This window comes from Calypte anna, chromosome 4A, assembly GCF_003957555.1.
Source record: "Calypte anna isolate BGI_N300 chromosome 4A, bCalAnn1_v1.p, whole genome shotgun sequence".
Lineage (NCBI taxonomy): Eukaryota > Metazoa > Chordata > Aves > Apodiformes > Trochilidae > Calypte > Calypte anna.
In genome coordinates, this window is record NC_044248.1 from 39,031,299 (window position 1) to 39,274,783 (window position 243,485).

The 243,485-nt window shown below is 38.6% G+C and overlaps 2 protein-coding genes across 9 annotated transcripts; one reads left to right on the forward strand and one right to left on the reverse strand.

Moving 5' to 3' along the window:
• The first annotated feature begins 74,558 nt into the window (after positions 1-74,558).
• On the forward strand, positions 74,559-159,717 carry RAP1GDS1 (Rap1 GTPase-GDP dissociation stimulator 1). Of its 8 annotated transcripts, none has more exons than XM_030449987.1 (15): positions 74,559-74,833; positions 101,574-101,684; positions 117,179-117,301; positions 121,822-121,947; positions 133,968-134,114; positions 142,081-142,209; positions 145,007-145,132; positions 147,299-147,442; positions 147,713-147,844; positions 148,252-148,386; positions 149,946-150,071; positions 151,056-151,195; positions 154,013-154,139; positions 155,391-155,519; positions 159,042-159,717. In XM_030449987.1, exons 1-15 carry the CDS (start codon positions 74,830-74,832, stop codon positions 159,167-159,169), a joined length of 1,827 nt encoding a protein of 608 aa, XP_030305847.1. In that variant the 5' UTR covers positions 74,559-74,829; the 3' UTR covers positions 159,170-159,717. The 8 variants fall into 8 exon arrangements, with proteins under 8 accessions (XP_030305847.1, XP_030305848.1, XP_030305854.1 ...); XM_030449988.1 differs by having other exon boundaries at positions 101,577-101,684; XM_030449994.1 differs by lacking the exon at positions 154,013-154,139.
• Positions 159,718-162,714: 2,997 nt separating this feature from the next.
• On the reverse strand, positions 162,715-227,151 carry TSPAN5 (tetraspanin 5). The gene is made up of 8 exons (XM_008499601.2): positions 226,566-227,151; positions 184,635-184,685; positions 174,926-175,072; positions 172,872-173,042; positions 171,763-171,888; positions 168,737-168,784; positions 168,508-168,624; positions 162,715-167,987 (listed from the first exon to the last, which is right to left on the reverse strand). Exons 1-8 carry the CDS (start codon positions 226,644-226,646, stop codon positions 167,922-167,924), a joined length of 807 nt encoding a protein of 268 aa, XP_008497823.1. The 5' UTR covers positions 226,647-227,151; the 3' UTR covers positions 162,715-167,921.
• Between the last annotated feature and the right edge of the window lie 16,334 nt (positions 227,152-243,485).

The following is a 243,485-nucleotide window of genomic DNA, read 5'->3' on the forward strand; positions in this document are numbered from 1 at the left end:
ACCTCTAAGGAACAGATGGTTCTTTTGATTTTCAGATGTTTTCCATGGGTAAAGATGCAAGCTATAAAAAGCCCCAAGATACACGTGTAGATGAAACCTTATTTGGTTTATTCCTAATGTCCTGACTTAATTTTTCAACTCCATTGTGTAAAAGCTTAAATTCTCTGGACTCCAACGAATATCCCAAAGAAATCACATAACTTCCAGGTATGTGTTTGTAAAGAAAGCCCACCAAAAAAAATAGCATTAACAGCATTGAAATAACTTAATTTCCAATATTTGGCCTAGGTACTGTACAGCATTTGGTATCAGATGGTCTGATAAACCCTTCCAGAATGAATTACACATTCCTCCAACCAGTCCTACAGGTGTATTAAAAAGCCTACATAATCTTTTTTAGATAGGTAATAACTGAGCTTTTGTGGGTAGAGTGACAACTGATTTGGTATCCTGGAAAGATATCCCATATTTAAAACAATTTCTGTCAGAACAACTGCAGTATAATATAACTTAGGTTCTTCATTCTTATTCTGAATTTTGGTGGTATCTTTAAATGAACTTCTACTTAGTTGCAACTGCAACATCAGTTTCTACTTTTATCACATTGCAGCTACTTCTGTTCACAAATCTGTCAGTCTCTGAGTGATGACAGCATGATGGGCACTTTCTGATTATTCATCATTATCAAATAAGAAAATAAAGATTTGGCAGTGTACCTTTTTGTGACAGCAGGCTACATTATATTCTCAGTTACATCGCAGAGCTCACTGGATTTGGATTGCAGCTTCTCAAAAGCTGCCTTAAAACAGCAGTGGTAGGAATAAAATCTATTTTAAAAGGTATTTCAAAATTAAAAGTGCTAGATATTTAATTAGATACTATATAGCCAGAAAATCTGTGTACAGACCAGCATTTACAAGTCATCATGCAGAGGAGAAAAGGCATGTAATATTAATAAATTCCAGGTAACCATAGCTATTTAGTGAGCTTTTAAAAAAATAAGTTTCAGTTGGTTGTGATGGATGATACTCTGTTCAAGAAACCAGGAGAACAGATAGAAAGCTACTTCTTTGTTGTTAAACAATACATGAAATGGACACTACATATTTATTGTGCTGGGTTACCTTACAGCTCAGCACTTTGCCCACTACTTCTCATTACATGCAGTAATTTCACTAAAAATGTGAAGAAAAGGAAAAGCAAGTGTAAGTTGCTTGGGTGGTTTTGAAGATCCTTGCTCTGTGTCTCAGAGCAAATGGTGAAGTTCATGTTCTCAAAAGATGAAGCAATTGTTCACTTTACCCAGAGTGACCTCTGCTGGTAAAAATAACTTACATACTAAAGTCACAACTCTCCACTAAAACCAAATTCGCTAATAAGCCTAGTAAATATAAATATAAAATAGGCACATATACAGAAGCACATTTTTTTTTCTTTATATCAGGTAGATATAGACATAAAATTAAGATGTTTGCATGACCAGTTGGTGTTCAAGAAGTTTGGCCAAAATTTTTGAAGTACTCAGTTTGTCTTTTTCCCAAAGTCATTTAAAAAAGGGTACCACTAGAACTGGGTTTAGAGGCAGCATATTTGAAGTGGCAGCTGCTGAATAAATGGTGATTTAGGAAGTATAAGCCTGGAGTTTACCTCTACACATGAATTTAAGGCAATGCTGTGGTATTGAATAATTTTTCAGTCATCTTCCTGGAACACAAACATGAATCTGGAATGCAAGTTGGAAGTTTTGTGAGGGGTTTTTAGAGTTCACAAACTGATCGAATAAAATCTTCCTTGAACATTATTTTTAGTATATAGAAGTCAGTCTTAGGACTGATCTCTGGTTTCACATATCCCAAGGAAAACAACTGAAATTTATTTCTTTCGTGGTACTCCAGAATGATACTATGAAAGGTTTCAGTTCAACACACAGATCTAACTTAAGGAGTGGTTAGAACCATGAGATCATTAAAATCCAGAAAAATAAAGATAACTAATTTACATTAAATTGCAGTGTGATGTTTATATCAAAAATATTCACATACTACTAAATTAGAAAGAGGAAGAAAATGCACCATGTAGTGCATTTGAGAAGGCAACCAGGTGCCACTAATTGCCATGTAGTGGCCATGAGCTTGTGTCAAGCCCACCTGTGCCTGATTAGGGCGGGCCCCAACTCCGCATGAGCAGGATTAGGGGGGCAATAAAAGGTGAGGCCTGAGACACTGAGGCTGTCAGGGTGAGGCTTTGCTGAGTCTCAAACCCACGGCCCCAGAGCATTGCTCGGGGTGTCATTATGTGCTTAGCTGGCTGCGCCACTCAAGCCTCACCCTGACGGCAATGAGCTCTGGTGGAGCAATAAAGGTAGTGCAGTGCTGAAAGCAGCACTTAAAGCCAAGCATGCCAAGATTGTGAGTTCCAGTGTGAGCTGAGCCTGTGTCTTAGGCCTCACCTTTTATTGGCCCCCTAATCCTGCTCATGCGCAGTTGGGGCCCACCCTAATCAGGCACAGGTGGGCTTGACACAAGCTCATGCCCACTGCCTGGTAATTAGTGGCACCTGGGTGCCTCATTTCACTACAGCACCAAAAGTACTAGAAGAGTCACTCCCGAAGAGCCACCAGTTTTGGTAGCTATTAGTAAATACGTTTGAGCTAACACAGAAAACACCTCCAAAGAAGAAAAAGATGTTTCATGTTTTTGATACCATAACTGACATTAAACTCTGAGGTCACAAAAGAGTCACAGTTGAAGCACTCTAAAAGGTTTTGACCAAGCAAATTATTACTATTCATGGCTGCTGATCACTGCAATATTCTCTTTTATATAACAATGTCCATGGAAAAAAGAGAAAGATATTAGGTCTCTGCTTCTGCAAATACTAGAAATACTGGCAAATCTATTTATATGCAAATAAGGTCTCCATTATTAGTATGAGAAAAGTCATAGGCATAAAGGAAGAAATAAATTATCACTAGAAACCCTTAATGAAATCTATTTCAAAACATAACATTTTACAGTAAGAGCCCTCACTCGTGTAATATTTGTTCAAGCCTAAAAGGGAATTGGCAAGTTCTGCACTTAAATGAGAAGTGATATCACATTATTTCTGATGCCAATTTGTTATATAAACTACATTTATCTTTCCTTACGAACAACTTGAAATTGCCAATCTACTGTTTACTTATTTATAAGCATGTTCTCATGTTACAATGCAATTTTCTGCTCATTTTACAACTGGCAATTTTACATTTCAATTTTTTTGTTGAATTATGAACATAAGAATTGTACATTTTTGTTTTAGGAATATTAATCTTCAAAGAATATGGCCATCTCTGTGAATGTTTGATTTCACATCTGAAAACCCCAATTTGAATCCAGTGCCTGCTATTTATTTTAAAGCAAACAAAAAAGAAAAAAAACTAAAACTAACCAAAACATACCAAAACCCTTCCTGACATTAAAGATGTCAACAGTCTAAAATCTGTTTCACTGAAATTAAAAAACGTTAGCTAACACAACTGAAACATACAGTGGGTACCACAAAATAAACAGCAGTTAAAATATAGAGAAGAGAATATATGTGATTGTAATGCTTCAACAGCCTGGAAACAAAGTATTTACAGGTAAGGAATACTTCCTTCTTTTAAAATAGAATCAGTGTGAGACTAGGAAGGCAAAAGGCTTTTTTATCACTTGTGATCAAAGTTTACAGTACAATTTTTTAAAAACTCTGCAGTGTTCATGCTTTAGAGAAAATGAGTAGGTGAAGGAAAACCAAAACTATACATCTAAAGAGGAAAAACTACATAACACCTACAAAAGGAATAGGTTTTGACTGCTTTGAATTTTTGCCTTTTTAAGAAGCTTTGAGTAGATCAAAACCCCTCATGCTCTTGCTTATTCTTATACAAGTAACCTTCTTTAGGTTTATACTTGCTACAGGTGGTTGTTCTAATTTATAAATAAAGCAAATTAAAATAGCAGGACTCAAAGAAAGTCCTTAGGGGTTTTCAAGGCAATATCCTTCTACCAGTAAGACAGAACTAAACTGCTTAAAAAGAAATGTAGAGATTCTGAAACATTATAAAACATTATCTTCTCCCATGAACACACCTCTGACAGTCACATGAACCCTTCTTGTCCCCTAATCAATCACAATTAAGAAAAAGAAAAGTTGGTAATGATTTTCTGAAGTTGGTAAAAATCTTTCTTCTATTGATCTTGCTATAAACCACATGAGTAAAATAATAAGACTTTTACAGCAATACTATGTCAAGTATCTTGCATTACTGAAAAACACTTTCTATGGTGAATTTTTTTTTAGTAATTACATCACAAAGGATCAATGTATAGTTTTAAGAAAAAAGTTTCCTGCTGGATTCTAAATACTCAATAATTAGAAGAAATATATGAAATTTGTTTTCCTCTCTAGCAAAATCACACACAGCATGATGTTGATTATATAAGGGAAAAAAAAGGCTTTAAAACATGGAAAACTATCCTTAAGGACTTCTTTTAAGTTTATTTTATGAAATTAAAGCTTCAGACTTCTAATTCCACATAACAAACATCTTTCTGATCTTAAGTGATCTAAACATTTCTTCGTTCAGTAATTCAATTTCATTTCAATACAATATGGCAGCACATGTTGGTAACTAATGTACTAAATAACCTCAATGTTATTTTTATCAAAAGAAAATAAAAAGCAATTATATGTATCCTTTGTTCTTTCTTGTTTAGCTTTGATCTCATATTCAAATTCCTCTCAAAGTATATCCTCTTGCTTTACTCAGATAACAGAGAGCACTGAGCCTTGCAGCACTCATCTGATTACAGGGAGATGAGCTCAACACTTAATGAACTCCTGATTTCCTCTGACAGTGCAAATGGATTTTGATGTTATTCCTAGCATTGGCTTGGAAATGCTTTCACCATCAGTCTAAGCAAGGAAGGAAAACCTAAGGAGAAAGGTGACTTCCCACAGACACCATCTTACATCCCTGTACCAGTACAGAAGACTCAAGGCAAAGGCTTCTATGGTAAATATGCAGATGAGCTTAGGAAAAATTGTCAAAAATCTATTTCTGACACAGAGTTTTTAACTTAGGAAAGCCTAAAAGAATTATTTCAAGTGACAAGTAAAATGACTAACAAAAGAGAAATAAGATTTTTTTAAAAAAAGAGAATTTAACTGTTCATAGTATTTGGGAGGAGCTGAAGTCCAGATGAAGAGAAAGTTTATTCTCTCTAAAAGTGCAGGGAAGAAGAAAAAAAAAAAAAAAAATCGAGAAACTGATAGACTATAGTTATAGGTGATAGGCTATAGGTGATAGACTATAGTTATGCAAAGATAAAACCAAACTGAGCTTTGGAAAGGGGGTAAATACCAGGAAAGATCTGACTTCCAAAATGTGTAAGTATAAACCCATAAACCTATGGGGTTTTCTACATCTCTGTGTAATAATAATAATAATAATAATGAATAAATAAATAATAAAAATAATAATAAAAATAATAAATAAATTATAAATAATAATAAAAATAATAATAAATAATAATAATAGTAATAATAATAATAAAGAAGAGCTCGATTTTGGAAAGCTGGGAGGTTAGAGAACTCAGAGGGCAAAGCTGCAGTTTTAAAAGTAATGTATTCTTCAAGATTTCAACAAAAGTGGATTGGAGATGCTAGAGTATGGGGAGAATTTCCAAATTAGTGAGAAGCAGAGAATACCTATAGAGCTAGAAATCAATGAGAGCTTTTTCTATTGCTAGAAAAAAAAACAAATTTCCAGCCAGAAGCAGGAAAACTGGAAAATCTAATCATTCCTTTCCCAATATCTTAAACCCCCAAATATACTGATTTCCTGATTCATCTCCTTTTCAGAATATAGACATTAAATTACTAATGTTTTCATCTGAAAAGATGTGGTAAAACAGACAAATCCAGCTGAGGTTCATGTTTTAGAAGCTGATCATATCAATTTCTCCCATCAAATGAACATAGGATTTTTTACAGAAAAATGTTTTTTACATTTCCCTCTGAAAACTGGAAATGAAGACCTTTTGAACAGAACCAGTAACTCTACTACAAAACCATACAGGCTGAGTATCCGAAAAGCAGAGATTAGGTAGCACACCAAACACACTCCATACAAAGCACAGTGTTCCTGACTGACATGGATTTCCTATTGTTTTAGGAGATTAATCAGTCAGGTTTTCTATTTGAGGCCATTCACTGATGTAGTGGGGTTTTTTTCAAGTTAAATACCAAGTTATCTTTCTTAGATGGTCAATTTTATTTTGCTTCTACACCTTTCTGAAAGAAACCTTAATTTCTTAACTGATACCATATCAGTTGTTAATGGTGATTAAAAAAAAAGAACTGATCTTTACTGGGGAGGGAAATTGTGCTCTTTATTCTGCCATTTCAAGAAATCAGCTATGAGTACACTACCAAAGAAGTAAAAATAACCTCTTTGATGAAGAATAGTCTTTTTATTCTTGTTGTTGCTAACCAACAGAAAGAAAAATACATCAGAAGGCTTCCATGCATAATGTTTGCAAGCTTGGAGAATATTTTGTTCCTAATTCCTTTCAGAAAGAAAAAGCTTCTTCAAAAATATGCTTTTGTAAATATAAAGTCATGCTTTTCAAGAGCTCAGAGACTGCTCTGAGCTTCCTGATGTTAGATTAAAAGCTGTTTTTCAAAAGAAGAAATAGATGAGCATTACAAAGTCACGCCAGTGTGTAATAAATGTTTGTCTAAAGGAAAAAAAACAGAAACAAAACAAACAAACAAACCCATCCTTCTTTCACTGGAATAAAAAAAAAGGTGCAGCTTCATTTAAAGACAATAACCATGACAAGAATTTTAATTATTTAGAATTAAGAAAAATAAATATTCATTGGATTAAGAACACTATTCAAAAGGTAAATCCGTGTTAGAAAAAAGAAAAACAAAACACAAGTGACTCTATAACCTTGCACTATTGTAAAGTAACACTGAATTGTGATATAACTTTGCTAGAAGAATATGCACAGACATATGCAGATCCTTTGATATTTACTGTTTTAAAAATCAAAATTATAACAGTACAAGTACTCAAAACAACTTAATATTCAAGAACACGACAATTTCACCTCAGACTAATGCCTCCTAAAGCTTGCAGAGATTAAAAAACAAATACTTCAAAAGCTACATTAAAAGAAAAAAGCAGAAACCACTGCAATTTTAAAACTTATGTCAGACCTGAAACAGTGACCCAAGAGGTGACAAATGCAACCATTGCATATTGCAGAATCATAGAATCATCAAGGTTGGGAAAGACCTCTAAGGTCATCAGGTCCAACCATCCACCCTACAACCCCTAACCACTAATCCCTCCACTGTAGCTCAACCCATCTTTTGAACACCTCCAGGGATGGTTCCCCCATCACCTCCACCCAACTTTGTGTTATCTGCAAACTTACTGAGGGTGCATTTTATCTCCTCCTCCAAATCATCAAGAAAGATATTAAACAAGAGTGGTCCCAGCACTGAGCCCTGGGGAACACCACTGTGACCAGTTCCATTCAGCACAACTCCGTTGTTACTCTTGATACTACACAGAAAGGAGAACAGAGTCCAGAGGCTCTTGTCATCTCTCATAGAAAAATATTGATATTTGCAAGGTAAATCAGCTAACAAAAGCTACCAGGGTTTAAGTCACTCACTCTCCATCTCTCTACAGAACACCTGAGACCCTCAGGGAGTTCTTTACCTGCCTTGGGTTTCTTTTACCCACTACCCCACCAGGCATATTTATGCCTGACTATTCCTGAATGTCTCAGACTGCCCCAGGCCCTGACACGTTTGACATTCATGATAACCCAACAGGTATTTGGGTTTATATTTCCTATTGGGAATATTTCCTATTCCCCTATTCCTACTCAACAGCTTGAAATACAAAATAAGAAAAAAAACCAAACCCTTCATGAATCTTTTTTTTTCTTCCAGAAGTCTGTTCACTGAGCTTCATAAGAGGTTTGTGAAAGCATCTTCTTTGTATTCAAATGGAGCAGTATTTTTAGAAACCAAGTTTAAAGTGCAATTGAGTCAATCTGAGTATCTTAAACACTTCCCTGAGCTCTGCTCTATACTTCAGGTAAGAGCAATAGGTTGCAGAATGACTGATGATTCACTTAATTCACTCAATTCCTTGTATGCTGCACAGGTATAAGTGGCTTCAAAACACTGGAAAAATTCCTCTAAGCATCTCAAGGCCTCTGCCTTCCAACCAGGTAGTACAATACCAGCATTCCAAGCTGTTTAGAAATGTGAGAGAGGACCTGAATAAAAAATACTACACTGAATTTTAGTTTAAAAACAAAAAAACAAACTTTTATTCTCTAAAGTATGTGGAATAAGAGAAGGAAACAGAAACCTGCCACATAAATATCCCTACATGGCCTATAGCTATGTTTATATTTATTTTTACTTCTCTTAGTGATGACCCCCAGTAAAAGTGTTCATTTGGTCATCTCTAGGAATGGGGATAGACTTTTCCACCTTCCCAAAGATTGCCACTTTCCTGCAAAAGGTCAGATTGCCACATTTGAGCCTGCTACTTCAGAGGCAAGTAAAACTCATACACTGGGAAAGATTTATGTAGAGAGAGCACTGTGCATTTGTAGTACTTTAAATACAGCTATTTCTCAAGCCTCACCTTCTGCCTGAGTTCTAAGTAATCAGAGTGGGACAACATTTGCCCCCACTTACAAAGAGAAAAAAAAAAAAAATTGCCTCTATGTGATCTTGATATTTTTGTTCTGACACAGGTTCACTTCAATTTGTATTCAATAAAAGCCTGCTCCTGAAATATGAGCACTATTATGAGAAGAAGCAATGAGGTGGAAAGCTGTCTTTTGAACTTTTTCTTTCCCTGTTAAGAAAACCATGGTATATTTGAAACAAATAGGAACTGTTACTATCTCTGAAAGCAGGTACCTTGGAATGAATTACATTTAATACTTGAGTGGAAAACACAGTTCAGAAACTGATACTGAATTTAATTTACAAAGAAATAAAATTAGTTAGAGTACAACTATAATCTTTCCTCGTAGGCTGCTATGATGTTATTTTATATAGTACCACTTTCTTTCCTTGTGGTAAACATTTTCAGAGTTGGCAAAAATTATTTAGATTGACCCGAAGTAGATAGAATCCCCTGAGAAGTACTTCACATGTTACTAAATAAATCCAAGTTTTGAGTTGGCTTGGGCTCTTTAGCTGGGACAACAGATTGCAGAGCCTAACGAGGGCCCAAATATAATGTTATTTGAACCCATCTGAAAATATGATCCTCAATAACCTCATGTGCACAGCTTTCCAAACATTAACAGTTAAAGCCAGGTAAGTGCAACCTCACAGTGAAAATGTAGAGTATGCAGTATTGAGATGGAAACCTATGAAAATACTTCACCATAATCAGCAAATTCGCAGACAACACTAAGCTGGGGGGGAGTGTGGATCAGCTGGAAGGCAGGAGGGCTCTGCAGAGGGACCTGGACAGACTGGAGAGCTGGGCTGATTCCAATAGGATGAGGTTCAACACGGCCAAGTGCCGGGTCCTGCACTTTGGCCACAACAACCCCAAGCAGCGCTACAGGCTGGGGACAGAGTGGCTGGAGAGCAGCCAGGCAGAAAGGGACCTGGGAGTCTGGATCGACAAGAAGCTGAACATGAGCCAGCAGTGTGCCCAGGTGGCCAAGAAGGCCAATGGCATCCTGGCCTTCAGGAACAGCGTGGCCAGCAGGTCCAAGGAAGTGATTCTGCCCCTGTACTCAGCACTGGTGAGGCCACACCTCGAGTCCTGTGTCCAGTTCTGGCCCCCTCAGTTTAGGAAGGATAGAGGTCCTGGAGCAGGTCCAAAGGAGGGCAACCAGGCTGGTGAAGGGACTCGAGCACAGACCCTATGAGGAGAGGCTGAGGGAGCTGGGGTTGTTCAGCCTAAAGAAGAGGTGGCTCAGGGGAGACCTCATCACTCTCTACAACTCCCTGAAAGGAGGTTGGAGCCAGGGGGGGGTTGGGCTCTTTTCCCAGAAAACTTTCAGCAAGACAAGAGGGCACGGTCTCAAGTTGTGCCAGGGGAGGTTTAGGTTAGATATTAGAAAGAATTTCTTTACGGAAAGAGTCATCAAGCATTGGAATGGGCTGCCTAGTGAAGCAGTGGATTCTCTGACCCTGGAGATATTTAAAAAGAGACTGGATGTGGCACTCAGTGCCATGGTCTAGCAACCGCAACAGTGGTTCAAGGGTCAGACTTGATGATCTCTGAGGTCCCTTCCAACCCAGCCAATTCTATGATTCTATGATTCTATAATAATCTAAAACTGCATCCAGATAAGACTTCTAAGGTCTGTTGTCATTCATGTATCCTGTTTAGCTTAAAAAAACAAAACACCCATGCTATTAAAACACTGATTAGCAAATTCTTACTAATGTAAGAACTAAAGATTTGACTTTTCTCCTTTGGTAAATGTGCTGAAATAAAGGGAAACTAAAGGTAAGCAGATGCTCTGTGTTCATTACTAATATGGGAACCTGCATTGCTATATTGTACAATCTTGTAAATTGTTGGAGAAAAACTAATTTTTTAAACCACTGGAGCTGGATGATGATTTTAATAGCTGCTTTGCCCCATTACTTCTAATTTCAGTAAAAGAATAAATTGCAGCCTTTTGTTAGAACTGTATCACAAAACATAATGCAATTAAAGAGTATCAATGCTTATGCCAGTTAAATTAAAACCATAATCAGGGCATTTTTAGTTTTCCACAAAAAGACTTACACAGGCCAGGTATTTCAGCATGGAAGACTTTGTGGTAACAACTACTAAAAAAACAAGTTTTATCCTTAATTTCAGTTATGTCAGTATTTCAGTACTGGCAAAAGAAGATTTATCTGAATAGTGTGAGAGGCAACTCTTGCACTGACTTCCTGCCTGAGGAAAAATCTTCCCCATCCTGCCTGAGGAAAAATCAGAGTACTGCTTTTGCAGAAGTAAGCATTGAAAGAAAACCACCTGAAAATAGGTAGAAATCAGAGCTTTAGAGTTATAGCAGACATTCCACAACTCATCTCAATCCTTCAGATTTAGCAATAAACCAATAGCACTATTTTCTTTAGCAATTTGTGTTTCTAATTGGTATCACACCTCTAACCTACATTGCTACAGTGCCCCTTTGGGAACATCATTAGAAGTACTCTAATATCTTACTAGGGTCAGGATAAACCATGGAAATCTGGTCCATTTTCTACCTTTAAAAAATTAAATTACATGCTTCAAATACTGCTGTTTACTGTATGTAAGGAAATAATATTGTGGCTCAAAATGAGGTCATAAATACTGCACTAAGATTTCAGTCAAATATCAATATTTTAATGCCAGGGACAGTAAATTGGAACTATTTCCTTTTGTTTAACCCCCATTATTCATACATTAATTAGCATATATTGTTGTGTTCTTAGAAATGACTGCCCCATTAGTTTAGAAATATTTGAGAAGGTATTTAGATTATATTTACTGATGAGTAACTATCTGATGATTCCCTTTGGGAAAACAACTACTACACATTCATGCTATGCTGGTATTCTGTAATCTGCCCCATTATGATGCTGGGATTTTTTAAATTCCAGTTAAAACAGTTCTTAAAATTATTCCATTAGTCATTTGAGCTTGATGAATCAAATTAATTGGCCCCCACAAACCTCCCAATTAATATGTATACTTTGGTTTCTGCTCTGTGAAAGGAAAGAACTTAACTTTCTTTCCCCGACTTCTTAGTTCTCCCTCTGCTCCTTTTAATTAAAAAAAAATAAATTGTTTCCACTATTCAATATTCCACTATTTTCCTTAAGGAAAAATGTTTCCAATTTCAGTATAGCAAAAAAGCTGTTATAGATTAAGTGTAGTTTTCAGGGTTTACAGTGTCTTTTTAATACTTGTAATGATAACTGTTATGATCATTATGATCAAATCATATAAAAAAGCTAAAGAAGCAGAAAATACCTCAAGTAGTACCACACAATTTCAGTTCTAAAGCAACCTACATTTCAGAAAAAGGTGGGGGGATTAAATTTCCTTTCATATGATTGTTTTGTTTGTTTTGGATTTGGTTTGGGGTTTTGTTTTTTGTTTGGTTTTTTTTTGGTCAGAACTACAAGCAGATTGAATTAATACAAATATTGCAAATGAATCTCACATCATTTTACATTACCTGAAAACAACTTTTATTATTTCTTTTTGTCTCTTCCATTGACTACATTTCAAACGTATATTTCCTCAAGTGCTCACTACCTTTATAAATGGAAAACATCTTTAAATGCCAGAGTTGCTATGTGAAAATGCTATTTAGCAGCCCTTCAGCAGTCAGGCTCTTTCATAAGCAATGGCCCAGCATTATTTTCAGTGGCACTCAGAATGAATTTCATCTGGATTTTAGAAGCTGAGAAGTTTTGTTTCAAAGGGTTTGTCATACCCGTGTCCACTCACACTCAAAACCTGAAATCAGACTTTCACTCTAGCTAGGGACACATCATTAATGGCAGGGATTATATTCCACTGGAGGGGCACAAAAGGAAGTTGCTGCCAAGGAGTGTGTTCAGTTACCCCCACTGGCTTAAAGCCCTAAATGGTTTTGATTCCAGCTGTTAAAATCTGTATTAAAATCAAGGGAAAATTAAAGTAATCTCAAAACAAATTTTTTTCAAATTCATTTTTATTCCCATTATGCAGGTTGGAGCACATGCTCCAATCTTGTAAAAAGCCTATTCAAGCCTTCAACAACAGGAACATTCTTTGCTTTGGGACTTGCACATTACACCCTTTTTCCTAAACTCATCTGTCAGTTCAAAGCCTGCAATTTCCTCTGCTTAGTATGAGCTGTCTGGAGAAAATTATTATAAAGATAAACCAAAAATATTTTTTTTTAAATCGATATGACCCCAATTCACATACAGATCTCAGTCCAGCTGCAGACCTCATATAACTATACTAACTAAAACCCATGAAATTTATAGTTTTAAGTCATATTTCCCATTTAGCTTGTGGCTTCTTCTGCTTTTTGTATTCAGCAGTGGATAAAATAAAAGGATTAAAGACCATGGTATAACCAGTTATGGGATAAAGCTCCCATGAATGCCAATGGGAAAAAAAAGGATCACTTAATCTATTCTCTTGTGCCCAACAATAAGAAAACCACCCTCAGTTTTAAAGCTGTTTAGATGTGCTGAGACAGTCTCCTGTCACATCCTTGTGCATCACCTTTCTCCTCCCAGTTTCTCCCTAGGGTCCTTTCTCATATGTACATATCCTGCTTATTGAGATGTGTTTATAAGTAATGTGATGGTTCACAGCGAGACTTCCATCTTCAGGTGACATTTAAAGTATTTGCTTAAATGAAAATTTGGTTAAGTTAAAGTATATTTATCTCTAATAAAGTGAATGCTGGCTACAAAAAAAGGGGGGGGAAGAACACTAGTAAGAAGAAAACAGTGGCTTTCTACACTCATAAAAAGGCAACTATTTGATGAGCTTCAGTCATAAATAGAGTATGCCCATTGCTTACAGTATTAAAAGCAACTTTTAGGGAGCTTCTGAAGTACAGGGGCACACAAAAGCAGCCTAAGCAAAAAAAGAACTACTCTGAATTAGTCAAAGCAGCAGTCACCTTTTGATAGATTTCTTTTCCATTTCTGTCTTTCAGATAATGTCAGATGAAACGTTTCCCCAAGAGCAGCTGTAGCATTTATAATCCAGGGTTGATAAACAAGACCAGACTAAGAGAAAAATATCAAGGCAAACTTATCAAGCAGGTGATCACAAAAGGAAGACAGAGGACTCTACATATAAAGGAAAAACACATTTAAAAAGATAACAAAAACCAGAACAACCTCTAAATAATATACCCACATTGAGGAAATGCTTATTCATTTATGTAAGAGGGGCAAAACCAAGGAAGACAAAGAGAGTGTTAAAGTATTTTTCATACCAGAAAAAAAGTTAATTTGTGACCTTGCTCTATTTTTTTCTTTTACCACAGATTTAAGCAGGATTAACAGATCGTGCACCAGATTTAAAATTTCAAACTTCCTGCTACAAGTTCAGATTTGCCATCCCTGGTTTGTTTTTTTTTTTCAGAACACATGGAAAAGAAAAATGTTCTAGATTCAGAGACACACACAACCCCTGCTGAAAAATTACATGACGTGGCACAGTACATTCTGGAAATAAATTTTTAATAGCTAAAAATCAATCACATGTAGTGATGCCAAGTCACTGCCATGCTAAAGCTTCTAAGTACTTAAAGCAGCAGAAAAATCAGGAAATAGTGACATACTTACTGTAAAATGAAGTTGCAGTGAATACAGAACATTTTTGCTATACAAGCATCAAGTGAGAAGTAATTTACATTCACCTTGTCACCAAATGATTTTACCTGCATACAAATTCATCTTCCACATTTTAGATGTGCTCCTAGAATTTAGTTTTTAAATGGTACTATAGTTTAATAGCCATCTCAACACCCACTGCCTTCTAAAGAATGGGATATGGTAAAACTTATTACAAATACATTACTTCATTGTAAAAAACATCCTTGTGATGCTATCCCACTCTAATAAAATCACCATATTTCTGGCTATGTTTCACAGCAGAGGGTTCCCCACTATAACCACAAACCCTTGTGCATTTCTTAACACCTCTGCCTAATTGGAGTCCACACATTCTTATTTCCTGACTCTTTTCCACAATGACATCTTTCTTAGGTGACTCTTAGGGCACCTATCTGATTCTTGGCATGTGTCTGAATCATTAAGATCAGAGACCTAGCAGCTACAAGGTGGTCAACAAATAAATATTTTATTTATCCAGAGTGTACCCTTACAGCAATGAATGCTAACTGTATATTCAGCTGCACCAGAAAAAACAGATTTTTCAGAACCTGACAAACCTCTGCACAACTTGATCTGTGAAGGCAGCTCTGCTTTGGGTCAGAGGTGGGAATAGATGACCTCCAGAGGTCCCTTCCAACTTTTTTCAATGATATTATCAATTTCAACACTAAAAAAAAAATGTGGATTTAGTTCTCTCTCCAAGGTTTTATGGAGGGACTTTATCTTTGAATATTTACTCCTTCATGCCTTGGAATAACCTTAAAACTGTAGAGAAACAAGATAAACCAGGTGCCTCGAGTTGCCAGTGAGTGGGTGTGAGTCCACCTGTGCCTGACTAGGACAGGCCCCCTATTACCAGGGGGCCAATAAAGGTGGGACACACACCCACAGAGAGAAAGCTCAGCTCACTCTGGTGCGAGGTAATGCAGAGGCCAGCAGCTCGTCCAGCCTCAGGAGCAAGAAAGGCTCCTCCTGCTACATAAAACTCTTCTCAGCATTACTACATTACATTAAAACTCTTTTCAGCATTAACTATAATACAATAGGAATAAGAAGGCAACTAAGGATCTGTGGACCAGTGTGGGTGAAGCTCTGCCAACACCAATGTCCAAGAGTCACCCTCTCTCTTAGCACTGTTCAGTTTCACACAAAGGGGACATCCAATTTTTTGTCCTTCAAGCTGATAGGCAGCAAAATGAGTTGAAGCAGAATCCAAAGAACTAGAAAAAAATATTTTCTAAAACCCAAAACAACTTTTAAGACTCAATATAACAACTTGTGATCTGAAAATTGGGGTGATTACTGTAACACTAACACTGTAGAGACAAAACACCCTTTCACAACCTGAAACATGCTGGATGTACATACTAATCTATTGCCTTTCCATTGCCATAATATGGGAAAAATCAAGATTTCTAAGCAGACTGTTGACACTGCAGCTATTTTTGAAATTCTAATGCATTTTGAAGAGCTTAAGTGAGCACTGAATTATCTTCTAAAATATTAGACAATAGACAGCAATAATAATACCATCATGTATCTTCAGCTTGATTTGTCCTGTTGGATTAGTTCATTCTATAATGCATCACTGGCACTTTGCTCTAACAGCCAGCAACTCTTACAATTCCTGATTACATGATTACACTCAAAAGCCTCATTATTTCAAAATGTTTTATCATCAACTGATAGCTTTTTTATCACTTTGGGGACAACTCCACAAGCCTGTTCTTCCCAAATTAGCATCGCAGTCCTTAACTGCATTTTGTTTACTTATCTCTACAGGCTCCTAAAATCTCAAAAGCTGGAAGAGGAAGGGAAAAGCTTTCTCATCTGAAATAAATGGATAAATCGTTTATTTTCATTTATCTGATGAATGTATCTTCTCAATGTAAATATTTTTCCTTTTTATTCTTAATTTGCTACTTAGCTGAGGTTTAAACAAAGTACAAAGAACAGAGCACACTACAGCTGTATAATTGCACGCTGTGATTTAATTAGACTTTATCAAGTAAATAGGTAAGGACTGAGTCAATATTTGAGTGAAAGATCTGCAACAGATCAGAGCATCTCCAGTGACAGTTCTACATCCAAGTTTGCCTTCAGAGCCACTGCCAATGATCCAACCTAGTGTTAAGAGTGCAGAAACATTTCTCTGTTGTTTAGCTCTTGATAATCCAGTAACCCACCTCGTCTTAGTCACCAGCTGGGAGACAAGAGACAACACTGGGCTGAATTTACAAGCTTCCTCTTCACTGGAGTTTGTTGCAGGAGTTGAGTTGCATGTGCAGATCCTATCCATTAAAATACAGCCATGGGCAGGGATGAGAATATTTGCCCCTGAGCCACACAGCACAGCTGACAAGCTGAGCCTGAGAAGTAGATTCTGCTTCAATTCTACTATTTAACTTTTCCTATTATATTATTACATAGTAATATTAATGTTATTCTAGTATTTAGATATTTAACTCTCACCTTCAGCTGCTCCAAACCAACTACCAACACCTCCTCTGCACATAGCTCTGTGCATCAGCCAAGAGCTCAGAGCAGTCCTGGCTTCCTAGAGTATCCTTAAGGAAATTCCCATGTAATTCAGCTGGAGTTTATATGGCAAACACACAGCATGTTTAGTGAATTGTCGATAGGAACAAAACAGACTAATGCAGTTATGACTAAAAAGCCAGGCTTCCTACAAAAAAGCAGCAAGACATGGAACCAGTCCACACAGTCACAGAGGAATCATAGAATTGGCTGGGTTGGAAGTGACCTCAAGAGATCATCAAGTCCAACCCTTGATCCACTACCACTGCAGTTCCCAGCCCATGGCACTGAGTGCCACATCCAGTCTCTTTTTAAATATCTCCAGGGATGGAGAATTCACTACTTCCCTGGGCAGCCCATTCCAATGTCTGATCACCCTCTCCATAAACCTCCCCTGGCACAACTTGAGACCGTGCCCTCTTGTCTTGCTGAGAGTTGCCTGGGAAAAGAGCCCAACCCCCCCCTGGCTCCAACCTCCTTTCAGGGAGTTGTAGAGAGTGATGAGGTCTCCCCTGAGCCTCCTCTTCTCCAGGCTGAACACCCCCAGCTCCCTCAGCCTCTCTTCATAGGATATTTGCTTAAGTCCCTTCACCAGCCCAGTTGCCCTCCTTTGGACCTGCTCCAGGACCTCAATCTCCTTCCTGAACTGAGGGGCCCAGAACTGGACACAGGACTCGAGCTGTGGCCTCACCAGGGCTGAGTACAGGGGCAGAGACCTTTAACATTCTTTCAAAGCAGACGCACTAATGCCTCTGCCTACTTATTTTTCCCTCTGATTTCAGCCTGCTGCTGAGAAAAATGTCAAAACAACCCTCCTTGATGAGGAATCAATATAAAAATACTTTCCCCTATTTTTCAAAGCACCTGAAAAAAAAAAAAGCTCCATAAACTTTCTTTTACACTTCATTAGTGATAGATAAAAGGGTAGAGCCCAGCTAGATGCTTACTTAAGGATGCAGAAATGTTTCAGAGATGTTTCTAATATGAAAAGAAATTGTTATAAAACAAAGACCTCCCTTTTAAGGCTTTTCACAGTTATTTGACTTATTCTAACTCAGACCTGTGAACAGATTGTCCATTAATAGCAAGAGAATACTTGTAGTTTATTTTTTTTAAAAGTATGCAAAGTATTCAATCACTCTGAGAATACACTGTACTCTGAACAAAAATGAAGCAGTTAGGGTTGATCAGCAAAGTTTTACACTTTTGAAGCAGTCCAAGCTACAGAGCAACAGTGTTTGGGACGTTCAGTAGATATAATGCTACTGAAAACAGGCAGATCATTTTTACATCAAAAGGAAATGTTGAGAATATTTAAACATATAAAACTTGAAAAATAATATATATGACTTCTTGCTCTAGGAGGACACGCCCATAGCCTGGAGATCCATTTCCATTGAAGTATTTTTATATTTTTATATATTTTATATTGAAAGAGATGAGTACGCAATAAAAAATCTTTTGAAAGTAAACATAATTCTTACATATACTCTTCTTTTGTGCATTATTTTGAGTCCTTTTTTTGCAGTTTTAGTACTGAGCTTTAGAGTAACTGTAAATTACACATGTAAGCCCCATCCCTGGAAGTTTTTAAGGCCAGGCTGGATGGGGCTCTGAGCAACCTGATCTGGTGGGAGGTGTCCCTGCCCATGGCAGGGGGGTTGGAACTGGGTGATCTTAAAGGTCCCTTCCAACCCTGAAAATTCTATGATAATACTACTTACTGTACACTCAAAAGTAAAACCATATTTTTACTAAATCTAAAAGAACAAGATATCAATTTACTCTGTGTACAGTAATTCTGTCTATAAATATATATCATTTTTAAGAGCAGATGTTCTCTGAAATGGCATTATCTTTCTCTAGCTAACTGACAGTTGTTTCACAGCTCTAATATTTCAGCTTCTGAGTGCTTCACGTTAGAGATCAATCAAAGAAATAATAAAAGGATGCAAAACCTAAAGGCCATACCTATTACACCTTCCCAAATACTCAAAACCCCTGCAAGGCAGAAGAAAGTCCCATCAATATCTTCACATGAAACATGCATAGTGTGCATATCAGTAAATGGATTCCAGTGAGGTGCTTGCCAAATGATCTTTGTGAACCTCTATATTGGCAGACTTCCTTTTTTTACATTATGAAGACAGTAAGTAATGCTTTCCCATCTATTAATAGATGGCCATTAAAGATTGAAAACTGGCTGAAATGCCAGACTCAAAGGGTTGTGATCAGCATCACAAAACCCAGACATGACTGGGTCAATACAGGACCAATACTGCTTAACATCTTCCATTTAGAAGATGGCAGATGAGGCAGAGCACACATTTAGCAAGCCTGCAGACAACACAAATTCAGGAGAAGTGAGATTCAACACTCAATTGGAGATGGCCCTGAACAACCTGATATAGTTGACCCAGGTGTGAACTGAGGGGAACTGGGCTAGATGATCTCCAGAGGTGCCCCTTCAATTCTCAGTGATCCCACAAAAAAATAAAATAAAAAAATTTAAAAATCTGCACCTGCCTAAGGCATTCTCTCATGAGAACAGCAGGAACAACATCCTTGATCAACCAGTTTCTGTTTCTTCCACATAGGGGGATTTAAAATTTCTAGTTCAGAATATCATAATTTAAAACAAAAAGTCTATTAATTGCTGTGCACCATCATGACATTTCAAATTATTACTTCAGATTAAATTGCTTTTAAAAAAAAAATTTTTTGCTACCATTTACTTCTCTCAAAATGATCTATGTGCAAAACAGATGTTTAAAAAATTAATTATCAATACCACTTTTTAAAGAAATGGGAGAGGCAACTGGCAAATTACATACATTCCATGTATTGAAAAATCAAGTTCACTTTTCCTTGAGCATAATTTTTATGTATTGCAAAACAGGCACAGTAACTGACAGAGCATCTTACTTTGGAAGTCATCCAGCAAGCTTCCATTTTTAAAGGATGTAATCAGGTTTTTTTCCTGGTAATTTCTATGCTTTCAGTATACATAATAGAGCTAGTCAAACCTTCTCTGAGGGGGGTTTTTTGAGTTGGTTTTCCCATTCTCAGACACACTGATTGTCAAGGTCTCTTCCTTACATTTCCCAAAGTTGCACATAACAGGAAATGTCAAATAAAATGTGGATCACTCAGCCTTTTATAACTCTTTCAGCTTTCTCAACTTTTCCACTAATTTGCTGGGAAAAAGAACTTTATATATCCAACATTTCAAAGCAGATGAGCTCTTAAGTCACAGTCTCATTTGTGTTAAATGAAATTTCCTGTCATACAAATAAAGCAAAGAAATTGCCACTCAGTCACTGGCACATTGAAGTTATTGGTTTCAAACCCTTAGTAAATGGGATCTCTAGCAACTACTTGATGTACTGAGGGGCCCAAAACCACACACAGAATTTAAGGTGTTGCTACAACAGTGCTGAGAACAGCAGGACAATGAAAGCACTAATAAATGAGAATTTGTAAACCAGTAATTTCTAAAGGTTTTTGAATTGGTTAAATAATATCCATTATAATAATAATAATATCCAAGAGTGTATGTATGTATAATCCAATATATAATAATAATATCCAAAGGAATACCAAGTATTTTCTTTGAAAAAGGAATAATACCCAGTTGAAATTGAAGTTTCTACTTCTTTATCATCTGTACTCTAAAACTTTGGTTTTAGGAGTCCATAGTACTCTTAATGTAAAAAAAGGTCATATGGAAACTGGAAGCTACACTAAATTCTTTTAGCACAAGATCTAAAGTCATATTCAGAGCAAGGCCAGACCTGACAATCTTAAAGTAAAATAGAACTCACTGGTTTAGATATGCACAGTAAATAAACCTGGTGCATTACCATCCTGAAACACAGAAGCATTTTTTGTACACATCTACAGTCAGATAATTCACATAAATTTTAAAAAGCCAGGTCATAGTGTGCCAATCACATCAGCATACTACTCAGGCTTCAGAAAACAAGGTATGTTAGAAATGCTCTGATTCTAGGTTAAAAGTAGCCTCTATATATAGACATGAAGATACTGGGAATAACAAAGCTTTCATAGCAGACAATTAAAGAAAGGCTAATCAAGACTTAAGGATAAATGCTGTTCTTCTGATTGACATAATAATAATATTATAGATAACTAATGTTTCCCATTTATAGGTATGTGGACAAATAACCTAGTTTTAAAAAAAATAAAATATGGATCATGCTATTTGATGAACATTCTTAACACATTGCACCTCATATTTAAGGTACGTTTTGCTTTCTAAAGAGAGACTTTGATCACATCTGATGTATTATTTTCTCTTCACCAACTCTATCCAGGGTACAACAAACAAAACCAGGAAATTTTTTTGGAGGATAATTAAAACAGAATAATTTTGATAAACCAGGCATTTCACTTAATCTTATTACTCAGCTAGCTAGAAATCACTTGGAATCTCATGGAGACATTTGAATAAATGGCTCTACAAAGCAAAATACACAAATATCTACTGTATAAAGCATGTAACAATTCACCAACATCATAATTATTATTGCTAGGTCTCTGAAATGCTATTTATATGCTAATTATAGAGGTGCAACAAATGGTTAGCATAACTGAAATAGCAAAATGGCCACTATTTCTTACTTTGAAGTAAAAGAACTCCTGCCCACTCAAACTACAGGCTCATAATGACTTGTACTGGAAAGCCCTACTTAGGACTTTGTGCATACAGCCCATCCAGATGATCTTACGAGCTTCTAAGTGACTGCACCACAAAGTCAAGATGAAGTGTCCTTAATCCCTATGCCTTGCCTTTTGGTGTATTGTTTTGGAACCATCAGTAACCTCTACATAAAATCAGTACCAAAACAAGAGGGCAAAGTATATAAGTTTAGAGGTCTCATTTTACTTTTCTTCTTTAATGTCAGCTGTATAGATTTTTACATTTTCTTGTCAATTTTTGCTTCACACACAGTATCTTTATTCATCACAACACCAAGCATCTCACATTTTTACTATCTGTATGACCAAAAAAAGGCTGCCTGTCTTAAATGGCTGATGATTCCTGGTTACCTTGGATATTTTCATTTGGCTCTCCATTTCCATTGAGCAACAGACAACAGGTTAATGGAAACTTGATTATTATGGGTAGAATCATCTAATGCTTTGGGTTGAAAGGTACCTTAAAGATCATCTAGTTCCAACACTCAGCCATGGACAGGTATGACTCCCATTAGACCAAGTTGCTCCAAGCCCTATCCAACCTGGCCTTGAACACTTCCAGGGATAAAGCATCACAACAACCTCCCAGGGCAATGTGTTCCAGTGTGCTGCCACCCTTACAGTAAAGAATTTCTTCCCAATGCCTGACCTAAATCTACCCTCTTCCAATTTAAACCCTTACCCCTTGTCCTCTTCCAATTTAAACCCTTACCCCTTGTCCTATCTCTACACTCCCTTCTAAAAAGGGCCATGCAATGGATGATGTTCAGTACTAAGAATACAGAAATCTTTCAGTGAAAGGCCCTTTAAAAATACAATAATATGGAGTTTTTAGATATCTAAATGCATGAGGATTTTTCATGTAATCCAATTTTCTTCAGACTATAATGCAATTTTAGTAATCTCCAGATAAGACAAAAAGATGAGGCACCTTATATAGGATTGTATCAATCATTAATATTATTGAGGAACTGTCAGACTAAAAAGTTACTTCTGAATTTTACTGGGTCTTTTGCTGGATTCAACTAAATTGTCTTTTGCATTATTTATTGCATAATTTTTAAATGTCTCTATCACAGTCATTATTAATCTATAGTTTAATACATTACATGGAAAAAGAAGCAAACCTGCCTATAATATTTAGGACAAGCAAGTCAAAATACAAATATTATCAAATTTGATCAGAGTCCATGAAACAATGGCTACTTAATTTAAAAATCTATAGAAGTAATCTCCTAACCTTTCCAAGGTGCATGAAAATGTTAGAGAGCAACTGAGGCATGGAGATCTAAGTCACAAAACCATAACACAAGTTAATAGAATTGTGAATGCCATATGTACAGATTCAAGTATTTGTACACATGGCTGGGCAGCTGATATATGCATTTTTTAAAAAATGTGAAAGTTGTCAGTACTGCTTGGGTCTTCTAATTTAGGGAACAGCAGATGCTATTCTGTGAGATAAAAGATTGTATGCAAGCCATATAGCACCATATATACACATCTACCTTCACTCTTGCTATGAGTATTCTGTTTTCTCCTGTCATATCACTCAGATGCACTCACACTTTACTATTTATGCTCTCTACTATATTGTAAAGCTTTAAGAACTTTTCTAAATATTGCAGAATAGCTTTGCTCATGGAATCAGGGCTCCACTCAGGGATGAGCGTGAAGGGATCTTTGCTGCTCTGGGCTCAACTCTCTGCTACCCTTGCAGCAACTGTTGGCCATGCAAAGGGAAAGAAGCCTCTTCCTGAGATTAACAAAATTTTATTCCTCCCTTTGTCATGACTTTAGGCTACTGGATACAGATTTGGCATCTTTATTTTCAGACAGAATCATCATCAATGATGGGAAATAAACAGGAAATGAACAGGAAAATGGGCTTCAATTATCAGAGAGGTTTTGTAAATGTTATTCAAACTACACTGCATCTATAAAAAAAAATTAAATTACCTTTTCTGCTGTAGAGAATGAAAGATGGATTCAACAAGAAGCTACTTTAGAATATATTGTTCCAGCCATAACATCTACTATAAAAAATTCAAAGGCCAAAAGTAAACATCTTACAAGGACTCAATCTTTCCCATGCAAGTAAAAAAGAAGCTTATTAATTGACTTTGGCATTAATTGTCCTATTAAGGCAATTCTATAGATGCACTTTTATGCAATGTTATGATTTCCTTGGGAAAAAAAAAAAAGACATTTCTGATCAAATATATAACTGTTTCAAAGATAATTATCTTTAAAAATATTTTACTTAATTTATGCCTTTTTTGTTGTTGTTAACTAAGTGCAAACATTTTCCTGATGTTTTGCTTGTGCCAATAATAGAGTAATACAGTAAATATCTCGGACTGACCTAAATCTGATCCAAATCAATGCAATGACTTCCATAGGTTTTGAAATAGATCTTGAAGCCCCGTAGAGCTATTACAGATGACCTTTTTTTCTTTATATGTCTACATCTTGGAAGTACAGAATTAGCAGTAACTAGCTAGCAGGCTTTTCAGATACTGTGAAGAAAATCCTGGAAGAAGTGATGGTACAATATTTTAGGGTCTGATTATTTGATGAGCCACGAGCCATCTTAAGGACAACAGTACAAAGTTTTCCACAGATAAGCACTACCTTACAAAAAAAAAAAAAAAACTAACAAAAAACCAAAACAAAACCACAAAGTCAAAGTTCATGCCAAAAAATACTTTTAGGTGATTCATACTTGGATAAGAATGTTTTTCTGAGCTTAAAACACTACTCTGTCTTACTCATATCTATGGAAATCAATACACCATGGCATTGATACAGACATCTTATGCTCATCAAGTAGAATTTCAGAAGGGTCCATTCAGATTAATAAATTTTCACAGCAAATCAAATCATGACTTCCTGCTCAGAATAGCTCTACACTGACAACCATAATTAATAGGGAATAAAGCCACAAAATTGCTATTTAGCATCTCTTCATTCCTGGCCATAGTAACAATGAACAGGAAAACAGGGGCACCCTCCAGAGGAGGATGAATTGTGTGCAGTTCTGCCAGGGATGAAGAATGTCAAACTCTTAATGCAGTTTATTAGATGCTATTTTAATCTCTCACACCATGAAACACAAGAAGATGGTAAAAGAATCCAACAGTAACTGTCACAACATCATGGGGATTTTCATTAAGTTTGTTGAAAGGGGACTCAGCATGGAATTATTAAACTGCTTTCAGAGGCAAATGACTAAAATGGCTCATCTATTTATAGCCATCACTCTCAATCACTTTTTTTTTTCCTAGTGACACCTGCTATAGTTAAGGTTCTGTCAGCCTTTCCTCAAACCCCAATTTTTTCCAGTCTTTTTTGGTGATAAAAGAAACTACCTCTCTTTAAAACTGGCAGTAAAGCTATTTAGAAATGGATTTAAGAAAACAAAAATCAAGAAACCAAGTAAGAAAACTGTCATCTCATTATTTCTAAAGATCTGAAAATATCAATCCTTACAGGTTTCAAGCTGATTTTTGCATTTAATGACCCAGATAGAAACTTAGTTTTTAAATAATAAATCTATAGAACAGTAGCTTACTTAGTAACTAGATAAATACTAGATATATATACACACAAAGAAATAGATTTATACACACTATTATAATAGAATTCTCTTCATCTTGAAACAGTGATTAAGACTAATTTTCTGCCCCTGTACTCAGCCCTGGTGAGGCCACACCTTGAGTCCTGTGTCCAGTTCTGGGCCCCTCAGTTCAGGAAGGATATCGTGGTCCTGGAGCAGGTCCAAAGGAGGCAACCAGGCTGGTGAAGGGACTTGAGCACAGACCCTATGAGGAGAGGCTGAGGGAGCTGGGGTTGTTCAGCCTAAAGAAGAGGAGGCTCAGGGGAGACCTCATCACTCTCTACAACTCCCTGAAAGGAGGCTGGAGCCAGGGGGGAGGTTGGTCTCTTTTCCCAGAAAACTTTCAACAAGACAAGAGGGCACGGTCTCAAGTTGTGCCAGGGGAGGTTTAGGTTGGATATTAGAAAGAATTTCTTTACGGAGAGAGTGATCAGACATTGGAATGGGCTGCCCAGGGAAGTAGTGGATTCTCCGTGTTTGGAGATATTTAAAAAGAGACTGGATGTGGCACTCAGTGCCTTGGTCTAGCAACCGCAACGGTGGTTCAAGGATTGGACTCGATCTCTGAGGTCCGTTCCAACCCAGCCGATTCTATGATTCTATGATTCAGTGAAATTAAGATACTAAATTTTAGACACTGTTGCTTTTAATCACAAAAATCTCAGCACACATGGCCAGGGCCTTCTAGCCCTGATAGCCTCCTCAGGAAACTGAACATCACCTAAACTGTGGACATCCAGTATCCAACCAACACATTTGTTCACTACCCATTGTCCCTTTTCCCTTTTTAATTCAACTTCTTAGTCATTTAAGCCTGCATGCAACTTAATTCAATTGAGAAAATTGGTCTTTTGATGTTTGTACATCACAAGGGGATTTCTGAAGCTTCAAGGCACAAATATAGCACCCCCAAAAAATACCAGCAGCCTACAGAGCAAGTTGGAACCTGATGCTGCAAAGCAAGTGAGAAATAGGTTATCAAAGTGTCCTCATAACAATACAGTTCTAGAAGACACAACGCTCAGAAGGTTTTTGAAAAGGATTCAAGATGAGGCCTACTTGAATACTTCATTACATGCAGTAAAGTGGGAGAATTAATACGTAAAAGATTTCCCTCAAGATGCAATTTGCAAGCACCAAAAAACCTGCAGATGGCTTGTGAAGATACCAGGGTAAGATTTGCATCTACAGACCTAAGATAATGGGAACACAGCACTTTACTAATAACCCACTATGGAAGATATTCAGTTCATCTAAAAGATGATACTTAAATAAACAAGATTAAATTGATTAAATTTCACATAGTTTATGTAGCTAGCTGTAGCATCTATAACTGAGTCCTTTGATAGTTTCTTCTGAAGTAAGAGCATGAAATCTCAGACAAACCTGGTATACAAGAGTTCTCTTATCATTCACTTGTCTATTCTTTTGTCATGCTGATGCATTTACACAAATATTTTCCTGTCACTACATTTTAATGTATAATTGTCACTTTCTTACACATCCAAAGGAGGTCACATAATTATAATTACCACCCATTCAAAGCTGAACTCAAGAAATGAGGTTTGCTACCAAATAATACTAATAGGGTAGGTGGAAATATTCTTGTGTGGAAAAATTCATACTCTCCCTGTGCTCATCCATCTGTAAACTTTCTTAAACCTGCTTTAAATCTAAATACAAGAATTAACTGCAATTCATACAGCTTTTATTAGGACTGAGGATCCTTATGCCTTTTGAAATCTTCTTAAGCCAATTTCACTGGCATTGCTTATGGTGTCACTTGGGATGAACCCAAGAAAGTCAGACTTGATCTGAACACTATAGAATTCTACATTTAAGTTGCACTGTCACGACACACACATTTACACAGTGGTATAGATAACATTTTATCTTGATAAAAAGCAACGGGATAGTTGAGGCAAGTTGCTTTCCTTCTATTATGTCTCCTGAAATTCTGTGCTAATGAGATGCACAAATTACCCATAAAAATTTCAGAATAAGTGTCAATTACAGAAGTAGGAATCTGACACAGTTGACATCTTCAAATAAGAGATTATGCAGGTAGACTCTCTGCATGGACCTTGTTCTGTGAATGAACCCCATGTAATCTATCATTACAATCAGCAAACACTATCTAAGGATAAACAGAAATGAAAAGATATTAAAGGTCATGTTTCAGGAAAATTGCCTGATTTGCTTACAACTTATTGCTCAATATTCTGCATTAAATATAGGCAAATCCAGCAATATCTTCCTGGTGAGCTATCAAAGACAATAATAGGGCTGTGTTGAGAGGAAATCTTTATAGAATTGAGATGCCTACCTGAGAAGGAATGCAAATTCTTGTTGCCACATACAGAGTTCAAGACATTTTCCCTATTAAAAATATCTTTAACATTTTATGAATCAGAGCTATCATGAGGTTTGCATTTAAATGTGTGTAAATGGCAATTAATAGCAGGCAACTGCTGAGCTTAAATTGATTGCTGTGTCTCATTTTGTGAGTCCCAAATTTATCTGTATAAGAACATAAGTTCCATAAAAAATAAATTGTCTTTCTAAAGAGGAATTTAAGCAGCTGGATGCTAAAGGCACATGCCATATTCTCAGTGCTATAAATTTTGCAGCAGATTTTTTTCATAAAAACTGGCATGCACTTAAGTAAAGAAACAGATCATTATTCTTTACGTCCTTTTCATGGACTGATGCTCAGATAAAAAGGTTCTTCAAAGCTATTTTTTTAGATATAGAAAGCAAAATCAGATCTTGGAGAAAGCATTATCCAGAAAGAAAAAATGCCTGAACATTTTGAAAAACACTGCAAAAAGGATTGCTTAGTTAATTAATATTTTTTTTCATCATATTCCATTCAAAACCAATTACCCCAGTTTTCACAGCTACCATTTTTAGTCATGTGGGTGCTTCTCACTGTAGTTCTCATTAGTGATGAAAATTGGGAAGAACAGCTAAAAAAAAATCAGCTAAAACAAGTCATACTTTTTATTGCAGCCTACATATATGGACAGCCTATAGCACATCCAGAAACTACACAAAGTGCTTACATCAACACAGTACTTTTACAATATTCTCTTTTAACATCATTCAGATGCAGTGGCAGCTACCAGCTTAAATCTTTCTGGTCACATAGGAATGATTTTCAACCATGCATTAATGGCAAGCATTAACACCACTTCCTCATCTGAAATGCTTTGCATGTATATTCCAAAACAGCCATATGGATAGCTGACAAGAGGTAAAACATTTACTCAGTCAACTCTTGCATTAGTGGTATAGTTACAGACATCTTCAAAGATTTACCTATCTTCGAAAAATTGCCTTCCCTTTGCAATTTACATCTCTGCTGGGATGTAAAAAATGTGGCATGGGTAGAATAAATTAATCAAAAATATTTCACCCTTAACAACCACTGCCTTGCATGCTGAAAAGGTAGTGGGCAGATGCAAAGGTTTCTCAAACTTTAGAATCATAGAATCATAGAATTGGCTGGGTTGGAAGGGACCTCAGAGATCATCAAGTCCAACCCTTGATCCACTACTGCTGCAGTTCCCAGCCCATGGCACTGAGTGCCACATCCAGTCTGTTTTTAAATATCTCCAGGGATGGAGAATCCACCACTTCAGTAACACTTTGCTGTTACCATCACTGCTTTTTGAGTTTACAGAAGTGAGAACATAAATACAATTTATTATAGTTTTTGTACTACAGGAAGCACCTGTACCTACAGTACAGTTTTAAGTAAATTATAATTGTTTAAGGTATTTCCAGTATGGATCTTGCAACAACTCATCATTTTCCTAAATAACTATAGTACTGTTTGTTCAGTAAAGCCTGCTATGAGAATACAGCACTCTGGTAGGTTTTTGTGACTTGTAACTGGTGGCTGATGGTTTAATTCATAGTACATTCTTCCCATTCTTACACAACTGCAGAGGTTTTGCATCTGCAGAATTGTGTCCTGGCACTGATGTGATCAGTATCTTCATTGCTAACAAAGGCAATCGGTATGCATCTATATCTGGTCTCTGGGACAAAGTTAGCTTAAAAGGTTCAAATAAAAAAAAAAAAACCTATCAATTTTCTTCATTTTACAATTGAAGAAGTTTTACAGACAGCAAAGCCTGTTCCAGGATGGAAAGCACATTGTTATATTAGTCACAATGGGATCTCACTCTACCCAGGAAAGAACCTTCAACCAATGACAAAGACAATGTTTTAAATTCAAGTGCTGCCTACAATAAAATTTGTATATATCAGCCCTATTTTCCTATATTTAAAAAAAAAAAAAAAAGAAAAAATCAGCATGTTCTATTTTATGCCTTTACTAACTTTTTGTTCCACCTAGCAAGACCTATTTGTGTTATGTGATAGATCAAGGGGGGATGAAGGGCAGAATTTGCTGCAGCACTGATATCAATCTGTACCACACATAGACAAAGTCTTTAGGTTCTGGAACCAGCACAGGGGACTGGAACAAGGGAGTGTTGCAGTAGGGATAGAGGATTCTAGAATGTTTTAAGAAAAAGCTTCCTTTTTAGTTACTTCACCTTGTTTGGCTTAAACAATTATTGATAGCTATTCAGGATTGCTGGTATTCTTGACATGTAGTAATATAATGTGGGTTTTCTTTTATGTCCTTGTTGCAAACTGATAAGTTAAGAAAACATTTTACTGCTAAAAGGAAAAGGGAAGTTAAAATTACCAACCTTGGAACAAAGGATTGGCCAGACAGGCTATTCCTGATTTATTGCAAGGGCTTGTAGCCAAATGGGATGAGTTTAGAGGACATCATGAAGAAGACTTCAAGCCTTGCTCCACTGGTTTTGTCCCACCTGATGAAATCTATCTACAGTGAGCCACATTTCTCACATTAGAAGAGTTGGGGTTTTAGGAGAGTTGGGTTTTTTAAGCAGAGAGCACAAAAAGCAGCTATAGTTATATGAAAGTCACTCACTACAATAGGAAAATTTTTTTCTGAGCAACTATTCTATTAAAAGAGTTTATTAGAATTAATTAAGCTTGACAGATTTTAACCATCATTATATTTTTACCCTTTCATTAAGCTGATAACATTACAATGAGCTGCCCTGTTGAATCATTTAACAGAACTTGAACTGGCATCATCAAGAGCAATTTGTAATCTAGAATGGGTGGAAACATCTCAGGCAAACATAGGACTATTTAAGCACACCATTACAAGTGCAATCAGCTATAGTGAAAAAAACTGCAAATTCTGCTCACAGATACCTATGAAAAAATTATAATCAGTCATACCAGTGGCTTTTTTTGTTTTCCTTACAGAATGTGTCACTGTATATTTTATAAGAACATTTAGCCTTTGCAAATGTGAATTATAACACTTTATTTTGAAGAGCAGAAAAGTCTATTCTGTATTTCACCCTCTTGAATCTAAAGGCCTTGAATGTCTGCATCTGGATTACTGATGTAAATTTTTAATAACTTCTTACAGTTGAAAGCATTTTCATCCCTACTGAAATCCCTATTGTAAAGAAACAGGAACCCTAACATGGATTTTAGTCCTAAACTTTAGCAAAACAGAATACTGACACTAGTTTCAAGTATCTTCTCACAGCTACTTCTCAACAACCTTTCAATATATTTGTGCCATATCTACACAAGGATACATCAGAGAAAAGTTCAGTCTTACATCATCTAAAGAGCTTTGCTCAAGCTTCTGCTTGTTTTCTTGCTGGCATTAAAAGTTAAAACTAGTTCAAACTTACACACTTCAGAATAAATCTACTATTTGATCATATAGCATTTATGCAATTTACTCTTTAAAAAACTGATAAATAAATTTTTATAGTAAACTATGGCTTCTCTCTCAACCATGTAGATCTAGAACTAATTCAATAGATTTATTCTGGATTTAGACTTCCTTAAAGCAGAGTTTGACCATCTCTTAGATGTATATTAAACAGCCCATTTGAGCACAGAACCTGAAAGTGGTTCTTTTTTTTTCATTGTACATTTTTCAATGTACATTGTACATTTTTTCATTGTACATGGTTCATTTTTTTTTTCATTGTACACAACACCCTTTTTGCAAGCCTTATGTTTATTTTTTGCAGTGAGTAGAGAAAAGCTCAAGTTCAAAGTGTCTTCATTCAACACATTTTCAAAAATAAGCTGGGGCTTCTCCCAGAGCTTTCTCTCATTTGATCAGGATTTCTCTTTGAATGAGAGAGACCATTTCTAATTTTTTTTCCAAGTAGTATGCTAATTCCCATAAACCATATGTGCAAGTCTTATGCTATTAGAATACTCAAGTAATTTCTTCCATTTGTGGCTATTTAAGACAAACATCATCAACTGAAGAGCAAGTACTTCAATTTCCATGAAGTAGTGGAACCTTTTCTACTGATTCAACAGGGATCACAAAGTATTTCAATTACCTGCATGAAGTCATGAAGTTCCAGTCATGATGAGGTTAACTCATTTATTTCAAGGACCTTAAACACAGGTGAAATTGTGAAACTTTACTCTTTTGAAAGTAATTGAATTTCTGATGCTTCTGTATTAATATATTCAAGTACAGCCTGTGTTCCACTAATATACTTTTAGAAGAGGAAGAGATGCAGGTAGAAAGACCTCACTTATGTCCAGTAAAATGTACCCTCTGCTCATCATTTAGCCAGCCCTACTTAGGTAGCAATTAAGCTACATTTTTTTTATGAGCAGTATAAAAGTGTCAAAAGCAGATTAATACCACTTTGCTCCCTGCCCTGCCCAGAAACAACAGAACCTGAGTCTGTTCCTTGGAGGGTCACTCCAGCAGATGGTGAATACTAGGAATAATTCTTAAAGATAAACTGATCAAAGCCTCACTACCTCCCAAACCAGGCTACAAGTCTAGAAGTGAAAAAAAATTGCTAATTAGCATTACATATCCCAGATCTTTCCTGGCCCATGATATTCCAGTGTTTAAGAAGCTTTGATACAAATTACAAAGCTGCAGGTATCAAAAGCTGCTTCTATTAAGATTTCCTTATACAATAATCTGTTCTTCATAGGTAATATAAAATAGCATTTGACCAGTATTACCTCACATCAATACTGCCTGCATCAAATGAATTTCATCCCCAGAAAGCTCAACTTGCACATTCTAATTAATATAATGCTGAAAATAGTTAATGATGCTAATTATAGCAATCTTTTTAAAGGGTCAAATTTATCGACCTTCATTTAAGCAATAAACATCAGGCATGAAATGAATTGGTTTTCAAGTAACACTAATTCTGAAAGGTCCCACTTAAGAAAATTATTTCCTTGCATAATTTTTTTTTTATGTCTAATCAAGCCACACAGTACAGGATTATATCTGATAGCAAATTGCAGTGTTGTGTCTCTCTTCCTGTTGCTCTGAGACAAAACCTCCAATTTTCTTCCCCAGGAAGTTTCAGAGAACACCCATTATCAGGCATAAGGAGACTACAGGTACAGAGTAGAGCCTTAAAACTGGTAACACAAGACTTTTTCCTCACTGTTAAGAAACCTTTTAAGCAAGGTATCACTTTATGCCATCATAAAAGTGTTCTCACAACCATCCAGTTTAGCACCAGCAATTGCTGGGTACAATTCTCAGATTCCTAAGGAATGGGAGTTCATTGATCTCCAAACTGGTATTACTTCATTATGTATTAGTAATAATTCTATTAATAATATTTAAATATATTATTGGTTATACTTATTAATTATATTTTATGTGTTATGTGCATACGTTATATATAACATATATATTCCATTTAAAGTATTATGGAAAATCATGTATTTAACAGCTACATTAGTACTTGTAGCTTTCACCTATTACTAAATCTAATATTCCTGTGTAGTAACCAGTTATTTGTATCTGGCTAACGTTTGGCCATGAGCCTGATGGATTAGCCACTCTCCTTGCTGTCACACAGAATACACAGCAGAGACAAATAAGGTCATAAGTTTCCTACACAAAAAAATGTCAAAGCTTTGTTATTTTGTAGAGTGGTTTCTTGAAGATCCCACGGTCAAAATGTTGCACTTCAAAGAAAGAAAAAAAAATTTAAAAAGCCACAGCCCAACACAAACTGATGTGTTCATGTAAAGTTAGTTTTCCTCAGTTATATTTAGCTCATGGGTTTCTCCACCTGAAAGAGCATCTGTGAAAATTCAAAGATCACTTCAAAGAAAATACAAATCCAGTATATTAAAAACAAAAGCAGTTTGAATCAAGATAAGGTTAGAGGCCAGAACATGAATTTAATAAGAGGGTCCCCTTAGGACAGTACAAACAACAGGCAGCCTTGATAGGGGACAGTAGAGGCTTGGACAGTGGAAGGAGATGACAAACATCTTCTGACTACAACTACTCTACCAGAAATCAAATATGCATGGAACATGAACTGAAACTGGATAGTTCTTGTGTAATTTTAGGTAATTTTTTGTGAGGAGTGTGTTTAAAACAGGAAAAGAACTTTTATGCAGAATTAAGAATTTACAGAGGGCTAACAAATCATTTTTCCTCATTTAAAGAAAAAAGTCTGAATATCATAATGCAACACAAAATTGTAAAAATACATGTAGAGTCACTCAAAACAATTATACAAACACCTGAAGAATACCACTGTCTGCACCGTATTTCTTGACCAAAAATAGCAGCATGTGATAAATTCCATAAACAAAGAGATCTGTTGACACATCAGATCAAATATATACATGTGACAGTTGGAGTTCAAACATTCAGAAGCTGCTACCTTCCACCTACCATATTATGTCATCCCTTCAAATCTGAGCAAGAACTCAAGGTATTACAAAAGAATTTAAATAGCAGCAAACATTATGAATAAGACAACATTTTTACTGGGCAGTGTTGAGTATGTACTTGTATACAAGTGTACAAGATAAAATTTTTAGATAACTTGCTTTTAAATAACCATCTGAAAATTATTAGGTACAAAACTACCAACAGTTTATTAATATATTATTATTACTTATAGTAACTATATTCATTATAATTTTACTATTAATACAGATATATTTCTGGTTCTATCAAAGGTCAAAGCCTTTTGTTTACCTCCAAAGTCTTGTACCTATTTCTCAAATAATTACTGGATATAAAAGCAAGACATTGACTTAAAAACCAAACCAAAATAACACAACAACAACATAGAACTGTTTTTAGTTCTATAAGGCATAAAAAACGTTCTGGTGAGATAAGCAATTAACAGAACTGTATCAAGCAGTCATTTAAAATCAATCATATTTGTCAAATACGTGTTTTACAGAATATGGGATTTTTCAGTTTCTTTAACACAGAAAGGTAACTCTGCATTTGAACCTGATATTATGCAGCCACTAAAAGGCTTTATCATCCCAGTGCTCCCTAAATATGAACCCCCATACTCCATTTTCACGTGCTAAACATAAAATTGTTTCTGTTGTCAACACAATAGCAAACCATCAGTATTCTTTATAGTGATATTAGCACATCATAGCACAGTCAGTGGTCTTAATTAACACAGAGGTTTCAAAATAGCATATCCATTTTCACTCATATGAAAGCTAAATAGTGGAATTAAAAGTACTCATGTAATTTTGGCATGAGAATGACAGTTAAAATGAAAAAGGTGCAAGGGAAGTTACCAAAAGAAGAGAGGACAGTAACACTAAGGATTATAATGACTGGGACTCAAAGAAAAGATGACACATTTTATGCTTGTAGAGAGGTTAAAACACCCTACAACAAGCAGCAGAATAAGGATAGCAAGGAAATGAATCGCCTGCATTTCAGAACAAGGTAAGGATTTGCAACCTATATCATGGAGTTCACATAGAATGAGGAAGATAAAAAAAGAAGAAAAAAGACTTCCCTCACAGCCTAGCTGTTCTGTATCACCTAAGGCAAGATCCTTTGGAAAACATGGTGTCATCATATAATTAAAGATTGGATCCCAAACTGCAGACACAACACAGCCATATTGAGGTTACCTGCACAATCTTAAATCAAAGTCTCTCAAATAATTTTAACAGCATCTGTCAACAATGTAAATCAATAAAAATATCCTAGATGGATGCTGAGTGTGATCTTTACTGATGACTGATCCAAGATCATAAATACATAGAACATGCTAACACATTACACAGGTTCTTCCTCAAAAAACCTGGAGATTGTGAATAAATTTTAGTATTTACCTCAAGTTACAGCAACAAGCTTCAGCCACCATTTTATCATGCACCACAGCAAAATGTATCTCAGCCAAAAAAAACATAACACACAGCAACATCAGCAAGATATTGCATTTCTCATGAGACAAACTATTAATACTCCTTTCCATGGATCAAGTAGAATTAACTATCCTAAGTACTTGCAAGTAGAAAGCATGGGGGTTTTTTGCTGTCCAGTTCATCTGTTGTACATAAACTTCAAACATTAGTTTTATCATTCATGAATATATCACTTCTGACAACCTCACTTATGGTATTTTTCACTAAGTCCTTTTATAATAATTAAAATATCTTTGTAATAATTATGCTTCAATAGTTTGGTCAGGTTTTTTTTTTCTCCTTTACTGGACAAACCATGTTCATTTGCGTCATTTAATTCAGCAGCACCTCAAAGTGGAAAGGGGTGCCTTGCTTCACTGGTAAATGTAGTTCTTGTTCCACTCAGGAAAACATCCCAGGGGCAAAGCTAGTGTCATAATCACAATCTTTCTACCTGGAATCAGTTTGCCTCACATTTAGGAGTGTTTTAAATTGCTCAGTGACTAAAGGAAATTTCTCCAAAAACAAACTGAAGTGGTATATCAATTATAATACTGCTAACACTGACAATCTATGCTTAACAACCCTAAAGTTTTGAAAGAAGACAACCCATAGTAGATAACTGATATATAGAATCTTTTTTTCAAAGAACGTTTTCAATCTGTGGTTTAAACTTAAGCAATGTAACCAGCAATACTTGAGCTATAGGGAAAAATGGCTTTTACTTTCCCCTGCTGGTAATAGCATGATGAATGAATTTTACCTTCAGCTTTACTTCATAGAATTCTTTCCAAAAAAACTTAGTTTAATTTTAACAGAAAATATTCCTGGCTGTAGAGATGGTGAAATTGGAATCTGGAGTTCAAATGAAAATATTTATATCAGTTCAGCATTGCTATGTTGTATTTTATAATATTCTTTTTAAGAAATGGTCATCAGTAATTCCAATCTGTTTTAGCTATGAACTCAAAGGTGAATAGAATAAATACTTATTAGAATAAAACCACTAAATATAAGCCAGCTAGGCTGAGGAAAAAGTCTTATGTTATTAGATGTATGAGAAATATCTTACCCCATTTCTATGAAGAAAATATGCATCTGTGACTTGTATTGGACAACTTTGCCAGTCCTCCAGGTATGCCCAGAGGAGAATGTAGGCTGTAATGACCCATCTGTTCACTCCTGGCAAGCAGCAAACTTCTAATGAAGACAGATGTGGGTCACCCTGTACAAGAAGGCTGCAGGGTGTTAATGAATCCACCTAATGGTCACTACCTGCCACTTCTGACTGATTGATGAGCTAAAAAGGTTAAGCTTCAAAAGCAAAGACAAGTATTTCAGGTAACCATTAGTCTTACTAGGATATCCATCACCCTCCTTAATACACACACACTTTAATGTGTGGTCTTCTCCCATTTTCAAAATAAAATAAAAAAAAAAAAGCTTCTATTATTTTTCTTCAGACAACCTGAAATATCCTGAAAAGCTGAAACAAAGACCTTCTGAGAAATTCTTACTTCTATTGCCCAGAGAAATCTAAGTTCCCAATATTCATAGTAATTTCTAAACATGACCTCTGACACTAACAGGAAAACCAAAGTGTTAAAAGAAATTGCTACCAGTTGCAAAGCTCTGCATTTATTCATACTTTTTAAATTCTACAGTCTGACAGTACAGGAAGATTTCTTACAGTAAACTCAATTTAAAGAGGCTACAAGTTAATACATTAGGTTTTTTTAAAATAATGATTACCACAGAAACCAGTGAGGATTTGCCTCTCTTTGCTAATTTCCACCTGGAGGTTAAGGCACCACAAAAAACCCAGTTAGTTCTGAGCAAGGTACCAATGCAAATCCAATCATTCATCAACTTCAGTAGTCAGCAAATGTCAGAAAGAGTTGCAGAGGGGAAATTCCAGAGAAGAAAGTCTCTCTGGAGAAAAAAAGGGAAAACAAAACAAAACAAACTATCCTATAGTGAACAACCTTGACTTTGAGCAAAGTGTGAGGTGAAACCTGCAGATAACATTACCATCTGCCAGGATGCACCAGGACTTGGTCACTAAACAGCTGCCACAAAGCAAAGTCACAGCACTACCCAAAATACAGAGAAGCAATAGAATGACTACTTTTTTGGAAATAAAAAAAAAAAGCTTATGTAACACCTTTTGAGAAGAAATAGATCTTCTGCTTTTAGAATCTGACTTTCTATTTCAAAACACTACAAAAGAACCATAGAATCATTTTGGTTGAAAAAGACCTTAAGCTCAAGTCCAAGCACTAACCTAGCACATACTAGAAGACATTTCATTCCTTGCCATGCTCATCTGTTGGATAAGAGTCCATATACCATATAACCTCATTAGGCCCCTACATTTGTAACTGCAGACCAAACATCAGGATCCCAGCACATTAATCTTGCAAGGCTCAGTACATTCACCATGGAGAGGACAGGAGCTGGGGGAGTAAAAACCTCTTGAAGTTTTGTATATGAAAGGTAAAATCAAGTAACTTGAATTCTGAGTATTTGTTGCTTTTTGGTCTGGGATTTAGCAAGTAAATCAAAAATACCAGTCCCTTATACACCTCATAGTAACAGTTGAGGGCACCATCCCAGCTATAAACATTCAGATAAAGTAACTTAGACATTAACTTATCACCATGGCTCACCAAGCAAACCTCCCCTAACATCCCTTTCCATGGAAACAATAACAATCCCATCCTGGAACTCCTTCTCCCCCTTTTAAGCCTGGGACCCAGGAAGGGAGCAAACCCCTCCAATCTATTAACCCCTGGTGTGTGCCCGTGTGGGGTTCAAACATGATGTGAGGCTCCCAACTTCACATAAAACATCTCTCCTCTACAGAACAAAATTATCCACTCCATCACAGTATTAAAAGAAAAAAAACCCCACTGCCTTTTCAGTTTCAGAGTCACAACACTGATTTTGAACAGAATTGGAAAGTTTTTGTTAATCTCTGATATGTATTGAACCTGCTTTCTCATCCATATTTTTTAAATCTGTGTAAAGCTAAGGAATCAGTGGCACTTGAAAACTTGCATATAAGCAATGATTTGTAGTAAATATAAGGAAATTTATACCTATTCTGCGAGGATATAAATTGCAGTTTTGCCTAAGATGTGCCAAAACTCATGTAAGTTACCTTTCCAAACACTTTTAAAGTCACAGATGATTTACTGTTGTTCCCAGAGCTGAAATGATTAAGCAGCCCTAGGTTTTTGCCTAAGGCAACAAAAGCTCTTCAAGAACCAGTAGCTCCAATCTATATAATCCTGAGAATTCTCTTTTGAAGCTATATACAAGATAAAACTAACTATATATATATATATGGGTGATTGACTTATAACAGAGGTTTTCACTGATTTAACCTATGAGAACAAACCAGCAGTACTCTGTGTGTGTGGTGGGAGAGGGGAAGCAAAGAAACCTCTGGGAGTGATGGGTAACATAGGGAAATTAAAAAAAAAAGTGTATTCATGTGATTATTCACAAAATCATTGGCAAATAAAAGCTATCACAGTCTAGAAATATGCCCTTAGCATTTGAAAAGATACTCAAGTGTTAGTATCAGAGGACTGCTTTGGGTTTTGGTTAGCTCACTCACCTTTTCAGGCCGTGCCATTTATTAATGAGAAAGGCTGACAATTGCAGGAAAATCTGGCTGTTAGCACACATTACCATGTGTTCAAGTTTTATCCATAATAGCTACTTGCCTTTTAATGTGTAATTACAATTGAAAACGTATAATGTAGCTTTAAAAGCTCATAGTCCATGTAGAGAATACGTTACTACTCTGTTGAAATTAAATATGGCAGCACCCAGAAATTTAATAGTGCTTGCCCATTAAGTCCTCTCATCACACTGTTTTTAAAGGTCTTTTGCCTTGTCGAAATCTGGTCACACGAAAGACAGATTCCTGACTAAAAAAAAATAAAGATATAAATAAAAATTTGTATATTTACATAGTGCAGCAGAGTCATTAAACCAGCACTGAAGGTTAGGACTGCTTAGGGAACATTGCTGTTAATATTCACAAGTTTGGACTAATCTGCAAACTGATCTAAATGTATAACTGAGGTAAAACAGCTATTTTAAAAACTAAGACTGGTAAACAGGTACCATCTAAAAAACTTCTGATACATGTGTTCACACATTACCTGAAAACAAGCAGTGGTTCAAAAGATGCAGCTTGTGATCAACTAGATCTATAATGGGGGAGGAGAAAGATTCTCCAAATCTTGCTTTACTTCCTTATATTCTATTTTCAATTCTCATATAAAAAGTTGTTCCACATTTCCTACCCTCCTTTCTCAGAGATGCCCACCTTCCCAAATCCAGAGGAATACAGCAGATTATTAACTATTTTGAGAAAATCAGATCAGCTGCAACCCCTAATGCAGTTCCAGCCATTCATGTCACTGCTTCATCCTTTGGCCTTTGCCTGAGGTAAGGTATTAACTTTCTTATTAATCATCACCCGAGAACACCCCAAATAAACCATGTAAATGTTCACAAGAACCCCTTATTTCAAGAGGACTCACACAGCTTTTGCAGGTTTATGCTATACAAACACAAAAACTTTTGTATCTCTGTGTTGTGATACAATCTTCATTTAATACCATTTTTTCTCAGCTTTGAATCTATATACAAATTTTTTAAGATTCAGAAGTCACATAGCTATATTCTTAAGATCTTTAAAATTTAACAAAACTTCACATGTACAAAATCAACTATACATGGCTTTCTCTCAAAACCATAAACATTTGGCCTTTAAATCCAGTAAAGGCAGTCACTTCTTGAACACAAATCCCATTAGTTAGTTCCAGTGCTCACAGCTTTGAAAAATGATGCTTCAAATTCTTATCACTTGTTGCCTTGAACTGGGGGCATCTATGCCATTTACCTTATAATTCTTTATAGTGGTACTGAGTCTAAGCAGAAAAACTAAAGATTCAGTGTTAAGAGTGTTCACACATTGAACATGGTTTGCTGAAGACAGAGAAAATTCAGTCAAAAGATGAAACAGTTTGATCTACTGAATCATTACTATTGTTTTTTTAACTGTACCCTCTAAAAATATCAATATATAAAGTTAAATAAAAAAGAAAAGAAAAGGTATTTTCCTGTAGTTTAAGCCTTCTCTCTGCATGCTTGCCCAAGGGCTCCAAAATTCCAGTGAGTATGGCCAAGACACTAGGAAGATGAGAGATGCTTGCACATCAAATTAAGACCAACCAGCCTACCAATAACACATGCTAAAGTTGATTTTTCAATTTTTCTCTCCAGCTTCTAATGTATTTAGAGCTGTTGTCTGAAAACTTAGGCCCTAATCATTACTTAAATATAGACCCCCAAGTCATCTTTAATTTCTCAATAAAGTTCTGTAGACCCTGGCCTCTGAAATACACTAAGAAACCCATCTGTTCAGACAGTGTTCACCAACACTTAGTTACTAACAATACAAAAAGGCTTATGAGCTATACCAAGAGGCAATTTGGGGCTTTAAGATCAGAGACACAAAGATGTAACCCTGCAGTCACAGGCTTGGAATTTACAGGCCAGAGTTACCCACTTAAGTGCCTTTTGTAACCAGCAGATTGTCACCTGTGTTTGTAGGCAAGTTACATCAGGTAGCACATTGATCCCAAACCAGCTACCTTAAGAAAGTCATTCTAAAAATCTTGTCTTTCCCAGACTGTTCTTACTAACTTCACATTTCAGACTTTCCACTCTGTTCTTGAAATGAAATTGAATTATGAATTCTTTTCCTACTATTGCTTTTAAAACAAATCAGAGCCAGTCATTTATACTCTTAAAACACCCAGATTACCCACATGTAGAGTAGTAGACATAAATAGACTACAATACCTAAATGAGCATCTCTAGAGACACAAATGAGATGCCTTCATCTCAACACAGGGCTATAAGCTCAACAAGGAAAAACACTTCCCTACATCCTCTTTGAAAGTGGAAGGCAAGACAAGGGGCTAAATGAAGGATTAATTAGATAAGGACTAATGTTATCACTTGCCTTCCCCACTTTTCTCAGAATCTTTATTCTACCAACACTTTGACCTTCACATGCTCAAAATATTTCTCCTTTTTCATGAATAAGAAGCCTGTCTGAGCACACCTCTTAGCTTTGACTCACTCAGGGATCTGCTTGACTGTATTCCACAGGGCATAGCTCTGATTGGCCATGGGGCTCAGGAATATCAGTCAGATATCAGTCAGCTCAGATCAAGATCTAAACAAAAAAAAAAAAAAAAAAACCAAACCTTTTCCTTGCTTGTACAATTCCTGCTCTTTCACCATTTAAATCAATTTAAAACTATTCCTAAGAAACTCCAAGTAGTAAATTGAATTTTCAGAGTAAAAGGGTGATAGCACCACCAAGTGGCTCCATAAGGCCACTTAGATTATTTACTACTGTTTTATTAATATATGACAGGAAAAAAGTATTATTGTCCTGATAGGTTAAAAAATGGACATCATAAAATTATTTTAAATTGTAACATATTTCATCCTGTAAAATCCAATTTATTTTGAAGTCTGCAATAGAGATAAACATAATGAATTAATTTTTTATATGGTTAATTTTCTAGCAGTAGATAGATTTTATTGTGATACTAATAAAGGAATAGTAATACTAATAAAGGAATACTAGTAATAAAGGAATACTAGTAATAAATAAAGGAATACTAGTAATAAAGGAATACTAGTAATACTAATAAAACAATAGAAACCAAGAAAAGAGATTCAGAGCTAAGAAAGAAACCAGCTAAACAAACTGTTTCCCGGTTAAGGTACCTGAACATAATGATGACTCCATTAAAGTCAACTTTTATGGCATAGCAACTCAGGCAAAACAAAAGTTTATTCCTGAAAGAACTGCTTGAGGAAAGATTGGAGTTTGATCACTTTTATCACGTGCAGGAAGTCTTTTCAGCATATGGAACTCTTCTTAACAAGTAAAACATAATACCATTAAAAGCATCAAATCCAAACATGAAATATAACAAAAAATACTTAATGTAGTGCTGACTACTTTCTAACCTCAGGCTCTAACCTCTAAGGCTCTTTTTTGTTACCAGGAAGACAGGTATGATCTGATATAAATATATGAGGAAGCAGGAACTAATGACATGACATATGCATGGCCTGGCATTGTCATTATGGATGCATCAGTATTAGGGTGACAACATCAGCTTCCAAAAGGAGAAATGATACAAATAGCAAATTGAGAAGTTCATGATTATTTTTACTGACAAACTGCGTTTAATATTGTATTATTTTTACTAAATACTGCAATTACCTAAAATGTTCAAAGCAGCCCCATTGCAAAACTACACCTAAACCATGGGTGTTTACGTATTACTTGACTACAAGGTTCTAAACATTTCTAAGCAATGTAAATGTCATTTTATTATTCATCTTTGTTCTGAAGTATTCATAAAGAATTAACAATTCTGCTCAATTATACTAGCACCTTTTTTAACATCCAGTGAAATAAATTAGACCATGACAAAGTATAATTTCTAAAATAGAGAAATTCAACACCCAAGTATTTAAAAAATTATTTATAGGTGACCTAGGGCCAACAATAATGGGATAATAATAAGTTGCATTTATAGTTATTAAAACTACTCAGCTGTAAAGATGACTGTTTTATACTTTTTTTTTTAAACTCAAACCCAGTAAAAAGTGTTGTCTAATTGAGAGCCTTTAAAATCCTCAGTAAAATGATATAAATGGAGTATTACTTAACTTACTAACCTGTACATTATTCAGGTAAAGTATCCTATCTATAATGAATTAAAAAGCTTTTTAAAAATACTGGCAAAGACTGAGGAATAAATTGATGCACTCTTAAGAACTCTAAATCATCTAGCTTTTATGCCAAGAGGTGTTTGACAATATCAGCTCCAAGGTCATTGTCAACTTGGTAAGTCATTAGCAAATAAAATATGGCTTAATTGGAGCAAACTCAGCAAGGAGCTGAGTTATTTGTAAGTGAACACTGCAATATAACTCAAGAAAAATTACTAATTGCCACTCCCGTTGACAATGAAATGGATGAAGTTGCATTCTAACTTTTTCCTATGACTTTCCTGTAATTAAATATGGAAATAGATTTGGTGAAGAATTAAAAGAGTCCTCAAGTGCATTAATTCAGGCACTAATGGACTGCCTGCCAGTGGTAGAGCACACAGGTAGTTCCCAGCACGTTACAAACAGGAGTTAATAGATCAGTGTCAGACTCCAGCACTGCTCTTTATTTTGAAGACCCAACTCTGGAAAGCAAATTTAAGCTGACTACATATTATGTTTCAAAAGGATAAATTTGCCATGTCCTGAAATAGTGAAACTTTACATGCTTTGATAAAACATTTGGAATAAAACCGGACATCCTGGCCTGGATCAGGAACAACGTGGCCAGCAGGTCCAGGGAAGGGATTCTGCCCCTGTACTCAGCCCTGGTGAGGCCACACCTCGAGTCCTGTGTCCAGTTCTGGGCCCCTCAGTTCAGGAAGGAGATTGAGGTCCTGGAGCAGGTCCAAAGGAGGGCAACCAGGCTGGTGAAGGGACTCGAGCACAGACCCTATGAGGAGAGGCTGAGGGAGCTGGGGGTGTTCAGCCTGGAGAAGAGGAGGCTCAGGGGAGACCTCATCACTCTCTACAACTCCCTGAAAGGAGGTTGGAGCCGGGGGGGGGTTGGTCTCTTTTCCCAGGCAACTCTCAGCAAGACAAGAGGGCATGATCTCAAGTTGTGCCAGGGGAGGTTTAGGTTGGAGATTAGAAAGAATTTCTTTACAGAGAGGGTGATCAGGCATTGGAATGGGCTGCCCAGGGAAGTAGTGGATTCTCCGTGTCTGGAGATATTTAAAAAGAGACTGGATGTGGCACTCAGTGCCATGGGCTGGGAACTGCAGCGGTAGTGGATCAAGGGTTGGACTTGATGATCTCTGAGGTCCCTTCCAACCCAGCCAATTCTATGATTCTATTTTTGTTCATCTATATCCACCCAAAGTACTAACTGATCCCACTGATCCTCTAGTAAGAGAATTGGGAATCTTCAGCAGGCTTTCTGCTCTGAAGTATAACCTTGGAAAGCAGTCCATAGAATTAGTGAAAAAATTATCCAATACTAAGACAAACAGGAAGATGATGACAAGAATGAGGCAAGATTACCCACAGTAGAATCAAAACATATCAATAATGTTTTATTAAAACAGAGAGAGAATAAAAGGTTGAGCATAGGAATGAATGGCTTCCAGTGAATCACTTAAATATTTTCCTCTCTAGCCCATAGTTCATCAGCAGTAAGGATTGGAATTAGCAAAGTACTGAGCTGCTCACTTAGCTCTGGTTATGGCTCAATTACTTAGATAGAAACTAATAATTACACTCTCAAAAGATGCCCATCTTTTCCCATTAAAGTGGTCATTGTTTTCCTTAAGACAGAAACAGCTCCTCTTCATGCTCAAAAGTAATTTTTCCAACAAATCCAGGATATAAATATAGGCAAATTAAAATGGAAGTCTTTAAAGCTTTGATTTTTTTAAAAATCCTTCTATATAGGATAATTCCCTCAGAACTAGCCAACCTTCTTTAAATACCAGGCTTGAAATTAAATGAAAGCCAGAGAGAGAGATCAGAATACCACACAGTGTAAAGAACCTCAAATCAGAGAGAAGATTTTTACAGTTCCTTTAAGCTCAATTGTACCAGTATCTGGAGATACTTCTAATAATAGTTAGAGTTGGTATTTAGAAAGGAATTTTTATCCATAGAGAACTCTTCAAAGAACTCTTGTGCAATCCAATACACAAGAACATAGGACAAAACACCCAAGCTGTTAGATTTTTTTAACAGTGATGAAATGGTCACCATTCCTTAGAACACAAAGCATAAAACTCTCATGAAAAGCCATCTGTTACCACCATCAGTGAAGTCTAGATTTGAAGTTGGTTTCCAATTAATTAAAATATACCAATTTAAAACTTCAGTTGCACATTCTGACTTTTCTCTCTTCCTAAAAGATAAAGCATACAGGCAGCTGAAATAATACCAGAAATCAGCAGCTTATTACAGACTGAAATTCTCACTTTCCCTGAACACTTTTTCAGTCTATCATTTCATCTCCTTGCAGATAACTTCACAGATTCTCCACATGATCAAAGACTATTCCTTCTGTTTATTCAGACTTTACAAAACATGATGTCTTACATTTCTGTAAGAGCACTTACAGAAAATGCAATACCTAGCAAAAATACTTCTGGTTTAGCATGAAATAATCGAAGTGGTCACAACCTGGATCACTACGACTCTGCTGCCACCTAATGCATTTCTTGGAAAAATACAGGAAAGAAAATTACCAGGAAGTAGTAATTCATTATTTTTCCTTTGATTAATTATGAACTCTAATTTTCCACTCTATGCAATGAGTATTTCTGAAGCCTCCCCTTCCCTTTTTTATGTGACATATATATAAGTATGTGTATATATATATATAGCTAATGTTGCTATTTCAGAATCATCTGCAATAGGGAAATGTGAGCAGCAGGTATTGAGTTCTTCCAAACTAAAGACACCTTTATTCTGCAATTTTCTTAAAATACCTGACAAACTCTAGAACAGACTGGTTATTGCAGTACTTGAAAAAATCTTGTATTTGGTTGGGAGATGCAAGAGTTATAATCCATATGACAGGATATGAATGTCATATGGTCTCAATGATTTGAAAGTAGAGCTGTTAATCTGCAAATCAATTATAATTAAAAGAATCCCTCTTTTTACCATGTGGATTTGATAGCAGGTTTATAGCGTTTCCACTCTAAAGGTCATTTAGTGGTATGAAATGTTTTTAAAGCATAATTAATTCTCAGACTAAGCAGCAAGCTGAGCTGGAGTTGAAAATTATAGACAGTGTAAAAATAAATGAGTGAAAATAAACTGGTAATATGTGCCTCTAAAACTAGAATTTACCAGACTGATCTAGATCCATTAACTATTCAACCACCAGGAGTCACACAAACTCCAAGTACCTTCTGAAAAGAAAAAATAAATAAATGAAATTAAATTTAAAAAATAAAATAAAATAAAATCACCACCCTGATCCACAATGATCACCCTTAAGGGCAAAAAAGCAAAGAATGACAAGTAGATAAATATCATAAACAGAAAATGGAAATGCCCAAAAATCTCTGTGATAACAGCTACTCAGCAGGTAAGATTCTGTACCAGATTTAGATTTGGGACTTCTACTTATATTAAAATCATTAGATTTCAGTGCAAGGTTTTTGAAACTAATTACAAACAACACAACTTACTACGATGCTGAAAAAACAGGAGAGCTATGAAAGATCATTAAAGTCATTTTAGGGGTGACTAACAACAGGACAAGGGGCAATGGTTATAAACTGGAGCGTAGGGGATTCCCTATAAATATTAGGAAGAATTTTTTTTCACTCTGAGGGTAACAGGGCACTGGCACAGGCTGCCCAGGGAGGTTGTGGAGTCTCCTTCCCTGGAGACATTCAAATCCCACCTGGATGTGTTCCTGTGTGACCTGCTAGAGGTGACCCTGCTCAGGGGGGGGGTCGTACTAGATTTCAAGGTCTATTCCAACCCCTAACTTTGTGATTTTATGATTACTTTACTAAAATAAAATTGAGAAAAATTAGTCAGGAATGTCCTATTCAACTGGTCTTACATATGGAAATCTTACATGATAAACTAGAACTTAGTTTTTTATCAAACTTTAAGAACTAGAAAAAAACCACAACTTTCTGAAATAGCCTACCTGTAGTTAAGAACTAGCAAAAAACAAAAAATCCAACTTTCTTTTAAAGGTTGTTTCATATATATTTATTGATTTATAATTTTTATATTACCTTATAAAAGGAGTACAGAAGAAAAAAACCTCTGAAAACTTTTTGATCCATGGCTAAAAGATTTCAAAAACTGGGAAATTTATCTGGAATATTTGCTAATAAAAACAAAACAGTGACAAAGCCTCCATTACATATCCCTTTCATCCCGAAACATCCTACTATAGAGTCAGGAATCCAGTGGTAATAGTTTTATTTTTGTTATTCTAGGAGAAAATGCGACAGGACAATCCTTTGGGGTTGGTTTGGGCAGGGAGGAGGGAGGCAAGGAAATGTGATGGTTTGAGGGCAGTTAGTGCTTGTTATTTAAAATAAAAATTAAAAAATCATATTGTTTTATCTATAGTGGTGCCAGTGTCATTAATAGTTACTTACAGAGTACTGTTTTTTTACAAGAGTTCCAACTAGTAAAATCAACTAAAGTAACCCCACAGTAGTAAAAACTTTAACACCTGGCTCCAAAAAGCCCCCCAAACCACCTCTTCCCACTACTTTTCACCACCATCCCCTTTCCCCAGTGCAGATTTACCAACACTGGAGTTGGTCTCCTTGGTGAGCTATATACAAATGTTATTATATAAAGTTTGGCCCACAAATTAAAGATTAAAAAGCTGAACTTATATTTTCTCCTTGCCATAAGGATTTAAATATACATTTAAATATGGGCTCACTTCAATTATGAGCATCTTATTACACTTCTTTGAGTGCAATGAGCAAACAGCAATCCTGATCACCTTCCAGCAGAAAGGGACACTGTACCCACACATTTATTTCTGCCAGCAGCCAGGAAAAACAGTCAAAAATTGCCTACAATGCCTAGAAGTACTCAAGAAAACATTAAGAAGATGAGACTCCTGCATCCCAAGCAGAACAGAATGCAACTGCAGCATTTCGTGGTGCAAGGCTGAAGCAGTCAGGAGCCCCAACCAGAAAAACTAAATCTGTTAATAAAACTAAATCTGTTAATAAACTTTAAAGTCAGAGGGATTCAATTATCAATTTAATTCATTTTTTTCATAAGACCAGGCCCACATATATGAAAAAATCTTCAATAAGCACACGATTAAATATTTTTAAATCATTTTCATTGGTACTAGCAGTCAATTTCTTAATGTGTTTTTTCAAGACTAGCTATGTAGGAAAGATATTTTCAAAGAAAACCCACAACCACAAGAAATCCCACAGAGGTAGCTGCAGATGGCGTATTTCCCCAATTTTCCTCAGGTTCTCCCTTGTAGCACTGAGCTCTGCTCACCATGGCAAACATGATGCAGCAGAAAGCTTTCCCATTTCCAGTGCTTTCACTCAAAATAAAAAGAAGTATTTCTAGCTAGTATCTTCAGGCTACTACAGTGCTCAGATTAAACATACCCAGACCATACTATCAACTCACATGAAAAAAAAATTCAAGCTTCATAAACATCCATTCCAGAATTACACAAACCAAACAGCACTTAAACTGCAACAAGTGGAAATCAATTCTGAAAATCTCCTATCATGAGTTATAAACTTACTCTTTACCTAAAGTATTAATGTTTTTTTATTCGGGTTATGAACATGAAATGCTAATGGAGCTCTGACATAAGCAAAGTCTTAAAATCTGAGAGATTGGGGTCAGAGCTCAGCTGAGAACAAGGTTTCTGGATCCAGGACTGGCAGAAGCCCTGGAGCCAGTAGCTGCGTTCAGTGTAAAGAAATCTCTGCTTCTCTGCCCATTTCTGAGGCAATTTTCATGCAGCAAGATTACAAGCTTCTGATCCTGTCTTTTTCTGGTATCACCTCTGTTTGATTATAATTTAGTCATAAATTCCTGAGGTCAGAAAAATTCCTCTTGTACCAAACTCCTAGGGAGAGGAAGCCAATGAAAATGTATGTGTTTTACAGTTAAAAGATCTTAGAGGACTCACACAGGCATCTGTGTAAGAAGCAATTTCTCAGCAGTTTGTCAAAATGCTGGAATAAAGCAAAAGGAAAAGAAAATAAAATGCATTTTGGGTGCAAGAAGTCCATGAGAAGTCCCAGACTTAAAATGTAGTAGGAGACAGACAGAGTCACTAGACTTGAAGTTTCAGATTGAAGAATGTTTCTTGAGACTTGTAGTAATGTACTACAAGTAGTAGTACACTTCCTTGTAGTACAGTAGTAGACTTAAGTAAACAGATAACTTTACAATTAAAAGTTTATATTCAAAATACAAAGCATTAAATATATTTACAAGAAAAAAGGTGCCCGAGCAGTGGGAAAAGGTGCTTTAAGAATGCTGGGTTCCTAGTGCTGAGGCGGGTAGGATCATTTAGACTCTGAAATTCATCTGCTCTGTCATTTATACCACACAAAGCTGCTGGTTAAACAATACAGCAGCAAGAGGACTACATTTGACCATGAAAAATAAAAAAGGGAAGATGAAAGGCAGGAAAAATGGGCTTATTTCAGAAAAAGAGCAGTGAACAGGGAAGCTGAAGACATCCAAGACTATAAATTATAAAGGTTTTAAAACTATTCAGATGATTACTCAGATGAAATAGTCCAGATTTCTAATGCTAGGCCAGATGTCTTTCTGTTTGGAATAGAGCCAAGAGATGATTCTCTTTACCCTAACACTTTTCTGCATCACGCTGCAAACTCTGCACGTTTCATTTTAAATTAAATTTAATTTAAAAATACCTTAGCATAGTTTTCCACAAGAAAAACTTCCTGTTGCTCAGGCCTCACTCTGCTTGCATTATTGTCTGCTGTGAGATTTGTCAATTCATTTCCCATTCTGAGACAGCTATACAGGTAGAAAATCATGGCTGAAACTAGGATCAGTTGGGCTACTCCATGGATACATTTGTATTTCCAGTGTTTGTCTGGAGAAAAGGAGATGCTGGTTTGGCTGATGTAAAGACATCCTTGTTCCAGCTCTTTTCCCTACTTCCATTACCAGCATTATATCACAGCTGTGATTCAGAAGTTCCAGGTATCTCACCACGTAAAATAAAGACATTACATATTATAATTTCTTCTCTCCAGCTCAGTGGTTATTACAGATACAATGCTTTGGAAGGCATAAAGTTGTCTTTAACTGCTTTGCATTTTCCATTAACACACATAGTGTGTGCATCTCCCTTCCCTATCTATTGAAATGCCTTTGGCAGGAGCTGTTTAAAAGCTGGCTTCCTGAGAAACAGCCATCTTCTGCTCCAGCAGATTATAGCAAGCTTTGTCCTTTGGAAACAAATTCCATCAGCTATCTCAAGCAGCAGAGCAGTTAATCTGTGGACCACAGATATATTTAGTATTTCAGAGTTAGTGTCTGTATTCAGCCATGCATACAAATATGAACTGCAGGGCTCTTGCTAATTGCTGGAAATGAGACCAGAGTCTAACAACAGCAGTTGCAAAGGGCTGGTCCTGAGTACAAACTTGTTCCAACCCAAATACCATGAGGAAAAGGAGTTAATAGAATTTAGCCTCCACTTGACAACTGCTCAGCAGCTGTGGGAACTGAGAGAGCAGTCTTCTTATTCCAGTTGCCAGCAAATTGGAGTTCAGCTCTTAACTGAAAAGCCCTGAAATTTCAATGTTAACCTCAGTTTAGGACCACAGTGGTACAGTCACAACTTCAGGTTGGCTTTAAGACCAAGTTGAGCTTGTTCATAGCTGTCTGCAACACACATTGTGTGTATGGTGCATGGGCCAATTTTACCCTTGATCACAGTCCATCAAGGAACTGGTGACATATAGAGAATTTTGTTCAGTAACCCTTCTGTTAACTGGACACAGCCTAGATCCTGGGTAGTTAAATCTGTCTTTTAAATCCTGAAGTTACCAAACAGGTTTTACTAAAACCAAAGTGGTCCTTTTCCTGGTAGCTTCTGAAGAAATTTAAATCGGAGAGCAAGAAAGGAGACAGAAGGAAAAAGACTCAAGTTTCCAGCTCATCCGAGTTCTGGGCACACAGTAGTAGCACTTCCATGGCACCCAAAATCCCACCCACATTCAGGAGCAAACGGATTGATGAGCCTGAGTGTGGATGTCAGAGGAGTTGCTGCTACATTCAGCAGCTGTAGTTTTTCCAGGTTGTAGCTTTCCTCAGCTTGTCTTTGATTTGCACATTATGTGATCATTTACACTATCTCTCTAGATTGCTATCAGAGCAGAATACCTGTGTTCAGCCTTCATTTTGCCCAGCTGAAAGCAATAACTCAGACTCTAAAACTGCAGAAAAACTAATATCACCTTTTTCCAAAGGAAAAATTGGATTTTGTCTGAGAACTGAAGCAAGCTGAGTTCAATCTTGTTAGCCAGGCCAAAAAAAATCTCTTCTACAAGCCTATGCAAATACAAAGAGCAAGAGTTTCCCCTATTAAAGCATCCTACACCCTTTCTTTTTCAATTGTTACAACTCCAAGGTGGTTTTTGGCACAAGAGCTTTAGCAGCTTCAATTTGGGAACATGACCATCCCCACAGAAGTGTGAGAAGAACAGCTGGGATAGAGTTTGGAATGCATGTTTCCTTGAATAATACAGATAATTTGAACACTGTTCTTCAACACTGTGAGAATTCATCCTTTGGTGGGGTTGATTCCTGAGCAATTAAAGTGAGATTTGTCCTCAGCCCTACACTTTGTGTTCTATTTCAGGAACTAAAAGGCTTATCCCTTCCTCCTTGTCTCATCAGAGGCTTTGCACAGCCTGTGGCCAGTTTCTATGGTAACCATAAGGACAGGTGGAAATGTACAGATGCCACATGGAACTGCACTTCCAGCAGCAGTCAGGAAGGGGTAGGAGTCAAGGCAAAGGGACTTTATGGATGGATGTTTCTCAGAGCTGTTAGAATTTAGCTCAGCACTTTGGGGGTGAAGGGAAAAGGGATTGTCAAAAGCTGGGAGGGTCAAAAGCTAAACACAGAGTGCATGTGAGAAGAAAAAGGAGACAAAAAAATTGAAAGCTATGAAAAACTATTGGAAGAGTGAAAGCACATCTTTGGACAAAGGATAATGGCTTCAAACTGGAAGAGGGTAGAATTAGGTTAGACATTAGGAAGAAAGGTTGCCTAGGGAAGTTTTGGCTGCCCCCTGCCTGGAAGTGTTCAAGGCCAAGGTTGTGTGGGGCTTGGAGCATCCTGGGCTGGTGGGAGGTGTCTCTGCCCATGCAGAAGAGTTGGAACTGGATGAGCTTGAAGATCCCTTGCAACCCAAACTACTCTATGATGATTCCATGGCATTTCCACCTATTTTCTAAAAATAATATTTGCATTAGCAAAGACTGTTTCCTCTGCTCTGCAAAGACATACTCAAAGAAGAGAAAGACTTTCACAAATGGTTTTTTGTCACATTCTTCCCTTCTACTTAGTCCTGAATAAGTTTTTGTTTTAAAATAGCAGTGGTTATTAAACAGAGGCTTGTACTAAAATCCTACTGTTAATACTTTGGGATACTTGATAGCATGCCAGCTGCCCTGTGAGCTCATAGGCAAGCAATGCAAGCACTGTAAAGAGCAGGCACTATAGGCTCCAGAGCAGCACTCCCTGATTTTCCCCCTGCCCCCTCCTCTAATATGCAAACAGCAAGAGAAAACTTTTCCCATGGATGGGCTCCTCTCCACCTTATTTGTAAATCCCAGGCTTCTCATTCCCAGTTGTAAACTTATAACACCATTTGGTAATTCAGCCCTTAAGTATGGGCCAACTTTACACACGAAGTTATTTTTCAGGAAAAGTAACAGAAAAGAAACAAAGCCAGCACAACCTGCCCCCTTACTGTGGATGAGGGAATAAGAGGCTCTAAAAGCTTTTGGTATGTTCCAGCTAAAAGCCACATGCATGTTTCATGGTAAAAAAAGTCTCTCTTAGAGCTGGCAAAAAAGTGGAAATAGCATTGGGGTGAATCCAGTGGAATGGCAAAAGGCTGACATCATTCATCTGAGCTCCAGGTGTTTTCCTGCCCACACTTACTTCCATCCTTCCCCTGAAATCTTCCTTTTGTCTTTCAGTTTGGCTCAGCTCTCTCCCAACCAAACCATACTTCAGTATTAACATACTTCAGATATAGAAATAAAACCTGATTCTAATAGAACACTTGCCAAATAATATCCTTTGCTACTCCACTAATATGCAAAATACACTTAGCTGTGTTATAACCTCTTTTCCACCTCTAAAAACGTAAATTCTTCAGGAATGGATTATTGCAGTGCATTTGTGCAGTATCTAGAGCTTTGATCTTAGCTATACTGTATTTGCTGCTAAAATACCTGCTTTGTAAACACAGATAAAGAGACAGAAATGACAGAGTTCTAAGATCTATAACATATATGCCTGAAGGATGCTGATGAAAAGGGAAAGGAGATTTTCTTGTTTGAAAACACAGTTATACTCATATTTTGAATGCTAGATCTGAGGAATGAGTGATTACTCCTATCAGCAGTTTCCAGAAGTAAAGATTGCTCCCAAAATGCTAAGCAACACTGCACACTTCTGTTGTTATGCTTGGAAGACTATCATGTAAATATTTCCTGACATGGGAACAAACTTTTACAGGTATTTTCTGAATTAACATTCTCTGCAAAATATGTTTTTCAGGGTGCCTGACTTCACATGATAAAAATGTTTCCCGAGTTCTTCTCATATTTTATTTCAATAAAATATTTCAAAATAAAATTGCACCTACAGGTTTTGGATTTGCTTCACTTGTTTAGTTTTCTGTAATGTGTATGGATTTTTAGATATCTTCACAAGTATATCAAAAGTAGTCTTGTGTCTCTATATTAAGAAAAAATACTAGAAAAGTGTCTTTTCAGATTCAAGAATGAAAAGAGTAATTTTAAAAATTTTTAAATGATGGATTTCATTGCTCAGTCATTCCAGAAGTCATGTAATGTGCATTCAAGCTCAAGTCCTCTTCTCTACTTCTTTCTTTTTCTGATTTCTAGTTACTTTCTGTGCCTAACTTACTGCTGACAACCCCAGCTGTAATTAGCCTGTACCCAAAGTCTGTTTTCTTCTTGAATTAAGTTTCACTTCCTCCCACACAAGCATTCGTGCCACAGGATACCAGGCAAAGACTTGAGTTTATAAGCTACCTTATTGAATAAAGTAATTCAACTGTTTCTTCCATTTATCTTTTAAGGATGACTGGTCCATGTTTTATCTTGAATCAAGTTCACAATTGCTTCCTAGAGCCTACTGCCACATCATGCAGTGTCCTCCCCTTCCTTGCAATTCTAGCCCATAAATCAGTGAGCAAAGAGCAAACTGCTCTGATTCATTTGGCCTTTTGCAAAACCTCTGGAAACCAAAAGGCTGGTGTACAAAATGTGCAGGCTGTATCATAGTTCACCAAATGTTACTGCTTGCCTTAAAACCAAGCCTGACATCTCAGCTGCATAAAATATTTATTAATGATCTAATAAGTACTTGAGAAGACAGTTTTAGCTGCTGCATGATCTCAAGTGTCCAAAGTTTTTTGCAGCTTTGACCTTACACACAATGAATCAGGAAACCCTCCAGCCTGCAACAACTTCCAGCTTGCTACCCCATAGGGCTCCTTCTTCTCCAAATCATCAGACTAGATCCAGGCTCCCAGCACCTCCTTCTGGAACCACGGATTATCCTCTTAGAGGAGAGAAAGGAGTTTGGGTTTTTTTTTTCCCCAAACAGAAACCAGAGTCTGGAGAAGGTGGTTTTCTGGGTTGGCATGCATTCAGCAGAGCAATCTTGGAATTAGAGATCACAAGCCTGGCTGTTTCCAAGCTCATTTCCTGTCCTGTGCCCAAGCAGCATCCACACTCAGGGCTCTATGCTGGATAAAAATCTTTGCATATCAGATGCAGTGCAATGGATGCATTCAGCTTAGACCCAAACCTACAACCAGGATAATAAACTCTTTTTAAAAAAATCTGATTAATAGGGAAGTCTGATATTCATACACCCACACTGCCTCTTAGGTCTGTGTTGCAACCCTCAAGATGTGAATTAGTCAAGCTTTTCAATCTCAAGGTTATACCAATTCTTTTCTCCTCTCAAAAGCAGAGAGCAGACTTTGTAAGAGATTATACCCTGGCATGCCATGAAAACAAACAGTAGTTAAGAGAGCCACATGCTTTTATTTCCCTTTTGACTTGAAGAAAGTGCTAGAATCATCATTAGAATTAAATTTTAAACTACTTAAAATTAAATATTTTTAATTCAGAACATTTAAGCTATCTACTGAAATCCCTTTTTGTCCATTATAGCCAAATAATCATCACAAGGAGTCATCTTCAAATGTAACATCATTTAAAATTAGGCAAATCAATTTCTTGTGTCCTTATGCTGATTATGAATAGGGGGTAAAGCAGAAATAGGATGAAAAAATATCCTTTCTTAGCTAAGCCCTCTGGATGTTCAAAATGTCTTAACTAGAAAGCTACCTCCCATTACATCCTGAAATATTTTTCTCTTTGTGAGCTATTTAGTTACTTTACAACTTCCAGTATCTTATATCAAGATTTTCCAAGTTGGCCAGTAGTTTCCATGTCTGCTCTGCTTCCTGAAAAACTTTCTGGGTCCTGACAGACAGAGCACTGAGCACCTCATCAACCTGTCTGGCTCTTACAGAGACTCTGATTTTGTTCCCACATTCACTCATACAATTTTATCTGCATGGAGATTTTATCTCCTCTGACAAGTAATCTCAGTCCCTTCTGGGAGACCTCTGATGCTTTCTTAATTCATTTTGCAATCTCCAGTTCTTATGTTAGAAGTCCAAGAAATCAGAGGTCTTTTGGTTGTCTCTCAGTGCTCCCAGAATCTTTGCAGTTCTGCTTGGGCTTAGTGGGAAAATCACTTTAGATATTTCCATCCTGGGAACTTTCCTTTTGGCACCAGCATGTCAAAATTTAACATACAGCAGAGAGAACAATCAGATCTCTATGTAGATTGAATGACTTGGACAGCACTTTAGTTGTTTCAAGGTTAATGCAGAACAGGGACATGGTTAGGAAGGTCCATCATTGTCTGAGTAGTAAATGCCTGTTTCTATCTCTCAATAATACAGCATCTGAACAGCAGGCTGGCTATGGAGGGCCAAGCTAAGAGCCCCAAGTTACTGTGATACATCCACACCTCCTTTCCCTGCCAATCCCTTCTCTTCTGGCAGCTGAGGAGTCATTACATGAGCTCTGCATCATGTCTGTGCTGAGATGCTACTGTTAAGGCAGCTGCAGGGCCACTTCATGCCTCCTGTCTGCAACAAACCAGTTGCTGCTGATCTGCAGAGCAGTGGTTTGGGTTTGTGTCAGATAAATCTTATAAAAAAATCCACACTACAACACAAAATAAATCACCACGACTACACAACACTGTATTATCATCCACAGATTGGAAGGAAAATTGCACGAGTCCCAAGACTAACTCTTGTCCAGATGTGTCTGGACCAACGCCACAAAATATAATAATATGGATGTTGGAAGAGAAATTGAATTCTAGTTGCTGACTACCCCTATAAAAATACAAACCTGAAACCACTCAAAAATTGAGGATCTCACCTTTTTGATGGTGATAAAGAGTTGCTTCTAGAATTGGCATGGATCAAATGAACAATATTTCAAGTTAACTGAGGTGTTTACTAATTAGCATCTATACCCCAATAGTGCAGAAAGAGACAATTTAGATATTACCAAAGGGGCAAAAGAAGCTTTAAACCAACTTGAAGTTTAATAAATTTCTACCTTTCATAACACTGTTAGTCATGTTTACAAGTACATCCATCTCTGTCTTATAACCACTCAGGTACTTCAACTATTCAGAAGGCTGTTCCAGAACCTTAATTTTTCTTTTAATTGAATATTTCTTCTGTCCTGCCTGAATTAATTAATGAGCAGGCTATGCTCCTATGGCCATTTGCCATCCCTGCTTTAATTCTAATTACTTCCTCTCATTTTTATCTCACCTCAGCATTCTGATGGAGAACAGATGTGGGTTTTCCACCTGTGTTTTCAGACTACAGAGCAGCTCATGCTCTACTTATAAGATACATACTGTTTTCCTGCAAGGCAAATTTGAATTTGCCTTTTCTGAATAGGAGCAATCATAATTAGAGAGAGATCCTAAATAAGATCAAACCAGTGAGGGACATTTTGCAGCTTGACATTTCATGTTGGAAGCAGATCAAGAGACCTATGAGATGCTAAAGAGGAGGCATTGAGGATGTATATATTTGACCACCTATAACAGGAGGTGAAGCCCTGTATTAACACAAATATCCCTCTTACTTCAAGTCCCTTAAACCCCATGTTATTTATTCCAAAAGAATAAAGCAGATCCTTGAATACAGGCTAGATTGAAAGAACTGCAAAACTCAGCCCTTATTTGTTCCTTTTTTCCACTAAAATAGCAAGAGTGAAAAGACTCTAATCTAGTAGCTGTTCTTTATCACTTTCTGCTTCTTTAGCCCCTTATTGCTAATGGATCAGAGTAATGCAAGCAGCCTTACAAAGAGTTTCATGCTACATTTTGAATTTTTTTCCTTTTGTGTGTTTGTGATGTTTACTTGCACTTGTTTTTCATTTCTGCCTTGTCCAGAGATTTTTGTTCTGCTTGAACTAAGGACCAACTGCAGCAAGAGATAGAAACCTCCTGTGTGTGTGGTTTTGTACTTATGCCAGGGCAACATCTCCTTCTAATGCTCTTAGTCAAAATTAATATTGGCAGAAAACTTGTGCTGAACCAGTAAATAAGAAATTGTACTTAGTACTGCCACAGCTGAACAGCTACACAGTTCTGTAACTTGCAACAATTGTTCATACAAGACAAATACTGGATTGCAGCAATTACCTCCTAAGTATTCTGAAAATTGTCTTCATCATCATTAGCAACAAGGTGCTTGATATCTTTTAGATCATTTTCCTACTCACTCCTAGCTGCAGGATTCAAAGCATTCCCTCAGTGCTGTCTCAGGCTTGCAATTACACTGCCAGTGCCTGAAACCTCATGCCCAATCTATTTCATTTCCCAGACAGTCTCCCATGAGGCATAAAACTATTTCCCACACTGAGCTCATTAGTATCTATTCCTGCCCTTGCAAGTAGATCTCAGACTTCCAGGGTCTTTGACTTAAAAAGACTGTTTTGTTGGAAATTATATACAAAGGACTATTATTAATAAATATTTAAGAAAATCAGTGGCTATTGACTATTAAATAAAAGTAACAACCAGAAAAACTTAGTGCAGGTCTGACCTAGATGACTACTTAAACCAAATTCCAGAAAGAAAAGAAGGTTTATATAGCAAGATGAGTGATATAGTTAAATAATACCCATTTTACTGATACAGTGATGTCTAAACAAGGGAATAGCCATATATGCAAAGTATACTTTCCCCACAAAATTGCTTCCACACTAGGGATTTTATCAGTATGCCAGTTTTATATTTTAAAATATAGAGATCTTTATTTACTAGATTAGAATAACCACTCATAGCACCACACAAAGTTAAGATCTCCTCATTAAAGTTTTGGGTAAGACATAACTTAAATGAAGTATGTAGAAGGACCAGGGCAAACACACTTTCCCTCAGCTACTGAACAGCTTAGATTTCCTAAAATTTATTCATGCTTTGATACTTACTGCATCTCTGCCCTGAAAAACAACTATTTATTCTAGAAGATATATTTGAATCTTAATCTATGTTCTTAGTAACACTTAAGCCTTTAGTAAGCTTTTCTAAATGAGATAACATTCTATTTATGTCTCAAAAACATGGCATACTCTTACATTTGAGTGTTTGTTAGGTAGTATAATATATACAACTCTGTCTCTAAATTGCAAAGCATCACCAAAAAAAAATATCTCAGAGGAAGAGAAAAATCAGATACTGATTATGGGAATGGTACCAATTTGTACAGGAAGAGAAATGAGTCACTTTTTGTGCAAGATTATCTGAGTGCACTCAGACAATACCAGCTTCATATCTGTCAAGCTTGGAGTATTTCTGGAAATCTAGAGAGCCTGACATTCCTGTCTGCTCCAGCAATGTGTACCCTTAATTAAGATATACATACATACAATGATGAAACATCATTCCTGTCAACTGATCCGAGGGCTATTCTGGACACGCTGGGGTGTGAATGCAGCACTGGGAGCCTGCAGTCTGTGGCAGCTGTTTTATCCCATTTCCTCTTTAGCCAAGGGCTAAAATTAAACCTGGTATTTTTCTGGGTTTTGTGAACTTTTAGTCATACTTCACATCTTGTTTATGACCAGCTCTCAGTTTTAATAAGATATTTTACGTGGTACATCAGGAAAAAAAATACAGCACTTGCATAAAAAGCAAAGACAAAATAATATATTCCAATTAATTAAAAGACAGCATGGATTTAGAATACTGATAGAGCAAGAACACAAATACATATGTTTAGTTGTAACCACATATTACCTGTAGTATTAATTAAAAAGAAGCTTGCAGAAAATTCTTGTAGTTAAAGATTTGGAAGTTTTACCAGGGACTGCATACAAAAGTTTTGATCAATCTGTTGCTAGATAGATAGCAGAGCTAGGAAGCAGTGAATATTTGAAAGGATGTCATCCTTGAGACAGCTAGCAGACCAGTCTCCTATACATCTATACATTTATTTTAGATAGTTCCAAAAAAAATACATTATTTACAGAAGAAAGTGTTCAATTTCTAGAATACTCAGGGAGCACAAAAGATAATAACTTGATAACCTGAACTTATATGCCTGGATTCTCTTCCTCCAAAGAAAATGGAACTGAAATAGTGTATTATGTACATCCTTCCCAGTCTGGATACTTCTACCTGTGGTGCACATTAACTCTAAAATAGAAGCAGACAGGATAAAATGCCTGGAACAGTCTGCCTGCTCTTTTTTCTTTGTGATTATTTCCTTGTGCTGTCTGTGGTGTGATGCAAATCACAGCCTCAGTTTCAACCTGGAATGTCACTTTGGAAAGCCCAAACGTGTCACGTTAATTCTATTATACAGAAAGTCTGCTCAACAGTGTGCAGAACTCTGCTAACTGCTCAAAAATAACATCTTTGACATCTGTCTCAGCATGGCAACCAGGCAATAGCCACCCCTTGCAAAAAGAAGGTTACATTCAAGACCCCCAAGAGCACCAGAACTGCCCAAATGCATGCAAGAGACATCACTGTGATGAGCTATGAAGGTAAAATTTGGAATGATAAATGCTGGCCATCCCTGTCATCTTGATAGTTTAGCTCTACACTGTGTAGTGAAATAGCATTTCTGAGGTTAAAATAATTTCTTATTCTCAGACCTGTTCATCACCATTTTTTTCATGGCATTTTTTCCCATAGCCTGACAGAAATTTAAGACTACATTATGCAAATGGTCACATTTCTTACTGAACACTTCTTGCAGATGAATAACTCAGCATCTGCACTGAAGAAAAGGAAGATGCAAGTTCACAGGCATTTGTATCACAAACAACCAGACAGCAATTGTGCCATAATTCATTGCCCCACATGCATCATTATAAGGGCTCTGTCACTTTGCAATTAGAAGTTTGTGTTCAGTAATGAGTTTAAAGCACTGGATCATGAGATCCAAGAGCAGATCTGTGTGTCCAGCCTTCCCTGTGAGTCTGTTACAACCAGAGCTAATGAAGGGGGGGAACAGCAAGAGCTGATGACTTTGAACATCATGGAAGCTTAGTAAATTACTATCTGGTCCTCATAAATTCAAGATAACACCTTCCCACCTTCAAGCTCCAGTTAAGTTCCTTTTAAACAGGACTAAAAGGTGATAAGCAACCTCCAGCTGCAGGGTTTGGCAACCAAGTTTTACAGGGGAAAACTCTGCAGTGGTGCAGGACAAAAGAGGTGGCTGGAAATATAGGATGATTGATAAGGTTGGTAGGAGAAACAGTTTATGGTTTAATGCATTTGTAATTTCAGTAAAAAATGCCAAATTTAACATATATTTTTATAGTTTCCTCCTCCAACATTTTAAAAATAAACAAGCAACTGTGACATGCCATAAATGCTAATAAAAACATTAATAACAATTATTTGTGAATATCAGTCATGCAGCTTTTGTACACTTCAGGTGTACAAAAAGGTGTATTGCATTCAGGCTTTTCAAAGGATGAAAAAAAAATCCTTTTCTTCTTGTCCAAAACCACTCAAATATACAGCCTCTGTGCAAGTAAAATGTAACCTTACCAAATCCACAACATAAACCAGCATGAAAGCAAAGGTAAAAAAAAAAACAAAAACTAACTAGGTCAACATTATTCTTAGGCACATCAAATCTATGGGATTATCTCCTTGATTTAATTGGAATTGTATCATTTCCACAAAAATAAGAACACTGAACAGCATGACTAATTATCTTTTGATTTTCTGTATTTTATGATGCTGTCTTGTAAACCCAAAAATCAATGGCTGCCAACCTGGAAAATATTAGAAATGTTCATTCTCCTTCCAGACAAGATAATCCTGACTCAGTAGAAATGCATGGAAAGTTACAGCAGATTATAAGAACTCTAAGAATGGATTACTTGAGCTCATTTCCAATATAGAAAATGGTAATTTTTCACATCACTGGCCAATTAAATGAGTTCAAACATAACTCCCATATCCTGGGGTAATGCAAATTTGCAAGGAAAAAAAAAAAAACCAAAACCAGCACTCAGTCTGAGAAATCTAAAGTAGATCAAAGGAAAACACATAATACCCCAATGAAAGAGGTTTTGCCTGGGAAATAAAAAGCCCTACAAAAATGTCCACAACAGCAGAATTCCTAGAGCTCCAAGTTTTATAAAGCCAGAAAGATCTGACTCATCTTCTTTGACAGCAAAAATCTTCCCAAGGGTCAGGCATCTGTGCTGTTGGAGGCAATCTAAGATCCCCCAAATCTGAAATTTTGGATATGTTCTGTTAAACATTTTACCTGAATTATTTTTGGCCTTTATTATATCCTACCTGCCCTGCACAACACAATATTTACATTAAAATAAGAAGCTTAAATAACAAACAGAGAAGATTTCAATCTGACAATTAAGACCTATATAGGTCCAGAAGCCTATAAGGAACCATAGTGCTGCAGCCCCATATTTTAGGCTCTGAGAAGTAAATATCACCCTTTTTAAATAATATTTCTAATCTGGGGGAGTAAGATACCAGGAGAAAGTGGATCAAATATTGCAGTGAAACTCTGAGGCAGAAATAACACTTATTGAAGACTCCAGTTTGCTATGTTTGCTCCCTCCTGTAAAATCACCCATAGACTATTAATTTTCAAGTCTTCTATCAAGCACTGATCATTAGCTTTCCCCTTCTGAACAGTCTACTCACTAATAATTGTTTACCCTCACTTCCAGATATTTTATGTAGCTAAGCCATTTGTAATGCTGAATTTTGATAGCACTGGATCCCACAGCATCTGCACATGGGCTCAGCTTAGTCCCTGGTGTGCACTGAGATTATCAGAGTGCACAGATGCTTCCATTAAGCCACAGGTCTTGTTAGTCCAAGGCAGAGGTCCCCTAAAGTTAAAACAAGCATCCAGAGAAAAGGGAATTTGCTTCCCTACAAAATACATAGCCCTGGAGAATCTCTCTGGAAAAGCTGAATAGGAAAAATGCAACAGAGAGTTTAAGAAGGGAAAAAATAAATAAAAACATGAAGTTGTCTCTCCACAAAGTCTTTTGCATTAGAGGAGTTTTCAGACCTCCATAATTTTCAGGCACAGAGCATGAAGATTTACATGTGCTTCATAGTGTGTGTGAATTATACTTCCAAGCCCACTATTTTCACAGAATTAACTGCAATACACAGGTGTGCCCATAGGCCCAGCTCCAGCTGATCTCTGAACTATTCTTGGCACATCACCAAGGAGCAGCAACTACAATGAATGGCAACAGCCAAGAAATTATAGTCCTTGCTTCCTGCAAAGAGCTCTGAAAGCTCCACGAGAAACTCATCAACTAATGCAAAACCCAGAAAGGAGGAAAATGTGCTTTCACTGAGAGGCATTCTCACTGGGGCATCCGATTAGGGTAACATTCACAGGAGCTTAGAAAACTTTACTGACAAATCAGTCAGTGCAGATTCATGCAGGATAAATAAAACAAACAGGGAAGCAAACCAGCCATTTTAACTATACTGGTTCCAAGCTTAATTTGCAATTCTTTTTCCTCATTTTTTTATTAATCAGGTTTGTGATAAAACAATTTTGGGGACTGTTAGTTGAGAATACCAGAGATCTTTATTCAATTTAAAATACTTTTCAGTTTCAAGCTTGGGTAGTTACCAGTATCCTACAAAAAGGACCTAACCTTAAATGCACCATACAAAAAAACAACAGAATTCAGCAATACAAAGCAGCAATGAGATTACTTGAAACCTCTTCTGTCTTAAACATCCCCTCAGTGCTTGCTATCAGAAAGTGCAAGAAGTGCAGCTGCAGTCAGCCCTGGAGCAAGAAGCTTCAGACTTCAAAGCTAATTTCTCAAAGGCTTCTCAGTTCACTCCTGGTTTTTTGGTTTCATTTGTGTAGGACCTTAAAACTAAAAATACTGAAACATGGGTGTCCCTGAATGCAAGCTAAAATCAAGTGAGAGACATTTTTATATAGAAACTATCAACAGGCAAACAGTAGTTATCATCTGAGGCAATAGGGAGGTCAGGGACATAAAATATGGCTGGAAAAGGCAATAGTAAGGAATACTGGAAAACTGCCATTCAAATCAGATACAGGCCAAAATCCAACATCTCTCTTCTAAATATTCTATTCTAAAACCTCCTTTTTATGCTCTCCCTCCCACCACCACTCCCCCAGCTCCAGAGGCTGCTGAGGGGATGTTCCCCCTTACAGATTGCAAGTCCTGTGATGTTGCCAAAAAACTGTTCAGAGTGCACCAAGTCAGCATTCTGGGCTCTGACTCCCACCCTCCCCATCCTCATCCCCCAGGGAAATCACTGTCCTCAGAGCAATCTGCATTTCTTGAGAACTCACTGCATAGTAATGACTTTTTTGTGTGATTTCCAGCCCTACCTGCACTGCTCAGGATCAAGTTTTCAGACATGACAAGTACCTGGCAAAGTCTCAGTTTGTCACAGTGCCCAAGAGGCTAAATTAACAGCAGTGGTGGGGAAGATCTGCCAACGTGGCACATGCAGCACTAAAATTGGACTTCAAATCAGTTCTAAGGTTCAAAATCAGAAAGCCTGACAAGGAAAAGCAGCGTGCTAATACCCATCATTAGAGAACATGGGGACTTGGGGTTTTAGAAATAGAGTTGTGACTGTGCACACAAGTTCATGAGCTACTTATGCAAAACATCTATGGCCACATCTCTGCTGGTAAATGGTCATGCTCAGCACCTTCAGGAATGGTCCCAAACATTGGGAGCACACCTGTCCAGTGGCTGAAAAAAGAGATCTGCATTTAATCACCTGGACTCATAATTTGAGTATCTCAGACTCACAGCAGGCCCACGATATTTTTCCGAGTATGAAAAACAATGAAACTTCCCATTCTTGCATCCTCTTGTGTTATGCCAGTTTTGAGCTTCTGTGCAGTGAGGAATAACTCATATTTGGGCCCAAAATGCAGATGGAAATAATGGCTCAACAGTCTGGATCTCATTTCTTTTTAATTTTCTTTTCAGTTTTCTCTTTGTAGCTTGTTCAGGAGATAATGAAGAAATGGAAATATTAGTGGATCTCTGCATTTCTAATTGCACTGGCATTAGATTCTGCCTATGATCTGATCCTTTCTTGCTGCAATAGCCTGGACATTTAGCTCAGCAACTTTCCCTACATGACAGAACATTACTGCTGACCATAATTCTTTTCCATCATGCAATATAAACATCCAAATTTTTATTTATTTTGCTATTTCCTTCTTTTCTCCTGGGGCTGTTTTCCTTCACTACTTGGAGTACAATAAATAATAATTTTTCTCTCGTATAATTTTACAATTCAAGTGTAAATTCCCCACAGTCCTGCTGTCTTACTCCTTAGTTCCTTCCTGGTCTGACTGCTATATCTGCTACCATATACCTCAAATCCTCATCCATCAAACACAGCCACCAACACAACCCTTTCAAATATCATCTTAAAAATTCTAGACTAAGCAAACCCTCTCTCACATTCACTGGCAATCCTTATGCCCTCTATTTTTCATCTGCTGGTTGTCTTGAAATCTCAATTTTTCATTGAAGACACAGGTTTTAGGCCTAACCCAAGAAACTCAGAAACAACTGAACCTATCCCCAGATGCAAGATTTAAAAAAAAAAAGTATCATTTTTGTATTTCCAGTCCCACGAGGGAAAGTAAATAAATTTGCTTAAGCCTGGAGTAGCATATGCTTGGTTTTTCTCATGGGCCAAGCCTGACAAAGGCAAACAATAAGAAGTGAGGAAACCTGGCTCAGTGAAGTTGTTTCAGTAATATGTCAGGAGAGAGAGTTAAAATTAGCACACTTCACAACTTCTGGGCTCTCCCTGCTACTGTATGTAGAATAATGCCCTTTTTGGACAAAAGGAAAGGATATTAAGGAGGAGAAACTGCAACAAATAAATTGAGATATCAAGCCTTCTAATAATCACAAGAAATATGAAGACTCAAACATCTAGATTTAACTTAAGTAGTTGGAGTGAAAGGCTTCAACATACTGATAGTAGCTCTTGTGGGTGGCTGACTGCCTCAGAACTGCCTTCCCGAAATTCTCAGCCTCAGTGAACAGGCAAGCTTGCCAAGAGCTCACTCGAGTACTCAGATATAAACTGCCTCACTGCTGCTGCCTCATTGCAGAGTTTCTTAATTCTAGTTTTCAAAGACACTGTCTTTCTCTAGAATGGCTGTAATTTATTCTTGATGCTGCAATGGAAGTGGGTTTTACTGGGAATATAATTATTGGTATCTAGATTCAACATAAAAAATAAAAAATGCAAACACCAGGGGTCACAAAACTGAGACAGTTGCTGAACTCTTCACAAACCCAGCATCTTCATTGCCTGAAGCAACACTTGAACTTAATTGCTCCATCATTCCTCTTTTACACAGAGAAACACACCTTGCTTTCCCTGTTACACATTAATCACTTCCACAGCATAAGTTGCTATTCAGCCCCAACCTCCTGAGCTGCATGGCTGAATAAAAGGAGCAAGAAACTTGAGTGAACACATCAGACAAGAGCTCAACACTTATTTGATAATTCAGTTTTGTTCTCAGATTTGTCCAGCTGCATACTTTCATCTATAGAAATCAGAGGTGTTACTACAGACCAAGTTTCTTGCAGTATCTCAAACACAGTACAAGTTTGGAGAGCTTGCCTGGGGGAAATGACAACTCAAAAAATTACTTTAAATCACCAGGTTATAGCTGGAACTGCCTTGTTTGCAAAGCAGGCTTTACCTCCAAGACCCAGGAAAACAGTGCAACTAATCATTTATGTGGTGTAATGCAGTCAGAGAAATATGGGCTGCAGTAGCCCAGGGGATAGAAAGTAAAAAAAAAGGAAAAAATAAAACCAGGGATATGCACTGGTAACAAAATGGTGCATTCTACAAGAATGTCAAGACTGCAACATATTTCAGAAAATGTCAGATTCTATAGTATTAAAAAATTCAAGGCTAAGATTTTATCTGCCATATTTTGAGATATTACTTCAGGCTTCCACAAATAAAAAATGCCTTCAGTTCCTACTCAAATTAAGATATCTATGGATATTTGTGCATATAGACATATCTGTATCTTCACATGTATTAAATGTGTATATATTCAGTGAAAGTCCTGCTTCTGAAATTCAGCAAAACCTATAACCTGATTTGCAGTTAAGGAACCACAAAACATCCAGGGTCCTGCATAAACACACACTAAATAAGTTTTGCTACCTTAGAACATAGCTTGAATCCCTTCACTAAAACCCTGAACATCAAATAAGCCACAGAGTTCATATTTCACCTGCTTGAACTAATGGCAGGGAGGCTTCAAAAGGACACAGTCCAGGAAACTGAATGTTCACTTCTCCAGATTAAAATCACATATTGGGGGCAAGACCACCTCAGATCTACAAATTCCTCTTGAAAACAGACATCTGGCTAATGTGCCATTCATTTGTTAATTTCAGTCAGATTTAGTTCAGTTATCAAGTGTTTTCTGACAGGGAAAAAGCAAATGGAGTCAAAATAATGAGAGTTAAAGAGTACTTGGGTAAGCCCAAGCTCAATGGACTGCAAGGCTGAAAAGAGGCAGAAAGATTTAACTAAGAAAGTCTGGTGTACAAATCTTTGTGATTTATTATTTAATGTCTTGCTTTAAAGGCTTATTGATGTTACTAAAGCACTGCAGTATTAAACCTGGCACCAAGGGAAATAATAAGTGTTAAAGCAGAGCAGGGGGTTTCTTGGACCATTTTTAAAATATATTTTTCCCTACCAGAACACACACAACAGGCAATAGATCTCCTTTTATTCATCAGCTATTGGAAGGCTATTCTCATGGACATAGAGTCACAGACCAAACTAACTTGCCTCTATCCCCTAAGAAGTGTGAAGGGTGGGATTTCAAACTGGGTCTTTTTTGTATCTCTACTCTAAAACGCCCTTTTCCTTTTATTGCAATCTTTTGGTTTATACATCACTAGCAGTCAAACAGTGGCCTTAGCTACAGCTTTCCTCTCACAATTATCATTGCTAAGGTAGAATTCAAATTAACACCAATAGAATTATCCAGTCAGAACCTGCTTTTATGAATTAGAAGTTACATATAGGGCTTAACTTGATTTGTACTAAGTAAAGAAACTGAGAGAAGCAGGGAAATAAATATGACATAATTGTCCCACTAGAAAACTATTATTTATAAAGTAATAATGTTATAATATTTAGACATAAAATGCCTGATAACACTTATTTTAAAAAGACTTCATCAAACTTTGTTACAGAGGCATGCCCTGCACTGGGTTAACTCCAAAAACATGTCATTTACACAAATGAACAAATACTATAGGAATATACTTTAAAATAAAGAGCACTGTACACATATATACGTAGTTCATACAACTAACAACTTCAAAAATAAGTTCTGTTCAATAACATGATCATATCTTAGTACCTACTTGGAAATAAAATTACAACATCAAAAAGCAGGGAAATTACTAAAATGAAGTGATGATAAACAGTCAATAATGTAAAGAATGTACTTACAGAACAGCTAGAGATGGCAGCAGATGAAACCCCTTCTTGGTGACTATTTTAACAGCTTTTATTTTACAGCATTTAAACTGACTAAAGAGAATCAAATTCTTACCAGCTTCAAAGAAAGATAAAACAGAAAGCTGGTTCAGCCTTTTATACTTTTTCCTCACCCCTCTCAGCTGTCTTGAATCACCTCGTTAAGCAGAATAGCAGCAGGGGCCATTAGGTCACCTTTGTATCACAGGCCAGTAAATTTAACCCAGATGTTCCTCAGAATAGTCTGACTTTATTCACCTGAACCCTAATTGGATTTAATCAAATTCAGCTGGGCACCACCACTGAGGAACAGCTATCACCAGTTACCATACTCAAGGCAGGTGGATGCTGGTTGGGTGAGATTTACAGAGCAAACCACCTCCCCAGCAAAGGGAAAAGCAAATGTTAATCACTCTCACCTGAAAGCAAAGTCTTCTTGAAGCCCACATCTTCTGTCTAGGCCATGTAAGTAGATTTTATACACACACCATCATCTTGGAGAAGTTTTTCCCTCCAGATGCTTTCCTCTCTATTCTTCAGAGCTGTGGGAAATCACAGAATTATAGAATACTTTAGGTTGGAAAGGACAGTAAAGATCATTTAGTTCTAACCTCCCTGAATGGGTAGGGACACCCCCCATTAGTTGCTCCAAGTCCCATCCAACAGGGCCTTAACCAATTCCAAAGATGAGGCATCCACAGTTTTTTTTTCCTGGGCAACCTATTCCTGTCTCACCACCCTCATAGTGAAGAATTTCTTCCTCATGTCTAACCTAAATCTATCCTCTTCCAGTTTAAAGCCATTACCCCTCATCCCATTTCTAGATGACCTTCTAAAAAGTCTACAGAAGGCCATAACAAGTACAAAAACCTAGAAAGCAAACAAAAAAAAAATAAAATATCCAGTTACATTTGAGGGGAAGAAAGACAAAATTTCTTCCTGACTAGGCTGCAAAACTCTTTCAGCTATAAAATGTAAGACTAACCCATGGTTTCTGTCTTCATATGTTCTGCATGTACCATTCATCATATGCCATGTTCACAGAAGAAATTGCAAGATTTTAGGCATTCAAAAAGTTCCAAATTTTCAGGCCAGAAAAGGTTAATGCAATCTTTTAGCACGACACACAAATCAAACACACTTAGACATAACACACAGATTTTTCCTTCAGCCATATTAAAGCTTTCTTTATTTGCAATCTTTTGTGTTTTTTGAGAGCTACAAAAAGCCCATGAGTTTCTCAGATTTCACTTTCCCATGTCAGCCATCCTGGTATTTACATTGCACTCAGAGATAGAAAGTTGTATCTTGTGTCAAGGTTTGAGTTTTCTAATTTCAACTTCCAGCATTCCCCAGAAAGGCTTTATCATGGATACTTATGCACAGGATATGGAAACATGAATGAGCTACCATGGAACAAGGTCAGGTGTTCATTTCTGTATTAAGAGCTCTTCTTATCCTATGGAAAATGTGAGGCTGCTCACTCTCAGGGGGAAGAACATCATGTCATCCCTGGCAACACTCTTTCCCTCTGCACAATTTGTTGTCCTCCCATTCACACATCACAGGAAGATGTCAAGAAGTAGCTTGTCCTGTTTTCCATCTGCAAGTTCACAGATAGCCTGCACTCTTTCCACCTTCAGAGCTTCTCAGAACTTCAGGAACTTGAAGAACCCTCAAGAACCTCTCAGGGTGACAGGACTTGGAGGGCTGTCTGGGCTTCTTGTAGGAAACAAGGGGTAAAGTGCTACCCACACTTCTGATTTTCCCTGCCTTTCCTTACTTTTAGAACAATTTGTGACAGCATGTTCTCATCTGATGATGCAAATTCCACTAAGTTACATATCATATTTCCCTGTGTATTTGAGCTTCCTATCAAACCCCTCTTGCTCCTCTAGGTTTCTAACATCAGGACAGTGGGAATTAAAAATAAATTCTTCACATATACCTTTGTGCCAAATTAAGGGACATAATATATGCAAGAAAATTTAGAAGGCATTGCTGTGTCAGGGGTGAGGAGATGTGATGAGCATTTGAAACTGATGCAAGATATGAAAAAGAAAATGAAGTAGTAAGCCCTGGAAGGTCACTTTGACCCAATTTTCCATTTTCTTGCATGACATCAGACACAGTGCTTGGGAGTGCAGAGACAGCACTTGTTAATAACACCATAACTTCTGGAGTCTACAACTCAATTTTCACAGCTGCATTAAAAGTGCAGAAACAAGCAGTGATCTCATAAGCTGTTCTAAAGGATATTTTTATAAAAGAAACTTCCCTGCTGCTGAAATTAAACAATTCCTGAAATCCACAGAATTGACTTGTACAGGTTTCCTCCCAGTTGCTACTGTAAACCTCACTGGTAACTTAATACATTGCTTCTAGTTCTCAATCTTCCTCAAAAAACTTGTTTTTTAATTATTTTTTCCTTGATGAATACATGAAGAACACCATTCTTTCATTGTTTTTAGTGAGATATTCTCTCAGGCACCACTACACCACATATAAGAGGTGTTAATCACTTTAAAAAAATTCAGTACACTGATTTTGCATATTATCTTCTACAGATATAGTACCTAAAGCCTGATGGACCAAAGCTCTTTCAGTCTCTTGGAAATGGGAATTCCTTTCATCAAGACTTCTCTCCCTTTTGCACTATACCATGAGTAGCCATACATATAAGATCTTTAAATCAGCTTCAGAATAGCAACAAATATTCAAAATTTTTACAGCAACCCCTTTGCTGTCTTGTAAACTTGTGCCTCATTAAGACACTGCCAAAAATCAAGTCCAAAAATCAGCTTCTTTGGAGTTTTCTTTTTCTCTCTGAAGTGCCAGGCCTTCTTCTTGCAATTTTTTTTTAAAGCAGAACTCTCTAGAAGTCACTTTTCCTTAAAATTCTCTCTTAGAGCAGGCAACAGTCCTATCTTTCTGGGTCTTGCAAACACATACATATACATTACAATTAGAACATGCAAGTAAACTTCTGAAACCCATGCATTTTAGAGACTGATCTGGTTTCTCTCTGGAAAAAAATATGGAACAATACATGGAATATCTCCTCCTCAGAGACAGTTTAGTAAAAACAGAATTTCACTGCCTTTTCCCCCAAAATGAGTAAAGGAATCATTTAGGTCACGGTTATAAAGCCACAGCAAAATCTGCTGCTGAGAGAAATAAATAAGGGCACAAAAACATAGGACAAATTTCAAACAAGATTGGAAAACAGAAGAAAGGAGAAAAATAAATTATTTCACCACTTACGCTCATTTAAGAATCCCTGTATCTTTTAAACTACTGAATCAGACAAACCTTGCAAATATAAACCCAAGATGTTCTGCTTTGCATTTTCTGCAGCCACAGTGCAATGAAACAGTAACAGAAGTGTTTTAGTTATCTAACCATTGTAAAAACATGCTGATCTTCAGTATCAGCTGATCATAAAATTACATAACTCCAGTGTCACGTTCTGCACACTGAGACAGTGGTTAACCCTACTGAAATCAACTGCAAAATTCTGCTGATGTCCTAAGGAAAGAGTTGGTGAATCCCAGGGATACACCAGTGTATAATGGATGAACTCCAGTATGTTCAGTTTGTAATCTGCAGAAGGACTGATGAGTTATGCCTTGCTTGTCATATCACACTGCCCTTTGACAGGCATGTAAGCTCCTGGGAGCTCTTCCAGAGAGGAAATCCCTGGCAGCTGCTGATGAAAGGGACCACTGATGTCTCTTGTGAAGCCACCATGGGAGCTAACTCATCCATGAATTTTTGTATCACACATCTGAATTGTCCCTGGCCTATCAGCTTCTACAGAGCAAGCAAGGCTATCATACCCTTTGGTTCTACTCTACTGAACTGTACTGGTGAATACATAAAGCTGGAAACATTTGAGAAGAATGAAAATGCTACAAGAGCGACTCGATTTCAACACATGATTCTGCCCCAAAGTGGTTCCTGGGGAAACGGCCTTAATGAGAGGGCTGTAACAGCAACAGTTCCTCATTGTTCCCTGTCTTATAGAGACTGAATATCCCATAGCAGAAAGGAAGGGAATTTCATTTTTGTGTTAAAAATGCCTTCTAAAAATAACTACCTTGTGCAGAAGCCTATCAGTTTGGGATGTAAAACTTGTAACGTTGGTTCAGCAAAATGTACAGCAACTGGATTGCAGAGTGCTCCTCCTTAAGTTCATGGAATCATAGAAGGGTAAGGGTGGGACCTTCAAGGTCACCCAGTTCCAACCCCCCTGCATGGGTAGGGACACCTCCCACCAGAACAGGATGCTCAATGCCCCACGCAACCTGGCCTTGAGCACTTCCAGGGAATGGGCACAACTTCCTTGGGCAACCCGTGCCACTGTCTCACCACCCTCAAATTAAAGAATTCCTTCCTAATGTCTAACCTAAATCTACCATCTTTCAGTCTGAAACCATTTCCATTTCCAAGCTGAGTCTGTATCCCAACACATGAGTTTAAATGCCATGCTCTCCATTTTTAACCACCCCACCCCTCTGGTATGCCTGGCTTGTGCCCCAACCCCACAGTGGGGGCTGTGGGTAGGGAGTCTTGGAGTGCCTGGGCCTCTGAAGGGACCTGGGAGAGGAGGTGGCAGCAATCTCAGCACCCATTGCCTCACCACCCCACCGGTGGTCTCCAGCCCTGCTCTCCTTCACCAGCTGACAGCTGAGGAGCACTGCCTTTCCCAAAGCATTGAGGGATGTCCAGCATCCAAGAAAAAAATCCCTCCTCCTGCCTTGCAACATAAAAGAGGGCACGGACAGTGGAAGGGAAACAGAGGAAGAGGCCAGGCTGGCAGGGAAATAGAGGAAGTGCCTCAGGCTCCTGCCTCAGCAGGCAGGTTGAAAGCCATCAGCACTGTGACTGTATCAGAAATAGCGTGGCCAGCAGGAGTATGGAAGTGACAGTTCCCCTGTACTCACCTCTGGGGGGGCTGCACCTCAAATACTGTATTCAGTTCTGGGACCCTCACTACAAGAAGGTCACTGAGATGCTGGAGAGAGTCTGGAGAAGGGAAAACAAAACTGGGGAAGGGTCTGGAGAAAAAGTCTCATGAGGAACGTAAGAATGGGCTGCCCATAGATCTGGTGGATTCTCCATCCCTGGAGGTTTTTAAGAAGAGACTGATGTGAAACTCAGTGCCCTGGTCTGGGAACCACAGGGGGAGTGGATCAAGGGTTGTATGATTTCACAGGTCCCTTCCAACCCGGCTGATTCTATGATGCTATGAAATTCTGAGGGAACTGGGGTTGTTTAGCCAGCAGAAAAGGAGACTGAGGGCAGGAGCTGCCTGAAGGGAGATGGTAGGGATGTGGGTGTCGGTGTATTTTCCCAGTAGTGATAGAACAAGAGCCAATGGCCTCAAGTTGTGCAGGGGAGGTTTGCATTGGATATTAGAAGAAACTTCACTAGAGTGAAGGGTTATTTAACACTGGAACAGGCTTCCCAGCGCTTGAATCACGATCCCTGGAGCTCTTTAAAAGACATGCCGATGTGCCGCCTGGGAATACGGTCTAGCACCGAGCTCAAGGTTGATGGTTGGTAGAGTTAGGTTATGATTGCACTCCATGATCTTAAAGCCGTTTTCCAACCGGAACGATTCCGTAATTCCCTAGATTTCTGCGTGCGGAGCAGACACCACACAGGGCGTTCCCGCACCCTACCCTCTCTCCGCACCCCGCCACACCCCACCCCGGCCCCTCTAACAAAGGAGGCCCCGGGGCTGCGGTGAAGGGCGGGCGTTACCGCTCCCTGCGGGGACCCGCCCTTCACAGCTCCCTCCTTCCCGGCCGGCGGCTCTGCTTCTCCTCCCACCCTGCCTCCGCCCTTCCCGGCTCCCCGCTCCTCCCCGGCGGCGGCATTGGGCGGCGGCAGGGTGCCGGGCGGGGGTGTTTCCCGGGCGGCCTTTCCCGGATGTGCTCCCCTGACTCATAACTCTGCCCGCACGCAGCCTCTCTCCCGTTGTGTCGCGCCCGCCGCGCTCCCCGCACACGCTTCTTCCCGCGCCTCCCTCCGCGCCTGCGGAGAGGCGGTGACAGCAGAAGCAGAAGGGGAAGGAAGGAGGAAGAGGAGGAGGAGGAAGAAGAAGAAGAAGAGGCCGCGGCGGCACCATGGGTAAGTCGCCCCGGCTCCGCGCTGTGCGGCAGCACCGCCGCCCCTCTGCCCCCGGAGGACACCGCCCGCTCCTCTCCGCCGCCTTGCGAGAGGCTCCTGGGGCAACTTCCTCATGGGTCGCCTTCCTGCATTCACTGCCTCGCCCCCCGAGGAGGAGGAGGAGGAAGAAGAGGGTCGGGTGGCAGCGGGGCTCCGCCGAACCCTCCCACCCCTGCCGCTGCTCTGGCTCCTGCCCCTGCGGTGCAAAGTTTCCGTGCTGCCGGTTCTGCCCCGGTCCGGTCCGGGGTAGCCCTTAAGCACCTTTTATCCTGGGGGTGCAGTCAAGTGGGTTAAAAGGGAAGCTAAAATTCCCCGAGTGGGAAGGGGGGGTTCAGAGCACGGAGTTATATAAGGCACCCCCGGGACGCTTTCCCTGTTACTGTTTGCTTAATGGAGACAGTTGGGGTAATGTATTTAGGAGATTATAAAATAATCTCTGCTCGATGTTCGTGGAAGATACGAGGATCCCTCGTATTTCTCCGGGTCTGGGAAAGAGCATTACTCATTGCCTACAAATGCAGCCATATTACCTCTGCCTTTTTTTATCTGAAGGGTGTAAATTAAGTAGTTTCACGTGGATTCCCACTTGCATGGAGCTTCCAACAAATGCCATGTCAATCTAGGAAGTACAGTATTCGATTTTTCTTCTCAAAGTGCTCAATTAATTTCTCTTGCCTGCTCTACCTCTTCCACAAACTACAGCTCTCCTGATATTGAAGAGATTTCCCAAAAATCTGGCTGTAGCATAGATCCTAGAGATGGATAAGGAGTGCCCCCTTTAAGCTGCCAAAGACCTGGCCAGTCTGCCAAATATGATGGGGGGATCTGGGTTGTGGATCCTGAGGGCAAGGAGCTGGGTAAGGAGGTTCCTGAATTCAGCTCGGGTTTGACATCAGCACTTCCTGTGGCCTTAGGTAAATCAGTAGTTTCTTTGCAGATCACACTCCTTTCACTTTCAACTAGAAGTTTCCATCAAGAAGCAGTTGGAGTGCCTCAGGTTTTCTGATGGTGAAATGAGGATAAATACTTCTTTAAAGCAACGGAGAACCTCTGGAGAATTCTTCAAATTAGAAGCTGCCAGGCTCAGGCACGAGAAGTAACTATGAGATTTTGTTAGAACTAGGTGAAACTATAAAGGTGAAGGCCTCTCATTTCATGTGAGTGAACAGGACACTAGGATTTAGTTTGCATAATTCACAAAGTGAATTATTAATCTCATCATTCTGGTCCAAGTCTAGCTATGGATAACTCTGTTCTGGTTTCCAACCTCAAACACCTCAAGACATCAGCTAAAACCATCCAGAAAAGCTGGTGTAAAATGTGCACAGCACTCCTTTCTAAATGAGACTCTGCACTTCAGTCACAGGCAAGTTTGTAAGCAGTTTGAGAATCTGCTACAGCTTGCTGCATAAGTAAGAGCTGTTATTATTTTAAGGAAAACAGATTTTCCTATAGAGTCTCTCAGCACCCATCCATAACTGCCAAAGAATTTGCTTGGGAAGATATAGAGGAACTTTTTCCCCCTCCTCATTTCTTCACATATTGGTGCCTAATTCCACTGGCTTTAAGATCAAGGCACACTCTAAGCAGCCTCTGCAGCAGATGTTGCTCCAATGAGTGACAAGCAAAGACTGGAAACACTTTCAGCTTGGCTAGCAACTAATAATGACTTTCCATGTTAAAGATCTAAGTTTAAGCCCATGCAACCAGTGCACCAGCTTCCCTCATTCAGGTTATAGTATTCTATTTTGTAAAAGCTGAAAATCCTTACAGTGAAATCAAGGATGAATTTCTTCTTCTTATAGCTTGTGTGTCATTCAATAAATTGTGCTCCAAACCCAAACATTTGTGACAGACTGCAGTAATGTCTTGTGCTTAAACATACATATTCTGTATTTTTGAAGGTTGGTATGGTATTAGCTGGCTTGTATATAGCCGATGATATAAAATGGAAGCCCAAGCAGGTATAGTCTAACTCAAAATATTTCTGTTGTTAAAAGACTTACTATGTATACATGAATCTGTATTTTCTTTACTGTATCAAAACACTGCTGCTGTCACTCTGATTCCAAGAGTCTGTTCCTCTGAGCACATTATCAGGGCAGTTGTTTCCTCCCAGAGGATAGTGATTTCCTCTCAGTAATATAAATTCTTTACAAAATTATCATTTTTGTTGCTTGCATTTATAGTTTTTAAAAAATTGTGCTTAAGGTACAGTATAAACAGTATTCAACTTTTGGCTCCGAGAGGCAAGTTGCCAAGTACTCCTGACAGCAGAGGACTTGGGATGCTTGAGATGATGTTCACCACCACTACTTCACTGTTTTTATAAGAATAGTTACAAGTTTCTACATTTTAGTTATTCATGTAACTGAAAACTAATGTTACTAATGTAACACTGCAGTTCCCCAATGAATGGCCTCTTTCCCCAGTCAATTTTCTTGGTTTTAGTCCTGCAGAACACACCTTGTATACTCATACAAACATACTGTATCAAATAAAAGGTTTATATTTTAGAAGAGCAGGCTGTGGAGTTTATGGGAAGCAAGCTGTAGTTACTTCACAGATGTAACTAAAATCAGGAACTTGGTTATATGTTGACCACTCAACAGTAATCCATTGGCCCCAAAAGCTGGAGAAACCCCACATATGAGAGTTTATATGCAGAATACAACTACAGATGACAGATTGGTTTGTTTGTGTGTTTGTTGTTTTGGTTTTTTTAATGGCACAAGTCAGTTTGTTTGTAATGTTGATGTTATGGTCTCTAATAGTCAAAACTCAAAAAATACTCTCCCATCTTGAGGGTATTGGGTTTTCTAGCAGGAAATGGAAGGTAGCTTCTTGTCTGAAGAAGCTTAATCCATTCTTAATTACTTGGGCAACAGACTGCAAAAGCAACCTGCCTGTTTTACAATGAGACCAAGGAAATTTGTAGACTGTTTACAATACCCAGCAGCAACAACGTGCTGGCAGGATATGTATGGTGCAGAGGCTATGATGTAGATGGATTTATTTAAGCACTGTCCCTTTAGCTAGTGTCAGAACAGAAGGCCTATATTGCCCCTCTCCTTCCAATATACTCCATTTTCTCTCCCCTTTCCCTGAAGGATAACTACATGCAATTATGTATCAAGTTTTGGGGTTATCCTGGTGTTTGTGGAATGCCAAATCCCAAGGGAACCACAGTTCAGGGTACAGCAAGCCACTGACTATCTTCAGGGTGCTGGGTTAAAAAGGGCAGGAGGGTGAAGCTTCAGGCCTGGCTGTGTGCAATATTGATTTTGGAAAGGACAAACCTGCCAGCTTTTTGTTTAAAAATGTAATCAGGAGCCTCAGACATGAGGGGAATGAAAGCTAATGAAAAAAAGTCTTCCATCTTGAGAGCTCTTTTGCTGCTTTTCTTAAAAAAGATGCAAGTCAGCCTAATAAACTGCTTGGAAGAGAGATGTATCAATCAGTTGCCCTAAAAGATAGTATTTAATTCTTTTGAAGTTTTTGCTAAAACAATGAGACTTGTAGCAACACTAGCAGTCCTAGCAAGCCAGAACACACCAATCTAAGCAAGTATAAAATGTTGTATTAGCAGTTACTAAAACCAGGACCAGTTTGGGCAGAAGTCTTGTCTTGAAAGCACAAACCCAAAGAAAACTGCTTTCAGACTGCATCTTGTTTGCTTGTTCTTCATCTGAAGCAGCCAGAGAAGTTGGGTTAGTTCTGGCTGACCTTCCTTAATGAATTACTGTTCCTGTGTTCAGGTCAATATTTGTGATCTTTTGTTATAATGTGAGGCTGAAATCAACGGATTTTGACTTTAGCTTTAGGATAAAGACTTCATTCACAAGTGTGTTTCCTGAGAACAGAGGATTCAGGGGTAGTTTCAGAAGTCTGTGGGGAACATCTGGCATTCTGTGGCATCAAAATCAAAGTGGAAAGAAAAAGAGGAAAGGAGCAGCTGAAACTTGAAGGAAACAAAGTGGTAATAATGGAAACGAGAAAGCTACCAAGACAAGTCAAGAATAGAAGGGAACAAAAATCACTTAAAGGAAATGTGTGGAAGGAGAGAAATATTAGAAGCAGAGGACAGACAGGGATAATAAATGGATGAATGGAACAACAGAGGACAAAAATAGGATGCCCACACTCCTGCCCCCCCAATAAAGTTAAGAAAATAGTTGGAGGGTGTAAATGCATATAAAAGCAGATTTTTTTACCTTTAGTGCCATTTGGTTGCTGCTGATAGTCCTTGAAAAGACCTGTTAAAATTTTCCATCTTCTTTGTTTCTGGAAATTTGTTTTTTTTCTTCCGATTTCTTTCTGGAAATGTTGAGATTTTAATTAGTTATGAATACGTTAAAAATTAAAAATAAAAAAAAAAAAAAGAGATTTTAACATAAACTAGCATGTGCTTAATAAAGGGGAAAACAATGTCATCATTGTTTGACAGGAGAGAAATCTATGGAGATTCATCTCTGGCACCTGTCAAGGAGGTTGGTTGTTATTCCTTCTTAACTCAGTTGCAGGATGCAGTTCGTATCTGATGAGGGGTATTAAACAGTAACACAGTTACTTACAGAAGAGGAAACCTGCTTCTCACTGCTGAGTAGTCTACCTGGATCTGTTCACATGCTGTGTGTTCAAGAAAATGAGCATCCCTGCTGTCTTGGTAGTGTTGGGGGCATTATTTTTAAGATTCTAACTTGTTTCCAGATTAAAATAGTTCAGGACCTCTGTCTAAACTTCTGGAAATTTTGAGTCTTAAAAAATGTTGATGTCTGTTCTCCAGGTAATGGGGAAATGTTTTTAATGACAGTTTGAATTTTAAGTAGACAAAGAGCTTTTGCTAGTAAGGGATTTTATAATCAGAAGCTTTCACTGAAAGGACAATCTCCCAGGGCCTCTTTTTGTTAACTGTGGTGAAGAAATAGTTTGTTTACAAATTTTAATATATTGGCAACAAATATTTTTTTATATATAGAGAGTGAAATGGTGATTAAAATCCACAGACTTCTGAATGCTGGAATTCCTTTTAGTGCAAAAAAATAGCTGATGTGTAAAAGAATTTACGTGCACTTCCAGATTTGCCTAAAAGCATTTGTAAATTCTCTGAAACAATTGGCTGTGCTTCAGGGATCCTCAAAGTTATCCATGCAGCCTGGAAACATTTGTCCAGCCTGAGAAAGCTTTGAAGTTGTGCAGAAAACCTGGTGAGCTCATCGTGTTCTTAAGCTGTAGTTGGAGTAGATGACAAAGCTGGCAGACATTTAGAAGAATTTGTCAAATATCTAAACCAGCAAACTGCTGTTTGTTTCATTCCAGACAGAAGACAGAATTTACTGCAGGATGCTCTGGGACCTGCAAAAAAAAACCAGCTTACCTTAACTGGGCAAGTGTGTGCTGCCAATGCATCTGCCTTAGAAATATCTCTGATGTGAAGCACTCTCAGACACATCTTCACAAATTCTGATAAGAGATATAGGGAAATGAATGTGTTTGTCTTAAGTAGTAGAAGTTCACAAGATGCATACATCAAGACAATGTAGATGCCTGTACAAAGTTGTGTTAAAGTTTGTAGCTTAAAGTAAGTGAAGTGCTTTCATTTCATGGTTTCCATTTCTAGGCTAGACACAAATGTCATAGAAAAATCACTTTTACACATTTAAAAATCGGGAAAATAAAAAAGAGTAATCCCACTTTGCAGAGGAAATACTTTAAGTGATACATTTCAATATTTTGTTCCATTTTCCACATATTTCACAGCTCATACAAGCTTACTGCTACCTACTCATGTATTAGAGGAAGATCTGAGGCTTAAGTCAATTCCAATCTTTTATTAAAATACTGAGCTATTCCTTGTGTTAGTGACAGCTCAGGGAGATTCATTAAACTTAATCAGTGTTGTTGAAGTTCATTAGTTGGTTCCATCCACCAATACTTGTCAACCTGATGGATACAATAATTTTGAAGAAAAATGCAGAATTTCTGTGGGTTTGTTTTTGGTTTGGTTTTTTGTTGTTTTTTTTTTTTTGACCCTTCCTATCAGTTGACTCACTATTTGACAACTTGTTTCATTAGCTGATTAAATCTGATTAAAATGTGCTTTAATTCACATTAAATATTATTCACATTTAATTAAATGTAAAAAAACAGCCTTTGGTTCAGGTTTTACTGCCTGTGCTCTGCAAATGTCCTTGTGAGTAAGACTGGACAGAGAGTAATATGGAAATTATAAGAGAAATGACAGATGCATGGAGGAGAGCAGTGAAGCAGTACAGGATGGACAACACGAGGGGAGGATTGTACAAAACCTTGGGGAAATCTGTCCCAGGCCTGTGCTTGGGAGACCTGGGGAGGTGACAGCTCAGCATCTCCTGGTAGCCTTGTGTCTGCATATCCACTGTCAGCCACCTGTGCATTTTGATGACCTTCCTGATACACTAATGGGGGAGCACCAGGGCACAAAACCTGCAGTTGAAAACTATATCCTTAGCACATTCTTCACCTTTCAGTAAATGTCTCTAGAATACACCACTAAAAAAAAAAAAAAACCAAAACCAAAAAACCCCAGGATCTAACAGGCTACTCCTGTTTCTCTCGTCCTGTCCTCCATAAAGAGGTCCACAGTTGGAAGAAAACTCCCTCATCCCCAGCCCAGCACTTTCCAAACCCTGTTCTACCCCATTTTCCTTTAGTTTTATGCAGGCTGGAATCTAAAATTGCATTTAACCATAGGATTAATTCTGTGACAATGTTTTGTGGCTGGAAGCTGAAAGTTCTCCTAGCTTAGCTCTTTGACAAAAATATAAAAACTATAAAAAATGAACACCTCTGCAAGCCTTTATCATTTTTAGGGTAAATGGAGTGTTTGGCTGTGTGTTGCTTGGGGGTGTCCTGCTCTCTAGGAGCTAGGAACTCCTTTTGGGAGTATCCTCAGAAACACTTCCTTCATTTGTTGTTGGATTTAACAGTTCAGTGACTTAAATCAATGGGACTATTTGAGCATTTGTAGCCTTAAATGCAACCTTACAAGTACCTGCCTACTACAGGTAGGTACTACAGGGCCAGTAGCACACCTGTTCCCCTCTCTACCCTTTTTAAGTTCATTCCTGGATCCTTTCTCTATGGGGAAATCCCAGTCAATGGCACCCAGTGCCCTGCAGGCATAGCTTGAGTTCAGTGCTGCCAAGTAGCTCCCTGTGCTATGTGAAGGCTTTGGAAGGGTTCCCTTACATCAAAATGCCATTTTATCTTGACAGCAAGAAAAAAAGCATGGAAAGAGAAAAGGGATTTTTAACCAAAGCAGGATTGTACACATCTTTCTTACCCAAATCTGCACTGCCTACAGGATATTTAACTTACTGAAGTCAGTCTTCTGAGTCCCATGTACCTACCTGGTAATTAGCATCTTCATATCTCCAGCCATTTCTTCAAACAATCTTCTGATGTGCACATTGAAAGTCACTAGATTACTGGTCAAGTTTGGACCATGCTGTACAAATACCTAAGACACCTTTCCTGAGCTTCAGTGAGCAAGAGGAAGTGCAGTGAGTGAGAAGAGAGGCAGAAAGATTGCACAGGTATTTATGAGGTATTTCCACACTTACCTTTCATTCTTTTTCTTCCTCTCCCCTAAGTAACTAGTAGCAATTGTTTTTCCTCTTTGCTCTCCTCTGCACATCTGTTGAATTGATTTTAGGATCAGGATGTTATTCTGTGGATGGGAAAAAAAAGGCCAACCACTGGTCTGTGAACACATTCATTGTAAAAATGCATGGTATAATTAAATGAGTTTAGAAATCTATTCATAGGCTTTATACAAATACATTTGGTCTCATCCTGCAAGACCTATGGGGCAGCCCCTTTCTTACATGGCTCTCCACAAAGCTCAAGGAGAATACATACACATTCTGGCTCCTGCAATCCAGAACTATGGGAAAATCAGGGAAATGTTGGTGAATGAGGGAAAGAGATGGAACATGTACATATGTGATTGCTGACATGAACCAAGCAGGTTCAAGATTTTAATTTTTTTTTTATCCTTCACCTATTTACAGCAATCTAGTGTTCCAGAGACACTAAATCAAAGACACTAAATCAATGCATTTACATGCATCAGTGCCCAAAAGGCAGTGTGCACATTCTGGACAAAAATACACTTCTGTATTTGATGTTATACTGTTTTTATGTTCTTCAAATCAATGCTATTTTACCCAAGAATACTTTTTTATTCTTTGCACCCTTTTCTACAGCTGTCCTATTTCTTTGGCTTCTTTATTTCATTGCCCAGTTTCCTTCTCTCTACCTCCTCCAGTTGTCTGTTCTTTTCTCTCTCCTCCCATCTCCCAATCTCTCTCCTCCTCTATTCTGTCTTTATTAATTAAATATCTGACAGCCTCTACCATCATCTACCATTTCCACTATCTTTTTAGGGTAAGAATTGAAAAAAACATGTTCCACTTTCTAATTTCAAGAGATGAAGTGGGTTTTTTTTTTCTTCTATTCAGTTAAACATCAGTTATTTACAACCAGTTTAAAATCATGCTTCAGTTTTGCCTAATGTGCAATAAGTGAGAACATTTGAAAGAATGTATCTCCTAGGACAGAAATTGCACAGAACTGGGCCCTATTAATCTAAATGCTATTTACACAACATTCTTGAACCCACACAAAGCCCACACTGAGTACCACTGAAATCACTGGGATACTGCTGTTCTGACTCAGCTCAGTAGAGCTTAAACTTTCCTGTTTTGGTGAAACCCCTGTAAAATGACAGGCATCACTCCATCCTTTCAAGATGAAGTTTGTATGGTTGTGGCAAAGATGGCAGACACTGGACTGATTTTGACCATCAGAAGCACTGTTAAAATGTCTTTAGCGTCTGAAGGAACTTGGCAAATGAAGAAAGCCATGCCCTCTGATAAAGCAAATGGCTTGGTAAACTTGATATTTATTAAAAATTGATAGAATTCTCTAGCTTATGTAATTTGTTCTGCTAAAGAATAAACCAGTTTAACAAGGAGATCATCCTCCCCTAAAAGGAATAGTAAGCATGGTGTCATAAACAATTAATATACAAACAGTTCTTAATTCTGCCTTGTAGCAGCATAGAGAAAAACTATGTTTTCAGAAACTCACCTTGTAGCCATTAGATGATTACTTTGGATGCTTTCTGATATTCCCAGAAAATGTTAGGAATCCCTCTTTACAAGACTGCCACACATTATGCTTCTAATGACACATTTTGAGCATGGACACCCAGTGCTTCAAAGGCAAAAATGGCGGAGAGGAAGAAAAAGCAATTCAGTTCACTTCTTCAGAATGCATTTTCATTCCAGAAATGATCTGAAGTTATTGTTTACCTTTATGAAGGCCATAACTTCTGCCAAGGAGGGTGAAGGCATCCCAGTTCTTTTTTTGTCTGTGGACAACAAGGTAAAATTTAAGCCCAGTCTCTGGAAGAGACTTGAAGAATTCTCTTGCAAACATAAAATTTGAGTTCAGTGCATGTGCCCAGTTCAAAACATGGCTGAAAAGAGAGATGCTTTAGATAATACAGCAGTTCATGTTAGCAAGGGGTAGCCTGTTATACTTTTTTTTTTCTTTAAAAACTGTTATTTAATAGGTGTTCTGATAAGAAGGAACAGCCATGGGGTACTGGATTGGGTTTTTTCCCCTACGTGGTTCTCCTGATGCTGAACCATTTTCTGTACTTCAGTGAAGTGATCACAACAGCAAAGTGTCACTTGGAAGCCAACATACTCCAACAGCTATTTAAACCAAACTCCTTTCTTTTCAAAAATCAGAAATGATCATCAAGAAGTCAGCATTATTGGCTGTACATAAAGAACTTGCTGGGTTTTTTGAAAGCTGTTTAAAAGGCACATTTTACAAAATTACTTAAATTTTGGCAGGTTTTTTGAAACACAGGCTTCTCTGTTTGACTCTTCTTATGGCTTAAGAAATAAATAGATAAGCCTATTATTTTTTTTCCCATTACCAGAAATTTATTTCTTACAAGCAGAAATGTGCTGAGGGGCTGCTTACAGATTTAAGATTAGGCTGTGTTTGGGCAAGCAGAGATCTAACACTGACATCAAGGATTAGGTATCAAAACTGAAAATTCAGGAATTCTTGCAAGCTCTTGGGGTTTTTTCCCTCTTTTTTCTCCCTTAGATTCACTTACATTTTGCAAAAACAGCTTTTGTAACAAACAGGCCTCTGATTGCAGTCACAATTTGGAAAGAAAATATTTTTAAGTTGGTTTTGTTAATTGTTGGCCTCTCAACAAACAATCAGAATATGCTTTTGATGGCTGCTGTGGTTATTGCATTTATATAACAACAAAAGATTCTGTACTTCTTGGGCTTTGATCAAGTAGCATGTTATTTTCTAACACCTTCAGAGGGTCAGTGCAAGGTTAGAAGCCAAAGTCTGCTTGTTTACATGAGCATACTATTCTGCTCTCTATTTCTGAATCTATTTTGTCCCCAGAATCCAGGATATCATTTGAATCTTTTCATTCTAGAGGTTTCTGCTGCTTCATTTAATACAATCTAAGGGTAACTTAAAATCATCAGACAAGAAAGTCTGTTTGCTTTGAATCAGCATGCTCAACACAGTGTGCACTAATTTAATGGAAGTAAAACTATTTTTTTCAGTTCTGAGACTTGACTCCTTTGAATTGAATACAGCAAACTCTACCAAGACCAAGGTTTAAGAGTGTTGCAAATGTTTGAAATGATGCTGTATTGCAGTGCTTTAAGTGACCTGGTTGCAGAGCATTTAGAAAAGGTAATCTGTTGAAACCAGCTCTGCTGCTGAAACCTCTGTGTTGTCAGATTATGGCCTCAGTTCCCAGTTGCCCTGTATTCTGCATAAATTGACTGCAAATTTGATTTAAGATGGTAATTGGGCCCAAATTGTAGCTATTATTTTCTGCCTGGACATCAATGACCATAGGATAATGGGTAATAAAATGATGCCCATGGTGCCTTCTTATTTGAGGTAACTTGAAGGAGTCTCATTTTTAAATACTCATCATGGCTCAGTAGAATTAATGGCTTTAAGATCTGCATACAGTTTTGAGGCTGCAGTGACTCACAGCTGTGGAAGCCAGGAAAAGCTGCAGATGTTTGGTACTCTGGAGAATTCACAGAAAAAGGGAATTAAGAGTTATATTCTCAAAAGACTGTAGTCAGTCCAGTATATCATGGATGCAGAAATCTGGATTTTCATGCATCAGAGAGAAAAGTTAGATGTGCTGGGCGTGGGTGACTGTTACTGAAAAGGTAAGAATACTGAGCTCTGTCATTGGAAAATATCCTCTGCAGAGGGATATATAAACATTAATTCATCTTAATATTTTTTTAAGTGAGAGTATGAAGATAATGCTTCATTTTCCATGTATTTAAGCATAACACTCACACTCAAATTTACCCTCCCCTCATCCCAGCCTGTTTCTCTGAAAAAGTAAAGACCAAGAGAGTAGCTTGTAAAAAGGTGTCTTCATTTCTTAGCCCATTCTCATGCAGGATTTCAAGTCAAGTGTATCACTGAAGGCTGCTATTGACCCAGACAGAGAAATAGGAAATAAGAGAAAAGTAGATTTTTACCCTGAACTCTGAAATGTGAAAGTAAACAAATAGCCTAACAAATGAAAGGCATAGTGTGAAAAAGAGAGAACGGGTTGGCATATGGAAGAGACTTCATCCTAAAATATGGCTTTCTAGTGTGATACTACATCATTATAACTGAGTATCAAGGTGCAAAAGGTGTCACAATGACAGCTAGAGTTAAAAGCAGCATTTCTAAAGGCCTGTGTTCAGACCAAAACTCTGTACTCACTTGAAAATGTGAAGTTTCTGGGTATTGTGATTATTATTTCATTATATATGTAGCATCACCTAACAATTAGTAGGAATGTGGAGACATAATATACTTTTGTACTTCTACTAGTAAATAGTTCTCAAAATTGACTCTGTGGTACTTAAGTTCCATTTGTGTCATGGTCACAGTGTGACATGGTCACACTATTAATATTTTATATTTTGGTTGTAAGGAAATATTGGCCACTGCCAATATTCAAACCACTTCATGGTTTGAATGATTTACAAGGGTTTACTTCAGGGAAAATGACACCACGTTGAGAGGAGTCCTAGGTAGGAGTTAACAGTGGGAGAGAAACAGGGGGAAAACGTTTTTAAATAAATTAATCACCCCAGGGAAAGGTCTGTTAAGAAAAGAAAGAGGACAACTGGAGCTCTTTTCACCCTCCTCACCTCTGCGATTGCTGTCTCCTTGAAGACACTGATGGGGGTGCTCTCTGCTGCTCTGCTCCTTTTCACCTCTGTTTTCACTTCTGCTTTTGCTCTTTGGCTTTGTTGCTGCTTCGCTTCACTTCACTTCTGTTCGCTTCTCTCTAGGCATGCTGATGATTTTTCCCCCCTTTTTCCTCTGAATTTTTATCATAAAAAGTTCCTTCTTTTCATCAATTATTGCCAGAGGTTGGACATTGGTAAATGCAGGTCTTCCCTTTGTATTCAGGTTTCCTGGAATTCTTGTATTTGCTGCCATTTGCATTCACTGTCTGGTGGCTTATTAGCATTTTTATCTTTTTAGTCCTGACAAAGGAGTGGGGTCTGTTGAGGAGATTTGCTGATGGAAATAAGTTTGATACATTTTAAACAGAGCAAATTATGCCAGGGTTTTGCTGATTCAAGAGGCACCTTTTCTATTTTCAATGTATCCACATTACATTTCACCCTGTGGCTCTTGAGTCAGCATTCATATTCATATCCCATTTTGTGGGGGGATTTTTGCAGCTGAATTGCATGGCTCTATTTTGGGGGTTTTGTGGGGTTTTTTTGTTTGGTTTTTTTGTTGGTTGGTTGGTTCGTTTTGGGTGTTTTGTTGGATTTTTTTGGTGTTTTGTTTGGGTTGTTTTGGGTTTGTTTTTTTTTTAATCTGTGCTCTTTCAGCAGTTCAGCCATTTTCCAAGGGTTTTCCCACTCCAGAGCCATTCCTGCCTGGCAACATGACCACCCAAAGGTGTGGAGTGTTCCACTGAGCCATGCCCTTCCCCCACGATATATCCAGGCTCTCCTAGCTCAAAAGTCAATAAATTTAACATGAGTGGGGGGGAAACAGTCCATTTTACCACATATGTAACACAGTCATGTACACTCTCATCTCAAAAAATTTGAGGTTTTTTTTAACTGTAAGTCACATTTTTAATCTTTTTTTTTCTTTTTTCAGACATAGAATAATTAATAATTTTTCCTCAGTATTAAAACGTTGCTACAGAAAATTAGCTTCTTTCAAGCTCTCACTGAAAGGAAATCTTTGCCCTTCAAAACTATGCTCAGATCCTCCTGTTATAGTATAAAGGACTTACCAAACAGGTCCCATGAACTTGTGCACTTTCAGGTTCTTCAGATGGTCACAAATCTGATCTTCACTTACAATGGGCAGTTCTTCCTTCCAACCCTTGCCATTGTTTTCTGTGACTTTCAGGAGTGTGGCTGGAGCTCTGGGGGTAAAAAGTCATTGAGAACCTCAACCTTCTCCATATCACTTGTCACTAGTTTTCCTGTTTCCTTTCTGAGGGGGCCCACACGTTCCCTCCTCTTTTTTTTGTTGTCTTCCCTACTCTTCTTTTTGTTGTTAATATACCTACAGAAATTTTTGCTATTCCCCCTGATCTCCCTGGCTAGATTTAGTTCTAGCTGAGCTTACATGTACTGTAATGTGCTGCCTCAGAGCATCAGTATCATATTTACTGCACTGTAAGTGTTATTTTTACTAAATAAAGCTCTTAAATACTGTGCAGAGGTTAATGACCACTTATAGCTGCAGCAGTCATGCAGAAAAACCAGTGGATTTGGTGGAATTCTTTCTTTAAAAGAGGCTATATTAGGCATTTTGTGCCCTGTTTTATTTTTCCCATCTGGTTGTGCAGCTTTTTGTCAGCCTTGCATAAAAACCCAGTTGAATCCATTTTCTCTGGAGAGCATCTGAGCTGATCCTATCACTGCAGTGTTTTTATCAGTGTTGTACATCCTATGCATTCTTAAGTGAGAACAAATAACTGCATTAATAGGTAAATATTTATCCCTGGAGGGATTAACCACAGATGTCTGCTAATCTTAGTAACACCAGGTTTAAGGCAGTACATGATACCTTTAAAAACAAGCTCCAGAGTACATTTTGGCCCTAAAAGCTTATAGATTAATGATACTGACAACCCAGTCTTCAACTTACAATATGTGGGCACCACAATCTGCCTACAAAGCACCTATTATTGATTTGAGGCCACCTTAGGAATTTGTGCTAAACAGCTAAATTGAAAGACAAGTGGCATCAGCCAATCTCAGCAGCCAAGAGGAAGTTCTTTCCAGGATTGACTTAATTTATTAAATTTATTAAATATTAAAAGCTTCTTTCTCCAAGGCATGAGGAGCCTGTCACACTTGTATCAGCCCTTCTCTGGCTAGAGGAAAATTTTGAATTCCAGGTTTAATTATATTTTCAGGAGAAAAGGCACCTTCTTATGTGATAAGACTTCCTTTCTTGGGACAAAAATGTTTTGCCAAAGGTCACTTTAGTAGGAGAGTGCAGGCAAACAAGTGTTTACCACCAGAGGGATATTTAATTGTGAGACATCTGTCAGTAAAGGGGTTTTATTTTTTAAAGTCATGTTTAAGGTCATGTATTATATTTGTAACTGATCTCCTTCTAGACAGCTTTCACTGAAAATCAAACAGTAGCCAAAATGGAAAGTCACTTCCATTATGAACTGGTTTGCACACACTCATCAAATTTAAACACTATTTTTCAGGGCTGAAGACTCAGAAATACAATTTGTAATTCTCATGGAGCTACTAACTGAGAGCAGTGATTAATATTTTCTTATTGTTATTTTTTGGAAGTTAAATAAAAACAAATTGAAAGCAAATTTTGAAAGCTTTTTGGAGAGCAGCATAAACCACCATTAAGACTTTAAATCTAAGGAATATATGCACTTTGGGGCTTCATTTTGAACTCCCCTTGTCTGACAAGATGCAGAGGCTGCAACTCTCAGCCTTCTGCTGGGATAGAGAATTGTGACAACTGCATGTTGCCATAAAAAGATAACTGTGGAGACAAGTGTAAAGGATCAGCTGGTTTAGGATATGAATCTTGTTGTCAAGAAAGAAAATGGAACTTGCATGGGATCAGCTGGTTTAGGATATGAATCTTGTTGTCAAGAAAGAAAATGGAACTTGCATGAGTGTTGGATAACAGAATGTCTTAAGTTTTTTAAATTATGAACAGCTAGGCTAATTTATTCATAGCTTCTTCCATTTGTTTTTAAGATTTATTTTGTCAGTAATAGATGTATTATATTTGTATCTAAAATGTAAAAAAATAGAATAGAAAGTGAACTCTATAATTATATCAGGGTAAGCACTTCCTCCTCCCACTGAAGTTTCAGTGAAGTTTGTTGTGTGAGCCCTCAGCCTTTCAACATCTTGTGTTACGTGCTCTGATCAACCTTGAATTTAAATCTAGCTGCTTGAAGAGCCAGCAAATGAAACAATTTCCTACCTTGGAAAAGGACTGGGAAATTCAAGTCTTTATATTTTTAAAGGGCTTAACATTCAGAAAGATGCTCAAGGTCCAGACTTCCTTTTAGAATGGGATGCATTAGCAGGCAGATAGAACAATTGTATCCTGTACATGCAAGAAGAGAGTTGCAAAAGAAAGGAAACATATTAACTTGTAAAAAATTAAGACTTCAGACCAGGAGTACAAAAGCAGATTGCATAAATTGTTGATTTTCAACAACAACTTCTTTTAAGGTGCTAAGACACCTTTAAAAATGTAGCACTGAGTAATTACATAATGTGTAGGAACATCATTATATTCTGTTATTAGGTCTCTTATAGCCTTTCCTTTAAGCTTCACAGCATCTCTTAGATTAGTCACTATTTTTCCACTGCTGGGGCCTATTTTGTTTTCTGTAGAAGACTGTTCTTTGGGTCCTAATCATATATGTTATGGCTTCAAAGACTGGAATCACTTGTTTTAATTAAGTCCACAGCCAGGAGCTGAAAGAGAATATCAAAGCAAAGACCTCTCTATTAAAATCCTTTTCAAAACTCCATTTTGTTGAATTGCCCATGAATTAAAACTGCCATACAAATAATCTGTATTTTTACAGTCTTATTCCTTTAGTATTCTTATGACATGTTAGGACCTCCAAAGTGTTTATGGAAGACTATTTAAAAAATACTCCACTAATAATGAAAAAGTTACAGATGCATAGTGAGTGTCAAGCCCTGATCTGTGTTCTTAGTGCTTCTCCTGCAGAAATTTAAGATACAAATTAATCCCATCAGTTTACAGATTGTACACTTGATTCAGTTAAAAGGTGTTGAGGGGTGGGAATGAGGAGGGAGTGTTATTAAACAACTTCTTACAACTGAAATAGCATTTTTGTCTCACCATATTTTTTGCATCTCAGAAAACTGATCCCCAGCTGGAGGATTCATTGTTGTTTTACAATATATTTGTATTTTATTTATTATTTGTATTTATTTATTATTTGCATTTTATTTATTATTTACAATAATGTTTGGCCTCCTGTGCCAAGCTGGGCTAACTCTGAAGCCAGATAAGACCACTCAGAATTTGTTTTGCTTTTAACTGGGAGTCTGAGGGTTTGTTGTTTTGGTTTGGTTTTTTTTTTGCAAACCAAATTAGGTTTTAGGTTTTCCAAGGCAAATTTAAATATGAAGTACACTGTGGAATTTATTTTTCTCTATTAAATACACATAGTTTCTCACAGTGACTAGAGAATAAATCTGATTTTGGCACTAAAAGATATATACTTAATATATACTGGATGTAATACCATTCATTGCTGAAATCTCTCACTGCTCAGAGCAGTTCTTGAGATTTGTTTCCCCAGTAAAGATTTCTGTCACTGAACATTTCTTTAGCTTCCTATTTATTGTAGCTTTAATTCACTGTCCCTACTCCCACTCTGTTGGCCCTGAGCTGGTGAAGCAGATTCTTGCCATGTTTGCACTTTTACACCAACTGGGCACCAGGTTTTCACTTTCACTTTGTACTTGCCTGATAAGGAACTTGGTGCAGCAGTAGACTGAACAACCCAAAATGTTAGAAAACAATATAAACCCGAGCAACAACCCCAAGCAAAACTTCAGCAGTTTACTTTCAAGGTTAATTTCAAGTTTACATGCAAGTAAACTTGTTAGAACCTAGCCATCTGTACACTATTAGGTGCATATTTGACAAAAAAAAAAAAAAAAAAGTAAGTAAAAAAGCTGTCAAGTGACTCTTGAATGTTCAAATGGCTCAAAGGCTCTTTATGTGGTAATGTTGGCACAGCTCCTAAGTGACCAGATGGAATCTTATTAACACTCAAAAGGACAAGAGATGAGATTTTGGGTTTTTTAACTTACTATATTTGAAACTCTTGTAAGGAATGTGTCAGAAAGCTTGATGGTTTTTTCCTACTACACAAAATTACACATACACTTTCCTGTAATGTAAAGATGTTGAGTGCTTCAGAGGTTGTCATTTCTGTAAGGTGCTGAGGAAGAGATGTGTGGTAATTTAAATACCACAACAATTTTTAAGTGAATTTTAAAAAGGTGTTTTCATACATGTTGTCAATGGCCACACTAAAAGCAAAATTTAGACTCAGGCTTTTTAATAAATGGACTTTTAAAATGCATTTTTCTAAGAGAGAACAAAAATATCTTAAGTATTAAAATAACCTTGATTTCTGCAATCAATAACCACTGGCAGTATTGATGCCAGATTTCCATTTGAGGACTCCAGTAAACATACGAAGCCATGTAAATTAATGCAAATCCTCCTTTTCTTGCATCATCATGGGTTTATTGTCAGTAAGAAATACCTGAAAACTGAAAAACTCCATTTTCTCTGGTAAACCACAGGATGACCTTCAAGCCAGTTTGAGGCAAAGAAACAAAATCTGTAACACTCTGTGGGTTCCTTGTTTGCCCTCTGCCTTTTAAGTGCTTACTTTCCATAGTCAAGGTTTTCAGGCCCCTTCTGACAGTTGGAAGCTTGCTGTGTTACAGATTAGTGTTTCATAAAATCTGATTTACCTGAGGCTTCTTGAAGGACACAGATGTGACACAGAATTACAGTTAGCAGTACTGATTTTGAGCCTGTGGCTATCAGGAAAAATTCTCACTGGTCAAAGATGAGCCTGAGGGCTTTGTACAGAATCAGATCCTGTATTTCTTCAGTAACTCAAACTGCTTAAGTATAGTTATGACATATTGTAATATGGATTTACATGGTGTCATTTCTATATACTTGTATAGTATAGGCCAGAGACCAGATCCAGAGCTTCTTGGACTCAATGACAATTTTTCTTGGCTTCTTAGTACTGTTGTCAGTCTGGGAATTTTGTATCTTCAGCTTTGTATTACCTGCTTTTTATTTATTTATACATTTATTTTATTTTTAAAGCCCCAGTTTTTACCCTTCATGTAGAAGATGATAGACCCAGTGCCATTACAAGAGGAAAAATTAATTTTAGCTTATTGAAAAAGCTAATGGTACATTAACCTTATCCTAGAGATTATTAATTTATACTTCAAATCTAAATCAGTGTTCTGCATTATAGCATTATGCCATGCTAACTTCTGGCACTGCATACATGTTATTTTGTTGCTTAACAAGTCATATTTTGTACAGAACTTAGAGAAAGTATAGAGAATTGAGAGCCCCATCAAGTTATGCAAGGAAAAAAAATTGATGTTTGTTCTAATAATATAATATATATTAAATTCTAACATAGTAAAGAAAATAATAAAAAGAAAATTAAAAAATATTTTAGGGAAGTGTTTTACTTGTGTAATGTGTACATTAGCATTTGCCATCTGCCTTCAGTTAATTTGAGTCATGTGAGGTTCAATATTTTAACAGTACATAGTCACAAAAGGTTATATGCAGTAGCATAAATGAAGATCATCTTAAAGAAAAGATTAAGCTGAGAGAACTGTTTTAAATGTGCATTTCTAGACAGTACTATTTCTGTAGATTGATTCTCTTGTTTTCTCTCACCTGTTCTCTGTTCTTGCTATCTTGACTTGACAAAGTGTCTTACTTGGTAGATTAAAAATGCTTCAGGCAGAAAGCATCTGGAGGGGCAGAAGAGGAAGAAAAATGAAAGATAATAATAAAACAGCAAACACCAATGAAAAAAAGTCAATAAAGTGGTTGCTAGTCATTTGTGTATGTGTGCATGTGCACACCTAGGTTTCCTTCTCTATACTGCTCTGTACGGCTGTCTAGTTATGTGTAATATATAACTGCAGGGAATGATAACACTGATTGTTATTAAGGTTATCCCTTCATTTACAAGATCCTGCTTCAGTCCTTTACTGACTCTTCAGGAAGAGCTACATTCTATGCCAAGTGCTGTCCATGTCCATTTTCTTGGTGGGTTTTTCTTTTAGCATTAGCAGGAAACAAGTTTAGATTATTGTTTGAAGTACCAGTAGTCTTGTAAGAGAATACTTTGGTCCTTTTGTTTTACCCCACAGGTTTGGTTTTTTTCATTCTGTGTGTAAATTGGGTAACACTGAAGAATAATTTGGTGAGGAAGATCTTATGTTGCCTCAATGACCCTACCTCTTATGTTGCAGGACTTGGAAGCCATGTCATAAATTAAAGTGGGGTGGGCATGTGTAGAGAATTGGTCTGACAGGTAATAGCTGAATGTTCCCATGAAGAACTGGAGTCTCTTCTCCCCCATGGCTTCTCTTCCCTGTGTTCCCTGTGTTCTCTTCCCTGTGTTTTTAAACCAAATATATGCCTGGTAATCCCTTATACTACCTCATGCGTTCTTGATACCTACCCACAATGAGCTGCAGTCTGCTTGATAGAAGTGCTGAGGATTACTCATATCTGCATCTGAAAAGAATCAAAAGGAATCCAGAATGTTCATCAACTCTGGAGCCTGAAAAATATGAGCTATCTTATGTTGTAAACCCCATATTACCACACGAATACTTTAGACCCTAAATTTTCCATGTTTCAGTTCTCCCACTCAATCACATAGTATAATTCCATTTTACCTTATAAATACCCTGTAAAAATAAGCTCAACAGTATCTTTGAAACACTATGCTGTAATGTAATGCTACAAACTTAAAAATTGCCAGGAAGAAAAGAAATAGTCCTTTAGAACAGTATTTTTTAATAGTATCTGGTAAATTAGTCTAGAACCACATGCCAAGAGCTAAGAGAAGACATTAAGTATCTATTTGACAGAATATTTGTCCTGAGAGAGATACTATGTTGTATGCCAAATACTTTATAGAGAATTCTGGAACTTTCTGTGTTTTTAATAGGTGACTGTGCAACCTACTACTGCTCAGCAATTTTTTGTTTGCAGTAGTGTATGTATATACTGGTGTGTTTGTGTGTGTATACACACCTGAAGTAAATTATGAAGAGTTTACAACATGGGATACATGCAACTTTTGCACAGATATGTATTCTTCTTATTTGGGGGATTACATTAGTAATAGTACCTGTTTAAATCTAACTAATTTAGGAAACTGACAAGTATGTATAGAAATGTGGGGAAGAAAGCAATGAATCTTGAGAATGCTGAAAGATGAGCAAAAAAAAAAATGAGTTTGGCTAAAAAAATCACTACTTTGTAAAGGATAATCCTTTGGGTTGCTTTTCTCTTTTCTCTTTTAATATCTAGCTTGTATTTTTGAGTTATTATTTTTCTAAACATGAGCACTAAAAAATGTATATTGAGAAATGAAACCTGATATTCTCAGGTAGTTGAGATTCACTGAGAAGAAACAAACCTTTGGAGAAATACCAGCTAATGCATGACAATATTGTGGCAGTAGATGACCTGGGAATTGTGTAATTCTGGGGAGCTGGTGTGGGAGGTGAGCAAACTGAACAATTTGTTCACATAGTTTGAGGTAAAAAGTCAGACTCTGCTAGACAAGAGGCTGTTGTCTTTTGTGCTCCAGCTACATACAGTGGCCATCTGGTTGATTCTTCCATAAAGCCAGTTCATTCCAACCTGCAGTGGCCTAAATCCTAAAAGAAACCTACTTCTTGGTGGCCACTCTTCTGTCCTTCAGCAGGGACTGGCAGTGCAGCCTGTCAGTGCCTGGCACAGATGACATTCCCACACATCAGAGCTATGGGAGGCAGGAGGAAGGATGAGTGTAATGCCCATCATGGCCAGCATGCTTTCAAATCCTTGGCTGTGCCTTTCCCTTTTGCTTTTTTTTCTCTAAACATTGGTTTAGAGAGCATTGGTTGAGAGGCAGCAGTGCCACTGACCTTGGTGCTTCTACACAGCATGGCTGCTAGCACAGGTTAACACAGTCTATCAGTGTGAGAGCATTTTATCTAGTAAGTGATGTTGTGTTTTCATTTCTCAGTTACACAGAATAAGAAAATCCATATACACCATGATACACAGAGATGTCTCCTGCATGAGCTACAATCTCAAAATATAAAAAATAGACCCTTAACAGGACTCACTATATGAAGGCTTAGGTTGTGATATGCATTTTATAATTTTTATTTTGGTTTTACACACATCTATGCTTGCAATGTTATTTCTATTGATGGTATAATTTCTTCACCAGGGAGATGAGTTGTACTTTTTTCCTGTAAATACAGTAGGAAGGTTAGGAAGATTGCTGCTTCTTTGGTACATTACCTCTACAGATTTCCTTGGAAGAGGTTTAGAGATCCCTTTTAACCTAAGGGGCAAGTAAGAGCTACACAGACTCCTAAGATGCTGAAGTGAGGCTTTTGACTATCTCACAGCTTTTCTTTCTGTCTTATTGCTGGTAGTAGCTGAAACATCAAAGGACATTTCTATTTTGTAATGTCCTGGCCTTAACCTTTTTCCCCTCCATAGGGAAATGACTGCAGTGAAGTTTGGTTTTCCTCTGTATTCAAATTTCTGATGCTACTTTGTGGAAATGCAAGAAGCTTGGATAGTAGTCTGGAGAAAGAAATCACCTAAAGATTGTCTTTAAAAAACTTTCTGAACAGTAAGGGAAAGTAACTGTAATATGCATGAATTAATGAAATTAATATATTTTTAAAAATGAGTCACATAAACATTGAGAATTAAACCAAAGGACAGAGGAAAATTGTGTTTTACTTAGAGACAATAAGACATTTTTCTTTCATTCACATGCAATTTTTGTCTGAAATTTGACTATTACTGGTACAGCATAACACTTAAGATAAAAATCTTACCTCCTTATTATCATTTTCAAAACTGAGTATTGAATAAAGGCACTGAAGTGGATTCAGTTTTCATTGCAGACAATGTTGGGTGCTTCATGCTCACTGAGGACCGGGTGAGAATTTAAAAGCTTTTAGTCTATCAGAAGTTCCAGTTAGTATTTGCTGTTATGCTCTGTCTGTCTTCTGGATTTTTGTAATGTGGCTCAGTGAAGTTCAGGGACCTGAAGAAAATAAGTAACATGAAAATAAAATATATTACTTTTAAATTAAATGTAATTCTTCACAAATGGGAAGCCATCTTGTATATGATTTTGTCTACTTCTAGTTATAAGAGTATTAGAAAAGATCTTTCCATGAACTGAATACCATATGTCTTCTTGGTTGAAATAATTTTTTTTGTCATTGGATGGTTTTTAAATTAAATGCATCCAGTACAGATTCTCTTTATCAAACAATACATTTTTATTTACAAAAAAATCATCCTTCTTTTAGGACCTGTTTTAAGCAAGACCCTATACGGCTTGTATGTCATTAGAGTGGTTTCATTGATTTCACTGAATTTTGATCATTTTCTTAAGGTAATTCCAGATCTTCAGTGTTAAATTACAAAATAGAAAGATCCTTAAATCTCTACCACATTTTCCTAGGGAAGGGACAAAAATTTTCTAAGATTCCACAAAATCTTTGTAAATCTCAAAGCCTTTGTAAATCAGGGTTTAAGTGATAGGGAAAGGATCCTTAGCATGATGAAACCAATTACAGCAGCTACAGATCAGTGTATTTTGTAATAGTTTAAAAATGTTTGTAGTAATATCTACTTTTTATCTGTGACCACAGTAACAGTAATACACAAAGTTATTTTCAAGGATCTCCAATTTCCCCCAAGGTAAAAAAACAAAACAGAAAACAAGAAAAGTTATGTTTGCAAGTCTCTGTCTCCAGTTTTCTCTAGGCTTAATCCGTTTAATTCTACTTATGGACATGTTATTGAGGGAGTTCAGAAGTAGTAAAAAAGCCAACCCCCACCTTTTTTGCTTAAAATTAACCAAAAGTCTGCAGCAAAATGGAATTTTTCAATTGGCAAGAGATTCTAATGAACTGAATGTTAGCTGATGCTGCTTTGCTTAGGTTTCTATCCTGATTTTAAATACAAACTGCCTAAGTTATTAGCATGTGTAGACTGACCTGATAATTACCAAAAATAATTAGGTAGCTTACTGCTGAGGTGGCAATAAGTCATTGTATGTCAGTTTTTTCAGGTAATAAAAATGAAATGCCATGAGAGATGGAAGTGTCAGAAGAACAGATGCTAAAGCAAATGGTAAATGAAGGAGTAACAAGTCTCTAAGAGCAGATGGTATATATCTAAGATTCAGAAAGTGTTTTAAGAATGAAGCAGCTGAAGTGTCGACAGAAGTAGGCACTCTCATTAAAATTAGTTACTATGCTAGAAAAGTAGAGCAAATGTACCTCAGTTAAAAACAGGTTGCAGCAGGAGCCCTGCAGTTAGTGATCTACCTGTATTTCCATAGAGCCAGTAAAAGTAGCTGGGGGGAAAACAAAAGTTAACCCACATCAATGGACATGGTAGGACAGAAACAAACCAGCAGGATTTCTGTTAACAGATAAATAATAATAAAAAAAAAGTTCTTTCCTGATAAAGCTTAAGAAATGTATGGATTTAAGTAGTAATCTGGTTTAGGGCCAGGATCAGCCTCAGGACCTGTTCAGCACCTGAAGTACAGCTGGTAACACAGAAACTACCTTACAGCTGTGGAAAACCCACAGGAGTCTAACTCTTTTCCAGGTTGCTTGATCCAAACAGATGACAGAGTAAAGTCCAAACACATTTGGGGCATCTGTTTGGCCAAGTTCTTCTCTTGGTGGACCAGGACACTGAGGCACAATATGACTCTGCAAATGCCATATGGCCCACCTGGAGCCAATAATCAATGCACCCAATTGTCCTATGTCTGACAGTGAATGAACAGTAAATGATATCTGGAAAAACATGGATTAGGACATGGACAGAAATTGGACAATTGTACCAACTTCCAGTAATGTGACATTTAGGAAAAATGCCTGCACAAGAGACAGAAAATATTTGCATGAGATGGTAGTAGTGCTGTACCACCAAAAGCAATGTGGGCTACTATAGAAGAAAGACTGGATGCCTTCCTAACTATTGTTCTGATGTGGAAGGGAGTAAAGGATATTACAAGTGTTTGAGGTAAAGAATTCATCTCTTTGCACAGTAAAATTAAATAGTAAGTGAGAACTTGTGACTTATTTAGCATATGCAAGGTAGAAGAGTCTGTAAGAGAGACAAAGTCTGTGTGTGCTCTCCCAAACAACAGAATTTCTCCATAGTTTGCAAAATCTAGTGTGAAGATGAATTTCCTACCTATGTGTTTTCTTCTTTCCCAGACTGTGGAATCTATAGATTTTTTGCTACATATTTATATATATATTAGATTTAGTCTGTGTTTCAAAGCTGTGTGTGAGCATACAGGGAGATGAGAGGCCTGTGAGATGGAAAAGAATTAGTGCTGTATTAGCAGAAAACTGAAGAGTGTCACATGAGAGGGAAGTGGGTGAGGAAAGTACAAGAGGAGGTGGAGTGCACAATGTTAAATTGTAATACTGGGGCTGGATTCCATTGAGCAATTTATTTAAGCAATGAGACTTTGCAGTGCATGTTCAGCTTTACTGTTGTTTAAGTGTCATTCAATACATGTGCTTGCTAGACAGTAACATAAGTTGGTATAAGGGAAAGTTATATATATACCAGGAGGTGTCAGTTCAGTACAGCAAGCAAGGAGAGTTGGTAGTCAGGGGCAGGTTTGAGATCTTAAAGAGCACCACAAAGTGCAGCTGCCTCAAAGGCTTTGACAGAGTTGCCTGCTGGCTCTCTGCATTTAGGAGTAATGGGATTCCTGGCTGTAATGTAGCTAAGAACATGGTCATTATGGAATAGACAAACTAACTGCCTCATAAAGCATTTCATGATGGATTTCTGACCTAAATACTAAGCACTTAAAAAATTCATTATCTAACTAAAATGCATATATTAAAAAAAAACAAAAACAAAAAAACAAACAACAGGTTAAAGAGAAACCATAGATTTAGCTGAGAATCTGATCAACTCCAGGAGGAATGAGTGAGATTCCACCCTCTTGCTGGGATGCCTGCTGTGTCTCCACTGGACAACCAGTGCCTCAAAGACAAATAAAGGGAAGTTCTTGCTATACCTTCTTTTCTTTGCACCATCCCATCTGTGGGCAAGTGAAGAGGAGGCAAAGCACAGCATCTGCCAACTCGCCTATTCATGGGGCTTCCTACATTGGTGTGAAGCTCTAAGGCAGCACTGGCTGCCTGTCAGGCTCAGAAGATAGCAGTGATGCACTGCAAAAAACCTAAAACTAGTGGCATAGGGCTTTGGTCAAGGCTTTTTTGAATAGTCACTGGGGAACAAGAGCCAGCTCAACACTCTTTATTTGTTTCAAGTAAAGCTTTTTGCTTACTGACAGTTGGCATGGAAACTGACTCAGCACTCATTTTTTAAAAGGATAGTCCATTCAGAGTGAGGTTAGTCATCAGCCAGCAAACCAAAGAGCAAGCCTGCAGCTGCTAGCACTTGTACCTTGCTTGTGAATAGACACAATACTCAAAATGGCAGCAATCGTATTACCCCACCTCCTATGGTAATAAATGTTCATCTATTGAGAATTATATTGTGGGGTCTGAGTGGTTGGTTTGTGGGTTTGGTGGTTTTTTTCAGCAAGGAAGAGTTATTTAATTACCTGAAATCCACAAGAGAACTTTCTTCTTTCTAGAAGATGCCTTATGCTTTTATGGATTGGTTGAATTCTAGAGTTGAGTTCATATAAACAACAGGGCTTGGAACATTGTGGTGGAAAATGGCAATTTCTGAAAGGCTCTGAGCTTGGCACTAGGGCTCTCTGAACTTGTAGCCAACATGGAAGCCTACACAGCATGCAGAAAACAACATTTTTTTATAAATTTCCCTCTATTGATGAAAATATGTGCTGATTTCCATCATATTTTTCCCCCACACAATAGAAGCAAAGAAATGGCTGCTGGTTTTCTACACCAGCTCGTCTGAGAAAATATTTGTGGGTGAATTGCTGTTCAGTGGCATTTCATAAAGTGCCTGCTGGCATCTTGTTCTCAGATGCAGAATTATAAAGGTACATTTAGATTTGAAAAGTATAATTTCATCTATACTCTTTGACTCCCAGCTTTTTGTATCCTCAGAATACAACCCACACTTGCCTTCTTTGTTGATAAAGGATCTTGTTTACAAGAACTATTTACATTCAAGGCTAAAAACTGCCACCAAACTGATGAGGACACTGATTTCTCTTTTCTTTGTGTTTACCAAGCAGATAATCTAAGTGAAGCCCTGAAAAAGCTGAAGATAACAACCACTGACAGCACAGCAGATAGCTTGGAGGGATGCTTGGATTGTCTGCTTCAAGCTCTGGCACAGAACAGTAAGTTGTATGGACCTGGCAGTGAGTTAAAATGTAAGCAGTAAAATGTGGCAGAAAGATGGACTCAAGTAGTAGGCTGCTGGATTGGGTGTTCTGGGCTTTGGGTTTTTTAAACCATGTATCTGTATCATTTAGGCAGTACTGAAGATAGTGACAGTAAATATCTGGATATTTGCAGCAGGTGAAGTTCAGTCCTTTCTCCAATATAATGAAGTAGCAAAATTCCTTTTCCAATTGATCACTCAAGAAATAAAATCCAGGGATGGGTAAATAAGCCTGATAGGATGGGGAGAGGGATATGGGGGCAGCTTGCTGGTTCTGGTTAAAAGGGCACAGATTCCTATTTGTAATGTAGTTTTCCTCATATTATAATCACATATTTCTTATTTCCAGTAGTTTCAAGTAGCAGAAATATCCAAAGATGGTCCAAATCTGACATGTGGTATGATAAAAAATAACTTAAAAATGGAACAAGATGTCTTTTTTACTAAAAGCAGTAGAATGTGTGTCCCCATTCACAGCAGGCAGAAAGGTATGATAAATGAAGATGACAGCTTATTAGAGTTTTCTGAATTTTAACTTTAGTAGTACTTCAGAGGGGGGCAAAACTAAAATCTGTGTACAGTTTCAGGTCAAAAAAACTTTGTCAGCATTCTGTATTTTAAAAAATAAGGTAGTCCCTCGTAAAAGTCCATACTAATAAGAAGTCTTGTTTCTTTCCTGTGATGGTATTCTGTAATTCACAGCCTTTTGGCTTCATTGGTGTAAAATACTTCATGAAGTTTTTTGCAATAAAATATAAGCACCACCCATATAAAATCAAATACTGTTTATAATAGTCTATGCATTTAATGGTACTGGGTTTTTAATTCTGATTATTTTGCAAGGAGATGTCAGCCAGGAACTAATAAAATATTTGGGTTTTAGATCAACCTGATTTTTTAAGAAGCTGAATCATTTTTATTATGGGATTACTTATAAGGTATATCCAATACTTAATCCAACTTTGAAATGAATTTTCAGTACTTTAAATTCTAATACTTAAATGGCAAGTACCAACGAGAAGATGGTATGAAAAATAACAGAGTCTAACAGAGTTTCTAATTTTGACTAATATAAAGCAAACTTACTGGACTTCCTTGAAAATAGATTGCTATCTTCTGTCTCAGTCTAGGACTTTGCTCTTCCTTCCATAGTCTTTCTTCTTGTCTCATAGCTGCCCAGGCAGATAAGCAGATTATTAGGATTTTGAGCTCTCTCTTCTGGGTAGTTTTAAAAAAATTTAGCTATAATCCCTCCACTGTTTACCATGTTCTTTACTTTTAAGTCTGTAACATAAATTATAACCCTGCTGAGTAGCCACATGATATGCATCTCCACAGATTTTCACTTGACCAAGATTAAGGACAACTAAAAAAAACCATTGGAAATAAAGTGGGTTAGATGGGACAGTTTATTCAGCAGCTTGGTGGTGATTAAGGAGCCTATATATCAAAAGTGACTTAGATACTCTAAGTTTTGCTGAGTCTCTTTGGAAAACAGGCTTTAGTTCTCAAGAGTGTTTGATGATTAAGAAAAAAAAATTCTCATGGGAGGGAGGTGTCTATTTTGGACAAAAATTGTGTGAATAGTGTTACATTTAGAAGACTTCAGAGATGGAGGCAAATTGCATGCAGTAGATGGATTCAGCAAAAAGATCAGAATCAGCTTTTTAGACACTGCAGTCTCTGAATCATTATTGGGCTACCAGCATACTATCACAATCCTGTCTTTGGTCAAACACCCAGTGAATGTCCCTTCTTATAGTTCTCATCCATCCAGATAACATCTTAATATGAATTTTATTTACTGACTTAATTAAGGTTACAGTGTGTATTATTATATATATATGAGATAGAGAACAATAGAATCTTTCAGGTTGGAAAAAACCCTGGGGATCATCAAGTCCAACCACCACAGAGTTCTCCCCTAAACCATATCCCCCAACACCACATCTAAATGACCCCTAAACACATCCAGGGATGGTGATTCAAACACCTCCCTGGGCAGTCTATTCCAGAGTCTGACCACTCTTTCTGTGGACACATTTTTTGCCTAATGTCCACCCTAAACCTACCCTGTTACAGCTTGAGTCCATTCCTTCTTGTTCTATCACTAATTACCTGTGAGAAGAGACCTGCACCAACCTTTCTACAGTGTCCTTTCAGGTAATTATAGGGAGTGATGAAGTCTCCCCTCAGCCTCCTCCTCCTCAAACTGAACACTCCCAGCTTCCTCAATCATTCTTCCTAAGATTTATTCTCCAAGCCCTCCAACAGCTTCATTGCCCTCTTCTGCACTCACTCCAGCACCTTGATATCTCATTTATATTGAGATATATGTATATATCAAAAAATATATATATATTTATATTGTGTATGATATATTTTATATATCATATACATATATATTATTATATATCATATATATATATCATATTGCATGATATATGTATATATATATATGTATATTGTCCCAAAACTGGACACAATACTCCAGGTGTGGCCTCACCAGTGCTGAATACAGGGGGGCAGTCACCTCCCTACTTCTTCTGGCCACACTATTTCCAACACAAGCCAGGATGCCATTGGATTTCTTGGCCACCCAGGCACACTGTTGGCTCATATTCACCAACTTGTCAATGAGAACCCCCAAGGTCCTTATCTGCCTGGCAGATTTCCAGCCACACTTCCCAAGCCTGTAGCATTGCATGGGGCTGTTCTGGACTATGTCACCATTACTTCTGGCTGAGTTTGAGATAACAAATAAAACTGAGGACTTTAGGATCAAAGGGGCAATGATAACAGAAGAATAAGAGATACAAGTGTACTGGAAAAGCTTTAGAATAATAACAACATACCTCATTTTGTATGGACTTCCTTCAGCATTCCCAGTGGAGTCAGCCAGCATAGCCTGCAGTAACGAGGACATGGAGTACCATTAGTCTGGATTCCCAGATAGTACAAACCAAAACATCTCCTTTCACCTCATTCACCTAAGCTGAGATTCTGTCCACCTTATTTCTGAAAGAAAACCCACCAGAATCTACCATCTGCCAAGGAAGGCTGTGGGGCATAATCCATAAGCAATGTTGGAAGGAAAGAAGTCAGCCATGCACTGAATGAAATACTGCCTTCTACTGAATCAGGAGGTGAAATTCATGCTGTATGTGTTCTCTTTTAAATACTGTATATTAAAACAAATTACTGCGTTGTCTGCCTCATGGAATTTGGGCTCTTTCCATACAGGCATGGTTTCACGTATGACTGTCAAGAAAGGATTTTGCTGATCTGGAAGCAGACTGTTTACAGTAATATGAAGCACAGAAAGATCACAACAATCAGAAAAGGCAAAAAACAAGGAATTCTTTTGTCAGAGAATATGATTCTGAGGTTCTGCAGCATTTTTGTGATTCAGCTGAAAAAAAAAACAACAAAAACCTTCAAAATTTAACATGCATTACAAAATGAAAGTTAATTGTGTTTAATATGTGAGAATTCCTTACATTATAATTTGAGAATTTTTACAAATAGGACTTATTTTCTTCCTCCTCTTGCAAATGTGGCGTCACAGTTTAGGCCCAGCTGGTACCAACCGGGCCTCTTCTCGCTCAACCTTCACCCCCACCATGGGACAAGGAGGAGAAAATCCACATTAATTGAGACAAGGATAGGGAGGTTTGCATTCCTAAATTACAGTAACAGCAAAAAACAGGTTCAACTTGGGAAGGGAAGAAACTAATTTAATCTAAAAGAAGAAAAAGAAAACATGGCCAGATCTTAGTACCTTCTCCCTCACTCCCTTCGTCCCGGACTGGGATCCCTTCCTTCCCGCCTTCCCTCAGGGCACAGGGGACACAGGGGGGTTCAGGGTCAGTTCCCCACATGGTGTTTCTGCCGCTTCTTTCTCCTCAGGGGAGAACTCCTCACATTCTTCCCCTGCTCCAACGTGGGGTCCCTCTCACGGGAGAGTCCTTCAGGAACCCCTGGGACACGAGTCCCTCCCGTGAGGTGCTGTCCCTCCTGTGAGGTGCAGTCCCTCCTGTGAGGTGCAGTCCCTCCTGTGAGGTGCAGTCCCTCAGGAACTGCTCCAGCCCGGGCTGCCCACAGAGTCACGGCTGCTTCAGGAACAGTCACCTCCTCTGGCACGGGCTCCTCCACGGCTGCAGAGCCACATCTGCCCCTCTCTGCAATCCCCCACAGGCTGCTGCTTCCCATCTGCCCACCTGTGACACTTCAGGGGCTACAGATCCACATTTACCCCACTGTGCTCCTTCAGGGACTGCTTCCCCGTGTTCCTCCATGGGCTGCAGGAGCACGGCCGCCATCTCACCTCAGGCTGCGAGGAAACCTCTCGTCAGGCACCTTTCGCCCTCCTTCCTCACTGACCCTGGTGTCTTTCTCTGGCATTTCTCTCACTTAATCTTCTACTCCACTCTGCAGGTCCTTTTTATTATTTTTGAAGTTTTGTTTCCCCTTTCCTGAATATGTTACTCCCAGAAGTGTGTCCAGCTCCCTGTATCTGCTCAGCCTTGGGCAGAGGTGGGGCAGGAATGGGAACCAAGGGAGCTTCCAGCAGCTTCTCACAGGAGCCCCCTCAGTGCCCTCCCCCTGCTTCCAAAACACCCCTGTGCTAACCCAGGACAGAGCACCAAACAGCTTATTTTGTAGCTGCTGTATAATACTGCGTAAAGACACAGATTGAATTCTGCAGAAAATTCCACAAGAGTAAAATTGGAAGAGGGAGAGCTCTAGTAGGTGAACCTGGATATATTTTTCTCAGAGAAATGCAGTTCTGTCACCCCCCTGCTCTCACTGCAGAAGGGCTCTTGATGTGCCTCCTCCTGGGCTTCAGGCTGGCCCCTGACCAACACACATATGTCACATAACTTGTCTGCAGCCCACAGTCCTCTACTTTGTGGCCTTAGCCACAGCTAGGAGAGCTGTATATCTGCTTTGATATTTTTGCTAAGTGTCTGTCACATTTAGCAGCTTTGGAATGAAAGGTATTGTCGTTTTTTTAAACAACTTAGAGAGGAATAGTCTTTGAAATCTCATTCTTCCCCTGTGCAGAAGTGGTACTTACACTTAAGACACAAAAGCAGTACATTTGTTTTTCCAGAGCAATCAGTGGGAAAAGCTGTAGGAAAAATTAAGATATGCAGTGGCATCATTAGACTTAAATATTAGTGAATATTATTTTTTTTAATAATAAAAACCAGCTTAATTTTACAAGCTCAAGTTACTTTATATTTTAGAACCAAAACGTATCTTGTGTTTTAAAACGTATCTTTTGCTTTAAAAGCACAATGTTACATTATTTTACTATCAAAGAACAGAGTAGTTAGAACTGAATTAGCTATATATAGAAAAAGATCTACCTGTGAGACAGTGGGTGCTGCTTCATCCATTTATGATTTTATTGGCTCAGATACTTTCCATTTAAGTCTTAATCAATGGCAGGCTAAACAGAAAAGTATTATAGCTTAAAATAGGATTTGCAGCTGATTTGGAATCTGTTTTAAAAGTATATATATCAGAGGACATTTGTTCAGCTGTATAGCCAAAATAATACATTTTGATATATAAACATGCACTAATATAAATTCTTATCTAACCGTTCTCACAGCTTACACCTGGTAGCAAGCTCATAACATTCTCCAGGAGCCAAGCTCCTCCAATTATTCCCAGACTGTGTACTGGTCACACCACTCCGTTCCTTGCAGGATCAAGCAGTCTGTTTATGCAGTTCTATGTCACAGAGCTCCATCTGTTCTCCTGGTGTTTTTCCACAAAAAGCAACTTGTGAAAAGAATGAGTAAAGCACTTATGCACCTGAGAAGAGTAATTTGAAAGACTGTTAAGTTTATTACTTTTCTGGAAAGAAATAGTAAATTACTTCTTTTTTATGCCACACCCAATGAAAAATACACATATGTACTACTGGATTTTGATAATAATAGGTTAATTGTATTGTATACAGAATTACACAGAAAAACATATTGGTCATAATTTTTATCAACTTACACAGATTTTTACCTGTTAAGAGCCATCTCACAAGTATTTGGCAGTTGTGAGTTATAAGTTATAATAAGTGCAGTTATCCTAAGATCCTCAAATAGAAGTCCACAGGAAAGGACTGCCTGAAAAAAAGAAGTAAAGAGGTTTTCTTTTAAACCACAGGCCTTCTGGGACATAATTATTGTAGTAATAAAAGGAAAATATAACGTTATTGTGAGTCTTGACATGCTGCATTTCAGATGCAAGAGGTTATAGCAGACATAAGTAACCTAGTTTTGACAGGTGAGAAATCTGAAAATCTGCTGAAAATGTTATTTTTGGCTCTGATACACTCAGCATAAGAGCCTGAAAATGCCCACTAATCCCAGCCTTCAGCACCTGGCTCTGAAAAATTTCTAACATGTAACTGAAGTGCAGAAACTGGCACATACATTTGAAATATTTTTTAATATAATTTTATGGGGAGGCTAAGAGTGTAAGTTTGCAAGTTAGTGTGTAAAAAAGCATAATCACACCAATAAAGATGAGCTTAAGTAAGGGGGGCAGGGCCTCAGTTTTGAATGGGATTTAGAGATTTTGGAAAGCTCATACAGTTCAAAGAAGGTTTAAAATAATGCACTTTACCTTGAAGATGTGATTTGCTATGATGCCCTATTTTCTGTTGAGTTATCCTGATACATAGTGACTCAAGAAACCATCAAATGACATGAAAAATTTGAATTTTTGTTTGGAACTGGAAACTGGAAATTATTCTAAGGCTACTTTAGCATGTCATTTTGCTCTCTATAACAAAAGCAGCTTCTTTACGCTATTTTGTTTTGCTCAAAAAGATACTTTGTCTATATGCTGTAGCTATATTTAGTTTTAAATATACTTGCTGTGTCATATCAGACAAAATAACAATACAAAATTCTTGTGCAACCAGTAGCAAACCTTCACCATCACCTCCTGCTGTTCAAACTGTATTTTGTTGAGACCATGAGCTCAGCCTCCTAAAACTTCTCTTCAGGTTTTCTCTTGAAAGTCACCAGTGGGTTTTTTGAAACGTTTTGGTTCCTATTTGACAGAGGAGGATGTGTTAGCATCTGGAGAGCTTAAACCAACATGAGATTTCTGCAGACACTGCAGATTTCTCACATTCCTTCATCAGTGATGAAATTTTCCATCCAATTCCCTGAATCTTCTATAAGCACTTGCTTCCAAAGGCATCAAGTTTCCTGCCTTTAATGTTTTGGTGGGTTTCCAGTTCTCACAACCATATGTTAACACACAGGTTATATTTGAGTTGGAAATTCTTCATTTTGTTCTGTTCTTTATAGCTGTGGCTTCCATATGTTGTTGAATTTAGCTAAGACTTGTGCTCTTCCTATTCTTGATGTTCCTTTTTATGATCTTCACTGGCCATAGAAGATGGAACAAGTCCTCTACTGGAGCAGAACACTCATGGAGAATTTAGAGATGTATTGTAAACGTTAAATTAAGGCTCAACTGAAAAAAAAAATCTATTCCCTGAAATTTTTAAATGTTTTATATTTGAGATTATAATGCCTTTGATTTATGAGAAAAGTGAGAGCTTATTTTTATCTATTTGCTTTTTGAACGTGTTTGACAGCTCAGCACAAGTAATCTTATTACAGTCACATAAGTGGCTGTCTGCTAAACTTTTAGCACATGAGCATGCCCTCTGATTTCAGTAAAATCTTGTGCCTCTTTAGCAGACAGAAGATCAAGCAACAGTTATTTCATCTCTTGCTTATGTGATCCTCTTACACACTGGTATTAAAGTAAAATTTGTGCTAACCTCCACCTCAAGCACAGAAAAAAATTAACAAGTTTTTGTCCTGGCAAAGTTGTTCTAAGGTATAAACATTGTCTGAAGCCACTCTTTTTTTTCCCACCCATTTTTTCCCAGTGCTCTTATGACTGGGAATGCTTGCACACCATTATAGCTTAAAACAAAACACCAACTGCCTATAGGTTCTGTTCTGACCCTCACACTCTAGGATCAACTTTTGGCTGCTATTTTATCATATAAATAAAAGAGCACTCAGTATCTCCACAGATTTAATGCACATTATTAACAACACAAGCACATCAAGGTAGAAAAGCACAAGCAAGTGGGTATAAGATGGTACCAGTTAGATCACTGGCCTGTTAAGCCAGCTGGTAACTGGTAGAATTAATTCCAATGAAAAACAGCATTTCTCACTCTCTTATTCCCTTTGATCTTTAGCATCTCCCCCTATTCTTACCATCAGTCTTTCTTCTAGGTGGATTTTTGATCCTCCTCAGGCCCACCCTCCAGTCACCCCTGGTGTATATCACCCACCTGTGATCTTAGAAGAGGAGGGTGCCCACTGATGGGTATAAACTCATACACAGCAGACATGTGCCTGCATGTTAGTCCTGGTACATAAGTGTCTCAGCCTGAATATTCAAACAAGCAGCAGACACTTACCTATTCATGAAAGAAAATATTTATCCATTTATATATCCATTTATTCTCCACTTCTATACCCACGAAAAGGAAAAATGCAGATAAGAGCTAGAGTGTCCTCTTCCTAAAAGTATTCTTCAGTATTATTGCTAATTGTCTACTGAAATCTATAGCTACGTGCTGAAATGGAAGTATTTTTTTGATGGCCTTAGCCCATTACAAAGATTTTACTCCTTTATTAATCTTGGTTTATCTTGAAAACTACAAAACTAAAGGTAGCACTGACTTACCATAGTACCTTGTAGAACTTCTGTTCTTTGATTGTTGGAGACATGAACTGGTGTTTGTTTATCAACTGCTAAATCTTGATTCAACTTCTTTGGGCTTCAGTGATGCAGGGATAATGTATTTAATGTCTTTTCAATCTGAGGGAGAGGGAAGAAAAAGGAAGAAGTGAAACTATGTAGATGAATGACAAGAAACAAATTAATCCATACATTTTTTTGGAGAAAGGAGAGAAATGGGAGAAGGGAAGAACAGATTTAAAGATAAAATTTTTCAAAGAAAAACAACAAGCTAAATGCAGATATCTAAGAGGTGATGGATGCTATATCTTCATAATTACCACTGCCTTCTACAAGAGCTGCTTATGCTCAGACTCTATGATTTAACTCAGGATGTTACTGCAGCACAAGTGTTTAGAGCACAGAGTAAAATTAGTAAAAGGAATATAAAGGTTCTGATTCTGCCAGCATTTAGATAAGTTCTTACCTTCAAGGACATAGATTCTTACATTCTGGTAGTTCCACTGAGCTCAAGAGGTTTATTTCTATGTATAAAGCTATTTGCATGGCAAAGCACTTGCATGTTCAGAGCCAATATATATATATATATGTAGCCTTTTTTAGCAATTCCTTTGTTTTGGGTCACCATCAGTCTTGATTCTTATCTGTCATTAGCTGTCAAGGAAAGTGGTCTTTCCTCAAAGGTGTCTTTCTTAGTATGCTGGCTTTGCTGAGTATCACATAAACCAGTTTTTCTTGATAAGGAGTATAAAGCTGTAAAACTAAAGGGAAAAGCATGACATAAGCATTTAGCTTTTGCCATTGAATTATGTTTTCCATTTACATTAATAGAGATTAATATAACACTTAATATAATTGGGAATATTTGACATGACTCTTCTGGACTGAGCCAGGCCAGAACCACTTTTCTTTTTTAGTAGTTCTACTTTTCAGTTAAGCCTCTTCTAAGTAATTGCACTTTCTGAAGTGAACAGCATGATTTTCAGATGGTGTCTGCTTCTAGGACTGATAACATTCCGAGTTTGTAGCTATTCCTGTAGAATGGCATGCAGGAAAGCTCTTGGTTACACTCCTATTGGAAAAAAGTCACTGCTTGGTTCTGCTAAAATGGAGGAAAACAGGTAATACCTGTGACCCTCCTGCTAGAAGGAGCAGACCAGACAGGTGACCAAAACTGACCAAAGTATTCTGTCTTATCCATCTTATACACAGTATAAAGCTGAGGGATCCCAAGGGTCAAGCTCTCTTCTATGGCTACCATCCTGGACTACCTTTGATCCCAATCTCTGCATTCTGGAACCTCTGTGTTCCTGCATCCACCTCCTTCTGAGGCCCAGAGGCCAGACCAGGACTTCCCTAAAGCCTCTCCTGCAGTCTCCATGGGGACATGGGCATTACTGGGGAGGAGCACAGTATTGTTTCTATATATAGTTTTCTTTCTCATTATTCTTGTTTCATTAAAGCTGTTTAGTTTCCAACCCTTAAGTCTCTCTCCCTTTTTTTTTTCTCCATTCTGGAGAGGGAGAGAGGTTAATAGAGAGCATTTGTCATTTGTTTTACAGCCAACTCAGCTCTAAACCTTGACAAAGACCAAAAAAAAAAAAAAACTTTGATTGGCTTGTATGTATAAAATCAAGCCTTATGCTCACTTAAATGCCAATAATGGATTACAGAGGAGAAAAAATTTGACAGGTGCATTTTTATACAGAGAGATAGTTTTGGTGAGGAAATAAAGACAGTACATAAAACCCTGAGGAAGGTTTTATACTCTGCAGCTAAGGAAGGCTTAGGTCTGTTTTTGCACTAGCAAGGACAGAAACCATCTTAGTACAAATGTAGTTTCTACCAGATAAAACAGGTACTTTGCTACAGTACCTTACACCATGTCCATCAGAAAGTAACATTAGCAACATAACATACTTTAATTATCTTTGCAGCTTTTGGCATCAGGAGGAAGGGTTTTGCTGGTAGGACACTAGCAAACCAAAACCTGCATCTTAGACCAACACACTCCTCCAAGCAGAAATTTCTAGTTTGCCTCTGATACAGATAATCTCTTGGAGCTGAGCCAGAGGTTCAAATTGAATTGGGTCAGCTCAGCCAATTAAACTAATTGTAGTCCATTAAGTTTACCTGAGAAGATGTCAAGTCAAATGCCTTTCTGAGTGTTGGAGATCCTGATGGATATTTTGCAAGAGTTTTGGCTCAAATACTTTGCTACAAAGTGTTCCTCATTTTTGCTGAAGCAGGATGTTCCTTGCATCTCAGTTTATGAAGCTATTGCCTTTTCATTACACTGTGTACTCATAATCCAGAAATGTTTCATTAGAAGTGCTGTATATAATATATTATTTCAGTGTGCCTGCTTAATTGGAAGATAGTAAATCAAGGTGACTGCTTTTTATTGGGCTGTCTCCCAGTAAACTGGCATCCCCTAATGATACTGAATGGTTATCACTGCTGCTTGGTGGGATTATATTTTACATAAGTTCCTCTTAATAGTGATGTATTTAGTTAGTGCCAGATAGTTAAATGATGTTTATCCAAGTGTTAAATTCCAAGTGCTATTCATTGAATACACAATGTGCCAAATAAAGATTAAATATTATATATTTTTGCTTTGCAGAAGGCATCAGTGAATAGCAGTTCCAGATAATAGAATTGGCAAATTTATTTTTAGAATGCATTTTTAAAAAGCAATACAGAACAAAAGGAAATTGTCTTTAGAGATCACGTATTCACAATTTCAGGTCTGAAATTTCATTCTTAGCTTTGTTCCAGTCCTATATCATTTACAAACACGATCTTTTCAGATTAAATTTCCCTTAAGCTACTTTGGCAGCAAAACTTTTAAAAAACATCAGTAGCCAAAAAATTCCTTTCTATGTAGATGTACTGTTCCAGTAACCACTGGGCAGAATTTTGCAGTAAGCATCTCACCTTGCTTGAGAACACTTTTAAGAGACTACTTAGGAGGAATATGAAACATTTCCTGCATTTAATATACATGATTTTCAAATCTGTCTTGATTCTTAAACTAAATCAAATTTGGAAAAAGGATTCTCTGGGCCTAGGATTTCTGTTATACAGACTGACAAATAAAAGCATGAGAATGCTTAGGGGGGAGCAGGGGAAATAAAAGAGCTCAACTAAATCCACCCAACTGTGCATGGGGCTCTAATCTGGATCCAGCTGAGGAATGTAGGTGTTCTGAGCTGCTTAACTTTAATATTCTGCCTTGTACTGTAGCATATCTGTGGAATTATCAATCCACATATTTCTTCTCTGAAGGCAAAGCTGTCTTATATCTTTATTATTTTACTTCATTGGTACCTGCAGCAGGCAATTCATCCCGAAATTCACTTTTATTCTTTGGCTAGAGCTTTTGAAGAATGTAATCAGTGGGAATCATGCAGCTAGTTGGTAAATCTGTCTCCCTCCATCTGTCCTTGCTTCCTTGTTGGACCTGGGATTTTAATTACAAACATCTGTGCACTGTCTCTGTTTCTTCATTAAAAAATGGGCATTGAAGTTGCCCTGTTGCTGCTAGCAGAGACAGAACAGAGCAAACACCACAATGGAAACATTTGCACAGCCAAGGGAGAATCCTCCCTCTCTGCCTCATAGGGTTCTAATTTGAAAGATAAGTGAGCAAGCAGATTGTATTTGGGGGGATTTTCCCATGTAACCAGGAGCATGCCAAAAGGAAATTATATTTATATTTATTTCTGTACATAAATTATTAGAGGATTTTTTTTTTCCTGTAAAACCAACTCTTGATAATTGGAACAGTCTTTTTGGCTAAGGTATGTTAAGCAAAAGCCTCCTCATTAGTGGTGCACTCTTTGTTCCTTGAGAGCATGTCATTTGTTTCACTGAGGTTCTTTACAGCTCACTTTTTGTGCTCTTACAGTCAGACTAAAACTTTGATTTTGTGGTTTGGAAAACACAGTAGGAGGCTATGGAGAGAGGGACAATGATTCTAGGAGGAGGCCATATGAGGAGAGAGCATCAATTCTTGGTCATGTGAACTGTGAAGCTTTTTTACTGTGGTTAGGAGGATGTGCCAGTTAGAAAGATATCCCTTGCTCCTTTCCTTCTCCTCCCTTCTGCCTTCTGGAAGAGCAGATGGAAGGTTCCTTTCATGATAAACGTGGCTCATCATTATTTATTCATGTGTTCATCTTTCTCTTTCTGATAAGAGGACGTGTAGGAGGGACATTATAAAGCCAAGGTAATTTTCTGCAGTAGTTTCAGAAGGTTTATAAAACATCTTTGCAGCTAGAAATACATGTATTTTTCAAAAGAGTACACAGAAAACACAGTTGGCTTAATAAAGAGGGCACTCATGAAGTTGCTTATTTACAGTTCTGTGCTGTGCCTAATTTCTCATGTAAAGCTCCACAAGATGGGAATTGTTGCAGTGCTGGCCTGTGCTGTATTGGGCTTTATCTAACCCTGTAACTTAAACTCAATTTTCATAGAGAACAGGAACAGTGAACCTGTAGTTTTCTTCTGCTAGCAAACCAAGGTAGTAGCACTTTTGTCAGATAGGTCTTGTATTTCCCTTCCCCCTCTCTGCCTTTTCTTCCACTGGAAGGTGGACAAAATGATGCAGAGGAAAAAGACTGAAAGAGAGGAGTGTAATTTCACAGGAAATGAAGAGGGGAGACAGTGTAAGTTTAATTTGATACACATTGGATTTTTTCCTATAGTGATTTCAGCTACTTAATTAAGCAGTCTGATAGCCACAGTGCCCAGCTCTCTGATCTAGGGCATTAAAGAACTTCCTGCCCACACCCTCTAGTATTCTGACTTCAGGCACTGCAAAAACCCATGAAAACCAAGGATATTGACATTTTAATCACCCAACTATGAGATTTTGGCACTATGTGATCTAACATAACCTTTGTCTTGATATCTAGTGATATAAAGAGACATCTAAAGCTGCAGCTTATGTGCTGGCTTCTGTTCAGGGTCAGCTCAAATGGATCTCTCCCATGCTCAGAGGCAATCAGGAGGGGTTGTCCTGGAGTTATCACAAGTCAAAAATCACTAGCAGCCCTGAGAAAGGGGATAGGGGTGAGGAGGAGGGAGCAGGTGATGAGCCCAGTGACATTAGCAATTCATAGGTGGAGCACAGCAAGAGGGTGGCTGCAAACTCTGTTGCCCTAAAAGCCTAGCTAGTTGTGGCATTGTTCAGGGAAAAAACACAAGACATTGTTTTGAAAAAAAACATTAGATGAGTGTAAGGCTCCTGCTTTACTGTTCCAGAGTATGTATTATCCCTCTCTTCATTCCTGGATTTGAAAAATAACATAAAAACCTGAAATTCATTGATTACTCCCCTTACTGCCCAGCCTGATTGCCCTCATAGCTCTTATGCCAGAGTAAGGTTGCATCTAACAAATCACAAAAAGTGCTGCTCAGAGGCCTGTCTTCTCAACTCTGACACATCTATATCACTTTCTCACTGGTACTGGCAAGATCTAGTGATTTTTTTTTTATTATTTTAACTTGCACTTACCATAAAGCTGAAAATTTTAAGTGAGGTGAGGGGGGCTGTGCATGTTGTGGTGCTTAAAAATGCCCCTTTGACACAGGGTTGTTAAAAACCTGACTTGCATTCAGGTGGATTTGTTTTGCTTTGGAAAAGTCATCAATTAGAGCATCTCATGTTTCCAATCAATGCAAGTAACTTCCATTATGAATGGACTGAGGAGCCATGCTGCTTTCTAATATAGCTGCTATGTGATGCTATTGTATGTCACACTAATATGCATCTCAAATATACCATTACTCAAAAGCATTAGCAAAATGTGGTTTAGTATCTATTACCTTACCTTTAAGTGCAGTTGAATTGGTGTTCATTTTCAGTTTGTTGCAATGCTGAGTGTGACCCTGTTATGGTGCAGCTGCACAATTCCTCTCTGCTATAGCTCAGCAGAGTAACACTGAAGTTATTCAAGCTGAGTGTAAGAGGAGTCTAGACCAAGATCTGTTTAGCTCTCCCTCTTCTCCAGTTCCTGACTCCCACAATACATTAGGCTGTCTTCTCAGCTCTAAGGACATTTCTTCATCATTCCTGGAATATTTCCAGTAATTCATCACTTCAGAGTACTGTTCCTTGGCTTTTGCATAATATTTCAGGATGCTGTGTGTTACTACATGACCTTTAGTCTTTCTACTGGTTATTCCAGTAGTTTCCTTATACATAGGCTGGATATTAGGTTGGATATTAGAAAGAATTTCTTTATGGAGAGGGTGATCAAGCATTGGAATGGGCTGCCCAGGGAAGTAGTGGATTCTCCATCCCTGGAGATATTTAAAAAGAGACTGGATGTGGCACTCAGTGCCATGGGCTGGGAACTGCAGCGGTAGTGGATCAAGGGTTGGACTTGATGATCTCAGAGGTCCCTTCCAACACAGCCAATTCTATGATTCTATCTGTATTTACTTTTATAACATACTCACTTTATGAAGCTCATCTGACAAGGAATGCCAAAGTATTAAGCCCTGTGAGCACATCATATAACATAAGTAAAATCACTGAAAAAGCAGTAGGCTTTGTATATGGGAAAATAAGTGCTTTAATAATTACCTTTGAGAAGATTTCTCTTCTACTTTTCCTTCTTCTCTTCCCCAAAAGCAAGCTGATGCACAAGTCATTTTTCTCTGATGTGTTTTTTTCAGATATGGAGACAAGTGAAAAAATCCAGAAAAGTGGAGTTCTTCAGGTGTTCGCCAGTCTGTTGACGCCACAATCTTCCTGCACAGCCAAAGTAGCTAACATCATAGCAGAAGTAGCCAGAAATGGTGAGGTTTTCTACAAGAACTTTTCTGCTGGAACATCTTCAGTTTTTCACCTCACTTGTCAGTATGTTTTACTTCATTTATGTTTTAATTTTGTCGATTAGACACTTTCATATCCCTCCCTTTCACTCTTTTCAGTTTTGTTTTGTCAAATTTTGTCTCCCTGGTTTTTAATACAATCACAACAGCATTTGGCTGAGGGAAAGTTTTTAGTCTTTACTTCCATGCTACTAGTTTTTAAGACAATCTATAGTATAATTTATTGGGCAGAAGTAGCATGCCACTGGCTTTATGAAATGCATAGAGGGGAAAAAAATGTGCATAACTTTTGCATCCAGTTACACATAGTTCATTGAGTTGCAGCAGTAGCACATGTACAGGGGGGTTAAGGGATAGTAGATTGCTTTTTTGTTCTGAGATTTTTGATAACATAGCTACAGTTATGATGCCTTTGATACCACAGGAGAACCAGTTTCTCCTACCTAAAGAGCATTATATGGATTAAGAGCCTAAGATCCCAAATGAGAATCAGGGGTTCATTTTGGTATGTATTATATACTGTCACATAATATAGAAGATAATCTAAAACTATTAATTTACTTTTTGTTTGCTTGCTTGCTTGCTTAAAGAGAGTTATCTTAAAGATCACCTAATATCCTGCACACCTTGAGCTCAAAAGAAAAGGCCTCATTTCTACAGGGAGGTGCCACAGGCAGACTCTGTCATGGGAGCAGAGGAGGTTTGGGGCTGCCTTTCCTCACTCCTTGACTGCTGTCCCAGCCAAAGAGACACAGATTGCATTTTGCTCTTCCTTCACCAGACACCAAGCAGAGACATGTGGGATGCCTCTAAACTGCTGTCTGCATGCAGGCCTGGCAGCCAGATCTCTCTCCCTCCCTAGAAGGGGCCACATCATTGCTGACTGTTTCCACATTCCCTTTTCCACCTTATCTTGGAAATCACAATACTAAAGCCTCTTAGTGATAGCCCCTTGTGTGGTCCCCCCTCCACACAACTCACTTATTTTGAGACAATGCTATATATGGATATTCAGAACAATATTAACAAGAAAAGGAGATATACTTTGTTAGCTTTTAAGTTTTAAAATTATTTAGATAGCCAGTAGAAATGTAAGCATAGAAATGTAAGCTTTAAAATTTAAAAGTTTCAGAATTATATTCATGCAACCTTACCAAATGCTTTTTCTGTAATACCTAAATTAATAATATATATATTTAGAATATTGCAGTCAACCATCTATCGTCACAGTCCTGTTACCTCCTACTTCAGAAGGGGAAAAGAATAAAAAGTGGTTTTATGTATGCTCACAATAGATTAACTGATTACTCTGCATTGTTTCCTGCAAGATTGTCTTACAGAACATTTTAGCCAGTATCTTTAAATCTGAATTAATATATTAAATCTTTGAATAGTTTCTAACCTATCCTTCTTCCTGCCAGCTTTTAAATTGCTGTCATGAGTACTGTCTTCAGAAGAGCTGGTTCATCATGGAAAATAGCTTTTGTCTTTTTCTTAGAGTTATTAGCACATCTGGAACATCTGACAGCCAGTGTTAAAGTGAAAGTATTCAGAAATTATTTAAGGTTCCTAGTGCTTTCAGGACAGAGATAAGCTGGGTGTTTCTCTTTGGATTCCAGCTCTGTTGAAATAGTTCCTTAAACAAGAGAACAGAGAACACATCTTTTGGATTCCTCCTTTATAAGTATACAAGCATTTCATGCTTATACTGCATATTTTTTCACCAAGCTTCTGGGTACATTGAGAAATCTGCATTATCAACACCCTACAGATAGTAGGCATTAAACCCAGGCGATTGAACTGAATATCCCTGTGCCTTGCAGCACTGGCAGAGCTTGAAGTGACTCTGGGCTTTACTGATAAAAGAGCATGTTCTTCTTCCTCACTTCTTCTCCTTTCCCATTGCCCTCATCTGGTCCCCCCCCCACACACACACATCTCACATCACATCCCTCTACTTGCCTCACGTTTTTTGTAATGTTTCATCTCCTTTTCACCTCCTTGTGCTCTTGCTCTGTTTTACCACTCCAGTTCATACAACTCTTCCTTCTTCCAACATGAGCTCATGTTAATCTCTCTCATTTTAAATATCCAAACACATGAAACTCCTTTTAGTCACTCCACTCTTCTCCAGCTACAACCATGTCCCATTCCACTCTTAGCACACTGGAGGCTCAGGTGCACTTGCTATGTGTGGAGTTTCTCCTTTAAATCCTCTTCCAACACATCTTTAGTCTTCTTTTCTTTGCCAGGAATAAGAACATAATCTTCAGTCTGTAACACAAACAGCACAGTTCCATTTCTCTATCAAAATCTTGTCCTCCTTTAGCTTATATTAGTCTGTCCTCAGTGGTTCTCCTTCTGACTTCATAAGTGATTTATCACTGCTTCTTTCAAAGGATCTGCTTCATTTCCCCACCAGGTCAGTGGAAACTTTCTAAATGACTCTGTTCTTGGTTACCTTCTCCTTTTTCTATTCCTTCTGTGTAGTATCATCTATAAATATAGTTTCATTTACCACATTTTTAGTGTTATCTCACAGATCTATTTTGCTATATATAGCACCATTTCTTTTACTTCTTGCCCATACATGAGCTTGATAAATATGAGTTTGTTCAGTATACTGGCTAAATATTTTGTTGCTGAATGGGAGAGGGATAGCTTCTGCTTACTTCAGATGGAGAGAGGTTGAATGGAAGTTTTTATACTCTTTTTGACCATGTGAGCAAGAACTGAAGTGTACAACAGGACAGACTGAGACCTCTCAGTCTTTTAGGTGAGACCAAGGGTTTTTTCTAGAAGAAAATAAATAACTCTGACTTTGATGATGTAGACACTATGGTGAATCAGTGAGTGTGAAAGAAATTGATGGAGGGAGAAGCAGAGAAACAGAATAATTTCTGTAGGCAACGAAGATAAGAAGAGGCTGAGGGGACAGAGATGAAAGAGGGAGGAATGTAATACATTTATTAAGTAAACATTGAGATGAAGATCAAAGTGAGTGATAAAGAAACAGGTAAAACTTACAAGGACAGTTTTAAAGAACAGAAGTCTCTGATATATTTTGTGTTCATTATAATGGATACCACCACCATTTAGTAGCACACAGTATTAGCATCTGTCTCGTTATAAAATATTACAGTATCCTAGAAGGTGGATCAAGTGTGCTGCCTACTGTCTGCTGTTGGACCTGTGCAAGTATTTAGGTAACTGCTGATTCTGCTTCATCTACTTGTTGATATAGGAATAAAGTTTAGCATCATGTGAGGATCACTTACCTCTATCACCATTATTTCTTTAGCTGAAATAACACTGGAGGATTAACTACAAAAGATACAAGATTTTGTAGCTGCAGAAATATGAGAACACTGTAATAGGTGAAACGCAGGGAGCATTTGAGAAGATGTATTTGTATTTCTAGCATTGTATGAAATCTTTTGAGTTATTGGCACGAGGGCTTCTGTTGATTCAGAGTCAGAAAAACTTTCTCACCTCTTTCAAGAGGATTGTACACCCTGGTTTATTATGTCTTATAAATGGCTAACACAAAGGTGAATTGGTTTTGGAAGATCCTTCATAGTCTAGAATGAGGAAAGACATAATTTGCAATTCACAACAAATCAAAAAAGTCCTGAACTTTTTACTGTTACATTGCTACAACTTCGGAGGGTGTTCTGTAGCAAACTATTCAGTAACACTACTGCTCTATCAGGTTGTTGCTTCTCTAAACTTGCCTCATAAAATGTGAAGCACAGTGGCTGCCAAGCTCCTTCTAGAAAGTAGTCCTTTATCTCTCTGACACCAGGATAATTCTCTGTGACATAAATGGATATAAAATAATACTTTGGTTCTCTGTGGCTTGGAGACCTAGCAGGAAGGAAGGACTGAGAGCTTCCCAGATCCTCTAGCTTTCCTGCCATGGTGGGCAGCAGTTAGACTACAGCATTGTATTGGCCTTTAGGCTCCCATAATCTCACTCATGTCTCATTCTTCTGTTTTCTTTTCCTTATTTCTTACCCAAGCCTGTTACTTAGCTTCAATTCATTTTTTTATTATTATTAATGCAAAAGCATTTCATAAATTATAACTAAGGAAATACAGAGTAAAAATGTAAATCTTTGTCTTATTTAGTAATTTTAATTGAAGTTAAATTTTTTGGAGTGGAAAGAAAGGTTGTGAATTCACTGGCCTTTCCAGCACTTCTTTATGATGCTGAAAACATACTCAGTCTGAGCTCTGCTAAACTGGGTTCCACAGAAGTCAATTAAATACTCTTAATTCCTTCTAAGTTAAGGAATAATGGAAAGAAAATAAGCCCAAATACTGACTTGGGCTTATTCTCTAGAAACCTGCCTAAGCACTGACACTGTTTGTCTGTACATATGTTTCTTCTCACCAATGGCCCACTTGCAATGCCAGTGTTACTAGAACAGATGAAACTGCAAATCCTTGGCTTGCTTTAACAGGCTTTGCATTCTTTGCAGAATTTATGAGGAACCCATGTGTGGATGCTGCATTGATCCCTCCTCTGGTGCAGCTGTTAAACTGCAAAGATCAGGAAATATTGCTGCAAACAGGACGTGCCCTGGGCAATATATGCTACGATAGCCGTGAGTGTTGAAATATGCCATATTTTGTAGCTGTTCTTCTAGAAGGGAGGGGGATGTTATGGTGTTCTGTGCCTTGTGTCCTGGGGGGAGGGGGGTAATTTTCCTCTTGTCTTGATTTTTATTTACCACATGACTTGTTCTGATTGTATGGGGCAACAATGTCACACTTGCGTTATGCTTTTGTGGCAGAAAGATGACAAAAGGAACTGTTACAATATTGTGATACAACTGCTTATAAGAATAGAAAAGATTTGTGATCGTGTTTTGGTTTTGGTTTTTTTTTTAAACATAACGAGCTAGATTTTCAAAGAGCAGGTGCTACATACACAGAGGCCTTAATAGTTAATTCTTCCTCAAGCAAAATATCCCAGAAGGGAATAGACAGTCAGAAGAGAATATTCCTATTCTGCCTGTCTCAAAATTGTGCAGAGCTACACATGTGTCTGAACTGATGCCTGAGCTATGTTGCTCATATTCAGACTTCTTATGTGGCCAGTCAATTGCTCTAAGATTACCTATTGGTATTTTTGATAGTAAAGGGGGCAGGGGAGGGGGAGGTTTTTTAGCTTTTCATGGATACAATGAAAAGATCTTGCAGTGCCAAGTAACAGAGCTTTGAAATGAAAGTGTGACAGTCTGCTGGTTACATGCAGGGATACATCAATTCCAATACTAAACCAGTGGTTGCAGTGGTTTAGCAGCCTCATTAAACCTCACTTTGAATATTTTTATAAAAGGCAGTGCATGATAAATATGGTACAGAAGCAGGGACACCAGGAACATCTTTCTATCCACGTGAAGAAATTAGAAGACCACGGATGTCTGCAGATGGGAAGTGAGATGACATTGTCAAATAATTTTGTTATCTTGAGATTTAGTGCCTTATTTTATATGGCAAGACATTTTCTTTTTTACTGTGTGTTGTGTTTACTAAAAGTTTTGCTGTTCTGAATAATGCCTGTTGAAAAAACCAGAATTATTAGTAGCCTTTCTCCATACTACTTTTTTCATCCGAGTTTGAAAATTTACATTTCACATTGTTTTAAATCACCTTGCCTTTAATCATATTTTCCATGTTGGATTTTCCATTTGCAGACAACCACTGCTTGATGATGCTAATGTATAATTCTTTCATTTAGGATTTTCTTTAAGGTGACCAATCAACTGAACAGCTGGCTCCCCATGGAAGCGTCATGTAGAAGCTCTTGAGCTTCTGTTACATAACTTATTTACTGCATTTTATTTCAGGGTCATATGTGATACAAAGCTCCCTCCCTGGTATATTTCATATGAGTAAATCCTACGTAACTGTTTGTGTCATTTTTGTTCAAGCCCCATTTTGTTCATGAAGTACCATAAGGACACACAAAAATGGTTTCTTAGTGAGAGTTATTGTGGGCTGCTGCTGGCTGTTACAGTGCAGGATTTATCCACTGAAGCTGCACTACATTTTGCCTTTTGTTGCCCTTCTGTGGAGAAAAACTGGCAGTGAGAAAATCTATAGCAGGCAGTGCTGTGTTCTGTGTGCCATGTGTTGCTGTGCTCCTATGGGAGGACAGTCACTACCTTCCATCTCTATTTGAATAAGATTCATGAATTAAATGTAATAAAATGTCAGAAAAATCAAGACTAGCATCCTGGATTTGAATGGAAGAGGCTATTTACAGAGCTTATTTATCAGATCCTCTCTATGTGACCTTATTTTGTTATCTTAATGTGTAATTAAATGTATGTAGTTACATACCTTTCTCCTAAAGTCTTATTTAGGACAAATACTTTCAATATGCTTATTACTATAAAATTTAATATATTGATAATATTATAATTATAGATTATAATTTATATATAATGGTAGTTTGTTACACACTTCAATTTAATACTTGCTGACAAACTATTTTCCTGTGGTTTTTTTATAGCATTGAGCACACTATAGAAGCTACCATAATTGTACTATAAAAGTGATAATTATAAGAGGAAGTGAAAGGCCAGCATATTTAAAACCTGATTTAGTAGCTGTACAGACTGGAGGGAGTAATTCTGATTGACTTCAGATGAGATTAGATTAGACTCATTAGGAAATAATTCCTTCTTGCTGTTAAGATCATCCACATAGTCTGAAAGCTGTCAATGGGAAATGAGCTCTCCAGGTGTCTTGTAAGGGAAATGAAAAATTTCCCATTCTGCCCTTCCATAATATTCATGTTAATGTCAGTGCTTAGAGACCTCCTTGGGGAATCTCAATGCTATTCCAGCCATCCCCAACTTTGTTTCTTCATGAAATGAGCAGCCTGGGTACTTGTTCTAACCAGCCATACTTTCTGATATAAACAGTAGCAGAACTGGAAAGAAACTAAAAGCACCAACTCATTCTAAAAGGCTCTCCTGTGACAGCTTGCCTGAGGTAGAAGTCCTATGAGTAGCAGCTCCTTCTCCTTAGTGGACTGTGACAGGACCAGAGGGAATGGATGGAAGCTGTGCCAGGGAAGGTTTAAGCTAGATGTTAGGAAACATTTTTTCACTGAGAGGGTTGTCAGGCATTGGAATGGCCCAGGACAGTGGTGGAGTCACCATCCCTGGAGGTATTTAAAAGGCATTTGGACCTGGTCCTTAGGGACATGGTTTAGTAGCTGGATTATGGTGTTGGGCAAAGGTTGGACTGGATGATCTTGGAGGTCCCTTCCAACCTAAAACATTCTGTGATTCTGCCTTTTTCTGCAGGAAATTTACTGTACCCTTTTCTCATTTCCCAAGCTGCACACTTCTTTAGTATCAGCTCAGCCTTCCTTGAATTGCTGGCAAGATTTCTTGCTGAATTTCAGTGATTTGGCCTTTCACATAGACCCAGATCTCTCTTGATCCCAGCCTTATCACCAGATCATGAACATCACTGACTATTTGTTAAAAAAGATCTTACCTGTGCTGCAAGTTGTGTATACTCAGCTGCCCAGTGTAGAAGGATGTGAAGAGTTTTTTGCAGAGATCTGATAAGAAACTACCCAGTTGTAGAGCTACATCCATCTCCTCCCAGGAGCTTAGGTTAATATTTCAGGATCTAAAGCAGAAAAACAGACACTTCAGATTTAAACATACTGAAGAGAAGTCAAATCCAGTTTTCTTCCAAAAAATGGCATAACATTTCTCATACCATATGGAAACCCAGCAGAATCCTAGAACACAACTGGTGTTGATAGTGGCATACCACTAGCTAATCACTTTCTGAAGGTCACCCTGATTCATGCAGCCAGGCAGCATCTCACCACAATCTTTCACTTTTCATTGTACTGGAGCCCACCAAATGCAAATGCCTCCTACTAAGCTGTTTCCCAAGCAATGCCATAAAATCAATCCCAAAGGTTTGAATTTGTTGCTTGAAAGCTGATTGTTAAAACAGCTCAAAGAGAATTAAAAGTCAATTTTTTAATGATGGCATTTTACCTTTAGATGTATCCTCTCCAAGGCATGTCAGTCTTAGAAAACTAAAGCATTTTTAAGTCCCTGATAATCCAATATTTTTTTCAAGCATTGCATTATCTAGAAATACCATATGCATGCCAACACTTTCTCAGTAATATTTAGTACTTATCAGCTATTAATCATTAATGTTCTTAAGAACCTGTTAAATATTATTCTAATTTACTTATTTTATAGCTGGCCTAAATGGAATCAGAATTTTGAGGAAATCTTCCTAGGGCACCAAAAAAAGCCATTCAGTGGTGATATAAAAACCATGAATTCTCATTCTCAGACTATTACCCTTTTTTAAAAATTCTAAATATTAACTTTAGTGAAACAAGAGGCAAAATTCTAATGACTGAAGCCAAAACTTAACAGAAGCCCACATGGGGAAAAAAAATAGTAAAAAACCCAAACAAACAAACAAACCCAAGTTGCCATAGATTTCCATTTTTTCTCTTCTTTAATATGAAGGTATGAGGCCTGATTTTCTGGTTGTTTGATCTTTTTTTTTACAAGTATATAGGTATGATAAATCCTACTTATTTTTTCTGCAGCTCAAATATTTTTTCTCTTCCTGTTGTTTACAGGAAGATCATTTGAATAAGCAGAATAAATACAAAAGAATTCTCTCAGTACAGTTACAAAGAATATGAAATCAGAAACAAAGCAGATTTTTTTTTCTGATTCTTTGTTATCTCTCCCTGCAGCATTTAATTCAGGGTCTGTAAAGTTTGGGTATTGCTCATATTCCAACACACTGAGATAAACCTGCTTAATTTACAGTCAAACTAAAAAAAAAAAAAAAGAGGTGGAAGATGTTTCCAGGGTCTTAAGGGCCTTAAAGAGGTTTTTAGCAGACTTAGAAAGAAATCCTGCTTTATTCACTAGCTCTTGCTGCCACACTAAAAGCAAGTTAAGGATTCAAACTTTGTTTAAGTACTGAGCTATTTCTTTGTACTTCAAAGACAAATAAAGTAGGCAAGGCAAAAACTTGGGATTCCCTCAATATTTGGGGAGACTAAAAAAAGATCCTTATCAGGAAGGAAAGTTTTTAGAAATCCAGTAACAGTAAGTGAACAACACAAGCTACATAACTCTTCTCCTTTCAATTCAACTTCCCTTTTCATGTCTTTTTTTTCAGTTTGCCCTTTAAGATACTGAAATTATTATTATATAAATTATATTTAGGTATATTTTTAAATTACATTTAGGTATAATTGCACTGTCACATATTGCTCTGGCCAAAGTCTTCTGCTTTGTTTAGAGAATCATTAGGTGGCTGGAAATATTAACTGCCACTAAATCAGCAAAGGTGGAAAATAACTGAATTACTGTGGAAAGCAGGAGAAAGAACCTCAGCTCCTTCACCCAGCAGTACTACTTATGCAATACCAGGGCTAAGCCTCTTGCCAAGTTCCTCTCAGCAGCACCCAGCAGAATGCCCCTGTTCTGCACCATCCTCATTTCACACCCCACTTCTTGGAGAGTCTGAAGGTGACAGAGACAACATTGCACTCAAGGCCTGGGAGTAAAAATCCTAAATTAATTGCAGTATACAGATTCATTCTGTTAATAACAGGAGATGCTATAAATGTCTGTTTATCAGTGTAGAAAAACTGCCTGATATTTGACTGTGTAATTGGATTCTGTTATTTATTTCATGCTGTATGAAATAATAAAGCATGGGCTGGCTTCAGTTTTGACATGATTTCATCAACCCAGAGTGATTTGTTTCACTGCAATGGAATTACTGAGGAGCTGCAGAGAGTTATAAGATCAACTGAAGAATCTGCTGTAAGCAGATTGCATATGGAAAGGAAGGCAGAGGGAATTGCTATTTCAATTTTGAGGACTTTACCTAAGTTTTATATATTTATAGAAGTTTTTCATGCTGGTTGGCTTCCTTACTTTCAGACAGAATTCAGGAGTGGAAATTACTACACTTTAAAACTGAAATCTCCTCAGAATCCAGAACAAGTCACCTGCAAATACTGAGGCTAGTAGTGCTTTATTTAAGTCTGGCTGTTGATAAACTGTTGTTATATTGAAGTAAGGTCCACTTGTATAATTTGACCAGAAGTGAAGTATTAAAAAGCCTTGGCCAGTAAACTCATCACTGTTTCTTGAAGCCAGAAACACAAATTTTCTTGTATATATCTGACATAAGAAGAATGTGAAAAACAAGCAAAAAAAATAATGGAATTGAATCGTGGAGTTGAATCTGGCTTGCATTTAACTGCTGCATCAGCACCGTGTTAAGGAGACTGTGAGAGTGACACATTTACCTGTTCCTTCAAGCATTCTGCTGAACTGTCTGTAGACAAAAAAAATCCCACAATACTCACAAGTTAGGCTTTGTTGGCATTGATATCCTATAGTCCATATACCATAAAGAGTCTACCAAAAATACCCTTACATCTCCATTTGGATATGTCATTTTAAAATCATATTTGTTAGATTAAATCCCTCTAATTAAAGGGCTGCTGCATCCATTGTCATTAGCTCCAAATATGCTGGCAACAGATTTGTCCAAAAAGATCTATGCAACATCTTTTCAGTCCCTGAACACACTATTAAGAGGAAGTATTCTTTCAGTATTTTTAGTTTAGTGTTTACATATTTACTATTTTAGCAACAATTTCTAGAATAATAACTTCAGAGAAAATACCCTCCATGCAGCTGGAGCTAGAGCTTAAGGATAGTTTCCAGCAATTTGTAGATTAACTGATTACAAGACTGTTTCGTTTATCTCTGAAGCAAGCATGATGAATTCAACATTGTTTTTTCTTCATAAAGCAAATATTGTAAGGCTGCATTGATTCATTTCAATCAGTGAGCAAATAAAACTCTCTTTCTAGTAATCAGCCTTACAGTTCTGGGAGGAGTGAAATAAAGGGGGAGAAAATTTCACTATGATATAGAAAGAGCAATCCCTCAAAATATCTCAAGTTATTTAAACATGAATAGCAAAACACAGCATTGCTGTGCTCCGTCCCCCATAGACAAGTGCACAGAAGACACAGGAAAAGCAGCCCATAATAACAGTGCAAGGTAATTACATGCAGCTTGCTTTATTTGAAAAGGTAAAATTAATGCAACACTGCTCTGTGTTCTGTAACACAGTTGCAGTCAAAGAACTGACAGGGTCCAAAAATCAGTAATTCAAGAGACACAAAGAGATTTGAGAGAAGAAGTAGGTCCAAGTATGGACCAAATGACAGCTTTGCATTAAAAAATTTATCTTTGCAGTGCTCAGGTGGGAAAAAAAGTAGCAAACTTCCATTTTGTATAAGTGGCAATGTTTTTCCTAATACCTACACAGATAACACAGTTTACAGGACCTAAGGGGCTTGGCCCTAACTGATTCTTGAGTATTTTCTTTTTGTATTTCCTTAGCTCAAAAAGTGAGTGAAAACAGGCAAGCAGGAACTTACTTTCTTTGGAGTTCTACTTCTGTTTTTTTCCCCACACATGGTGATAATTTTCTGCATGCCACATAGTAGTTCCCTCTACAGCAGCCAGTTTGATATCACAGAAGATTATGACTTCAAGAGGAAGAATTAGCAGCAGGAACAGATGAATGCTTCAGTACAAAAACCATGGAGGACTTAAGTAAAAAAAAACAAAAAATAGATTAAAATAAAAATAGAACTTGTAGGAAGAACTCTCTGCCCTCCTACCCCATGCCCCATCTTGAGCTGCTCTACATTAGTTCATCTTTCAAAAAAAGAATTAATTAAAAAAATATTATCCATAAAGCCTAATCTAAGCAATATTTTGGGCAAGAAGAATACAAGACTGGAGCAAAATGGAATAAAGATGAAGCACTTAAGCTAAAATGACAATATGTCATTTAAATTATTTGATCATTTCACCCAATTACAGAGTAAAATAATTTAAAAAGCAATACTGTATTGTTTCCATATCACCAGAAGCTCTGGTTTGACCAGCTTGATTTATGCACATCAGGAACCTTGAACATACAAATCATCCTTTCCCTCACTGAGTTAGTTGCACCAGGAATGCTGCTGCAGTTATTTACACCTCCAAACTTCTGTAGAACTCAAAAGGGACAAAAGAGAAGTCAGGTTTCCAATTGCAAGACAAAACCAGACCATTTCAAAGTACAAATCCTACATTTTAAGTCCAAAATAGAATTTTTACAGAAATCTGTCAAACATTTTGCCAACTGATTATCTGAGAAATGGGTATATTTTTGAAGCCTGGATATATAATAAACATTACAACAACACAATAACAAATGATTTCTGGTGCTTTTTTGAGGGTTAAATCTATTTTATGCATTTTGAGTCTCCAAACCAATACAGACACCCTACTGAGAAATATAACATATGAAATTTTATTTACTGTGAAACACAAAATTCACATTATAGAATGAAGATACAGTAGCAGATATAGCAAAGCAATAGCTTGTTTGACAAAGCAGTGGCACTGTGGCCATCATGATGTAAACATATGACAGGCAAAGGTAATATGGGGTGTTTATACCTTACCTTTTTTTGTGAGAAAAATAATGCACAAGCTTTCAGACAACAATTTTAGTACATCCCTATACCAAACATAACTTTCTATGCTTTGACTTTTGTTTTATTTAACTAGCTATGATGATATCATCACCAGACTTGTGGACACCTAGCTCATTTTTTACCAGGCTGTGGGTTTATGAATCATATAGACATTTAAATAACAGTGTGCATTGGTGAAGGACCAGCATCATTTCTGAAGTAGAAATTACTTCTAAGCTGCAGTTGAAATTTTAAACATAACAAAGAGAAAATTTTGAAATCATGGAGGAACCAGACAAATATATTGAAAAACTTAATTTAAAAATGGGTAAAAGATGATTTTTCAGAACTGTCTGAAACTATGTTGGTTTTTTGGTGTTGATGATGCAAATCCAGATCCTAATAGAACACTAATTAAAACTATTTTTGTCCCGATTTGTATGAGATGCAGGCACTTCTTTAATGTCACTTGGATTGGCAGAGCCTAAACTTTATCATTTAAAAAGGGTCGAGTATGAAAACAACAAAGCTAATTTAAAGTTTAGATTAAAGAACACTATGTGACCTATTAGCAAAAATATTTTCTAATGTCTACCTCTACTATGGCATAACCCTTTACCTGATGAAATTATATTTCCAGAAAGAAGCACTTTACATATATGAATGTATTGGTGTGTGTGGTTTAGAAATAATTGTATATAGCTATATATAGGTTATGCTTTACATTGGTTTTGCATTTTAAAGCTGTCCCATTAATTCTTTTTTTCTTGTTAACCTTTTATGATAGCGATTTTTTTATTATTTAGCAAAATGAGTAAAAAAACTGAAGGGAAAATTATGCAAACATTGCCCATTGGAGCAGCCTTGGCCAAGCCACAGGGAAATTTGTCAAAAGTCAGTTCCTAGGGGGAATGTGAGCAGTCATAGGAATTGGATAATCCATATTAAAACCCAGTTTTGCATAAAACTCCTGTGATAGAAAATTCAGTATAGGAAGAGCCCATCCTAATTCTTTGAGATGGTTGTGTTTCATTAGGCTAAAGAACACTGTGGAATTAATACCTCATGCTGCACCAGTCACTGATGTTTGTTTAAAAAGGTCACAGGAAAAGATTTCAGCACAGCTTTTGGGGAAGCACATGAAGTGTGGGAGTTCATAGGGCTGCTGAACTGCAAAATAGTAGTGGGACTGAGAACCATGGCAAGATGCTGTGCTCCTGTTTGGACTGGAAATGGAGTTGGATGAGCATGCAAAATCTGGTTCTTGGTGACAGAGCAGGGAGAAGCAAGTCAGTAAGAGGTACACAAAGCATTCTGAGTCAGAAATACACATTTTGCTTGGGGGTGCAACAGGGTGTCACAGCCTGAGGTTGGAGTGGGTAGTCAGGACCTTTGGAATTTTCCTCCTACCTCTGGTCCAGGATTCCCTGTGGCCCTGCACTAATGAGCTGAGTTAATCCCCTTGGGAATAAGAAGGCAGCAGCAGAAGATCCTAATTATAGCACTTGGCCAGGTCTGTTCTTCACCCTGCTGTCTGGGGCAGAGAAGCAGCCAGCTACCCAGGGAGAGCTCCAGCATGGGAAAGAGGGAGATGCCTCAATTAAGGTACCTCTGCTATGAATCTTCCAGCCTCTGCAGTCACCTCACAAAATCTGGCACTTGCAACATTTTACCTCTTTGGGAAGGATCCTGATGTTCATTTTATACAACTTTTTTAGTATACTATAAAGACAGAGACACATTGCATGGATAAAAAAATTGTCCTGTATTTGAAGTGAGAGACTACTATGTAGATTCAGCATTTTTTTATATGTATTACTCTTGGACAAACCAAAGAGAATGGAAGTAAAATGAAAGTTAATTTTCATTTGTTGTAAGGTATTATCACACCCTTATTTTCAGTGGAGTTGGGTCAAACTCCATCCAGGTAAGGAACTTGGCTTGTAACTGGGTTTTGGGTTTTTTAACCTTTGCTTCCAAACCCTCATCTTACTATACATTTATATTATTCTTTGTTTAAGCATTTTATTTGCAGTTCTATGTCAAGATACGAGGACAAGCTTGACATCTGATTCTTATCTCAAGCTTAATTTTATCATGGTCTTAGTGTGATGATTTCAATTGCAGACCTCATTCAGTGCATCTGATCCAGCATCAGTGATTGAGGTTCAGATTTCACACCCGGTTTGACTCATGAAACTGGTGTCTCAAATACAGAAAAATGTTTTTGCATAACTTCATAGGAAAAAAAAATAGAGGATGATACATGAAAAAGGATGCTGGAATACTCTATCCAAGTTTGGTTTTTTGCTCTGCCAATGTGGTAAATATAAGCACTGATTTTGAACACCTGGCTATACACTGTCACTATTTTTTTGTAGGTTTTCTTTCATTTCAGCATTATGCCTATGTTCATCACTGCATCAAGGATGTTATTTCTTTTATTTTTCTCCTTTTTTTTTTTTTTGTAGTCCTTCCTTGACACAGTATCTTACCTTGAATTTGATTTAAAGAACCCAGTTTCTCATTTTTCAAAATGGAATATTCATACCTGCACTGAAACACAGTCCTCTGATGTCCTCCTGATCATAGCCAGGGTGTAGACAGTCTTGGCAGTGACAGTTAAGCTCTGTTAAATGCATCTCGGTTACTCTGCAAAACACTTATTACTGTGGTGATAAATGTTAAGATACACCAAGAATGACAATTTCTCCTTCAGTTCTACTCAGCAAATTATCTGAAGTCCCTGTATATTTATATATGTATGGTGGAGGTGGATATACAGTGCTTACAATATTTCTATAGGTATATAAAATATATATTTTTTATATTTAATATGTAAGGGGTATAGATGCCTCAGAAGTAGTATTAACAAGAAATGGGAGATTTAGAAACTTACTTTTACAGAGGTCTGGAACACTTTGTAGTGGAACATCATATAAATGTGGACAGCTTTGGGTTTTGTACTGAATATGCTGCAGAATAAGGAAAAGAGATTGAACTCCACATATAATGGAGGAAGAGAGAGGAATGAAAATTGAGTGATAAAGAACAAGGGAAAGAGGAAATTTGCTTTGGGGCCATTAAATTAAGAAATTGAGGAGAGGAGTTTTTTCTTATTTTGCAAAACTTTTGCTTTTGTGATTTTTTTACCTCCCCAGGGTCTTTTTCTCATCTAGATTTTCCAACTGTAACTCACTTGAAAATCTCTCCTTTTGGAAGCCCTGGAATTCAGGTTATTGAGCGTTGTCTGTTGCTGACTGCCTGCTGGGAAAGGAAGCAGTATTGTCAATTACTGTAATAGAAGGGCAATTATTCCTTTATCCCTACACTGTTACATCAAACCTGATTTGTTATAGAGAAAGAGTTCTGTACAAAGATTATTATGGTGTGTTATTTACAAAACCTCAGAACATCTAACAGTCTATTATAGATGCAGAGCAGATTTTTTCTTTCAGCCATGCAAAAAGAGTCTGCAAGTGGTATTAAATTTCAGGCACACAAGTACAGAACATGCTGTGTGGCAGAGTGACAGCATGAACAGAATTTCTGCCTGGGAACCAGTACCTCTGCTTTGTTGTTGTACTCCCCGTTTTGGTTTGAAGTAACCCAAGCAATTTATTTTCTGTATTTCAATTTCTTTCTCAATCTGCATAACAAGAAGAGTAATTTGTCTGGCCCAGGGTGTATGAACTAGGCTTTGTAAAGTGATCAGAACCTCCCTCTGGCAAAAACACAGTGTATCTTCAGAATATTATCTGTCAGCTCCAATGGCTCTGCCTGAAACACTGAACTTCATTACAAAGGTATTAGTGCCAGGTGGTTAATCCCTTTTGTTGTAGGTGTTTTCACATCCCTGACCCTCTTGCATTACCAGATGACCCTCAAGCATCACTCTGGATGATTTTGACAACACTGGAGGAATGATTTCACTGTTTAAAACCTTCTTTTTGTATGATTACTGTTATGTTCGGGACTCTGTGGTGGGTTTTGGTTTCTTTTTTTTTTTTTTTTTAAATGTAACTCTTTGTTTTACAGATGAGGGCAGGAATGCAGTTGACCATGCAGGTGGTGCACATATTGTAGTAGACCATCTAAGGTCACTGTGCAGTAAAACAGATCCAGCCAGTGAGAAGCTCTTGACTGTCTTTTGTGGCATGCTGATGAACTATAGCAATGAGAATGGTAAACAACACTGAAAATTTGCTTTATATCTGCCAGGAGAACAACCCCCATCAAAAAAAAAAAAAAAAAAATGGAAAAAATAACAGTTGAAGTCAACTCTAGGTTTACATTGTAGACACTAAGGTATTCAGATTGCTGTTTCAGTAAAATTACGTCCCCAAAACCACTAGATATCTTCCTTATGCAATTCCATGTAGCACATCATATAAAGTTTTAAAATCAACATCTGGAATTTACTTCCTTGTCTAAAAGCAGTGCATGGAGATGTATCCTACACCTCTGGAAAAACAAGATTTATAGAAGGCTATATTAAGTCCTTTTATTCATGTAGTATCAAACACCTTAAGACTAATTTGCTTGAGTTTGTCTTGATGACTTGGGAGTTCTTATGCCAAACAGCTTTCTTTAATCATTTTTCTCCTTGTCAAATGTTTATAAACCCACAGGTTTTTTCTTCTAAGATAAATGGGGAATCATTTATGTGTATGTTCAACACTCTCCATGTCTGTTTTGTATCCCAGAAAATCAAGATGTGTAGGGGCTGGGACAAAAAATAAGGGAGTGTTTTAAATAAGATCCTTAACCACTGAGGGCAAGAAAATAGGGTTCTACACTAGTTGTACAAACATGCAGATATATTAGTTCCTAGTTTGCTTCTGCATGCAAGCCTGGTAATATGCCAAAGCATATTTTAGACTTTTCCTACATTTCCAAATTCCTCAAAATTGGAATCTCTAAGAAAATTGGGATCAATGAGAAAAAACTAAATCGAGGCTGTTCTCCTGACTTGTAATGGCACAGACTGCTAATGGTGTTAGCTGATCACATTGCTTCCTCAATCATGCCTATTTCCTGAATTCTAGTGTTTTATCTTAGGAAAAAATAGCTGCTTTAGTAGCTGCTCACCATTTCCTTAAAGTTATCAGCTGTTGTAACTCACTTTCCCAACTTGTGTCCCTGAAACTCTTCTACTTTTCATGATGGTCCACAGGCTTGACTTGGTTATTTTCTGACCTATTTTATATAAATTTTTAGTCTATTTTATCATCTCTTCTAGCATAGTTTCCTTGTGTGTTTTCTGGGCTATCTTTCTGGAGCTCTCAGCTCTTGTGTTACTTACTCACCTCCAAATAGTGCTGTTGTATGTGTTTCATCTCTTTTGCTTGTTCTTACATTCTCTTTTTTCTCTCCTCTTTTCCTAGTATCACCTAAGAATCCTTGCTCACAGTACTTTTTCCTTCTTTTCCAAATAGCAACTTCCTAGTTCCTTTATATCATATAGTATTCAGGAACAGTTTTGCTTGATGTCTGCACGAGTATCACATTTTACTACATTTCATAGTGTTAACTCTGTATTCCTTAATTTGTTAAAATATTTGGAGCAATTATATATTCTCACCTTTAACCTACCAGAATCCTCTGCATTAATTAAGACTAATGACCAGCCAGTGTATTTGGTAGCTCAAGGCAGTTGAGTCCAAAAACCCCGTGTAGAGATACTGCAGGAGTTTTGCTTCAGTGCCTGAGCTCCCAGCAGCTCTTCCCTAGGAGCACTAATTATGAGATCAATCTCCCAAACAAGCAGCTTCTGAGCAGTTTAACTGTTATGAACATTGAATAAATTACTCCTCCTATCTAGCAGATAGCTTGTTCTGATGCAATCAGTAAAGCAGTTGAGTAGCTCAGTGACAAATAGGAGCACTCACTAGCTGCTCTCTGCTCTCCTAAATTACATTTTTCATCTCACCAGAACTCAAGAATTCACACAATCTTCACAGGAGCTACTGAAGCAATGTCAGATGTGAGAAATGCAGGAGGATTCCTAGTTCATGCATTACCAACCCTCACCTTACCTCACATACTTCACAGTCTCCATGAGAAAGGACCTTTCAGTAGGGACCCAGCTCCTCTTTGGCCCAGCACCCACAGGTGGGCTGTGTAAGGCTTGTGTCCTGTAGTTCCATTGTGAGTTTGCTCTGGGACAAGCATTGAATTAATACCCAGATAATCTGTCAAATCAATATTAAAAAAAAACCCAACAAAACCAACCAAGCAACAATGAGCAGAGGATTAAATTTTTAGAAATAAACTCAGTGGCCTGAAGCATGTGAATTGAGAAATGGATTGTTGACCTGTCCTGCCAGGTTTGTTTTAAGAGCCACAAGTACAATGGGACCATAGTTGTGAACTGCTCTAAAAAAATCACCTGCAAACCATCTTAAATTTTCAGGACAACCACCAATGTCAAATAGGAGCCTGAGACAACCTCTTGCATCCACACATTGCAGAATCAGGTGGATAATGTTCCAAGTAAAAGCAGTTATTTTTCTTTAGACCTGCTAAAAATGACAACTCAGATTGCCCTGACAGCTAACTGTGCTCACAGATTAACAGAAACCATTTTCAGGATTAACTTGCAAAGGCTTGATCCCCTGTTACTTAAAAAGATAAATACTGCATTGGTTTGGCTGAAGGATGAGGAGTATGAGATTGCAGCCTGGAGTCCCAGTCTGTAGTTATGGAAACAAACTGGACTAAAATAAAAGAAAAAATAATAGAAGGAAGTGTTTCAGTCTTTGAAATAGCACTTCCACCTTCCCTTTTCTTGGTTCTGAAATTTCTTCCTGCTTAGCATGCTGTTACAAAATTACAGGTGGGGACTAAAGATTTCTTTACTGCTTTCAGTGACTTGCACTCTTTTTAAGTTGCCCTTGCCCTAGCTATCCAGATAAGGACAATTAGAACACATTTATTTCATAGCTTTTCAAACCTTACCTTAATATTTTGTTAGAATTTTATGAACAAAGAGCATATAAATGATTCTTTTTTATTCTAAACAGTTCATCACTCCCAGTCAATTAATTTCTATCCTTCTCCAATAGTTACTACTTTATTCTTAATAGCTGCCAACTACCTTATTTTTTAACTTGAGAGATTCATTCTTGATTACTTTCAGTTTTTGTATCAGCATATGGATTTATCAAATGAGTTTTTAAAAGACAGCAGCTAAAGCTACAGGTAATATTTTCCTAAAAAGAGCATATTAATTGGGCTTTCTTGTATCCTGTGCAGATTCTGGTCACTTCACTTGCAATTATAACTCCATTCATAACACTGTGGTCTAGGATTTAAAACTTAGATTCCCTATACAAGGTTCTTGAGCTTGTGTTCAGGAATTACTTTTGCCTGCTATCTCTCAATTCTTTTGCCTCCTTGGAATTTTATAATTTCATTAGTTAGTTCAATGTTAACAGAAGAAACTTGGCTTTGGCATCTCTTGCAGTTCAGTGCAGCTTAAAAAAAAGTGTTGATTTTTAATTGCCTTGTTAGAAAGCAGAGGGGTTTTTTTTCTGATGCAACACATCCCTTTGCCTTCAGCCCAGATTATCTAGACCCTCTCTGTCAATCATATTTTACTATCCAAAATCAGTTAGAAACAAGTAGTTTATCTCTCCTTTCCATTATTAATTCTTAAAATGCAAAGCTGCAGGCATGGCTAGGAGTGAAACAAACATGTCACAGATGTCTGAGAATGTTTTTGCTCAGAGCTTAATTCCAAAAGAAGCCAGTCTTGAAAAAAACCTATAATAATTCTTTCTTTGTCAAACTATTCAAACTTTATTTGGGGTACAGAGCATCCATACTTAAAGCTGCTGGTTTTGTACCTTTCAGTGGGTTCAGTATGTTGTGCTTCTCCCATTCTGAAGTCTGTAATCATACAGCCTCTGTGCAGCTGTGAATCTGCTTAAGAGCAAAGCAGGCTTGGATGAAGAGTGAAAAAATAATGACTAATCTAATAAATCCAATAATCATATGTAAACACTTGTAAAAAGTGACACGAGTAGTTTAGTCTGCAGATTTCATAATCCTCTGAGCCAAGACTATTTACAAGTTAAATGGATCAGTCTAAAGGTAGCTAATTCTTGAGATTTATAAAGGAAACCATGAAAGCATTTTTAAAGAAATGTAAAAATGATACAAGAATTAGGCTAATTGCATTATTATAGAGTCAAATTGGAGATCAGAAGTTAACCAGATACAGGATGCATGTGTGAAAGTATACATATATTTATATATGGGTATATGTATGTAGGTAAAAATAATTGTTTATAGATGGCTTCCTCATCTCATTTCATATTAAATTTGAGTCTGTCAAGGTTGTCTTTCCTTCAGTGCCTGTTTAAAATGTAACGTTCTGATGCTAAGTCATACAACTGTGAAGCCTTTCTTACTCTCATAAAGCTCTTAGCAACTGGAGTGAGTGCTGGGGACTGATTTGCACTATTTACCATCTGCAGAAGCTCTGTAAATATGCAGGAAATGAAAGGGAGATTTATGGCACCATTATTATGGTCTAACAGCAATATTTCAGTAATGCTTCCAAGACTTGCTTTTGCTTAATTTTCATGTCTGCCATGGTTTTTGTTTCATTTACATCACAGCTAAAGTTGCCTAGCATGCTTTCAAACCCTAAGTATACCTAAATGCAAAGTAAGCTAAAGCATGCAAAAGCAGGAAAAAATTATGTTTCTTAGTGAGATAACCAATGCAATCAGTCATATCATTATTTAACACAGATATGGGGATTACAAGCAGGTTTCTCTAGGGTAAAAAATTATGTTGCATATTTCTAGAAAACAAATTTTCCTTTAGCACTATCACAGTTATATAAACCACAAAACAAAACAACTAATTATTTTCTGAGATTCTGTCCAAGATCATGAACTAGCCTAAATCAGCATTTTTAACTCAATTACCCCCCCAGTAAAGTTCTCAATTTGGGATATTCTCCCCAGATCTTACTCTTTGGAGTTTCCATGTGTGTCACCGAAGGACATGGAGCCATTGAAACTCCAGTTTTAGGTAGGTAACTCTTGGTGCTGGCGCATGGATTGATTGCCTTTTCTCTCCCTGTATTTGCATCTGTACAGCATCCCTGCCAGTGCTTTTCACCCTGAGAAACACAGAGGTGTCTTAGTAGTGCAACATGGGACCACAGGGTCAAATTTGAGAGAGTTGCTTTCAAGTCATAAATTCAGAGGACACTTTCATGCTTCCTGCTCACTGTGCATAAAGTTGTGCTCAGGGAGCTGACAGGAATGTTGTTCCATCCTGAGACACAACATTCCCTATTTCCAGGGCTCACTTTAGTCCTGTGTCAGGCAGCTGCTTGTAGGATGGATGCATGTATCCTCCCCTGGATTTGTCTCTTGCTTTAGTAGGGGCTCTTTCCTTTAAGGAAAGGCTGAGTTATTCCAGGTTATTCCAGGCTGTGATCTGTCCCAGGACAGCAGAGACCTGCTGGCAGCTTCCTCAGCTGAGACTGAACCACTTAAATGTTTTTAATTTCTCTGAAAGCTCTGTTGGTCACCATACCAGTGAGAAGCCCAAATGTTTTTCTCTTAAACAACTGGTGAACAGATTTTTCTCCTGTATTTACTAGATCAAGAGCCTCCTCTTGGTAATGACAGATGTAAATAAAAAGTTCAGAATTGGCATGGCAAGCCCAGGCTGAAGTATAAACACAGAAAACAGCTGCTTAGCAGCCTTTTCTTTTCCAAGGTTTTGCTTCTTATGCAGCTTTGTGATTCACAGGGTTGTCTTGTCTTTGGCAGAGGAGAAAATTTACCTTTCACTTAACACAATTAAAGCCTCAATATTTACCTTATTGGCAATTCTTGTAATGCTATTCCTTCTCCTGTGGACCATTCCTGTGCTCAGGTGCCAGGGAGATGAGACTGGTATGGAAGTAGATGTAATACCTGACTTTTGATACAATACAATTGTTCTCTCTTGGCATATTTTATTTTTCCTTTTTTCCTGCTTAGGAATCCTAGAGACCTTTTAGTCAGTGTACTCCATGCCCTCTTGATCAGCAATATATCTCTTTGTCTTTTAAGATTCTGGTTTATTTTCAAAGGTGGATATGGTTTCCCTTTTCCCACTTCTCCTCTGCACTTTTCATATATTTTGTATTAAAAAAGAGCAAAAAAAAATACACTGCTCAAAATAGAGAGCTTATGCTTCTGATGTCACAACAGTTTGCCAAATAAAGTCCATAGAGACTGTCTCTTTGTCCCTTCTAGTTGGACAAAGTTATTTTAGAGTGACTAAAGGTAAAGCCTAGTAACAAAGCAATTTCTTTCAACATAATTTTCTATGGCATTTTTGGTTTATGTCTTTGTACTCCTCCTTTCCACAACTACCATTTTTCCTTTAGAATTTTTAAGTCTGTGCAGGGAACAAACCGAGGACAAAACCAGATTATTTGCCAGCAACTTGAATTCTCCTACATCACCCTTTTCTCCACAGAACCACTCCAACTCCCCCTCTCCTCACTTTCCCTATTCAGAGCCAGATTTTTCCAGCCAGTTTGGACTGAAGTAGGAGGGTGTAGTAGTGAGTCACACACCTGCAAGAGGGAAAATGGCATTCAATGCATGCGCTGGTTCAGTTTCTACTTACCTGAAATCTGACAACTTCAACAGCTCTTTGATGTCTGAGGTGGCATTACCAGATTTCTCTTAAGACCACGAACCTGTAAAAGAGGTAACCCCAAAAAAACCCCAAAATTCACTTACTGGTAGGTGATGCAGTTTTATTGATGATTTCAAGCCATAAGGATTCCTGCTCCATCCCCAAGAATCTGTAATAACCATGGTATTTACTTGTTAGTGTGCCAAATTGATAATGATTATAAAAGTATTTCTCACTGAATATCAATGAGCTAAACATTCTTGAATTTTTTCATAATTTTTGTGATAAATAAACTTAAAACATGCTGGGCAAAGAAGGCAAAGACTTTTCCAAGAGCATGACATACTAAATTTTCTATACTTTAGATGCAATGTTTTTATCTCCCTGCAAAAAATCTGCAGTTTTTATGGTTTTCACTCCACAGATACAAAAAATCCAACTGATTTTAAGAACTGAGAATGAATTTTTTTAACAAAAAGATATAAAAATAGAAATTAAAGAGCTAGTTCCTCTGTAGGGCTTGACCCAAAGCTAGATGAAGTAATACAGTTCTCTTGAGTTCACTGAGCTTTGGATCCTTGTCCTTCAACTCTGGAGCATTTAAACTTAGTTAAAATGCTTAGAAACAGGGAAAAAGAAAAAAAGGAAAAAATAAAAAAAAGATGACTAGGAAAATTACTAAACATCTGGTGTGTTCATGTCTGCTTCCTTCTATTCAACTGTGAAACAATGTTTTTCTTCTTTGCTATGTTATAGGTAAAATGTGGAAGAGAAAATACTGTTACAGGTTATCCTTTGAAACAATAATGTTTCTGCCTAACCATCGAAGCATCTTTCTATTTGCAGACATCTAGGAGCAATAACTTTCTTACTTGTAAATCCTTTAAAGTTTCATCCTATGCAAGAAATTATCAGAATGGCTTCTAAGGACTTTTCTTAAACCCTCAGGTTTTTTTGGTCTTTATTAAACTTTCTTTTGTCTCAAGCTCCTCATAATCTACATTGTGACTTCTTGTGTTTATAAAACTTCTCATGTTTATTTCAGTGCCAGTTGATACTCATTCTAATTTTTATCTTTAAGGGGAAGCAGTATATAGGAACAAGCTCTCAGTTAAATAATTTCACTGATGTAGTTTTGTTTGATTTCCCTCAGCTAGTCTCAGTGAGCTCAGAATCAAACCCAACATATAGCAAGAACCTGATAAATACAAAATTACCAGAGCTGCATAATTCATTATACCCTATGATCAGATCAGGAGGGGATGTTGCTGGGTAAAAGTCCCATTAGCAGGGGCAAGGGGAGTTCAAAGTCCATATCTCAAGTCTGGACCAGATCCTAGTGTAGAAAAGTAGAGGAGAAAGACATTTTAATGATGCTTAGCCTAGAAGTTGCTTTGTGTGAAAAATGCTTTTTTTTTTTTGTTTTGGTTTAAAGAGTAGTACTGTGAACAGAAATGCTAACTCACTGTTGTACTTTCTTTTTACATAGATACTCTGCAGTCACAGCTTATCAATATGGGTGTTATTCCTACATTAGTGAAATTATTGGGTATTCATTGCCAAAATGCAGCTCTGATGGAGATGTGCCTTGTTGCATTTGGCAATTTAGCAGAACTGGGTAAGTCCACAACATTAATCTCAAATTTACATCCAGTTTTCAGAAAGTCCAGTCTTAAAACTAACAAAAGCCTAGCATTGATGCTTGTTTCATTTCTTTTCATACATTAAAAATGCAAAGCAAGCAATTTCTGCTTATTGTCTTTAAAATGCTTAGTTGTGGGGTTTTTTGCTTTCAGTAACAGAAATGTATTTGGGTTCTTAGTACAAGCTAATATTTCATGTTAACTTTCTTCAGTGCAACTAAGCACATTTTAAATCATCTCAACAACATTTCCAGAGCAGTGCTATTGACTGTGAATTATTCATTAATAAAGTAAATAATGTATCCTCGTTTGGCTCCACAAAATTGTATCAGGATTATATTTGGCTCATGGAAATCACTGAATGAAAGTGAGAGAAGGCACAGGTCACAAATTTGCCTTTATAGTGTTCCTTTAGGTGTAAAGTCTTAATATGTTCTAAACTGCTAAGCCCTATACATTATTTTTTTGCAAGCTTAGTTGCAGCATCATTTAAACTGAAGTTGGTGGTCCTGCTTTGATCCAGTGTCTTTGGAAATGGATTAGTGTAAACCAACAGGTTGTTAGGACAACAGGTTGCTGTTGTTAGCTTGTGTTTTACATTACTTACATTCTTTGACTATTTGATTCTGAAAAATATTAGTCTTATGAGGTGGGTTTTTTTTCCACTGGAGTACAATAGTACAGCAATTATCATCCTGTGTTTCTAAGAAGATTCAGCCATTCAAAATAGAAAAAATATATCTGTGATTTTGTACTCTGTGGTGGCCTGAAGCTATTCACTGCTGTCCTAAGTGCATAGATTTCAATGCCAGAGAAAATATCATGTTATCTTGTGTAGTCTGCTGACTCACAAAACCTTTGCCTTTAGCAGACCAGACAAAAGAGCCTTCAAAATAGTACTTAAGAAATTAATAGATCAAAAAGCTTCAAGATCACAGAATAATTTGGATTGGAGGGGACCTTAAAGATCATATAGTTAAGGTCTCCCTGCAGGGTCACCAGGATGCTCAAAGCCCCATCCAACCTGGCCTTGAACACTTCCAGGGATAGGGCATCCACAACTTCCCTGGGCAACCTGTGCCAGTGTCTCACCACCCTTGCACTAAGGAATTTTTTCCTACTGTCTAACCTAAATCTACCCTCGTCCAGTTTAAAACCATTCCCCCTTGTCCTGTTTGTACACATCCTTGCAAAAAGTCCCTCCCCAGCTTTCCTGTGTGTCCCTTCAGCTACTGCAAAGCTACTATTAGGTCTCCCCAGAGCTTTCTCTTCTCCAGGCTGAACAACCCCAACTCTCTCAGCCTGTCTGCATAGGAGAGGTCCTCCAGCCCTCTGAGCATCTTTATGGCCCTCCTCTGGGACTTGTTTCTGTCCTTCTGATAAGCACTATGTATTCTGTCTGCACAGCAGAAAGTATATGGGGTCATATACTGGAAATTCTAGTGCTAAAATGCAACTAAAGCCTTCAGGGTGTTACATGTAATAAATGGTGCTATAATCTTTACTGAGATTTCCTTTCCCTCCTTGGAAGGATCCAGCTCTGCCCACTCCAGTAGAGCCATGGGAAAGAAGCTAAACAGCAGCTGCTTCCCTCCCTGTTCCCATAGGTTGAAAAGATCCTTGTTCCTTAAGACTGGCACAAAATTAATTTAGCTTGTAATACTATACTCTCCCTTAAGCACTAGCTTAGTCAGTCACATCATAACTGTAATGTGGGGTTTTTTGCCTTGTAACTTCAGGGAATTTTATTGTGAGGTTGTCATCTGTCACCACTTAGGAGACAACCACATTGCATAGATCTCTGGAGAAATGTTATGTGAAATTCTCATTCTGCACTGAAGCAGGGGAAAAAAAACCCAAAAAATACAAGAAAAAAACTGATGGTTCTGCTTTTTAAAATACTGGAAAGGTCAAAAAACCCCACTTAATATATACCATGCAGTCATGCATATTGAGAGCAAACAATAATGAGTGTACACAAAAGGGTCTGAAATTCATACTTTGCACAGTCTTTGGGTTCAATTCTATATTAAAATAATCCTTAAGCATCCATTAGGACAGTGGCAAAGGTGCTGGAATGTTTTCTAACTACAGATGGCCCTCAGGAGGTGGCAACTGGAGAATGCAGAACAGCAGCCCTACCACCTGCATCCCCTGTAATACTGCCAATGAGGAGGAATAAGATAAAAGGATGGAAGAAGAGATGCTTTTCTTGAACCTATATTTTAAGAGCAATTATCTGGTGGCCAACCTCATGGTAGCAAGCACATCTGTAAAGCTGCTTTATGCTGTCTGTGGGCCCTGAAATAGCCATGCGCAGATTTGAATGCAATGTCACCATGATGAAACCATGTAAATATCAGAGCGTTCAGTACAATCCTTCATCTTTCCCATAGACAGGGCAGTAAATAATTAGCTAATATTCCTGATAAGATAAGGAGAATCAAAAACTTAATATATATTTTTGTAATGTTACTGTTTCTATAGCTACCTTTGCATTCTGTGTACAGCTGAAACAGCCCCAACAGCTTTGATCATATATTTATATATTTTAACAGCCTTAATCATAATTAATTTGAGTCAGAACATTTATCTGAAAGTGTTAGACATTTTTCTTTTCATTTAGTGACAAGCACGAATCTATTGTTCTTGTCTGTAAAGAGCACTATTAGTCATCTTACTAAATTAACCTGGTATTAAAGAGAAAAAAATAATCCTACCTTTTGATGTGGTTTGTTTACTTGATACTCAATTTTTCCTTCTGCTTCCCAGAGTCAAGTAAAGAGCAGTTTGCCTACACAAATGTTGCTGAGGAACTTGTGAAACTGTTCAAGAAGCAAATAGAGCATGATAAAAAAGAGATGATTTTTGAAGTTTTGGCTCCCCTGGCAGAAAACGGTGAGAATTCAATTTGCTTTTCTTACACTATTTTTTATTCCTTGCCTTGTATGGTATATCAGTCTCTTTTTTTTTCAGGGTTTAATGCAGAATATCTGCCTGCCTCATTCAGAAGCCACCATGGCTGACCCTTGTGATGATAAAGTGAATAGGTATTAATTGCCCTGAACATATGACAGGAGCCAACAAACTGTTGATGCTCATTGCACCTCTGATTCACTCTGTATATGATTATGTTATGTCTCAAAATCCACTTTTATTTAGAGGACTTAATATTTTTCTGCAAAATGCTGGCTCAAGCATTTATAATCTATTACAGCTTCAGTCATTATGTTATCTTGGGAACACAGGGCCACTGGCAGTTCCATTTCCAATGGGTATTTCTTTTGCAAGGGGCACATTAATAATTGCAGAACCTGGAGCTGGATGCTCTCCCCACACTCTTCATTCAGAGATTGTATGAATTTAATTGATGGCTTTATTTCTGGTAGCTCCAGGAGATCTGAGTTTCATTCATTGCTCAAGCCAGATGATCAAGTGCCTGATCATCCCTCTGGGATGTTCCTCCCAAAGGTATTCTGGGTGGTTTGTATAATCTGCCATCTGCCCTTAATGGAAACAGAAAAAAAATGAGTTAAGAGGTGGAGCTGGACTGCAGTGGGAAGCAGTTCTGAGTAGGGAAGAGACCACCAGTCTCTGATGGTTCCATAAGCTTGTTTTAGCCACCTCAGCATTAAAGCTTGTTTAAATTGATGAATTATTAGATAGAACACTAGACTCTAAAGATTTAGGTTTTATCTTACTCTGTTGTACAAACATACACTGCCTGTGTCTGTTCTACACGGTATAAATCAATCTCAATTTTTTATTTCAAATTAAAAAGTTAATTTGGTACCTAGGTGATATGAGAAAACCAAATTTTTTTTTCAGTTCTAAAAATGCACGTTTGGACAAAATATATTAATTAATTACATAATTTCTAGCAAGTTGCTCTAAAATATAGTTCCATCCTTGGTGACTGACACACAATTGTGCTGAACATTTTGCAAGTGTGACATACTTCAATTCAAATGTTTAATCTTCTTAGACTGTGTTTTATAGACTATAAATTTGTCAAGTTTACTACTGCTGCAAAGAACTCAGGTGTGTAGTGAAATGAGGCAACCAGGTGCCAATAATTGCCAGGGAGTGAGCATGAGCTTGTGTTAAGCCCACCTGTGCCTAATTAGGGTGGGCCCCCACTGCACATGAGCAGGACCAGGGGGCCAACCCTAATTAGGCACAGGTGGGCTTGACACAAGCTCATGCTCACTCCCTGGCAATTAGTGGCACCTGGGTGCCTCATTTCACTACACAGGTGCTTGCATGTTATGAGGTAGTCAGCTGAACTCTTCCACTGTGGATTCAAGGCATACTTAAATGAGTTCACTTTGCTGACAATGTTTAGGTGCTTTTAATTGTAGATAATTAGCAACAGGTCAGGAAGCAAAAAAACATCTAAATGAAGTATTTGCAGAGTCTGGATTGTGGTGTCTGGGAGGTTTTTGTTTTGTTGATGTTTAAGCACACTGTTATAGCAATTTATGTTTCAAATCACAATGTATTTGTAACTTGTGTTCTGTAAGGAAGGGAACTCTGTTTTTTAAAGTACTTCAGTGCAAAAGGACCTATTTAAAAAAATCTCAGCTGGATATTTAACACAGTTCATGACAAGGTCAGCCACACTTGGAGGAATAATGAATTTCACTCAGGCAAAAAGCTTAGAGACAATGGGAAATGGAAAGTCAGACACGTTCTTCACCAGAGGGAGAACTCACCTCCTCACCCAAGTGTTGCTTGTAAACTGTATGAAAAAAAATATTTTCAAAACTTTGGCCTTTAAAAATATCTGAACTGGACTTAAAGTCCTTACTGTTAAAACACCATTTCCTGCAGGGAAGCTAAGAGAAATCCAGTTGTTTGCACATTTCTGCAGGTGAAGAATAATAGAAATTTGCCCTGAAAATTTTGCATTTTTAGTGGTTAAGAAGTTGCTATTTTATCTAAACAAGCTGCCAGTGAAGCCATTAACATCACTACCTCTTTTTACAGTCTTTCTGATGTGTAGTTACACTAGAGGTATTTAAAGTCATGATTCTGACTCCTGTTACCTGTGCTATTCTTCAGATGTCATTAAACTGCAGCTGGTTGAAGCAGGCTTGGTGGAGTGCTTACTTGAAATTGTTCAAAACACTGTGGACAGTGACAAAGAAGAGGATATTGCAGAACTTAAAACATCTTCTGATCTTATGGTTTTGTTATTGCTTGGAGGTAAGTACAGTGTGCCACTATATTCTGCAAAGCAACAGCAGGTATTTGTAATGCTGTTTGCCTGCTTTTTTTTTAGTATTTATTAATTTTCTAAATTACCTAGAAGACTTGTTCCCTGCCAATTTAAATTTAATGGGTCAGATTTTGTCTCTCAACCTGTTACAGGACTGGATTAATTGTAATGAAGCCAGCACAGCTTCTTAAATAAAAAGAGAAAAATTTTCCCTAACAAACACTTTGTTGACTTGCTGACTGTGTTTTTTACCCCAGATGAATCCATGCAAAAGTTATTTGAAGGAGGAAAAGGCAGTGTGTTCCAGAGAGTACTCTCATGGATTCCTTCCAATAGCCATCAGCTACAGCTTGCAGGAGCACTGGCTATTGCAAATTTTGCCAGAAATGGTAAGAATATGCCATAATAGCTTATGGAAATTTATCTGTGCTCTACTCTGAAGAGGAATAGTCTCTGTACAGCTACAAACTTCATGTCATAGTAAAGCTAGTATTGAACTATAAAGCAACATCAGTATTGCTATACTTTACAATCCTGAGAACCATAAGGCCCACTTTAAAAATACTGTTTCACATTTGTAGAGAGGTATGGGGAATTTCTCCCTTCTTCAGTGGTTTTTATATCCCTCTTCTAAATTTGTCACGAGCAGTGCAACTCCCAGGGATGACACTGCTCAAATTCCTACCAATAAAAACTAGAAAGGAGCAAGGAAATAACCCTTCTATTTTTAAAAAAGCTCTTGTAAAACTCTTGGTATAATCTTCCATTCACAAGAGACCTGTCTCATCTCACACAGATGGAAACTGCATCCATATGGTGGACAATGGCATAGTTCAAAAGCTGATGGATCTGCTAGACAGACATGTGGAGAATGGAAATGTAACTGTGCAGCATGCTGCCCTGAGTGCTCTTAGGAACCTGGCTATTCCTGGTAAGCCTCATTTTGCATTGCTAATTACCCAAAGGTGGGATGATGCTCTCCCCCTTCAAACCCTGCAGGGGACTGGGGTGGGACAAGTGGCTGAAAGCCCCAGAGCCAGCTCAGACCTTTTCATTCAGGCCCTTCCTCACTTCATGTCTTTATGTCACAGAAATTGTGACAAGAAGTTTTAGATACATCACAGGCCTCTTGGCCATTCTTTGCCACTTTAATCCCATGGTCTTATCACCCACTAAGGAAAGGGCAAGGACCTGAGGTGGCCTTGGTTATGATTTCTCAATCCTTTCTGTCCAGAAAACTCCATTTATTTTTTTGTTTCACTTGGGATCTGTCTCACAGCTGAGGGTTCCCCCTTTGCTGAAATTCTGCATCTTATTGTAACTTGCTACAGCTTTGACAATTCCAAATGAACCTGGATGTAGACTATCAGAATAGCCAGCCTATTGCAGTTAGTTACAGTAGTCTGTAGGCAGTGAACTGAATGCTAATTCTGTCAGTGTTAATAACTTAATTTGAAGGAATTTTGATTGCCCTAGCATAAAAGGCAGAGTGCATGCACATAAAAACAAAGCAAGTCTGTAATACTTGTGTGAGCTCTTACAAAGCCAAAATTGTCTCTCATCCATTTAACCTTATTTTACTATTTTCAGTTTAGACAAACTCTAACTTTCTAAAACCATAACTAAAACCAATCAAAACATAACTAAAACCATGCAGCTTTAGTGGTATGCTGTGCACTTACCTTCCTCAGGTGAGTCATTCTATTAACTTCCATCAGTCTGCAAGCTTCCCTGTAGCCTCAAGGATGTCTGCCAGTGACCTACAGAAATTTTCATACAAATTGTTACTGGAAAATGAGCAATAAATAACAGCCTCAGTGATAAACTGCTTGTTAAACACTACTCTGAATATGAAATAAATACTTTTTTCTAAGTACAAGATTAAACTAAGCTTGCATATTACATGTATTTCAGAGAGCTTCATGAAGGTGGAAGATGTAGACTAGTGGAGGGGATAAAAGAGTTTGGGGGGGGCAAAACAAGGACTAAAGGCTCAAGACATGTCAGGCCACAGTTTGTACAGGCCATTGGTGTTTGTATGATGTACTGGAACTGGGTAAGAAGTTATTCTGATAATTAGATGCTTATGTGAAATAAAAGAGTGTTGTTGGGAATCAGAGAAGTCTCCTCATAATTTGGGGTGCAAGTACCAGCCTGGGCTTCTACTTAGTACAATTTGTTGAAGACACCTTTCCTAGGTGTTTTTTCCCTTTTCCAAAGGGGAAAAGTCTTGCCTTCAGCTGATGTTCAGGCTGAATGCTGACTTAGATGTGCATGCTAAGAGAAAACCCTTAATTTCACACCCGTGTCTTAGCAACTGTGTCATTTTCCCACAACACAGTACTGTCAGCACACACTCATGTTCCTGAAGTCTGTGCTCACAAGCTATTTTCCAAACTGTGTCTGAAAATATGCCTCAAAACCATCTTCGAAATAAACTGCAGCTTCCAGAAATGTCCTTGAGATCATCTCTGTTCTTTATTCATGCAGTTGTAAATAAGGCTAAGATGCTATCAGCTGGTGTTGCAGAAGCTGTATTGAAATTTCTTAGATCGGAGATGCCCCCTGTTCAATTCAAGCTGCTGGGAACATTAAGAATGTTAATAGATGCACAAGGTAAAAATAAACTGTTCTCTATGTTCAATGATTCTCTTTGGTTCAGTCAGTGATACTCTGCCAAGATTCTTAGAAGGGAGAAGCAGAGGGGTTTTCAAAATTGTATTCCTGTAGTCTCAGAATAAATCTAATACATATGCAAAAGGAGAGGAATGTGGGCTGATTTTTTTTTTTTCAGGACTCCAAACTCACTACTAGGGACCCTCAGAAGAGGTGTCAAATGCTTATTTACTTTCATGCTTCAGAACTCTCCTACACTGTCACAGTCAGAGTATGTTCTGAGGCTCGAGTGTTTGAAGCTACCACTCCTGTTTAGCTCTTCACTTACCACATCCTGGCTGTTCCTGGTTCCTTGGAACAGACTCATGCACCTGATAATTAATAAACTACTACTTGAAAATGAACAAGCACCTTTTAGTTCAACAGTGTGCTCCAGGATGAGGAATCAGAAGTCTACTAAAAAAACCCCAAAATAGTGAATAAGATAAATTAGCTAAGTATTTATTCTTGACTCAGTCCTGCAGATTTTTTAAAAAAATCCATTCCAGTTCTAGCAGAGCTATTAGATGTGAAATGTAAATTCAGTGAAGAAATTTAAGTGAATTATAGTCTATGAAACCTAATGTAGCTGACCACAGTGCTCCCTTCTGGCAGAGGTCCCTCCTGGTAATAAATTCCTGAGCTAGCTTACCTGGGGATGAGACATTACCTGTATTTTCCCTTCTCTTAATGAATGCAGAAACCTCAATAACTAGGCTTCTAAATTGTTTTCAAAAACAGGATGATGACTTTTTTTCTGTGCTTTTTTTCCATTTTGACTGGCTTTACTTGCTTCCACTCAGCCTAGACTTCTCCCACTCTTGGTGCAAGCTAGTGAAGTTCTACTTAAACTCCTTCTAGTTAGTAACTTTCAGCTTATTTTTCTAGCACTTCTTTTAAAAAGTGACAACTTTTTTATTGTGTTGTTGGCTCGGGATCATGTAGCAGAAGCAGCTGAACAGCTGGGCAAAAATGTAAAACTGGTGGAACGCTTGGTGGAGTGGTGTGAAGCCAAGGATCACGCGGGTGTGATGGGAGAGTCCAACAGACTCCTTTCTGCTCTTATACGACACAGCAAATCAAAAGTAAGTTTGTAGTGTAAAAGGTCAGCTGGTAAGAACTAAAAGTTACCTCTGCTCTTGGTGTGGGTAGCCAAGGCCTCTGGTTTGTCACCCTTCTAGAGAGCCAGCTTGGTTAACTGATGTGCTTCATCCTCCTCTGCCACCTCCCAGTCAGGAACAAGTGACAAGTTAAATGCTTCCTGGAACCATGTAGTTAAAAAAAAAAAATAATTGAAACCAAGCAAAGCCATTTCAGAGTGGCAAGCCAATTAAAAGATATTAGGATTCACGTGGCCAAGTCCTGAGTCATTTTTATTTGTAGTGTATCCTCTAGCAGTTCAGCATGCCCATTTTTCTACATTTTAATGATGCCATATAAGAAGAATCATTGCACTCCGTTGTTATGATCTTGCTATATATTTATATAAAACTGAGACCCAGAAATAGTCTGTCCCCTTACTCTTCCAATAGGGTATTTCAGAGTTTTATGAATTTAGTATCATTATGATGGATCTAGTATGGACAATGGGTCTACACTATGGATCTAATATCATTAGAAATGTTCATTTATCCCAAATTCTAACACAAGTTTACCTGTACATGGCAAATGGTGTATGATGTTTAACTGTGGGACAGATGAGTTCTGTCCCTCCCATCACCTCTGCATCAACCACATACCTCTGCATAAGGAGTCCAAGTCACCATCCTCAGGAGAATATTGGGCAAAACATTCTTAGAAGGCACAGAAGCATCTCCTCTGGAAACAAACTCACTCAGGCTCAGACTTCATTTCACGTGGCACTGATGAGCACGCAGGCTGCTTGACTGAGCTAAAATAGCAGTGTCATTTGGAACACTTGGACTTTAAAAGTGACCACTTCACTCACACATGGCATTTACTGTAGTGTAACGAGGCAACCAGGTGCCCCTAATTGCCAGGGAGTGAGCATGAGCTTGTGTTAAGCCCACCTGTGCCTGATTAGGGCGGGCCCCCACTGCACATGAGCAGGATTAGGGGGCCAATAAAAGGCCTTTTATTGGCTCATGCCCACTCCCTGGCAATTAGGGGCACCTGGCTGCCTTGTTACACTACATTTACAGAGTGAAAAAAACCTATTGTGGACCTGATCAATACCAAGCCTCTCCCAGAACAAATCAAATCTTATCAAATTATCAAATCTTATCCCAGAACAAATCAAATCTTTAAATCTTCACTGAGTGCTTGTTTTACTGGCTCTTTCTAATGCCCATACTCCATTTTACATTCAGCCTATGAAGCTGATCAGGTTTCCTTTTTCCTGAGGTCTCATTTTTTTCTACACCCCAAGCACACAGTTGTGATGGTGATGCATAAATGGCATCTGCTGCCACAGGTGTCAGTTTTCATCAACACTCTCTCCAGGAAAATAGAATTCATGTCTATATACAGAGACACTATTGCTGGCATCAAATATATATTAATACAGAAGTTAATTATCTCAGATGAACATTTGTATGGCTTACATACTCACAGAAGAAACTTGACTGGAATATGCCTTGTGACTATTTCCTTGCATAAAGAATGTCACTGCTCAGCCTCTGCAAGCACTGGAATGTAAATCATTCTACAGAGAGGGATCAGTTAATGAGTTTTGGTTTGTGGCTGGAGTTAAAAAGGGCTGTGTACTTTAAACAGAAATTCAACGCCCTGATTAAAAAATTTAATCAGATTCTTATTTCAAGAAAACTTCATGCAGTCCCAGAACAAATAAGAAATAATAAAAACCAAACCATATTTCCTTGATAGTTTCCCATTGGCATGCCAAGTTACCCAATTCTCAGGCAAACATTTTGCAGATATTTTTTCAGAACATGGAGTGGTGAAAACATTAGGTGCAAACTCACTCTTTTAATTATAATTATTGAGTAATCAAAGATGTGCAGACACCAGAAGTCCATACTTGTCCTTTATACACAAGCTGAATCAAATTTTGGACTAGAAAAGTGAATTCCAGCTGTGTATTTTTAAACTGATTTAAGTCATTTAACCCAGTCAGTATTTTAATTTCCTAGCTACTGGGTAACAGTTCATTTTACTTGTTGGCTTTACAACAGAAACCAACACATTGGTATTCCATAACTATCCTTTCATATCCTGCTTTGTATTTGAGGCAAAGTTCCACAATACTTCAAGAGAATGCTACACATTTTTCTGCCCATGTCTTAAAATCTTTTTTTCAAGTACACCATTTCCTTTACATAGTAAGGTGTAATATCTGTGATCTCACCTCTCTGAAAATCTTGAAGAAAATCAAAATCCTTGAAGAGATACAAAGGATTTGATAACTTTATCAAAACTATATTCTTGTTCTTATTCAACCCAAACACATGGTTTGTTGGAGGCTTTTGATAAGCTGAACAGAACTGCTGCTCACAACATAAAGGGCAAACTAATCATCTCTGAACACCACTCTCAAGTTCAAATATATTTGGCCATTCCTGGCACACCTTAACATGAGTTACACAGTATAACATAGCATATAGTTAATTACATGTGTCTTAAGTTAGTTATGCAGTTAACTGTCTTGGTTTAACAGGTTGTATCTTATAATTGCAGAGTAATAACAGATAATATTTAGACCCACATGCATGCATATTTGTATATAATATGATTATAATGTCATATATTCATTTGTCATATGTATATATATGCCATATTCATAATGTCATATATTCATATATTATATGATTATAATGTCAACGAGCATCCTTACCCAAAGAACACAGCACCCACGACAACTGCTATTTAATACAGTTTGTATGCAATGCAGATTTTTTTCAATTCTATGTTATTTATTTTAGGATGTAATTAGGACCATTGTACAGAGTGGTGGCATCAAGCATTTAGTAACCATGGCAACCAGTGAACATGTAATAATGCAAAACGAAGCTCTCGTTGCACTGGCATTAATAGCAGCTTTAGAGTTAGGTGAGTACCCCCCTGGTTAACTCTACCTACTTTTTTTCCAGCCTGTGGCCAAGAGGAATCACAGAGAGAGAGCTGTGCAGGTTTCTTCTGCAGCACAGAACAGCCACCTCCTTCCACCTGCCTTTCAGTAGCACAGAAACACAGGACAGTTTCTGCAGACACAGGCAGGCAATCAGGTTATGCAGGAAACCTGAGGTTTCTGGTAATGCAGTGTCTGCTCCATCAGTCTGGCAGGTGATCACATCATCTAGAAAGGCTTTTTAACATAAACTTCAGATTTAGGGTATAGCTGAGAAGGCTACCAGTTTAAAAAAAAATCATACTTTAGATTGGAGACTATATAACCTGACTACATTCCTACACTGGAATGGTTAATCCCCTTTTGAGAGGGCTTATCAAAGTAAAGCTTTCACTTACCTAATTAGTCAGAGCTAGAGAAGAACACACAGAGGTGGATGATGCCTCCCCCCCCCTCTGTTTTTCTTACTATTAACAGAACTATGTTATTAACAGAACTGCTGTATGAAGGCAGAGATGATTACATGTCCTAACCTGTCTTTGTAGTAACTCAGCTTACCAAACAAAAAGGTAAAAGGCCAACAGAGATTTTGTTTATCCTACTTGCTTGCTTAGTAACTAAGATAAGGAACTAAACAAGCAACATTGCCTATTTTTGCTCTTGAATTCATCTCTTGCCTCATGTGCTATAGGAATATTTTTTTTAAATTCAGATCACTGCCAGTGCATCAGGGAGTTGTTTTAATGAAAAGTATTCCTACTCACATGAATAGTTTAAGCTTTCTTTGTCTTGTCTTCAGACATTTAGTTTCAAGCCCAATTTCAGTACATGTTTCTTAGAAAATCCACAGGACATAACTCACAATCTAAAGTTTTTCACAGCATATATAATGGACCGTGAGCTCCCTCTACCATGGGATCAAGAATTGCACCATCCATATTTAATCAGAATTTCCAAAAGCTGAAATATTGCAGGCATTGGCCTAACTAACTAGAAGGCCTGGTGGCTTATCCATCAGCTCACTGCACATTCAAGATTGGATTTCATCATGAAACTCCTTTCAAGCAGTTAGGCTTTTTTACAGCAAGAGCTGTGATTCCTGTTTCAGTTTTACATCAGTGAATTATGTACCACAGCAACTCTGGTGAGAGATCCCTGCTTCAATAAATGGCTAACACATGGAAGCATAAAAGTGGCACTTCCAGATTTACAGATTTTCACTTGTGTTGCAGGTACTGCTGAAAAGGATCTTGAAAGTGCTCAGCTTGTTCAGATTCTACACAGACTGCTCTCAGATGACAGGAGTGCTCCTGAAATAAAATACAACTCCATGGTGCTGATCTGTGCCCTTATAGGATCTGGTGAGTACTGAGGAGAGGCTGCTCTCCACAGAGATTTAAGTATTAAAACTCAGTTCTTTCTTCCAGCCTGAACAAACAAACTTTGAGATTGGTTTGTTGTTCACAATAAATGTACACAGAAGGGTTCAATTTACTCTGACACTTCATTTATAGCATTTATTTGCAGGGTCAAGAAAGAGACTGGTAACTCAATTTTGGATATTAAGTGCTGAAATTGGACTCAGGGTTCTGCAGGATGCATGTAGCTCATACATCACCAGAAATGAAAGGCATTTAAAACTGTACCTATCAGTATCAGGCTATCTTTGCAATACTCAGCTAACAAAAACTTTTTTTTTCACCTTTAGCTGCAAGTTCCCAAGAATTGATCCGTGATGGCTTTTTTTAACTGGTCAGATAAAAGTCAAGTAAAACGTGGCAAATCTTGCAATGAGACTCTTCACCTGTAGCTTCAAATTCTAGCAAGAATGGTAGGGAAAAAAATATACAGTTAATATTTGCAAGGAAACATGCACACACTAGTGAACCCTTAGTACAGCTTGTAGGCTATAATCCTGCTTTAGGAAGGATCCTGAGACCCCACTAGGAAGAGTCCTTCCCTCCACAGCCTTCACATGCTCAGCCCAGCAGGCACAAATGTTCATGGTTGGTTTGAAAGATGATCAGGACACATTCTAACACATACAGTGCTGGACACCAAAAACTCTCATCTTTCTGAGCAAAAGATGAGAGCATGAGCAAACCTGATAAAGATCAATCTGAGGAAGATGCAGCCAGCTATGGTTTCATATTGCAGCTTCCCACCTGTGTGTGGGCAAACAAAACCAACAAAACCAAACAAAAAAACAAGATATCATGGGGAAACGCGATTTCTACTGAGGTTTCAAGAAGTCGCTACGTTTTTTTTATTCAGTTATTTAAGAAGTATTTACTCTGTGTAAGGAGAGCAGATTTTATTCAGTAAAGGCTTCAGGAATTCACAGGCAACTAAAAACTGGATTAAGTACAGAAAGGTGGAAATTTGGAGCCTGTCTGCACACGACTTGCTAGGTGTGAAACATCTGGATGTTCTCCAGAGATGAGTTTACAGCAACTCAGTTGAGTTACCATAATTAAGTGTGTGCTGTCTCTGTAAATAAAGCTGTTTGGTTTCATTTTTTCTTAAACAAAGTTCATGAAGTGTAACTCTGATGACCTGTACATCCATGGGAGGGAATGCTGTGTGTTACTGTCTCCTTAAATGAACAAGTATTTGGTTTTACAGCAGTATATAGATATCAGTGTACAAAGCCTGTGCTCAGAATTTGCTGAGAAGCATCAGCCTCCAGTAAGCATTCACTTTAAAGCTAAGATAGGCAACTTAGTTTTTACAAGCTTCTTGAGCCATTTTGTCCTTGGGGTTATGCAACCATTTTAGAGCAGAAGTTTTTTTTTTAGAGGTTCCCTCTCAGCCTCACTGTGATGCTCTTCTGGGTATTCCCACTGCTTCCAACTAAAAATAATGATCCTCAGAAATTCTGACACTTGCATTTTTCCTGCCCTGAGTTGTCACCTGTAAGTTTGACTGTTACAAAGTCAAATACCTGTTTCTGTATTCCACCAAAGGAGCAATTCTGTCTTAGGGTTTAGGGTTTGGTTTTTTTTAGGGTTATTCAAGTGGCAGAGTTCAGTCTGCCAATACACTCTAAGCTTTGCCTGATACATGAGGGACATCCCAGGCCCACAGGGGACAGGCAGCACAATTGCAAAATGCAGCTGTAAAGGTAAGGCCCAAGACAGGGCTGGGGCAGTGTTCAGAGCCAACCTGTGTAAAATCAGTGAATACACAAGAATAACAGCTGAGCAACCTGGTATTAACATCAACCTTCTTTTTTTTAATACTATTTTAACCAAGGAGCAGGGGTGAAAGAGTCAAGCCTGCTCTTTAGAAAATACTAAAACACATCTCTCTCCCAGCTCCCGTGCCTCTAACATTTTCACCACTGTCCCCACACAGTGAGCACTTCTATTTACATGTTTCTGTATTCTACTGTAAGAGCTGTGTAGCCATTTTAAAGTAATTGACCCCAATATGGTTCCACAAAGACTAGAAGCAGTTACACTGGTTCAATTATTGCTAAGTTTAATTCTCCAGTGCCTCCTGTTGTATCCTTTGTTACAGGGCATCTAGTAGCATGTTCAACTTGGTACTGCCAACAGCTCTGTGTTAAGAAGTATTTATCTGTGATATTTTTTTGCCATCTGGAGTTGCTCTTGCAACCAAGTAAATGGATGGAAAGAGGAAAAAATAAGGATAATGGAAAATGGAAAGAATCAGCAAAAGCAAAGCATTCACAGTTAGCACAGTCACTTCCATGCATGAGGGTCTCCAGGCTGACAGGATCCTGGATGTTAAGCAGAACTGTTCAGTCACTGTAAAGCACAGAAAAATTCCTGAGATTCAGGAATTCAGTAACATCTGCTTCAATATACCTCAGAATATGAAAGAAAGCAGAGTGCTCACAATGAATAACCACCCCAACAGCCTCATGGCTATTGCTCTGTGCACATGGGTTCCCAGGTACACAGCATATGTATGAGAGTTCCCAGCTCTTACACAGCAGGGATTAAACTGAAGAAAACTGAAACCATGAACAAGAAAGTAAATGTGCCTGGTGTACAGCATAGCTGTGGGAAACAGATGGTTGGAATTTCTCCTGGGGAAGATCAGGGATTAGGCCCCCTGCAGCAGTCAGAAAGCAAAAATATATGTTGTTATTTGCTGCTGAGTGAGAGTTCATTAGAGCAGCCTGAACAGGGTATAAAACAAAACCACATGGTTTAGATCTCCACTGTGAGATGTCTAGAGCACAGGGCTTTGACAAATTTCATTGTTTTGTTTTGTTTTGTTTTTTAAATCACTCAATTTTCTCTCCGTATCAGTACAAAACATTGTGCAATCCAGGATCAGAATCACCAAACAGTGTCTCACAGTTTGGAGTAAAACATAAGCACTGTGTATACAAGTATCCCATTCAGCAGTGCACCATGTGGTATATTCACACTAACTTTGGAGTTCAGCTGTGAATGGACAGCTAGCAGTGACCAGTCTGTGGTGACACATCCACTGAAGAACCTCACCAACCTCATGCCCCCACACAAACAACCAGAGCCAATGTGACAGAGAGAAATGGCACAGTGAACCTTTCAGGGCAAGCTCACTTTGTCAGGCTGGTTTAAGAAATAAAGTAGAAAAGTATTTTTGCTAAGAACTCTTCCTAAGCATCCGTTTTGGAAAGCAATTTAGGTGGATTTTTCTCTATCTAAAATCCATGGAGTCTGTGCACATCCCAGGCCCTGGAGAGTTTTCTCTCCATCCTCCAAAGGAAGTGAAAAAAGCAAATAAAAATATTACAGGTAGACACATTTGTGTGTTTCTGTGTGTATGACATTCAGTAGAAAAGTTCTTTTACCCACCAGGCTTTTCTGTTCTTTGCCCATCTCATGCCAAGCACCGTGTCTTTTACTATTTCTTTTTTCCAGAACCTCTTCAGAAAGAAGTGCAGAGCATGGCATTTCTAGAAGTCGTATCAAAACTCCGCAGCCACGAGAACAAAACTGTTGCCCAGCAGGCCTCACTAACAGAGCAGAGACTTGCTGTAGAAAGCTGAGGAAGGTCTTGTTTCTGAGGCATCCCATCACAGATTTCACCTGTTGTCCTCCATCCTGCTGCCACTCCTGCTATGTTTTCCACTGTATCACTTGTGCATGCGTGTAACGTTCCCACACGAATTGATGAACTGCTGTAGGTACCTGTCCAAAAAAAGGGTTTCTACAAATTCATAGGTGGTGTTAATCATGAACCTGTCTCCACCCGTAACTGTTCTACTTCTATTCTTGTTGCTTGGGCCACATAGTAGAATGTGCATGTTGTAGTCCTATGATGATGTAGAAGTGGTACTACACAATGACTCTTTTCCTCACACACCCCCAAACTGCATAACAATGTACTACTAAATTAGGGACAATACCAGATGCAGCAAGTCCAGGCTAGTGTGCTGGCTATAGGATTAAGAAGTATATCTAGCTCCATTTTTGGTGCTTTGGAGATTCAGGTTTGAATGCATTGTACTACTCCTCATTCACTGGTCTTGCCTATTAATGTCAAACTTGTGGTACCTAGAGGTAACAAAATAAAAACTTCAATGCTCCCACTTTATCCTGTGGTCTCTCCTTTTTTTTTTTTTTTTCGTATTCAGAAGCAGAAGTTGTAACTGTGCTGCCAGGGTGAGGAGCCCTCTTTGTGCCTGGCTCTGGCTTCCATGCAATCATTGCCTTTCAGTTGAGCAAATACAAAGGAAATTATTCCAGCCACTTTTGCTGTGTACACTCACAAAAAGGCACTGTGTGGTTTAACAATCCCATATTTTAACAGCAATACACTGTACAATCCTTATCCCTTAAAGCCACAGGGGCTTGCTCTTGGGCTTGCTTGGTTGTTGGTGGGGTTTTTTTTTGTTTTTTTCTGTAGATGGATTTTTAAATGCATACCTTGCAGCCACTTTTCAACAGATTCCCACTGAAATGCAGTATCTGAATCTTCTTCTCTCCTGTCCTAGGTAAACAAGCTGAGAAATTGCCAGTTTAAGCCTCTTACCTCACAGCTGCTCTTTTTTAGGTTTCTAACACACCGTAACATGAGCAAACCAGCACACAGCTCTTTGGCAAAACAGGGAGCAGTTGGAACAGCAGTTTCCAGCAAGCTGGCACATGTTACTCTTGACTATGTGATACCATTGTTTACTTGGATCAAGCCCACAGCACACAAAGATCATAATTTAAAGTGAACTCCACACTCCCACAGCAGTGAAGTGTCAGCCTCAGAAACTTCAGGCTTTTCTATCAGCAGAAGAGTGAAACCCAGAGGCCAAGCACACATGTGATCCATGCCAACTGATCCACTTCCCAGCTCCATGAAACCACTGGCTATCCCCTGGACACTGATAGAAGATGCCAGCCATGCCAGGAAAGGGCTTACATACACAAGCTGGGTATGGAAAGAAATTTGCCTCAAATAACCCAGAGCTGAAGCTCTGAAACTCTCCCAAAACCCAGCAGATCTGACAGGACTATTGACACAGCAGATGGGACTCCACATCCCTTTAATCCAGTGGCAGAAACACACAGAAAATGCCTCTAATACTAAACTGTACAACTGACTTATTTGAAAAAAAAAAACACTCAAGAGACATTTGTGCAATTAAGGCACTAACTAACAGGTGCAGAGCTGTGAACACAGACCAGGACCCCCTGCCAACAGGATCCAAATAACAGAACCTCTGCACTGCTGAACATAACCACCATGTCAACAATCCCAGTTCACAGTGGAACCATGCAAGCCTGTTTTCCCAGGCATGGAACCAAGTTCCCTTGATTCAAATAGATTTGAAAAAAATATATTTGAAAATCCAGTTATCAATGACTTACCTGGTTCCAGACATTCCTTTTGATGTTAATATAACCTGCAAGTGCTCACACAGGCTGACCACAACCAACAAAGCTGTGACACTTTATAAAATTCCCATTCACCTAATTGTCTAACTGCACCTCAGGTTAAGCCTTAGCCATACCTTTATTCCTAAAGTTCTATTAGGGATGCCACTGTCACAGCAAGAACAAATGAAGGCCAAAGCTCATATCCCTCTGCTTTCAGATAGTTTCCCTGGATGGAGTATCAAGACTTAAATTTCTAGACAAAATCTGTGCTAAGCCTATACACAGAAGACAAGTCTGCATAAGGGCAAAGATAAATATGCCATGGATGTCACAGAAGGAGGAGATAATTGAAGAGCCCACATCTATCCACACAAATGCTGTGCTGTTTTGAGGCAAGCTGCAGCCAGCAGATCATTTCTATGGAGCTGGTTAATCATTCATCTTCCAAGATGTTTTTAATAAGATTTGGGATCCAAGGACAATACTATCATGTGCATTTCACTACTCACTTGATAGAAGTCAATGGAATTGAAATTGCTGACAATAGGCCTGATTGGATATTTAGCAGATAGATTATAGCTGAACAAAGCTTGACATCTGCTGCTCAGACTGGTTTTATGACAGCAGTGTAGACATTGGGCCTTTTTCACTTGTCTACTGCCTCAGCAAACCAAGTTGAAATTATCACTGCTGCCACACTGCACAGGGCAGGCAGCACTTCCCTGGTGTTACTTTGAAAAACAGTACGCAGGTCTTAAAGAGTTTGATAGAATGCAGGCAGCCACCCCAAGCCCTTCACCATGAAAACAGCTATAACCAAATGTGTCATCTTCTGCATGATACAAAGATTTAGACAATACCCTCAACTTTGCTTCTTTTTGGTTGAATTTTGTTCTTCTCTCACTGCCCAAGGTCTCCACATTTGCATTCTCATTATGTCAAGGTCTTTCCATACATTCACATAAATGTAGATGCCTGGAACGTGCAAAAGGCACTGGACTTCTGTTAAGATACAGAGACACATTTTTCAATCAGTCATGGTGGTGTTTAGTGGACAAAACTATAGGTTTGAGATATTGAACTGGATTATCTTGCTTTACTGTTTTTTACATACTAGAACACTGAGTTGCTTACTCTTCTGTCTAGACAAGCATGAGACAGCATTACCTATTTTTACCTGCATAATAAAATAAGGTAGCTCTCACTACTTCTCTTTAAGGACATGTTGCACTTAGAAAAGTGAAAATCCTGCCTTCCATAAGTCGTGAGAAATCCCCTTTGTGCTGCTCCCTGCAAAATAGCAACTTCTGAACACCTCAGAGTCACTGAAATGATTATGGGGAGAGCTCCAGAGTTGTACTACCCAGCAGCCACAGCAGTTTGAGGAGCAGTAGCCACCTGTCAGAAAGAAGCAGAGCATGACCATTAGCCACAGACTTCAATGACAACTGACCACAGACACAGGATCTCCTCACGTGGGGATTTGTTCTTCATGTATTATGTTATTTTTCATTTAAGGGCAGCCACTGGCAGCATAACAACGTGGTTTGTGACTTAATTGGAACACAATATTCTACACTGTACATGAGAGACTTGGGGATTTATTTTCTATTAGTTTAGGGGAGAGTAGGCAAAGGGTCTTCTCCTGAAGGAATTTAGAATGAATTTATCTCTCTTCCATTAATGCTAAGTGCTACATCAAGAGCAGACATTCACACCATCATATTTCACACAATTTTATTTATAAAATTGTAATTAACAAATTGCATATAAAATTATTTACTTCAAGTAAATACAGAATACTGCACAACTATTAAAACTATTGTATTGTCCATCATAAGTGTATTAAAACATTCCTAAAAAATGCCTCTTAAAAAACAAAAACCCAAGAACACAAGTAGCATGATCAAGACCACTTTCAATAGCTTAAAATGAATTACCAGGAAGCTGCATTAACTTCCTAAGTAAACTCCAGTTACATCCATTGAAATCAGCATGTGATACAATACCACAGTCTAATGCTAAAGATGACAAGTAATAGATAGATGATGCACCTGCTCTATGCTCTTCTCCTAGACTGAAGGTAACCAGTTCAAAATCAGACAACTAAAGCTCAAGTCAACTCTACTGGGCATGCAGTTCTGTTATAGCAATACTTTCAACCAATAATTGTAGTTGGCTTTTACAATCAATTTACAACTGATGAAAAAAAAAAAGAACACAAGAGAATACATTCATATAAAAAGGAATGATCCACAAAGGGTAAATATCAACACTTTGATGTACCCAGGATGAACCAGAAGAGAGAGAGATTCAGTTTAACCTAATCTGGAATATATATATATATATATCAAACATGAGTGAGTTGCAAAACCCAATTTCCAATCTCCCCCAAGTTTAAGGTAGTATCAGGTCCACCTCTACTATGTACACAGAGTGAACAGGAACACACATACAGATGGAGCTTTCTATTAACAGTTATATTGCCAAAACACAAAAGACAGCTAGAAGTGATGCCTGGTGCACACAAGTAGTCACAACACTTATTTTTAAACTGCATGTCAAGGGAGACATTCTTTATTGTATGTGGCAAAATTTGGTAGCTAACAGATCCAAAAGGGTAGTTTATTTCTTTTGCTTTACATAGTCTTCTGACCAATTACAGATACCTGAAAAAAAAAACAAAACTTCAGAGAGAAAATAAAAATGGGAGGGAGGAACTGGAACCTTCAACTGTGCTTGACACCTGCTGAGAGCTAATCTCCTTCCTAGGCACATGCAGACCTGCCAGGAGGCACACACAGCAAGAAGGGAAACAGATTCAAAAAAAACAAAAAAACAAAAAAACCCAAAAAAACCCACATGAGAGTTTCTCTTATAATCAACACTGTTCATAAGAATCTCTTTTACAAAGGACATCCCTAAAGCAACAAAAACACAGATTAACATCCAGGACAGGTCTTATAGCACCATGTTTAGCCCTGCCACAAGCAGTGGTGACCTCCCACAGCTGGTAGGGGTTGCCCTCTATTTTACAGTCTAACGCTGGTTTAACGCCAAGCAGCAAAGGAGAAACGCAATGGGGGTGGGAGGGTGGGAGCTGGGGGTGGGGAGGGTTCGGGGTTTCCCCTCCATCCCTCGGGTGCTGCTGCACCGGGGCCGGGCAGGCACTAGAGGGCAGGCGCTGAAAGCTCTCCCGTATCACCGGGGAGAGGGGGTGAACCGATGCCAGCAGCCAAATCTCACTTTCCTTATCACTTTTAAGGGTGAAAAGCAGTCCCCCGAAGAAGAATCATCACTTAATCTGCATGCTACTATTTACATTTCAAACACTATTTACATGCCGGAACTACAATTAGCATCTCTCTCAAAGAAGGCTTTGGGGACACAGAATACACTTTGAGCAACCATCACAGCTTCAAACTCAAAGGAGCACAATCAAAATTAGGGATTTTGAAGCAGAGAGATCCGAGTGCTACTGAAAAAGACACACACAGCAACAAACCAAACGTTTATCCAGTAGGCTATTAATTTTAAAAAAAATTAAAAATCAAACAACAGAAATGCCCGTGAATATGGTGGACAGAATTTAGAAAGCAGAGGTTGAAGGACTGTGATGCCCTGGGGAATTTGGAAATGGTTTGAAAGCCACAGCTACTGCTGAAGCCACCAGACCTCTTGTTTGCAAGGTCACCATCCCACACAAGCTGCCCAGCAAACAGAGCTGTTTCACACCCTACAAGGGCCACAGACCCACCAACAAATCTCTGAACAGCTACTGCATGTTCAAGATAACGAGACTGACCTCAGAACTCACATTATCTACCCCACCACCACATCAGGCAGGCTACAAACTGCCAAGAAGTCACACTACCTGCCCTATCTTATTGCCAGGAGTTGTTCTCCAGCTGCAGCTCACCTGAATTTCCACCAAGTTTTCTGGAATAAAGCTTGCTTGCATTTGGCAGGCTCTGAAAGTAATAGATTGATATCCAAGGCCTCCCACAAGCTTTCCAAACTGGTCACCTAAGCTGCTGATGATGGGGCCTTTTCTAGGACATCTTACCCATCTGTAGACAAAAAAAAAATGTGGGATTTAAATGTGCAATACAGACAGCTAATCCTGAACATTCACTATGCATCCATGAAAAAACTGCAAAAATTAGGAAAATAAGAGCATCTGTTGGGAGTGGGGAGAGGATCAGTATCTGTAGCAATAAGGACAAACTCTAGAAAAATAAGTTATTTAGTGGTTTTTATAAGAACAGTCAGTCATTCTGGGACTCAGCAGAAGTGTTGCACATTTGTATACACAAATGTTCAAGTAGTGAGAACAAGATTTGCTCACCCAAGAGCATTTACCTTCCTATCAAGTCTGATGCTGCCAACAGCACATCCAGCAGACTGGAACTCAGAAAGCAATGTGACAAAACAGAAGGCCAATACAGTACAACTGCAGAAATTCAAGTAGAAGAAAGAAGTTGTCTTCAGAAGCCCATAGCAGCAATAGCAGTATTCAAGATCAGTGGCAATAAGGAATGTTTCTGTAATGCAGGCTTTTTTCTTTTTCTCCAAACTGAAGCACTGGGTCACAATCAAGTTTCTTGGCTGGAGGGATTACTTCCTCAACCACACTTCCCTGATTTCTCCATGCACACTGATGCTGATGCTCTGTCTGTTCTGATGCTATCAGGCAAAACAGTGTGTCCTTTGGGGGAGAAACAAATACCAGTAAAGCCTCAAGATGAGGAGTGGCTAAGAAAAAACATAACACTGCGATGAGGTGGAACCAACTTTATCAAGGACAGTGAACTATAATTGCTTTCAAAGGCTTAAAAAAAAACCCTACTCTGAGTCAGGGCTGCCCTTTACCAGCAGGTACCAAAGTATATGGAGGCTGCCTGATTCAGAGCCAGTCAGTGGGAGTTAACCAGCAAAGGATGAGGTAATGCTCAGAGGAGGACAACAGGACTGTCTGTGCCATCTGTGGAGCCACTGGTGAGCCTACCACCAGCCTTGAGAAGGGGGGGGAAAAAAAAAACCAAACCACAGCCAACTGAAGCACAGAAAAGCAAAATGTGCAAACGTACATACACTCATATGTTTAAGAGTCACAGGACCAAAAAATATCTTAAAAGGTCATAATACCAGCCTTCTATCCATCCCCCCAGAAGAAAAGCTTTGAAAGTGATGCATTCACCTCTTCTATGCCACATACTTCATCTCGGTGAACTCATCACAGAAAGATGCTAAGCTCTTACAAAGAGGTGCTATGTACCTTTTACCACTGTCTGACCAAAGCAGTAGCCAAGCACTCACAGCTTTCAGGACTGGTTCTGCAGATACTGAGAAGGGTCATAGAACAAGCTAAATTTATACAAAGTGCAATAAAACTACCCAAGCCACGTTCAGGTTTTTAAGTTTATTATTACTGAAGAAGAATGAATCGAAAACTCTAAGCTGTATGGAGTCTGATCTAATTCTTCTTCCACTATTTGTGCTTTATTCCAAATTCTACTCTATTTTGTCCAATTCAAAAGAGTCTGTATTGTCTGACCCTAACACACACGTCTATTTTTTAACTTTTATTCCATTGCTTCAAGAAAGCCTTTTGTTGCATTTAGAGCCACAAAGGGAGAGACATCCCCATAGCAAGGATTTACTCACTGGAGGTAAGCATTTACTCTGGCAAAAGCTGTTCTTTCCAACTCCCAAGGGAATGGGATATGACCTTCCCATAATCACATGCATTTACCAATAAGTAAGTTTGGATTAGACTGTATTAAAACATATGCACAGGTTTAAAGCGCTGGAGTGTCACAGATTCTTACTCCACAGCTCATGCAAGTAAAAAGAATTTAAAAAAGAAACAAAACAAAACAAACAAAAAAGGAAAGACCAAAGCCTCAGCTAGGAACAGACCAAGGAATTCTCTTAAAAGAAGTTTTGCACAAGTATACCAAAGCACTAATATTAGTGAGATCCCTAAGTACACTAAATTCCAGAAAAAGGAAAAGATTTAGCCATATCAGATACATATGTTTTGACTTCTTTTTAAGTTAATATATAATTCACTCTTTGAATAATACTATTCACTTGAACCCAACATCCACACTGCTTTCTTACATTTATACAGTTACACCCCATCCTTGCCTTAAGAGACTGATGTCCTAAGGTATGGCAGAAACCAAAGGCTCTACAACCCTTGTTTGTCAAATATAAAACTCCTCATCCTTCATACAAGGGTGGAGAAAGGAAGAAAGATGTTGATAAAATTCAGCAATTCTCCCTGTGAGCTTGCTGATTCCAAATCCAAAGTACTACACAGAGATAACTGGAAGCTTGCATTAAAAAAAAAAATAAAATCCTTTGTTTTAAAAACAATTTCTTTTACTGTACAATAGATGCATAGAAAGTTGCTTCCTGCTCGACGGGTTTAAGCCTGTAGCTGTGTTTAGCTGTGAAAACAAGAAGATTGTTCCTTTACAGAGTGGTGAGGAGAGAGATGATCTTGGGAATATTTGGCAGCTATTGAAGAGCTCATGACACAAGGAATAAACAGCATATCCAGAGACTACAATGATGCAACTCCGTCCCACTGAATACACCAATTTTAAAAAGTGTCCACTTGTTACTCAAGATCAAGAATACAGTAGAGATTCACGGCTCAACAGCTTTCAAACTGGTGGTTTAAAACAAAACAAAACAAAAAAAAGTCAGTGAGCAGCAGATTTTAAATAGCCCACTCCTTGCTCCCCTGCCCCAAAGAAACTCAAGTTCACTGCAGGATCAGGAACTTGGACTTGGAACTACTTGGGAGAGAAGGCTTCCCTGTCACCCATGTCCATACAGCTTGGTGTTGGAGCAACACACTGGAGGTTTCAGAGGGTTTCAGTTGTCCAGTGTCTCGTGGTTACTTCAGCAGTTTTACCAGCTGGCTCTGACAGCCTCAATGTCACTAACCAAATTCTGGGCTAAGCATATCCCAAATATCTGGAAAAGACAACAGTTTATTCATTTGGAGCATCAGACAACCCTTTTCACACAGCTAAACTCCTTAGGTTATACACAGGAACAGAAATATAATTAACAGAAGTCAGAAATATAATTAACAGTAAGTGTTGGAAGAAGGAATAATATGGAAAACTCCCATAACCCCAGTATTTTTACTGGGTTCTGGGGAACTGAGCAGTTATAGACTTGCTTTACAGAAGCAACTGCAACAACTTTTCCTGCTCATTTAAACACTATCAGAAACAGTAGGTCTCTACAGGCTTAAAAACCCCTGTTTGTTTTGACCTGCAGACACTGAGCAGAAAAAAAATGCATCCTCACAGATAAAAGTTAAATATTCCTTAACAGAAAGAAAGCCTCATGCATTTAACTCCCCTCACTGAAAACTTGTATTTCTAAATGCAACTACCACTTTATTTCCAGTTCTACAGTTCCCCCTTCATATATTCTATACCTTTTGTTCTTCAGTGTAAGTCATTACAGAGAAGGTGATGATTACCTGCAGTAATGCTATCCCAATGAATATACCAGCAACTATGGTGAGATTGTCCTGCAACCATTTTTCAAATTGAGGGACACAGCCTTTAGTGTAGATAACAATCTGCTGATCAACTTCCTGCCAAGAAGAAGAGGAAAGAAAGTTAGATTTAAATATCTCACCAGTTGAATGAGCTGCTCTTGCAAGAAGGATTCAGATCCTTATGATATCAAATTAAGAAAAAGCTTACTGGTTTTTGCCTTGCATCGTAGCCACACTGAGTATTAATAACATCTTCCTAGGAGAGAAAGAGAGAGAGAAAGAAAGGCAATCAGTGAAGTGTCTCCCAAACACCCTCTCCCAGCTCCCCACGAGCTGTTTTTGAATACAGTAAGACAATCACCCTAACTTTGGTTACCATTCTGCATTTAAAAAATCCTTCTTGTTCCACTCAGTGCTATTAAATACTTGGAACAAACAAAAGCACGTGGTTAAAAAACATTTTCAACTCTCAGCACAACGAGCTCAAAAATCTGGCCCTCCACCAGGGTGAACTCCATGTTCCAGGTGCAAGCATTCCATAGTCTAAGTAAAGGGATTAGGGAACATCTACTCTAAGTACCTTCTGCTGAAAAGGGTTTGTCTACACTGGAAAATATGCCAAGACTGCTGCTAGTACTTTCAGAGTTCAGTCTGTGCAGCATGAAGAGGTTAAAGGAGCAGTTCTACTGCAGAAGCTGCAAGTTCCTAGAGTATGTCTGTACAGATACATGCAGTAGTACCTGGTTTCTTTACAGAAACTTGGGGGGAAAGAAGAGATGGGGTAATGTGCTCCTGCCACCTATTCTTATAGGAGCTTGATAGCTATGGACAAGGAGTGGGTTTTTTCCCCCTGCTTTAGCACTCCCAAAGCACAGGTAATAAAATAGGCTATGGCAGATTTTTCATAGTGAGCAAGGGCTACTCAGTGAAAGCTGAAGCTGCATTTATTCTGTATATACAGTTATTTCAGAGTAATAAAACAAAGCAACTACTTTTGGTGTCAGCCACAACGGCAGCAAAATATTGTTGCTGGCTCATAACAGTGAGCTGAAGAAGGAACTACTCAAGGAAGTGAAAGAGGCAGCCCATCACAGCTTCGTGTACTAAACCCCAAAATATCATCAAATTGTAAGAAGTGAGAAAGGCAGCCAGCAGAGAAATAGATTTTTAATAGCAGCCATATGAAAAAAAAATACAATAAATAAATCCATCTCCTATTATCAGTTCAAGCTCCTCTAAGTGTTTCCTCACTTTGCAGGAATTATATCACAGGTCACATCCTGTCAGTTGCCCAAGCTGGATTCCCTCAACAGACCTTTAGCATTGGAGCAATTTGTATCCTTTAATGAGATGAATGCTTCTGTTCCAAAATCATAAACATGCCACACACATCGAGGCTGTTAAAGCTTAAAATCCCTTTGGCTGGGACCTTACCTACTTTCTTCTTTGTACTGAAAGGCTATTTATCAGTGCCTTCTGCTTTTAGCCCTGGAACTTGTTAACTGAAAGAAATCGTGAAGAATGAAATGGAAATAGATCATCTTTCCTAGGCCCTGCCAGTAAAAGAATTTGGAATACTTCAACCTACTGAACTACAGCAAAGTGAACTATAGGAGTTCCACTTCCTGCTTTAAACTAAAAGTAATTCCTGTTTAATAAAGCATCCCCATAACTTTTTGTAAGTTATGTTTTTCAGTCCAACTCTGTACCCTAAGGCCAAAAGGGGCAAATTTTCTTTCCCACAGAATAAACCTATTGATTACCACTGCAGTTAAGCCAATCATAGCTTGGTCACAATTATATCCATTACCTGCATGACTTCCAGTATTTTTAAATATTACTATTTTTAGCATTATGTTAAAGGCAATCAAGCATGTTGCTTCCCCTCAGTGAACAAGAATGACACTTATCTTTAGGCTTCTGGTTGCTGCATCATCCCCTCAGAAACTGCATAACCATATACACAAAAAGAGAACTTCAGCATGGGTTATGTATTTACAGAATTACTTTATACTCCTGTCACTGCTCTGGTGTTATAACAACTATATTTTAAAAACTAGGTTGTGATGACCTCTCTGTGTGGCTGAGTAGACCAAGAGGAAAACAGTAGGAGGAATCCTGAGCATAATGTAATGCTTGAGAATAACCTACTTTCCATTTTGGTTTAATATTGCACTAAAACATTTTCAGCAATGTTTGGGGCTGGATGCAGGGAACATTGGCTGCACTGCATGAGCAATGAAGGAAGCACCTGAGGTGCCCTTTTGGCAATTGCCTAACTTCAGTGCTACTGATTCATACATTAAAGGAACTCTAAGTCACTTCAAGTGGAGAAAAAGCCACAGCTAAACTACTAGATAATGCAGGCACTCACAGGCTGCTTCCTTTAAGCTATATGAAAGTGAAATATATATAGTGTTAGCCACGTAACAGCTTCCATGCACACACCCATTCCTATTGCAAGCCCTCCACTGCCAGTGAAGTTCTTTCCCTGCACTTTTGCCCTTCATTTGTGATCATGTCTGTCCGAGTAATGCATGGCTCCAAAATTTTGTGTTTGATGATCCTTAAAGGAAACTACTTAAAATGACATGAAAATTTACAAAAAAAATGTTCCTTCAAACATTTTCTAACCTTTCAAGCCTGATCTCTGGGTGACTATAGGGCAGGCAGTAACTTAAAGGGAAAAAAACAACATGTAAAGATGTTCATACCCAATTCAAGATTCTAACACAAACATATGTCAATTCTTACAGACATTATTTTCATTCATTACCATACCTAGCACAAACTTGTTAAAACTGGCTGCAGCCTCAGGACACTACATTAAATAAAAAGTAATACCTGATTTAGAGTGTCTGATCTTTGAGTTACTGTTCTTTAAGGCAGTAAATGAAATATCCCAGTCATGTTCAATTGAAAGCTCATATCCTTCAACTCATTAAGGCCTTCTGCTTTTTCTGCTTGCTAAAATTAATACATATGTTCATCCAAGCCCATGGTTCTCTCATTCTAATGAAAAGCAGCAAACAACATACCATGAAGACTTAAGTTAGCTCAGTATTTTTGCTGACTGCAGAAAAATTAGTGGTTAAGCTGAGCTGCAAGTACAAAAAAAAGACATGTTGGTGAGCAGTTAATGATCAGGAATGACTTCCAGTAAAAAAACACATCTTATAGAGCATTTTAAAACTTGAACAGCAGACCTATCCTATCCTCTTGACTGTCACTTACAGCAGGATCTTTAGTGCAGCAAGAGAAAGGGACACCACAGCGCTCTCGACTTGCATTGGAATCTGTGCAATTGAAGTAAATATTAAGGTTCCAGTCATCAGCTCCAAAAGCCCCACAGCACTGCCACTGGAACAAAGAAAAGAGATCTTCTTGACTTTCAGAACAAATAAATATCAGCATTAGTAACATGAATCATTGCTGCCAGTTTCTTTTCAGTTTTCAAAAGAAAATCTGAGATTTTCTCTGGTTTCTTTGAAACTGGCTGGGTTTTGTTGGTTTGGTTTGGTTCTTTAATTAAAAAAAAAAGACCATTCCAAGCCTACAAAATGTTCTAAAATTATCCTTTTATTAAAGTTACCCTCACACCCTGCAATGCTGCTCTCTGGAGAGAAACCCAAGGAGTGAGCTGACAGGCCTATAAAACGTTCCATAGTTCACACAGACCAACAAGCTCAGTCCCCAGGGACAGCAGGGCCAAGAGTATGACATCCTATCCAATATAATATTCCCAGGATTCTCAGTAAAACCAATAATCTCCAAGGGCTATACTGATATATAGCTACTCCTCTGGAGAGTTTGGGGGAATCTTTTCCTGGATGCACATCAGACAGTATGACCACAGTTTTCTGAGCATCACACGTTGCACAATAAGATCCTTGCTGAAGGCAGGCAGAATCCTTCAAGAAGTAAAGATGCCAAATGGCAGATTCAGTCTCTGCCAAAACATGCTGAACATGAACAAAGAATGGGTAAAACTTTCTGAACATACAAAGAATGGACTGGAGATTTCTGGAGCACTGCTGGTTTAGAGTGTTTAAGGAATGAGCCCAATGAATCCATCTATTTCAACTTTAAAAAAGGAAAAAGAAACTCAAACAGAACACACTTTTGAAAGTATTGGAAATACATCAAAAAGAAAGTAATTTTTCACAGATGTCATGTGTTTGTAGAAATTCTGTAAAGAGAGGTATACATATAGAAATAGTCAAAAGAATTATATGCCAGAATTTCTTTGTTGTTCCTTGAAGAGACCAAACAGGAAGTAAAAAATAGATAAGGTAAGTAAGTAGTAGGTAAAGTTTTAAAAAAACAAACATATTCAAACTTACATATTCCTGTGTGAAGTCTATGAGGTTTTGCAAATCAATGTCATCTCGGTATGCCCTGATGTTGTTGTTTATAAAGAAATACAGCTGGTCCTTTATCCAGTCTTTGAAAACAAATGCTAAAACGCCAGCAGTGAGCTCCAAGAAGAAAATAATTCCAAGAAACACAGAAAACTATGAATAAAAATAAGAAGGTTAAGATAATTTTGATTAATGACCAAAAACTTATTTTTCAACGCTCACAATTATGCTTAGTGTTAGGGCTTTATCTGTCCCAGTGTTCAAGCAAGTTCAAGCTATTCCAGCATACAGGAATTTTTCAAATAAAAACACCAATTTCATTCCTGTAGTACAGGAATCTTAATTATATTCTAATGCATTATTAAAATGTCAACAAATTCAAACTTTGGACATTTCACTAGGATTTTCAAAAAGGTCCAAGAGAATTCACTGGCTACTTGTCTCTGGCTACAGAGATGGCTATTTGTCACTTCTAGGGACCTCTGAAAACTCATTTTAAATTTCTATGTAGGTACTTATCTTTTCCAAAGCATAAACAACATATAGTGCCAGTGGAATGCTTTCCAAATGACTTTTTCTTTAGACACTCTCATTGGTAAAACTTTCCTAAGTGGACAAAGCAAAAGCTGGCAACAGCAGGAATTAATTAATGAGTAAGTCTGAATAGAATGTCTATGGAATTACTCACATCCACATTAAAACCAAATGAGGTTGCTATGATTAATGCAAATGCAATGGATGCCAAAGGCATTACTAATGATCTGCCACTTTCTCTATGCATCCCCACAGAGCCTACAATTTCCTAAAACGCACAGGGGTCCTCATATACTGGAAGTTCATCCCTTTTGCAAGTCTGCCTTAGTTTCATTTTAACATGCTCCCTTCCCTGTGTTTGTTCTGATACATTTTTAATTTCTCCTGCAGCTGCTGAATAGGAAGCTATTTCTGGTACAGCAGATGAGTTCATTCAGGCAAGCTAAAAGAAGCAAGGAAGTGGAGAAAAGAAGTCTAACAAGAGCTTCCCCATCCCTTTTTTTAAAGCAAGACAAGAGCAAACCAGAACTCTCCAAGTTGCTTTATAAATGCCTCAAAAACTCTAACTCTCAACTGCCTCTTCCCCTTATACAATATGTCTATAGGAGCCAAACATGTCCCTTCAAGGCAGCTGCTTCCCTGGATGCATTTTCATGTACGTATGAACACAGTTAATAGCTATGAAGACACAGCTACTATCCAGGCTGTGCCCACCTCTGGAAGTTGGTGTGGAGTAAAGAATCTTGAATTTTAACTATAAATCTAAAATCTATCTAAAATGGAACATAATACTGTTATCCTCATCTTCAAAACTCACCTGAGGAGAGCTTTCAAAAACCAGAAGCAGGCTACTTAAAGCTAGAGGTAATTTGAATGCTGAGGTATGTTTGTTAGATCAGCAGCTCCTTCTCACACTAACAGTCCAGTCCAGAGCTCAAAAAAGACAACTTCTATTTTCTTTACCTATCCTGGGCACATTCTTCTTCTTTTAGCAGAGATTTTAGGAGAGAATTATTGGGTTCAGGCTCCAATACTGACAGTAAGCAATAAATCCTTTTCAAATTATCTAAATGGTACAGAAGTGACTGCACCAGCAAGCAACCACTCATAACAGCCCTTGTCTCCTCTCTACTATGCAGGCATTTGCTCAGCAGAAATCACTCAGGTCAAATTCAGTGGTGTATCTACATTCTTCATACTCTCAAAGTTCAACATTCAGACTCTGAGCAGAAATCTCTCTTTTTTTGTGACAGGAAAGCAAAATGTTAGGCTATATCCATAGGAGAAGCTGTAGTAGATTCTTAAGGTCGATAGCTTCAAAACTTTTTAAAAAAAACCAACACTAAGCAACAGAGTTAATCAGAACATTTCTCTCACATCAGATAATACCTCCTACTCTCCAAAAGACATTTTTAAATCTGTACACAGTGAAGGAGGAACAAAGAACAGCAATGACTTGTGCCATACACCTGATAAATGCCACAGTCTCAAAGGCTACTTACAAATTTGAGAAGAAAGGTATTCTCTCGCAGAGCTCCAATGCATCCTGCAAATCCCAAAATGAACATAACTCCTCCTACCACCAGGAAGAGCCAAACTGGATCAAAGCCACCCAAGTCAGTGATGGAGGAGATATTGGACAGCACTCCCTAGGAAAGAAACAATGCCAAGTGATAGCAAGTATTTCAGATCTCAGTTGTATAAATGCTGCTTCCTTTTTTTTTTCTTTTTTTATTGAAGAGATGGAAGACTACAGCAAATAAATGTAGTAGTTTACACCAAAAAAAATAATTATTAAAATCTTTGTATTAAAAAAAAGATGAAAAAGGCAATTATGTGCAGTATTTTGGAATCAACATGTGCAATGAACAACAAAATGTGTTTCATAAGTCCCCTGTGAGAAACCCCCAAGGCATTTTGCTGCTTTGTAAATGTGAGAACTAGTCTGCCAGAAATGAGAATAGGTATTTGAACAAAACTTAACTGCATTTTAGGCACTGTATATATTGTTTGTGTAAGGAGACTGTTACACATAATGGTAGAAAAAGCAGTTAATAGCAAGAACACAACCCTGAATTTAGCATTTATGCTCAGTATTTACAAGAATTGATGGAAATTATAAGTGAGGCCCTTGGTTGCAACATTTTGCAACAACAAATTTTATACCAAGTTATGACAAACTAAATACCTGGCCAATTCAACGTTAGGCACCTACAGTGCCTCATGATATAAATAAAGTAGTACAAGATTAATCAGTTAGCAAGAAAAGACTGAAAATAATGTTAAGTCTCCTAGAAGGCCTTATGATAGTTGAAGGACTTGTCTTGGGAGATGGTTTGCACTAACTTAGATCTATCACAGAGTAAACCACATATGTTGTGTTTTAAATGTGCCAGTCTGCACAGTCTGCTTGTAATGCCATCACCTTCTTAGAAGCAGAGCTAGGGTTGTGATGCCAGTAATCTGGAGAACTACTGCTTTTCTGAACACATTTTAACCAGAGTTTGGCTGCTGTTGAACACACAGGTCACACCAAGAAGCAAGTACAAAGTCTTCCCTGTTCCAGTGAGTTTGCATGGTAACAGTTGGTTTCCTAATCCCTTTGGACAGCCAAATAGCTGAAGTATTACTATTTCTTCGTCCACCCCTCTGGTGCTGTAGGTCAACACAAAGCACACTGCTGTAGCAGAAACTTTGCTATTTGTTTCCTCAAATAAACAAAAGCTGAGTGGTTTTCCCCTGCTAACTCCTGAATGAGCAGCTGTGGCTTGAAAAGCAACAATACACACGTTTACCTCACTACACATCCTTATTGCAGAATTAGTTCTACATCCTTTTCCTGTTCGTATCCCCCTTGCTTCTTCAAATAGCCCCAAAAGAGAACAAATTTTGAAGGAAGTTATCATAACCTCATTTCCCAAAGTTGTTAAAAGATCATCTTCACACCTCTGGCTTTATACTTGTGGGGGTTTTTTGTTTGTTTTTTTTACATACACTGTTTGGATCACCCAGAACCCACAGTCATGTAATCACTATCTCTAATATAGTACTCCACATATGCTGCAACCACTTCTGTAGTTTCCCAAGCAAAACTTACAAAACAGTATGCAAAGCTTTTTAATTTTGTATACAACAACGCACTTGATAGAGTACACACACATTATTACACATGTGCATTATCCAATGCACACACCAAGGAGACTTCAAAAAAAAAGGCAAATTAAACCTGACTATAACTCAATCCTAAAGTACAAACAATAAACCAACAGCATTAAGTACTTTCTCAAACCAGATTCCTTTTGCTCTTGCTACAGAAGGCTATTGCCTGACAGAAAGGGATGAAGAATTCAAAAAAATAATATGCTTTTTTAACTTTCTTCCTGTATTACATATAGTAATAGTCTTACTGTTTTTCATTAAAAAAAAAAAATATATATATATATATATATATATATATATATAAAGCATGATATAACACAAGAGCCAGTATTGCATTGAAGCAGACCAGTTGGCACATCCTTGTTTCCTAACTAGTAATAAGATGGTACAAACCAGTCTGAACTAAACACTTATTTGTCTAAAGACAAATAAATCAACACTTAAATCAACTTCTAGACTGGAGTGTAGTAGGGTGAGAAACAGCCACTGGAGAAAAGAGGTTGCCTTTGTATTATTTTATTTTCTAAAAAAAAATTTAAAAGTAAACAAAACAATCAAAAAGCCCCAAGAAGATTTATTTCTACATTTAATCAAGTCCTTTCTATATGAAGAAGTAAAATTCAAATGAAAAGAAATCCAAGTGAACATTTGCAGACAGTGCTCTTAGAGAAGTTGGTCAGAATACCAAGAAGTGTTACTGAGAGGAAATATACCACTTGGCATTTGTTACACTTTAATTAAAGCTGATGACAGAAGTTAGTTAATCAGATGTATATTGCTTTTCCTATCATGTCCTTTCCCATCTTACCTGATTTTCCAGCACTATTAAGCTCTTAGCACCCTGGCATGCCACATGTCAGCCACTTGGCAAAAGTCACTCATCTAATAACAGCCTCCTACAGGCTTCAAAACCTCAAGTTAGTTATGATCTACTGAAACAGAAGTAATAGAAGAAGCAAAGCAAGCTTTATCTGCCACTGTTTTAATGTGCACCTTTTTCTACTCCAGGTGTGACACCCATAATCCCAGCCTTGATAAACCCCCAATAATATACTCCAACAGCACAAGGCATATACTACATAATTCTAGTTTGTAATCTGTGTGATCTCTGGGTATGAACCCCAAGTTGTCAGGATTCTGGAGAGGCATCTCACAACACAATCTTCAGAGAGACTCTGGCAAAAATAAAAATTAAAAAAAAAAAAATAAAAAAAATAAATAAAAAAAAAAGCTAACAGCAAGATTGACAAACAAAAAATGCTCTACAGTTCCAGTTAGAGATGCATGGAGGTAGTCTGATAGAAGACTGCTGCTCACTGTTGAAATGCAATTTTCCAGCCTTATTTTTTCCTGGAGACTTACAAATAAGCTCCCTAAAGAGCAACATTTCAACGTAAAGCTTCTTTTTCTTCAGGCAGCAGGGAATAGTATCTCGCTTTATCCTATTAAGAAGACCTAAACATGAAATCCTATAGGCACATGCTTTTCCTACCCACTGCAAGTCTCTAGAATGCCTGCTACCAGCTTATTCAGCCTGCTGTCACAGTACTCAACATTTTCTGTCTTTGATGGCTACTTCTCGGGAAAGTTTGACAGAGCTGTACAAACACCTGGGAGTGACCAATTCTGTCTTCATCCCATCTTTAGTCAAAAACAGAAGAGAATGCTTCCACAGGTGCTTGAGCAGAGGATCAGGAATCTCATATTCTAACACTGCATCCTCCAGCAATATGTTCCAAATCCTCAGCCTGATCAATCTCTTTCAGCATATACGGTGTCTGCTTCCTGACTGATCTCTTCCATCAAACCATGACCCAAACAAGCCACCTGTAATCTGTTCAAGTCATGCTTCATAGAACTGCAAACTGTTTTTCCAAGCAACACTACTGCAATTCTCCACTCCAACCTTTACTGTTAAATACCTGCAAGCACTACTGAAGCTTCAGCACCTGAAAGGAGGAATACTTTTTTTCCTAAACCTAAGCATGGTTATTCTTCTAGGTTACACACTGTCATTATTTGAACAGGAGGAACTAAAGAAAGAGAGTTCTGGGACTCTGAGAGGGGTGGAATGAAAAGAGAAAGGATCTGTTCTTTCCCATTTTCTGCCATACTCTGTGGAAAATCAGAAAGCCTGCACCTCCTCCCTCTTTTCTTCCCCCTGTAAAATGGGAATCCGGATGTGCTGTCTGTTACCACCAGCTTGCCACCTGCTATCAGGTTGTGTGTGGTGTGTGTTTGTATTCTTTGTTACTTTACCCTTTATGTTATTTCCTTCCCCTTTTATTAGCGACATCTGTATCCAATTGTTTCCAGTTTCCAACATAAGGCCTCCAGTCTTTATTACTCTTTTATCTTGCCTTTCTGGGGGGGGGATAGAAATGAAATCTGCCATTAGGTTTGTGGCCCACCCAAACTGCTAAACCATGGCACACTAACATCAGCTTCTTGGTAGTTCAGGCATCTGTGTAATTTTATTTGGCAATAAACACTTTGTTTGTGCAAAGCAACATCCTCTTAACTACTTCTCACAACTGCATCAATCCAGGGCTCTGCTATAGTCCCACAAGGAGAGCCAGCAGGACATGTTCCCTGGCTGATCTCCAGCTCATCTGTTTGTTCTGTTCCCCCACCCTCAATCGCCTGCTCTACATTGTAGTGTCTGGGTTATTATTTAACCTTTTCATTCACCACAAATCAAAAGTTATTTGGATCACGAAGCAAAAAAAAGCATCATCCATAACTGAACTAAAATCAATAATAATGAAATTGCAAAAGAGGTTCCTTTATTTGTGATATGTACCTCACTTCAGTCATTAAAATACAATATAGGCATGGAACAGGAAAAACTGATCTCCTATTCCTACCCCACTTTAAATTCAGGAGAGCAAGTCAAGTGAAACAGTAGGAAATGCTCTTTTCTTCAACAAAAGAGCTAGGGAGAAGAGGTGCTGGTTGTTCCTTCTGCCACATCAAGAAACATGAGACAACCCAGCCAGACTGGCCAGAAGCTCCTGCAGAACTGCAGTGGCCTCTTAGAGGTACCTGGGCACAGGCAGAGAAACTGCTAGAGATGCCTGAATCCAGTGACAGATGCTCTGGTGTCATTCCAGGTTTTTTTTCCATGGCCAGAGCCCTCCAGCCTGCAAGCTGGACCTTTTGCATAGCTCAAGGAAGAAAAAGCCATAAGAAAAAAGCTGGTATTTAGACAGTAACTTGATACGGCCCCTCCTGATTTTACAGATGTACTATTAGTTGCCTTTATTTCATCAGTAAAGAGTAAAGGAGAGACTTAGAAGTCACTTAGAAAATCAGTGAGGGTGTATCCCTCATCCCTTCTCCATCTTGTACTCTTCCAAGTCACCAGGACAATTTGTACCATTTTCCAGAGGAAAAAAAATATCTCTGACTCCACTGGTGCACATCTCCATCAGGTCAGCTCCTGAAGTTCACTTAAAGGGATCACACCCCAGCTATGCTTCGGTTCACACCAGGGAAGTCTCAAAGCACACAAACTGGATTAGTTTCAGATGAGGATGTGCCCCTGAAACACAACTCATGCTCCAATTACTAGCAGGCATTCAGCCCACAAGTTCACACCAGGACTGGGCTGAAGAAAACTCAAGCCTTTCAAAACCTGTGGAGTGTGTAAGCGGGGTCTTCAACACCATTTCCTCTCCTATTGCTCTACACTACTTGCACTCAGCAGATGCAGCCTTTGCATGCTGAACCCAGAAAGTTGCTTTATTTTTTCCAGAATATATGGATGCCAACACAAACATCTTGGCTGGAGAAGTGTCCCAACGTTGGCATATCTGTACAATCTGATCATTCCTGATTCCCAATGAGGTGAAATAAAAGGAAATCACAAGTGCATTAACCAGCCTGTGCTTGTGATTAGCGTAGATAATCACTACAGTCACCTTCAGGTCTCAGATGTGTTTCCAGAAGTCTGCCAGGCCTTTGTTTCTCTTATTTCATAGGCACAGTAGCACAACTGCAAGGTAAGAGAGAATGGCACCAAGTGAAAGCACTCTAAGCAGCAACAATTTTGAAAAGCTGACCCAGTGATGAGAATTCGAGGCATCTCAGGCCAGAGACAACTCAGAAGAATCATTATTCTGTGGAAAAAAGATGTGATACCCTGTGAAAGGATATGGAATTTGGCCTACAGAGTGTGTGTCAAAGAATAGGACTCAACACAACAGTCCCTGTGTTAAAGAAACACCACAGAGGGCCATTAGAAAGTAAAAAGAAGAAACCAAACACCAGTAGGATGGGAAAAATCAGCTGCCTTTTTTTTTTTTCCCTATTTGCTCCATGACAGCAACAAAACCTCCTCTCCTGCAGAATCCCGTTAGTGGAGAGACAAAAAAAAAAAAGCAGATGGTCAGAAAAAGATCCAGCAATACAAGATCTTCTGAAACATTTCTTCTTTGCAAACAGGATTGATAAGCCCTTTCACAAGCTCATCTTCAAGACTTAGAATCACTGGCAAACAAGAACACAAGGGAGTGAAGTATTTATTTTCAGATGCATGAAAATATGCATATGAAAAATGTCTCTTTGTTAGTCATAAAATCTATGCAGTTTCTCCATGCTTTTCATCTGAATGAGCATGGGGAACAAAACAATAGTCATTGAGACATGCCAAATTAATTCCAGTCCAGAATTCTGTTTCTGCAAGCAAGAAACTGGTGGGAGATGTTTACAAATCTTATTTCCTTGATTTTTGTTGGTTTTGCATTTCCCACAGCAGCAGAACCTTATTTTTCAAGTGCCTAGTGAAGAACAACTAGCTTTCTTGGCATGATGAAGCAGAGTTCACTAGGTAAATAACTAGCATAAATATATCCAAGATACAGACTTTTACATTTTCCAGAATTAATGGTTCCTAGGTGTTGGAACACTAGTAAAATTATTTAAGAGGCTTTTTAGGTAATGCATCTTTTCATAATGAAATTAAAATTTAATGCAATGGTATTATTATTCCTCCCTCTCTTCTCCATTGTTGTGAAATTCACACAGACACAGGCCTAGCTTAAAAGCAAGATATATGCTTTGGGTATCCTTCAGCACATAAGGAACCACAGGACATGCCAAGAGTTTCCTTGTTGGCAACTGTTTTTAGAAGAATTATGTGACAGACATGTATGCACAACAACTCTGGAGTGACTAATGCATCATTCCCTCTTGATGCTGCCACTCACTGAGCCAGTGAAAGCAGCCAGAACTTTTTCTGGAAACACCCTTAGTTTTCATTTGGGGGCAAGGAAACACAGACTCGGTCTGATAAACTGGGACTGTTTCTATATAGAAATTCCAGAACACCAAAGCAGGCTTAAATCACCATGCACTACACTAACAGACACAGAGGTACCATACTGCTACTCCAAACCATGTACAACTTGACTGCTGAGCTGTAGTATCTTCCAGTTAAACCAATTTAACAAGAAAAGCCTAGGAACAAAACTTAGGTTCATAATAAACCTTTTTTCTTCTTAATTTCAGTTAATCTTACTCATGAACTAATTCTATTGGACAAATTTTGCAAGGATCTTCATATCTTTTTCCCCACACTTTTTCCCCATATCTTTTTTTCCCTTTAGTATCTCTACCTTTGCTACCTCCTGCTTAAAGTGTACTTCAAAACCACAGTCCTACGAGGCCTTGGAGGACATAGCTGCAATTCATCACTTAGGCTCACTACTCTTGAACTGAAATCCCTTATAGGTAGTGAGACAACCAGAAGGAAGTTATTTTCCCAAGTACCTGCTGGCACCATACCATGAGCACTCCCAATGAGCCTTAAGACCATGTTATTTATTACATACAACCCAGGCAGGAAACAAGACATTTTGTACTAGTCTAGTTCATCTGAAAACATCAACAAAAGAAATTACTTCATGTGGTTAAAAGAGCCAGAGAAATATAAGCATTTTTCACAAAACCAGTGCAAGCTGATTGGGCTTAGTACAGCCTCTTTATATGTTAACAGTATTCATGTCATTGTTGGGCTGGGGTGGGAGGGCAGGGGTGTAGAAATCAGCTGCAATGGATGAACTTTTTTATGGTCCAAGCTCAAGTTTAGAAAGCCTGAAAACACTGGGAGATTGTGAGCCCCACAATGAGTCCATGTATAGATTGCTTTATTCATCCTCAGAGTCCATTGCCCCCACCCTGCCCCCCCAGCTCTCTTTTAGGTTCATGACTCAGAATGCTAATTGCCCAGTTTTTGTTTAGGGCTGGCTGACTGGCTGTCAAGCCAATTCTATTGCCTTTTTGACAAATGAGCTCTTTTGCCTCCCTGTAGAGCCTGTAAGGAAGGTCATGAGACTGTAGAGTGTGCTTTTTTTTTTTTTTTTTTTTCCCCCAGTTTACAACAAAGTTTAAAGAGAAGAATTCAAGCCAACTTGGCAAAAAAGATAAACTAGCCACCAAATCTAGCCCAAACTGTTTCTAGCCACCAGCAAACAACTTTTTACAGGAACTCCTGTAAAATGTGAATCATTTCTTTAAACCATCATGTTTAAGGTGGCCTGGCACAATCTCTTTTTTATCTTAAAAATTTTTTGTGAAGCAGCAGCAGTGTATTCAAGTTGATGGCCAGGGTTCTAATACAACAGTGCTGAATTTAAGCCACATGATTCAAGACAGAAGGAAACCAAAATCATCCCCACCACCAGATCAGTTTAGAGAAGTCCTTCTGAAGACCCTTTCCCATATAGAAAATATGTGAAGCCTGAGGAACCATAACACTCTCAATCTGTAGGACTGGCATATTTTAGACTTCAAACACAAGGCAACATCTTTTGTCCTTTTACCTGATACCTAAAGAGGAATCATTTCTGTTACCTACTGAAATGTTACCTACTTTCTTCTAGAAAGCCACTCTAAACAAAGTTAATCTCTATGGCTACAGACAGGCATAAGTTCTGCAGCATTCTCAGAGCATTAAATATATTTTTACATCTTTGCTGAATTAAATAAAATCACAGCACCTTTTTCCAAGATTACTCAGGCCACTCAAAATGAGTATCATATATAAATAAACACATGGGTGTACACAGTATAAGTTTAATACTACCCCATTACCATTTGTATTTATCTACATCCAAGGCACATGCACAGAGAAACAAGAATCTAAGTTAACAACTCACTTCTGAACCAGCAACATTTGTCCTGAGTTTTTTAGTGGCAAAACTCCAGTGCTTCCAATGTGTTATTTGTTCTGCTGCAAGTGCCAGTAATTATGCCTTAAGTGAATATCAATTCCTAACTTACTTAATGTTTTCCATTAAAAGAAGGGGGAAAAAATTATGTAACTGAATGTCATGGCACCATTGTTATCAGCCAAGTTTCATTATTTTCAATCTTCTGAACAAAGAAAAAAGGGAAAATGGTTTTAATTGGAGCTTGTTTTGTATATTATGTCTCCATATTTCATCTTCCCAACTTCTGCAGCAAACTAAAAATTAGACTCTGGTTCACAAATGCCTTTTGTTTCCTCACCCCCTCTTTCTTCCCATTTCCAAGCTGATTTAACAGCCTTGCAATAGATCCCATTCCAGTGGACAGTTTTATTTGCACAAGAGAAAACAGGAGTTACTCTGTCTCAGGTTTGGCTTGAGTTTTGGAGTTCATCTTGGTTTTGTTTGGCCTTTTTGTTTATTTTCATCATCGATTGCTTGGTTTTTTGTGTGGAAGGAACAACAATTAGTGTGTTATGTTACTGCAAACCTGAAGAAGCTTATTGTCAGGAAGCTGCCCTGGGAAGCATGTACCCTCCCTCTCCATTCTTGGGCAGAGACACTGCCAATACTGCCTTCTGTAGAGTATTCCAGTATCTGAGCTCCAGTTGGAGTGTGCATGAATTAAAATGGTTATGTCATGTTCAAGTGTGAGATGAGCCAAGGTTTTATTTGACAAGAGAAGCTCCATTTTTTTCAATAGAAACTTTGTGTGCATACAGAAAATGTGTAGCATATTATGCTCCAATATTTCATCAGAAAGAGAGAGAAAATATGGAGTTTATTGCTACAGTCAACTTACCTTTTCATTCCATGCCCACAGTCCAATCCCAAGAAATGCTATGCCAAGGAACTAAAGGAAAAAGAAAAATATATCAGAGCAGAAACCATAAATGTATTTTTTTTTTCTTTTTTTAAGCATATATACTGACACATCCTCCTGGTGGGTAATAAATTTTATCAGGACTGCAGGGGCTTACTGAGAATTTTAAAATATGTTTGTAATTATTTACTACTCAACCGTTGTAACTGGAAGAATGTCAAACATATGAATAATACAAATGCATTTTCCCAGCATCAAAGCAAGCAGGGTGCTTTTGGTCTTTATCAGACTCAAAGCAAACTCCCCAGTTGAGCAACAGATTATTTTCCTGTTGTATTACCACCACCTGGCACAAAACACCTGTCCTCACATCTCTTTCCCAGTGAAGGTTATTACAACAAAGTCCTAAATACACAAGTATTATCAGTTTTAGCAGTGCTATTCACAGAGTCACAGAAAGCTGTTTAAAAGTAATATAAGCCATGACCTCTTGGAGAAAAAAAAAACCAATCTAAAAGAGTAAGAATTTTTACAAGCTCTGAAACCAACACTTTATAACCTAATACTGAGTGCTTCTGTATTTCACAAAGTCACAGACCCTTTCTCCTCCAAGAGATTTAAATGCACTGAGCTCAAAAGACAGTCTTTCCCCCATGATGCAAAAAGGAAAAGCACCTGTGATCATTCTATACCTGTATTCTACATTCCATTGAATAATTTAGAGTGCATCATCCTCCCTCCAAATACTACAGGGTTTCCAGGCAAAACCCACATCAAGTAGCAGTGACATGTACAGAACAGGCAGAATAAGCACTCTGTCTCCCAAAATCACCACTGTGTATGTGGTAAGACACAGAACCAATCATGCAAAATATTTTAAAACACATAGTAGTTGTCTCAGCACATCTCTAAATGTTCAGCTGTCCAACTTTCATTGTTATTTAAAATGGAAGTGCTGGCTAAAAAGGAAACTATATTCACTCTAGTTTCAGGGCATGTAATGAAATGTTGCTCAAACTTTCAGTTCTGATTTTCTTTGTGTTTTCTCCATGCTGCAGTGTACAGATTTATTTTGGCACACAGTCTGCTTTCTATTATGATTTGTGAAAACAGCAAAGCATCCTAATGATTTTTCTTTTGCAAAACAGAAGTGGTTTTCTGTTTAGAAGTGGGAAGAGGCAGGAATAACAGCTTAATCTTTTCCAGAAGATACTTCGCCAGCTTCAAGAGTAAGATTCATTCTTCTTTCTATGCACTTATTTTCTTAAGTGGCAATTTTAGATTTATACTACAAGAATATCTGTAAAGCACAGCTCACTATCAAGTGGAATATGCACACAACAATACCCTGAATTTCCCTGACACCCACTGCATCTCTCCTCAAAGTGTGGTTTTCCAGCTGACCGAAGGACCATGCATACTACACCCAGCCAGCTCTCACCCAGAAGCCCATTTATACCAACAAGAAATGAGATGCTCCTTTTGACTTGAAGAATCATGACTGTAAATTTAAAAACCACCACACTACAATATTCTCCAAAGGGAACTGCCATAGGTTTGGTTAATATATTAATACAAGATAAATGCAAATTCTTCCTAGCCGGAAAAATAGAAGTGTTGATCAAGAAAGTTTTATTTCAGCAGTCTTAGCTGTCTATGCAGTAAGGACAAGAGATGGATTTAAGAATGTCAGTACCCCTTCCTGTGACACACCACAAGTCAAAAAGGTTTATCTGACTGGTATTGAGACTGCTTTTTTTCTATGGTCATAAAACTTCCCAAAAGAGTGAAACTCTCCTGACTGCACTGATTATTTGAAACTTGAGATAAAGCTGTACAAGTTTCCAAATGACTTTCAGACAAATACAGTTAAGTTGGATATTGCAGTACCAGGCTCCTTTCTTACACAGCCAACAGCACCAAGGATGAAGGAAGAGGAGTGAGAAATAAAAAGCTATGTTATTAAAATCCATCAGCTGTATTTGGAAGCAGCAAATTATTATTTATGGAGAGGTACAATACATCATTTTTTGCTAATAACTTAATATTATCTTGAACAGAATAAGCATTAAAGCTAGACTGAAATAATTTGATCAGATAAAATGTATCTTAACAGCCATAAAAATCAGCTGCAAGTCTGGCTCAGATCCACTAGCTTTATTAAATTTAATTCAGTCAAGTGTCCTGGTTCTTCACCAGAAGTTGGGATTTATGGATAAAATTACCCCATGGGTTGCAAGAGACTTACAGAAGGCTACACAGGTTTCAAGCCAGACTGAGCTTATCTCATTTCACATATTGGGTAATGAGCCTGTACTCTGCTAAGCTGAAACAGCTAAGAAACTGAGATTGTCAAACTGAAAAGAATGAAGGAAAAAACCTTAAAAAATTGTTGCTCATTGGGAGATTTTAATTAGGAAAAGATCACTGGATGCACACTTATGTTGCTTAAACAACTTTCCTCAGCCAAACTCTACTTGCATTACTTGAGACAAAATACTGAACTAGGCAGGTCATCAACCCAGCCTCCTATAACCATACCCTAGAAATGCCCACCCTGGCAAGAACACAGCCTAAGGGAATGAAGCAATACAGAAATGCCCCCAGTAATCTCCAGTGGCAGAAAACAGATGTTTGTGAGGAGCCTTACACCTCTCACCAGGATTAACCTTGGATTTTCTTGAATATTACAAGAGAAACCCCTACAAAGCCTAAAAAAAGAGTTGGAAGTGTTTAGCAAAAATCTCTCTACATTTCTGCTGTTAGAACCAGAAGTAAGACAGGACACACATCCTGTTTATTTTGCAGACTACTGATATCTCCAAGACAGTCGTTCTACTTGCTTGAAACCAGAAAAAAATCTTTTCACATCAGCAATATGTGGGGAGAGGGCAAGATGGCAAACACATCATCTCAGTTAAGTCTGGAAAATTGCATTTACATCCACAAAATTATTCCAATGAGTAATAAAGGGCTGAAGTTTTCCTCGTTATCTACAAAACACTCCACAGAGAAAAAGAGTCTCAATTCTTCACAGGCATCGAGTAAGACCATTCAACCTAACTGTAAAATGGATCAGAACTGATCAGAACTGGATCAAAATCATCTGACACCTGTGGGCCAAGCAGGACAAAGCTGCTTGATGTGCCACATGCATAAACCAGTGTGTGCTCATGTGTGAGAAGGAAATCAGGGCACCCACCCAACCTCAACTTCACTGCAACAAAAGGAAGAAGTAGCAAAAAGCAGCATGTCAAAATTGCCCAAGTTCAGAACCATTTGGGGGTTTTTATGAACCCTGTATTTAGGCAGTGTGAAAACCTGCCCTCACTTTGAACTGCCACAAGAACCCTGCACATGGTGTTAGCAAAGAGAATATGAGCACAGCTTGGGAATGCAAGAGAGTGTTTTAGTGACAAGCACAGCAGTGATGGGGACAACATGAAGTGTAACATTTCACATCCTGAAATCCAATCAAGAAAACACAGGACCCCTGAGCTTTCTATATAAATAGAAAGCAACACTTACAAGTTTCTACTCTCAGTCCCAGGGAATCATTTTTCCTGAAGCCACTTCCTCTGCAGCACTCTGTGCTCAGACTCACTCCAGAGATATTTCAAAGTCAGAATCCTCCTTTCTTGAAAGTATTTTATGCCAAATCAGCCTTTTTGCTTTTTAAGCCGGGGCAAAAAGGAACTTAAGTGTCTGCCTCAGAGCACAAAGGATTTTGGTTTTGGTTTTGTTGGGTTTTTTTACAGGAGCCCTTAAAAAGAAAGGGCACCAAAACAGAAATTGCAAGATTCAGAGTTTTATCCTTCCCTTTATGCCACTGCTGAGTACCCTGCTTAAATATGTCAGTTTGCATTCTTTAAAACAAAACAACTAGGACATCCTCTCAATTCTCCATTTTTAATCTGGACAGGTATCACAGAAAAGGATGGTACCTGAAGTTTGCCCTGTTCCTTCTTTCAGTCACCCCAGTTCCAATGACTTTTCCATTCTAAACACCAAAGGCTGCAGCATTTCATTTTCATGTGGCTAAATTTACGTAGTAGCCATGGGAAAAGGAAAACTGCTCTGAGCATACATGCACATTTACATATTTATGCCAACACTTAAAGAATACACTCTCCTAAAGTTCATTTCTTGTTTGCCTTGAGACATCACCAACAGGAAAACACCATGTACTACAGTCAGTGAGTGGAGATGCTGAGTAGGTGACTACTTAACACCAACAGTCAGATATAGACTGCATACAGACTAAAAGACATCAAATCTATTTCCATTTAATGTGCAGCTTTAAAAAAAAATTAAAACTATATTTCACAGATAACTCTCTCAGAAATACCTTTCCCTACTAATATAAAATGCACAGACATGGAAGAAATGAGATACTGGTTCCCACACATTTTGCTCAGCTGAATGAGAGACACAACCAATTTTATACAATCATGCAAAGTAGAAAAGCAGACCTGAGAACACAATGAGGAAAGCTGTCAGCTCTACCTTGCAGGACTCTTAGCATGATGTTTTCTAGTGAAAAATCAATCAACTATGACCCTAATTTTCAAAGCAAGGTACTGTGGTTGCTAATGTATCTTTCATTTTCACCAGTATGGAGTTTTCCATTTTGTCTGACAAGTAAACAATACAATCTATATACCTTCCCCCCTCAAATGCACAGTCAGTTGCCATAATAATTCTTACTGCCTTCTCCAGTTCTTTAATTACAAAAGCAAGACATCTGCTTTCTGTTACTGTTGCTCTATGTATTTATTTTATTGCTTTCTGGTGGTGCAATTGTAAGCACTGCCAATCAGCTTGGAGCAAGAGTCCCTAAAGTCTCTCTCCTCTTGTCCACAGAAACTGATATACTGGAAAACAGAAAAAGGAAGATGAATTAGAACCTATTTCCCCTGTTCCAACTTTTGAACAATTACTCCCCTCAAACCTAGATAAAATAAATTTAACTCTTTCCAAGCCCACAATGAGGCTCTCTAAACTCAAGTCCTGCTGTCCAAAGAAAGTGTTTGCAGCAATTTTTTTTTAAAAGCACACAAAACTTATACATAGCAGTCACTTTGTAAAATGCTTCAATAAAAGCTCTTGAGAGCTTAAAGGTTTTGCTTCTGTGACATCTAACTGATTTCCTAAAACCAGTACCCTTTTCCTCATACAACAAAAAAAATAAAAATTAAAGAGCTTGAAGGGTATATGCCCCACAGAAATATTTTAAAAGCCTACAGAGTTGAAGTAACATCACCATTCACTGTCACTTTGGAACACTCATCTTGCACAGATCCTATCCTTTCTCTTCTACTCTTCCTTACAGTCTCCATTGTAGTTCCACTACCCATGGGTTTTTCCCTGCCTTCACTTCTGAACGACATTAAGTGGTCCATGTCCCTCTACTTTTCCTATCCAGCCCTGCTCTACTCATCAATACTATTTCATCTCTACCTCTATCCTCTCCACTGCAGCTCCTCTGCCTGAAGTCAGTTTCTATTTTTAAAACTATCCAAAAATTATGTAAGTGGTGCTGTAGCAGTGTCTGAAAACAGTGTGGGCTTAACACACAACCATAAGCAGCACCAAAGTGCAAAGTGAAAATACGAACTGAAAAGAAAAAAAAAAAAAAAGCCAAACTAAATCTGAATTCCATGTCCTGTACCAGTTCCATTATCATTTCCCTTAGCCAATCTGACAATGCAAAGACTTAACGCTTCTTATTCTGGCCTGTAAGTAAAAAAAAGAATGAAGGCAAAGCAAGCACGTTCTGCTTCAAGCTGGGGTGAAACAAATTGTATGGAAGCAGTATTGCAAATGAGTCATTTTCCAGGTTTGCCTTGCTGCATAGTGCTAGCAGCTTCTTACCCCAGAGAGCAGCAAGACCTCCTTTGGCTCTCCTCTTCCCACTGCTGTATCTCTCATTTGTCCCAAATCACCCTACCTGAGCTTCAGGCTATTTAGGTGCAGCCCTACCATGACTCTTCTTTATGTTCTTTTTCTGAAGGTACTGTTCCATTAAAAGCAGGAAAAAAAAAAAAAAGCACAGACAGAAACTACAAAACAGCATACATGAAATTCTCATCATGAAGCTGTTACAGAAATGCTCACTTATTTCAGCTACTACAAGTTGTAACATCTAAATCAGGCACTTGACAGGACCTGAGCTCTTCTTTTTCCTCAGTAACAAATGGGCAATTACATTGCCTACACTATTGATTTGAGTAGCTGAGAACATAAAGAGTGCAGAGCCAGGAAACACCAACAGGTGAGATGTCAACACAGCATGAGACTCTGCTCAGAATTTCCTTCTTGGAAAGCAGTCTCGGATCCTAACTGTGCTCAGAGCATACAGACAGGGAGTCCCAAAATCTTTAATCTCTGCTACACAAGCTGCCACATCTCAGACCCTTTCAATGAACCCTACTCTGAGATCAACTCTCTTCACTTTGAAGAGAAGCAAATGCATGAGAAGGCATGAAACAACTGAACCAGTCTGCACAGAGAGGTGAATACCACCAGCTTTACAAACTCCAGGCAAGCAGCTTCATCCAGCTCTCCTACTTAAAAAATAAAATAAAATAAAATAAAATAAAATAAAATAAAATAAAATAAAATAAAATAAAATAAAATAAAATAAAATAAAATAAAATAAAATAAAACACATTTTTAAAAAAATATTTTAAAAATTTAAAAAATCAAACCAAAACAACCCACACAGAAAAATGTGTGAATAGAGAGCAAGCAGTGAATACATCCCCAGCCTACAGGTGAACGCAGAACTTTTCCCAACAAATTCTACAACAGCTTTATTGCCTCTTACCTTCACAAAATGTTCATTCCTGTTTCTTTTTTAGGCATTCCCCACAGTAAGATGTCAAAAGCCTTTTACAAAAAAACTAGTAACACGTCTGTAGAAATCATAGCTTGAAAATCAGAGAATGTCAGATTAGAAGGGACTTCAAGGATACCTGGTCCACCCCTTCTAATATTATTATTTATATCTGTTCTATCATCCCATAGAGCTGAAACTTAAAGCTTTTTCCAAAGTGGGGGAATCCACCACTTCCCCTGGGAGACCATGCCAATGTCTGACTGTCCTCAGAGTGAAAACTGGACTTGTGGTCGAGAGATTACACACAATGCTACAGCTGCAATATAGCTTGAGGGTGTTAAACTTATTCTAATCAAAGCATGAAAGAAACAAGTATATTGGAGATTTCCAGTTCACTATAACAGAGCCTGATCTCCTCATAAAATTTCAGTTTGACCAACAGTGAGCAATACCACACAGATCATATAAAATGTGCACGTGCTAAGTGCAAGCTTATTCCTGATTTTATTGCCACTTCTAGGCAGTTCTAAGGTATGGAAATGGTAGTTGTAGTACAGACAGATGGCTCCCAAATTGAAAAGCTATAAAAAGCAAGTGACTCTGCCTCACTAAGATCCTTCTGCTGCATCTGTGCTCTTGCAGTTACAGATTACCAAGAGGATGAAGGGGGGATTCTGGTCTTGTGAAGATGACTTGAAAGAAAGACCATGTGCCAACCAGATAATCACACTTTCTCCCTTATCTATAAAAGCACAGCAGCTGCTTTTAAAGTTCCACCTTATTTACTTGTAGATAGTAATTACCAAGGATGACAGTACCTCATTTTTAAGAAAGTCTTGAACACGCTAGGATAACCTTACAAATAAAGCCTTCATGTCACATCTCAGTTTCTAAACAGGACCCCACATTTAAAAAAATGTACAAAGAGATGGATTTGGCTTACTCTCCTGCATTCACCCATCGTTTTACCTTAGTCCCCCAACTACAACTCCTCCTTGTACAGAAGTATTTTCTTCCTTTCTGCTTAGCCCCAGAAGGGTTTCAAGGCAAAAGGTATACGAGCAATACAAAGCCTCCTTTTAAACATATAATCATGAATACGGGGTAAGCTTCCATGCCCAGAGTTGGACATCGTTATAAAAGAGAAGATAAGAAAGCACTTAGTATCTGAGTGCCAGCAGTAAAACAGAACGTAGAGGATTCAGAAATTCGGAATTGTGGGATTTAGCACCATGGTATGACAGACCTGCATTGCTGGGTGACCATGGTGAACTCTTTCTGAAGCATTGAAAAGTTTTCTTAAGTATTAACAAGAAGGCTTAGACGTGGGGTCTGGCCCTTCTCACAGCGGCTGCCCCGCGGTATCTGAGGTAAATGGCTTCCTGAAGGCCAACGGGACTGCAGAGCTGAGGTGTGACACTGCCACACGTCCCCGACACCATCACGGGGGATTCCATTTCACTGGAAATGTCCTTGGAGCTTTTTACTCCGGGAGGAAGAGATCCAGAGCTGGATCCCAATCTTTTTTCTTGCCTTGCTGGGCGGAGAGGCGGGAATGTGGCTGGGAGAGGAGCCCTGGGACGGGACGCAAAATGGCGGCGCCCCCGGAACTGCCAGCACTGAGCGTGGGGCTGCTGAGGGGCTCTGACGCTAATGTGAAGTTACAAGGTATGAGAGAAATACAAAGCAGCCTTTTAATCATAAATAAAAGTTAGAAAAATTAAAAAATAGAAAAATAAATAGAAAATAAATAGAAAGTAAATAGAAAGTAAATAGAAAGTAAATAGAAAATAAATAGAAAATAAATAGAAAATAAACAGAAAATAAACAGAAAATAAACAGAAAATAAATAGAAAATAAATAGAAAATAAATAGAAAATAAACAGAAAATAAACAGGAAATAAACAGGAAATAAACAGAAAATAAATAGAAAATATTTATTTTCATTTTAATATTTAATACTTAATATAAAAATAGACATTAAAATAGACATTAAATATTAAAATAAGCATTAAAATAAACATTAAAATAAACATTAAAATAAACATTAAATATTAGCGTGTTAAATATTAAAATATTAAAATAAATATTAAGCTTAAATAAATATTAAAAATAAATATCGAAATTAATATTAAAATATTTAAAAATGCAAACAATATTAACCTTATAAAAATAAATATAAATATTATAAATACTGGGCAAGTTTCCACACCCAGAGTTGAAGGTTTCCAGGGATGGGGTCTCTACCACCTCTTGGGACAACCCATTCCGGTATCTCAATCATAAATTTTTCCCTACTTTCTACTTTAAATCTGCCCTCTCCCCATTTACATCCATTACCCCTTTCCCTAATCATTCCAGGCCCAGATACGATGTTTATCCCCATCTCTCCTATGGCCAGGCTGCAGTAAGATCTCCCAGAGCCCTTCTATTCATTCTCCATGCTGAACACTTCCAGCTCTCCCAGCTTCAGCACTGCTCATCCTCAGGGCTTTCCTCTGTACTCATTTGGTGCCTTTTTTGTGCGCCCACCCCAGAGGTGGACACAGGACCCTGGGGGTGTCACCCCAGAGTGGAAGAGGAGAGAATCCCCTCCCCTGACTGCTGCCCAGGATATGATCCAATTCCTTACCCACCAAGCAGCCATCAAATCCGCATTTATCCAATTCAGAAAGAAGGATGCTGTGTGGGACTGGGTCACAAGCCTTGCAGAAGGTCAGAGAGAGGACATCCATAGCTATTCCCTTATCTGCTGATGCAGTCACTCCACCAGTTCTCTGACATTTAAAAACAATTCAGCTTTCCCCACTCCCCTCTGCTGTAGCTCATCTACTACAAGGATGCAAGAAATGTTTTAGAGCCTGAATTATTTCTCTTTAATTGTATGGGCATATTTTTAGATACTTCTTCATTTGAGCTGAAGCTTCAGGAAAAATGATGAGACCTTTAAATTTGGTCTTCCCCTGATGCACAAACACTGCAAATAATCCTGCACATCTTTTACCAGGTAAAAGGTACTTTTAGATACTTCCTCATTCGAGCTGAAGCTTCAGGAAAAATGAGATGAGACCTTTAAATCTGGTCCTTCCCTGATGCACAATCACTGCAAATAATCCTGCACTGGGCTATAAAGTAAAATAGTGAGAGAAGAGGTCTTCAGCAATGCACACACATACAAAGTAGCCTCATAGTTGGGGGCTACTATCAGCAAGATATCAGCAAGAATCCTGCACTAGTACTTCATGTCCTTTCCTTCATGTAACAGAGAGGTGGTCACAAGCAAACTGAACAGTAGGACTGCTGAACATATGGGACATACAGATGGGATGGAACTGAACAATCTAAACACATATAGTTAAAGACTAAAGGAAATATCTGCTATAAGCTGATAATTTATTCACTGGAAACTCTACAGCCTTAGAATTGCAAGTATCAGGCAGCAAGGAAGCAAGCTGGAATATACAGAAAGGAAAAATTAGATTTTCTGACATTTAATAAAACATTCTCAGAAAGAATAGAATTTCTGTATGTTTCCATGTGCTTTCTATAGGTTTCTCTCAATTCCATATCTCTACAAAGGTCTAAAATAGTCAGCACTAGTATGGTTGTAGGGTCTTCTTAGGAATGTTGTATCAACACTGACAGTGTCCAACTGCATGAGTTACAGTGTGCATTACAGCTCCTGTAGGGGCCCCATCAATACTCAGGAATAAAAATGAGTTTTCATCAATCTTTTCACATGAAACCATAACCCTTAGTATATAGCTGGGCCTGTTAGCATAAAATCACAATCACAGAATTTTCAGGGCTGGAAGGGACCTCCCAGTGAGTATCCATTTAAATGCAGCCACCCAAACAGAAGCATACAAGATCACAACACCAAGTTTTTAGCATTTCAGGTTTTTTTCACTAGGGTAACCATGTCTTCATGAGTTCTTGTGTGTTAAACTTAGGTCTCCCTAGCTTGTGGCATACACACAGAAATTATATTCTAATGCAGCCACCCTCAGGGCATTAAAAAATGAAAGGGGAACATGAAAATATGTGCATGAAAACTGAGAGACATCTCCAACAGCTTTTCATTTCTCCTTCAGTTAATTCAGTAATTGCCACTCCCAGTTCTTGCCTCTGGTGGAAAAAAAGAAAAACCATGTACATGTTGAAGTGATGTGCCCTGAATTAAAGAAAAAGGTTGCTTTCCTGTCTTGCCATGACAGTAAATACATATAATGTTTATACAACAATGCAGGACACTAAATCTATCCCGTAGTTTTTTACGTTGTCATTGTAGTCTCTCACCAACTCATTTGGTGCTCCTACTCTTGCCTCTCCTACACAACTCCTGGCAAGATGCAGATCTCTGAGGATGTGCTGCAGAAATTGATAAGCCCTATTTTTTAAAATGAGCCCCTGCATTCTCAACCAACATCATCATAGATGTACAAAGAAAGAGCTTCTGATGAGCCAGGAGGCCGTGTGAAAGCAGCAGCACAAGGAGAAAGCCCACACTCCACAAGGTTTCCAGTGACCAAGAGAGATTGGGTTTGGCTGCTGGCTTAGCTGGCTGTCCCCAGAAGACACTCCATCTATTATCTCAAGATACAAAATAGAAGGGAAAAAAAAAAAAAAAAAGTTTAGATTTTTGTAATTTTTAGCATTGAAAAAATGAGGAAAAAAAATAGCAAGCACTAGTTCTCCAGGCAGAGGATTCACAACGATCAGGATATACATAGTAAGCTGTGGAAAAGCTGTTTCTGATTAGAAACTCTTTATTCATTATTAAAAGGAAAAAATTCCAGTAATGTTATCAAACCTGATACAATTTGACCAATAGCCCCTTATCTATCCCTTCCATGCCCTTAAGAAAGGAACACCTTACAACAAAACTACAGAAATTGTTACCATTCAAATTGCAGAAAGACAGCTATTTTTAATGATGTGGAAGAAGGCTACTGGTATTCATTTTGCATAGAAAAAAATACCTTATGGAAATAAAAACGTTTCACCTCAAGAGTCAACATCAATTAGGCTCTTCTACTGCAAAAAAAGTGTCAAGAAAATGTTTATACAGAAGCAGCCTCACGCCTTCACCAACCTCTCTGTTTACACAAGAGCCTGAGTTTTGCCAGAAGCACTTTTCTGAAATCAAAGTCACCCACATTTTCACACAAGCCACATTATCCCTAATCTACTTTTCAGTGACCACTCTTAGAACAAGCTGTGTGTCACACAGCACTGATAAACCCATTTCCTAGCAATTGCTCAACTGCATTCCACAGAAGAGAGACTGCAAGTTGGACAGGACTTGCAGAACTTAATCACAGAATTGTCATGGTTGGAAAAGACCTCTAAGATGACTGTGTCCAGCTGTCAACATATCCCACCCACCCCACCCCTTAAAATAAAATAAGTGTGTGCATATATATATATATATATATGCAAAGGTTTCATTTTAGCACTGCTGCTAACACTCATTTGGTTTTAGCCATCTGCTATTAAAACAGGTTACAAAGTCAGCATTTAATAGATTTTTAAGTCCAAAAGACAATACTGAAGGAGGGAAAAGGGAGATAAATGCATCTCTAATGGAGTGGCACTGCTGTCATGTGATAAGGTTTAGGAAAACTCCAGAGGAGAAGCAAGAGAAATGCAGAGACCCATCTTTTCTAGTCATCTGTCTTAAATGCCACAAGAAAATAAGAGAGCAGCTTATCAACCATTCACACCTGACAAATTTTCATCAGTATCATGACATTAAAGGTTGTTTTGAAACCTTCCAGTCACAGCAGACAGCTGTACTTTAAGAGATGCAAGTACCTTGTCTGACAAAGCCAGGCATGGGGCTTTTTTTTTTTCCTTAATAAAGCCTAAGAATCAAAGGACAGAAAAGCAAAACATAAACCAAACACAAAAAAAAAAATAACAGAAGGGATTTGGGTGCCTCACACTCTTTAGTTCTCTTTCTTCTTGCCTACCCTATTTAAAGTGCATTTGGAATAACCACAATTAGATCTCAAAAAGGCCACAAAGGACCCTAAGAGAGCCAAGGCATTAGTTTTGATTGCTACAAGTTGCATGGCCCTGCCCAGGCCTGAAGTGCTGACCAGGCTGAGAAATGTCCCTTGTGGTATTTTTGCCACCCTCAGACCCAAGGAAAATCACAAAACAAGCTGGTAGGTGTTGAGATCACACCTGGAACCCACACAAGTCAATGAGAAGATGCTAACAGTATGTGAGAGCAAAATAAAAGAGAACCAAAACTATTATGTAGAAGGTTCTACAAACATTTCTCTCTGTGGAAGTACTAATTGTTATCTTGACTGTTTCACATTTCCTCATCTGTTTTGCACGTCCACCCATTTCTCAGAAGAGGAGAAATTCCATTATGAAATGAGGCTTGGATCAAAATCCCTGTCCTGGGACAGTTGTTTTCTTCCACTTCACTCCAAATGCAGATTCCATTCACTGCATGAGATTGTTTTAAAAACAAATAAAAAAAAAAAACAAACAAACAAGAACAGAAATTTGTTCCACTGTGCCTTTAGGAAGCAACTTTAATCAGCTCTTCTGGAGACAGAAACAAAACCCCCAAAATATGAAACACAGTCCAAAAAACTACAAACAAAAAACCAGCAACATTTTATGACCATCCCATCCTTCCTGCAATGTGACATCCTATGAATTTCCTACTCAGTAACAAAATGTTCATTCTTTAACTTTCTCAATGTTATTAGCAAGGAAAACTGCAAAACCTGGAGTTTTCCATACATCCCCTTGACTAATTTCATATCATTTTAACCACTTGCTGTGTAACCATGTTTAAACAAGAACTTCAAATTAGAGTGTTCTTTGCCTCTATGTTGAGGGCTGGGGTTTTTCTTGTGTAGATAACTTTTTTCTTAATATATAAGCCAACTCAGTTACACTTATAAATGGAAGGATTTTTATATGTTTCACTTTGCCTTCTAAAACATTGACTCTGCTCATTCAAACATTTTTATTACTTCCCAAAGATTGTCAGTAATCACAAGACAAAGTAAATTTTACCCCAAAATTGGCAGGGAAGTTAAAAGAATATCAGGTACATGAAATAACACCCAAGTTTGCAAAACTTGAAAGCTTCAGAAGGTTGTGTCTCCTTCAATATTCTCCCATTTTTTCTTCTTTCCAGTCCTCTGAAGCATTTTAGGGAATCAGTAGGAAAAGGAATAGAGCAAGATGGATTTTAAGCTGCTGCTGGTTTTCAGCTTACAGAGGACACCAAAATCATACCACAGAATAAAATGCTACTGCAAGAAAAGCACAAGCTTCATACAGGAGCTTAAAAATGAAGCAGTGTAGCCTGCAAAACACAAAGTAATCCTCATGCTATATTTAGTCCCCTTGAGGCTTAGCTGGATGTTACATCTAGTTTTAGACACAACTTCTACCTGGGCCTTGATCATTTATGGACTCTTAGACAGCAAAGAACCAATTTCTGGCCTAAAAAGAATGAACATGCTTAGGATCTTTATTTACAAACACAAAGGACAGCAAACTAGTAACAGCCTTTAACTGTTGCATAAAGAAACAGGAGTAGCCTGTAGCCTGTGTTCACAACCCAAACATCAACAGGCTGATATTTAATCAAGGAGAATTCAGATGAATTTGATACCAAGTTTTCTAATAGGAGGGCAGTAAAACACTTCAGCTTCTCTGAGCTGCTTTCCTGAGGCCAAAACCATACGAAGTAGTTCAGTCTCCCCTGTATGATCCATTACTAAGCTGCCTCCCTATTCAGGAACAGACCCATGTTTTCATTGAAATATATATATGGTATTCTTGCAAAAGCCCTTCTTGTTAACATTTGTGTCCTGAGCTTGCACTGCAGCAAGGTTTTGGCCTTCTTGAAAGCATCCCCACTGCCCAAAGGATGCTTCTATGCATCTTCTGTCTTGTCTGTCATTGCTCCTGTTACTTCTATGCTCTCTTTTTACATGTGAGTTCATTACTACTCCTTGGTTAGCCCAGCAGCTTTCCCTGAAATTCTTAAAGCTCCTACACAGTGGGATGATTCGTTCACAACCTCTCAATAAGTTTTCTGTAAAGAAATCAATCAAGTCAAACTCTTAGCAGCTTTATCAACTAGCAACAAAATAAAAAAAACTTGGCTTCAAAACCTTTTTTGCATCTTTCTGAGATTCAAGTGACAAGTCCCAGGGTAGGGTTAAAAGTCCTAGAACAGCAAATACTGCAATAAACCCAGTAAAAAGAAGTTATAATTTAAGCTACTACAGAGCAACTTACAAGCTGTCACTGTAATTATTTTGCCATCTCTCACCCTGTCCCCCACGCCTTCAATGAATACACACTCTTTGCTTGTGAGCTGAAAGCTTTTTTTCTTGTGGCAAGAGCAAGCTGAATGTATTGGAAGGTTTTGTGAATGAGATAACCCAGTGCAAACCAAAGAGACCAACGTAGACCCCAAACTTAGAAGTTTACTCCAGGTATTATAGACTTTAACATAGAATCATAGAATCTTTCAGGTTGGAGAAGACTTGGAATCATTGAGTCCAACCATCATCCCTTAAACTCTGCCAAAGTTTTCCCCTGAACCATATCCCCCAACACCACATCTAAATGACCCCTAAACACATCCAGGGATGGTGATTCAAACACCTCCCTCAGCAGCCTATTCCAGAGTCTGACCACTCTTTCTGTGAATATTTTTCCCCCCCACTGTCCACCCTAAACCTACCCTGTTACAGCTTGAGTCCATTCCTTCTTCTTCTATCACTAATTACCTGTGAGAAGAGACGAGCATCAACATCTCTACAGTGTCCTTTCAGGTAATCATAGGGAGTGATGAAATCTCTCCTCAGCCTCCTCCTCCTCAGACTAAACATTCCCAGCAAGTGTCTTAGCAATTAAAAAAAAAAAGGTTTCCTATTCCTACCCAAATAAGGAGTCAACATGACTTGACATGAAAGTTATCACCAAAGTAGTCAAGTCCAGTTGCTTGGAAACTTGCTTAGGATGCTGAAGATCCTGTTCTGTTTAATTTCTCAATTTGTTTGAGCCAGGGGATGAACATGATCCAAATATGTTCTGCAGAGTGAGGAAATGAACCATGTGAATGGCCAATAAAACATTTCCATATATTAACAAGAAATTTAGGGAAATGCTTTCCCCTAAGTAAAAATTAAACACTCTCTTAGTAAGCTTTAATAAACCAGCATTTCTTAATTAATTGATTCTCAGTAATTTAGTGGACGTTAGAACGGAAAATTTTCCTAAATTTATTATTATTGAAACAGCTTAATTTGTTAACCTGCAAAGGTTAAAAAAAAAGCCTCTTACCCTACCCAAAACCCCAGAATACTTTATCTACCTCTGCTTCCACAGGTGGACGTGCAGTTTCCAGGATCCTTGGCTGGACAGAGACAGCCCCAGCAAGCAGAAGCCTTTGATGAGCTTCCAGCTGACAGCTCCAGAGGATCTGCTTAGGGATCACACTACTGTACAACAGCAAGAAACTAAGTTACTCTGTGCATAAGGTCACATGAGAGACATTTTTAGAGAATATTTACCTGGCTAAACAAGCTCCTTCTACTACTTCACAGTCCAGAGCTGCTCAATGAGGAACTTCACTCAAATATAATTGTCAAGGGCTACGCTGAGAATAAAGTGTGGTGTCTCAAAGGAGCTCTGTATTAATACTTCTCCAGCTGAGAAACTCCAGTGCCATTTACTCAAGTACTTTTGCTGTTGTTATTTCCTTAAATGACTTCTTCAAACCCTAATCTGTTTTGATTGGTATAGGTCCATGGTTAGCAAGGAAGCTATCAATGCTTCCCTTGGGGAAAGGAGGAATACAGTTTATCACACAGAAGCCTTTAAATAACAAACACGCTCTGGAGACAAATTGGCCAGAACTCAGTAAGTGATGATAACTAAAAATAGAAGCATATAAAGTATTGTGTTAGCAGAATTCTGTTTCTCCCCACTTTTACATCTTCTTGATCTCAGCAGCCCATTTAACATCTGAATCACTGCCCTGCCTATTACCTTCACTAGAAAAAGAAGAAATTAACAATATCATGATACAAATTAGCAAGCTAGAAAAAACTTTTCTTTGTCTCTACCCCCTGAGGTGATGCCAGGAGCACCAAGGATGCTAAGAGGATCAAGGAGCAACCTGTGGCTTGTAAGGAGCTGGCAAGCTGCCCTTCAGACACAGAAAGCAGATGGGTTATGAGCTACTGGATACTGAAAGGCTTAGAGAGGTAAGAAAGGACATGGTAAAATCCAGGCCTGAGAAGGGACATGGTAAAATCCAGGCCTGAAAATCCTCAGGAAAAAACACCTCTCCTTGCTAGCAGGCAGGTCACACTGATGTCAGATCAATCAGGGCCAGTGGTGGTTCAAGAGACTGCTACACTGATGCCTCAGAAGTAGTTGTCCAATTCATTCTCAGTCTTGAGAACTCTTTTCCAGCAATTTTCACAGCTTCTCACTTCACTCAAAAGTCACACAAGAAACAACGAAGGTGGCAGCTGAAGAAATGGGGGTAAAATCTTGAATGAAAGCCAAACATATCTTAATTCTGTAGTCCATTTCTCCAAGGCAGACTACAGGACTACACATAATAACCAGTTTCTTAGGGAAATGTTAATCCCTTCAGGTAGAGATTGGGAGGAGTAAAACACAGGATTCCATGGAGGAAATCTGTGGAGGAAATCCATGGAAGAAAGTAACTCTGAAAGAGGCAGGTGTGAGGGAGAGGCAACATTTTCAGCTTTATTTCACTTCACTAAACAGCAGCACACAGAACTTGGGCCTTTTGTAGAGAGCAAGGGGATGACTAGAGATGGCAAGTGGAAAAATCAAAACTAAAAGAACAACCTAGCCTAAAGAACAAATTCATCCAAGAGTTTGTGAGGCTAAACTAGATCTCTGTACTATTTATAAAAACAGAAAAAGACTTAAATGACTGGCTACTTATGAGTAACTATCACAGCTATTATAAAAATATTTGTTAAGAGAATTTTGGCTCTTATATAATTATCCTATGGCTCACCATCTGTTTTTAAGGCTTCATAAAATTAAACATATATAATTTTCACTAACTGCTTAGTAGATTCACATTGACATTCTCATCCTGCTTACTTGATGCAACATAAGAATTCTATTCATATCATAGGGAATATGTCAGAGCCAAATACCAAGCAGTGCTCTGCTAGCAGCTTCTTTTGAAAGCCAGGCCACATCCTCTCATGTTTAATTAATACCTCAAGGATGTAGACCTCTCACTAACTCATTATACTCACTTTTCCCATTGTTTTACTGCAGCTTTCCTTTGCCAGCAGAGTTATAATCTGAAGTACTAAAGGATGCTTCAGTTACTCTTTTATTTGTTTTACTCTCTTTCTTTCAAGTTCTGGAAAAGAACAACTCAGAACTTCAACTGCTCAACAAGTTCCTGTCTGTAAAACAAGATCCTTTTTGGCAGGCTCCTACTCCATCCTTTGCCAAGGTGTTAGTAGTGAGAATTCCCAACACTGCTCATAGTCAAAGGTGTATCTTCATTTTCCTCTCAATAAATATGGCAGATGTGGGCCAAAGGGTTTCAGGATTATCAGGGAGGAAGAAGAGAGGGATAATACATTTAGCACTTTAATTCCTCTGTATTTGTGCCAGAAGATCAGACAAGTTTGAAGATTACTGTTTGAGCCTCACAGAAATGCCACCTTTCAGCCCATGCTGGGGAATGGCACAGGACCAAGACTTTGCACAATTCAATATATCCATCCCCCCTCCAAAAAAAAAAAAAAATAGCTTTAAATAGTCCCATACTATACTGGCAGTTTATCTATGCCTTGCTATTTTGGGATATCAGTGTAAAACAAACAACCCAAAACCAAAATTAGTGGTGGAATCAAGGAACTGTATGGAAGAGCTGGCTGAAGTCTTTGTAAGCAAGATCACATACAATATAAAATATGAAACATAATCCTTTACCCATCCCTGTGTGCAGTTTTCAACTCAAGAGCCCCCCAGGAAGACTGTGAATCAAAACACCAACCTAAAAGTGCTGCTGACAGCAACCAAAACACATTTTATCAAATAAAGCCAGACCTTTGCATCCATCTATGTTTATTTTTTTTTCCCCATAAGTGCAAAATTGATATAATTGGCCATAGCCACTAGAAGAGTTACACCACAATTAGCAGAAGTGGGCTGTCCCTCTTTCCAAGTGTTTACAAAAGTAGCAATAACCTCAGAAACTGTCCAAAGTAATCAGATTTCATTTCCAAAAAAGCACTGCAGCATGATCATTTTTAAAGTGATGACAGACAACTAAGAAAAACTGACAGATATAAAACAATCAATTAAAAATTGAAGCATCTGTTGATTTGGCACTCTACTTAAATCATTAACATGTCAGGACCGATGACAAGTACTTCAAATTTAAGTCTCTAATAAAAAAAAAATTGGCTATAAGCCTTTAAACTAAAATGTACAATGTCATACACCAAATTTATATAAATGAGAACCAACAACAGGAATTGGGATTTCAACACTGGACACATTAGGCAAGAGTTGCAAAATGTGTCTCATAGATGCTAAGCAAGTACTGGGGAAAATTCTCCTCACCAGCTTCAGGTCTGAGTGTTACACAGGGCTTACTCTGTATAGCCACATCCACAACTAATCATTCTTTTTGAAGTATTCTTTTTGAAGTAGCCACTCAATTGATAATGAAGGACAGTGTGCATGGCAACAGCACTGCAGGGAAAAAAGAAAAAAAAAAGGAAATTATAAGTGCACAAAGCAAGGATGGAAGGGATGCTGTCTGGATGAGGAAGGCTCTCTCAGGCTACCTGAATCCTTTCCATCCAGCACTGATCACCTCACCATTCCTGCTGCTGTCCAACAAATCTGGTTGGATCAAATACTGGGAAAGGGACCTAAAGAGTGGCTCTTTTATCCTCCTCCACCTCCAGACTGTGGACATGTGGTCCTTCATGGCAATCCCCAGACATAAACTGGATTCAAATATTCTTGGGCTCCACCCTGGCACACTTGACCCAAAGAGACCCTTTATTTTATGGCACTGAGTAGCATGGAAAGAACCAGCTATCAGGAAACCTATCCTATTGAGAGATATGTCTGGCAAATCTCCATCAATTCTCTCTCTCTCTTCCCAGAACCAAATAATCCTGTAACTGGTTTGCATTTCATCACTCCAAGAGTGAGTAAAGAAGGCAGCAGGAGTTGTAAAAAGTTTTTCCTATCTTCCCCAACCTTCAGCATCCCCTGGTTAGAGCTTTTCAACATCTAATGACAAACCAAGCAGGGTTTCTCATCATTCAAACTGGTTAAATATTGTTTCTGGTTTCAGCAGCATTGTCACTGGGGAGGAGCAGTGGGAAAAGCTTTAAATCAGGTGCATCCAAACTGCTTCACAGCATTTTATCTTAGGAACTCAGATAGACAACAGACATTTACAACACTGTAACCTAAAGGACTAAAGCCATTCCACTTGCCAATCAGACTAATTTGAGACCAAAAAGGATTGTCTCACAGCAAACAACTTGAAGAAAAGAAGCCCACATGTCATTCACCCCTTTTTATCGTTTTGCAGCTTTGTTCTGCAAGGACTTGAACACACTTAATGATCCAGATGCAAAACTGAAGCAGTTATTTTGCAGGCACAAATAAAGGTTCAATCATCACATCACAGTTATCAGTGCTGAAGGGGAAAAAAAAAAAATCAGCACACTTGAGAACAGTCCATATTTTCTGCTTCTCATATCATCACTGTGTCCCAAAACCCTTTAACACCCTTGAGGGAATCCCAGGGAGAAAAATAATCTTTTTCAGTACACAATTCCACATGCAATTCACTGCATACCATGGAGAGTCACTACACCTATCCTGAGAATATATTTCCACATCTTCAGTGGACATCATGGGACAAAAGCAGCCACTGCTTGTCTCTGCTCTTTTAGCTTTTTAGCTCACAGTTTCAGTTCCTCAGAGCAACTGCTGCCCAAAACTTTAGAGAAAAGTTTATTTTATCAGTGGTGAAAAAAATTTTACAGACTTCAGAAATTCCCTGTGATTATGCTACAATATTATTTTCCTCATTTCTATGTGTCCAGTTGGCTTCTCCATGGTCCCTGTGGGCACAGGTTACAAACTGAATGCAGAATTTTGGTTCAAGCAACAGAAGGGGCAGCAAAGGGAAATCATCCTGCAATATAAGCATCAAGGTGGAATGACATTTGGAGTGATGAATCCTTTATGTACACATCTGCCCCCACACTAACCAGAGGCAGAGCCCAGATTTTCAAGGCTGAAAATTTTTTTCCAAATCCAAACAAACAAACAACTGGATAAAATTTCCTATGCTCAAGTCATTACATGTATAATGGAAAGCACAGTAAAACTAAATCCAGTTGTGACTTTTCATAAAGGTATTAAATATCCCAGAGCTGCTCTGAGATTTACCATGGGCTGTGGAACTACTGGGATGACTCAAACATCCAATGACCACTCCTCTACAAGTTTTTTGCTTTTATTAGGATTCAAATAACAATAAGCAGATGCTCTGATTTTAGGAGATGAACTCTTAAAACTTTTCCACATGTATTTTCTACAACAGTTACGATTTTGCTCTAAGTGGCTGTTTCACAGCAGAGCACCTTTACTTGGCATTCACATACACAATAATCAAATACCTCAAATACTTCTCTTAAGAGGCTTTATACTTGCATACAAATACTCTGAGAACAGCAATTGATGTGCATGGGAGGCAATTTTAAGAAAAAACACATTAAGTGAAATAAAAGAAATATTAAGGATCCAACAGGCAGGAATGATTAGTGCAGAGACAAAAGTTAGCCCTATTTACAACTGTCCCTTGGGTCATCACAGCCTTCTACATTTTCACCAAAAGTGACAAAAAGAAAGGCAACAGAGGCAATGACTGGGTTTGGGGAGGGGAGGATGCTGAGCATTTTAGAAGGAAAGAGTTTGTATCAATGTTAGCTCAGGTACCCACAGAACAGGGACTCCATTTGTTGACATGGGGTTCTGCAAAATTTGCCACAAGCTTTAACTGAACCCCAGCTGGAACAGCAAGACAGATTCTGCCTGCCAGAAGCTTGGCCTCTCCATTTGTGAAGTTGTAGTTAATGCATCCCGGGAGTTAAAAACTGCACAGTCAAGGCAGAGCTCTGCCCAGTACTTTCCCACAGTCAGTGGGGAAATAGCAAGCTTTGTTTATTATTATTTATTCTTTATTATGCAATGTGAGAGCTCAGCAACAGTCATACAATCTAGATATTTTACTCCCAGAGATCTCTGACACAGATGTATTCTTTCCTCTCCCACTCTCCAGTCCTTAGAGCTGAAAAACTACTTTAGATGTCTTAAATGTGAGAACTGGGGGGTTTCATGTTTTATGTTGAAACCTTAAGCTGTTTGCCTTCTATGGAGCTGTTGAAAACAAAACTTCTATGCATACAAAGTTAGCCAACAAGTTAAACAGTTCCACTGGCACACAGCTCTTGCAAGGGGGCATGATCACATCAAAAACATCAAGTTTACAAAAACTCAATTGAAGGGATTCTAAAAATAATGCTTAAATCTTTAAATTTCCATTCAGTTTGACCCATGTTCACTGGTAACCAGCAAAGAGGTGCAGTGGCATCATGTACTCCCAATTCAGCAAAGTTAGCATGTCAAGTCTTGTGAAAATCTTTCATTACTTGTAGCCATCCATCTTCTTCATCAAGTAGAAGCAGAAACAGGTATTCATGAACAGCAGCTGATGCATTAAACACCCAGAGCAATGTCAGTTGCCTGTTTTCTCTCCATTAGGTAAAACCATTTGATAAGCCATCTGATAAGCCATTTGATAACCACCTGGGGAACCACCATCTGCTTCATTTGCAGAACTCATTCCACAGAATCTGAAAGTCCCCCTAAGCATAAAACCAGATTTGTCTTAAGAAAGAAAAAAAAAAATAAATCACAATTTCTTTTCCTTCACAAACTCTGCTCTGTCTTAGGAATCCACCAGAAAGGACAGTGCAGATGTGGCACTTGGAGACATGGTTTAGTGCAGTGTTAGGTTTAAGGTTAGAATTGATGGTCTTAAAGGTCTTCTCTAGCTTAAATGATTCTATTATAGCCTTGGATACCTTGGCTTTGTAAGCCATGATGAAGATAACTCTACTGCCACTTCCCCAACACTAATCAGGAAACATTTGTGAATAAATCTTCGGAATGTGCAGTAAGCATCCCAAATGTCATCTAGCAGCAGTCTGGACTTCACCAGGTCACACATGAACATTGATGCATGTCACACATGTCCTGGCAACACTGAACTCCCACAGAGCTCTGCCTCTACTTGCTCTCCAGTTCACCACCTCCATACTCTGCACAACTGGAATAACCATTAGTAGCTGAGGCAGCAGCCACAAAAGAGCAACTCCCTCTCTTGGAAGAGCTCAAAAAACCCCTCTCCAGCCTCCACCAGCATCACAGATTCATGTGTGTGATTTAGCAGGCCTTGCTGCTGCCAGATAGATGTCTACAAATACATCTCCAGCAATCTAGAAGCACATCTAGAGATGTGTTTAGTTAGGTCTCCACTTCGCTTCTTCCCTCAGTTCTAGCAGTGAAAGCACAAGCCTTGCTTTCATAACTTGCTTTAAAAAAAGAAAAGAAAACCAAAACCAAAAGCTGTACACTTGAGCAAGATCTTCAAAATCTTGTATGTGCCTTCACTGAAATTTATTATCTACTGGTGTTTAGCTTTTTGAAAATTATAACTATTAGGGTAGATAATATGCATTTATAAGCATTATATATATAATATGTGTAATATAGATATTACACATAGGTAATGTGTAATATATAGTGTGTATATATATATAGTATATATCTAGAGTATAGATTATAAGTATAGATTATACTATATATACTATATAGTATAGTACATATGGCATATATAGTACCTGTAGTACATATTCATCCCTCTTTGTCACACACCATCAAAATTTCATATTCCCCCTTACTCCTCCTCCAATTTCCTCAGTATTCCCAGAACCCAACATCCCTCCTCCCACCACTCTCATTAGTTAACCAGCCAGTTCAACCAGTAACCAGTTTGCTGCCTTTTCTTTCACCACTCAGGCAAGGTTCAGCATCACCAATCTCAAAACTGTTCTCAACATCACAGCTTCAAAAATAGCATTGCAACAATTACCCATACTGATTTTTCTGCTGCAACAATAAACACTGGACTAAAATACATATAAAAAACCTGAACAAACCACAAAACACAGCTGCATGATAAATGACACATTTAAAAAGGTTTCCTATCCCTCTCTTGACCTCCTCCACTACCATAAATTACATTTCCTGAAGTTCACTCTAACCACAAAAATCTGCATTATTGTTTCCATTCCAGATAATTCAAAATAAAAACCACTTTATAAATCTGTTTCTGCATGCTGTTCAGCAAGGATGACAGAAACAACCATTTATTAGTTACTCACTCAGCTTCTTTTAGTATGCATTGAGTGGGAGCATATATAGTAGTTTCAGTAGACAACACAGATACTCCTACTGAGCACAATATGAATACATTTAGGAGTTGCACAGCAGAGTGAAACACAGCTTTGTGCTATTTTGGTTAATAAAGATCATTTTGAAAAGCTCTCTCACCTTTAAATCCTTCCACCTACAAGAGAGTAATATTTTAGACAGTTGGCACTCTCCATATAATAGCTGTTCTCTACTATACCAGGGCATTTGTTTCCTAGGAAACAAGTAGAAAAAAGCAAAAAAAAAGTATCCAGTATGTTAAATATGAAAATAAACTGGGTCACACCAGTCATATTTCACTCAATGGAGTGAAGAATCCACGCTCCTTATACTGGGGAGTACAGGATTAGTTTTTCAGTAACTGCTCAAACCTAAATCTTATTTTTCCACAGGCACCTCTTGAAGCATAAAGCCTTATAGGAACAAATGCAAGATCAGACTTTACTTACAGCATGAAAATATGTGTTGTTTAAATGCAAAACAAAAAAAAAAGCTTACTGCAAATGTATTTTAACGAGGCAGCTACCTGCACAGACTACCAGATTGTGTAAGTCACACCAAACCAAAGCTTTTTACTCCAGTCCAAAACCTTTTCAACTTCTAGGCAAATTTGCACTCTTCTTCTATATCCCATAAAAGACTTCCAGCCTTAGAGAGGCATTATCAAAGATGTTCCAGATACCTAAAACACAGGATAAAAAAAAAAAAAAACAAAAAAGAAAACAAAAATAAAACCAAAAGAAGCAGCTACCCCATTAGTCTGGCAAGGCCACAGGGTTCATTAAGCAGCAAGGAAGCAGTTCAAGCACTCAGTAGTTGATTCCAGAACTATTACAAAGACATTAATTTTAATCTGATTATGAAGATAGTAATGGCATTTTATTCTTGTTAAGTCCACTTGGTAGAAAGAACAGCAATACTGTGGTTGGTCCCATGATTACTTCCAAACATCACTCTTTGCTTATACAAACTCCATCATTCCTATAATACATTTAAGGAAAACCTTAATAACAGGGCAAGTTTTCAAAGAGCACTTAGATGATTTCAAAACCTCCAATTAACATTCAACATCAACGTCAGCCTGCTGGATCCACAATGAGGAATTCTTATCAGTCTCTATCAGTCTAGAGACACTCTTGATGACAGCCACAGCTCATATCACTTTTGAAAGTCTTATCAATTTGATATCAATCTATCTATCCTCTAAACTAAGTCTCTGAATGTTAGGACCTTTCTTCCACAGCACACAAAGGCAGTGCCACCAATTTCAGGTAGGGCTCTTGCTTGAAGTCTACCCCCATCCAGCTAAGACCTAAGTAACTCTTTCCAAAAAAATTATTTTATGACCACACTTGCTTCGTTGAAGAGCTCTGGAAAAACATTGTCAAGACTCTTTCCTCCAGAACCCACTCAGAAGATGCAAGCAAGCAGACCAATACTTTTATTAAATGCTGCAATGGCCAAGTCAGAACTTAAACCTCACTATTACAAGGTAGAAGAGGACAGGGGACCAGGGTGGAGTGGTGGAAATTCAGCTCAAGAACAGGAATTTGTCCTGTATCTTCAGCAGCTGCAAAAAGCACAAAAATTGCCCCTCTTCTCCAGGCAGTATAAAAAGGAAAAAGACCTGAGCTTCTTATGAAACCCACATTGCTAATTCTTTTCTCTACAGATTGTTCCAGTCACTCAAGTAAATAAAAGTTTTGGAGTGGCAGGATTGCTGCTCATATTCAGGCCAGTAATAAAAGACTGTGATTGATACAAATGCAGAGAAAATCTTGAGAAAAAGAAGAAAATAAGTGAAGATGATACAGGAAGGTCTGATCTGCCATTGCAGTGTCAGCCAAGAGGAGCCACAGGAGACCTTTGTATTTGAATTTATGCTCTCTCAGCCAGGCTGAGAAGCAGCAGCTGCTGCAGTAAGTAAAAGATAAGTAAGGATCTTTTTTTAGCCAGGATCATACCATCAGGTTATGCTGCTGTATTGCCTCTCCAGTCTTCTCTTTGTCAGCCATGCCACTTATGTTCTTCCTCTCTTTTGTAATTATTATGCAAGTAAACAAGAAATTTTACTTATCAGATGTATCCCATTTTACTTATCAGATGTAAAACATTGTGGTATAATGTAAAATCACTCCTATAAATTTGGCTTTATAGCAGAATTTGCTACAGTACAACCTCAGGGAGTTGGGAATACCATGCTTATACAGCACCAACAACTCCTTTGTACTTACTCTCTGGCCAGGAATTTACCATATGTAACCCCTCAAGATCCTACTAACATTGATCTCTGCTTCAGAGGCAACTGAGGCACACAAGGCATCACTCCCCAAAAGCCACCAATTTGCTTATGGACATTTTTGGGGAAGGAATTTTCCACCTTGACTTCCAAAATCCTGGGTAAGTGCTACATTTGAACTTTTATGCTAAAGAAAACTACCAGTCTTTCAAAACAATAATCAGCAGAAGAAACAATCTGATGCCTACCTGAGAACACCCTTCAGATTCATCTGTGCATCATAGAATTCTCATCCTTCAGATACTATTTTATTACTAAGGATCCACTGTAACCAACAACAGATTAAATAATGATTTGAAAACCTACTATTGCTTTTTAGTTCCTTTTTGAAGGCCAGGGAAAGAGAGGATGACAAAGGGACAAAAATAACTCCAGGCAACTGCAATCCTATATAAAAACTGCCAACTACCTTGCTGTTAAACATGGCCCAAGCTGAAAAATGATAAATTCATTATAATTGCAGGAGCTGTGTGAAGATCCAGTTAGGTCAAAATCTGGAAATTTACAGCTCCTCTTCCCAGCAGCAAACATTTTCATCTGTGACATCCAGCTGTATCTCCTTGGACTGGTACACTTACAACATGTGTAATTCAACCATCTGAACTACTGAAAAGGAAAAGTCTTCAAAACTTGTTTCTCCATGATATTGTGTGGAAAAGTCAGGGTATGGCAGGGAAGAGAGAAAAGCTTCAAAACACATTCTTCAGATGCCAGATTTTCATTGTGGTTTCACAGAAGCAAAGCAGACGAGCATCAGAGTTCACAGACCCCACCCTGCAGAATGCTTTATTACACACCTGCTGGAACTCCACCTCTCCCAAAAGTAAGCCAAGACTAATAGGGAAAAAGTACAACTCACAACTGGATGTCACATACTTCAGAAAGTGAAGAGATTCAAGGGCCAACCAGACAAATTACTGAAAAGAAAACCATCCAACAGTACTAAGTCCAAACATCCTGATTCTGGCTCTGAAAAAGTGAAGATTCGGGGCATATCCCCTAAGAATTACCACTATCTATCTGCCTTGTTCTTCCATTTTTCACCAGCTGTCTACCACTGACCACTATTCTAAGGACACTTAACTTAAAAAGACCTTTTGGCTGGGCCAGTCTGATCTTTGGTATTTTCTCTTTGTTGCATTTCTAAAAAGGTTCTTTGAAGACTGCCTCAACAGCTCTGCCTATGCAATTCCTATCTATAGTCCTATATAGTTCCTACCTATATCTAAAATTCACTAGATTAGGCTTTCCTAACTCAAGTCTGGGGTTAATTAGTATTAGACTTTGAAAACAAAAGAGAAAGAGCATCAATTCACAGATTTAAGAGCTAAATAAGATGAAATATTTCCAAGGGACATTTTTCAGTCTACAGTGGTTGGTTTGGTGTTTTAGGGTTTTTTTTCAGATTTGATCTGTCCATAGAAGTTACTAATTATGACAAATATTAATTGCAGGGACAGAACTCACAGAAACCCCACAGCTTTAGCTCAAGGCACTTAATACAGGTGCTTCAGTAGCAAAAGTGAGTTCCCCCAGTCACATCCTCACCTGAGTGGTTCTCTTCCAACCTCACTCTTCACCAGCCCCTCAGCTGCTTTATGAATCCTAATCTTAGGAAAACAAACTGTTTTCAGCTGGTTTCATCCTCTTGAAACACCATTTTAAGCAAAATCATCAAACTTACTACCTTTGAATTGCATGGGACTTTAGCAGGAAATTGAAGTATATTCAAAAAGATTCCTTTTTATCACATCTTTTCACACCATAGAGAACTCAGCCCATTTATACACATATTTATATGTGTTCTAGGTATTTAGAAGTGGGCAATACACACAAAGGTTACAGAAATTGAGACTACACAATCTTCAAATAAATATCTTTTAAATTCCTTACCATTAAAACTTAACCTCAACTTCAAGCTGAAGGTGGACTGACAGATTATTTCTTCACACATTAGAGAAAAAAAGATTCTTTCCCTTTGGGAACTCCCTTACACTGGATCTAGTCAAAGGCAAGGAGCAGCACATCTCTAAAACCTTGAAACAATTTTTGGCTGTATAGGTTAATGCTTCATTTGAAGGTACATGACAATCCAGCAGATTAAGCATTCAGTATAATAGATCAGAGTAGTTCTTCATCTCCTTTGGTGGTACGAGGAGTCTAAAAGCAAGGAATATTAATACCTTGCTTTTTTTTTTTTTTTCTAAGACATCAATTAGAATCAGTTTTACATTTCTTTAAAGCCTACCTTAAAGGCAAAAGGTGGGTTTTGCTGTTTACTTTTAATAGTATCAAAACCATTTGTAGTAGCACAGATCTAACTCTCTACTCATACTGCAATACCACAAACTGCTGAAATAACAATAGAAAAGAAATGCAGCATTAATCAAGTTCTGCATTTAGACAGACTTTTTTTTTTTTTTCTCTATCAATAACCAAAGCACAAACAAAACAAGTCCAAGATGTTCAGTTTCTGTTGAGCTACAAACTGATTTTCAGGCTTAATTTATATACATGCTGCTTTTATGCTCTGCTTGCAGAAATTCTTTTACCTGAGACATTAGCTTACTTGCTAAAACATCATTAGCAGTAATGGAACATATTTCACTAATAAGCCATTACTCCTAGCCTAAGATGCTAAAGTTCAGTAGCTATTAATCAAATGTGGTGATTTCTTCTATGGCTAATGGTAGACAGAAGAAATGGGACTTAGGATGAGCACCAGTGACATCAGACACAGATGTATCATTAAGTTGATGCTATGATGGACATGCCTGATAAAAAAGCAGGACACAGGACAAAACTATACATTGCTTGTTAGAAAAAATTACAGCAGTGAGCAGCTTGCTGCCCAGCCTGATGGCAAGGCAGAGAGCCTGCAGAATCCACTGTTAAATGGTATTTTGGCACAAATGTAGATATTTCACCCAAGCACACCACTGCTTTACAACTGGAGAGCACACAGTCCCTACCAGTTGGCTGCTGTGGATGAACTCTGTGTACTCCAGCAGCTAAGTTCTCTCAATGCCACATGCATTAGTCACATACAGATCCTATTACTGGGAGAAGTTTTCATTTAAAGTATCTAAATGGTCAGAGAGGATGCTTTCTCTGAGGCACAAAACAGAAGAAACTGCCTGATAGGCTCCACTCTTCTCTGCCAGAGTTTTTTGGTTAGACTGCTCTATTAACCTTCTTGTCAGCTTTTAGATACTTAGGCAACTGAAGTAATTGCTCTACTTCTTTTGAAAATATTAAAAAAAAAAACAAAAACAACACAAACAAAAGAAAAAAAAAAAACCCCACAATGCTTAGAAACTAATTATGCAGCTACCACCAAGTGATTCCCATTGAAGCCAACAGGAGCTGCTTTATGCAGAGGAATATAAGAAGGGCCCAAGCATTTACAGAGCTGAAAGCCCTTGTGCTCTGTACTCTAAGTGGATGAAGGAAAGCTGTGCAGGGAGCTCATTCAAAATTAATCCATCAGGAAGTGGATGAGGGAGAGGGAAGGTACTTAATAATTGATCCACCCTGTGTTTCCTCTGAATTCTGAAACTTCTTTATGCACCTGTTTGGTTTTTGCAAGCTAGAGTTTTTTGACCTAAAGAGCTATCAACAAAGGAGGGAAACAATGAGGAGAGCTCCCAAAGTAGTGCTTTGATAAGAATAACAGCAGAAAAATATCTACCAAGAAGGTAATATGGAGATGTAATATAAAACAAGGCAGGTTATATTCAAACAAAATATGACTACCTTCCCACTTTTAGAAGGTTCTATTTTCAAAGTTTAATACCTTCTGCTTTATGAACAAGTTAATGCATTCCACTCTGTGACAATTTACAGGCTTCTCTTCTCACCACCATTTATACAGAATTCCAATGCCACCCCACAAGCAGATGAAGCCCATCCTTCCAACTTATCAAGTCCTTCAACTTCCTCAAGCTAGGAGTCTAATCCTGCTCACAGGAACGATTCTGACCACAGACCTACACCAAAATTGTTCTACTTTCATCTATAAATATCACCTGCAGAAACTTTAAGGCTATGTTACCACGGAACAAGGCAGCCTTTTAGAGTAAATACAAATCCTACCTAGTATGCTAGGGAGATTCAAAGAAATAGCAGTAATCAATGAAGTTCTGACAGGTCTCCAAAGATAGGAGGTTGTAACCGGGTGGACGTTGGTCTCTTTTGCCAGACAACTTTCAACAAGACAAGAGGGCACGGTCTCAAGTTGTGCCAGGGGAGGTTTAGGTTAGATATTAGGAAGAATTTCTTTACAGAGAGGGTGATCAGGCATTGGAATGGGCTGCCCAGGGAAGTAGTGGATTCTCCGTCCCTGGAGATATTTCAAAAGAGACTGGATGTGGCACTCAGTGCCATGGTCTAGCAACCGCAACGGTGGTAAAAGGGTTGGACTTGATGATCTCTGAGGTCCCTTCCAACCCAGCCAATTCTATGATTCTATGATACAAAAAAGGACCCCCATGAACTCTCAAAATATTTAGTACTTTACAGTATGCTGCTTAACTTATGTTTCTTATGTTTCTTGACACATTAGGGAAAGAAATTGTTTGACAAATAGGAACAAGTACCTTATAAAATGGTGGCATCTTTTTTTTTTTTTTACTTCTCCTTCCCACTTTCCTATGGTGTGGTGGTTGGGCTCCAGTAACAGAGTCAGCAAACTGCTCCTGTAGAAAGCCCTCTCAGAGCATGGCAATGACCATGCAAGGGGCTCCTATGGGCTAAAAGCACAGAACCCAGGTGAGTTTTAAGTTCCAGGTGATACAAAAAGGGCTACATTGGAAAGTGGAACAAAAAGAACAACCTCTGCAAGGTGGTGTAGAGCACAAACAGAAAGGAGGGCAAAATCAACAAGAGCCAGGCATTTACAACAGGCATGGTAATTTATCCAGGCAATAATCACCTGCTACTGGCAAGAAAAATGTAAGTAACAGTGGAATAGAGTACTCATTATTTGCCTGGAAAATATCCTGCAGAATAAAACACTGAATCAGACACTACCACAAATTTTGAGACTACCCAAGCTGTGGTTTTTACTCTCTTCATAGGATGTCTTTTAAGAGGAAGGAGACTACCCACATGTAAAAGAAAGCAGTATTTTTGAACATTAGCCATGCTAAGTGAGACCACTACTATGAAGAAAGACTGAGAGAACTGGGGCTGTTTAGCTAAGAGGGGATCTTAGTAATGTCTACAAATATCTTTGGGGTGTATGTCAAGAGAATGAGACAAATCCCTTCCCAGTGGCTCCCAGTAACAGGACAAGGAATAATGGGTTTTAACTAGGATGTAGGAAGTTCCACCTCAACATGAGGAGAAACTTCTTTGCTGTGAGGGTGACTGAGTGGCACAGGCTGCCCAGAGAGGTTGTGGAATCTCCTTTTCTGGAGATTTTCAAAACCCACCTGGATGTCTTCTGTATGGCCTGCCCTAGGTTATCCTGCTTTGGCAGACTCCCCAGCAGAACAGTGCAGTACAAACAGAGAAAGATTAGTGCAAAAAGTCCTTTGCATGTAATAGCTGTTAGATGGGTTTCCAGTCCCTTCAAGTCTTGCTTTTAGGCACATAAATCAACGAACCTCTGTTCTATCAAGGGTTTTTTTTTTCTTTCAAACACACTTTTCTTTTATGTATGTATATATACAAACTGTGTGCACAATGTATAAAGGTGTTACCAACATTAGATGTATGTTAACCCTTTGTTTGCAACAAACAATCAAAAATTATATTACTTGGCAATGGATAATCATTTTGAACTTTCTTGGGTTTTGCCACACCTTCCAACAGACCACTCCAACAAAGTATCTTATTAGAGGGCATGATACAAGAGGACAAACCAGAGAGGTAGATGGAGCTGTCCACTTAAATTCAAATTAATCTCACATTAAAATAAACTATCATTACTTGTGCTTTCTCCAGCATCATTGAGCAACTAGGAGAAAACAGATAACAACCATAACTCTTACTAATATAGAAAAGACCAAAGTGCACTGCAGGTGCATCCCAAGTAGCACATATATCTACATAATATTCCTCACCATCCTGAGCTCATCAATAACACAGCATCATGTCTGATGCCTCTGTGTACTGCACAGTCCAAAACTACTTTGTTTACAGCTGAAAGAGGCCGTGCTTGTACAACCCCTTGAAGTTGATCTATACAGGAAAAGGAGGAGACTTTCTTACCACCTTCCCACACTTCATTCTTGCAGCCAAACAGCAAGTCAATAGAAATTGACCCAGATGATGAGAGTTCTCAGTCAGATCCAGTATCTGATGACTGTCAGCCCACTGAAGCTGTACTAACACTTTCTGCAACCTTGTGCCAGCCTCAGACATTTGCAGCCCCCTTTTCTCTCATTTTGGCACCAGAATTTAATTGCAAGACAGCAACACCCAAAGGAGTCAGGAAACCACTGTCAGAACCAAGGCAGGAAACAGCCCTGCTACAGAGAACAGGTCCTCCCAGTCCTTCAGAGAGGAAAAAAAAACCAAAATTGAGTTAGACTATTGGGCAAGTAGCAGGACTTCACATCCTCCTGGGTGCCCACAGGGAAAGAACAAGAGAAGGGCTGTGATATCAAGCAATATTGATCAAACTAGGTCCTCATTATTTATTAACTGCAATCATACTTTTTTTCTACATTTATATACAGACACATTTTTATAGTCTTCATGCAAGTCATATGGCTGAATTTTCATCCAAATACTAATTACATAGCTCCTTAGAAAACAGGGCTTTTCATTTTAATTTTTAACCACTTTTTTATTATTGTTGGACTGACTGAATCCATACTTATTCCCTTAGACACTTAGACACAAACTGGCAGTCACCGAGACAACTTCTATGAAATCCTATCTTTTATCCACATGGAAAAAGGAACACTTCTGGTTTTATGTTTCAGTGGCAAAAATTAAAATTAAAAAAATCTGAAACCCTTGCTTTGTGCATAGTAAAACATCCTGGGCCAGCACCAGCTGAACGTGGCCCAGCAGATTTCCTGACTTCTTCCTTCCTAGTGGGTAGGACACAATGTTTGGAATTATCAACTATCTCTATTCTGTTTTCCAACCTGAAATATTCCAACCACATGGCACTGCAAAGACAAGCAAGGTTCTTCCAGGAGGTGACACAGTTAATTGAAGCATGGTATGAAGCAACAAAACCTTTGCCTTACATGACCTGTGTTTTTTCCTCACTGCCTCTGCTTTTACACATAAACTATTTACAACACATAAAGGGGAGCTCCTTCAAACCTTCCTTTCCACTCACTGGGACACTTTTTTTATTCAAAGCTGCTTGACAGAATGCAGCAGAAGAGATGCAGTTCAGTGAGAGGGAAGCACAGATAAGCTAGAGTCTTGCCAACTGGGAACACAGAGCAAAGGTGTCCAACAGGGAGAACCTGTGATGCAGGGTCTGACCAAATTACAGATCCCAGGGGTGACACCTCACACAGGGTGCTGCTGCATCTTTGCTCCAGATAAGCAACCAGAGCTCAGCTGAGAAAGCTTTCCCTCTTGGCAAAGAGGAAGAGAGCCCTGACATAAAATTATGTCCTGTATCAGAGAAGATTTGCATCTAAATCAAAGTAAATTAAGCTAGACTCTCATTAAACTTATCCTACTAATGCTAGGAAACACCCAGTAGGATGAATTATTGCAGTCACCCTGGCATTCTCATTTATATCATACTCATTACCCTATAACAGGAGCTGACTGGAGCTATGGCAGCAGATACACTCAGGTTTTTAACTCATTAAGACAACATTTAGGTAAACCAAGCCAACGGTCTCTATGAACTCAAAGTATTTTCTATACCTAAATTATCTAGTCTCCTTTTCATCTTTTTCTTTGAATACAAACCTATAAAGAAGCACCAAACTATTTTAGAAATAATTTTACTTGCCTGCTAAGGATGAAGATGTTTTTATAATACGTATTTGCCTTGTTGCAAAAAGAAAAGAAAACCCGATTTGCATCACCACACATCAGGAACTTTGCCTGAATATTGAATTATTTTCAATATTATTTGATGCAATGAAGCCTTCACTAGGAATAGAGGGATTTTCAAGGCCTGGAAGAGGCATATTGATTTTTCTCCATTCTGTGGGAAATGGACAGTTCATTCATAAGATCCTCTATGTCTACTTATTTGAAGTGCTGTCTAGAGGAAAATGATGATGTAAAAGATGGAAAGATGAAACATTAGCTGAAGAATCTGCTGCGGAGATTGATGCATATGAAATAAATACCATTACTGTTGTTTGACTCATTTTATCCATCTAAAGGACTGGAATCTGACTGGTTTTAACCTCCAGATGGCCTGACTTGCACAGATGCTGTATGAGATCACACTGAGTCAGTTTGATAACAAACCAAAGTCTGACTGGAAGCCTCAGTGTGTGAGGATAAGGTCAGACTGCTCTAGATCTTTGCCCGTGTTCCAGAAGCAGCTACAGAGAGCTCTGTGCCAGCAGTAACATCCACCCATCCCATCCCTTATGCCTCCACAAAGTCCTGCTGAAAGGGAAGATATTTTTTGGCAGAAGAAGCAGGACAAAAATGAGGACACTTCCCCAGCTCTGCAATAGTGCAGTAGAAAATAAACCAATTAGGCCTCAAATCAGTGAAGAAAAATTTAAGATTTCCTGGATTGTGCACTGTAAAACTATAGTGGAATGCAATAAAGTACATAAGATTTTTTTATTATTATTATTTAATTCTTTCTTTATTCTACTGCAAGACTGTTTGCTAATTTTTAATGGGGAAAAAAGAAAAAAAAAAAAAAAAAAAAGATGTAAAGTGGTACACGAGTACTAATTCATTACAAAATGCTACCTAATTAGAAAGTCAGACATATAGAAGAGTTTAAAAACTCCCATAATGGAAGGCACTTGAATAGGTGATGCTGACAGTGAGTTCTGGGTCATCACTAACAGAGCTGGGTTACTTCATGAGTTGTTCAGCTCCTTGCTCCTGCCTACATCAATAAAACAATTCCAGTCCTGCTGACAGGCCACGAGCCATGAATTTGAGAAACGTGCTCCTGCTGCTGCATTTTTTGGGCAAAGCAAAGCCTGAAGCCTGCAGTTTAAGACTGGAATTCCCTAAGTGGGAGAATTAGGTCAGTAGATGTCTTTGGGTCAAAAACATTCTCCCTCACCTCCAGCTTTAATTGCAAGCACAGCATTATATTCTAAATGCTTATAGCAAATCTTCACTTTATTGCCATTAGCTAAATAAACTGTAGAAGTTCCTCAAATGAGCATTTAACTACATACCAGTTTCCAAACGTGTAACTTGTAGTAACTCTGGTGCCAAAACCAGTTTATAATGCACTCTGAACAAAAAGTTATTATTTGTAAGAACAAGGTTCTAAGGAAAAGGAAATGTTGTTTCACTAACTGTAAGCTCAAGTTTTTTATGCTCTCCTACTCATTAACTATTGCATCTTACAGAGTTTAAGAAATAAAGAATAAATCTCAGTTTGCTAAGGAGTACTTCAGGATTAATCTATGGAACTAGGTCTTAGTGTTCTTTAAGAACCAAGTACATACATTCTTTCAAACTCCCATTCTTTCAAACTTTTCATTCACTGGAAAGGACAAAAAGTTCCTTCCATTTTTCTTTTTTTCTCACTCCCCACCCACAAAGCAACACCAACAAAAAGACAAATCAAACACTGTCCTCCACGTTTTCCATTTGAAATTTATCCTACATCTGTTCACTAAGAGATTTCTTTTTTTGTTAAAAAAAACTAAACAAAAAAACCCACACATAATCTTGCTCTCAGCTCCCATTTGGGGAAAAAAAAAATCATTTCTTCCCCAGCTCATTCTTACTTTCCCTGAGTGCCTATTGCAACACACACTGTAGTTGAATAAATATACATATATACATACATAAATACACCAAAAAGCATTTATCAGGAGAAGACTGCCTTGCTGAATTAAGATAGAATGTCTATCTTCAAATTCAGTGTTACAGAACATGGACCTGTTGTTGCCTTTATTAAGAAAACGTTATCAACATGCAACAAGGGGGGTGGCACTAGGACAAACTTGTTTCTCAGGGTGCCATTCATATGCATCAGTTTTTCACTCATTGGGACACTAAAAATTCAAATTTAACTCCTCATACTTTGAGATAGGTGTGACTCCAGGTAAAAATTATTATGGTAATTCGAGCAAGGTAGTAAATACATTTACTAAATTCAACAAGACAAGAGGGCATGGTCTTAAGTTGTGCCAGGGGAGGTTTAGGTTGGATATTAGAAAGAATTTCTTTACCGAGAGGGTGATCAGACACTGGAATGGGCTGCCCAGGGAAGTAGTGGATTCTCCATCCCTGGAGATATTTAAAAAGAGACTGGATGTGGCACTCAGTGCCATGGGCTGGGAACTGCAGCAGTATGGATCAAGGGTTGGACTTGATGATCTCTGAGGTCCCTTCCAACCCAGCCAATTCTATGATTCTATGAACACAGAAGAAAAACATGAAATATCCATTTGGTAGCTCAAATAATATTCCCTCCAAGTATGCTGACACCAAAGAGGAGGTCACACAATCACCATTTTTTTTTCTAGGTCTTGTGCCCTTGTGCTTCTTCAATCCCCCAACTAGAAACATCAAAAGTTCTTTAAACAATGACGTATTTACAAACACCTACTCTTGGCAAAACAAACACTTAGGAGACAGGCAACAGCTTCATCCCTTTCTCACTGATTTTTTTTCCTGTAAGCAATGCTACAGCCTGACAAAAAGTTAGGAGGGAAAGCAGGGCAAGAAAATTTTTATTCCAAGAATGATCTCTACAAATTGAAGCAAGACCTCTGGAACCCTTGGAGTTACTGTCATTTTCTAAGCATTTAAAAGATGGGCTACATCTGCTGAAAGAGACACTGGGGAATTCAGGAATACCAAGCTCACAGCAATATGTACACCACCACCTTGCACTGACACAAAACAACTGGAGATTTTCCCAAGTTCTGTCTTGCCTGGTTTTTTTCTTGTCTTTGCTGTTTGTGGCAAAAACCCCCACTGTTACCTGTTACCTGTGCTACTAAGAAATTAAAATAAATAAAATTTAAAACCTCACCCACATTTGAACACGAAAGTGGGGGGACAGTGAACCAAATGGTTCCACTTCCACCACAGGGGCTTCTTCCCAATGCAAATTTTTAAAGCTCCAGTGCTACAGAATGCATTTGAAAACTGCCCAGAACAAGCCTCACACTGATTTCTGTATTTTTGTAACTATTGTGGCAAAGGAAAATTACAGAACAAAAACTTCCTTGTGGATTCCTGAAATCCAGCTGACATCCGAAAATTATCTCCTGCCCCTTTGAAAACAAACTATCAACAATGTACATTATTTAATAAACAGTCTATTTGTTGCCCCTTAAAGGTCAGTGCACTTTTCCAACACTTTTCCCATCACACAATTACATAACCTTACTCAGTTTTCTTTTCACTCTCATCCTGAAATTCAAAAGACTATTTAGACACCCATATGGTTGCCATCAAAACCAACAGATGCCAAGCAAATTATGACTTGTATCCCAACTGCACCACATCTCACAGGGAATCAACAGATAAGGAAAGGATTCTGTCTGAAATGTCAATGTTTTCTATATACATCTTCCCAAGATTGCAGAAGCAAGCATGGACTGAAATTCATAATTAGTAGTATAATTCCAGAGGTTCCATCAAGTATAATCAAGCACAGATAGCAATTTAAAACAGTTCCTGGAACTAAAAGTCAGCTTAAAACTATCTTGCAAAAGTAGAAAGTGAAAGAGGGGAACCAGTTCTTGCCTTCTGGGAAGCTGGAAAGCCTCCTTTAACTTTTTGCACTGTACCTTTGCCATTATCCATTCTACATGGAGGAAGGCAAGGAGGAGGCACTGCTTGCTTTAACTACAGAAAAATGTTTTCTGCTACCTTATAATTGCAGCTCTCCTCTAAATCAGATTACATTATGATTTACAAAGCCATAAAAATGCACTGCCTATTCCACCAGCATTGAAAGGTAGCAAAATAAAATTCTTTCACACAAGAATTATGCTCAGCAAGTTAAAACCCAGGTGAGTGCCCTAATGAACAATCAGCAGAAGAATGCCAGCTGAGCTATGCATAATATTGAATTCTACCTGTATTTGTGCCTATTAGGTCTTAGTTCCTAAATCTTACTTTGGCAAGTGCTAAATGAGCTTTCCTTTTGCACAAGAGCACTCTGTGATCTCAGAAAACAAGTTTTTTCTAAACAAACACTTCCAGCATACTTACCAATATTAATACTGACTTTCAAAATAAAAAACTAAGCTTGCAAATATACCTAGAATATTAATACGTAGACTCAGAGGATACTATTGCCTCATAGAACAGACAAACACATGGTGCAAGGCAGAACTATCACCTGAAGAGAATACTGACACCTTTGGTTACAACTACATGTCCAGAAATAGAGTCCAACTTTCCCATCCTCTTTATTCTAATAATTCAGGGTTGTTCTTTCAGGAAATAACAGACCACCACAAAACCAGAAAATTGACAAAAGGTCTGCTAGTTTATTTTGCACATACTCTGTGGCATCCAAAACCTCTGATTACTGGTAATGTTTTTGGTTCAAGTAGCATATACAGGCATTCTCCACGAATTTCAGCAGATTTGCAACATTCCTCTGGTGCAGGCACTGACAATTTTCTTGTCAAAATCATTACTTTTCTAACTCAGAGAGGACTGCCCTGTTTGCTTACATGAAAATCTTTTAAAAGTTCTGTTAAAACCACTATATAGTTCAGATGTTTTAACAAAGGTGTTTTACTTATCTCCATGTTCAAAAGACCCCTGGAGAGTGACATGGGGTTAATACTATGACCTCTTCATCACTTCAATCTATTTACAATTACTACATTAGTGGCTATTTTTTATTATCACTTTGTGTGAGCATCCAAGTGAACTTGTGTTTTTCATTTACAGCTTTCCTGGCCCAATTTTCATGACAAACTATTGAGGGGGTTGCTCTTAATTCAGTAAAAACAACACTCAAATGTATTCTACAAGAGGAACTGCTTATGTTTTCACTCCAAAACATACAGACATGGTAGTAAATGCAGGCTTCCTCATAAATAGATTACAGTATTCTGAAGAAATTGCTAAATTCTTACAAAGTGCTTAGTCTGGATTTCAAGAAGTTTAGCCAAGGACACAACATTTGCATTTTGCAAAAGGGGAAATCTGGAAGCAAGGGCCACACATCAAACAAATGGCAGTGGGCAGCTACTCAGGTCTTCAGATTAGCATTCCAGCAGTATAAAGCCCCCTGGCCTAGCCAGACATCCTTTAACCCATTCAGTTACAACAGAGAAACATCTGTCATACTGCAAAAAGCTTTGACTCAACAATACAGGAATCAGAAAATTATTAGCCACAAAACACCTAAAAGATAGCACTTCCCCTCTTGTGCCTTCCACACATTATCCTTCAAAGCATAAGATGAAGGAAATTGCAAGGTATACAACTTCTTACAGACTGACAGTGCCTGAAGGAGCAAGAAATAGACATGTTTATGTCTATTTCACCATAATCTCCCTCTTTTGGTCCAAGGACATGGCATACAAGTGTTCTTCACACTACTCTGTTCCCTGCTGAAAAACATCTGTGTCTACAGCAACACATGTCCAGAGGAATCAAAATAAAAAACCAGACCACTGAAAAGAACCATGGCAAACTCAACCACTAAAAACTGATCAAAGAGTATAATAAAAACTACTACAGGTCAAACAACTACAAAGCTTGCAACCATTCATCGCCACAGATTGGGTTTAGGCCAAGTAAACACTGACATAAAACCACAGCCAGCTCCACTTTATCAACTTACTTTCTTGATGAAGGAAAGGTATTTCACTATAGAAGTGTCATTAATTAAAACTCTCTTCCTCCCAAAACATCCTCTTCGGGCATCTTTACTTACCAGAAGCACAGACATGAGGTCAGCTATGAATACCTCCTAGGCCATTTAACCACCAAGGTGATAATCTTAATTTAGTACTGGTTAGAAGGTATCCCTCATCTATTCTTTCCTACCTTTACCCATAAAATTTCGAGGTGGTTTTTTTTTTCCTCCCCCCAGTTCATCTTTACAGTCCAAATAAGACATCATACCAGACCTCCAAAACCACTTTCATTCTACCTGGGTTTATCTGTGTTTTTTAACTGATAAATGGAGTATCTATGCAAGGAGGAGGATTACACTTCATCCAACTTTCAGCATTCTATGCAGTGATAAAACCTCATCATTTATGCCTATGTGACAGTGCTCACCCCCACCCTCTGTCATTACAAAATCTGGCATTTACATCCAAAATCAGCTGCTTCTCTTTCAAGCCCAACACATTAGGAAAATGCTAGAAATACTGCTATAAGCATGTTACTCTTCACAATACAGTTCTGTCTACTCTATAGTCAGTGCTAGCAACAAGATGCTGTGCAATCAGGAGAAAAAGCTCCACAGCCAGCAACCCCAATGCCAAACCAAGCCTCCCATGGATGGGAATACTGTTTCTTCCCTCCTCAATCCTATTATTGGCGCTACTACTACTACGTGGTAATGGCTAAAACCATCATAAACCCATGACATCCCCGACCTCATCATTGTGTAATCACTGCCTCATCAAACGGCACCGCTCAAAGAGCTGGAGCTGTGATTTTTTTTAGCATTTTTATTTAACAGGGATTATCAGTAGGAAAACCTGCCAGATCATTTCGTTCTCCAGGCCTAGCTGCTCCCTCTTTCACCACAAAGCAGAGGAGAGGGAAGGAAACAGGGAGGAAAAAAGAAAAAAAATAAAAATAAAAAGGCAGGAAACCTTTTTCGCACCCGGAGCCGACCGGGGGGAAAGGAGGTGGCTGCTGGGGGATAAAGGGGAGTGGACGGCGCCACAGAGGCCTCAAAAAGCCCCCAAAAAGCCCCAAATCCCAATCGTCACGCCGGACCCGGAGGGCTCCGCTTTTACCCGTCCCACGGTTCTGCTTTCGGGCCGTGCCCGACCCCGGCGAGGCAGCGGGGGAGGAGGCGGAGGAGAAGGTGGCAAAGGAAGATAACGAAGAGCCGTGCGATCAGCCCACTTACCCAGAAAATGACATTGAAGCCGAAGATGAAATATTTGATGCAACAACTGACTTCAGGCCCCTTGTAGTGCTTCCCGGACATCCTCTGTGCTCGACACTTTGTTCGCAGCCAGGATGAGAAGCGAAGGGAAGGGGGGGGAGGTACGGGGGGGACGAGGGAGAATTAAAAAATAATAATAATTTTTAAAAAAAGAAGTAAGATTTTTTAAAAATGAGAACAGAAGGGAAGGGGGCTGGGAGCGGTGCAGCGGGCAGGGCTCAGCGCCGGCTGCGCGCCGTGGGGAGATGCGGCAGGAGCAGCGCGGAGCGGCGGGTCCGACTTGCCGGGCGCCGGGGAGAGCCGACAAGCAGCTCCCACCTCCTCCCTCCTCTTCTCCCGCATGGAGAAGGCCCCGGCTACTCGCGTCGGGAGGAGGCGAGAGAGAGAAAAGGGAAAAGGGGGCAACCACCGGGGAAGGAGGCGCCCGGGCAGAGGCGCTGCCCTGGCCCAGGCGTTATCCACCGCCAACCTCCCCGAGCTGCCCCAGCGGTCCCTGCCCCGACCCCCACAGTGGCAACGGCCGCCGGGAGAGCCCCGCCCGGCTGGGGGGGAGGAGAAGCGGGGCGGGGAGAGGCGGGGAGAGGCCCCGCCACTGGTCCCGCCGGCTGCGTGATTGGCATCGAGCCCCGCAAATCCGAGGTGCAGCCGCCGACCCTCGGGCGCTTTAGGGGAGGCTGCGTGGCCCCCTCGTCCGCGGCTCCGGTGGCAGCTTCCTCCATGAGGAGCTCAGCTTGGGGTTGCGGTGCGGGGACCCGCATCTTCATGGCTGGCCGAGGGGGCAGCCGTTCAGTGGTTCCCATGTGGGGAATGATGGCGGGGGAGCCGTGCCCGCCGGTCTTTGTCTGCGGCGGCGAGGGAGGGGGGCGGCCCGGCCCGGCCCGGCGGCTGCAGCTGCCACCGCCGCCTCGGTTACGAAACGGAGCCGGCGAGGCTCGGGGTGGCGGTGGAAAGGGCCCCTTCAGGGTGAGAGTCTGAGGGGCCGCGTCTGTCTCCCCTCAGGTAAATAGGAGTTCGTTTTGTATTAGGGAATCGTGAGGAGCAGCGCTGTGCCACGAGCCGGCTCCTCGTTGCGGGTTTTCTAAGTCGAAGTCGAGGTTTCTTCTCGGTCTTGTGGCATCTTCCTCAGCAAAGTCCCCGGCGGGCTGAGCTGTGGCCATGCACAAAATGAGGCCCCAGTTTGAGTCCTGTGTCCAGTTCTGGGCCCCTCAGTTCAGGAAGGAGACTGAGGTGCTGGAGCGGGTCCAGAGAAGAGCAAGGAGGCTGTGAAGGGATCCAGCACAAGTCCTGTGAGGTGAGGCTGAGGGAGCTGGGGGTGTTCAGCCTGGAGGAGGCTCAGGGGAGACCTCATCACTCTCTACAAGTCCCTGAAAGGAGGTTGGAGCCAGGTTGGTTGTAGCAGCTGTCAGTAAGACAAGAGGACATGGGCTTAAGCTCTGCCAGGGGAGGTTTAGGTTGGATATTAGGAAGAAATTCTTTCCAGAGAGGGTGATCAGACATTGGAATGCCCAGGGAGGGGGTGGATTCTCCGTCCCTGGAGGTTTTTAAGAGACTGAATGAGACTCAGTGCCATGGTCTGGGAACCACAGTGGTAGTGGATCAAGGATTGGACTTGATCATCTCAGAGGTTCTTTCCAACCTAAATAATTCTGTGATTCTGTAACACACAGAGATACCAGGATGCGGAAATAGGGAGCTCTCCCCATCTCCCAGCTGACGCAGGCCAAGGTGCCAGGGAATACCTCAGCCTTTCTGGTGCGAGGCAACAGAAGGCAGCAATCCATAGCATGCACGGAGGGAAAAGCCAAGAGAGCAGCACGGTTTTAGGTTGGCTGTGGTAATGAGCAAAAACAAGGCCACAATTATGTAGGTTATTCTGCATGGGCACCTCCCATCTGAACTTGTATGCACTATACATGAAGGAACACAAGAAGAAATATTTTGCAATGTTTTCTGGAGTTTAACGTCCTCTGAATTATATTGAACCTTCCAACTGTGAAGTTACATTGCTTGGTTGTATTTGTATGCTGTGTGGGTGTGAGAGGCCACGTGGTCTAGCATTAACATCACAATTAAAAGCGCTTCTTGCTGAACAATATAATAATTTCTGTGTTCCAGATCTTCAGAACTTCCTGGTCCAGCTTTAAATGCAATGCTTTAATTCAGAAGATGGAGGGCTTCTTTGTAATGAATTAACGTTTCTCATCTCTACAAGGCTGCAAGATAATGCAATTCAAAAGTATGAAACATTGAGAACTACAGAAGATGGTCTTGGTTCAAGATCACTTCATGTTGATTATGGAGCCTTGATTTTGAGAGAAGATTTTTTTCTGTCAGGTCTAGCAGATACTGAGAAGAAAAAAGTTCCATGAAAATAAGCAACGTTATTGGTAAATGAGAAATTAATGCAACGTGTATATACAATTTAACTATGACTGTAGTTTACCACATGGATTTTACCACTGTGTCTATCATTAGATTATTGTTAACACTGTCTTTGCAAGACCTTCTATGGGAAAAGGGTGAATAATTAGTAATGCATAAATTCTGTACCAGTGAGTAAAAAAGCACATCTCTTAGAGCAGGATATGTTAATAATGTGTGATACCAAGGTGCTGTTTTTACAAGTGTCTTCAAATGTTGGTGAAAACCTCTACAAACATTTAAAATGTTACTGTCATAATACCCCACTAACATCACATGTTGGCACCCCTTGGTATCTTAATGCTTCACAGACAAGGAAAATATTAGTAACATTTATTACAATAGATTCAGTAGCAATCTCAGATGTTGTACCTATTAATCCATTCATTCCCAGTCAACAGCTTAAAAAAGAAATGCAATCTACATCAATTACAGCATCTTGTTACATTACTTCACTTGCTTTCTCAATCAAGAATAATATTATCATTGCCAAGAGTCATTTTAAAGTCAAAAGCATTCAACTTTGTCCCAGCATCTGATTTGCTTATGGAGAACTTAGGATTGTCTGGTGTTGACTGCTCACTGGGAGAGGGTATTGAACACAGAACTCTGCTCTTTTTAATTCATTTTGTGCATACAGATCCTGTGCAGGCTCAGAAGTGAGCAATCAGACAGCAAAGGCAGCAGAACAGCTTTGGTGTAGGTAATGGATCTTTCAGAATGCCAGCTGGAACAGAGTTCTATGCACCTGCAGCAGCCTCTTTGGTTTACAAACACATTTTGTCTCCTGTCCTAAATAAACAGGGTTTAAAAAAAAAACAACAAACAAAACAAAAAACCCCACAACCAAACAAAAAAACCAAGCAAAAACCAAAACAAACAAAAAAACCCCCAAACATTCTTTGGCTTTGTGTCATTTCATATGTATCACTTCTTACATGCTTTGGCCACCTGGGTCTGGAACCTGAGCAAGATGATTATGACAGACAGCACTTTAAATTTGTCAGTTTCCAGTCAACACTGAGTTTCAGTGTGATGTTTTGGCACAAAAGCCTGAGGCAATGCTAAGCAAAATGATACTACCTTTTCTAGCAGGATGAAAAGACATATACTCAAATTCAACTTGTTTATAACTCACCTGACTTGGGACAGTATTTCAATGACAAAGCGACTTTTCCTGTAGTACCATGCTACAAACCAGGCAATGGTTTGATTCCTTACTGACATAGCAGAAAAATCCCCATCCAAATTAATAAATGTGCTTCCTATCTCTAATATGTAGACATCAACAGACTTCTTGTGACCAAAAACTGACCAAGACTTAAATGCCAATAAATGCAGGAAGTTTTGGAGGTTCATATCTTAAAAAGCTCTGAAATTTTTCATTCCCACCAAGACCTCTGATCCCAGTTCCTCAATTCAATCGTTTCTCAGATCCAGCACCTCTGTCTTTGTGTCAGGTTTTTGATCTAGAATTCTCTGACATTTTCCAGGGCAAAAGAAATGCAAGTCTGAATGACTTAAGATGAGAAATGGCACAGCAGCACATTGGGGACTGCAGTTCCATGAGTTATCTCACTGCTAATCTCAGTACATGCCACATTTAGTGAGATAAAGAGTCGTGGTCTGAAAAGAGTTCAGCATCTGTGTCCATAAGTCTAAGTGTTTCCTAGACACTTCATTTTTGTTGAAATTGATAGGATAACAATATTTTTCCATGGAGAATCCATAGTTTTCTGAAATACAGCAAGATTTAAAGAGAGGTATTATCAACCTCAGAATATTTTTCAGTCTAAATATCCTATTAGCTTGTTTGTATTCATTTGATAGTTTTGCAACCACAAAAACACTTTCTTTTCTGCTGACCAAGTGACTCCTGATGAAGGGGTATTTTTTTTTAGGTTTAAAGGGAGTTCTGAGGTAAGAATTTTGTAGGACCAAACTCAAAGAACGATGAAAACTGTATTAGCCTTGGTGGTGGAGTGGCATGCTGTGTCACAGCTGTTAACATGACTTCAGCTTCCTTCTAGAGTGACACAAATCTTTTTAATTAATTTGCAAGTGCTTGTACTGCCTAATTACTGTAATGGCTAACGCTTGTTAGTGGCTTTCTGTTGACTATGGAGCTGCTTTTTCATATGAAACTTAGCTCTTAATACTGGAAAATAATCTCTTGCAGGACCAACTCAACATCATTATAAGCTGATAACAATATTATTGCTGGGATGAGTCACAAAGCATTAAGGATGTCTGTACATCTACAGAATAGGAAGACAGAATCTGAAGCTCAGGTGTACTAAACAACTGATAACAAATGGCATTCTGTCAGATTTCTCAATAAAATATGTATCTGAGCCTCAATTTTCTTTGTGTAATTTTGGGGTAAGGATCTGTTATTTGATCAATTCTTAAAGTAAGAATAAATATATAAAGAAACCACAAGTAGTATTCACACCAGTTCCCACAAATACTGGTAGATTTTGGAACAAAGATAATGAGAGATATTAACTAGGATGTAAATTACTTGACAACTACCAAGTATCAACAACAGTGGTCACAAAATCTCCTCATCCAAGCTCTACTTCTGCAAGATAAGGCCAGTTAAGTCTTGAAGCAGTCTCAGCAGGTAGACACAAAGATACACCCTCATTTGAACATACAAAATGAGATATGCAGCCCATCAGGCTAACAGACCTAATTCATCTCAGACCTCAGCTTTTAGAAAAACTTTCAGCCATGACCTGGCCAAGAGCTGAACTAAGAGGTGTTGGAGGAGATATTTGGCCAGCTTGGTGGGGAGCTCAGCCCCTCAGGTCTCTGTGCAAGTGGGGCCCTAAAATCCTCTTGCTGAGAACAGAAGGGAATAGCCAAATGTGCAACAAGTTCTCATTTTAAATCTAAGGAATAATTTAATAATTTTCCTTTTTTTTTTATTCAAATGGCTGTAGAGGCACTGTGACCTGAAGGGACCCTATGTCATTGCCTTCACAGCAGGTAGAGCTGATCCCAAGCCCTCTGGGGAGAGGAGTGACAAGGTGCTGGAGGGAATCAGAACCTGCTGGAAGATGCCACAGAGTTCCAGTCAGTCCAGAGCATTTAATAAATCATAAATACAGGGAGCCACCTCTTTACCTCTGGCAGGAAGGTGCTTGTTCATCTGAACAGGCAGTGGCAAAAGGGCTCAAACATATTTGTGGGTTCAACTCCATCTTACCATTTCATGTACTGCCATCTTCAGGTGTCTCTTCAGGATATTTTCAGCCTCTCACGAAGCTGTTAAAGTGCCCTGAGGTTTCCAGGTTTGATATTTTAGTTTATACTACGTTGGAGGTAGGGACTATTGCCTCCTCCTTGTTCCTGCAAGTGGGAAGCACAAAATGTTAGGGTTGCAACAGGAAAACAACTAAATTAAATGTAAAAATATACCTCTCTGGTGTTTTGAACTCAAAGATACCAATGTATCTATAAGCACACGGTGGAGACCCAATAAATATAAAATGTGAAGAAGAGACTGATAAGGGGGAAAAACCAGTGGTATCTTCAAGAAACAGATGCATCATTTGTCCTTCTTGTCTGCTTTCAGGCAGGAGAATATCTGCTTTTTGAAGTAGACCTCCTTGCTCTGTGTAATGTATCAGGCTGAAGGAATCAGGAGAGTTGATGTTTTCCACCCAGACCTATTAATCTTTTTGAAGAGACTGACCATGAGGAAAATATTTTCTCTTTGGATAAGGACTGCTAAATTTTTCTCAGGACAGACATTTCTGTTCCAAATCAGTGACACAGATGTCACTTGCTAAAGGTTTTACAAATTTTACATTAGCAAATTCACCAGACCAAAATATAGGGCCACAACTTCTCAGGACTTCACTGTGCTAAATCAAAGCTTGAGTGGTGATATGTTCAATATGTCACACTTAGGCATAAACCTATGGAATTAAAGGCTCAATGAAAGTTGTATTGCATGTGTAATAGAATGGAAGAACGAAATGAAATCAGGAGTTTTTTCATCTTGCAAAACATCTCTCATTTTCTTGTGTGTTGGCAGAGCTCTTTCAGTCTGCCTAAATAGTTTGAACTAATTCATTATAAAGGTGAACTTGCTAAAAGCATTAGCTGTTAAAACTGTTAAACTATAAAAGGAGTGGGCAGAGATCTTACAATGAGTCCAATGTTGGCCCTAAGCACTGTCACAAATCTGAGAGCTGTACAAAGAGGAGTTCTGGCCATCTAGTGGTAAATTACACTGATGTGCATCCTGCTCAAGTCTGCCTTCCACAGGGACCCCATAGAGGGAGAAAGGGACATTTCACCTAACTTTTCCTAGATTTTGCTGGGTGCAGGGCTCGGCACCAGTGAGGTATCTAGGGAGAAAGCTAAAGTGCAGAGAACCCTGCAGCCAAACTGGGAGAAAGGCAGACAGGAGAAGCAACCATCTCAAATACATGCTCAATGTTTGCTTAGGTTCTCAAGGAACCTGCACTGTTCTGCACTGTTCAAGTTCACCTTTTTACATTTGCCTGCTTACTGTGCTTCTCTAGACAGCCTTTTTCAGAATATATCTGTGTCTGGGAGCTTGCATTTGCCTGTACCTGCGTGGCAGTGCTCAAGGAAAATTTTGCATGGTTTTCCACATTTCTGCAGCAGAGAGGAACAAATCCAGGGGACATGCAATGCACTGAGGTCCCAATTCACATGAGGAAAAGAGAGGTGTGAGCCTAGTTGTCACACTGGAACAGGAATTATGCAATCAAGCAGCTACCCCAAGAAAGCCATGTGCTTATTTCAAGCTAATATAAAACATTTTTATCAACCCAGAGAACTGTTAACACATTTTCTATATGGTTACAAAGTAATAGGAAAAGCTTGATCTTGATGAGGCCTGAAGAGACATCACAATAGCAAACCATCAGATAACCTAAGAATAAAAACCATACAGTGTGTATGTCTGAATACCTCATAGTATTCATCCCAGGATGCCAGAGTTTCCTTTCTGGAGGGAATCTCAGCTCTCAGAAGTCTGTACCTACTGGAAAACAGTCAATGCACATTCTGTGGGACCTAGTATACAACTAGCTAAAGCACAGGGAAGAGGCATCCAGTGGCTTAGCCTAAGCATAGGGTATTAAATGACCATGAATTTCAACATTAACTGAACCTACAGCCAAGTATCTATTTACCCAACTGCAGATGCCAGCACTCTCCTTACAACTGAGATTGTCACTCCTTGTCACTCCTACACAGTGACAAGCAATTGATTTCCACCTGGGTTTGTTAACCCATGGGGTAGCAGCATGATACTAAATTCCCTGTTGCTACATTCTACTCCGAGCTATTTTGACTGCCAAACTCTTGTGAAATACCAAATTTTGTGCAAAGCACGTCCCATTCTTGGCTTGCACATACATGGGACTGCACTGTAGGTTGCACTCAACTACAGAACAGTGGCCAAAGTACAGTCTTGGTTATACCAGGCATAGCCAGGTAAGTATGGAATCAATTCTGTAAAGCTCCATATACTTACTTAGTGCTGTGAGAACTTCTGTAGCTGAAAACAAAGTTTCATTCCATGTAGTTACTGCAGCATGAACTGATTTGAAGACAGATTTGCCCTTTATCAGAAAACACAGTACTGGAGGAAGTATAGAGGATGCTTCCCCTGAAGTAGAGGAAATCCAAAGTCCTCTCAAGTCACTGTTACATGCTGACAGCCATTAGTGTAGAAAAGAATTACAGCTGTTTTCCTACTAGAGTAATATCAGCTACTATATCTCAAACTCTCACTTCTACTTGTATGGTTCTGTTATGTACAGGAGAAAAACATAGGAAAAAAGGCAACGTTCTGGTTGCTTCTTTAAAGTCCTATTTGCCATTCTTTCTTCTACCAAAAACTGGCAAGTAGATAAGGATACAAATTCATCATGAATATTTTGTCAGGGTTTCAGTGTTTTGTTCTAAGGAGTGTTTGGCCACGGAGAGGTTGAATTTCCCAATGAGCAATTATGCTCATTCTTCATCTGGTCTTTACCCAACACATTCTTTCACCTGGCTAATATGAGAAATTAATTGATCAGTGACAGCAACATTGTGCTACCCTCTGGGATCCTGCCTCCTGCCATCTGGCTTTGCCCCTCCTCATTTCACTGATGGATCACACCTGAGGTTTGTGTTGAATCCGACACCATAAAAGCTGTCTGAAACCACAGATTTCAGAGGGAAAATAAGCAGAAAAGCTGTGTTGTTTCCTTCTCTGTTTCACCCACTGGAAAACACAGGCAATAAGTAATTCGTAATGGACTTTCTTACAGCATCTCAGTACATCAGTAGCCAGGTTTGCTGCCTGCTCCTGTCCTCAGCATCCAGCAAGAGGCTTGGGCAGAATACTAGACATGAGCATCCTGCTTCAAAATATTAATATATATATAAATATATATCTGCTTTTCCTCTTTTCCAGGTGAGCACAGCCTCATCTTTGGGATGGAGTAGAATCCAAAAATCTACATATTAATTGAAACAGACTTGAATCTGGAATTTAAAAGCTTCTGACTTGATAAAAGGAATCAGGAAGGAATGCCACCGAGAAAGGATAAATGTCTTTGGGCAGAAAATATGGAAACACCACCTCCACATTAAACACCCACTGGGGTCAGGGTGGAGTAGTCTGGCAAGGAGCACAAGTGTACAATGTGGCACATTGAGGCACCGACTCAGCTTTTCCAAGCTGAGACAAAAGTTTATTCACCTGCAGGCCCTATTTACAATCCAGCATTTACAATCCTTCCCCAGGGTCCTCTCCCCGACCTCTCTTGGTATTTATCCACAGCTTTCCAGGGCTTTTCCATCCTCCCTTTGTTAAGCAAAGTAGCTTCATTTGCACATTCCTTTCTTATCAGCTCACAGCATCTTCCCCACTTCCCAGATCTCCCCCTTCTTTGTTTTGTCAGCAGCGCCAGGTTAAGGGCTCAGAGTTTGCACAAGTTGTAACCATACCTGGGATATACAAACTAAAAGACAAAAATCAACAAAACAAAACCTCCCAACACAATGATTCCCCTCAACAACCCTGCTAAAGGGCTCCAACCATTTTCAACCTCAAGTTTTTGGGTGAGGTCCTTCAAGGTTTGAATGCTCTTACGCACCGACCCAGAAGGATCAGAGAAGCTCACACAAAATCCATCAAAATCCTCACAGCCGTGTCCGTAAGCAAGGAGTGAAAGGAGTGACAGGAGGCTACGCTGGTCTCAGAGATCTTGCTGGAATCCAGCGAGGTCCAGAATCTCTGGAAACACAACATCCCCTCGCTCCCAGGTTATTGAAGGGAATGGCCCTTCCCATAAATAAGCATTAATGTCCCGAATGTTAACATCTGCTCTCCTTTGCTGTATACTTTGAGTCTTCCCAAAGTGTTTTTCCATCATTTTCTGCCCGGTTTAGAAAGTTTGAGACAGAGGTAGGGTCAAAACTTGTCAAAAACCAATAAACAGAAAGGGCCATTACCATGGCTATGAGTTCCTGTCTGGTAACAAGTTTTGCACAATGATAGGGTAAAATTCCAGAACAATTCAGGGGGTTATTCCGCAAAACACATTGTGCCAATGATCCAAAAGGCTGGAATTACGATTGAAAAAAAAGAAAAGGAAAAAAAAAAAGGGAAGAAAAAAAAGGGGGGAAAGGTGGGAGGAAGGGGGGGGGGGAAAGAGAAAATAAAAGGGGGAAAAAAGACAAAAAAAGGGGAAAAAAAAGAAAGAAAAAAGGGGGGGAAGGGGGGAAAACAAAAAAAAAGGAGCGAAACAAGTGTTCTCTCAGTCACACAATGAGCTCGTCGAGCAGAAGCCGCTGCAGAGATTTAGCTGAGAGCTTGTCGCTCCTGTCGCTGTCGCTGCTCTCGTCGCCACTATCACTCGCCACGGCGCTGCCGGTGCCATCCCACGGGGTGATGCGGTACCCAGGGCTGCCGCTTCCCTGCAGGAACCGCGCTCCCAACGCACCTGGGGCAGCGTTGGGATGTGAAACCCCCGGGATTCTCCGCCCCAGCTCCAGCTTTGCTCCGCTCCATCCCGGGTGACGGGGGATGCTCACTGTGTCCCCCCCGCCACCCGACTCCTCCGCAGACCCCTCGGAGGGGTCCGTCCCCCGGCCCCACCTCGGGGGAAGCGGTCGCAGTGCTGCGGGCTCCGTCCTGGGGATGCTCCCTCTTCTCCCGCCGGTCCTTTCGTTGTCATCTACCGGGCCGGGGAGAAAAAAGGTTGGGTTCCTGCTCCGAATTTATCCCTTCCGGATCGAAAGGATTATCTAAAAGCTCCGAGGGCGCCTCCGGTGGAGCTGACGCCATCCGTGTGGAGCTGAGCAACCCCGCACCGGATTCAGACCGGTGGGACCGGTACCACCGCATCTCCAAATTGCGGGCTCGTCAGGAGGTGGCAACTCGACTGCTTCTGATGCTTAGAGCCCACCTAAGTTGTTAGAGCATCAAAAAAGAGGAGTGCGCCAGGGTCCCAGCAATGGAGCAGCAGTTTTGTCACCCCGCGCTGCTAGATCCCACAATCAGGCTCCAGTTTTGTCCCATATTTCAGGATCTTACACATTCCGTGTGCCCAGGGAGATCTCCTGTTCCTTGAAAAGCAATTGCTTCAAATCAGTGCCAAGTCCCGACCCTGTTTTTCCAGCATACGTCTAAGCACAGTCAAAACATCTTTGTGTTCCGTCGTAATAAAATTCCCCATTCTCGTTCTCAGCTGCTTACCTCCTGTCCTGCACTCAGGCAACTGATGGAGCACCCAATTTTTTCTCTCACGAATCCCTTAAATTCAGCAGAGCTGCGCCACAAGCACGGAATAAAATCTGCATTATTATTATCCTGGTACGAGCGATATTTGTAGCAGGTTGAGGCACCGACTCAGTCACTTTTCCAAGCTGTGACAAAAGTCCTTCCCCAGGGTCCTCTCCCAGATCTCTCTTTGCCTTTTCCCACAGCTTTCCAGGGATTTTCCATCCTCCCTTTGTTAAGCAGAGCAGCTTCATTTGCACGTTCCTTTCTTATCAGCTCACAGCATCTTCCCCACTTCCCACAGCACCCAATCCTGCAGCTCTTTGGGGCATTCTGCACCCACAACACCGCTGCTCTCCTACTTTCTCCTGCTCTGCAGGCTGCTTGCTGCCCTCTGCAATCACACTCCTGGGATTATTTTTGAAACAGTTCCTTAAAGCAAATGGACTTACAAGTGCCTCTTCCCTCCTACATAAATAACACTTTGCCTCATGCTCCTGCCATCCTTTATGAGCTAAATTAATAAAAATAATTTAAAAATTAAAAAAAAGGGGAGGGGGCATGATGACAACACGAAGAGGAGTAACCCCATGTGGGATTTCTGTTTTTAGTGGCACTGTCACTCTAGGGCATGTGTTTCTTAGAATCACAGAATCATAAAATTGGCTGGGTTGGAACGGACCTCAGAGATCATCAAGTCCGACCCTTGATCCACTACCGTTGCAGTTCCCAGCCCATGGCACTGAGTGCCACATCCAGTCTCTTTTTAAATATCTCCAGGGATGGAGAATCCACTACTTAATGCCTTCTTCATGCCTTTCTCAGGGTGAGCTACAAAGGTCTTTTCTTTCTGGCCTTCTTTTTTGCTCTTAGGATTCTCCCCTCTTTAGTCCCTTTTGAACTCTCCCCTACTCTCTCCTATTCTCTGATTTCTGGAAGCACTGCAAACCCCACAAGTTTCATAGAAACTTCCTCTTGAGTTTCTATGGATATATTTATTTATATTTATATTTATTTATATAGGGCCTATCACCATATTGATAACCATTCTTTGGAACCACTCTGACAGCAGAGGTAAGAAGAGGAGTCAGCCTGTTAGTACCTCGGCACTTCTGTTTCCAACCAGTTTGAAGAAAGAAGAAAAAAGGCCACAAGACTTTGCTGCCAGCCTGCCTGGCTGGTGTTTAATACATCCAGGATAGAGTTCCATAGAAACTCAAGGAAGGATCTACATCTATCCATTATAATTTGCCCTTTTTTCATAGTCTTCCTGCAGCTGGCAGTACCATTACTTGCCACCCATGCATACCTGTTGTGGGCATCCCAAACTCTTCCCTTGAAAGGAATTGTTCTTCTTTTGTCCCTTATTTCTCTTAGCAACACTAACACCAGTATATTCCTAAAGAAGCAAGTTTAATGTGTGCAGGATGGAGTGGCTTGAGATGCATGGATGCTTACATAGAGAGAACCAAGCCATTAACACCAACCAGAACCAGCTGATTACAGCACTGGAAAGAGCTGAAGCAAACTACCATGCTCCCTCTTGGTCTCTCTTTAGAAACCAAAGGATTCTCAGAGGATCCCAGAGGATCTGCTCTGCTCTCCCACAAAACAGGAAGCCCCAGATTGGACTTCTGACCTCCAGGGAACATGCAGAGATGCAGCATTAGCTCCAAGATTATGAACATGTTAAACATTTATTTTCAGATGCTGAATCGAGGTCAATCAGCCAAGCAATCAATCAGCCTGTCCATTCCAATGAGTAATGTGCTCAGTTGTGAAAAAACAAAGTAAAATATCCTTGATAGAATATTTAGCTGGAATGTCATTATCTGATATCTTCTATGGTATCAGATCTGGGATAGATTGACCAGGGACTGATTCTGCTACCCTTGCTCACAGATTAGCCAGGAAGTATCTTTACACATTCAAAGACAACTGGTCAATAAGGTGCTTTTCATGAGCAGGGGAAGAAAGGACAAGCCAGCAGAGGCAGAAGAACTACACAGTCCTACAAGCTGAGCCCTCACATGAAATCCCAGCTCCAAGCAAATCAATAGGAGTTTCACAGTTTTGGCTGGGGGGGCAGAGAGGTTTTGCCACACAGCTGATTGGGCAACACTCCAAACAAAGCACAAAACAAAACCAATCTACAGAGCCAAGGGCTTAGAACAAGAGAAAAATATTTTCCTCTGTAGCCAAGGCCCTCTGTACAACCACTGTTATACCACTAGGAGCTAAAACAAAAGAGTATGGTCTGTAAAATGCAACATCTCAGAGACAGAGAGTCCTGGTGCTGTAACAGCATTCCTGAATGGCTGTTGTGTTGTTGAAAAGGCCTCTGGAATGCTAAACAAGTTTTCCCCAGTTGCTAATGCCACTCAGTTTCATTTGCTTTCCTCCTGTGCAATTGAAAAGTTATCAGACTGTCCACTTCCACTTCTCTTTTTTTGCCTTCTGTCTCTGAGAACAAGGTCCTACAGCCCTGGGTATCTGCATAAGCTTTGTTACTGCTGGCACAGGGATTCTAAAGAGATCATAATAAGGTTTAAATTGAACTTTAACTTCAGAACTTATTTTTCTACTGTAATTTTTTTTTTACCATGTAGTTCTCTTAACAGCTGTGCTCCCCCTAATGCTAGAAAAGGAAAATAGCCTTCTACTTTGCACTCCTATCTAAGAAGAGATTCAGAGATGCTTCACACAGGGACAGCCTTCCACACCCTACATCTCCCACCATGACTTGGCCAACAGAAGAAGCTGAGAATGCAAACGTTGCCCTCTAGCCATAGCTCTTTGCTATGCTGTAAACTATTATTCAATCACTCTTTTCACACAGGAAATGGATCTCAGCCGTGATTTCAGGAGGATTTGATCGAAAGTGGGAAAGGAAAAACTCCAGCAGCTGCTCTGCAAAAAAAAAAACCCCACAACCAAACCCAATGTGACACAAACCTGGAGATGCCAAAGGCTCCTGCCTCCTTTTTCCACATGGAACCATGGGCAGTGATGGGAACATTGCCACACAGAGCTAAAAGGATGTGCTGCCAAAGGATTGAGTCATAGAACACGTTTCTTCTTCATGGGCTTGTGGGGTAAGGGTGAGCTCCCAGTCCAAGCCCTCAGCAGGACTGGGAAAGGCTCAGCCCAGCTGCAGGCAGCATCCTCTGGCAGAACCACTGAAGCTCTGGGAACATCACTGGGGAGTGAAGGAAACCAAGACCCCTGGGTGCCCTCACCCACTGCAATGGGCAAGGGCTTAAAATCCCCAGCATACCTGTTTCAGCTGCAGCTCAAAATAAAACAGCTGTCAGCACAGTGTAGGAGAGAGGATGAGAGTGCCAAGAGGAGATTGCTTCTCCTTAAGGGAACAGGTTGAGGAATGCAGACAGTGGCACTGGACACCTCCTGTTGCTGTCCCTCCACCAGCTCTGGGACATGTTTTCTCATCCCCACCAGGGTGAGTGACACTTCTCCCTCCCACCACAGCCCAGACTTCAGCCCTACCACAGAAACACCCTGGCAGCCAGGAGGCCAGGAAAGCTCATCCAGGGTGGACATGATACCATCCCTCTGGCAATCAAAACAAACTTCCTGCAGGTCATTCCTCTTCACCCTGCCACAAAAGCCTGAGCCAGCTGGGAGGGGGAAAAAAAAAACAAACCCAAACTAGTGCTGCTCTAGTTAATTTTAAACCAGTGAAAGCTGATTATTGCTTAGCAAACCTAATCCATGCCTGCTCTCTAAATGGGAAAGGCAGATGTATGTTTGTATGTTTTCCTCTATATAGCAAAGAAGAATAGACTAGTACAATGATATCTCAAGGAATTATGAAGCAGAGAACTTGATGAGAGCTCTCTAGTTTGACCCTGCTTCTTTCAAATTACCATTGAAGCCAGGAGTTGAAATTCTGCTGCACTAAAGCTCTCAGCTAACACTCCTGTCCTGTAGCCTCATTCACACCTGCAAAAAAAATAATTATTCCTGCATGTCAGAAGCAGTACATTTCAAAAGCAGCAGCAGTGAGTGAAAAATCATGGAAACCTGGGTGCCCAAGACAGCTGGAACAAAAAAACATCAATCCATTTCATGCTGACTTCATTAAACCATGGGCAACAGGTGTACTTGACACCATGTCCTCTTTCTTCACATTTAGGTGTATTAACTGTCTGAGGAATGGCTTCCTCCTACATATTTATTTCCTATCTGCCTTAATGCATGGCATTCTGCCACCCAGAGAGCAAAATACATTCATCACCTTCTTTGGGTCATGGAACAACTCCAACCATGCTTGAAGCTCATCTGTCTCTCAACTGCCACCACTTGAGTCTCACATCACTTGAAGGTGAGTTAAAAGCAGCAGACATTAAAGTCATGTCAAGAAAACTGATCCATTCTTCTAGTAAACATTACAGACGGAAAATTAAGGGCAAGAAGAGTCCACAGATCTAAATTAATTTGGTGTGAGAAGCAGAGATGGACTGAAAGGACAACAACGCAAGGAGGCATCAAGGTTACTCCACATCCACTGGAGGGAGAGGATGGGAAGGTGAAGCTTCATCTGCAACCATGGGTCCCTGGTATAGAGCCAGAAAGAAAAGAGTAATAGCTGCTCTCTCATCCCCTTTCTCTCTTTCTGCAAATGGCAAATATTAAAATTTTCAGACTGCTGAAAAAAGAGATAACAGGATGAAAGAACTGATGGGCACTTTGTAGGGCTTAGTCCAATATGACTCCTAACAAAAGTGCAAACAGCTGTATCCTTCACAGGACACGAACTATCACACCCTAATAACATCTCCTTTTTTTCACCCAACCAAATATGTGTCCATAAAGTGAGAAAAGAGGAAGCACATCCTTCCCCTCTCTGCTAAACACACAGAACAGTCACTGCCATGCAACTTTTTTTTTTGTGGAGCCATTTCCCGTGGCAGATGTGTATTTGCAGAAAGTCATCCTGTGACAGACAGGACAAAAAATTGTTTGGGGGAGAAAGCCCTTTTGTCTTGTGATTTCATGTCCCTTTCCATGGGCATGACTTGAGTTTTAACCTGACTGGTTTCAAGAATAAAATAAGCTCATCTGTTCCCTGTACACTCATGTTTAAGTAGTAAGAATTAAGTAGTATATTATATGTGTTCCCCAGAGTCCTCTAGCAGCAAGGGGTGCAAGAATCCCTAATTACAGTTAGGGGAAATTATAGAGCAACAAGCCAGGCACTTTGGGCACAACCCATGAAGTCAATGAAAATTTGTTTATACCTTCAGTGATATCTCACAGCAAAAGAACAATTCAGATTTTTTTTTTTTTTACAAGATGCTCTGTAGAGTCAAAAAGCCAAAGCCCTACTTCCATTACCACAAACATGAGCATAAGAAACCAAATCCTTCCCCTTAAGCCAGCTTAGAGGCTAAAAAGCAGCACTGGGAGTGCCTGCAGGACTTCATTTGTTTTACCTTCCTTGCTCTTTTTGATGCCCTGCTCCACTCTGAGCCTTCATCCCAGCTCCCCAGGCTGAGCTGTCAGCAGAACACAGCAGCACATCCAGAGTTCACAGAGAGTTTTGGAATCTGTTGCACAGAGATCACTGCTATAGCACAGGGTCTCCTAAAAACTTTTAACTTAAAGACACTAAACACAACCTCTGAGTTACATCTAGGTCTGTAACACATCTGCCATCTTATTTCAGCTAA

Bases quoted from the DNA above. Each gene is read 5' to 3' on its own strand.
- RAP1GDS1 (XM_030449987.1), top strand. The intron at 148,387-149,945 runs GTAAGCCTCATT...TTATTCATGCAG, and splicing joins TAGGAACCTGGCTATTCCTG to TTGTAAATAAGGCTAAGATG. The intron at 154,140-155,390 runs GTGAGTACCCCC...CTTGTGTTGCAG, and splicing joins AATAGCAGCTTTAGAGTTAG to GTACTGCTGAAAAGGATCTT.
- TSPAN5 (XM_008499601.2), bottom strand. From the start codon at position 226,646: ATGTCCGGGAAGCACTACAAGGGGCCTGAAGTCAGTTGTTGCATCAAA. The intron at 184,686-226,565 runs GTAAGTGGGCTG...TTTTTCCTTTAG, and splicing joins GCTTCAATGTCATTTTCTGG to TTCCTTGGCATAGCATTTCT. The intron at 171,889-172,871 runs GTAAGTTTGAAT...TCTTTGTTCCAG, and splicing joins TAGACTTCACACAGGAATAT to TGGCAGTGCTGTGGGGCTTT.